General features: G+C 32.4%; 16 protein-coding genes and 1 long non-coding RNA gene across 32 annotated transcripts; 6 read left to right on the top strand and 11 right to left on the bottom strand.

Annotated features, from left to right (window-relative positions):
• The first annotated feature begins 8,956 nt into the window (after nucleotides 1–8,956).
• LOC110999997 (putative mediator of RNA polymerase II transcription subunit 12) lies at nucleotides 8,957–38,820 on the top strand. 6 transcript variants are annotated; one of them, XM_022269308.2, is made up of 29 exons: nucleotides 8,957–9,189; nucleotides 10,934–11,597; nucleotides 12,034–12,204; nucleotides 19,816–19,980; nucleotides 20,131–20,283; nucleotides 20,648–20,764; nucleotides 21,578–21,690; nucleotides 22,281–22,428; nucleotides 23,401–23,491; nucleotides 24,673–24,836; nucleotides 25,103–25,243; nucleotides 25,559–25,757; nucleotides 26,574–26,737; nucleotides 27,510–27,613; nucleotides 27,994–28,186; nucleotides 29,046–29,139; nucleotides 29,492–29,518; nucleotides 30,001–30,101; nucleotides 30,632–30,733; nucleotides 31,364–31,447; nucleotides 31,776–31,940; nucleotides 32,283–32,385; nucleotides 32,677–32,792; nucleotides 33,031–33,184; nucleotides 33,484–33,581; nucleotides 34,071–34,149; nucleotides 34,758–34,927; nucleotides 35,244–35,466; nucleotides 36,206–38,820. In XM_022269308.2, exons 1-28 carry the CDS (start codon nucleotides 9,155–9,157, stop codon nucleotides 35,463–35,465), a joined length of 4,137 nt encoding a protein of 1,378 aa, XP_022125000.2. In that variant the 5' UTR covers nucleotides 8,957–9,154; the 3' UTR covers nucleotide 35,466; nucleotides 36,206–38,820. The 6 variants fall into 6 exon arrangements, with proteins under 6 accessions (XP_022125000.2, XP_045490083.1, XP_045490084.1 ...); XM_045634127.1 differs by having other exon boundaries at nucleotides 34,740–34,927; XM_045634128.1 differs by having other exon boundaries at nucleotides 34,071–34,164.
• Nucleotides 38,821–39,503: 683 nt separating this feature from the next.
• Nucleotides 39,504–46,240, bottom strand: LOC111000162 (angiopoietin-related protein 7). Its single transcript, XM_045634261.1, has 8 exons — nucleotides 45,767–46,240; nucleotides 45,319–45,469; nucleotides 42,488–42,580; nucleotides 42,012–42,168; nucleotides 41,242–41,506; nucleotides 40,400–40,526; nucleotides 40,033–40,189; nucleotides 39,504–39,719 (listed from the first exon to the last, which is right to left on the bottom strand). The coding sequence occupies exons 1-8, from the start codon at nucleotides 46,233–46,235 to the stop codon at nucleotides 39,582–39,584; spliced, it is 1,557 nt and encodes a 518-aa protein (XP_045490217.1). The 5' UTR covers nucleotides 46,236–46,240; the 3' UTR covers nucleotides 39,504–39,581.
• Nucleotides 46,241–49,868: 3,628 nt separating this feature from the next.
• Nucleotides 49,869–60,481, top strand: LOC110999795 (USP6 N-terminal-like protein). Of its 3 annotated transcripts, none has more exons than XM_022269037.2 (6): nucleotides 49,869–50,476; nucleotides 51,715–52,543; nucleotides 52,712–52,947; nucleotides 53,439–53,500; nucleotides 56,368–56,548; nucleotides 59,697–60,481. In XM_022269037.2, the coding sequence occupies exons 1-6, from the start codon at nucleotides 50,334–50,336 to the stop codon at nucleotides 60,073–60,075; spliced, it is 1,830 nt and encodes a 609-aa protein (XP_022124729.2). In that variant the 5' UTR covers nucleotides 49,869–50,333; the 3' UTR covers nucleotides 60,076–60,481. The 3 variants fall into 3 exon arrangements, with proteins under 3 accessions (XP_022124729.2, XP_022124721.2, XP_045490054.1); XM_022269029.2 differs by having other exon boundaries at nucleotides 49,870–50,476; nucleotides 56,368–56,557; XM_045634098.1 differs by lacking the exon at nucleotides 56,368–56,548 and having other exon boundaries at nucleotides 49,877–50,476; nucleotides 59,697–59,844.
• Nucleotides 60,482–69,096: 8,615 nt separating this feature from the next.
• LOC110999320 (proton-coupled amino acid transporter-like protein pathetic) lies at nucleotides 69,097–90,156 on the bottom strand. Its single transcript, XM_022268331.2, has 9 exons — nucleotides 89,981–90,156; nucleotides 76,692–76,722; nucleotides 76,187–76,269; nucleotides 75,340–75,414; nucleotides 73,530–73,680; nucleotides 72,746–72,867; nucleotides 71,498–71,582; nucleotides 70,785–71,269; nucleotides 69,097–70,141 (listed from the first exon to the last, which is right to left on the bottom strand). Exons 2-9 carry the CDS (start codon nucleotides 76,692–76,694, stop codon nucleotides 69,733–69,735), a joined length of 1,413 nt encoding a protein of 470 aa, XP_022124023.2. The 5' UTR covers nucleotides 76,695–76,722; nucleotides 89,981–90,156; the 3' UTR covers nucleotides 69,097–69,732.
• A 9,556-nt stretch (nucleotides 90,157–99,712) lies between these two features.
• Nucleotides 99,713–102,398, bottom strand: LOC111000467. Its single transcript, XM_022269915.2, has 4 exons — nucleotides 102,252–102,398; nucleotides 101,745–101,909; nucleotides 100,457–100,684; nucleotides 99,713–99,916 (listed from the first exon to the last, which is right to left on the bottom strand). Exons 1-4 carry the CDS (start codon nucleotides 102,321–102,323, stop codon nucleotides 99,749–99,751), a joined length of 633 nt encoding a protein of 210 aa, XP_022125607.1. The 5' UTR covers nucleotides 102,324–102,398; the 3' UTR covers nucleotides 99,713–99,748.
• An 812-nt stretch (nucleotides 102,399–103,210) lies between these two features.
• LOC111000646 lies at nucleotides 103,211–104,752 on the bottom strand. Its single transcript, XM_022270178.2, has 2 exons — nucleotides 104,481–104,752; nucleotides 103,211–103,749 (listed from the first exon to the last, which is right to left on the bottom strand). Exons 1-2 carry the CDS (start codon nucleotides 104,652–104,654, stop codon nucleotides 103,579–103,581), a joined length of 345 nt encoding a protein of 114 aa, XP_022125870.2. The 5' UTR covers nucleotides 104,655–104,752; the 3' UTR covers nucleotides 103,211–103,578.
• A 624-nt stretch (nucleotides 104,753–105,376) lies between these two features.
• LOC111001128 lies at nucleotides 105,377–109,400 on the bottom strand. 4 transcript variants are annotated; one of them, XM_022270848.2, is made up of 4 exons: nucleotides 108,596–109,400; nucleotides 108,352–108,483; nucleotides 107,441–107,512; nucleotides 105,377–106,997 (listed from the first exon to the last, which is right to left on the bottom strand). In XM_022270848.2, exons 1-4 carry the CDS (start codon nucleotides 109,314–109,316, stop codon nucleotides 105,379–105,381), a joined length of 2,544 nt encoding a protein of 847 aa, XP_022126540.2. In that variant the 5' UTR covers nucleotides 109,317–109,400; the 3' UTR covers nucleotides 105,377–105,378. The 4 variants fall into 4 exon arrangements, with proteins under 4 accessions (XP_022126540.2, XP_022126549.2, XP_045490098.1 ...); XM_022270857.2 differs by lacking the exon at nucleotides 107,441–107,512; XM_045634142.1 differs by lacking the exon at nucleotides 105,377–106,997 and having other exon boundaries at nucleotides 107,127–107,512.
• Nucleotides 109,401–111,374: 1,974 nt separating this feature from the next.
• On the bottom strand, nucleotides 111,375–114,766 carry LOC111000884. The gene is made up of 6 exons (XM_022270490.2): nucleotides 114,595–114,766; nucleotides 114,384–114,521; nucleotides 113,492–113,640; nucleotides 113,273–113,376; nucleotides 112,847–113,004; nucleotides 111,375–111,471 (listed from the first exon to the last, which is right to left on the bottom strand). Exons 1-6 carry the CDS (start codon nucleotides 114,663–114,665, stop codon nucleotides 111,375–111,377), a joined length of 717 nt encoding a protein of 238 aa, XP_022126182.1. The 5' UTR covers nucleotides 114,666–114,766.
• A 107-nt stretch (nucleotides 114,767–114,873) lies between these two features.
• On the top strand, nucleotides 114,874–123,525 carry LOC111000600 (GRB2-associated-binding protein 1). 3 transcript variants are annotated; one of them, XM_045633964.1, is made up of 9 exons: nucleotides 114,874–115,030; nucleotides 115,206–115,334; nucleotides 116,612–116,816; nucleotides 119,430–119,477; nucleotides 119,886–119,995; nucleotides 120,505–120,700; nucleotides 121,264–121,464; nucleotides 121,603–121,706; nucleotides 122,829–123,525. In XM_045633964.1, the coding sequence occupies exons 1-9, from the start codon at nucleotides 114,962–114,964 to the stop codon at nucleotides 122,955–122,957; spliced, it is 1,191 nt and encodes a 396-aa protein (XP_045489920.1). In that variant the 5' UTR covers nucleotides 114,874–114,961; the 3' UTR covers nucleotides 122,958–123,525. The 3 variants fall into 3 exon arrangements, with proteins under 3 accessions (XP_045489920.1, XP_045489921.1, XP_045489922.1); XM_045633965.1 differs by lacking the exon at nucleotides 119,430–119,477; XM_045633966.1 differs by lacking the exons at nucleotides 114,874–115,030; nucleotides 115,206–115,334 and adding an exon at nucleotides 116,248–116,351.
• Nucleotides 123,142–143,221, top strand: LOC123689107 (GRB2-associated-binding protein 1-like). The gene is made up of 12 exons (XM_045634192.1): nucleotides 123,142–123,219; nucleotides 123,583–123,711; nucleotides 124,989–125,193; nucleotides 127,807–127,854; nucleotides 128,263–128,372; nucleotides 128,882–129,077; nucleotides 129,641–129,841; nucleotides 129,980–130,083; nucleotides 131,206–131,304; nucleotides 136,117–136,227; nucleotides 136,825–136,917; nucleotides 137,980–143,221. The coding sequence occupies exons 1-12, from the start codon at nucleotides 123,142–123,144 to the stop codon at nucleotides 138,124–138,126; spliced, it is 1,521 nt and encodes a 506-aa protein (XP_045490148.1). The 3' UTR covers nucleotides 138,127–143,221.
• A 607-nt stretch (nucleotides 143,222–143,828) lies between these two features.
• On the bottom strand, nucleotides 143,829–151,515 carry LOC111001084 (histone acetyltransferase KAT7). Its single transcript, XM_022270795.2, has 11 exons — nucleotides 151,367–151,515; nucleotides 150,136–151,029; nucleotides 149,057–149,226; nucleotides 148,766–148,893; nucleotides 148,336–148,529; nucleotides 147,310–147,503; nucleotides 146,479–146,656; nucleotides 145,999–146,193; nucleotides 145,470–145,563; nucleotides 144,925–145,178; nucleotides 143,829–144,499 (listed from the first exon to the last, which is right to left on the bottom strand). The coding sequence occupies exons 1-11, from the start codon at nucleotides 151,379–151,381 to the stop codon at nucleotides 144,407–144,409; spliced, it is 2,409 nt and encodes an 802-aa protein (XP_022126487.2). The 5' UTR covers nucleotides 151,382–151,515; the 3' UTR covers nucleotides 143,829–144,406.
• Nucleotides 151,516–153,870: 2,355 nt separating this feature from the next.
• On the bottom strand, nucleotides 153,871–154,690 carry LOC123690566. The gene is made up of 2 exons (XR_006751185.1): nucleotides 154,604–154,690; nucleotides 153,871–154,089 (listed from the first exon to the last, which is right to left on the bottom strand). It is a non-coding gene; the product is annotated as an uncharacterized LOC123690566 (long non-coding RNA).
• A 3,672-nt stretch (nucleotides 154,691–158,362) lies between these two features.
• Nucleotides 158,363–262,270, top strand: LOC111000387 (frequenin-1). Of its 2 annotated transcripts, XM_022269797.2 has the most exons (9): nucleotides 158,363–158,512; nucleotides 203,476–203,554; nucleotides 206,620–206,778; nucleotides 257,198–257,222; nucleotides 257,746–257,794; nucleotides 258,097–258,186; nucleotides 259,768–259,846; nucleotides 260,310–260,398; nucleotides 260,814–262,270. In XM_022269797.2, exons 3-9 carry the CDS (start codon nucleotides 206,715–206,717, stop codon nucleotides 260,979–260,981), a joined length of 564 nt encoding a protein of 187 aa, XP_022125489.1. In that variant the 5' UTR covers nucleotides 158,363–158,512; nucleotides 203,476–203,554; nucleotides 206,620–206,714; the 3' UTR covers nucleotides 260,982–262,270. The 2 variants fall into 2 exon arrangements, with proteins under 2 accessions (XP_022125489.1, XP_022125497.1); XM_022269805.2 differs by lacking the exon at nucleotides 203,476–203,554.
• On the bottom strand, nucleotides 219,664–221,684 carry LOC111000378 (keratin, type I cytoskeletal 9-like). Its single transcript, XM_022269785.2, has 2 exons — nucleotides 221,551–221,684; nucleotides 219,664–220,865 (listed from the first exon to the last, which is right to left on the bottom strand). The coding sequence occupies exons 1-2, from the start codon at nucleotides 221,563–221,565 to the stop codon at nucleotides 219,942–219,944; spliced, it is 939 nt and encodes a 312-aa protein (XP_022125477.1). The 5' UTR covers nucleotides 221,566–221,684; the 3' UTR covers nucleotides 219,664–219,941.
• On the bottom strand, nucleotides 254,431–255,552 carry LOC123690540. The gene is made up of 2 exons (XM_045633963.1): nucleotides 255,509–255,552; nucleotides 254,431–255,446 (listed from the first exon to the last, which is right to left on the bottom strand). The coding sequence occupies exons 1-2, from the start codon at nucleotides 255,542–255,544 to the stop codon at nucleotides 254,685–254,687; spliced, it is 798 nt and encodes a 265-aa protein (XP_045489919.1). The 5' UTR covers nucleotides 255,545–255,552; the 3' UTR covers nucleotides 254,431–254,684.
• A 4,917-nt stretch (nucleotides 262,271–267,187) lies between the features above and the next one.
• LOC111000428 (pyruvate dehydrogenase [acetyl-transferring]-phosphatase 1, mitochondrial) lies at nucleotides 267,188–270,900 on the bottom strand. The gene is made up of 4 exons (XM_022269854.2): nucleotides 270,431–270,900; nucleotides 270,213–270,351; nucleotides 269,437–269,603; nucleotides 267,188–269,227 (listed from the first exon to the last, which is right to left on the bottom strand). The coding sequence occupies exons 1-4, from the start codon at nucleotides 270,626–270,628 to the stop codon at nucleotides 268,238–268,240; spliced, it is 1,494 nt and encodes a 497-aa protein (XP_022125546.1). The 5' UTR covers nucleotides 270,629–270,900; the 3' UTR covers nucleotides 267,188–268,237.
• Nucleotides 270,901–271,383: 483 nt separating this feature from the next.
• LOC111000850 (vesicle-associated membrane protein-associated protein B) lies at nucleotides 271,384–278,355 on the top strand. Of its 3 annotated transcripts, none has more exons than XM_022270451.2 (8): nucleotides 271,384–271,557; nucleotides 272,563–272,715; nucleotides 272,792–272,895; nucleotides 272,972–273,052; nucleotides 273,134–273,229; nucleotides 273,687–273,764; nucleotides 274,304–274,414; nucleotides 274,983–278,355. In XM_022270451.2, the coding sequence occupies exons 1-8, from the start codon at nucleotides 271,506–271,508 to the stop codon at nucleotides 275,142–275,144; spliced, it is 837 nt and encodes a 278-aa protein (XP_022126143.2). In that variant the 5' UTR covers nucleotides 271,384–271,505; the 3' UTR covers nucleotides 275,145–278,355. The 3 variants fall into 3 exon arrangements, with proteins under 3 accessions (XP_022126143.2, XP_022126135.2, XP_022126151.2); XM_022270443.2 differs by having other exon boundaries at nucleotides 271,385–271,557; nucleotides 272,551–272,715; XM_022270459.2 differs by lacking the exon at nucleotides 273,687–273,764 and having other exon boundaries at nucleotides 271,386–271,557; nucleotides 272,551–272,715.
• The last annotated feature ends 206 nt before the right edge of the window (nucleotides 278,356–278,561 follow it).

Below are 278,561 nucleotides of genomic sequence, written 5' to 3'. Positions count from 1 at the left end.
ATTATATTGAAGTGTAACCAAAATTTACACAACCTTATTGAAAAACGTCCAACTCTGTCGTACATACTACATTCATACTCGAAGTATAATGCTGCTGTAATCACTGATTTAATAAAGCGCAGGTGATTGAAAAACTTCCGATTAGATCTATAAAAAATAAATATAAGTATCTCTTTGCTAAATAGCCATTAACTTAATGAACGATCCTGGCTACATAGATATGAAGGCTTATTAAAGACATTTTATTGTGTTTGTAACAACGAAGTTTACCGTTTATGGCGACCCACTGACCTGATTTGAGCCGAGTTTTTTGCCTAACAGGGACACGGCAGTTTACCGACGGGTGCGTAACGTTATTGTATAAATAAACTGTTTTATTTGTCAGAAGTTAGAAATTGAAACCGTGATAAAGATAAACAATGTATTGCAATGCCCCTTTTCTTCAAATAGAAAGGCAAATGTAATAATAAATGTCAAATTTGAAAACACTTTTTGTAATAGATATCTCTGCTTTATCTTCCCTCAGATTTTGATAAGTAACGTTCTTTAAGATTTCTTATATATTAAAAATAATAATAATAAAACGAAAAGTTTAGTCTCCGTGGCAATTCTTGCTGCTTTAATGCTGGCAGAATTCCCAGCTGTATTGCGTTGCGTATACTCCTTCTCTGAACGAGGAAAGCACCAGGCGCCAATTTAGCCTATAATATCTTTAATTAGCGCCTGTGCACTTGAACCCCACGGCACAAGAGTCTTTTACTTCCTTATAATATTGTTCATTTGTTTATGGCGTTTTTACTTTTTACAGCTTTATAAGGTAAACATTAAAACTAAAACAAAATATGTTTTATTAAAAACATACTTTACGCTAGTGTATTTCTCGGAGGCTTGACAAGTTTGTTAACGGTTGTTTAAGTAATGATTTAAAGTTGTTCACCATAGAACATCCTAAAACAATCATTTGCTGACGTATTTCCAGAATCATAACCCATCGTATTAGTGAAGCCGAGTTGCGCAGTATAAACAATCCATAATATTGTGGTCCTTAAAATAATTCCGGTCACATCGAATTGTGACTTTGCCGCTTGTATTAAGGTGTATTTTTCATTGCAGAAAAACGTGCGTAATAATTCAACTTGATTTTGCTAGGCAATAGATAATTTTAAAACCGGCATTCTGAATGTCAATTTTTGAATATAATACCACAATGCATGTCTATTAGAGCATGGCGACATAATTGTAAGCATTTTTTACCATTTTAGTGTCATGGGTTACTCATATATGCCTAAAAATGTCAAAAAAATTGTTGATTTTGGGAGCGCTATCATGCTTCTGGCAATTTTGGCACATACGCGCAGCAGCGTGGTCGCTGGAGATTAAAAATAGCGGCGGAGACGGCCGGCTCTCATCTTTTTAAATCATTGGTTTAAGAACTGACAGGATATGTAAATTTATAGTTAGTTAATTATTATACTGAACATAGCTTCCTATATGAATACAAGTAATGTATGACATTTTACTATATTTGCATTCATTATGTATCTGTCATAGGGTCATAGCTTTTTTAATTTGGCATTTCTATGATATTAACTACATAATCAGGTATCGACGAACTAATAATTTTTTGACACAGAAATCCAAATTAATCTTATCTAAAGCTCATTAGCGTATTGATCAACTAGGTGTTATAATCCTGGTTAGATTACTGGCAAAACAATTGCTTAAAATAGCCCTTAAATGTGATAACGGGCAACTTTTTATTTAGATTTCTTTTGATGCTTCAGACCCGAAGCTTGGCGCTAACTACGACTCATGTCAAATTCAATTTTGACATACGGTAGTTATACTTAGTGCTGAAACTGCATCTTCTACCGCATTTCTACCATGGAAAGTGTTCAGAGTTGTTCGGATTAATACCTGCAGCTGAGTCATCATCGGACGTCGAGGCAGCATACGAAATTCCACCCGTATCACCTCGAAGTCCGAAGATATTTTTTTCCGTGCACCTCCATAGTGTGCAACCAGCTGCCCACTGAAGTATTTCCGGGTTGAACTTTGAAATTATATACACAAATTTGATGATCCTGATTATTTAGATGTCTCGGGGGACCTTTATTGGAACATTTCCAAGTGATTTTCGCTGCATGATCTAAGTATATTTTTTTTAAATTTTATGTAATGTATTGAAATATGTAAAATAACCGTCCATTTTCTACTTTTCTAATAAGGGGGAGGGGGAGCAGCCCCCATTGTAATAAAGCACCGTTACTAGATAGATTAGATAAGAGCGTACCAAATCTTAAAACGCCGGCAACGCACTCGCGAGCCCTCTGGCATTGAGAGTGTCCATGGGCGGCGATATCACTTAACATCAGGTGAGCCTCCTGCCCGTTGGCCCCCTGTTCTATATATATATATATTCGTTCTTATGTTCAGATGTTTCTCTGTTTATCTCTTACAACATCCATATTGAAATCGGTACAGAACCTACCTAACTATAGTCATTGTTATTTGAACATGAACTCTCTGCTTTCGCGTTTTTTGTAAAAGCGAAAATTGCTTTGAGTTTAATGTCTTATTTTGACGATTAATTTGAATTTAAAACACGAATTTATGGCATGAACTTGTAACAACGAAAATTTATACTGGATAGCCCTCTGTTTCCTAATAATTCTAGCATAACTTTTCGGACATTAAGCCCAGAATCTACGTCATAATATGGTTAATGAATATTTCTAATAATTTCTCAAAATTAATAAGCTAATAAGTAGCTACCCATTTTTAACTGGAGTCGTTGAAGTTTACGATTGTTTTTTTTAAATTTCAAAACATATTTATATATATTATATTCCGGTGTAAAGGCGGTAGGACATTGAAAATGTTTGTTATTCTTCAATCACCTAGTCCCGAAAATATAGAAGTATTGTTCTAAATATCAAATAGATAGCAAAACAAATATTTATGCTGGCGTCCAATACAACCGATGATCCCAGAGCTGGTGCATTCCTCGTTCAACAGATAAGTATCTCAACACAGCAGGTATTGCTGCCAGTATTAAAGGAAACAGGGACGAAACATTCTTAATTTATTTAATTACATTTATATTTGCCCATTTTTTAATTATTAATTTTACTACTACAGGTAGGTACAAATAGTTGAATAATTTGTGTTATTACGTAACAATTATAAAGCACATTGAATGCTTAAACAATGGATACACAGTAATAGCTGGAAACCAAAACTTTTCCAGGGGAAATAATCGCATGATGGATTCATGACGGATTCACCCTGATAAACTGGTTGGTTCAAATGACGTCGATGGCAAAGCTTCAATGGAGTCACTTCTCTGGGTGCACAGGTGTCAATCGGCGTCCCCCAAGGCACGATTATCGGGCCTTTCGTATTTCCGATTTCCATAAGCGGCTGCCCATTCTTTGTCAACGGAGTTCATGAGATTGATGCATTGTTTGCTGACGACGCTTCACTTCTATTTAAAGTAAATAAGAAAAACGTGTTATTGGCTGATGTAAACAATTCTATTTTTCGTATAGTTAACTGGTTTAAAGTAAATAACTTACTACTTAATGAGAATAAAATACGATCGAAAAATGTATAAGATTAACAATCTCAAACATAAATCGAGATATTGATAAACTGAAAGTTAAGGAACAGTGAACCAAACTTTTTTGCCAAAACTGTAGTCTTAAACATAACAATAGATAGTTAACTTCAGTCCCAATCATAGAGACTCTTTCGTAAAGGCTGAGCTCTGCAGCATATGCAGTAAAGAGAATCCATCAGTTTACTGATCAGGACACGGCTAGAAAGAATATTACCTATAACTTCTTTCACAGGTTTATGTCCTACGTCATTTAACTGGGGTGTGCTGCTGCAGAGATTCAATCCATATTTGTGCGGCAGAAGCGGCCTATTCGGGGGATTTGTTGTGTTTTCCCCAAGGGAGTCGGTACAGAATAAGATTACGGAATTAAATATTATGACACTATCTGGTCTTGGTCATAAACGATTTTTAAACAAATGGTGACCACCAATATCTTGTTCGAAACAGAAGTAATCTAAGCGTACGACCAACCATACTCCAGACGATAAACCTCTCTTTGTATGTTTTTTTTTACAACAGACTCCCAAGCGAAAATAGATAATTAATTATCACTGTTTTATTCAGTTCAAAACTCTCTTTAATTGTAAAAAAAGATTTTTATAAATTTGATGCTTATTTAAATGATCCTAATCCTTCGGATGGGTTTTCTCCACTTCAACTATTTTTCTGCTTTGTCTTATAAACTTGTATGACTCAAAACTTGGCGATTAAAAAGAGTGGCGGAGAGTTTTTTTATTGTTCTTCACGCCCGCTATACGCACTTGATTTGCAAACTGGTAGTATGTAATGTAAATTTAGAATCAATTTAACATCTTTTCTTTTGAAGTTCATAAGTGTACTTGGATACCTATACCAATGAGTTTGCAAAGATCTCGAGGACCTTCGCCTACCCGTTTGTGGAGTATCAGATTGCACGGGAAGAGAGACAGGACTCCCTGATAAACACGACCTTCAGTAGTAAAGAAATCCATAGCTATAAAAGATGACGTAGACCAGTTTAACTATTTATGTTTTATGAAGATACAACAACCCCTCGCTTATGGCTGCACAACTACGCATAATGGTACAAGTGAATCCCTAATGTGAAGTGACAATATGTTTTTGAGCCATCATTGATGACGACATATTATGAAATGAAAATGGACATATCGTATCGACCAGTAATAATTAAATATTCTTTTATCTATTTTAATATATAATATTTTACCGATAAGTATCATAAGGATCAAGTATACTTACAGTACTTATAATTTTCTTACCTACTAGGAAATCAAATCAAATTTAACGCTGGCAGCATTTCCTCACCGATACTATCTACCAGGCGCCAATCGAAGTTGGAGAAAAGACTGATTACGTTCAGAATGACCGAATTTTAATTTGTACTGTAGTAGTAAATGGGCAACTGATGATTGATGATTTGTCTATTTCCAGTGAAAGGGCATCATTCGAGCATAATGATCAGAATCTGTGACTTTATTACTAAGTAGTTCTAGATACGGTTTTATTCATATAAATATAAATTTATAAGTAGTTAGACTGTTTCGACATCCCGAATGCGAACGCTGGGTCCGCCCTTAAAGCTGTTAATTTTCGCTTTTAGGGGCATACAAAAGCACGTTTATCAAAATAGATGGAAAAAGACCCGTGGAAAATAATTGTACCAGGATCGAGGGTTGAGTCCTATTTCTATTGTTATATTTTAGTACTTATAGACTAAGAATAAAACAGCTTTAACTTTAAAAAAGTTTCGCAGTTTCTAGCCTTCTTTCGTTATAATGCAATAAAAAGATATCTCATTCCAACATCCAATTAGTAAAGTCTAGAGAAAGATACAAACTAAGCCCGCGTCAAGTGATGCAATAGGTTCGCCTTATTTTACTCGCGTTACGTGCGGTGAGAGATTTCCCGAACCCATCGCTCTAGAATATAAATTCTTGGGGAGGTGCAGAACAAAAAATATTTTTCGGAAGAAGCATAAATTTGGCTATCTCCAGTTATCAGTTATCAGAACGACAAATGCACGCGGACGCACGACATACATATTGTTTTGGTTACAAAAGTATTACACTGATTGTCAAATACAAATTCAAAATAACAGTCCTGTCAATTTAGACCAAAAAATGAATACCGACCTTCATACATAAAGTACCTACCTTCAAATCTCTAAATTGATAGGGCCACAAGTTGCTTCTTTTGTTTCTAGTCAATTTGTTTTATTTTTCTCTGATAAAATTACTATTGATTTAGAGATTTATTTTCTAAATAATTGCTTAAAAAATAAATTTTGCACTTTTGCATTTAATATGTATTTATTTCTTTAACGAGGATTGATAAACCCTCTACCATATTATATAATATATATCTTTTCTTAATTCTATGTGCGGTAAAGTGTAAATAACTTGACATAAAAATATAGATAATATTTTAGTCGGTCCACAGCAGTGAAACAAATTTTGTTTAGTTTCAAAGTCAACTGATCTCGGTCAATGTCCTGTTTTATAACTTATCTGTATGGTGCGGAGGGATGCGAACCGAGGGTTGCAGCCACCCTTCGATCGATAGAGCCACTCCGGGCTACAACCCCGACGTGATTATGTGGCACTATATCTAAATATAGCTAAATTGGATCCATAACGACCGATATAGGGATGTTAAAACGTTTTGTTGTTACGTATCTTTCGTCATTAGTTTGTCAATGATGAAATTTGACTAGCAAGAAATAATGATTGCTTCGTTTTTGACACCGGCTTTCATACATGTACTTTTGTCTATATCAAAAGTCTCTATTAACAACACAGTTATCAGCTCGTATACGATTTCGTTGGTGTTTGATTTGAGTATATAATAGGAATCTAAGATTTTCTTTCAAGCAGCGGTGGTATCTTTCGTGTGTTAAGTATATTCGTTCACAAATGTACGTGTTTACGGTACAGTCAAAGTTAATGATTAAGGTATGACTATCTTATATATGTTTTACAAATTAACATTTGCACGACGAAGGAAAATAGCGTAGTTAAACTGGCATGTTTGACATGTTCTATGTCAAAATTCCAATACGTTTTTGAGACGCAATTAGCAAGCCTCGACACTCGAAATTTAGTTGGAACCAAAACTTGGTTTCAGGCCTGCTATCTACTTAATTTTATCGAGCAGTTATAAAAAATGGGCTTGATATAAAAGCATGTGTATGATATTTGGAATAAATTATTGTTTACAATAAAGTTGTGAGAAATGATTAGGTTACAAAGGTAAATCAATTTCGTTACAAATAAGCTGCGATGTATAAAGTTGTCCTAATAATTTATTTCTCTATACTTGTTAATTTTTCCTATTATTTCGATTTTGGAAAAAATAAGTTCACTCATCCATTAGCTTAGTGACTGTTGTTATCATGCTTTCCTAAATCAACAATTCAGGATGCATCGACATAGGCTATATTTAAACTAAACAATGTCTGTCTCTGTTAGGTAACTTTAACTTTAACTATTTGTAACATAGTTATAATAGTATTGATTATTTGTTAATCTTCATGCAATTGGGGTTCATCGGCCGACCATCAAAGATCCACCACACCCACGCACAGAGCGGGACAGATCGATTTTAATGCGTGAGGGACAGAGATAGAACATATGCGTCCGCAGACATTTGACAATTTTAAAAATCCCTAATCTTTTTACCTGACTACCGTTTTTTGTGACCCGAATTCTAATAATGAATAGAATTTGATTGATACAAAGTTGACTTGAAAATAACTTTTTCTTGACTTATGTTTTTATGATTTAGTGCTTATGATGAATTTTGTATTTCGTTATGTTGTAAATGTAGGTGATAGTGCAACTCAGCGAATATCCGAGATTAGGTAATCATTTTGAAAAATTAAATAAAAATGTTATTTACTTAGAACAACAATAACCTACTAATTATGTAACGTTTATGTCGACTGACATTTAGTGATAAGTGTAACTTTTGAATGTCAAACATTTAGTACATAGTTAGTAAAATATATAAGCCAAATTAAATAAAATTGTAATATGATGTTATCTTGAGCGAGATCTTCTCATGGGAGAAATCGTAAATGAAAATTGTAAACGACTCGAAAATTATTTAAGTTAAAGAATCACTTTAGATTTTATTTTAAGAACTACTACTGACATCTTTTGTTACATAGTGGAAACAACTTTCGTTTCATTGTGCTTTGCCGTAGTCTCATAACTTAATTACAGATGGCGCTGTATTTAAGTTAGCATTCCTATAATCTAAGTAAGATGTCATTGTATACATCTTTGGTACAAAAACTATAATAAATAGAGTAAATTATCAAAATAATTAAAAATCAATATTTAATTTTTCATATTCATTAAAGATTAATAAATAAAAGTATAAAATTAACATCATTAAACATGTTAATAACCGTAAAATATCGGTAATTTATAAAACCGATTTAAAATTGCAATAAACATCTGAAATCAAACGAATCAACAATTTTGAAAATTAAACATTTAATATAAAGGTTTTTGTGTTTAGACCTAATCTAAAATTAATATAAAGATAGGAAGTAGCAGGTACCTACTATCGACTTATGTACCATATTCTATTATAGGTAAGTCATAACCCGATTTAATCAATTGTGTAAGTATATAATATATCACTAAGTCACAAATTAAAGGGTTGATGTTTCCCCCATCCCGTTTTTCCAGTAACCCTTTCTTTTCAGTTAACAATATAATTTAAAATTTGAATTTAAATTTTCAAGATTGTTCTTTTCATCGTGATCGTGTTATTTGACGTGTTTTAAATTACAAAAAGAAAATAATGGCCTATTTTCTTTTTATTGATTTCGTAAAAATGACTTGACACATACATATTTACTTATATCTTCAAAACTACCTACATGTTACCTACAAAAAATTTTAACACACCTTTTCTTACACTTGTCAGGTATTGAGATTATTATATTATCCAAATAAAATAAAAAAAATAAAATGGTATGGCGCGGAGATACTATGTGCTTCGAAATGGATTAGAGATCTAATATGTTATAATATGTTTTCTCTCAAATAAAACAAGCTGAAGGATAAGGATAGCTATAGAAGATGTGATAATACCGCAGAAACGCTAATTTCGTTCCTCGCGCCCTTTCGTGCCGTTCCTAGCAACCGGTTTTGTTTGTGGAACGGTCGTAAAACGAGTCCACCAATAACAGTTCACCATTGGCAGCGGGCGTACCATTGGCGATGAGTAAGCGTTGGGCCAAGCTGAGACAGAATATTAAGCGGGGTTTGAGGGGAGGGTAGAAACGCGGCGCGCGCAGTTACCTCAGTTGTGTTTCACCATTCGGAAAGGAGGTTATTGTTGCAATGAGACGGGCACTGCACTGTCGATAAAGTGTGTTTGTATGTCGTTTTCGTCGATAATAAGTGTTGTGTTTACTTTCACCCGTGCGAATGTCTCAATCCTTACTTTTTTTGTTTGTTTTTAATTTTATAACTGCCACATGGGTTGGCGTTTTAGTTAACCCTTTATTTTGAAACGATGGAACGTTGTTCTTACGGTTTTTACACCAAAAGGTATTTTATGTTATATTTTTACTTTTTCTATGCGAATGATTGTGGTTGAGTGCGTCGCGTGTGGCTTATTGCAATAATTTATGAGCAAAAGTGATTACTTGTGCATCTTGAACCATGTGCTTTTATACAATTTTAATATAGTGAGGGTAGTAAAATAATATGCATCCAAAAAAATCAAGACCTTATAAAGTTATCATAATACATTATTTAATCTCAATATAATAAGGAACGAGGTCTATTATTTAAGGGATTTGGTATTATTATTGCAACGCTTCGGGGAAATGCTGACAATGTGGGGCTCTCGTGCCTGCGGCACCCGAGGGTCGGTTAGCGGGGGAAGGGAGGGTTCCGTCTGTCTGCACACATGCAGAACCGGTTCGCTCTCCAACTCCCCTAGTGCGCTTTATATACCTCTCTTTTAAGCCACACGTGTTCGTATTAAGCCCTCTCTTTCGCACATTTCATTATTTTTTGCTTCCCCTTGTGAAATAATGCCAGACGAGCCGTTTTTATTTGGGTTTCTTTCCCTAAAAAGGTGTATAACCTTATACTTATTGTGGTCCTGGTAAGTATGGCGGACAATTTAAAAAAACATGATGTATACTAAATATACATATAAAAAAATGGGACTTCACATTTTTTTTATAAAATTGATCTAAATTGATGGAATATAAACTATTACTATTAATTAGTTTATATATATTTATGGCTTTAATAAGTACCTACCTACCTCAATCATATTATTACTTACCACTTAAATTATTTATATTATGTAGATATAAAAATTAATTTGTGGTTTTTGTGTCATAATGCTTTATTTTAACTGCTGTTTAATGAAAAAAAAAGGTTTTGGGTTATTTACATATTCTTTTTATATATTTCTCTGAAACATCTATCTTTAATAAAAAGAAATAGCCTGATAGTAGGTACATTAAAATGTAAATGAAATACAACTTAGTCTAACTTTTATACCATACATATTAATACGTATATATTTTACTTTAATATTTGTAAATGTTAGTGGATAAATGTTTATGAATTACTACTAAAATGAAAATAATTTTTTTTTATTAATAAAATTTTTCTTTTAATTTTACGAAAAAGCTCAGTAGTAATAGTAAGTAAAGTAAATATTTAAAATCAAAATAATATAACTAAAGAAAAACAATGTTCTATTACAAATTATAACCTAACCTGTCACATTCGTCGGAATATGATTTCCAGTAACGAACGGTTTATGTGGCAAGTCAATGTAAAAATAATAATTATTAAAATGTGTATAAAAATCCACAATATATTTACTCTGTTTTGAGCACATCACTGTTTATATTTATTTCAAAACTAACGTTATATAGTCTGTTGAATGCTAACCGCTAATTTCTAAATGACAGACACATGACATTGATGGACGAGCTATTAATTTTTTGGTGAATATTTACTATTTATTAATATGTAGATATTTTTTTTTAATTTTGTTCTTGTTGAACTAAATCAAATAGTTTTATTCAAGTCAAAACATATCCATTTGGTCCATTGCCACAGTACTTGCATCTTTGTTAACTTTTGTCCGCGGCACGAAAACAAACCCCGTCCAAACAACTTGCCTTCTTTTTGCTAAAAAATACTAATGATTTTCTACTTAATTCTTAACAATGACTGACCCTTTCAGGTAATCTTATGATGTGTATTTGTGAGACCGCAATGTTGTTCAATGAGTTTAACTTAATTCTTTTTATTGTTTTAGATCTGAAATTTTGGACAACATTCAAAAGAAAAAAGAACAAGAAAAGGAGCAACCAAGTAGTCCAAATTTCCAACAACAACAGTTATCTAAGCCACCTGAAAAACAAATTCATACACCTGAAGCACCTAGTGCAAGTTTAGTGTCACAACATGTTCCCACACAACTCCTTTCTCCAACACAAGGTGCTGGCTCAGCAGTTCAGCCAAAGGAGGACTCTAAAGATAAAACATTAAAAGTCACAAACTCTACAACTATAACATTAATAGAAAATAACAGTATAAATGGTGAAAAGGATAAGGATTTTCCAAAAAATTATTTTACTTTAGAGCCTAAGAATGACAAGAAAGATGATCTAAATAAGAATAGTATAACAATAACAAGAACACTCCCAAAGCAATCTCCGGGATCAGGGCAGCCTGACAAGGCTAAAGCTGGGGCAAAAACTGCCAAAAGACCTTTGCAATACTTGGAGACTTTGGCACAAAAAGCAGGAATTACTACTGAAGATAAATATGAAGCGGCCAACACTTTACTGGCTTTAGATAAACAGAATAATACCTTCCGAAGGCCAGAACTGAAACAACCAAAAGCTGAACCAGAAACTCATTCTCAGGCTGAAGATTTTAGGTACAGAAATCAAAAAGAAGATGATGATAAGTTACAGGTAAGAATTTAAAAAGACATAGTGAGAAACGAAGATGCATGAACATAGCTCAGAAATTTCTGTTTAACAAATATTTTTTTGAGACGGTTTTTAATTTGACCTTTTATAACTAATTTATAAATTTCTTTCAATTCCAAGATACCCACACAAATGCCTAAAAAGAATCAAAATATTATTTATTATGAGTAAATAAAAGTACACTTCTTGACTAATTTGCCATCGTAATTGTCACAAGTAATTGTCAATAAAAAAACTAAATATTGCATGACAAAGCAAGTTATTCTGTAAAATAACTTGAATTAACATTTTCTACTTATGCCACGAGCCTTCCATTCAATCAATTAAATATTTTTTTTATTTGTATAAAAATATCTTTAACTTTTTTAATTTATATTTCTGATTAGATGATTTTATTAATATTTTATATATTTTTTAGATACAACAGCAAATAATTCAGCAACAGCAACAACAGCAGTTGCAGCAATTGCAGCAGCAGCAGTTGCAGCTGCAGCAGCAGCAAATCCAGCAATTTCAGCAACAAGCTCTACAGAGGCAACACCAAGCCATTCAGCAACATCTGAAGAATCAGCAGGACCAACAAGAGTTGGTAAGTATTTTTATTTATTTCCACTTTGCACACAAGAAAATAATAAACGGAACACCGCAATTTATCTAAAGACTGACTGTATGCATTGTCTTCCCGGAAATTATTTTTTATATATGACAGCAGTTTGTCGGGAATTGTTGTATTGACACATTTTTAACGTTCTACAATGCAGGTTAGCTCGTTTTTTGGCTCGTCAAGTAGTAAAAATCTACTACGAAAAACCCGGAGCACATTGTGTATTAGATTACGGTAGTATTACAATACTAGATTACGGTTGATTTTATATATTTATTTAATACATTAATGAATATAAGTTAATAATAACGTGAACTAAAGGGCAGCCTCCTATAGAAAGGAAAGTCTTATATACTACAAATTCTGGATTGTTGCCGACTAATGCTAATAAAAACATGAGAATAGAACAAAATGAAAGTATCAACCATTGAATTTTGCGATAAAAATTTGTTCGATACACGCAGGGTATGAGTTTTAATGACAGGTAACTTTTTAGTTAAAACATAAATAATTTATTCCTCCAAAATGTGTAGGGCTCCAAATAATTTAACTTGGTACGTTTTTTTTTGTTTACAATACATCGAAATGACCTGTCCTTCTTAATATTATTCAAAACCAGACGTTATTATTTTATTACGCAAGTTTAGAATGCATGAGGGTTGGGTGATGGTATACGAAAAATCACGTATTAGGCCCCAAGTTGTGTTTAGATGAAAGATCACTACTAGAAAGCAGGTAGTTCATTCCACTAACCAATTTGAACCTTCATATTGTTGGTATATTTTCGGTAGTTTTAAAAGACTTCATTAAGTGGACTTTGATAAAAAGGCATACATTTGTTTGGTTATTTTTAAGATAAGTTACAACATTATTTAACTAATCCAGTTTCTACCGGTTCTATATAACAAAAAATAATCATTAAAAACAAGTAATATCACGTTGAAATAAAATAATATAGTCGATAGGTGAAGCCCATTTATAGTTATCGATTTTGTTTATTCCATCATAAGGCATACAAGTATGAGTAATTTTTTTCCACTTATGTGCAATATTAATGAATACAAATGATGAAAAAGCCAATAAATTATATCGTTAGCCATTCTGTATTTACATGCCATTAGACGTAAACAATGTGTTTTAAATGAATTCTGTGCCAATTACTAGAATTTTCTAAAAACTAGCGGGCTGATTCGGTTTCGAGCGGGTTTTAATAATATTTTGAAATAAATAATAATAGTATGTATATATAATTCTTTTGTAATTCCCTAGTTTTAGTGTTTATTCGTTACGGACACGGAATCAATATCTTTCCTGTTTATTTATAAACGTAAATTAATTTTCCTTAGAGTAGGTATGGTGTGAATTTTCCATGTTAATTGCAACATTGAGTGAAGTATTAGGCGGAAGCAAGTTCAGTCTATAGTATTTTATAACACGTACATTTCAAAGAACGAAAAAGGTTTCTTATATTTTATTTCACCCTCTGCTTGCCTAACATTGTGGGTATCGATTTTGCGCTTGCACCTTGTCCCTTGTCCCGTTTTCGTACCTACGGTATTCTTGTCGTACGGTGCCAAATAACTTTCTCATATTGTGAACATGTCCCTCATATAAATTTTTAACTTTGATTTATTTTTATTATTTCTGTGGGTTTGGTTCAAATTTGGTTTCGGAAAGACGCCGAGAACTAAGTACCTAATTTTATGAATACACATACTACTTATAAAATGTGAAATATGTACTTACATTTCCCTCGCACCAACCGGGGTTTAGCTCCATGAGAATTTGCATTACGAATTTATATACCTAATAGTTATATGTATATCTATATACTTAATTGTAGATATATAATAATTAATATACGAATTCGTGTCTGTTTAACAATTTCTGAAAGCGACTAAAACCCATTTATAAGTAATAAATAGGTTTTAGTATAGCATTACCACTAATTACGGCTAAGCAAAAAATGGAATAAATGTATCAACGACTTTCATCAGGTCTAGAACGCCATCTTGATCAATTTAGGAAAGAGAATTTGCTTATGTCCGAGTAAAAGTAAAAGTTGCCTCATTATAAAGTCCGAATTAAAAAGCGCTTTGGTATTTTACAGTGTCAGATGGGAGCGTACGGTATTTAAATTTTTAAATCAATCTTGTTATCTCGCCCTATCGCGTCCCAAACGTGTAAGTAAGAACGAGACAATGCATGGGCTCTTGTTTCTACCACACGCCTATACGTACAGCTGACCTTGTCATCACTCTTTGAGTTATATCAGTTCTATGGCGCCCGAATCGGGTTTACCATTTACATAACGAATTATTGGATATTCAGTTCAAAATTTCCGCTTGTAAACATTGTCCCCCAAATTAACGCATGCCCTAGTTCAATTCACCGTTATATACATCGAAGGGATGCTTAGGTAGAAATGCTATAGAATTTATTTCGCTCAGAAAATAAGCCGCCACTTATTAGTAGACCCTTGCGAATGAAAAATAGCGAAGGGCGAGACCACGTTTAAAGGGTAGCTATATTTATGTCTACCTACACGATGCATTAATCTTATGTCAGTATGGTTTCATATTAAAAACCCAACGGCAAAACAGGGGTGTTTTAACTGTTTATATCCAAAACTAAATCAAACACGTTTTAACCGCCGAACTGTCTCTTTTCATCACGGCGTAAATGCAGTTTGATAGAAGGAGACGAAAGAGTGACTTGATCTAATTATTATGATTTAGGATTAGATTAATGCTACTAACGATTATATAAAAAAATGATGTAAGCAAATTTTTAACGGTATAAGCAATTAGTGTGATTTAATTTAAATTACTGTTAAACCTTTTGTTCTTGTGTAAAGGTAAAATAATAAAAGGCCGCATCAGATGATAACCTACACACTAAAGACATTATCAATACATAATAGGTATGTTAAGAAACGCTTTGCCTCACACCATCAAAGGGTGCCATTTTATACAATTTGTTTCGTAATGTAAATTTTTAAATGAAAAATAACAATTAGGCGTGTATAATTGTTACATAATATTTATAATTTACAGTTGATTGACTTTTTAAACTTTTTCTTGCGATTTTTCAATTAGTTGGAAATTAGCTTTAGAATTCTGTTTCGCTCATCATTATATTAATGAGTGTGATCAGCATTCTGTGCCTGACACACATCGTTGATTTCTGTTGTCTCTGGTTTCACGGTGCTTTCCTTCACCTGTGGTAATTAGTCACGTAGGAAGAATAATTGTTGTACAGCAGCGGTTTGAGAAAATCTCATGGTTGAAAATCTTCCTCCTATTGTTATAATATATATTTATTTTGGCAGACTGCAATATAATTACTTTCCTATAAAAAAATTAAGAGACTAATATGTAGGTAGGTACTTGTGATCTTCAGGGACACGCCGACATATTATATATCATCGTTTAGTAACACAAGTAAGCGTTAGTTAACGCAATTTTTGCCACGCATCATCACTATGTGGTACCTGCTGCTCACTAAATTATTTCCGAATCAATTTGATAAATAGCCTTTGAAGAAGGAGTGTCCATGGGCGGCGGCTGTATCATTTAATTTAGGTAAGCCTACTGCTCGTTTGCCCCCTGTTGTATGAAAATAAACATGTCATCTATCGTCGCGTCGTAGCGATCGAAACACAGAACGATTTCAATATAATTCTTCATTTAGTCAGACCAACGGAATTCTTTCTAAAAGACTTAGTATCTGTTAATACCGCTATAATAAAAGATAGAGAGAGACAAATAGAGGGAAATCGTCTTCCCATTATAAGAATATAAAAAAACTTTTAATAAAAGTTTGTAAATTTGTCTGTATGGTTCCTACTACACTATGGTTTTTCGGTTTTAATTAAAATTCAAATAATTTTCATTTACACTTAACTAAACTTAACGTGCGGTTAAGGTCAATTTAGCAATATGTGTATTATATTTCCTCTTCTTGTACTTCCAACAAACATTTTCGGAAGTTGATAAACGCTGGGGAAACAAAGCGTTTATACAAATTCTGCTTTAAAAGTAACATGATTGTTTACCTGACCATGTTTTTCATGTTTGACAAAGCAATGGTACGCAAACGAAAGTACGATTATTTAAAATTTGATAAAAGAATATTTTGAAAAAAATAAAAAATAAAAATAAAATACGTTTATTTTGGAACATAAGATCTTCTAGGTATCACTTATTCCACGTCAATCAATTCAAACTTGTAGGCATCCCTACTCATCGGCAAAGACAGAGGGTGTAGGCCGAGAGAAAAAGCCGGCGTAAAAAACTCTCGGTACTCTTTTAAAAAAGCAAATCATCAAACAATATTTAAAACAAATATATCAAATTAATTAGAGGCAGCCTGCCCAGCACTAGTCCCAGGCCCTTTTATCAACTAGATAATCAATAACTTTATAGTAAGCCTTTTTACACAGCTTTTCTTTAATACATTTCTTAAATTTATTAAAAGGCAGAGATAAAAGAGCCTCTGGGATTTTATTAAAGAAGAGTATCCCTTTCCCCAAAAAAGAATTACTAACTTTACACAGTCTAGTACGGGGAAATTGCAGCCTGCGTTTGTTCCGAGTATTGACATTGTGCGTATGTTCTAATCTAGTATATTTATCACTATTTTTGTATACAAACATAATATTTTCATAAATATATTGCGAGGGAAAGGTAAGTATATTAATTTCCTTGAATTTATCTCTGAGAGATTCCCTACATTTTAAATTATAGATTGCACGAATAGCCCTCTTCTGCAGAATGAAAACAGATTCGACATCAGCAGCGTGACCCCATAACAATAAGCCATAAGTCATTAGGCTGTGAAAGTAACTAAAATAAACAAGTTAATGTGAATATTTAGTTAACTAAAACTATGTTTAAGTGTTTCTCTTCTGCTTTAAGAGGACCGTTCTAGAGGGTAGGCCGTGTGAAACTACGTAATTGAGAACCAAGTGCGTGTTTCGTATATTCTAGAATTCGCCAGCTGAACGATACATCAAGCGACCCTTCGTGCACGATGTAAAACGCGAAATAATTATATAATGCCATAAATATAGCGAGCAAGAAGACGCCCGCTCCTTGCTTGTTTAGAATTTCAACACTTATACGTTTACTACCTACATGTTTATCTTGATCATATTAATTGAAATTTCTTTGTTAGGTTTCTTTTATAATAATTATTGAAATATTGACATGCCTATAATTTAATTTATTTATACACGCTAGTCTAAATGCACTAATAGTCGTTTGAAATTTCTGAATAATTATGTTTACGATGTCATGAAAAGAGACATATATATATATATATATATATATATATATATATATAGGCCGGGTCAGCTACTAAGCAACTAATAAAACATAACTTCCATTAATTATTTACAAAAAGCGTCGCGCAAGCGGTAAAGAAAACTACCTTCGATAATATTCTCTAAATCATTTGGCTCAAGGCGATACGTTTATTATTTATATTTAACGTTCATGTTACCGAACACCCTAACTTATCGATTATCTACTACTTCTGTTTGTGGGTAGTATGAGTTCAATAAAATCCAGAAAATGGAATTGGATAGTGCCTTATAAGAAAACAGCGAAATGGACGAATTATATATTACAATAGTATTCAACAGCAAAGGGAAGAAACGTAAAGTAAAAGATGGACAAATGGTCTGCCGGAATGTTGGAACAGGCTGGCCCGAAATAGGACAGAATGGGGGAAAGTAGTAGCATACATATTTCGAAAGACAAACTGACTATAAAACTTTTTTCAGTTTTCCAATTATTTGTAACTTTGTTAATGATTGGTCAGTGAAAAAAATTGATTTAGTATTAGAATAAGTTTAAAAATTTACACACCGATTGTTAATACCGAATTTAGTAAATGGTATCCAAACCTGTTTTCTTCGAGGCCGTGTCGTTAGGTTTTGGAGAACGGGACTTTTGTGTTATTTAGATTTGCAAGTGATGTCGTCCTTATTGAAATTTGGGATTTTGAGAGTAGAACAATGAGGTATTATTATTGTTGAAGCTTTTTAACCGCAGGTACCTTCACAAAGACAAAAAAAAAGTTTTGAATACCCTTAAGATTGTGTAGGGCTAATGCAATCGTACATTCATAATAAACTACAATTGTGGACACCATTTTAAATTGATTCTAAAATAAAATCTTAAAATTAATGAAGACTGTGGAACTTATTTTTCTTAGAATTTTTAGCTACACATCTATATTTAATAATAATCTTTTGGCCGTACATTGGTCCTAATCACTGATTACGCACAACAGAAGTGGTGGTTCTACTTCTGCTCCGGGTCTATTACCTCAGTCGGTTTCGCGATGATTGCCTTCATCGTAAGAGCTAATTCTAAAATCCATGCACGGTTGGTATTTGAACGCTCATGCCTCATGGTTGAGAGTTCACTTAAACCATTAGGTTGCTAAAACTTATAATTATACTTTAAATGCATTTGTCCAGTCTCGAAATTGTATAAATCGTCAATAAATTATTAAACCGAAGACCATAAATTATAAGGTACATATGTAACGGACGAATTTATCGCTAACAAGCGATCTTTTCTAGCCCTAGTAAGAAAAATAAATTAATATTATGGGTAAAGTGTTAGACGCATTCATAAATAACCATGTAATATAAATAATAATTATTACAAGAATTACAAAAGTCACGATTGTGCGCGATAGGATTGGGTTATGCTTATGTAGAAGAAATTTAAAAAAGGTTTAGGGAGATAGCCATGGACTCTAGCAGCGTGTTTCACAACTAAATGATGGAGATCTTAAACGATCCTAAGAATATTATTTCCCTAAGACAATGTTTACAGATTGGTATATAATATTAATCATAGAAACGGAATTTAAAAACTTCTGCTTTTGAAAGAAATAATTACTTTATTACTATTGTCTAAATTATTTATATTATTAGAGATCTTAAGTAACGCCTTATCGGTATAAAGTTACATTGTGTGATTGACATTTCCGTACTTTGACTCATCGGCTCAGGTAGGTGGAAATACTTAATATTGTATTACTGGTGTGTTGTGGTTGTGTTTGACGAGATAAAAGTGAAGGTGCAAATATTGTAACAATGAAATTAATATTTATGCAAAGCATTCCTAGCGATAAGTCGCATCCAGTAATGATTGTGTGATGGTACCTTAAATTTCTATGGCTACACTTTGTATAACGAAAGCAAAATAATATATTAATTTCAACCGGATACGGAAATCTCTAGTAATGTAAAAATTATGGAATTGTATAAAGTAGTACCTGTAGCGAAATGAAGTATTTCTGTTGTCGGTAGGTAAAGAAAGAAACATTTGTACATATCCTAATAGATTCAAAGTTACGTCGTTCTTAGATATAAGAATAGTGCAATTATATAATTTTAATAGTTATAATATTATTATCCTAATTAAGTAAAAAAACGTTTATTTAATAAGTATACTCGGTGATAGTAATGATGGTAACTCTAATTTAAATTATATTAATATCCCTCTTGAGTCTTGCAATAGTTATTTTACTACAATAATTATTCATAACTTACACACTCTATTCTGTTTTTAGTTACAAAAACAATATCAGCAACAACAGCAGCAACAACAACAACAGCAGCAGCAGCAGCAACAACAACAGCAGCAGCAGCTGCAGCAGCAGCCTCAACAACCGAAGCCTGAAATTCAGCAATTACCTCAGTCTCAACAAGATTTGCAACAACAAAAATTTGTTCAGGTATTTATGATACTATCCGAATTTTACTGGCATTTTCTGCAGAGTTTTAGTGTTTAATAGTTAAAAATGCCAATATAATTTGCCTGCCTTACAAAATTATATTGCTAATGCAGAAATGTGACCTCATTAGCGTAAATTTCTTTGTTCTAGGTGGTCAATAATCAGTCTCTTCACACACAGCAATTCAATGTGCCCGGTATAGGTGAAATAAATCTCAGTTTTCTCGCGTCACCACAAAATAACGTGAACCTTCTGTTTGACAAGAATCATAAGCCCGGCATGAGCGGAGAGATCAAACAATCGGTGAGGCATTATAATATTAATTCGTTGTGACATAATAATGGAAGTCTTATATTTTTATTGACTGATTTCCTAATACCTTATTTATACTAAATGGTGTACCAAATTAATATCCTTACTAACAGTTTAAAATTTAGAATTATTCTTTGTATACAAGGATTTAAAATCTATGTTAAGCTTTCCATGGTTCGTTTTTAAGATAACTTTTGAGGTTTTCTTAATTCAATCTAAAATACGTATATCTATTTTCCTTTTCTTTGGTTGGTTTGAAAGATCACACATTTTAAAGCTGACACAGCGCCATCTAGTTTGTATACAAGTATGCTAACATCTTCCAATTGATTATATTGAACTATTTTATAAACAGATAACAGAAGGACAAAATCAGCAACAAATGAGTATGTCACAGCACGATTCAAACCAGCAACACCACCAGACAGTAACTGTGGTGTCTTCTATGCCGAGCAGTATGGCAACACATCAGGTATAATACGCTCATAACTTTTGGGACGTTAGAAAAACTAAGCAAAACTTAGCTTGATTGACCTAAGACTTTAATCCTAGAAAAATACCTGTGTTGTGGAAATTTATTACTACAGTGGATTCCCTGTATAACGACGATGAAACGGCCACTCTTATTTTGTCTTTATATCCGGTCGTTACAGGCAATAGTTGAGATATAAACACGTACATGTGTGTAGTATATATATATTTAAAGAATAACTCGGAATATCACTTTGAAATTGAAATAAATTTAACTTTGAAACGTAACCTATTTAGCTGATATCCATTAAAAATTAAGGTACAGGTCTCCACAGTTGCTGACCATCTGTGTGAATGTAAACAAAAGATAAGCAATGTTTGTGAAATAAATAAATCTTTATGCGATGCGTGCAAAGTTTGCGTACTCAGCAAATGCTTTTTGTGATGTAAGTTTTTTACGGTAACAATTTGAAATTGAAATTACAAAGTTACTGGTTGTTAGAAAGTTGGAATTTAATCGTCTTTTATAATGCGAGGAAACAGACAGATTAAACAATAAGGTTTCCCATTAAAAGAAAGTTCAAAAGTATTTTTCTCGCTTTTGCCCTTTGGATAACAGACCTTACGCAATATCGGGTGATGTAATCAATAATATAACGAGTAGGGATTCAAGGGAAGAAAGTACTTAATTGACGAGACCTTCGTCTCGAGTGGGGTTTCCTATATTTACAAAATTGTATAGTAACAAACTGATAGTTACTATTTTGTAATATAACATCGCTTTTAATTAAATTAATTTATTAATTAAATTTAGGTTCCGCAGCAGCAAGCAGCCGGTACAATACAGCAACAGGCTGGGGCTAGTATATCTACTATGGGACCGATACAGAGCTTACCACCCAACACTCCACATCCTCAGCAATTAAGGTAATTTTTAATTTCGTAGAAAAATCATAATTCAATAATGTTGTATATTCAGTGGGTTTGGGTTCTTGTAAATAAATTGAGTCCGAGTTGCAAGAAAATGTTTGTTTAATTTGAACAGTCTTTCAAAAGGCACCTGTCGAAATACAATCAAATCAGTAATCAATTTACAAAATAAAATAAGAAAAGAAAATGCTTATATATATATATATACCTTTTGAATCATTTAACAATACTTTCACAAGACGATTATTTAAATATTTCACAATACTAATAAGAATTCAGACAAAACTTTGGAGCTACTTTCTTTACAGTTTTACTTGCTTGCTCCCTGACAATGAAGTAAAATGCTAATGTCACTTGTCAACTACATAATGGGGATGGGATTGGGTAAAGTCAGCTGTCAGTTGATCAAACTTCAACAAATAACATGTGCTCACATTTACACTTACGTTTATTATTTGAAATAAGTATCATTTAGGAAAAATCTAAAGTTTTTTGAATTTGGGTTCTACTTAAGCGACACTTATTTAGATTTTTTCAATGCATGTTATAATATAACATAATAATTATGTCAAATATGCGATTTTTAGTGCCGATTGGGGACATGGACGCGTACAAGTGATTCAACAGCCACTCCAAAATAGTACTTACCTGCAGCAACTGTACAATGCGCAGGGGCCACTTCTTATGCCAGGAAATATTGCGTTACATCCACAGATCAATTCGCAACAGATACAGGTACATAGACTTCATTTTATAATGTATAACATATTATACAGTTTTAAGTTAGTCGTATGTGTATAAGTTTTTGTGTGTCCTTTCTGTTCTTGGCAGGGCTTCCCGCCCGGCAATTATACCAGGATTTTTTTTTCCGCTTTCAATGTTAATAGCGGTTTCAATAAATGGGTCTTTAATTATGTAATCGGAGATTCTATAACCAGCATTTACAGATGTTTCCTTTTTTAGACAATTTTGACAATTTAAGTGGAAAAACTCCAAGCAGGCAAGGCTGTAGAAAACGCTTTCGCCGACTCCATCGCCTCCGTTCCGGCGGACTTTAACAGTAAAGCAATTAACAAGCTGCCATCATAATGGTTAGCTGAAATATACAAAAAATATGTAAAAGTTTATATTTCAAAAAAAATAATACAATAAGATACTTGTATTATTTTTTTTGAATTTTTTTGTATTTATTGCGGATTTAGTATTAATTCAAGACTTTGAGAATTTGCTTGCTTAGTAAAATTTAACCAACGCTTTAGTTCTTTAATATCCGTAGGCGCTGATGTTTACGTGGTAAAAAATATAATATTTTAGATAACAAATTTATCGGCCTCAGATATTGCGATCTTCTAACATCAAACGAAATCCTATAAGAATGATATATATTACCGTACGTGACCCCCGTTAAAAATGTTTGGTCTGAGAAATATGACTACTCCTGATTATGTATTAGAATGACCAACATACTATTTCCATTATTAGTAATGTGTGACTGTGCTAAAGACCTTATTGACGTATTTCAAATAAATATTATTATCAGATAACCGGGTAAATGCTATACCCGGATAACAGGGTATATAATCAAAAGTCGGTTATTAAAAAAGCCGGGTACCTAAAAACCCCAATTAGTACAAATTGTTAATAGAATTGCTTCCCTTTTCAAGTTATTGATTAATTGGTATTAATTTTCATAATGGATTCGTGTAGGTAATCGCCGCTGGCAAACCATTCCAAGGCAACCAGCTCGCTCCACATATGCTGACTACGCAAGGAAAGCAAGTACTACAGGGACAGACTGGTGAGTTTTAACATATTATTATGTCAGATGAATACTCAGTTGACCTGCCATCGACTTGCGAAAATTTGCCTAGAATGTTAATACTCCGTATAAATTAACTTTCTTCATAAATTCTCTAATAACGTTTTTTTAAAGGCATCTGTCTAAAAGTCAAAGTGAATTTTTATTTTAGAATAATTTACTGTTATTTTTGTTAATTATTTTCCATAAATGATAATAGACAAATAAACATTATTTATATTATGTTGGTTACTTCGCTTCTCAAATGTACGTTCGAAACCGTATTTTGATAACATTTAATTAATAAATCAACATCGTATCAAAACCGGATGTATGGGTTAAGTTTGATATTTAATTTGTTTAAAGAACTAAGTCAGTCTTATTATACTATCTGTTTTACTCGCCTTAATATTAGATTTCATTATAGCACAAATGCGCGTCATACATGAGAATTTTGTTGCAGTAAGTTTAAAGTTATGACCCACTAGCGTTCAGTCCTCGCACACCTGAATATTTATTTTATTAAATATAACTCTACTCAGGCTGGCTGGTTATCGAAATACTTGTATATCTATTTTCAAAATATAATTTACAATCGTTCCGTTCCGCCTTCAAACAATTTTTGTTTTAATTAGTACCTAAATAATGGTGTAATACGACTGACTTTTAGAAATACTTAAGTATTAAGATACCATAGATACAACTAAGTTAAGAGGCTAAATAGAAATGAAATTGTGGACGAATGATTTACTTGACTTATTGAGTGAATAAACGATGCAGATTAACAGAGAACAGCTGCACTATTTAGGTTTTTTAGTGAATTTTTCAGGTCTTACGACTTATCAGGACCAAGGTTTATGGCATTTTAAAAATTCTATATGTATTTAATTTCGAGTCGTTGTTTTTTTTTTGTTTTGTGAATGTCAATGTTTATGATGGACGCAGTAATATTTTTATATCCGGTGTTTTTTAATTTATTGTAGATATTTCTTATTGGAATAATGTTTTGTGAATGTGCTTTTGAATTGGCAGTGTAATGAGGGTAGACGCAATGTTATTGCTTTGAAGAATTTCTATATTTATAACTTTTCGTAATTGGGATAACGTAGACCTGCATGTTCATGGGCATTATTTGATGGTATTTCAATGTTACATTTGTTAATTCCTATTTTTTTTACTAGCATCGTTCCCTGGATACACCACTATCCCGACGATACCTACTACGCAGAACCAAACATTCGTGTTTAGCCCGTTGGGGGTGCTGAATTCCCAGCCGAGCATTCTTCCGGCCCATTCTCAGGCTTCTGGAATGAATCAACAACAAAAACCCGGAGATATGCATAAGGTAAACAAAAAATGATTATTATAGATAATCCGATGTTAATCAATCCTGCTAGTCCAAGTTTCTATAGATTATATTTTTGTATGTTTATAACAAATAAAATAGTATTTTATCAACATTACACCACTTATTAGGTTCATTAAATGCCTTTGTTACTCATGGATAAGGTGGAATTCTAATGATGGAATAGTTTTCAATACATCCAGTATAGGTATATCTACCGTATATCGTATATACCACTAAAACAATTATATATTTAAAATTTGTAGGGGATGAGTGGAGGGAAAGTAACAACAGGCAAAGTGAATACAGGAAATGGTCAGACTGTACCACTTCAAACTCAATGTGTGCAGGTCTCTCAGCCAGTTCTTGGACAACAGCCACAAGCCCAAATCATCAGCCCCTTGCAGGTTGGTTAATATAATGTGCCGTGCAGTCACATTGATAAATCAAAATTCAAATTTTTCGATATTTCTTAATACATTTCAATTAATAAAAGTAAATATTCTATTCTATTTTATTTTCTTGTACCAATGCTTAAATATTTTTCTTGATAGTCCTCTATAGGAATTTTGATTTATTAAAGTGACTTATATAATATGCCGTTGCGATTGTCGATTGTTTTTGACATTTAACATTGATGTGACTATATGCGAATGCTATTTTTCCTGCGCTTTATATGTATGTAAGTTATGGGCACAATTAATGTGTGGTGATATTCACAGGCTGGGGGACAGATGCAGTTTGCCCCTTGGCAGATATCAGGGGCGATACCCCAAGTTTGGGCTGGAGGATTGCAAGCTGGGACGATCCCGGCTGGCGGGTTGTTAGCCCCGAACCCCATCTTCATACGAGGCTCGCAGCAGGATCCACCGCCTTCTATGTTCATACAACATTCACCCCAAAATAATGTTCAGCATACCAGTTAGTATTGCCTACATTGATGGATCGTTTTGGCTAACATTTTCTGTAAATACCATTAATGATAGCATAATAAGATAAAGATATTTTGAAAAGCAAACAAAACAAAAATTTGTAGGTATTTGTTATGTGTAAAAAAACTTTTCCAACATTTCTAATTATGTACATAATATAAACATAAAAATAGATTGATTAATAAAATTTGAAAAAGAATCGTTACGAAGTTACATAACGAACATCTTCAAATTAATTAACCCTTTTTGTAACTTGTATTTTACCCTTTAAGTCAAAATGCGACAGATTTTGTTTAAATTTAATATGATTTTTTATATAATATATTCAACGATTTTACTAAACTGATGATATAGGAAAGCACTAGTATATGAATGGCTAAAAGCCTTTTCATATATTATAAAAGCTAAAAGAGAAAGACACAAATGAAGATACACTGTTGGACACCATATAACTTTTTATTAAAGACTGGCTCCGAACTTTGTTTGGCGCCAATATGACTTTTAATTGAGACTTTGAGTAGCACATACCAAAATAATCTAACATTTTGATATGCTACCCCATAGAGACTGTTCACTTTTCTAGAAATAAAATCTATGTAATTAAATAAAACTATTTTTTTATATTTTTGATGCATTCAGAGTTCAAGGAATAAATAAAAAAATCTCAATTGGTCCAGCTGTCTTCGTGTTTTGAGCTTATTAATATTAATATTAATATTCTACGATTATTTTTATATGTAGCTGTGCGACTAATGCTTTGCGCTCTTATGTAAATACAACTTTCTATATAATAATATTGTTATAGGTGAAAGTGTGGCGTCGTCAACCGTCAGTACCACTAAGCCAAGAGCCTCTACCGATGGAATGTCAAAAACACCTCGCCCTCTGTCTAACATATTGCCCTCGAGTGGCATACGACCAGCTTCTAGTGTTTCTACGCAGACTAGCGCTAACCAGGCACAAAACGCTGTAAGTTTCTATTTTTGATAAATATTTTAACTAGCGTTTTCACACTTCAAATATGGCAACACTGATAGTTTTTATATGCCGCTTGTGCATTGTGGCGCCACACTGATAGTTTGACATTCATAGATATTTATTGCATGTTGGATATAAAACGGGCAATACTTAAAAAAAGGCAACACTAAAAGGTTGATATTCATAGATTTTTATTTCAGACTGTTTCTAAAACTTATACTGTTTTTTTTTCTTTAATAATGCCATTGAATTTTAAAAAAAGATTTTAAAAAATTGGGAATGTTCGAAACTTTTAACTTTTTATTAAGGAAATAAAACTTCTAAAAGAATCTTTTAATACGCTAATTGTTCCTGCAATTCAGTGTTAGATTTTTGTGTATAAATAAGTCCCAAAAATATAAGATACAAATTATTATTTACAATATTTTCTAAATACTTAATGTCTAACACTAAATGAATGCCGTGTCACAGATTAGCTGTCAGAGATTTAAATTGAAGAGAGCTGAACTTAATTTATAAAAATAATACAAAAAAAACCTGATTAAAATACAACATAAAACGATATAACAATTGTATATTAAAGCTTGTCGATTCGAAACCAATGTATTGATGGAAGATTTAACTATATCGAATGGATAAATATTAAATGTTTGACTTTTACAATACCTATGAACGTTCTTTTTACTTTGATTTATTTTTTTCAAAAACCTAACCTCGTTCTCGAGTTATTAAGTACATTGACACACGTACATTTGATATACAGGCAAAGCAACGGATGAGGGTGGGTGTACGTGCATCTACGCCGAAGCAAGATGCAGCGAATCAAACGAATAAAATGCAACTTTCAATGCAACAGCAGAAAACTCAGTAAGTATTTATTATTAAAAAATGTTATACCAACGGATGGAGAAGTGAAAGTCTTGTTGTTTCAATGGGCGAATCTTATCCCTGAGATCGAAGAGTGCTTTCGGACCGGACCTCGATGGACTTTCTATGTGCGGATTTTAACACTCGTTGTGAAGGAAAACATCGTGAGGAAACCGGCTTGACTTAGACCTAAAAAGTCTACGTTGTGTGTCAGGCAGAGGGTTGATCTTGTCTATTACAAATGATCACGGAACAACAGCACAGAACTCTGAATCCCAGACCTAAAAGGTTGTAAGGGCTTTGGTATATATATTGCCAACGGTCTAAGAAAAGAGTTCTGTTTGGTTCTTCAGCAATAAGATCTTTTATTTTTCTTCTAGGTTACTGGTTATGAACTCGACGGGCCAAATGACACAGATCTCGAGCGTAGACAAACAGTCTCACAACAAAAATGTGCAGCAACAACAACAGCAGCAGCAACAACAACAACAACAACAGCAGCAGCAGCAGCAACAACAACAACAGCAGCAACAACAACAGCAACAGATAATGCAACAACAAGCATTACAACAGGTAATCTATAACTGATATATTTAGTTGCACTCTAGCTACAATCACAAGGATTGAATTATTTATAAATTCTTATAAAAAGGTTTAGGTTTTATGTTTTCTTGATTTAATTATATCTTGTCTGGTCATGAATATTGTTACATAAATAGTGTTTATTATCAAATAATAATATTTAATGGAGTCTTAAAGAACATAACGCCTTCCGTCGCGATACGCAGTTGAAAAGCACAGAAAGAGGATATTTCTTACTTACCGATTTAAAAATTTCACTATTAAAGAATTTTACAGTAAGGGTCCTTCAAAAAAGAGCGAACCAATTTTTAAAAGGTCGGCAACGCACTCGCGAGCCCTCTGGCATTGAGTGTCCATGGGCGGCGGTATCATGGGATTAACATCAGATGAGACTCCTGCCCGTTCGCCCCCTGTTCTATAAAAAAAAACAGAAGAACCTTAAAAGTTTCGTTCTAAAAAACCGAACTGACTCTGGGTTAGCATAGCAAAATGTTCCATATCCTAAAAATTTAGGCTAAGTAAAATCACGTAAAAAATTAAATTTTAACATTTTACATTACATTATTAAAAATAATGTTATTGCATTTGTAACAGATATTATGGCTGTATTGGCGGCTGGCTGGCTGGCGATATTATGTAATATGGAAAAATTTTGTTGAAGGATGTTTAAATTTTGTACTTATACAAAATTTTATCAAACAAAGTTTGATGTTGTATTATTAAAAGTAACACATATATAATTTATAGTAAATAAACATAATAGTAATGAATAAAAAGTTTGAATGAAGTTTATGCTGAATATTTGTATAATTTATTAGATATTTTAATTTGGTATATATTTCCTTTCCAGCAACAACAGCAACAAGCACAGCAGCAACAACAACAACAACAACAATTGTTGCAGCAACAGCAGAACCAACAGCTAGTCCAGCAGTATCAACAAGGTGATTATTTATATATGACGAATTTAACCACATTTTAATATTAAATTTCACGAGTTCTTAAAGTATACAGGCGATTTTTGCCCGATTTTTCACTAATAACTAGTTTTGTCACACATAATTATCCTTAGTTTAAAAAAACAATTTGGCCTGCTATAAACAGTATCAATTTCCATATTTGATTAAACTGACAACGCTCAAGACTTGATAGTGGCTTGAAACCATAAATGCTAGTGTATACGTCAAGTCTGGAACGTTGATTTTAACTCGTGTTGAATAAAACTAAAATTATTTGAGTAATTATGTTATAGCATGCATATTATTCAGTAGTTTGAGTAGAAAATGTGACTTCCAGTTTTCGGGAGCGGTCTTTGGACACCCGGTATGAAACTCATTCATTTAATTAATGTTGTCTATGGTTTATACGATACACAAAATACACGATAGTTAAAAACTCCAGATAAGACGTAGTAATGAGTAGTTTTTTTGTAGTAATTCAGTGTAATGCAAATTTCGATTTTAATGATTGAAATATCTGTCAAGTGGAGCTTTGCCTAGTGGCTTAGGTGTCTCATGTCTGAGATCGTAGGTTCGAACCCTGGCTTGCTATGTGCGAATGTAATACGTCCTTGCGAAGAAACCATCGTAAGGAAACTGGCGTTAGACAAAAAACAATGAGTGTCAAACGCATGAAGCTGATCACCGACTTGCCTATACAAACAGATACAGAAATCTGAGGCTTAAGTAATAATTTCGTGTTTTATGTCGTAAAAGAAGTTTTTATACGAATTCTTATAATTCGCCTTGAGAAAACTGTTAACTAACGGTCAGATGAAATTTTTGCACTTATATTTTTTTTTCTAGGATTGCTAGGCATGCAACAAGCATTACCAGTGGGTTCAGTCGCTCAGACTTTGCCTTTGGCAGGCCTTCCGCAAATATCTATGGTTCATCAAATTCATCCAGTGAGTTATTCGAATTCTTACACTTGAGTTTTAATTACCAAAAATCTTGACATATTGGTTATAGAACAAAAAATTGGTTATAAAACTTGGTTTTGGTTAATTTATTTCAATGTAGCATTAATAAAGTGAAGAAAATCAAAGAAAAAAACCATCATTTTATTTCCCGCAACTACAGGACATAACCGTGTTTATTTTAAACTGTTAAGCCATGACTTCTAGAACGTCAAACTTAAATCAAGTTTAAACAGCTGTCAAAACATTTTTTGTATATGACGTTTGCCATATTTGACAGCGACTAATCTTACATTGACAGCGACAAATTTTACATTGACGTTCTGGAATACAGCCTTTCACAATACATGGATGTTTCGAATAAAGAGCGTACCAAATCTAAAAAAGGCCGCCAACGGACCTGCTTTCTGGCAGTGAGTTTCCACTGGTGGTGGTATCACTTAACGATAGATGGGCCAGTTTGTTCTAGCTCTTAAGTTTCCTGAATTGTTTAGTTATTTGCTAAATATTATTTGCAGTTGAGTGGCGCTGGTCAGCCTGGCACATTAGTTAGCCAAATAAGCACTAGTCAACCAACGCAAAACGCATTAACGCAAGTCCAAACTATTCCACATCAGCAGGTAGGCAGATTATTATAGAACTTAATAGGATTTTTTGATATCTAACAGCTAAGATTAGAAAAGAAAGTTTAATTATGAAAGCATTTTAAGTGATTCAAGGTCATGGCGCGACAGTTTTGGTACTCTGTAACTGTTAAATAATGAACTTGGTTGGCAGAATTCTATCTCTAGGGATTACAATAATTTGAAAATAGACGGAGCCAAAAGATCAATTTAGATAATAAATCAGCTTATTTCAGATACTTTAAATATCAATCATATACTTCAATCAGTGTGTCCTTTTTTAGCAAACGCCTCCATCAAATCCCGCTATTTCTACCTGCACTTTGCCACTCTGTACCTAAATAACTATAGCTAATAATAATTGTTGTACTATTTTAAAATTATTACAGTCTTAAATCGACGTTTTGAGTTTACAGGAGCTGTTCTTGATAATTTAAAAATATATTTGTTTTCCCTCAATGTTTTTCCTTGTAACGATTTTTATTGTCTCTAATAAATTACGAAGATCAATAAAAACATAATTAAGAACTATTTACTGACTATATATCTCTTCTTTATTTCCACGAATTATTATTAAATAAATAAAAAAATAAAATAATTAAAAAAAATATATTACTTATTTAACAGGGCTTAGTTGGAAGCGGGTTGGTTCAAACTTCAGTTGGTATGGCTATTCAACAACAGTCGCTCAACGCTACTCAAATGTCCAATGTAAGTTTGTACTTAGTACGTGTAACTTACGTATTTATTAACTTAAAGGAATGCAAAATTTAATAAATTGTGCGAAACCGGGTTTCAATCTAGTCAAAACACTTGAATTACAAATAATTATAACCAATAATAATGGTTATTTATAAGTAATCATTGAATAGATGTCGGAGTTGCTATCAGATGGCGCTCATATAAATGTTAACTGGTAAACTGGATATTTTAAAGGTGTTTTAAACTATGACGTTTCAAATTCCACATAACAAATAAACTTGACTTTTGATACCCGCTAATAGGTTTATATAGAAAAATCAATGTTATTTTTTTTCAGGTATCGTCCAACAGTTTAAGTACACCTCAAATAACAATCCAGGCCTCAGGCCTTGGATTAATAACGGCACCGGTACAAGGCTCCGTAGTGCCGTTACAGTCACAAATTGTGTCTCAACAAAGTCAAGGGAAACAAGATGAGAAGCCACAGCAGATGCCGGCTTCGGTAAGTTTTGTACTCTCCGCTTATAGCGTGGTAATTGTCAATTATTTTAAGTTAAAAGATATTCGTTTGCATATTCTTTAATATTTCCACAGCGAGGCTATGGAATTCGATATCACTCCCTTTCTGCTTCTTCTCTATCTCCCTTTAAATCTCTACTCTACAAACATTACCTGTCCATATGTAAAGGTTCATAACTAAACTATATTATGTTATCGTGATTCCTTGTCTACATATGTGATGATTGTTTTGTTAATCATTTAATTAATCTGTAGTTTAGCACTTTTTGCTTACTTATTAATAAGAAGGGACTGAAGGGAGCCGTTAAATATTTTTATTTTTCAGACGACGGTTCAGCAAGTGTCTACCTCTGACGCGTCTACGGAGGCCGTGCCATCGAGTGCGCCAGCTAGTGACGTCACTATTTCTACAACTGTCACCACACCAAGTGGGTTTTATCATTACATAGGCTTATCTGATATTAAGTGTTACCGCCGCCCATGGACACTCAATGTCAGAAAGAGTTGCCGGTCTTTTAAGAATTAATTCTGTCGATCTTTTCTTGAAGGGCCGTTTCTTGTCACGTGACCAACCTAAAAATATTTTTGAAAAATTAATTTTCAAAATTCTTTCAATTATAATTGAATACTTAGAATACTGAAATTTTAATACTTTACTTTAATTTTAAAACCGCCTTTCCCTGACCCCTCGACTTACATGGGTTAAAACATTTTTGTAGATACCTCTCCGTCATCTGAGGGTTCTAAGCGTTCGGAGGCTTCCGTGAGCACGTCAGTCTCAATCTCTACCTCTTCGGCACCCACTAGCAGCACAGTTACTACGAATGTTAAGCAGGTATGGTTTCTGTATATTTCTATGAATAATGAAATACTCCTAGTACATAGCGGGTTTATAGTTTTTGGGAGATTTGTAAAATTTGATTAAAAATCGATTGAAAGACAAGATGCGTGGTCTCTAGAAAAAGGATAAAAATAAAAGAAAAACGTCGGGAAAATTGTTAAAAGGAAACGGGTTCTTACCGCTGATAAGTCATCACTTTTATAATAACTGATTTTGATCTTAAAACTTACAGTCACCAGTTGCGGTCACGTCGTCGTCGACGTTGTCGTCATCGGTGAGCGTGACGTCAGCGAATATGACGTCACCGACGACTATGTCTGTTGCGGCCAGTTCCATAACATTCAAAAACTCCCAATGTACGCCAAGGAACATCAGTTCGCAACAAGGTATTTAATTTTACGATTCTTTAACCCAATTGGGCTGTATTAGACCACCGATGGAGCAATTGGCATGTCTTATACCCAAAAACCGCCAGACATTAGATTTTTTTTAGAACAGGGGGCAAACGGGCAGGAGGCTCACCTGATGTTAAGTGTTATAGTGCCCATGGACACTCGATGTCAGAGAAAAATATATGAATATTATAAACAAACACTAATAGCCTTATCGAGGGTTATCGCCGGGAATGGAACTCTACCTGAGTTCTTAATTATTAAATCAAAATAACGTTAAAATTATTTTCCAGTTACGGACAAAGGGTTACCCAAGGCGATGGTTAAACCAAACATTTTGACTCACGTGATTGAAGGTTACGTCATACAAGAAGCAGCTGAACCATTTGCCGTAAGTTTAAAATAAAATAGCATTTTTTTCCTCACTGCCGTTTTTTATACACACGCTGTTAGCCGATATTTATTATTAAGAAAAATTACATGACAATAGCTTAAAAATAATTGATTATATTGCATGCATATGAAAAAAAAAAATCGAATATCTATTATTCGGTAACTATGTCTTATCGGTAAATGTACTTCATATTCCGTATTATCTATTGGTGTTCGTCTTCGAATTTGCATTACTTCAAAAACGTCGAAACTTAATGGAATAATATTAAATAATGTCTTTAGTGTCGCATGTTGTCAGACACGTAATCACATAGTTGGCTCTTACACAAAACTCAGAAATCTGTGGCCCAGAATAGTTGTAATCAGTAGGTTTAAAAAACTTTTATTTATACATTTCCAAGATATAGGATAAAATGTTAAAAAAATAACCTTATTGTTATAGTACCGATAAAGATTTAAATTTGGTTAAAAATCTAATAATTTTAAGGTAAATCGTCCACTCCGCGAATGGAGTTCTGGTGATAAAGAGCAAGAAAAAGAAAAGGCGACAACAGACGATCCGCCACGTGAGTATCTTTACGGTATATACAAAACAACAATTATTCTAACATTCCTATTATCTAGTAGAATCTGATTATAAATAAATCTGAATCAGAAATATGTTGCTAAGCCCAAAATTTTGCTTAGCTCACAAGAGGAGGAGGAGGGGTGGGGCGGGAGTAATATATTAAACGTAATGCGTACTTGATCAGCCCCTATTGTATGATTAACCTAGCCTTGGAATTGAGTACGGATCGGATACTAAATTATTATTATACAAAACAGTTCACAAAATATGAATCTGATTTGAGGGTTGAATATGTAAATGACTGATGAAAATACTGAATGTCCCGGCTAGACTTTTATAAAATCTTTTGGATACAAAATAGACCTCACTATGTACTTGCCCCATTGTCCACTCTTCATACAATGCAATGGAGCGTAATTAACGCGGAAATAATGGTTATATAGTGGCGCTACAACGCTATATGTTTGACTTCAGACCTTCAGACTGTATCTTTCTTTGATCATTATTTTATAGACGAGTTGGTGATAAGCCTTCCTTCACCGGCATTGTATGGTGTTGTAAAGAACAACAACACAACTATATGCGCAGTTATTTTTAATACTTTAGCTGGCAAGAGAGCAAGAATGGATATTACTACCAGTCTACCACGGATATCGTCAAGCAACGACTCAAATCTTCCCAGTACTAGTCAGGCTAGCAATGAAGTTTCGGAGGCACCTGATACTATCCAAGTAGATGAAGATGCGAAAGAACTGCCCAATGCTCATAAGTGGACTGTAAGTATAGATTTTAAATATATCCATTTACTAACTGATTTTATTATATTCTAAATTAAACGAAAACAAATTCTACATAAGATTAAAATTAAAAAGTCATTCTTAATAGTTCCAAATTATATATTACAATCAATATCTATATTATTAAAAAAAAACAAAAGCTTAAACTGACCATAGATTAAAAAGAAAATTGTATCAAACAACTTGCAATTTAGGATTGTGTACATCAGAATTGTAATATCATTTACTCATGTTATATTATTTATAGGCCATTTTATTTGTTTTCTTGTGACAATAGAATGATTTTTCATTTAAGGTTACCGAAGTATGCGAGTTTATCCGCAACATACCGGGTTGTGCCGGCTATGCGGACGAGTTCCTCATGCAAGAAGTGGATGGTGAAGCTCTACTTCTGATCAAGCCTGAACACTTGGTGATGGCGCTGTCTATGAAGCTTGGACCAGCTCTCAAAATTGTCGCTTGTATTGACTCGTTGCGTCCGGAGAGTGAACAGACAACGGCTGACGCAAATGAATGAGGTATAATCATTTTTCTCTCGTACTTTGACGTAGTCCTTCATCAGGTATCACATAACATCAGGCGTGTTTGTGGTCCACTGTTGTATAAAGAGTAATTAAACACGGTTGTCTGCGTTGGATCACGTGATAACATAAATATACTATACTCTGATTTTTTATTCCGTAGAATTACGACATTTCATTAGTGTTGCTACTAATAAAATAATGAAATAAGAAATGAAATATAACGTATTTTTTGTTTTATCTACAAAAAGGTAAATCTAAATATTTACTTATTCAAATGACTTAATTCAAAATAAACTAATATTTATATATTTAATAAACTTTAATTACGTTATTTTACTTATTTAGTTGGCATCACTGCCTACTAATTCCAGGTTTAGTAAACCGGTTAAAAAAATAAAATATTATCTTAGGCGTTTCCTATTGTTTGTGATGAAAAGGGACGTAATTATCACTCGCAACTTTTAATGTGGAGCACTTAATTAAATGAACACATTCACTAACATATAAAATGTATGTATTGAAATTGAAAAATGTGCCCGGTTTGCTATCTCTGACATGTCAAAAAATGACAGCTGTCAGAATTCTACGGAATTAAAAATTAGAGTATAGTTGAAAGTCTTCTATCGAGCTCTGTGTATGAGTTGCATAATACAAATAACTTAAACTTAAACAGTGGTGGTATTAGTGGTTCGAATAAAAAAAATTGTTTATTGATTACGGATTTTTGTTTCAGATTGGTTTTAAGGCCCCGGATAACTCCGGTGGACCTTAACATGACGATTATGATATCATATGATATATTTATATTCATAAAAATTAAACTCATTGCACTGTTTTTGCTCTATTGTATTTTATCATAGTGTAAATTTAATTTGATAGATAGAGACAAAAGAGTGCAATTAATTTACTTCTTATGAGTAAAAGCCGATATGAGGCATAGTGTTTGTATGTTTGAACCCTTTAAGAATGTATAGTAGCTTTTTTCACACATTTTTTATGAATAAGTAAAAGCCGATTGGAGGCATATGTGTATACCCTATTAGAAATGATACCTATTCTTTAACGTATATGATGTCGAAACGAACGTTAACTATGAAATTGTTGGCAAAATCTGGTTGTAATATAAAAATCAAACGTAAATTTTAATTATGCATTTTATTTTATTTTTTTGACGATATATGTATTATATGTTCTTTTTGACACAGTTTATATCACTTACGCGATATTCATAAATACAACTTGTTTAATCGAAGCGTTAGCTTCATAATTGTTTACCGTTAGTTTACTTTTTTTTATTTTTTTTATTTTTTTTTTTCGTATATCTGGACATGTCGAATCTCCGCCTATTAGTTTTAAGCGTTTGATATTTTGTTATGCTCACGCGCTGACAATCTTAGGTTAAGTTGACGGGGAATTTTTGTACAATGCTGGAGTTTTCCGTAATAGTTCGGCCGTTAGATAGAGGGGATGCAACGCTGAAAGTAATCTTGCTTTATCTTTATAAACTGTTAAAATTTACTTGAATTTTATACAATCACAGATAAATGCGAAATTCTCTCGAGTTAATTCGGCTTCGATACCATGATCACACCAACACCCACAGAAATTACCCCACGTCTTCATGGTTACAACACCACGTTGACACCCATATTTTTAAGTAAAAAAGTAGGTTTTAATTTAAATTCTACGATGGCGATTTGTACTCCCATGACAGATGGGAGTCATCGCTGTCTCCACACTGAATAACCTTAAGTAACTAATTTTTAAGTTTCCATAGTCTCTACTGTAGTGTTTAATGGTGGTGGGTAGATAAGTGTAAATAGGTAATGGCAAGTGCAATTCGTTAGTGTACGTGTCTTAGTTGTTTAATATTTTGTTTATGTTAATGGTGCTACGTATTTTAATTTTATATTTCTTTATTAGTTAAGACTTATTTTTAGGTACAAATGACAACGTTGTTAAAGTTTAGGCCAGATCATTCTAAGGGTTCGTTTACACGCATGCATAAATTATATTAGATAAATTCACCGGCTTTGTATTCTCGGCTAGTTATTTCTTGATTGATAAAGGATAACTGCAATATTTCCGTTTGTCTCATAGTTCGCTCTTATTGGAGTATTACGTTTACACTAAGTCACATAACGGTATTAAAATGGTATTCTTATTTTGGATAATTCTCTTTACACTGCCTGGCATAGATAATGATAATTAATTTGTATAGCCATTTTAAATATGAGTGATTGGGACACCTTAAAGTTAATTTTAAACATTTTATACTTGTTTGGTCTTTTTTAAATTGCTAATTTGCATGTCAATTTTAAATCGTTCTCGCCTTTATAACGGTATTAAAAAGGTATTCTTATTTTGAATAATTCTCTTTACACTGCCTGGCATAGATAATGATAATTAATTTGTATAGCCATTTTAAATATGAGTCCCAATGGACACCTTAAAGTTAATTTTAAACATTTTATATTTGTTTGGTGTTTTTTAAATTGCTAATTTGAATGTCAATTTTAAATCGTTCTCGCCTTTGTATAAAATTTAATAGTGGATGTTTTACGAAAATATATTTTTATCCCAACACTCATTGGATAAAACTTTTACTTATAGAGTTAAATACCAAAAACAGGTCAGTATGATTGTAAAATACTAGTTTATAAATAATTGTACTTAGTATAGTGTGTTCGACACACCAAATGGCTGCACTGCGGGAAAATGTTACGTTGTAAATAGCGCTGTGCGTTTTAAAACCTGAAAAATTACAGTTAATTTTATCTGTTTACCAACTACATACATCAATTTAAACCATGCAGTTATTATAAGACGGTTTTGAAACACACGATCACACCCGTAACAATTTCTCGTAATAAGTGTATGTCATAATTTGTGTTCTCTAGAATGTAACTACATAATAGTTCATATGATATATGGATAACGTGTAAATACTGATAATCAAATTTTAACTCATGTTTAACACGAGTTCCTTTAATTTATGATTGTCTATGTCCTCAAATATCTTCAATAGACAGTTTTGAGTTAAAGATAACTTGTTCAATGTCAATTTCACAATAAACTACAATACGTAGTTAATATATAACGCAACATCACATACTGTCACATCTGGTAAGATATTTTGCTGTAAGTGCTTGCTTGTACAGAAATACAATGGACTAAATAGTATAAGCATTGTACAAAATCACTAAATATATTTCGATGCCCTTGTATTTCTTATTTATACATAGAACATTCGTTAAGACTTATAAAATTTGTACTAAAACGAGTTTGTCCCTCCTGTTGCTCAATTAACAGACACTGAATCATCTTAAATAAAGAAATGAGACTGAATTTTTAGATTTTTATTTTTAACCCAAAAACATTGCACATAATATGGTCTTGTTAGCAGTTTAATCCAATACTTAAAAGGCAGTTTACAAAATAACGTTTGATTTAATTTCTTCAATATTTCTCTAATCGAGTCAAAGTTCAAGTAAAGAAAGACGTATTTGCAATGGGTAACAGAGTATCAATATCGCCTTAGATTTTTCGCAGCATTATAAAATTCATGATTTGGTTCAAGATGTGTCCATTAGTTACCGTAATCTACTACGTTTTAAAGAATTTATTTTTTTATTAAGAAAAAAAACCTATTGTTTTGGACAAATGCAACAAAAACTGCAATTATATTACTTAACATAAATAATAAATTAAGGGATTAACTACCTATAGTTCATATCCACCTAACTGAAACGAAATAAAAAGAAAACTTTATGAAATCGGAAAGTTATCCAGTGGTCTCTGATCAACTCAAGTACAATTTAGATTTTTTCGAAATACTAAATAGTTTTTATATTTTTTTTTTAAAGTCTTTAAATTGGGACAAACAACCTTATAATCAAAATGCAGAAATGTAAATGCGATATTAAGTTTATTGTTATCTTAAAAGTATGTTAGAGAGAACGTCTCTCGTCTCAAAATAAAACCTAATAAAAATTCAACCAATTTTTGCGAATTGCAATTTTGGCGAAGATTTTTATGTTTTAATAAAAGTACATGTTTTCGAGTGTTGCATCAAAATCACAATACACTAAATGATTTTTTCCTTAAAATTACGCGTAGGTTGGAAAGAAGCCTTCTGCTCGCAAGTTGTCGTCATAACGGTAGGAAGGCTGGCGAGTGTCATAATTCTTGTCTTTACGCCCTGCCTGCTTGTCCAATGGTTTTGGTTTGGATGTTTCCATAATTTTCTATTCAGAAAAACAAAAATCAAATTTAGAGACACACGAATAATAAATACAGACCACTTTCTGTCTTGAATCGCTTTAAGATTTTGCCTTAAATGAACAACACTTCTCAGAATCTCAAACTGAACAAAGGTATAACAATAAATTAAATTAAGTATATAAAGAAGAACCTATTTGAATTACTGAATCCAGGCCATTAATAAACGACTCTGAGTTAGCAATGTTAATGTAATTATAAAGGTACAGCGTATTGGTCCTAAGCCCATTCGAGACTTATACATTTCTGTATCTAAAATTATAACATCCTGAATATTACCCTAGATTGATCGGTGAAATCCGTAGGCCTGCTGGCAGGTAGCGGTCTGATCATCATGCGGGTCTTGGCAAGAGGTGAATTAGGCCCTTTGAACGAGATCCAGTATATCGACTGACCATGGTGATCTTCAGGAGGGGAATACTTGCCATTCAAGTTACTGTCAACAAAAATAATATTTCGTGGAATCAATAGAATACTGCGGATAATATATTTAAACTTTTTCCTGCAAAAGTCTTTTTGAACCGGTGTGTCATCCTATACATACGTAGGTATCTTAAAATATACTGTGGACAATAAAAATTCTTGCAATAGACTATATATTATATATATAGAATATAGACACATTATACTAGTGAATACAGTATACCTCTTATCACATTCCTTGTACCACCACGCTCCACCATGTTCTACCGCGCAGGTCCCATCCTTCCACTCGTCATTATCCACATCGGGAGTGGAAAACTTCTGACCCGCATGATATGACAAAGAATCGCCTAAAATTATTAAATCATTGATTTTAAAATATAAACCCGCAAGCTCAAGCACATTGACCATAACTAAAGTTGTGAATTTGCTTTTGTGTTTCAATCGATGATCCATACATTGGGGAGGGGAGGAGGCAGATGTAGCTTCCAATGCAATGGAAATATTAATTTCGATATAGTTCTTTCACTTTCTTTTGTTGCGCCTGTAATTGTTAGCTGTTATATCTTCACATATAAATTATGTCATAAATTTATACGCAAGTAAAATGAAAATTTTCTGGGCTGAATAATTCGTTCGTTAATAAGTTCCCTTTGGAGTAGACACTCTTTGACCGTCAACTACACAGGCGCTAATTAAATATTTAAGTTGGTGCCTGGTAGATAGTACCTACAAGTGAACTCAAAGATCATGGATACCTAGATTAACAGCATTAAAAGAACACTGCCAAAGGGACCGAGCTTTTAAAATTTGTTTTAATTTTCTATTTATCAATATTGTAAATACTGTATATTAGTGTGTTGGAATGAAATAATATTATGTTCTGAATACACATTCAATGTCTCAGCGTTTCCGGTTAATCGTTGACTCGTAAAATACCTACGCGGAACGTTGATACAAACTATACAAAATATTTGTTATGAAATAAATCATACTATTATTATAAACTTTTATAGCCTTTAAAACTGTAATTTCTCCCTTTAATTTTAAAGATTGTATATTTACCAGCATTTCCTCTGTAAGTGCCCAAAGTACTGATTCTGTATCCTTCATATTCGGGTCCGACAGTGAACACTGAAAATGTTGCAAAAGCTTCTTGGTTGGCTTGAGATTCCATTTCAATTCTCAATTCGTAGAGTTTCTGATTCGTGAGGTAGTTAACTTTCTCGAGGCCGAGCCAAAACTCACCTGCCAGGTTACCAAACCCATACTTATAATCTGACCATGTTTTAAAGAAGTCTTGGGAGCCGTCAAATCGATTTTGTATGACCTGTAATGTTAAGGCTCATTAGAGGGGTTTGAAGGAGCTATCATAAATCACTAATAGGTTTAACATGTTAATTAATGTACTAATCATAGGTACCTATCAATATCACAGATCAAATATTTTTTTATCCAATTGTATTTTATTATGAATCTCTAATTCATATTCTTTATCTTTGCTCAGAGGTAGGCGTGAAAATATCTATTGAGTAGGTTCGGAGATTATACCATAAGTAGAAACCAGGTGTAGGTATGTACTTTAAAAAGAAATCAAATAATATGTCTGTAGCGCACAGACATAAATTTTATAAAACAACCAAACTATTTTTTCATGGTTTTCGCCATTACATTGAACTGGCCTCGAAACAATTATGATCTAGCAACAAATCTCATTGCCCTAAAGCCCTGGAATAGGTTACATTTTATGAAATTCAAAAATATTGTGAGCTCGACTTTAAATATCGACTAGCATGTTCTTACTGCAAAGAAGCCGTGTACTTTTCTAAACTCACCGTCCAGCCACCGCCCGCACTGCTAAGATCACATAAAACGTAGAAAGGCTCCATATCATCGGGTCTAATTTTATAAATCCCTGACACATTGAAGCCCTGCATTTGAATCTCCTGGCAATCTGTTGGATATCTTTCGATGCGATCCACTCTACCGATTCTGGAAACAAAGAGTTCATTTGCGGCTACGAAAACATAAAACGTAAAATGTATTTGACATTGATTCCTAACTAAATAAATTTTTGTTGATACTTTTGATGATATGCTACAGTGCGCGGCAGATGAAGATTTGCGTGATTTTATTAAGTTTTAGTAAAGACTCTTTGAGTGTTGTATTGGAGGTTTAGTGGGTGGTATTAGCTTCCAGCTCATATTATTATATGATATATATTTAGTTCACGAATAATATTGTAACTGCCTAAATGTGGTAAGCAATTCTCATGCGATATACTCGTATTATATTATGTAAAAAAACTAACTTGCAGTCACATTTTTTCGACTTCTGTTCCTGTAATGCTCTTCTAAATTCTGAGATTAGTCCAATTGCTTCCAAAGATCCAGTTACGTCAGGCCTGTAAGGGAATTCCAATATATTTTTGACATACGGGAGTCATACTTAGTAAAAATTCCTAATTGATGAAATTTTAGAAACTAAAAAAGAATATGATCAATGGAAGACATACATTATCGTTCGGCTAAAATATATAAAAAATATTGTGTCCACATTATTTTTAAACTCTTAAATCACATTTACTGTTTACATCAGATTTTTCTGTCAATTATTGAATAACTATAGCAAAGTTTTCAAATCGCTCCGGGCTTTAGATAATAAGCAACCTTGCATAAGTTTAATTGAAATATTTTAAAGAAAAAGTTAACATTTATAGGTAAATCGATCCTTTTTAATTTTACATATGTCTCTGTATTGTGATGGTTAAGCCAAGGGCGTCGAAGAGGGACAGCATTTACTACATAAAAAACATTTACTTCATATACAGGACAGCATTTACGACATATACAGTTTACCACTGTACCTATTTTTTCTGGCCTTTTCACGCCATGCCACCAGCACAAAACTACTTCTACAGGTTAGGGTAGAGTAAGGTAATGGGAGTCAGCGGGTAATGGGAGTCACACACACATTCACGAAACAGTACTTGCGAGCAACGCGTTAACGGCGTCCCTACCCCCGCCCTGGCCCCCCGGCGACACCCGGGACGAATCACGCCACTCGCCAGTCGCCAGTTCGTGTGCAGACCTTCAAAGTATACCCGTGTTTTGTTTTTGTGCTCCGCTGATCTAATTTTACGTCAACGCACATTAGAAGGTAAGTGTCGAATATCTTGCATTATATGAATAATACTTTTACATGCATTTGGTTAAACGTTCGAAATGGTGATGTGCAGTTCAGATTACCTCAGTGTTTTTAAGTTTTTTTTATTTTTTTCTCAATGGTGTAATTGTGGGTAATAAGAGTTATGTGACTCCCATAACCCGCAACTGTTCATTTTGCATTTAATCATTTTTGTTTCTTTGTAGATGCCGAAATTACGAGTTAGAACAATTGAAAAGGCTTCCTGGTCTTCTGATAGCCTAAAAAGGCTATAAAGCTTGTTGAGAGTGGTTCTTCCATTAGAAATTCTGCTAAGGTAATGGGGATCCCATTTTCAAGCCTTCAAAAGAGATTAAAAGAAGGTTTTACCTTAGCACCACGTCTAGAACGATTCACTGTCTTTAGTGCTGAGACAGAAGCCGAGTTAGCGAACTTAGTAAAGAAAATGGCAAATATTTTTTATGTTTCCATTCCACCGATGTTTATTTTCCCTAGGAAAAGGTTGACTCCTCTGCTGGAGAAGGATGGTCCAGCAGGAGCGCTTTACAATTGCTCTAACAACGGTTGGATTAATGAAAATCTCTTTCTTGAATGGTTCAAAAGCAGCACGCTAAGCCATCTGTAGATGAACCCATCCTTTTAATACTAGACAACCATGCTAGTCACATTTCTCTTTCCGTTTACGATTATTGTAAATCCAATCACATTCATATGTTGTCTCTGCCACCACACACGTCACACAGAATGTAACCTTTGGACGTTTCTTTCTTTGGTCCGCTTAAAATGACCTATAAAAAGGAATGTGACTTATTTTTAAAAAGCCATCTTGCAGAAAAAATAACCCGGTATGACGTAGCATCCAAAGGAGAATCGGGGTTTAGAGCTACTGGAATATTTCCACTAAATCCGGAAGTGTTCACAGAAGATGACTTCATCACTGCAGAAATTCTCCAATCTGAGGCTATCGTAATCCAAGAGTGCAATGATTCTCTTGCAGCTGCTAGCACGACTCCCAGCAAATATAACAAAGTTCCTAGAATGTTTGAGGGCAAGAAAGCCCATTTGATTCTGAATCAGATATTGTTTATGATTTAATTAAGTTATTTATTTATTATATAAGTTACCAGAGAAAAGACCTGTTATAAATATAAGGAAGGGCCGAAAGAAGCAACACGCTACAATTTTAACTTCAACGCCAATAAAAGAAAACCTGATAGAAAAAGAAAATAAAAAAAAATAAGAAAAACAAAAGAGATGGAAAGGTAAAAGTCAAGGAAAAAAGTCAATAAATAAGAAGGGTCCAGAAAAGGCAAAGCGCCAGATACTGCAGGAAAGTAACGAAACTTCTGTCTCTGATAATGGCCCCGACGATTTATGCCAGGGCGATGAGCAGAAGATGCAAGAAACAGATGCCTAGTGTGCAACGATATTGGGAAAAACAATGAGATCTGGTTCAGATGCACCTCGTGTGAGGTATGGGGTCACGCGAAATGCACTGGGTGGGACTCAGCGGAAGGTTATGTCTGCGATATCTGTTTGACTCCAATTGCCCCCAGGGTGACCACCATTAACCCCATGTAGGTGTAATGGGAGTCAAATCTGTTTTTTTAAAACTTTTATTATATCCAAAGTTGATTGCCAAACTGAGTGAAAATTATTTCTATTAATAGTTATTTAAGTAAATAATGTTTAAAGGCGGTAGCAATAAATATTTTCTTCTTAATAGAAATTTTATTTGAGTTCTCGCTTAAGTGACCCCCATTACCCTCTTTTACCCTAACATTATATTCAATATAAGCAAACTTCATTATTTATACTTGTATTGTATTTGTACATTTATAACGATAAAACTTAATCGATTCGAACCGATTTCAATCTTTTTAACAAAATAGTTTAAAAATAATGAATGGGACTGCTACTTCCTACTATACTAAACAAACAAGATGCAACCAAAATACGCGGATGCAGTTTACATACCTGACCACAGTTCTTGCATTCTGTCGAGTCTTCACTTCGGATATAATCGAGGCAATTGATTCGACACTAGCCATTATATTCTTCATATGACTTTCCAAAAATGTCAAACGATTATCCAATGACGTTTCCATTTGGTACTCGGTCCCTTCAACTAAACAATAGTATTTTAAGTAATGAATCATTTTCTAAATAGCCGGGACACTTACATCAAATTCTGGTTTGTTTTATGTTACGGTTCATTATAGATAATTAATGTACTGTACTATACGATTTCGGTCACGGGTTCGGATATACATATAAAGGGTTTAAAAAGTTTTATTAATATAAGTTATTACTGATTATGAAACAAAATCTTGTCTTATTTACTAAATAAACCGTATGTATAACTACTACGATATACCGAACAGCAAGGGAAGGCGCGGATATAAATATTCTTATAATTATTTACCCTTATCACTCGTTCGTAGAGTCTTATCAAATAATTTTTTTATATCACTTATATCTTGCTTTATTCTATCTAATTCAGGTTCCATTTTCTCAGTGTATCCTGAATTTTGGACAGTTTTAAAGATCTCAGTTAAGTATTTAAGAATACTATTAGATTTTTCATGTACCTCTATATCTAACCTATTTAGTCTGAAATCTATGCTATCAACTTTCTTTAAATATTTTTCACTAGACGTAATTGATTCCAACAGCTTTTCTAAAACCATTTCACTGTCGGATGTTGATTGTGGGACCCGCGTAAAATTTCTATGTTTTTTTGAAGTTATCATTGCATTGGTTAATTCATTTTCGTATTCGTTTTTCCACAACATTTTGTCGCCGTGGTCGTTTTTACGCTTTCCGTGTCTCTCACTTTTAGCTTCACATAAAAAGCTTAAGAGATATAAAAGAATAAACTGTTTCACAACCATTTTGAGGAGTAGCTAGCGTGTGTGTTGATCGAAGACTGGAGAATATCATATTTCGACGCGTAGATAGTTGATAAATAATGAAGCGACCAAACAAAAACACATTTACTATATAAATACCTTTTAGATGAATTGCCTGTGACGAGCAATTGTTTCGATACATCATAATCATGTACACGCTGTGTTTATATTAAATTAAAGAAAACAAATATTTAGTTAATAATAACTACAACTGGATAGTAAGTTACAATAAAAAGGCCATATTTCTGCGCCTGTTGCATAGACAAATTTTACGGCAAAACCATCTAACATCAGCCTACTGTGTTATTCACTGGTAATCGAACGTCGTCTTATTGGCTTCGAAAACGACTTAGAACCATCAAAGATTCAACTCTGCCAGGGAATTTGGGTCCCATGCGATAATTAATTCAGAACCAAGATCAGTACTGACGCAGAAATATGTTCTCTTAACGAAATAGCAATTGCCTCACCTCGCATAGTCGGAATCTGCGCTAATTTCTCAGCCACAGACTGTTTCAACCTTTCCAGGTCAAGTTTCAGCGATCTCAGAGTGTCCTCCATGATTTCTGCTTGCGGTGCCTTTACAATCCGCAAGAGTTCGGCCAAATACTTTAATATGGTGTTTGTCCGATCGTGAAAGGTTGCATCGAGGTGACTGATCTTCTTTTCTACTGTTTCAACCATCTTAAGGTATCTCTCGCTTGCCATCAATGTATCAACAAATTTCTCTACAACCATCTCCCCCTTCAGAGACCGACCTGTGGTAGTTGGCCGAGAAACATTGTATTTTGTACTTACATAGTTTAGATCGTCGTATAACCTGTCGTCTTTTTCCCTTTTCGCGATAGATGTACAGAATAGTAAGGAAATAAAGATAATTGTTGCACACATTTCAAGTGCAGTCACCTGTGACCTGTCGCCGCTTACTGGTGTTTAATGAACGTGCAATGTGAACATGTTAATTGATATTAAACTTATTTTAAAACATTTCCTCTTACAGCCCTCATTGTTGGGCATATGTAAACAAATAATACTGAATGTTTAAGTAACCAACTTAAACATATACGTAGGTTGTATATGGCTACAAAAGTATCTTTCTGGTTTGCAATAAATACAATTCGCGAATCTATTTACAATATGGTACGATTTCCAATGAAAGAAAAATTTATTCACAATAAGATAATGATTATATTTCGCCCATTTATTTCAGTGTAAAATTTTGGTGGCGCCGTACCTTTAAGTTATGGACCTCAGATTTGTGTATCTATTTTGTGAGCATTTGTACTTTCTAAAATGCACGTAAGAACAGCCTTCTGTGCCTGACACACACCGTTGACTGTTTGGGTCTTAAGGCATGCATTCGAATTCGTTACAATGTCCTCCTTCACCAAATAAGCGAGTGTTAAATATACTTACGTAAATTAAAGTTTCATGGGTGCAAAGTCGAAATTTGAACCTACGACCTCAGAGAGAGTCCACTATAACTACTAGGCCCATGAGCCTCAAAAGAGTTGAGCTTCAAAAGGAACCATATTGACTGTTCCTTAAGGAAAAACTTAACAAAAAATTACTAGAGGAAAATATATATTGCCTGACCGACAACTCTGTAAAACGAATGCAAAATCTTATTCATTTATAATTAAAATTCTATCAGTCTTTAGGTGAGTTCAGTTTTGTAATAAAATAGCCCATTTTAAAATAAAATCTGATGATGGCCAAAACATATTTATCCGTTACAAGCGAAGTTGTTGTGAGATTGTAATTATATATATAATTATATATAATTACAATCTAAACCATAATCTCGAAACCATACTACTACCTAACCACTGAGAAATAAAATTATATATATATATATCACAGAAAATTATAAGTGTGTTACTAGTACTCATTCATATCTATAACTTATAATATTATAAAGATATTATTGTTTATTTGCAATGAATAGATTCCGTAACTACGGGACCGATTTAAAGGCTAAATAGTATGAAATTACAATTGTGTTACCCTAGGTGTGAAAATGAGTAATGAAAATTTCAATAACCTTTCCTTCGGGCACGCTGCAGTAACTATTGGCAATAGAGGTTTATAGAAGATATCAATCAATCAAATCAAATCAAATCAAAATTTATTCATATATACCTAATTAGTTTTTTATTCTTTATTACTTATCTAGCGACCCGCCCCGGCTTCGCACGGGTGCAATGCTGATACTAAATACACTACAGAAAATCTGTGAACGTTGTATATAAAAATGTGGGTTATCCATAAGAGATAGACATATACCATCACGGACTTTTTAATGTGTACAATACTTATAAATATAATATATATTTTGATAAAACTCGTAGGTTTCAGCCTGCGTTTGCAATGTAAGCGGAAAAAATGTAATTATTTACGACACCACATTTAAAACCTCAAAAATAACAGTATTTCTCCACTATTTAATGGATGTTATTATACATATAAACCTTCCTCTTGAATCACTCTATTTATTACAAAAACCGAGAGAAAGCGACTTTGTTTTATACTATGTAGTGATATGTCATATGGAACATGGTGTAGTGGTTGCAGCTCCTTACAAACATTGTGTAAAAAACACTTGGCGATGAAACAGAGTGGCGGAGAGTTTATTGCCAGTTCTTCTCTTCCATTCTACGACCTTGATTTGAGAACTGGCAGTAAATGTAAAATTAGAAGCATTTCATATACATTTTTGTTTTTGACGTTCATAAGTGTACATTGTGTTACCTATATGAATGAATGATTTTGAATTTGAATTTCTAGATAAGTTTTAAATGCTTGCCCAAATGTCGTCACTCATTTTGGCATATTCTTAGTTTACAAGATTATCTATATTTTAATGACATAGTTACACTTAGTCTCTTAGGCCACTTAGTAAGTGGCCTTAGTATGTATATAAGTTAATTATCTAAATATTTTCGACGTCCTGGTGCACAGTTTGTGTTTCCACCACGCCAACTTCTTCTATTTAAGATTATGTATGCAATAAATAAATAAATACAATACAATAATACTTGCGCCCAATAGGCGACCTCACCTGGAGGCAGGATCCTCTTTATAAAAGTTTTTAGGAATAAGTGGTAATGCTGCCCATTTTTCTGTATGTACCTACCATATATGTTGTCTCTGACTGGTACTAATTTTCTTTGAAATTGAGACTAGATAGATAGATAAACAAACTATAAGTAACATTATATTAACAATTTAAATAAAAGCAAACAATTCATTTGTTGCGACAACAAAAAAAAACGTTATCACAATATGTCAATTAAAACCAATAATTAAATAATTTTATTATTTAAGCTTAGGTTTCCTTTTCTTCTTTATTCTTTAATTAAAGTAAAAATATATACTTATACGTAGATAAAGCTGACAAAAGTTTAGGGAGTATAAAATAGATGTCCCCACCGAGCCCGTTTCGTGAATCTGTGATTTGTCAAAATCTATTCTTGCAAACTGACAATTGTCATCTGTTTCCCTTTTCGAAATCTGTGAGCTATGTTGATATGATAGCTATGGAGCCTTTGTCAACATATACGAATTTTATATTGATAATTTATGGTACGTAATACGACATAACTGTGTCTCTTTCTGATTAGAGAACTCTAGTATCCGACGAAAGAGACATACTTATTTTAGAATTAATGGCTTTAATAACTCCAAGTGCCAGAATCGGCCATTTACTAGCTATTGCTTTACTCTTTGGTTATCCGTGATGGCCGCTCCTATACATCCGGATACATCGGAAACTTGAAAAATAAGTTTTAGATTTTGATTTGGTTACACCTACATAGTGAGAGTATTTAAGTATTATGAATTTTTAAAATATTTAAAAACTGAAAAAAAATATTTAGTTGAGTATTTGTGATCCTTTATTTCGTATCCTGTTGACCAACATGATTAGATAAAGGGCGTGAAAACACCTTAAATAACATTATTTTATAATCGAATATGCCATGTAGTGATGTATGTTAATTGCGAATTCCTAAGAAGAACTAAGTGATAGTGTATTAGGTTTAGTCGGTATGCGGCACGACTGCAAAGTCAGCCTGTGTTATGAATGAGGAGGCTCTGTTGGCACGGGCTTCCGAGGAGCGGGAGCGTATCTTTCAGAGATACGAACGCGGCAGAGAGAATCTCGTCGGTCAAATCGACCCGTGGGAAGATCCAGAGTTCGAGGACTATCATAAAACTGATAGGTAAGTGATTACTTCTTGTGACTGACCTTTTGTATTATTAATTATGTTCATACTTGTAAGGTATTAATTAGTAAAAGTACATTAAGTATTGAACTCGAATTGAGAATTCATATAAGACTGGAAATATTGTAATACTTCTACTGTCAAGTCTAAACACAGAAAAATTATATTTATTTTTTGCGTCTTAGTGACAAATCAAAAATTCTAATGTATTCATGGTTTACCTGTTTCAATAACATCCAGATAAAATATGCATTCATATAATGTTGTACTTGTTTTGATATTTGTTTTACTAAGTGTTAATCAAATAAATTGAATAATTTATCAGCTCAGCGAAGTCTATTTTTATGTTTTATATTATTAATGTTACAATGGATTTTTTTTTTATTATTCCTTAAAATCTTACTGTAGAATTAAATTCCTTAAGTGAACTTAAAGAATTTTAACATAATTATTGTAATTACTTTTGAGTATTATAATTGTAAAATTATTATTATTATACTTTACTTTATTGGAAATTTACAAAATTTGTGTATGCTCACTTAACTATTAATATAAGTTCTCTCTTTTTTCTTATTTAACATGTACATAATGTGTTGCATGTGAAGCAGAAAAACTTGTTTTGAGGTATGCAAAGAGAAAGTGTCACACTTTCTTTAACCATGTCTCACAATTTGACATTCTATGGTTTTTTTTTAATATATTTTAATTTGACTATTTTATATTCTTGCTTTATTCAATTACCATTGGGAAACTAAATGTTTTGACTTGAAAGTCTGGGAGGGTTGCTGTCTCGTATGAGTTTGAAAAGACAGTAAAATATTAATTTATGTCTACTTGCAATTAGTAATATTACATATTATTTCAATTTTATCTTGAAATAAGTAAAGACAAAATATAAAAAAATATAAATAAGTACTATAATATAAAAAAACTGTATAAGCTGTTGCGATTTTGTTTAAAATATTGTGACTTATAGCGAATTTTATATAAATTTTTACCCTCAACTGTAGCTTGTTGTAATTGTGCTAAATTACAGAAGGTTAAGTTTCGAGTAAATTAAAATAGATCTGAAGTAGTTCTGTTAATTAATCCTGAGTTAACAAAAAAGAATAAAAAAGAAAACCGTGATGATAGTTATCACTACTAAAACTAAAATAAATGAATTAAAGCTTAGTTATCACAATTCAAAGATTTTTGAAATAATTCAGCATAAATTAGTTATGTTTTCCTTTCAGATATGGTTTCATCCACGATGAGCGTTTGCCGCGAAAAACGGCGCCTCAAAAGATTAATGTTGAAGTCGAAAGGGAGAAGAAATGGGTTAAAATGCTGGCATCCTGGGATTCCCCTGCTACAAAAGAAAAGTTACATAGAAGAATATATAAAGGCATTCCAAATTCTCTAAGAATTAAAATATGGTGTAAACTTTTAGATGTTAATCGAATAAAATCAGATAACCCAGCGAAATATCAAGAAATGTTGAAATTAGCTAAAATTTGGTCGACCGATGTCAGACAAATAGATTCAGATGTAAACAGACAGTTTCGTGAGCATCAATTCTATCGAGAACGATATTCTGAAAAACAATGTTCACTTTTTAATGTTCTATGTGCTTATAGCATGTACAATACTGAAGTTGGTTACTGTCAAGGCATGTCTGGATTGGCTGGTGTTTTACTTATGTATATGGATGAAGAGGATGCATTTTGGGCATTGGCTATTTTACTGTCAGATAAGAAATATAACATGCATGGACTGTATATTGAAGGTTTCCCTAAATTAACCAGGTTCTTAGAGCACCATGATAAGATACTCACAAAGTTTATGCCTAAGTTAAAATTCCATTTTGATAAATATGGATTGGATGCCATTTTATATTCTTTAAAGTGGTATTTTGTTTGTTTTGTTGAACGTGTACCGTTCAGTTTATGTTTGAGAGTTTGGGATATATTTTTACTGGATGGCGAACGTGTTATAACTGCGATGGCGTATACAATTCTTAAGCTTCACAAAAAAGCTATTATGAAGTTAAATGATATGGATCTTATTGTGAATTACATTCAAGTAAGTTTTTTAAATCATTCCAACAATTTAATTTTGTAGGAAATTGTTATTAATAATCATTAAGATTACTATTGTCTCACACAACAGTTGTGAGAAAAATATTTTCATTATTTTTTATGGTCAGCATAGAAACAATGAAAAGCATAATCTGATTCTCATGTGTTTTAGGTGAAACTGCATAAAGACTTTGGTTATGAAGATGACATAGTTATCTACAATTTAGAACGATCCATGGAAGAATTGAAGCGGGCGAAATTGGACTATCCTGGTCTACCACCACCGAATGAGTTACCTAAAAGGCAACTTGGAGTTTTCATTGAGCCAGATAAAAAATCTAAAATTGGTCAGCGAGCTGAAAATTTCTCTGATACGGAGAAACACGCCAGGGCTACTGTGATTTTAAGGTAATTAACGGTTCCTGTGCTTTCTTTGTGTTTCTTGTTAACTCTTTAACACATTTATAGGTTAGAAAGAAATATTTGTTTTGGGTATAAGTCATAAAAGGTATTTGCTGTTTACATCTAAACATCAATTAAACTTATATTTATTTTCATTATTTAACCCATGTAAGCCATAAATAGTTATGATTGTAAATTTATTATCTTTATGTGCCCTATTTTGGCAAAAGTATCCTCCAAATCCTGCCATTCCTCTCAGCACTGTAACATCTGAGACCTTAGTTGTTCTTCTAATATGTATTCTTTATTTTATCTATTCAGTTCCGTTACATACATCCCTTCATCTATGTTTGTCACTCGTGTAACCTATGCTGGGCTTTAGCCGGTGTTCAAGCTTATCTATATGTTAATACAAGTATTTAAACATAAGAGAACGAGAATAGTAATAAAGAAGAAAGGCTTTCAATACTTGCCCTAAATGTATTTAATTTTTACAGACGTGAAAAAGCAGCCGTAGAGTTGCAGGAGCTCAGGGTGTCACAAAGCGACACTGTCTCAGGTAATTTAGACGCGTCTGTACCTTCATCGAAATCATCTTCAATAGTATCATTAAACTCAGATAAATTCACACATCTTTAATTTAATTTTGGTGACACACCAATACAAACTTTCTTTTCATGTACGTTATTTAGGGTAAGATATGAGACTTACAATGAACGTTAAAATTGAAAAAGTTAATTAATTAATTCAATTTATTCATTCAAGTATTCTATTCTTATCGGAATCTCACTTTGTTAATAGTGTGTCAGCATAGTTAATTTTGCTTTTTATATTACTTTTGTAGATAGGAATATAGATCGTACGAGATACTCAGTTGCATGATATAAATTAGTTATTATTGTTAACCGATCACGAATGGCAGTTTAGTATTTAGTTACATGGTTGCAAATAAATAATGTTTGTACTTGTTAAATTAATCGTTTAATGTGTCAACAAATTGTGATCATTCTTAGAGTACAAATGAAAATCACATCACAATTTATGGATAGAAAGACAATTTACACTTCCCTAGTTCTCATATTAAACTTATCTTGTCTTATATTCTGTGACGAAATAAAGGGCGCTTGACATGATTTAATATTTCACTATCTAGGTCGAGTGCCTCTTAAAGTAATCTATAAAGTAAGAGAAAATGACACGCCAAGGGGTGAAGTAGGCTTTTAAACGTTTTCAAAGTTACGTAGCAGAATATTTAAATATGTAATAATACGTGGCTCAATCAAAATGTAAGAACATGCTGCAGTATTTGGTGCCAATTGATTATTTAAAATTGAAATAAGGCTATGTTCCTCATAACAAAAATCAGGGTCTCTTTAACCACCTAGATTATAAGTACGAATCGAAGCCATTACACGATATTTTTTTGTATTGTTTAAGTACTCAAATGCATGTAAATAAGTTTTTATTTATGCCATCTTAAAAATTAATTAGCAATTACTGTGTTCATGTTAATTATTGTATAGTATCGAGTTAAGTTTCACACAAAATTGTCTATTGTTGGCTTGCCATGTCTTGATTCATTCCATTTATCACTGTGGGTTAAACATGTTACCTCCGCACCAAAATAACGGGAATGTACGTCAGTATCATGCCGGAAAATACTGCGCAAAAGACACTGAAAATATTGTTATTACAATTAAAATATGGATTTACGCATTAGCAATTAATCAATCTCTTCATTCATAAAAATTAATTACAAAAAAGTTTGAGTTGAAGACAAAGACATATTCATAATTAAAACGTATTTATTGAAAGGTTTTTCTCCTATGAATTTTGCTCGATGTAGGCGAGATAAACGACGCGGATATTAAATCCCTAGTTCTAAATGCGGGGGTGATACATGATATGCTCTGGCATGGTGTGGGTTATATGGAGGTGGGTTTATGTCATTAACTGTTTACTAACGTCTAGGATATGCGGACCGCATACTAACAAATAAACTAAGAATCTTCACGTTGTTTTTTCGCTCTTTTTGGGAAATCTCTGCTCAATATACGAATAAACCCACCCCCAAGATGCTCGCAATTAGTTTTTAAGAACTTATATAATATTTAATGTACCTATAGGTACAGTGTTGAAGTTCTTATAATAAATTTTTTTACTTAACGCATGAGATTTCATTTTACACACAAATTAATGACGAATCCTGTAGGAAATAATGTTAATTAAAATTTACAAGTTAGGTGTAACGAGTACCCGCTAAAGATGTTTATTTACAGATGAGAGATGTGAGCTCCCTCTCCATACTTCTCAAGCGTCAATGAATATTCTCGCCCCTAGTCCGCTTTTCGAACCTCCGAGTTATTTAATAAAAAAAGACAAATTAAAAATGAGTTTCTTATAAATATTGGTATAGAGCAGAGATTTTCTTTTGATGAGCATGATGCACAGTTTGTTGCTTAAATTGTACGTGTTTAAGCTTTGGTAAGTTTTTCTTTTTTTGCCTGCATGCTTAGTATGTTTTAGATATGTTGAATATCTTTTGACTTCTGTGTTTCCGAAAAAAAAACAGAACCATACAAGTCGTAGATTTTGCTGTGGGAATGCATTTGACAGTTCTGAGAAGTATATATCATTCGTAGTACAGACGTCTGTGTTTTAAATAAGTAACAAGCGTTAGTTGCGAAGGATTTATTTGACACAAATGTAAAATATTAATACTTGTCGTTGTTTAATAATGTTCATAGTGTCGTTAGTAGGTAGACCTGAATTTTCATTCGCTCTTTATAAAGTTTAAATTTATGGCACTAAGAAGACATTGAAAAATTGTCGTTTTGTGTCTGAAAACCCCAATTATTGGAGATCATAATGACTCCCACGTAGTCAGTAATCCTTTACAGTCAGTTATTGTTGATAAAATAGGCGAGAAAATTGGCGTGTACTACAATACTACAAATATATATAAATACTACAATAGGAAAGCTACGATTAAACATGCCTATAACTATAGACAATCGTTTTCTTACGCGAATAATATAGTAAAAGTATTGAAAATTAAATTGATGATTTGTCAATAAAATTGACGTTATTATATTAAATACACTACGTTCGCCTTAATAAGGCCGTGTAGGTAGGTGAACAGTCTTGCCCATGTATATTCGTTTTCAAATTTATGTCCTTACTAAAAACAATATTGTAACGATTTAAATGACGTATTATAAGCTTCAAACTAGATAAAATGTCACCATTTTCACTTTTAATCGAACTAAAGAATCAATAAAACAAAACAATTACTATTTGAAGCTTATACCACGAATAATTGTTAGTGTTATTTCATGGTTTATAATCGGCTTATGTAAATACTATCTCTATGTCCTAGGACTTGATTTATATCATAGTTTATAGGAAGGTGACTGGTAATTTCAGAGCACAGCACGGTAGCCGGCGTCCGTTGCGAGGACTCATTATCTGTGCTTGGATCAAGACGCTCCCTAGCGGACACAAGTGTAACCAGTACCGCGGATTTGAGTGTTTTCTCAAGTGGACGGTCCCATGCACCAGAGAACTCATTAGATACACATAGCAACATTAGCGATGACGCTACCGGGTCAGATGGGTGAGATTTTATGTAGAGCTTAGATAGATGTGCGCCAAAGCGGACATTTCACGCTAATCAAATAAAAAATAAATCTTGTCACAGTAACACAATAAAAACGAGAACTCTTGCTATCAAATAAGTTCCTAGCTAGAAAGCGATTCAGTATGATTGTACTTGAAATAGTAGGTATTATGTACTACTAGCGCCCGTGCGGGGTACCTTGACCCGTAAATCTTGAGGATTTTAGCCCTAAGCCGTCATAAATGATAGATATTGGTAGAAATGTTTAATTCCGTGCAGTAGTGTTTAAGTTTCTCGACATACCGATAGACTCATAAACGAACATGCTGTCGCTGACTTGAAGGCATTATTAATCTCTACAGACTCAATATTATCTCTATATTCTCGAACTCAGTCATATTGGCCTCATCGTTGAGGCCGTTTTTTCTCCGAATATGCAAATCCGTCTCTACGAAATAGTATTTTTATTTTTTGGGTGAATATTAAACAACTCTGGTGGAATAATTTTTGAAATTCGGTTCAATAGATCCACAGATTACTTCCAACCTCACAATCTACCTCATTATTATTTAAGTATATCACGCAAAAATTGCTGAATTAACTTAACAGTTGTGTTACTATGCTCTTACAATTTGGTTAATATTTTACATTAAAAAGATTTGTTCCTTAAAGATCTATAAAATAGTTATTATTCTATTAGCGGATCGGCTTTAATTTCTTTGAACGTGCGTCATAGAATACACCCAAGACTTTTTGGCTCGGTCAGATGTTTACCCATCTTGCGGGATATATTATTTATATAACGCTAAAAAAATATGCGATTTATTGATTTTATTTATTGCGAAAGTATTATTACTATCCTTACGTATCAAAATTATTTATTAATACCCGAGTTCTTTTTGTAACTTAAGAGCTTTCAGTGTTTCAAGTCTATTTTTTATTTTATTCGCTTTGGTGTACTTTGCACAAACTACGACACTTTATGAATTATGTTCAAAGAAGTTACCTATAGACTATATACTTTAGTAGAACTAGAAGTTATCGAAATTACTGTATTTATAACGAGTGATGTGGTAGTCGCTATCTAGAATTAAGGGAATTTTGGACGGATTAAGGGAATATGTAATTAAATCGACTCATATAACATTGAGTATACACTGCATGTTGTAAACCGAAACACATGATAACAATTTTTTAACCTATATTTATTTGAATTATCAATCGTTATCGGTAACGTACATATATCATAAAGTGTCGGAGTAAATATTTCATCTAATGACAAAATATAAATAGTTGTGTTGTTGTAGATGTGTAGGTAAACTTAAAAAAATAGTTGTTATAAAAGAAATATGTGATTGATCTGTTTTGCACATAATTATTGTCTTGCACGTATTGATAGAAAAATCTAGTTGAAACTGTTAAAATTTTCTCTATCTAATTATCTTATAAACATAGTCGTCTATAGAATTTTAAATATATTGAATATGTCTAAGTTATTTATATACGCCTTCTTAATTCAATGACGTATTTTAAGTGCCAAAGAGTAAAATGATAACACATGTCTACACATTTAAACGAAACTTGAAACTAAACGCGAATTTAAATCGCGGATGTTTTCCGTTACCTCGACTCTAACCAAAACACGCTTAGATCAGTTTTACCTATCATCTAGATGCAAACAAACATTCATAGTCTTTGAGGCCTGTAGCACGTTTATGAGCTTATATCGTATGAATACGCTTAAGGTGGGGTCAGAAGGAACGTTACAAAGCGACACGATGGCAGAGTTGGAGGTCAAACTCAAAGAAGACCGTGTCTTAACAAAGTGGAATTACCCACGTGCAGGGGAGGTTGGTCACGTCACCCTGCCCATTGAAACAGTTATCTCAAACGCCTGATTTAATGATCATACGAATCAATTAACTGAGTTCTAGCCACGGAATAAATCTAAGATAAGCGTTCTAGAACCATTGACGCCGCTTACATTTTTGTTTTATGTATGATTGTTTAATCACATGCTTTAGACATATGCCACTGCCTCAATACTGTCTTTATTTATTCCGTGTTTTAAAATGACCCTGAATTTTACATGGAATTAAAAGAAACAGCTAGAATTCAATAAAAAATAATTTTAAATAAATGATCTTAACGCAAATGGATTTATAGATAAGAATGACTGTCAAAGGTTTATGTAGCGGGTGAAATTTAAATTTTATAAATATTTGTTTAATAATAACGTTTAGTAAAAACTACGATTGGTATTTGGGAACAATGTAGTAATAAAGTTTGTTTGGGTGAACGCGCGTTCGTTGATTGTCAATTGGCTAACATATATGAAGAAATTAACATGGCTATTATATAATAAAAATAACTGATTTAAATACTGATAAATATCGATAAATCTGTGAGAAAATACATATATTGGAAGTAAATTATTTATATCCCAATTGACAAAACCTTCGCATCTTTTTCATAATGTTATTAAGTTATTATTAAATTTATTTTGTATATGGTGTTGGATTAACAATTTATACTTTCATAGTTAAAGCTCGCAATATTTCAAATGCCGAACTATATTTACGCTTTGCGAGTCATTTTTATACCTCATTTTAAACATTAAATTGGGCGTTTGTTATAGTGATAGTTATCGTGCCTTCACTCATTTTAGAATTCAACTATATAACCGATGATTTTGACTGCAACTCACTATTTTTTCCGACTGGTACTTCATTGTATCGATCAGGGCCTTTTTAGAAGTTAATACTGCATTGCTAAGTCAATGCTGGTACTCTGTAAACCCAATTGCGAATTCAATGTTGAGTATTTGTATCATGCGATCCCTAGGCGATATCGGCGCAATGGACGATTTTATACAAAAGCTTTGGAATCATTATCGCTGTAGGAAGTTAGTGTGCCAGTGCTGGTCATTGTGCTGTTTACCAGATAAATAATAACGTCCTTATGCAATTATATATTTTAGTCTATGGTTTTATATCACGCAGCTACATTGGATATGTTTCCATCGGCTAGAGCTTGCTATACTGAGCCTATACCATTAACCATTTTGCTGGGGTTTACTGTCAATGCCAGTTTAGCTATAAACCGACTGTCGCCTGATTACCATGCTTCTCCACAGGTCCGGGATATGCGGCCTAAGCATTCAAAGAGCTATGTCTACGCCAAGACAGACCGTCCATTCAACGCCACGCGGCAGCCCACACCCATCTTCAGTGTCACCAGCTTCGGAGGACGTTGTTCGTATTCACGTCACCTATAGCCCGCTAGCCACCAGCCCATCCCACTTGCGGCCCGTAAGTCCTTCGAAATACAAATCATATGATGTACAGAAGCCCACCTCTCTAGGTTTTTATGCTACGAATGGATCAACTAATACTGAGAATACTATAAGAATTCAAGTGCCATCCGAAGAATTATTAACTCCAATAGTCGATTCCGGGCGTATTATCTCACAAAGATACATCGAATCTCATTCGGGAATCTATGATATTAAATAAGGCTTTTATTGTATACAGATTGCGTTTATTTAGTGGCATAAAAATTATAAAAAATGTTTAATGTTACTTAAGATTTCAAATTTCGTTCATTCCATATACTGTGACGCAGTAATGCCAGTATTGTTTTACATAAGTATTACGTCCAAGTTCTTTAAAATAGTGTATACTATATTGGAAATCTTTCTCCCTTTAAAATTAAATCAGTGTAGGCTCCGTTACATGTGATGTATTTATCTGTCTTTCACTACAGTGTAACAACAGGCAGATCTGAGTTAGAAATTATTGAAATACATTTGACGAATTTGTTGCATACGGCTGCATCGAATAAAAAACATTATTATACGTATTATATGTATAAGGTACCATACTTATACATATTATTAAATGCATGTATAAACATGATCACTTAATGGTCACAAAAAGCTATAGTCAACGCATTATTAACTGAGGATATTTATCTGTCTGTCTCGCTCACACTTACAGGTCTATGTGTCTACGTGATGTATGTTAGAATTGTAGGGGTGCATATCGATAATGGGATAGGTACGGTCGATAAGCTGAATTACACTAGCCTTTCGCTAGACTCGATTGACATCGCCGCACAAAGATTTAAAAAATTACATCGTAAAATTACAAAGATATTATATTGATAAAAATCCTGTCCGAATACATTTTACTAAAAAAATGCTAGTTTAATCCGCGCGAAAATGATTTTATAGGTAGGTGATTAGTTGCAATAGGTAACTGCGTCCACCATTGCATACCAAAATATAATGCTTTCTAATATACATATATGTATATAAGATCGAATAATTATTACAATTTATTGTAATAAGTAATAGGTCATGCGACTTAATAAATCTTATTTCGTACGCGTCATTTATCTGCAAAAATTATGTACTTTTAGTTTTTCAAATTAATGAATTACTTAAACTTTACTAACGAAAATTGTCAATTTAACTCAAAATTAAATGCCACAACGGATCTCGTACTGCACAGACTGTATAACCTTATCTTAATTGTAGATAATATTTTTTAAGCCATGATTGTGTTATTGTCAAAAGTTTCGTTAACCATATACACATGATATATAACACAGGCGGACAACTATCACATGTTAACTCGGTACAAAAAAACTTAGCTTGGTGGTTGACCTCTGCATAACTAAAGGCTTTATGACAATGCTATTGCAAAGCGATTTCTTAAAAAAGAACACAGTGCAACAGTAATCGGTGTGGTCGCTGCTTAAATCCCATTGTCATAAAAACTATTCTACACTGTTTTTATTAATCGCGTTTGTTAAAAAGTTTTTCTAAAGCCTCGGTTTTGGTAGAATATCATTTTAAACCAAATCTCTATTCTGTATCCTTTGACAATTAAAATATACTACGAAAAGGATTTTAGTGAAAACGGTGCTTTCAGATAAAGTTTTTATGACTGAGAATACGTCAAACATTTATTGAAGTACGGCCGTTTTTAGACATTTGAACTTGTGGTGCGATTCAAAAGCGAGACTTCAGTGAACTATGAATGTATGTCAAAATGCAATACAGTTTGACATACGGAAGTCAGACTCAGCGCTCAGTCTCGTTTCTAAATCTAAGGGTTGAAGCGTTAAGTTAGACTTATGGCTACGTGACGACCCCTGAGATGGATATTACTGATTTTACATCGATAAATCTTCGATTAACTTTGGCTATAGACTTATCTTAATAATACAAATTCAATTTTGTGATTAATATGAACCCAGTGAGGTTAACGTACATTAAGTACATTATTAGACACGTTGCGCCATTAATTATTTAATTGAATACGTATATATATATTAAAGCCATCTTGGCCTAGAGCCCTCCTGAGAGAATTCTGTAGATTTATAATAGTTGTTGAAATTTTATTGTTCAATTAGAATTCTATCTGACCATTCAGTGAGAAACGCAATAATATCAGTATAACTGTTAAATTAAGTGTATAATACGTATAAATTTCTCTTTTAGGAATTGTAAATAGTTAACGTTTGTGCGAATTGCACATAGATATTTAAATTTTGTATGCATAACCAACTTTCTGTAGGTATAGAATACTGAATGCTTATTGAAGCTTCTTTGCGGCCTAAGGTCAATTGTATTAATTTCGTACTGTATGAATGCGTTTCTTTGTTTTCTTTCACTTATTGTTTTTGCATTGAGTGAGAGAGCGTTCAATTTATTTTACTTAATAAAACATCCCAATTACTTCAGTATTCGTAAAAACTAAGCGATATTAATCTTTTTGTCACATTCCGCTTATGCTGTGACGAAAGAAGACAGATCACTAAAAAAAATGTTTTTAGTCATAAAATACGTATAGCGGTGTTAAAACAGTCCGAACATAAAATTAATTTTCTATTTTCGAAATCATATAATAATTATGGAAAATAGTATGGATCCACTCACAATTACTTCTATCCCGTTTTAGTATAGTTATAAAAAGCAATAGAATTGCCTTACCGTTAATACTAAACTTTGTGTTAAGGGCACACATTTATTACAGTTTTATCCATGTTTGTTGCTATTGAATTGTGCATGCAAATTGAAGAATTCTTAAATTACTCGACGCGTAGACCGGAATAGGTCACGCCAAAGCGTCTTCATCTTGACGAACGAATTATCTCGCAAATACAAATCAATAGCTTTGATTTTATGGCTATAAATAAATATTAGAAATAGATTATTATATACAAAGAAAATATTAATTCGATATTACAGTTACAAATATAAATGCGATATTGTTACAGTTTAGTACAGACTTTGGTAGATAAGTTATTTATAAACTACCCATATTTTTAGGAATATCCATAAATTATAGAAAAAATTCTCAAGTTCTATATTGTACCTATAGTTGCAGATAAAATTACAAAACACAACTACTAGTGAACCCGACAGACGTTGTCATGCATGATATTTTAAGCGATTAGGTTATAACAAAGTACGAAAGTACCGTCTGCAACGCCATCTGCCGGTCTGATTTGTGAATCTGAACCATCCATGGCGCCACCCCGACACAAACGAAGAAATTCATTCAAATCAGTTCTGTCATTTAAGAGGAGTTCAGTGATGTCACGTGTATGTACATGCCATTAGTATAATTATTATAATATGTATTTGGTTTACTTTTACTTTACACTAAATTCGCTGATTTCGCTTCTGTCAATATGTATAGGTTATTTGAAGTTTACAAATCGTTTGTTTAAAGGTTAATCTAATCCAATAAGCAAAAATATGTATTGCTCTAAAATAATTGAAAATCTTGTAAACCTTTACCGCTGGCGACGGTACTACCGTCGTTGTCGTAAAGCCCTATTCGAGAATCAAAGATCAATTTTTCAACCGGCTAGCGATTTTTATCAATGATTGACAATTTTATATTGTTCGGTATTCTCTCATATTCTAATCCCAATTTTATCAGGCCTTGGTTCATTGATTTACTTTAAAAGCCATACCTATACAATTTCTTAGTCAGTATTGTTACTAAGAAACGTCGATATACACGTAACGCGTCGGACGTAAACTCTTCTTCATAAAAACTACATTTGTCTAATAACACGGGAAAGGGAGTGAGAATTAAAAAAATAGAAAAAAACAAAAGGCAACAATCGTCGCGTCCCGTTACATTTAATATGTTAACAGCCAACGTCCGACGCGACCGGTTGGGCGGTTGCGTCGTGATCCGTTTTTCTTCTATCGTCAAAGTTCTAACCTGCGTAGTGTGATAGTGTATAACGAAACGACGAGGACGGTGCGTTCCCTTTGATTATAATTTGTCGATATAACGTGTATAAGTTATCTGCGAACCTCGCTGGAATGCGCTTCCCCTGGCGCTTCCCCGCACTTGTATGTATAGGCACGCGGCATGATACCTCATTCGTTCAACACATCGATACGCCTTGGTTATAATTTCTCTCCATTATATTGATAAAGTCGTGTATGAATTAATCATTTTTAAATGTTAGCCTAAGATGTTCTCCGCTAGTCTGAAACAAATCTACAATATTTAATTCAAATACAACCGTCGCGGTCGTATTCATATCATATAAGCCTGCATTTGTTTATGGTTTGTCGCCAAGACATGCAAATTTGTGGCTTACTCCGTACGAATTTGGACGAACAAACAATATTGTGCAGTTAGACGTAGTGCAGTGAAATTCATATTAGTAAATAGATTTAAGTATTTCTCCTTCAATTATAGTGACCGAAAGAAATATACGTGTTCATATAAATTAAGATTTTAGCTCGACTGCTGTTTGGCTGGTTACTCTTCTCGTTACCTCTCTGTTGGCATATGAATATTAACGCCACTAGTGTTTAGTGAGATATGAAATAACAAGTATTATTTTTTTTACTGAATATGATTTTAAAAGGATATTTGACGTTTGTAAAATAGAACGAAATTAAAATTAGAAAACAACTGTATGTTTTCTGAACAGGTAATTAACTTAAAGTTATGGTTCCGTAAATGAAGCTTGAAAACAATGAATTCTTGTCAATTGTATTCACTTGTTTTGGTTGAGGGTATTAGACTTTTTATTTTTGTATTTTTTTTTAATTATCTAGTTTAATGCCACTAATTAGTTGTAGGATGATTCGACAAAGCTTTGGTAAGTTTATTTATAAGTTAAATTATTTAATCGTGTATATACCTGTGTAATTCTAAATGTTTATTTTTTAGTTTGTAAGAAAATTTAGAATCTCTTGCATGAGCTTCACTAATACTCAGCAAATAAAATTGTCAGACTCATTAAATTTTTGGTCAAACAACTTTACTTTCTTTTAATTAGATAAGGGCCAATTATCTGTCCAGCTCCATGGTTAAGTTATACACGGTATTGTTCAAAAGGGCAAAAGGGTTTCGAGAAGCGAATTGTGTACGACACGTTGCCAGATACACAGGCCGAAGCTTACATATTAATATAGGAATTGTCAATATCAGTGCATATACGTAAAACCATGTAGTAAATACATGGTTTTACGTATATAAATAGGTTAACCGAATATAACTCTACCATTGAGAAATTAATTGGCCAATGTTGGCTGTTTGTTTTTTTAAGCAATGTCCTTTTCAAATAAATAAATGGTTCCAAAAATATAATACTTAAGATAACCTGAATGAATATGGGAATTCCTTTGAATTCTTACCAGGTTTTAATTCTATGCGTTTTCGTGCGGGTTCTTTATCCAAAAACCGGTCGTAATTACTACTGATGATTTTAGTTATTAAAATCTTATAAAAGTGCCCTATTTTTGTGTTAGAGAACCCGATGGGAGATTTTTTTAATGGATTGTCTCGCTCTATACGTTGATACGATTTTCATTACTCTAGTTTATTTAATTTCAAAGTTATATTGTATTTTGTGTGTGTACAAACTGTGCACTATCCAGGATGCTTTGTTGGAAGTGTAGCCAGCGGGCAAAGTTTAAAATAAAATATAATTTCGCAATATTTGTTTTATTAATACCCATTTTTTCAGTTATTTATGATAATCTTATTTTAATCAGGTAATATTTTGCTCTAATACAGCGACATTCGACTCGTCAAACCTAAAACCAAGTTGCCAACAGATTCTTCACGTTGCTTTATTACTCGGGAGCATTATAATTTAGTAGAGTAGCAACACTATGTGGATCCTGGCCTCAGAATTACTGATTGCATATTATACTCGTTGGATAACAGCGTTGTATCTGATAAACATGTAGTAGGGGAGCCCAAGAGGGGATTTCTGGATTTACTACAGCGGTGTAGATTAATATACAGGGGGATGTATGTACCTGGTTAAATACCTCTACCAAATATGAGTTCTATATATGATACGTACGCCCGTCAATGATGAAGGATTAGATAAAATAATAAAAAGTAAAATAAAATTAATTATCAGAAATGCTCGAGCGCGTCAGATAAAGAAAGGATTAGTTAATTACATGCTAAAAGCGTATATTTCACTAATCTGACAGTTTGCAAATAATGTAAAGAAAGAGGGCTGCTAAATTGTAAAAAAAATGTCATCTTGATATTCTTGAGCGTGGCTGATTTTTATTTTGAACGATGAAGAAAATTATATAATCTGACGATTTCCACAAGCCGAAGTCAGAAAAGTCGATATAGTTTAATACGTATGGCTGCACGATGCCTATATTAGTTAAAAATATTCACTATTAGTAATATTAACATACATTTTTTTACAATATATAACAAAACATTTTATAATATCGACTCGCATTAGCGCTTAACGCATTATTTTAAAATTATATTATAATAAATACAAGTTCTACTTAAACAACATTTTTTGCTATTTCCTGAGCTTAATTTTTTATTAAGTTCAATTACTCAAAAAATATATAGCATTTTAGGATTTATATTTGAGATTAGGCGAATCCCTCCAGATAATCGCCAGATTATGACACATCACGTCTACGGACGTAAAGATCACGGACATAATGATGAACCATATTTATCTTAATCTGACGCGCTCGAGTATTTAAAAAAAATATAAATAAAAAAATACTGTTAGCCAAGCCAATAATCGACGGAAACAGCCGGCATATGACCTACGTGCTGTACTTCTCATTAGGTTTAAGAATTTTATACATACTAATAACTACTTCCGAAAAATAGGAGGCATTTACCCCAGTTTTTAATTCTTAGAATGTCTAACATTGGTCCAGTCAGTGCTATTAGAAATATATAAGCGAGATATTATGAAATATATGTTTTTCGGAATGTATGTCAAAAATAGGTTTGTAATAAAATGAGTCTCCTATTGCTCTAGGGACCAACCTTTGCAATTAATATCTGTGTCGCTGTCTACTTTTAGTAGACACTGAGCAGATGTAAGGTGATTGATATGTACGCCCAGAACGGAAGCGTCGCTGTAGCCACCGCATTTGGTAGTAATTCTTTCTTAATGAAAACTTTACCACTCCTAGCTGTTACGAATAGTACTTTACAGGACCAGGCGTTACATTAAAACAATCGTTTTCATGAAAGCTTTCTATTAGCAAAAAATCTGCCAGATAAAATTAATTAAAAATGAATTCATTCAAAATTAATTGATGGAATCTTAAAATAAACCTGACAAACATAAATTTTCGTACAAGTTTTAGGAACTTTAAATATTGACGTTAAGTATACCTTAGATTCTAGTACTACATAAAATACCCCAAATTTCAAGGCACGAGTTATCGGTCCCAATAATCACGATGTCATGGTTGAGTTTAAATCTATTCGGAATTCGCATAATTAGCCAAAAATCCTTAGAGCCAAAAACATATTCATCTGACAATACCGTAAAGGATCTCAGCAGATCAAATAAGCTTGAAGCACTAAGTTTTGGACCCAATCCGTGTTAAGATTCCACCAATTATCACAATAATATAAATACTATTTTAATCACTTATGCTCAGTTCTATGTAAAAAGTTTCCAGACTTACAAAATAATAAAAAGAAACAGTTTACCTCATAAACTGAGTATAATTAAATTGTACATGTACTATATAAATGCATTGAAATTAAATATTATAAAATCCAACATTATCATTTTAACAATATATTTTGATCATAACAAAAATATTTTTTAACAAATTTGTACTGAAACATTATCTACCTTGCTTTCAGTTTATTAGAAAATTAAATACACATTGAAAATGTACCTAGTCTTGCCATAAATACTGAAACAAAGAAAAAATTTTTTTTTCTGTTGCAAATAACATTTATTACTTTTACAGTGTGTTAGTTTAATACATAAATAAAAAACAATTTATAATATAAAAAGCTTATTCGAAGTGGTCTCCATTGGGTGCGATACAGTCCTTAAAACGTTGAGGCCAGTTATCGATAGAAGCACGCACTCTTTCCATGGGAAAAATCTTCACTGCCAATCGTAAGGATTGTCTTAGGGCCTCCAAATTATTATGCCGTTTAGAGCAAGCCATACTCTCTAAAACTGACCATAAATCATAATCTAGCGGATTAAGATCGGGACTAGACGACGGCAAGTCTTCAGCGCTGATGAAGTCCGAAACGTTCATTTTCAACCAAGACTGCGTAGACCGAGCTTTATGACCCGTTGCAGAGTCTTGTTGGAAGGACCATTCTTTGTTATTGAAAATGGTGTTATTAAATGGCTTCACTACCTTCTCCAGGATGGTATCTTGATACACTTGTGCCGAAGTTTTGATACCTTTTTCACAAAAGTATGACTCAGTCACTCCTTCATAGCTAATACCCCACTAAACCATCACTGAAGTCGGATAGTTCCCACGTTGCACACTGCGACTTATTGGGAAGCTTCCTTAGAGCTTTGAGCACAAATACAGTCATTTTGTTTGTTAAAATGTTGCTCGATTGTAAAAAAATTCTCATCCGTAAACAAAATTTTTCTGTGACCACTCTTTGCGTACCGCTTCAGTAATTTTTTCGATTTATCACCCTATTCTTTTTTAAATTATCATTTAAGAAATGACCAGAACGTCTCTTATAGGCTACAAGTCCTAAGTCATCTTTTAAAAAACGCAACATGGTTCTAGGTGCTATCTTTGTCTCCCGAGATAAAATCTTTTGCTTTCGGACAGGATTTCTTCGAATTCTTTCCCTTACTGCTTTGACCACCTTTTTCTTAAGAAGACTACGTGGAAGGCCAGATATTTTTCTGTCACAAATAGAGGAGGTCTCATTGTACTTATTAATAGCCCAGTACTCAAATATTTTACAAATACCAAGCGTATGGAGAGGTTTAAAATGTGCATTTAGCTTTATACCTACTTTGGTAATGAAATCACAGCGATTCGGTTCTCTTCATCACCCCACTGCATTTTAATATAGCAAAATATTATACAAACTATTGGCGCCAAAATGAGAAAACTAAATGGACAATCATATAAAAATAACAGATTCCAAATTAAAATGTAATATTTTGTTTATTTTTAATTGTATCAGTATTTATGGCCAGACTAAGTATACTTGCGTAATACATGTAAGGACAAAATACGCCGATAATGAAATTATAATCCATTATAACATTAAAACAAATAATATCTTGCCTTTAAATTCATCTACTCAATAGATCATACAATTAATAATAAGTTTAATAACTATTATATATTGTATGCTGTATTCATGCAAAACTATTTCTTGCAACAACACGATAAGGTAGTTTTAAAAACAATTGCACATATTAAAATATAATTTTGACTTGTGACCGTTATTATGCAAATTTGATGGTAATTAACTAGATTCTCACATAATTTGTTTGTATAAATTAGTTGAGCTAATCGGGTAAGTATCAAAGGCCGAAACATTCATATCAAGATATCAAATCCGTTAACAAACAAATATGCGTTCTTGCAAGCACAGCAAAATCTCACTGTTTTATAATCCGGAATGCTTTTAAATTTTTACATGCTTCAACACCTCATGCCTCATGCACAATAACCTAACTTAAATTATACCATAGGGCCTATTAAAAACTTTAGACAACTTTAAGCTTAGAATCGATGCTATAAAAGTCCTTTTAGTTTCTATAATAGCACCACTGATGGTAGCGTCGCTAACCTCGATACTATGTTAGTTAAAATATTACTCACTATCACACAATAAAATTATTCTAATAAAGTGCACAAATTGACCTATTCACGCACTATCGTTTATAATTCCTATGATCGCAAGTTTGGTACCGAATATAAGAGCAAACAAACCAAATATCAGTACAAAAACGTTTTTCCAAATGAGATATTTGTACGGGCCGTATCCGATTTCCCAGTAAGTGACGACTTCAATAAAGGCAGGGGCTATTAAGCCAAGAAGTGAGAAACAGAGAGCTCCAATTACACTCATGAGTGGGCCAATAGACGGTACAGCAACTGCAAGGCTCACGCAGAGGGTGACCATGATGGTTCTCATGACGTAGTCCGCGAAATCAGGCCGTTTGGTGAACTTATCCTTGATGGCGTTCCACATGATTTCAATGCACACGAAGAATTGGAGACCGAAAGTACAGTAGACAGCAATTGCAATGCTCACTTTCACCACTTGGGCTAGGCTGAAAATAGATATCCAATATATTCATAACGATATATGAAGAAATTTTAAGTTGGTGAAGGTCATCGTTATCATAATTAAAAATTATAACGAAACTCAATCTTTTCTGATAAAATCAATTTAAGGTTAGTTGCATATAAGATAAGGGAAAATTAAAAGGCTATTAGTACGCCATAATATGAGTAAAATAACTTGTAGGTAAATATTCTAATTATTTACAAATATTGATAGTTGCATGATAAAACTGCAAAACTTAGTCGGCGATGGCTTCTAAATACTTACTTCGACTGTCGAATCAATTCATAATCTTTCGTAAAGACTTAATCTTTTGAAATGTAATATATGTGTATTTGCATAATTTAAGAATGATTACCACGTAAAAAGCTAGTCGTTTGTTTACGTGTTTACGTCATGGTGATAGTTCGACGCCATCTATTCATCGTTCATTATCTATAGAATAGTTTTAGTTGTTTCTTTAAATTATGAATTTTTGAAGTCAATACAAATTAACAGAAATGAAAATACCAATTTATGTTGGTTTTAAAGTCACTTATGAATAAATTGATCATTATAGGGATAAATATATCAGGACTATGACTGATTAACATCGTTTAATAATTTTTAGTTTTTAAAAATTCACTTACATTTCGTACACTTTGGGGTCACCAGGGTTCTGTCCGAGGTTAGATGAGATCGTGTCCATTACTTCTTCTCCATATCGCAAGTATCCCAGAAATCCAAGAAGGATGTACACAACGGTGACTCCAGACATTCCTTTGTTCAAGACGCCGCAGTAACCTAATAAGGCTTTTGGAGTCTTCATTGAGTTTTCCAACGGCATCACCACACCAATAGCTTCCATAGCAAAAATCGTCAGAGAGAAGAATTCAGGCCACTTTACGGGTGACTTTATAAGGGCCACCTTGCCAATATTCAATTCACCAGTGCCCACTAAGAAGTAAACAGTGATTCCAAGTCCAAGACCCATGAACAAATTAGCGATCATCGATACTGGAGCCAGGTACTTTAAGTTCTTAATCCAGACCATGAATATAAGAGGGATTAGCAGTAATACGATGATTATTCGTATCGACAAGTCCTCCGCACTTTTTACGTATAGCTGCACAACCTGGAATTAAATGATTTCCTATATGTTTGTGACAATGAGGCTTCTAAAACGGGTGTACACCAAAAACAATGAAACATCAGTTTAATGGCGATTTTTTGTGTTATCTTTACTAATTGTGCCGTACATATATATGTGTATTTATAAAATACATTATTTGTAATAATATTCTAATAAATCTATGCTGGTATTTATCTTGTAAACATTTTTTATGTTTTTCAATAAACGTACCTGAAGTATATTTTTCGCTATGATAACGCTATACACGGAGCAGGTCCCAAAATACGTCAGGAAAAGACTGGTTAAAATAAATATTCTGCAAAAGAGAAATTTAATGTAATAGTGAAGTTTAATTTGTCACCATCCTGCGTCAGTGATGGTTTGGTGGGGCGTGTCTTATCAAGGAGTCACAAAACTACATTTTTGTGGAAAGGGAGGGACAACTTTTGCCAAAGTGTATCAAGATACAGTCTTGGATCATGTGATACGTCTCAGCATTACACTTATTGAAAATATAGCATGGCCTTCCAGCAGGATTCAGCACCTGACAATGCACCAAGCTGGGCTTGAAATCAACGTTCCGGACTTTCTAAAGAGTTGAAGACTGACCCTTATCTAGCTCAACCTCAACCCTTTAGACTTCAAATTATGGTCAGTTCATCAGGTCAGGTCAGGTCAGTATTGAGGACATGGGCTTCTCTCAACGACACGGCCACATTGAGTCTCAAAAAATCTTTGAAGCAAGCCATTTCGAATAGAATATTTCTAATAAATGAGTTTGTATAATTATATGTATAAATCTTAACAATATTACGTAACTTTTTTTAAATTCATTTTCTGTATATGTGTGTGTAACTGAAGCCTGCGTGTAAGCATCTTCTTGATTTACATTAGACTTACATTACAATTGAATTTATTATTAGGTATTGTTGAGTATGTCGTATATGGACATAATGTCTCGAAAATCACACCTAAGGTGCCGAAATTGTAGATGAGAAGAATGAGAACTAAATCGGAATAGTATTAAACGTCAAGACAGAACATTACACATTCGCTATTCGTATTTACAGATTACGGGTCAGTCGAAGGGTTATGCGCCTCGCAATCCATGGAGGAAGTTAATATACATGTAATAGCTATAAAAGCATAGCTTCTTTCGTGTGATTTACAATCCATTATTTATTCGTATGTAGATGGAGTGAACGTATTTTTGTGCTTTATATATTTTAGATATTCAATAGTTCCTTTGATTTATTTTGAATTGAAATAGAAAATATTAATGCATAAGTCTGTGATACGTTGTTTTATGTCATGGCCCAATCGAAAAATGTATAATAGGTTTCATTTCAGTATAGACGTTGATTGACGAAAGGAAAGCAGCAGTTTAAGCTTGAACTTCACGAAGTAATTACACTAAACATATACTTTCTCGGTAATTTTAGGTTAAGTGGTTCTTTATATATGAAAGAGAAAGAATACCTGAATGAATACGCCCATCTCTTTCCCCATTCCGGTCCATTAAGTAGAGACGCCTCCGCTACTTCTGGGAAACTCATTGCTGGCTTTTTCGTCTTTTTGTAGAGAACGTGAGCGCATTTTATCTGTAAATTTATGTCTGCTTTAAAAACATTACTTGAGACACAGTTCGTTTTTAAACAAAATAAATTTCGCTGCGCAGTTAACAAATAATTTTATATATCATAGCATTGTGAGTGATATTATATCCAAAAACATTTATAAAAGAGACAATTGCAATAGCAGAATAAAACGAAAATCGCAATACCATTAAATTCGCCAGAAATAGTTTAACTAATAAATATAATAATTCGCAGTTAAAATATATTAAATTTTGCATTATCATCTAAAGTTATTTTCAATCATATTAAGCCCTGGTTTCGAAATCATGGAGTTGCAAGGCTCGGATAGATATCAAATAGAATTGCAGGGACTTAAAACTTTTGACACCAACAACTCGTTGCAACTGCGCTGCTGTCATACATGATTTAGCTTTTTTGTTATCAAAAAATTAAAGCTTTATCGACATATAATGTTGATTAAGATTGTAGTCCTGATAAATTATCATTTACATAAAATTTTAAATATGTACTTAAAATCGAGCTCGTACCTATGACTTATACTATAAAAACTTAATTAAAAATAATTTGTGGGTACCTACTATAAGAAAAAAAGAGTTAAGTAATTAAAGTAACTATTTAATCAATCACCCTTATATGTTCATAGAAAAAATCGTCTAATTACTTACAAGTACGTACGCGCAGTGAGTGCACACAACCGCTACTAGAATCGTGAAGAATATTCCTGCAATTAATCCAGAAGCCGAAAATGCTTTGGGCATAGCCAAGATACCGGTGCCAAGTGATGCTTTGAGCAGATGGGCGAGTGTATCCGTGGGACTAAAAATATTTAAAAAATTTAAAGCCCCTGATATTCCCAGAGAAGGCAGCCAAATGATTATAAACATATATGAAAAATACATTGGTGTAACTATATATTATAGTATAATTATAACTAGGCTCCGGCTCACGATCTTGGTTGAGTTTCACCCTTAACATTTAATATTTATGTCGTTTGTAAAAAAAAAAAGATATACTCGTTTCTTCATCTTCCGGGAACCATACCAATTGTAATTTTTACGCATCGTAGTAGTTAGGAATCCATTAAAATAGGTTGGATTACCATCAGGCTGTTTATTCTGAGTCACCGGAATATTTGACTACTTGCGGCATGTACTTATACAAGTTGTTTACTTATAAATTCTATACGTAAATGCAATTTGCATTATATACGAGGATTAGAGGATTATTTAGTATGCAAAATACATATTTACTTAACACAGCATATATAAATATTTATACATAAACACGTACTTGTATGTATAAACTAAATTATTCATAATTTATTTTTGATGATGTATCAATTTTAGGCTTACACGTGTTTCGACTACAATCTTTCAGCTCAAGGTAAGTCAGGTTGCTCATTAATAATAGATTATAAAAATCCTGAACCTTTACAAATCGACCTTCGTGGCTCATTTCGGGAAAGATACGATTTTAAAATGTTCCTTGTAGGTACAGCTGTGTTAGGTTAGGATTCATTACATGCTTATTGGACGCGGTCTTAAAGACTTCACCGGTGAAAACAAATAAAGCTACGTTAATTTGCGCTACTTGCTGTGCGGATTCTTAAAATTACGTTACATTAAAACACATTGGGGCTGTCACTGTATATTGTGTTCTGTAGAAAACAAATGAAGCGAAAAAAAGGAAAGTGTAAGAGTCGTATACCGTTTCATAATTACAACTTTTTGCTATTACACATAACATTACTTGACTTAACTTCAGATAAGTTATATCAGCATATTTAAGGATAAACACAAATACGTAAATTGTAAGGAAAACTTTAGTTGTAGGTATTAACAAACGCTGACTATAAATACCAATGACATAGAATATAACAGCTTACGTTTTAATTAATTTATCGTAATTTTTTTTGTTATGTTATGAATCAATTTACTTTTAAGTAAACTAACTGCGTAGACCTCAGTACAGTTTTTATAATTTAAATGAACAACGTTTTTTGATTCCGTAAATGAAATCGGCAGTCGCGTATGTTTTTATTGTACACATTTCTAATGAATAGGGATTCGTAATAGAAATTCAAATATCTTGACTTCTAGATTTCTTTTGGTTTACGCTATTGAATGCGCAAGCATAGTGCCATTTTCATCCCTGTCGCATTCAAATCTGACAGGATTTTCTAAGTGCGCATTAAGCACTTGCTCCGAACAAATCGACACGTCTTAAGGCTTCTTCACGTCAACTCTAACGTTCTTAAGTTACGGGAGTCACAGTGTTAACTCTCGACTCTGAATCAAAGGGTTAAACACAAATCGACGACTTTAGGACTTTAAAAAAAAATCAATGAAACGAACGCAACACTACCTTAAATCGTATTGCCGTTCTTAGATGGTATTTATGTATGAATGTATGTACGAAATGTATGAATTTGTACATCGCTAGTAAATTAACATTATATTTCACAAAAATACTTACGAAGTTGGATTTTCTAATTGCCTGTCTTCGAATGGATCATATTCGCCTGATTCAGCATCTTTTGTCAGAGTGTACCTATAAAGAATTAGAATTACAATAATGTATAATTTTTTAAAAGGGGCTCTTATAGAGGTGTCATGGATCTCGGCATAATAAGTGTTCAAACATAGACGAGGAGGCCGAGACAGATTGCGATTGTGATCCAGTGGTACGACTTGAGTTATTATAAAAAATATATGTGTAGATACGGAATAGATAGATAAGATAAGAATTATATACCAGGGTTACTTTGCAAAATTTGTAAAATGTAAAAAGTACGATTGTTTAATGACATTCTTTATATTTGCGGTATGCTCATTATTTCTCAGTAGGAAAAATCGTCCTTGTATGATAACCACTGTGGTGATTCATGTAAAATCGAACTGTATTTGTAGCCATGATAATTTTAATCAACTAGAGGGGTGGAGAGGCCATACTAAACGCTTTATCATCTCGAAGCCTATCAGTTACACATGCTCATAATACGTAAGTATGTTAATATGTTAACATTAAATTCTATGTATAATAAACAATGCAGGTCATATAACACAATATAACGCTTTTATGTCATCTGATACAGCTGGATCACGTGACCAACATTAAGAATATTCCAATATTATGCCTCGGGCCTCGCAAGTTGTTGGAGAGTGTCTCATTATTTTATTTCACATATGTTTAAATCAGTATGATTTTTTTCAAACGTTCCATACAAGCTTTTATATAAGAATATTTTTTTTAAGAACGTTCCAACGATAGGTAAATTAAAATGACTACGATTCTGTTACGATTAGCGTTAAGTGAAACTTACTTCTTTTCTTCGACCTCTTTGCTTTTTTCGTTTTGAGGCAGAAATGTCTCCATTTCCTGAGCGGGCGGCACATCGTTGGTATCCTAGAAAGGTACAATGTCACACAATGAATTGGGTTTCCATTGCCCAGGGCTTGCTAGGTCATTAGACGTGTCTACACACTATACAATAACATTTTTTTTATCACTACATTCGTTAAGAATATTATAAGGGACACAGAAGGTCTGATCGACACTCCAGTTGGGTTTTAGATAGTAGTAATGTTTTGGAAACTCTAAGGTATGTAGGTAAAGTTATATATTTATATATTCATGCAAAGTGTAATAATTAAATATATAATGTGCCGCGGATAACTATAGATTTATTAATAAACATATTAAAGTTTATAGATACTTAGTTTTCTATATTAAATTTGAAACATTCACGCATCCATGTACGAACTTAAGTTTTTCTCAACAAAGTAATTGATTTTGGAATATCTTCATGATAAAAACATTTAACTTACCATTTTTGATGTTAAAGCTGATCCGGTTAACCTGAAACAAAAGTAATAATTTGAACTGTCGGAATTTAGAAGTTACAGTTTTCTTTAAAATCTTTTAGTTTTTGGCTTAAACAACTATCATTTTTATTGATGAAGTTAATAACGATTCAATGAAACATTACAATTATTTTCAAATCGTCATATGAAGGTTAAGACAATGATAACTAATCTTGAGGTTGTGGGTGTTTTGTTGTGTTAATATGTGTTTAATATTACGACCTTCTGAATGAGGTATTTATCAATAATACGTTTAAGTTATAGTTACTTAGAGGGAGTTTTACGCTCAGTAAATTATTATGGCACTACGAAGTCAAAAAAATATTTTTTCAACAAATTAATAAATTAGCATAGTCTATAAAATCAAATTACCAGAGTAAATTACGTTACTACGTTAATATAACAATATTATATCATATTTGATAACAATCAAATATAATAGTATCGCAAATGATACCATCTAATATTATTTTGAATACGATTATTATACATATATATTTTAATTATTAAATTTTAGGGTTAGTTATTAGGTATATTAGAATTAATAACATACTAATTTATTTGTTTTGCTATAGGTTTAAATGCATTAATATACGATTTATCTAATTAGACTTCAGTAGTAAAGCCACATAAATTTGTATTTCATAAATTGTATTAATTACATGATACGAAATATGATTAAGTCTGTTTAAGTTTGGTTAAACCATAGAAGAAAGCCTTTGAAAAGATAATTACATTAAAACTTATTAATGAAAATACATGTCGAAATTATACCCATTCAGTCTGTAAAAAATAAGTGAATGTTACAAAACAGGTCAGTAATTTGCCAATAAATAGACTGTCTTAGAATATTAAAATTACGGGCAAAAATATTGAAGGCCTAATTTACTTTAAAATCATACAATTTAAAAAATATAGAAAGAAGAGCCCTTTAAAGCTACAAGAATAATGTCATAGACTCACAAAGCGGAATAACATTAGCCTTAATTTATATCCGGCACAGTTATACCATAGAAATACTAATTACCATTGCTGTTATATTGTCCTTAGAGAAAAGCTACCTGGGTCCGTTTTATGTTACTGTAACATAATATGTATTGCCTGAGAGGAAGGTACAATTTACGACGCATATATATAGTATTGTGTCAGTCATATGTGAATGCAGACAAATAACAAAAATATTTTTGCACCGTACAGCTTTATATTCCCGTATCCAAATCTAACTCTTACAACTTTAAAGAAGAAAGACTTTATATAAAAAAGAATCTGTTAATATATTATTTTAAATACAAGCGAAAAAGACCCAAGCGGGGAAGTAGGGGTCCATGCATTTAAAAGAAGGGATGGTGATCGCTCTTTGCAACTATTGGACCTAATTTTCCCTAGCTATTTCTAAAAGCGTATGGCCCGGTCTGTAAAGGATACTTCCTGTGTCAAGTATCTCCACAAACCAACAACGGGCGTGTAAAGGCAACCGCCGCATCGCATGTCAGGAAGCGGTTAAGTCTCTGCAGTAACCGCAAACCGTGCTGGTAGCGCTTTGGGGTGTTAGTGGGTATGCATAATCGCGAGTCTATATATCGAATAACCCTTCCGCACCAAGTCGCGCCACGCGTATGCATTTTCCCCAATTAACTCGCACAAACCCAAGACCGTTTTAACCCAACTCTGCTAGTCTAGCTAGTCTAATGCTAATAAATACCGTCGCGGAAAATAAATAAACTACTCTCTCATCAAATCTCTTCTCTCTAAAATCTCTTCAATGAAATCTCTCCAAATTTCCGAATTCAAGAGTCCAAGAATTAGTATAGAATGTTCCTTGCGACGTCTTTAAGTGCTAGTCTAAAAATAATGAACATGATGCAACATTAGACGGTACGGCTACAAGAACAACCCACAAACGGCTGACGCAACGGCTAGGCTTACTTTCATCGTTTTTGCAAAAATGTTTTGCAACATTCAACATGTGACTCCCGTACCCCACGTTGTGTTACACAGGGAAAACATGTAACTGTTCTGTTAATTATTGGTCATTATAGGTTAGGAGATGATCATAACTAACGCGCTTGATTAGCTACGAGCAAGAGTAGCAAATGCTACGGGCCCCGCGGTACCAACGTACTGCAAAAAAAATATTTACAAAGTAGCGTAATATATCTCGCCTTACTTCCACTTAAAAATCTAAAACTCGATTACTTAACGATTTAATAAACTTTTTACCGCATTTGTCTAATGTTTAACTATAATCGATATATTTATACTAGCATCAACCCGTCGACCTTTCAGTCGGCCAGATTTCTATTTTTTTATAAGAACGTCTTAATCATCTCACTTTGTTGAATATAGATCATGATAGCTTAAATAAGTCTGCATTGAAAGTGTTATTGTCACTAAATTTGTCGATAGTTTTGTTTAATTTGATACCTTAAACTTGAGAAGGGCCTTTTAATAGAATTGTAGCAAATTCTATTAAAAGATCCCGTGCTGGCGTAATCCGGCCCTGCGCTTGATCTAAGACATTCAGGTCTCCTCGTGTCAGCTATGTCCCATTTGCATATAACATTTTATTCTCGTTCGCATAGCCTCTAGTAAGAAATGCCTACACCTTCTAAATTAATATTTTCATCAAAAAGTAAATATAATATTAATTTATTTACATATGTCTAGAATTTAGATCGCACGTGTCAAAATAGTGCAAAGTTGCGATATTTTCACCTTACTTGAAAGGAATGCTTGTAATACGAAACACGAGACCGCTGATACGAGCGACCTTTGATACTGTTGTGTCGCTTATAGCAAAAGCTATAGTTCCCGACAAAGAGTATAAGCCGAGACGTATTGTCTGTTCTTTAGAATTATTAAAATGAACTACCGCCTCGTGCGAATCTATTGAAAACCATTTGTATACAAATTATCTTAAATCTTTTCAACGTTCTTGAACTTTTGATCTATTATTGTATTACGCGACATAATTGTTATTTAAAGTAGGATTTTATCTAACTTTATTGAATAATTTAAACATGATTTTAAAGTTCAAGCATTAAAAAATTTTAAGTAGGTAATTTGACAGTTTCGTAACGTAATAAGAATGTGTTATAATAATTACGAAGCTTAGTTTTTCTATAGGCACTGTTTGCGTAAATACTAAAAAACCTGGCTGTTAAATTATTTTCAACTAAATCCATAAAAACACTCTATTCATTACAAGTAAAATTATGCATTACAATTGTTAAGTTAGAGAAGAGCTAAGACTTCCAATACAACCTTAACACAAAACTTTTATCTCTATCTATTATATCCACATACCCGCATATGTGAATGTACAGTGTGTAAGTTTGTACATATATGTAACGTCTTAGCAGCAGCTCCAACTCAGCGGAAGATGTGTTCAGGAGCCAGTTTTATAGCAGTATTTAGTATCTTTATCGTGGCCCGTGTGCGCTTACACGTTTAGGACCCCATTTAATTTATTGTAAATATAGTCTGCTTGCATATTCCGTCTAACAAGCTCCATCAGTTTTATTATGGCATTTATACAAAACACTGATCGTTTATAATTAAATAAATTAATAGGACTGGTAAAGAAAGTTATTGTTATTAGCCGGTTGTAAAAAATCAGCTTCTGCTGAGCAATCATTAGCTGTGTGAAAAAATTAATATACTTACATTTTTATTTTCTATTCAGTTAGACACTAATATCACAAATAATCAAATCAGGTAGGCCTGCATACTGGTTAGAAAATATGACATGTCCTCAAGCCCACAGGAAACGAAGATGTATGTAAACATCCATCGATTTTTTAAATAGCGGTATATTATTTTTCAAGTGCCTATCGTTGCAGAAAAGCGTAGAAGCAGCCACTTATATATGTAATACTATTTCTTTACTATCTAAACGCGATTATCTATATTTATAATTTGATGTCGCGAAAAGGTATCGATATTGTAAAATATAATTTATGTACATATTATTATAGACCCCGGTCCCCGACGGCCATTCAACGTTGAAATAACCCGAAGTGATTTTAGTTCACCTCACCTGGCTCTCGGAATAGTGCGTGGTGTAAGTCAAGTCTTACATTGTTTCTTGAGGTGCAGGGGAATTCTAAATTGGTTGTTAAATACAAAAACAAACGAAACAAATAAAGAAAATGCTATTTGCAATTCTGTGTTGTGTAATATTTTAGGCGTAAGAACGCAATGTAAAGAAATTACTTACGTGGAAAAACTTTATTTGTCAATGCGGAATAGAGCGGAAAATAGCAAAAAGTGCTGTGTTATGATCAAAATGTCTAATACTTTATTATTAGTATGATTTAACTTATCAAGAATAGAGAAAAAAACGAGACTGAAAACGTGCATCATTTATTACCTTTCGGTATTTATTTGTCCTAGATTTCATATTTACAGTTCGTGCAATCTTCAATGTTCTTATCTATCACAATTTCTTGTTTATGTGGAATTTAATCGCATCCTCTTCGCCTTCGATAACCCTTTTAATAAACTCCTATTGATTGAGGCGTAAATAACGCATTCATTCATTTTGACTTATGCTAATAATCTGACTAAATACTAAGAATATAGTGTATTCGCAGCAGTGTTAGCCTAGCACGCCTACAAGGTTGCGCCAGTAGGTTTCTATATATGTCCTTCCAACATCAATCGCTATACAAGTCCCGACATTTTTGCTTGCATTTTCTATCGTTCTCTTTCTCCAACCTTGGAGGCCGAAACAAAATCTCAACAACAAGTCTAGACTACAATCGCTATTGCTATACCAATGTATTTGATATGTGCCATGAACAGTTAAAAGAAAACCAATAGTTTAAAAAATAAGTTTTAATAATACGAATCTTCGTATTACAAGGAATATCTTGTATCGGATTGCATTTGAAACGAGATACCTATGGCGCACTTTAAAGCCGCCACTTTGTGTGCATAAAAAATCGCCCTACATGTTTGCATAAGATTATACATTTAGATAGGTTTATTAAAATACTACATTACGTTAAAAATGTAACATCGTCGGTTTTTAGTAGTTTTTCAGTAATATTAATTTATAAATATCGTTAAAGAAAATTGGGCTAAATTTTGTGAATCTTAGTCAAAACACCTTAATTATATCAACGTTATAAATATAAACTAAACAAAAATGCAAAAGCAGTATTTGAACTTTTTAGATTTTTTTCAATTAAACATTTCAAACGTAATAAGTAAGAAACTCAATTTGACAAGAATTTCAAGATTAACATTTGAAATTGTTCTCAAATGGGATTGATTGATCCCTTTGTGTGTTTTAAGAAATCTTATTGTATCGAGTCGATATTTAGCGCGGATTACAATTCAAGATATAATATAATACATTTGTCACGTCATTTTGGTAATAAGCTACTCAGAAGAATACACATCTGACTTTCCGTGCAAAACAAAACATAGTACATATTATTAAACATACTTTTAACATAATAAGTTTAACCCATTCGAACACACCTAATTGTCTAATAATAAATAAACTTTGTAATAAAAGTTCATTTAGAAATTTACGAAACATTATGAACAAATCGCTTAGAGATCTTAAATAATAATTTAATCATAATTTTTATGTTGATGCAAATTCGCTGAGTCACCTAGTATAGTTATTATGAAGTATACCGCCGGCAAAACCGCACAGTAGCAGTTTCAAGCAAATAACATTACTGGTACATGTGTGAAATCTATATGCGATTGAGACATACGAGTCATACTCGCTAAGCGAAAAAAAATAACTATATATTTTAAATCATTACTCGTTTGGCAAATTTTACTTCCCCGAAATCGCAAAAAGCATAAAAATTGTTTATGTTTAGATTGTAACTCTACCAAATAGTCATACAAGTCAATGCGACAGTTTAAAAACGAAAAATGCGGGGTAAGAATGTAACCCGTATCACCAAAATCATAAGCTTTATTTACATACAATTCAAAACAACTAACATAATACATAAAAATATATCCAATAACTAAACTTAAAATTTAATTATTAAAAATATTAGATAATAGATACGTTCTTATCACTCGTCAAAATGTACCGTCGTAACTATCTTTTAAACAGTAAAACAATCATAAATGCTGTTGCTCTTCATTCTTATTAGTAAATTGACTGTAATTTACATTTACTTATTATTTAACTATGTTCTGCAAGTTCTTTAATTAAAAGAAAAAAATTCTTTAATTTGATATAAATATGCTTTTACGACTGTGTTCCCGGGGGCAAGCGAATTGTCCTTGAAACGTCATAGGCGTTATGCTTGTTATCATTTTATGTAATTTGTTCAGATAAAGTAATGAAGTATGCACGACATTATAAATATAATTAACACTTATCAATAAATATTTAAGTGCAAACAGAGGACGCTCATAAAATCGTAAGAATTTGTAACAAATAATGTGTGTTGTTAATACATGTTTACGAACACATTTCTACCGTTCGTACTACTTACCGTTTTAATTTTTTATTATTTTAATGTCTACGCCTCTGTTACTATACATATTTGCTTCTATGGCATATTATTTCCACTGTAATAGAGATGTGTATTTTTTCATAAACGTTTGATTTTTCGTTGTCACAGACAATTTACCTAGAAGCACTTAAAGCATACTAGTATATAAGAGAACAAAGACGAAATTACGCTTGGGTCACTCTATATATTCATAACTAATTATTGCATAATGCAATTTAATACTGAATTTACCGAATGCCATCTAGATACGAAATAACCTTACTAGGTTAAAAAAAGGTAAGTCTACTTAGTTAATATGAAGTATAGCTCAGTTGCTCAAGTTCAATTATTTAAAACTTAAATTATATACGAAGACCATAACGTGTATGGTAGACATACAGTACTGGGTATCCTATATATTTAAAGCAATTACTATTTACCAGCGCATTGGTAAGTAGGTAAACTAACGTAATAAATAATATAGCTAACATTATTAAGACTCCTATTTCTTGCCGCTTGCAATATGCAATATTGACGTGTATATATTCAATAAGCTTTAATTACTGTCACAATATTTGAGATACACAAATGGTATCTTAAGATAAGGATTATAAAAGAATCAATAAAAAATCCTATCACAGTACAGTAATTAAAAATATACCTTGTATACGAATTTAATGATTACTGAGTTATAGGAATAGTTAACCAAATGGTAATTTTTGAGACAATTGCGAAAAACATTTATTATTCTTGAAAAAGCAAGAATAATAAATATGTTCAATAATCAAGCAAAAGTTTATATTATAATTAGATGGATATATACTTGGTTGCCTTGATATTAGGTTTTATAATTTTTTTGAGATAAAGACATTTTATTTATAGATTTTACATTTTATAAGTTTTACACAAATTCCAGGCTAGACACCTCAATTTATAAGAGGGAAAAACCTTGCGCCAATGCTAATACTAACACAGGTTATAGAACTTAAAAGGGATGTACTAAAATGTATACCTATATAAGACCAGGAACTTAATAAAGGATTTTTTTTTAATGCATACTTAAGGCGGAGGATTTCAAAAGTCTTATATTATTCTAAGTGCAATATTTAACTATAATTGTACGAGGTTTGTCACATAACATATATCCTATAATATATTATATCTCTATGTTTTTAGTCGATCTTATTAGATCTATTAAAGGACACTAAAAAGCAATAAATAACCTCTAATTGACTAAAAAGTTTTTAAATTAGATCCACTTAATTAGCTGGCATCCTCATTAAATTTTCTTTCGTTCATAAAGCATTCATTATTCTTTCAATTCGATAATCAACTTCCATACTCCATAATTTTTCACTTAAAATTATAAAGTGGATACTAAATAAATCAAGTGAAATATTTAAGATATAAATGTGTTACAGATTTACTCAGAAACAAAGTCGAAACATCGTATGTATGCAGTATGACTTCTATGTCAAATCCAATGTTTTACTAAAAGATGATATATATTTCCGTTCGGTGATACCGTTTTTTGGTTCATAGAGTTATTTTAATTTTTTTTTCTGTCACTGAAACTCGAAGAATAGTTCTATGGCTTTTTGTGGCTTAAAGTACGCCTGTGCTAACACCGATATGACATCATATATTAATAGCGATTAATTCTGAATTTTTTATTACATCAGCAAATGTCACCTGTATAAAATATGCGATTGACTCTAAACTCATTATATATACCAACGCAATTAAATAGGTTACAGGAAAAAGTATATCAGATATTGCTGTGTATAATTGATAATAATTAACCATCCATGCATGTAACCTGTGTTTAAACAGCTAATATGATTTCGTCTAATAGGAGTTACCAAAACAGCGAAATTCATATTTTGTGGTGTCCACGGTTATTATATATAATATATTGCAATTTATCCTATTGAGATGTTATTATTGTCTTTTAAGATTACTAGAGGACCAGCATCACATTATTTAGTATTTATTTTTTAAATATGATGGAAATGTTTTTCCAAATAACAATACAGAAACGTGTTATATTTTAAGATAAATACTTTGAATTGATTCCCACGACAAAGTTCTTAACAAATTAAACTGGTTCAATATTCTTAAATATGTATTATCCTCAATATTAATAAAATCAATACCTTCGTACGTAAACGATGAATTCACGCTGTTTAAATTCGTTCCGCTTTTAAGTAATAAATGTAATCTACGACGTCAAAGCAACAAATGGAACTTGAAAATTTATACATAACTGTTATTTTTTTCAATTCAATGCAGATTTTTTTGAAATTCTACAAAAGTCATATTACTCTAAGATAATGTGCTGTTATTATAGATATTAATCCAGTTTCAGGGGTCATGGTGACTGTGAATTATTGGGATTGGGATTAGTTATACTGGCTCTATTAACCGCTTAATCTGCTGGCGACGCCTTTTAACGCGTCGTCGTTTTGTTTGCATTCTCACTCCCGTGGTCTCTTTTAGAATAAGTCAAATATGAATATGGTTCTGAATTTGATTGTGGAATTTTCAAAGAAAGTTACAGTAATCATGATCATTACATGCAGACTTCTTGTCTTGCAGTCGTGACTTCTTGCTATACGTAATTTGAAACATTTTACTGGTTACCCTCCATGTAAACTTCCTTAAAAGGCGCCAATCAATAATTTCTACAACTAATTACATAACGTAAATATTTAACCACTAATGATATCAACGACCCAGTAAAAAGATCAACAACTATTGTTTACTATCGTATTTTGATTATATGCGCATAATTTATTTAATATATTCCGCATTATATTTGTTTTTTTAGGGAATGTTTGTTGAATTGATTCGATTTTGTTTTTGTAGTTAATGACTTGGGGGACACAAAATATAAAAAAACTTATGATTTTCTAAGAATTTAATGTGTGAGTACTTTAACTTCGGTTAGTTATGTTAAGTTTATCTGAGCCCTTGTTTAGCATGCAATCTAGAAATTCTTAACCCACAAGAACATAGCAATTATTTTATCCATATTTATAAAACAAAATACTCTTGGAAAGCGTTTCATACCATATTTATATGTAGTTGAAAATAAAAAATGAAATCAAGTTAATGTTTTGCACTTTTGTTTAACAAATGTTATCTTTTTCCATAATGATCATTTTTATTTCTCTTCCTTTCAGTCGCACTTCTGAAGACCGTGTTAGTAACGCTTAATCTTCCTTGACCCTCCCCTTTCTTAAGTGTACTGTACACATAAAAATACATCTTTCACACGACCTTACTACATTACTTTTTAGCAATCGCGGTTAGCGGGACTAGACAGATAACAATTTAATATTATAATCAATTTAACATTATAAATATTTAAATTGCCACAATGACGTTATCAATTGCCGCGAGCACAACCAAAACACATACTCTAATACCTAATAGGTATATAACACGCGGTTAATAAAAACTAAGCTAAAGTGGGTCAAGCGTTCAAGGCTGTGATACAGACTCGTAGCGTTTCAAATTAAGTTCAACAACCCTATACATCTGAGTTTTATAAGTTCACGACTGATAATTGTATTCCTAATAACTATATTGCTCGGGAAACCGTGTTGATTATTATATAAAATCAGTGTTTGAGGTAGTCCAAAGTCATTCTAACAGCTTCATCTATCTGAACGATCTTTAAAAAACAGCATTAAAGGTTACGATTCCTAGATAGATATACGCTTAGTGCGCTGGTCGCATCGCTAGGCCTCCCTCGGGATAACCGTGGTCTTACCCGGGGGAGCGAGCCGGAAGGGCCAAGTCGAGATTACTTGGCTCCTTTGCCTTGGAGACATGAGCAATACACGCGCAGCGAGTTTTCATGTCTCAGGCAATAAATTAAGAATAAAATTAGAGTCGAGAGTTAAGTTCGGTGGCAGTTGTTGTATGGATGTAACCTAAAACTAGGGGTAGTGGACTAACAACAAAAAACTAATTGGCATATTTAAGGGTTCTTTAATCTATATGTAGTCGACCTTTTGTATTACATTTATAACTAAAGGGCTCATTTTGGATTGAAGTCTTTGTGTTTAAGGTCGCATAACTTGCATTTAATTTTGTAACTGACTTTGGTTTAGTAAAATTAATTATATTGAGATAACTAAAATACAACTAATATGATTATATTGGATCTCATAGGTAAAAAACTAGTCATTGTCCTTTCACTCAAAGTTTTTTGAGCTGTTGAATGTCAGAACAAATTTGTATCACCTACTTCTTACTAAAGAAATTGAGACGTGGAACAGTGAACCGTTATATCGTCTATCGTCTATCTGAAATAATTTTGAATATTACATTTTTGGTTACATCTCAATTTTATGTTACTATAAGTGCAAATTATTTTTCTGAGACGAAGATATCTACAATATAAATTCACTATGATAATAAAAATAAATAAACAATAAACAATATATATAGATATATATATATATAAATATACAATATATACATATATTATCAATAATATTTATCAAGCAGCGAGAAAAACGGAGAAATTAATACTAATATTAATAAAATACCACATTAATATTTTTTTGATGGTTAAGCTAAAAATATCGTAACTCAAAAATAGTTCACTTGTATAGCTAAATTTGGCTAATGTTTAAATTGATCACGAATCATCACCACTTATTCCTTCTAACGGAAATCCTTTTACCAATAACATCCATATTTTTAATTAAATAGATAACATACAGATAGAAAATCCGCCAATTAATTACTTTATCGCTTTTTAAAGATATAGATAGTGAAACTTCGCAAAACCGCAATGTATTACTACAACACAAATTCATTCTAGACTGGATAAATAATGTCTATATCAATAAAGGACATTCAATAGTCTATACTAATATAAACTGCTGTATTATAAATCTAAAGTGTTTGTTTTGTCGACTTACGAGTTATTTAGTTTCCAAGTTCGTAAAATAATACTTTTATGTTAAACAATGCATTTATAGCAATTATACATATACTGTTTTACAACAACGAATAGGAATAAAGCTTTTTTCATGGCCAGATAGATGGTATCATGAGGATCATCATCTCGTGAACCTGGGCCTTTACCGATTCCGACATAATATTATTTCCTATGACATATCACCAACTGACGCTTCCGCCACCTTTCCAGTGCCGATCCTCTGTAACTCAATGGCGGAAGCTATTGTCCTCAAGTTCAATGCTTAGGTTTTGTTCTCAGTTATCATATCGGCGCCGGATGTTGTAAGGACTATTTCAAAAATGCATACGAACTCGAAGGATTAATTATGGCTATCGTAAGTTGAAATTCGTCACATCGTTAATTTTAATGAACGACCTTTTTACATTACCACGGCTCGTTGCGAGTAACACAATACCTACTGACTGTTAACCTGGATAAGAGAAACCTAGGGCCACAAACAAAACAAACAATAAACAATTATGAATTATTAGAATTTAATAACGTTTCAGTGTGTGATCTATTTAGCCTTCCAAGCACGTCTGTTTCTCCGTAAGTGTAAATATGTTAGTTCACAAATTTCTCGGAAACTAAACGTTAGAAATATTACAACATAGGAAACGGTCCAGTTTTCATTTAAATCAGTTCAATGGTTTTTAGGATACCCATATCCAAGCATTTACTAGTACTTTGGTGACAGCTTGTTTGAAATAGGTATATATATTTATAATGACTTTTATTTAGCAAGAGTTTAACGTAAAATGTTAATATCGTATATTGTACAAAATACGGATGAAGCCAGATAGGTTTTAAATAGAAAGGCTTCAGTGTTTGAATAATGTATGTGTATAAAGGTGAAAGGAAGGAATTCTATCACAACGTATGGGTTATTAAAAAATTTATATATGTTTCTTCCTACTTTCTACTTGGATTTAGATAAGGTCCTATCGGCCTGACGACGACCATCTCTTCGAAATCCATATCGGCAAATGACCTTCGATTTAAAAAAAAATTGCCACTGGACACCTTTCTTCACCGCACACCATTTTAGAATCATGACGTGACAATGACAAAAACTTTAAAGTAACGGCGAAAAATGTTACCTATAAGAGCTTGGCCTAACTGAGTGTCTATGCAAAAAAAATGTAATTACAATATTTCCGCAGCTCAATAAGAAATATGTAGTTAATATTTATTCATATTCATATTTGATTTCCTGTACGCACAAAATGATTACATGGAAATTAAAAACATCAGTCTAGTCCATGACAGACATCGCTAATTGTTATTCTAATATAATCTCCATATTAAATAGGACAGTGTAACTCATGTAGATTAAGTATATAACATTTGATTACATAATAGGAAGATATAAATGTGACACGAAGCATGAAAAAGTCAATGATGAATTAATAGTGTCAAGATATTATTAGTGAATTTGTTTATATTTTTTAGATTATCTTTTTTATTTACATATACTCGATTTTACTTACGACCTAACTAACATCATTAAAAATATATGTGGTATTTTCCTGAAAGTAGGTCATAATTGAATCAATAAGAAATGGTAATGAAACCGACGGTAGATATAGATATCCTTATCTGAAAAACTGTGGTAAAAAGTATCAAATAGTAGACGATTTTCACTGTTAGTTTTAACAAAATCAAGATAATTGACATTTACTTCCACACACGCGATATGAGCCATATGTAGGGAGAATAGGCAAAAACCCGCGTGAAACTATAACACCGGGTACGGCAATTAAAACTTTATTCAATTATTTAAAAAAACTTACCTCTTTCTTCTGAATGGATTCTAGATTTTACGTAAATCACTATAGAATTTTAGGTTATAATACGAACAATTCACTGAGACACGTGTTTATATTTATAGCAAGATACACGCGACCTACACGCTCCTTGGTTAAAAGCGGAATGAGCATTGAACGATTGTTGTACACTGTAGTTGTACAGTATGAGTTGGACGCGTATGGACGCGATACGCAAGGGAAACACTCGAGTAACACCAACAGTCTCGGAGTAAGACGAACCAATTCTTGCGTCATAAAATGTGTAGGTTATATGGCAGAGATTCTCAACTCGGCCGCGCCCGGGAGCAATGTGGGCCTATGGCACGTTGAAAGTTGCCAGGCGCGATATATCCCTTAAACAATCCCTAGATTCTGCAAAACGCCACGTGGAACTTTTGGGGATATAGTGCGCAAGCGCTAAATAGAAAAACACGGCGTCATACTGACGCTGAATTTCTAATGGACTTATTTATATATGGCGTATTTACTAACAAAATTTAAATGAATGTTTGTATATTTTGCATTTTAAGTTGGGTCATTGGTGTAGGAAGAATCTTTAAAATAACCGATTTTGAAGATTCTTTCGTTTGTAACAAAATGTTATTCTCGAGTAAGATATGCAATGCGATAAGAGGTGCAATTGAAACACCTCTCCATGTGAACAAAGCATGACATAGCCCAGTAAAAGTATATAAAAAATAACCAAGAGACAAATAAAATATTTTTTAGGGAGTTGGCTCGCAGGCAGCAGTGATGCGTCATAAATTTTAATTATATAAATTACACATTCAAAAATATAATAAAAATAATATATATTTTACCTTTGTCTTTGTTGGCACAGTGTTTACTAGGGCATATAAAAATAGATAGTCTCTGTATTATTTACCTAACCTTTGCTTTATATATGTTGTTATTATTTACAACAACTACAACTGGTAGGTAGCACCCATGACTCCTGACCTGGTCTTGCCTAACGAATAGCGTTAAAGGTGCACTGCCATAGAAAGCAAACTTTTTAAATCTGTTGTAATTTTCTATTTATATTTTAATTATTATTACTATCAAGGTTCAGAATATTATAAATACGTATATATTACGTATTTTTAAAAGAATAATTGTTATTAACAAAACGATTAGGAATCCTTACATATTATAGTGTCATTTGATATTCCTTTATTTCTTTGGATTTGTATTGAATTTATAAGATTCCTTCTTTTCTAATTAATACATTATGTAAATACGATAGTAAAAAGTCTAATATTGATGATGTATTTGATGGGTTATTTTGTATTATTATGAATATTAAAGTTGTAAGTTTAAGTTGTAAACTTTAAGTTGTTTTATATATTTGAGTATTATTAGAAATCATAGTCATGGTCATTAATATCATGTACTTAACGGTCTAACGTAACGAGCTTCCTTTTACAAAAACACATTTTTCTCTGATTCTTACACATCATACATAGATGAAGATCGTAGTTCAAACTTCATGTAACATCACGCCATTAATCGACTTTGGCTTGCCCATACACTGTAATGTTTCTTTCTTTACGTACCGAGAAAAACTAGGTAGTCATTTCAAGCTTGAAGTACTGCATTGAAATATCTTTTCGAATAGTAATCATATAGTCATAAGTTTATACAATTTGACTAGCCTTCATAAAAACTCTCAGTGGTTAGTATTCTTGTCAAATAGTATACTATTAATGTTTTATTTAACCTGTAGTTAATCCACCGACTATTAATATCCCATATCAAGCGTAATGATCGTGGATAATTTAGCGTTCTCTTGTCTTTATTAACTGTCCTAGAAACCTATTTCCGTTAATCGGTTTTCGAGTAGGTTTAGATTCTAAATTTCTAAAGGATCGAGGAAACGGGTACATGTAATTGGTATTTACAGGTTCGTCTTAATTAGGGGGTGAGTTATATAGTTTAAACTTTGCTAATGGCTGAACAAACAAGAGAACAAGTAGTGAAGATACTTGTCAATCGTCATCTTTCACCTGCATATTGTATTACGACTACAATTGACAATTGTGGTGCTACAACCTTGCCTTAGGCATCCGATTTCTATATTTGCTTTTTTAATCACGTTGTTAGCAAGTAATACGTAAAATTATGACCCTTGGTTATATATGTATGTCTCCATTAAAGTGGCGTTGTTATTTAAAATCATTTAATTACTATAAAAAAACTTACGTATAAATTATTATTTTATATAAAAATATATTTTTAGAAGATAGTAAAATATTATTATTAACTATATAAGTAGTTATAGTTATGATTGCCTGGAAGAGATCGCTAAGTTGTTCCTCTCAACCATATATTTAAGTTGGTAAAAATGGTTGGGAAATTATACTAATAAATAATAATAATAAATAAAAATCTTATGTTCGCTCTGAAGTAGCGAATTTCAATGATGATTCCAGGCAAAATGTTGCGTCATTATTTCACTAATCATTGATATTTCCGATAAATTGGCCGAAAATAAACTCGTCAATGCGATTTCACGAAGAAAATATCAATTGTTTGTAAACCAATTTTAGTAGAACTATATTTTGATTATTTTTTGATTATTTGTCTTTATTTAACAAACGATGCGGTTCGTAACTTGATCTAACTAACTCTAACGCTTGTATTATAACTACTAATAAGTAGGCTTCTATTCAGCTATTCAGCACTTTTATAGTTTAAAATATTATATTCGTATCGTCCTGGGTCTAAGCTCCTGCAAACTCCAGTCGTGTGAGACATGTAAACCATTCTATTAGAGCCATGGAAGAGAGAGTGCGCTTGGGTCTCAACACCTGTACTGGAATACCTTCTGGGATGTCTCAATAAAGAAGCGCCGCCGTGTGAAGCGGCCTTCAGACTATGTGTTACATAACCACGCCTCGAGGGTATCAAATTCCAAACGATATACTACGATTAGATTTTATAATGTAACTGGATGACGCGACAAACGTTTATTTAGTAATTTGGTAACTTGTTGCCGATGGAAGAAACCTTACTCTTCTCATTAGGGGTGTAAAAATACTTAACGACTAATGCTACTTCTTATTGAATATACACTAAAAAAATATTCGGCATTTTTTTCTATATGAATAGTATTAAAATTGTTGTACTCTATAGAATTAATGCTTGAAAACCAGTATCGACCTAAAGGAAATGACAGGCGGACATATTTCTGTGACTCTCTCATTCAACATTTTGTAACTCGAGTGGCCGTGTTAGAATGTGCCCTACATTCTGTGTCCAACTAGAACTACTTATTTCCTTGGGAATCGAACCTATGGTGGATAAATAAAATCACTACTTTATTTGTGATCCTCACAATTAATTATACAGTTTTATGCAGTTATGAAAACGGTGGCTATTGATTTATTAAGATTTCATAATATTATGAATTGTGCGACGTAATCGCATTGACACAATCCAATTTTACCCAATCCACATTTATATTATATCGACATTAATATTATTCAATTTTTATAACACCAAGACCATTACTTTTATTAATCGCAAGCGCAACGACAGACACACCTTAAATACAATCTTTTTCAAATAAAATATTTGGCTTTGTAACGAGACGTGGACCTACTTCTGCACATCTAAATCTGTGTGGAAAAAAAGTCTATTTGGTCCTCTTATAAATAATATATTATAGATTAATAATGTTATATCTAAATATCTTTATTGCTATTTAAAAAGGCGGTATTTTTACCTTCCATTGGTATACTAAAGGACTAGGGGTTTATAAATTAGGTAGCAGCGCTTTTTTCCATTTAACCTCAACACAAACTGCGCTCGCCAATCCGTTTGTCAAGCGTGGCAACTATTGGCAACTGACCTCCCCAATATGAACAGTATAACAATTTAAGGGACCCCAGTACCTGAACGAACGAATCGGATACCTATTCATATCAGTAACTCTTAAATACTGTTATATTATTTACATATGAAATATTAGTTATACAAAAATTAAAACAAAAACATAATGGTACAAACCTCCTTAAACAAAAAGGAACCAGTGGAAGGACTGTATGAGCAAAAATTCTTGATAATTAAATATCTTGATTAAAGTTCTTGGTAAGAATAAAAAAATTAAGCGTCTTGAAGAATCTTTTCCAGCTATAATAAAACCTGTTGCCAATTTTAATGCAAGTCATTGCTTACTATCGTCATGCCGTTCAAATTGGCTTTTGGATGTAATATTACTGTATCATCCTAAATTGCCTAAAACCCCACTTATTGTGCTCACTATAATCATTGTGTAAATATTGATTATCTAGCAATCGAAGGATTTATATAATTTTATTTATTACTGCGTATCGCGACTTTACGATATGTATTTCATTATTGTTTTTGCTAAGATATTGACTACGATGCCGAGTTTTCCGATAATGCGCGTGGGTGCAGGGGGGGCAGCTGCCCCCGCCTAATCGATTAAACCGTTTCAGTAATAATTTATTATAAAAAGGTATCTTATTAGTTTAAATGTATTATTAATTGTACAGTCAAGGCTACGTTGAAATTTTAACTTGCGTTTTACAACTAACTATAGTAGTCGAAGTAATCTCCGTTCCTACACATCGTCTGATGGTCTTTTGGTTTCGGGTTCGTAGCAATATAACCAACTTTCATCACATGTGACGATTTCAAATACAGCATTTGAGTCACCGCCGTTGAACTTATCTAAAATTTCCCGACTTTTCTATGCGACGGTTTTCTAGTCATCGGATAAAGTATGGTGAATCCATCGGGTATAAAACATCCTCACGCGTAAGTGTTCGTGTAATATTTTTTGAACTTGACTCATACCAATGCCTAGGCTTGCCCGTATCTGCTGATAGGTCACTCTCTTATCTTCCTCTATCATGCGTCGCCAAGCACTGATGTCAGTAGTCGTTGTTAAAGGACGTCCCTAACGCGGATCATGATTGAGGTTGTTACGGTCACACTTAAACTATTTAAACCAATTGTAAATGTGGCACGAGATGGGGCTTCATTAAGAAATGCTAATCGCAGACTATCATAGCTTTGTTGTTGAGTAAGCCGCTATGAAAGTCATAATCAATCATTGACAAAAAATTTTCTCGCGTTAGGTTGATTTTCACCTGTAACAAGAGTTTTAGATTTGCCACCAATTCTCAAAAATAAATGATAAACCAAAGAGTTCTGAAATTGAAATTCAAAAAGTTTTCAGTAGGAATGTTTCTAACTGGCCAGTTCTAAACATTTTCAGTGTTCAGTGTTACCCACGTACTATTTACCAATGTATTCCATTTGTTCCTACATAATACAACTATTGTTTCCTTTGGAGTCGAATTCAAATCAAGCCTCTCTTATATATATATGTAATTATATCTTATAGAGATGCTCGACTCGGGTACTAAAACCATAAAACGTCGTTGTCTCGTTCAAAACTTTCATCACTAAGAATTATTAAACTAAATAATTCTAAGTGTAAAAGTAAATATTTTTTTCTTATCTACTAAGAAATGGTTGTATATGCCTGTTATTAACTATTAAGAAACGTAAACTAGAAAGAGTGGAATTCTTATAGAAGTTTCAAATTACCTCCAATCTGTTGATATATTAATGTTTCCAGTTTAAATATCTCATAGCTCCAGAGTTTGTCAGACAAAAGTGCTGTTAGCGCCACCTTGTGGTATTTTTAAGCATATGTTAGTCTGACTTCTCATGAGGCAATTGAACAGAGCGGTCTTTGATACACAATTCATAGATGGCACTTTACAAACTTTTAAAAACTTGTCTAGTACAATATTATAGAGAAAACTAGCTGCCCCCGCGAACTTTGTTTCTCCATGTGATTTTACTTTTTTAGTTCATACCATCATGGAACATTTTGATATGCTACCCCAGAGACTGTTCGTATTTCCGGAATGCAAACTTTTTTTAAACTTATTCCATCCCGACTCCCTCGGAGAAACACAACAAATACCCCGAAAAGGTCAAAGTCAGCACAAATATGGATCACACATGACACAGTCGCGGCACAAATATGGATAGAACCTCTGCAGCAGCACCTCACGGTAGAATATATTTTTTTATAGAACAGGGGGCAAACGGGCAGGAGGCTCACCTGATGTTAAGTGATAAACGCCGCCCATGGACACTCTCGATGCCAGAGGGCTCGCGAGTGCGTTGCCGGCCTTTTAGGAATTGGTACGCTCTACGTACGATATAACGCTGTGAAAGTAGCTATGATACACAATTTTGGCCGTGTCCTTAACAGTAACTAGTTGCATTTTCTTTACTTCATATGCTGCAGAGATCAGCCTATTCGAGTCTCTATGTGTGGGCCCCACGGAAATTTACTATCTATTGATAATTGATATACCTAGAACAATTTTGTTTCGCAGACCTAACCGATATACACACAAAATATCACGAAAATCGATGAAGCCATTTCAGAGAAGGTTAATAATAAACACCGTGACACAAGAATTTTATGCATGTATTAGTTATTTGTTTTATCTTTAAATCAATTTAAAAAAATCTCCATCATTATAATCTTACATCATTCCTAGGCTTAGGCTACAATGAAAATTTACAGGCTTTAGGATTTTTCTTAGCAAAACGGAAGGTCAGTAATGGAACACAAGTTGTGAAAAATAGATACATTAGATAATGTTTATAGAATACATATCAAACACGTCTGCGATACTATATCTAATATATAATATAAAAATTATGAATGAATATCCAGCCGTCCAAGGCTGGTACTAAACGCTAGAACAAAGATATTTAAATATCGTCCAAGTACAACAAGAGGTGCTCTATACTGGTGTGCCAGTGTATGTGATTTGACGGTAATTTAAAAATGTTCGAAAACAGGTGGATTAAGGCTCGCCTAGGGCCACAAGGCGTTCCCATGACTTCTAATGACGTAATAAAATTTAAAAAAATCACACGAAGCATACATTGCAGCTGCTAGGCTTGTCCCTGTAGGCTGACTGTTGCAACCAAATATTGTAAAATCACTTTGTTCCACAGTTGCCCTTTCCCGGGTCACTTACGATTTTTTTATTAGACCTGCTGAATATAAAATTACTGTTAATGGGGTAGGGGTAGGCATGGACGACAATCTCCACTTGCTACGTCACGTACCAATCTAGCTTCTCCCCTTTCATGATATTGAGCATGCATGGCTTGTTGGTTATGGGAACTTTTGACGTTTCCTTTCTCTAGTACCTCCTAGATCGGTTACAGGTATGAACGACAATGCCTACCCAACCCGATTTTACATTTCAGTCTTATAGCGAGCTAGCTTAATTGTTCAATTCGTCAAAAAGGATTTTCAATTTCGAATAATTGCGAACCCAAAATATAACGGCTATACTCACTTGTCGCGCTCTATACGTAAGATATTATTCCATCAAATATTAATTATTCCTGTTTATTAAGTCCTGTATGTAACCAGTGAACCGTATGTCAGTAACGTTAATTTATATAAACATGAAAACAACATGTAATTATTCCGCTATAAATTCAAACGAACCTTCAAAATATGTAAATATTAAATTTAGTGATTTGATGGATTTCTGTGTTATTTTAATTAAAAAAACTTTGATTCAGCAAATTTCTTTGGATTAGGCAGATTTGCGTGATGGCCAAATCTAAAGAAACGTCAACATAAATCGAAACTTTATCCGAAAAAAGTAGTGCATTTGTAAATACTTTAAAATATAACTGACGCTTAGTATATGATAGAACTGCACTAAATAGAATTAAATAGTAAAATTTCTTATTTATATTGTTTGGTTTTGTATTCAAGAGACTTAAATGTACCTATTAAACGATAATGAAGCTATCGATATACGAGTATACAGCCCTGTTTGGGTTTTTTTTCGGAAAAGGCGAATTTGTGTATATGTAGTATCTTTATGAAACTTTGCTGAAAGGCAGTGTTAAATATTTTTGGTCTTAAAAATGAGATAATCTTTAATTTAAGGCGGTTCATAACTAGCGTATTTTTCTGCGCGTATCGACCGTATACACTACAATACTCGCTTCAATAAAGCGGAAGCGCGTATACTGGCATGTTCTCTAGAACCGGTAGAGGCGTCGTGTCAGTATCAACATGGATTCTGATGAAGAAACCTTGCTAATTATTTGCGTGATTCGCGCTCGACTGAGAAGACGAAAAAGATGTTGGGTGTAATTGCCGGTTGCAACCGGTCACTTCAATACACTCTACCTAGAACTGCAAACTTATACGACCTTCGAAGCGCGTCAACGCTTGCACGAGTTGCACGTGTGCTAAAAGGCACGTATAGGCGCCTTTTAGCCTAGCGTGCTTAGCCTATACGTGCCTTCAATCTTCATGCCCTACCAAAGACGGAGGTAACGCGCATAAAAACGCTAGTCTGTAACCGGCCTTAGTATATTTCTGCAAAGTTATAAAAACAAATCAACAAAAGTAGGCCAATTTACTAGAAATCGAAAGTGCTTTAATATGAATGCTTATTTTGATAAAGAAGTCAAAGTAAAACATCATTTACTAATATAGTTAACATTTTATACACTTATCAACCTTAAAAAGAAATATACCTTAAATGCTTCTAATTTACATTTACTGCAAGTTCTCAAATCAAGGGCGTAGAACGGAAGAGTAGGACTGGCAATAATTTCTCCACCTCACCTTATAATTGCCAAGTTTTTTATTTTACACAACATTTGTAAGGAGCTGCAACCATTACATCACTTCCACATCATCTTAGGTAACAGGACATCTTAAGTAATTATTAATAATGAAATGAATTAAAAACAAAGGTTTGTCCTCATCAGCAGGAGGCATTGTGAAATTGGAGCACACATATTCTCGTAGAAAGAATATTGATAGAAGATAGATACAAAAATGAATATTAAAAACTAATTGAATGTCTTTAATTAAAAAAACTACGGGTTTGAATATTCACGGTTTGCATTTTTGATATTTTGGAATGGTTAGGGAATCATTTTACACGAATTGCTTTAATTATTAGTATAAAAGTACTATCATTTATATGGGAGAATACAATATTGCGCTATCATACACAAACTTGTTAATTTATATTACATTGACTACGCCGCGCCAGCTGTCTACTTTACATCCGTCTTACGAATTTTCGATCAGGTCACGTGTCAGAGTTTAACATTTTTACCCCTTCAAAAAGAGTGTACAACGCCGCTAAAAAAGTTTTCACTTCAAAAAATATGCAATTCATGGACTTGCCGTTCGCTATACTAATTTATATAAAGTGTACTTCGAGATTTAGGAGTTAGAAGATTAACTTTAGAAATTTTAACTTTTTCTTGAGATATTTCTCAGTATCGCCATACTATAAGTGTACCTTATCATATTAATATAATTATATATACAAATCTTCAATCCAAAACATATTATATACCCACAACGCGATGGGATTTTATGAGGCCTGTCAGTTATTATTTTAAAAAGTATCATTCAGATTATAATATCCTGTCTAGACGAAGTTCAAATCGTTCTACTCCTCGATCAATAGAATCGGGCAACAGACTGCGGAGCTATACTTGAAAATACACAAAAATAGAATTTTCTAATAAATAAAATAGGATTCTTTGAGTCCGATAAAAATTATTTGAATCGATTCAACATAAATAATCTAAACATTACAGTGGGTCTTCCTTTAGATATACGATTAAAATACATCTGGACTCATAATTTTAATAACGTATTAATATGTATACAGTGTATCTTTGTAATTAAAAGCAACATTTAGGACGCCTGCCCTTCCTCTTCTTGGGCACCACACCTTTGCAGGTCCTGCATGGACCACAACAGGGTAGATCTTGGTCCTCACATTGAATCTCTTTGCAAGAATGGGCGGCCGGCTTCGCTTTGGCGGGAGCGCGTGGTGTAACCAATTCGACCTATTGATAATCCATTATTAAAACAATAATTCGATCACGTTTGCTTAAAGGTCAAGTTTAAAAAATGGCTGGAAGTGTTGGTTTCTATTACTGAAGGATTTTGAAGGCTAGTTTATCGCCTACTTTTTATCAATGAAAGAACAAAAACACGTTTATCATTTTCAGCACATTTAATAAGGATAAACACAGTCGAAAACGTTTCTTATACACGCTGCCTCATCGATGAGAGATATATGTTATACTTAGAGAAAAGTTTGATAATGCCCACGAAAAACAATCACAGTATATGGCGATATTTAAATTTAAATCACAATAAGTATCCTAACGAAGCGTCATTTACTTGAAATTGAAAATTAACTTCATACTAAAAATTTGTCAACATTTCCGTGTTATGTGTTATAAATATAATACCTGCATATATATATTCAATTCAAAAATCATTTATTCATGTAGGTAACATAATGTACACTTATGAACGTCAAAAAAGAAGATATATATATATATATATATATATATAAATTTAGTTGACAACGTGTGTACCTCAATATTTCCCGTGCGGTTCGGTTCATCAGTCTGCTTGCCAATTTTTAAGATAAACACATCTTTGTCTGGGTGGAGAACTTTTTGCGCCTGGACACCTTTTGGAGCATCTTGAGGCGTGACATTACATACGTTACAGAGATTATCATGCGCCTCAGCCTTACTGTACACTACTTCAGAGTTTAAGGCAGTACGTTTGGTCATTGCTTCACATATATCATCAGGTATCTGTAACGAAGTGAAATATATCAGAACCTAGTCCAAGCGAGTTGGATAGATCTCGTCTCCTCCCACAATCTTAAAACAGCTGACATAAAGTTACCGGCAGAAGCATGTATATTTCTACTATACATGTACATATCGGATTCAGCTGTTCCTCGCTGTTTTACTTTCGATTATTCAAATGTACTCTCCATAAATCCTCACGATGGCACTTGCCTGTTGTTCCGTGGCAAAGTTTCAGGCCACTTCTCTTAAGATTTTTTTTTTAAATCGTTCGTTTTCAATAATTCAGTTACAATTTGTTATCTCGTATCTATGCAGTTTACAATATAAGATTTTATTCTACGAACTTCTCATAAAAAACGGGATTTATATTAAATACTTTTATCATAAACATTAATATTTTGTAATAAAGGTGCAGTTGATATTGACATTTATAAAAATATGTTTTACTTAAGTAATTAGCATTATTTAAATACATTAGTGTATTACCTAAAGCTACTATTTTATGTTAACTGCAATAATACAGCGGTACTTATATTGATCATAGTACACGATGTAATGTTAAACCATCATATATCATGTATCGAAGTTTTCCACGAACCGAAGTCGTGAGATTGCAAAAAGACTACACGGTGAATTGGAATTCTTCTACATAAATAAATGATGTATAAGCCCACAGATTAAGCGTGTGATTCTTAACTTTGTGCTCGTGTTTTGGCGCTCTAGCGTGTACCGTCATTATTTTCATTAACACATGCAGTGCTGTCAAGGAAAGTATGAGGGAATGTCTTAAGCCTAGAAATTAATGACTTAGGCTTCACATTATAATGATAAAGATATATCAGAGGCTTGATTCAAAATAGGTTGAAGTGCCGTTGATAATTATTATACACTTATCATAGTCTCTGGACATTTTTTGAATGTGACTTAAATCATCAGATACCTATTGAATTGATATCCTGCAAGATGTATACCAGAGGTAATAAGATTGAGTGCGATACACAGGCGAGCTGAGTTTGTTTTTAAATTTTAGGCATAAAAATATTGAGAGCATTAAAACTACCTGAAAGTTAAGCCTGTTTGTTCCAGCGCCTCCTTCACCTGGAAGACCACAGGATTCAGAACAGACAGACTCATTATCTTCACAGGTGCATTGGTTTTGCAACTTCAGTTGGGATGCAGTCAGTTTCGGAGGTTTTGAAGTACTTTTCGGGACACGAATTTTAACCTTTGTACAAAAATCAATAAATTATTAATTTATTTATGGTTATTTAATAGGCTGGTTTCTTTTATAGAACTTACGATTTCATGTACCAATTACGATTTGTGTTTCTTTTTTAAAGAATTAGCTGTGTACTTTCCTTTACAGATAGAGCAATGTGGCATACACAATTCATTGTTTCATGCATTTGTTGTTTGTAGTTTATTTTCTTAAACGGCGATATCTTTTCTTAACTGCTACATGCTTATATCATGAAATATAAGCATGTAGCAGACACAGTCGTGTGTCTAATAAAGGTAGGCCCTAATACTCGATAGGAAAGGACATTACCTAGAAGGAATACATTACCTCATTTCCGTTAAAGATAGCGCCGATCTCCTCATACGGTTTACGTGTCGTAGGCCCACCAGATTTGCCCATGATTAGAATTTAAGTGGTTTAAATATTATACTTTTAATTTCGATGCAATGACGCCATGATACTTCTTTGACTAGTCCTTTGGCATAGACAAACATGTGAAGAATGTGAAAAGAGGATGGAAATGATATAAACCATAGACAGAATTATTGTCAGACTTTTGGTTCACTTGAGGCTCACGCGGCATCACAAAATATGACAGCCCTCTTACCTATCTGCATAAATTAAAAGCGTATTAGTAAATGTTAGATCATAACATCTTTTTTCTAATAAATAATTAAAGGTTATACATACCCATATACATATATCGAAGTTGCATATGAAAATGCCGAGATCGGTTTCGCTGTCGTTATTAAAAGTTACTGTGATCTACATGACTTAGGTCAGCGTCTAATATTATGTATTAAAGAAATGTGTTGAACGTGTTGAACACACATATTAGCATGTTTTTCATACAAATATATATATATTGTATCTACTTCATTGTATTGTTGTTTGTATCCACATTGTCAAACCATAGATATTGATATGAGTATTAGCAATATACTCGTTTATTGCAAAAAGGCATCGTAAATTGTAATATGTAAATACACTTTACTCATTCCTCACTCACTCACTCATGCCTTTACACTCACACGCTTACTCATGCACTCAGGTGTGATGATAAGGGTTCAAAAAAGAATAATAAAAAGGAAACGGTTCAAAAAATAGTTTAAATAATGTCATTATTTTAAGTAATTAAGTTTGTTATGGAAGAGCTGGGAACCCTGACACAGGTATTTTTTACTTAAAAAATCTTACACTTTGAAAATAAAATGTACTTAAAATGAAAAAAGACTTTTTATTATTATTATAATATGGCACAACAAAAGCGGTAATCATTTGTCGGTAAGCTGAATATTAGTATTTTAAGAATGATAAAATTTTCCGTTACATTTCTAATCAAAGAAATAAGAACTGAAGGTCTTCGGCAACATAAATTAAAAATATATTTAGAATTTCAGCTGAAAAGCAACCATTATGGCAAAATTGGCGTTGGAGTAGATCTACCCACTGGAGCTCTTACAAAATAGGTAACATTGACGACGAGTTCAAATCTAAAAACATTTCTATACAAATGGAACTTAATGAAGCGACTCCAGGGTCTTTACGAACCGTGGGTGTTATTGAAGATACAAATTGATTTTAAGAAATGATTGAAATAATTACAATCCGAACTGAACAGCTATTTAATTTACTTTATCAAAACAATTTTGCATTATTTTTTCTTTTTCGTGGCCTTTGAACAACAGCATGGGGACGGTTCAGGCTCACATTGGGTCTCTCTGGTATCGATCCGCCCTGGTGCCTTCTTTTCAGGCCCCTTTGGTGTCACCAACTCCAGTTCCATTTTGCAACGACGATCTCCATTCGGTCCAATTTTTGCTACCTGTATAATTTAAATATGAATCAGAATATATAACTTCAATCTACGCATGTTATATGCAAATCTGTCCTGTCTGACTCAACAGGGGTTATAATGTACGCAAATCTTGTCAATGCATACTTGAATGATTTTGAAACTTTGACGCTTATGGTTTTAATACATTCTTCATTGCAAAATAAAGCTTAAATATTGTAAAGATAGCAGTTTCATTGTTTCTAAAGTAATTTATGTTTAAAAAAAGGAGGCTCTTAGTTTGACGATGTATGTAATATTGTCGGAATTATGAAATACTTGAACATCTATTTAACCTTCCAAACACGTGCTTTATTTGTTTAGTATATATATGTTTGTACAAGTTTTTCGGTAAAATCGATATGGTTTTGACTCTCTTGGACCAAAATCGGCTTAGTAGTTTTTCAGATATGAGTTCACGCATTTCTAGCTTTCATGTTTAACATGAAACCTAGGTCCTTAATAATATATATCAATATTTATTTTCATTTTCAGACAAGTACTTAAAGCCAGTTCAATATTTTTCACACTCGCTTATTCGACAATGAAAAATGTAATCTTTAAGCCCAAAAAACAGTGTCTTGTTCGTTTGTGTTTGTCTTGTTGGGTAGTTTACTTGCCCAGTAATAAAGAAAACAAATAATCACGAACATATACAGAAATGCCACGCCCAAACCTACATTGTATCGACTCTTTTTATATAAATAATATATTGTACCTACTTTAAGAACAAACACGTCTTTCTTCGGATGAAGTACTGCTTGTGCCGCCCCGGGTCCCGGTACATTAGTTGGTATCATATTACACAAGAGAGGACATGGTCCCTTTCTTTTTCCCGCATTTTCCTTAACTTTACCTTGTACTTGAGTTCCCTTCGAATCTAATTTGGCTGCCATTGTATAAATTTAAAGGGCCGAAATTTATAATTATAACTATTAATGCATGTCAAATTTTATAACTCCCAATTTTGATCAGCAGTGACACTTTGAAAAGAGTCTACAGCACCTAACACAGCAGATTTCAGTGTATGTATTAATAAATAGTTATTATCTATTTTCTCATAGATAACAGATGTCTATAGAGTAATCTTAGTACGTCCTGTCCACTAAAAACATCGCAGCATTATTTGAAGCGTGTGTGATAATTTTTCATAGGTAGACTTAGGCGAATGATTAAACATTTTATTGTGTGAGAAAAATACACAAACATGTCTTATACGAATAAATATTGTAGATGCTTATAAACTGCGTAGGTTATGTTATTTTATAAATTAAATTGATTTCTCTGAAAATCCTGAAAGGTTGAAGTAGTCTCCCTATTTTTAAATTTTATATCCAATTACGCCATTTCTAATTATGTCATTAAAAGTGCCTTATTAAAAGCTTTTATTTTGTACGAATCTTATTGATTCTCAATTTAGCGACTTACCTTACTTACCTTACTTACTTAAAATAATAAATTTTAATTAAAATAAATAAAGGCGCACTTTAAATAACAAATACTTTGTCTTGTCGAGCTGCTATGCTACTTACGTTCCATAAATAAAAATACAAAACAGTTTATAGAATTGTATTAACAACCATATCTAATGATTATACTGAATTATTTATTTTTTCGGATTTAGGAACCGCAGCAGGATGAACAATTACTTCTGCAGCACTTGGGCGGCTTACATGGGGCTACTGAGCAACATTTTCTCGGTGGGCAAGGTAATGGTATGGCACAACATCCAGGCATGCTGCGGCACTTTACTACGGGGCATGCCTTAACTCTATTATTGCACGGGGACTGATGTTTCTTGTGCGCTTTGATTTTTGGTTGACTTTTAGACTTACGTGGGCGCTTACGACCAATTGGACATGGCTTCAAGCAAGGTGAACTCTTGCATGGTAATCTACAGCATGGAGGTGTACAGGGCTTCTTACACGGTGGCGGTGGAAAAGGAATGCAAGAGCTACAAGGTTTTCCACAACAGCTTACCTTGCAACATTTTTTACATGGCGGTCTGCATGGCTGACCGCATGGTTTCTTTTTGCAGCATTTAGGCCTACATGGTGATGGTTTGCAAACTATTAATTTACATTTGGATGGTCTACATGGCCCTGGAAAGGTACATGGTATAGGGCATGGTGATCCACAAGGAGGTGGGCGGGAAGGTGGGGGTGTCCATTCAAGAAGAAGTTCATTTTTGGCCAGTGGTGCACCTGTTATTCTTCTAATAACTAATTCAAAAACACCTCTTCGTGCATTCGTAACTGTAGTAACCTTTACAGGGGCTGAACTTTCTCCGGAAGATGCTACAATGCACTTTGGTCCCTGACACGGATCCTTACCATGCACGGGGCAAGGTTCCTTTGGTCCTATTTTAATATGTGATACAGTCGCCATCATCTCCCCCTTTGAAGCACTCACAGCAGGGCAAGGCTTTTCAGGCTTATCGTCTTTGATTGTAACAGATTTATAAGTACCTGTTGATGTGTTTGCACCCAATTTCCTTTTTGTTTGAGATGAGCAAGTACTTTGGTCTTTAGATCGTGTCGTTTTGGTAGCTGTACTTTTACTAGGAGCAGATGGAGGTTTTCCAGTTTTACAAAGTCTTGTTTTAGATTCTTTTCCTCCCATCCCCTTTTCTGGCTCTTTCTTTCTCCCGAAAAAGTAAACTTCTGAATAATTCATTGCACCTGTAACGTATCGAACACTTCTACTGTCTTGGGGCGGTACAGTTGACATCGTGTAGTTGGAATACTGGTCAGAATTCATATCGTAGGAATTATTATCGCTGCGAACTTGAAAACATTTGTTTATAAGTGCCGTCGCCTGAGTACCTGAACATTTACTAGGACAGTATTCGTCAAAAAGAGTCATGTATACGGCCGTTTCCCTTGCACCAAATGCACTTTCTGTTTCACAATAATTCCCTGTACCAAAACTGTTATATGAACTTCTTGGATAGCAAGCTTCTGTGTTTCTTTCATAACAGGTACTTGTCAAGGAGCTATAGGACAAATTCAAATTCGTGTAACTTCGTGATGGTTCTTCAGATAATAACTTCATTGGTGCCGACATCTTGAGTGTTTTAAGTACACTATTTTCGCAGGACGGTAAAAGTATTACGTTGTTATACACTTTCATAAGTTTATTACATTTATCTAAAGGAAGTTCCACGCTGCTTTTTGCGAGTAATTTATTTATTTGTTCATCGTTCAGTTCTTGGTAGAATAGAGAGCTCGACAGGACACCTACGGTAATGTGTGCATTTTATTTTTTTGTAATATATAAAAATAATAAAAAAAATTATACTACTTTAAAATGAGAACATGAATTTTTTCCAATAACAATGTTTTATTCAAAATTTTACAATTAAATAAGTCGATACAAAGGTTTTTTTTAATTTAACAATGCCTCCTGCAACAGTCGGGACATGTTGGCACACATTGGGCTGTACGCGTGTCTTTTACTGGAATAACTTTTTCTCCCGTCTCAACAGGAGTAATAAACTGGTATTCTAATTTTGACTTTCGGTTAGGCATCTCTATGACTTTGCCGACACGAATTTTTATTATTTGTTTTGGAAAGTCGTAAACTGCTCCTGGGTAATTTTCCGCGGTAGGTGATATTAAATGTCCCGGTTCGTCTCGCGCTAAGTCGCCAACACCGTCAGATGTAAAATTAAAATACGCACGTTGTTTATGTCCATTTCCACAAGAATCCGTTGGTACTTGGAATATGACTTTGTTCCCAGTGGGGCAGCAATCTGCGTAATGCGTAATGTATGAACGTATGAATTAAGTAGAAGTTTAAAAAAAAATGTTACTTAAAATTTTGAATGTTAAGATTACATCTTTAGTAAAATATGAAACATTAATTAGATCAACGCTTCTTTTTAGTCTTCTGCTTCTTAATGCGTCTCACACCACATTCACAATCAAGGTCAGATTGAATTCGCGTATTTTGTTTAGTTATTGGTGGATCCTTATCTGCCGCCTTCGGAGTCGCCAGTTCTATTTCGAGTTTACATTTCCTATCTCCTTGAAGTGCCGTTTTAGCTACTTTAAGTACATATACATCTTTGTTAGGTAGATCCTGTTGATTGTCACCACGAGCCATGGTGGCCTGAGTACCATGCTTGGTAGACTGAAGACAACCTTCAGTTGTACAGGTGAATTGAGTATCTGCCGGTCGAGCTCCATGGCAACAGATTGCTTCACTCGGCAGTGCCAGACTTATTTGATTTTTTCCGCATGGGGGCTCACAAGGTCCACCGTCAGCAGACTTTGTGCTAAAAGGGCACTGCATAGCGCAATGCGTTTGACTAATTTTCTTGATGATTGATGCACTAGCGGGTACTTTTATCTTAAGCTCATTTTCACCGAGTGTTGTCCCTATCTCTTCAAATTGCTTAGTGCGACCTGGTCATTAATAAATTCTGTTTACCAGTTTAACGGTTTAGTTTAACATGTCTTGGGCATATTTTTGCCCCAATTAACCTATTTTTTATGCATTACGAGTAACAAGCTGTTGAATTTTAGTGCTTACTACAAATATTTTTTTATAAAACATATACATAGTATTTAACAACTGTTGACTGCTCACCTTTAGGGACATGTAAACAATATTGATCAGTGTTTCGACAGGCCATGTTTTGTTTTTCAGCAGGTTTAGGTCCAGAACAATAACAAGGATCATCAGGATCTATGCACGGCATGGTATTGTAAGGATCTCGAGCTAAAATGTAGTTAATAGTTTTGAAACTTTCTACTATGTCAATAAAACACATTGATACTTTCTTATTAATTACTTAATCATAAATGTATTAATAAAAATTTAATCAATATACCAGGAGGACAAACGCCGCCACCGCCAGTGCAAGTGTATCCACCGGAACCACCTGCCCCGCCATGGCCTCTCGCTGCACCACACACGCAAGGATCCTCTGTTGACTGAAAGTCTTTTTTAGGAGTACACGACCTATCTACAATCCCTGAACTTCCTCCAGCTTTTCCACCCAAACTAGGGGCACCACCGCTTGCACCTTGAAATGAAGTTATGATCAACTTTCCAAAGCATGATATTCGTAAAAACATTACGATCTCCCCGGTCTCGTCACCGTCTGGACCAACGAATCGAAATGAGTCCTTCAATGCTTGATAGCTGACGCTAGACGGATCTTCTAGGAAGTTCTTCCTCGTTTCAACAAACTCTTTTGTCATATCTATTGTACATTCACCCATAACTATTTTTGTTGGTAGACAACCACATGGAAGCGATTTATACACCGTTACTTTTACAGGAAATTTGCTCATGGCAGCGCTAATGTCACTTTCTTTGAGTGAAAAGAGGCATGATTTTCCTGTGTTGAATTGTTTAACGAATGGCCCACCACTACTCGCAATCCCCACGTTTGGATCATCATCACATACTTCTAAGGGCTCAACTCCATTGCACTCGATGTTAACACACGTTCTAAAATCTTTGTCTGAAAAACAAGGACTTTTAACAAATACAATTTTATCTATCAATACTTCCAGAAGGAAGAGACTGTCATCGTTTTTCGACATTGTTAATAAATAAATAAAGGGATGGGAGTTTAGTTTTAAATTTTTTTCAGTTTTATAACATATTGCTGTAAATTTTAAAGCTAACAAAAGAATGATTCTGTCATATTTTGTAATCCTTGTTTGTGTTTTTTTCTTCTATATCACTAGAATAAAAGGTTCCTTATTCTGTCATAGATAATATATGGGTTTTCTGTGGCAAATATTCAGTGGTGTTTATCTTCCCCCAACGATTAAATTAACACGATTTGTGACTTAAATAGTATAATAATATAGTACAGTAAATAAATAATACATGTTAATAGTAGAAAAAACAAACACTAAATAAATCAAGGCATAATATTAATAGAAACATATTTTGTACGTGGGATGAAATGTCAAAGGGCAATAATTAACCTTGTTTATTTCCGGAGATAAGGCGCAGATGCAATTTTATCTGCAATGCGTCAATTTCAGCGCATGTCAAATATTTATCGATAACCAGGAGTTAGAGGGGTTTGAGGGTGTCCCATCAATAAACGGTAATTAAAGCTGGAAGCATCTGGTCTAACATAGTTAAAAATGAAATATGAAACACACAAGAAATACACTAAATTACGACTAATTAAGATTCCAGGTGTAATGTAGAGATTTCGAATTAAAAGCCCCCCAGCATTACAAACGAGAACTGAGGTTTCATTGGTTTTGTTCATTGAAAAGATTATATTTCATAATCTATAATAGTTGTATAGCTCAGTTGATTTTGCGTCGGTAGCACCTAGTGATATATATATAAATTTGTAAATAGAAAGCCGGGAGCTGGGTGGCGCCGAGACTATCCACCTCCAACCCACCTCCCAGAATCACCTTGAAAGGGATGTAGGTGCATACAACTGCGTCATTGCATGGAGCGCATGTCCTGAATGCATTGATTTATTACTGAAGAGTGTGGGTACGGGTGGCTTATAGATTGGTCCACACCCTGTTGCTATCGGAAGACTGTGTGTAAGCTTTCCAAGTTATAGCTTCGTCATAACAAATGAAATAACTTAATCTATCCTCAGTTAAAAAGGTTCTATTTGAGATTATAAATTAAGAGTTATGATAATTGTACATGCACAGGGAATTACGTTTACATACATGTTTCATAATCATTTGAAACCCGAGATGGCTGCGAACCATGAGAGCATATTATTTTTTCACATACCTAATATCAAATAAAACAGCTTTCTTCGCAGAATATAGAATATCATAAAACATCGTTTAATATTTTTATATGATTTTTAATATATTAGTATGTTTCAGATATCATTACACCGACATGATCATCGTCATCATGTCATAATATCATCGTCGATCATGTTTCTACGTATAAACAGGTCTTTAATAAAGATAATCTAAATTCATGATCAAACACAAAAAGTTCATCAAAGTCCGTTTAGGACTTAATTACAAACTACAGATATACTCATACAGTATCAGTAAAAGCATCAACGACATTAACAAGTCAATATTTTATCTATGTATATCAGTTTAAATCTTTCCATACTTCTACAAATATTTCAAAATCAAAATTAGCCAAATCGGTCCACCCTTTCTCGAGTTTTAGTGAGACTAACGAACATAAATGTGTGTGTCACTTATATTTAAGCAGTGATATCTCAAGTCCCAGATTTTTTTAGTTCAGCGTCGCAAACCCACTACCCCAATTTTTTTGATAATAATCAAAAGTTATTATATATGTTATAGAATTGACACTTAGCTACGCATAGTGTTTTATTTGTTTGAACATCCTTTTAACAACCGCCGTCATAAATATTGTTTTCCGGTTCCTATTATTAACTGGATTAAAAAAAACACCAATTTGTATTAGCCTCTGATTATTGAGAATCACAATAATAAGAGTGGTATAAATAGAGCAATTTTTTTAAATTATTCTACTAAATAACTTTTCTCTTACCTTTATTTTTTTAAACAGTAAATAAAAGACATGTGTTCGTTCATTGTATTTAATTTCGTATTTAATCTAGAATTCATAATCTAATTTCAATAACAAATATTATAATTATTGTAATGTTTCAGTTATTTTGAGAATTTTCTTTGAATACAAGGATATTTTACTGGTTTATAATGCTCATAATACCAGTTACATGCTTCGTTCTGGAACGGGCGGCCAACTCTGAAAGAGAAGTACGTGTATTAATTAAGTGTATTAGTTAGTACAAGAAAAGTTGATATTCACTAAGAGATATTTCGGCTGTAGAGTTGACTCAGATAGAGATAGACACTAAGATGCATAGTCCAAACTTAGCGCTATGTATGTGCTCCCGTACGTCAAAATATATCACGTTTTACAGAATTATAAATCATACCCTGAAAGACACGCTTAATTATAAACTAGCTGGTACATCTAAATCATAGACCATAGGACAGTAACTTTTCATTTACTGCTTACAAGATTGTATGCGTGGAATTAAAGTGTTTTTAATAACTCAATTAATATAATTTGCACGCTCACCTTATTACACAGATTACATAAAATATACTCGTTTAACTAAACTGTTTTTTGCGCATAAAAACAAACACGTATCGGACATACGAGATACTTAGCGCTAAGTCTAGTCTTGGACAGTCTGACCAACTGAATATAATACTGTTTCCGATTTTGATTACATAATTTACAGTTTCTATAATTACAGTAAAATATAGTTTGAAGAGTATATCAGATTAATTTATAATTAAGAACGGAGATATATTCAAACTAAAAATTAACTTTATTAGTTTTATTACTACTTAATTACCTAATACCAAATTACACAATTTACAAAACCAAATATATGTATATAATAATTAACATTGTTATGAACGGCATACCGTCGTAAATTATAAGAGTTGTAAATATGTATTACACTGTAATTTTCCAGGACTTAATATTCAAAAACATAGATTTTGCAGTTTGCTTATATTAACATTCAGGATGCGCCCGCGTCATCGCTCTATATAATTCAATGTACAACCGTCAACACAATGTATGACAAATTCAACATTGATGCTTTTAAACTGTATAATAAAGGAGACTGGAAAACTACAGATTCAGGAGAATTAGGGAAGTTATTGTAATGAATAAAACTTTAATTCTGTATTAACCAGTTCCACGATTGAGGTAGAAACTCTGGAAAAATCACGCTATTTCGGTAAGTGATTCAATAAGGCATAAAATATAATATATTATTATAGATAATTATTGTATTAGTATTTTGGATTATTTGTCGTCTGTCTAAAAACAATATACATTATTACGCTTAGGAGAACAAAAAAATGATCGTTGTGTGTCGTCGAATGAATATGAAGTCTATATTCGTCAGATACATCAGTGCACACACAAACTTATATATTGACTATAAAAAGGGTCGTGTATGTTAATAGGTCCGAAGTTCTACATACATCCACTGCACGCTTAAGTCTTCGGTATATATTAAATGAAAGTATTAACTTACGTTCACCAAACAATAGGTATAGTCCGAGAAGACCGACGTGTATAAGTAGGTACTTACTCATGCATCATAACACTTATTTCTTGAGGAGATAGAGTAGCAGATACGTCTGGATAGTGTCTCCATCGTTTTTGCGTCGATGTTTGTTCCAGAGATAATACTGGATATGAGACATCCGAAATCTTCAGTTTCGTGCAATCGCGACATAGTGTTTCATTCTGTTTAGAAAACATATATGATTATTTAAGCAATGGTTCAATTACAAATCTAAATTTCCTTTCGAGGGTTGTTAAATCGTTTTTTTCATAAATCGGATATAAAATACAAAGACTGCTGATAAAGATGCACTAGGTATATTGCATACATATCACCCATATTTTACCGTATATACCGTTTAATATTCTTATATCCCATACCCAACGCAAGGATCGCAACAATGAAAAACAATATTTGTGATTTAAATCTACATTGAAATGGAACAACAACCTGAAGTTTTCCAGTCTGCTTGAAATCGTCACATGCATGTAGACGCCGATCTTTAACGCAGTCCAAGTCATACTGATATGACCTAGGGAACACGTCTTGGTGAGCTGAACAAATGAGAAATTGTAAGTTTCATACAACATATTATGCATTTGCCTTTGTATTCTATATTTTCTTGAGGTCATCCGTCGAGTGCAATATATTCGAAGAGATCAGACTTACGCGGTAAGACTTTTTCAGTTGTCATTCCATAGTTATAATACGCATCGTGTAAGGTGTAAGCGTTCGCGCCAGGTTTATCAACCCAGAAAGCTTTGTCCCTCTTGACCATTTTATCTATTACAGCGTCTGGTAATTCGTCTATTGTTGGCCTAAGAAAAAAAAAACTGCATTTGTATAAGCTAAAGAATTACCTCTTTAGTGTTGTACAGATTAGGACGTGAATTAAAGGTAAGTAATGATACGATTTTGTAATGTATAGCTTGAATAATTAATAATAATCCAGTGTAAAAAAAATTGTGATACATTATGACTTTTGGGTATGCATGAATTAACTTATCAAACACAATTGTTTAAAGAGTATGTAACTATATAGTTTGGGTAACAACTATGTAACATATAGGTGTATATATACCTATTTGTTACATAGTTATATATCAATATACTTACTTACATCTTGGGACTAACGAGATTGATTTTAGCGATCAGAATTACTAATTTTTAAAATTATAATATCCATAAGGCGTTTATTACACGAATAAATAATAAATTGCGTATTATAAATGCCTTAAGACTATAATAATTATATTTTATTTAATACTTATACCGGTTTGTAAAAAAATCTATATATATATATATATATTTTGCAAATCTTTTCGTTACATAACGTTTTTAAATTAACCAGCAACAATGTAATGTTTTGTTATGTTATTCAATCCGGAATTTGCCACATAAATTATCGCATAAATGTTTCTACTCAAAAGGCTCAAGTTGAAAAGAATTAATTAGAAAATTGTCTCGTGTCCTTTACCCAATAAATATACCAGTATAAACGAATTCGCTTGAATATATTAGTATTTAGTACGTGAGACTCTCTCAATTTTAGAAAGCAAACCTGGGTGGTACTTCTACTAAAGCCCTTGTCAATGGCTGAAGGAATTTTCCAACTGTTTGTTGCGTCAACACCGGAGGCCTTCCTGGTGTCAAACTTTCATCGGTCTTCACTGTTAGTGATATATCATCAATAGCATATCTGCAACATAATGTGTCTTTGTAATTTTAAACAGCAGGAAATTTATGGTTTTAAATATACTCTTTATATTTACTTATCAGGATCGTAACCGGTGAATTTAGAAACATTGCTTTGAGGATTAGAAGGATGCTGTGTATAATCCATTATTGTAAAGCTTAAAAGAAAAATACACAGTAATTGGAATAGAAATTCGTTAACAATTATTTAAAATCAACGCTTAAAATTTCATTATTTATTTTTGGCTGTCTGTGTCTACAGATCTGATATTCTATTTGAAGGGCAAATGTCAAAAATTGTTAATTGTCAATAATGTCATCTAGTAAAAGTTTTAAGTACATTAGCACAGCCAGTATCTGCCTGCTACCTAGTTGAAACACAGTATTCAATACAAAAAGTTGTTGTGACTCACTTTATTTCATTGAAATATATTCAAAAATATAATGTCTAGAAATATAGTTTTTGAGGGTTGGTTAACAAAATCACCTCCTTCTAGACGAATTTTTAAAATAGTAAGTAAACAAACAAAATTACTAAGTATAGTTTGCAGGGCTAGAAGTGCTAAAGATTTTTTACGAATAAGCCCTAGCCTTCCCTCATACTTAAGATTAGATCAATATTTGGATTTTATTATTATTTTCATATTTTTACCTGATATGTGCTAAATTCGAATGGTGTGGTATTCAGAAATGGCGGAGAAGATGGTTTGCATTACGACAATCTGGTGAACTACCAGGGCAGTACTTCCTAGACTATTACTCTGATAGAAACAGACGGCGTTTAAAGGGTTCTATAAATCTCGATCTTTGTGAGCAAGTGAGTTTTTGATTTTAAATATTTCTTTGCTGCAATAGGTTGTAATAGTAATAACCTCATATTGGTGGAAAACGATAATTACAAGTGTCATGTCACCAGTTTTAAGTGACTAGATTGTGTAGTGAATATTGTAATTAGATACGTAAATGTAAACTAGTTATGTTTCACTGTCCCTACATATATCACCAATAGTTGTAACTATTATCTGTTGGTTCAGAAGATCTTATGATCCTGAAACACTTTCTGTTTTCTTAAAGATCTCTGAAGTGTTTCTGTTCTCCAGGATAAATTACACTTAGTATACTTACATACCATTTTTTTATTTTGTTGGTGTTTAAATTTACAAACCATTATATTATATAATAATATATTACAATTGGAAAAGATGAAGGAAATCATTAGCTTAGCTATTTTGTTGATAATAACTTAATTCTTTACTAATAACTAGTTATTATTGAAAACAATTTTATTCACCTAATTCATTTTTCTATAATATCGCAAGTATATCGATTATTATATATTAAGATAGCAACCATCGCTTTCAAATAAGAACTGGATAAAAATTACTGAGCATTGTTACAATAAGAGAAACAAAAGTAGATGTCTAAATTATATCCAGATTAAATTATGTTGCTTTTTTAAAATTTTATATTTTTATCAATCATTTATGCTTTTATTAGTCAAGCATAAAGCAAATAGATTAAGTTCTTTCAAGAAAGTAGAGAACACTGATACCTGATACTATGATAAATAATTTCATTGAATAGTAAAAAGAATTGCTTGTTTGGCATTTATCAAATAACCCTGCATCAGACATTGTCAGTACTAGTTACATTCCCAGTAAAGTTAATGTAAACTATATAGGATATGTAGGTTTTACTTTTGTATTCAATAGGTCTTTCTATGTTTTAAACTTAAACTTGCTAGTTGTGTTCATCTGTTTTATTTGAATTTTATATTTTTATTTTAAATTTATTAATAACTTTTGAAATATACTACAGATTAGCCAAATGTACGGTAAGTTTAACTGTCAAAGTACAATAATAATGTTTTTCGACTACAAATTTATATATTTATTATTTTAATATAATTATATTTTTGCACAATTTTAATGTAATATATTTGTAAAATATGTATATATAATGTGGAGGTCTTAGGACTAGTCGTATTGTCTACTCGCATCATGTCTTGTAAATAATATTCAAAAATTCATGGCATTACTGTTTGCTTAAGCAACTAAATTGTGTTTAATCTAATATTTAGTGACGTATTGGTAGGTTGATGCTGGTTTGCATATGACTCGTAACAGTACTGGAATACTAGATCCTCGAATACGTGGTTCAGTTTTCTCCATTCAAACTCAGTCCAGAACATATCACTTAGAAGCAGATTGTGAAGAAGATATGGAAAAGTGGGTTGATGCAATATGTCGTGTTTGTGGCTTAAGGGCTACAAGTTCACCTCCAGAACCAGTTGTTACAAGTAAGTTTTATTTTTTATTTAGTATGTTGTTTTCCTTACTAAATTGTATGGCATACATAGTTATTGAAAACCTTCAGAAATAAGTAAGACCTAGAGGTCTTGTTTAAAAACAGGATTTTTTGTATGTTCTTTATATTTTTTTTTTTACTTTTTTTTTTTAAATTTATATTCATGTAGGTAACATAATGTACACTTATGAATTTCAAAAAAGAAAGATACATTAAATGCTTCTAATTCTACATTTACTGCCAGTTTTCAAATCAAGGCTTGTATTATTATAATTATAATTCTAAAATTAACTTGTAAAACTTTTTTTGATGTTATGGTAATCATAGGTTACTTGTTAAAGTTGCATTGGAGTGATTTACTAACATCATCATTTATAAATAATAATAATAAACCCACTCTAATTTGATACTGTTCTAAATTACATATTAAATGCGTGTTACTTTTGTCATTATACTCATAGTCTATTATTGTTACTTCCGTTACTTTGAGAACTGCAGGATGATTTTTTGGATTTAGGTAAAGGCCTCTTCCTGAACTTTCTATTTGGATCGTTTTATAGATCCATAGATTTCTGCCCAAAAGCCTTGACTATGTTGTCACATTTCTTTTTCCTGGAGTTACCCCTAGCGGGGGCTTTGGCGGCGGCATCGTTTATCCGTACACCCTGCAAAATGCTGGCCTGCCCATTTCCATTTCAGCTGTAAGGCGTGGGTTAGTGCGTCGGTGATCTTAGTTCCGCAATGTGGTACTTAGTATGTTGTGAATCTCTATCAAATTTAGGATGCTTCGCTCCATTGCTCTTTCGACACTAGTGACTTTTGACTTCACTCTTTCCGTAAATGTCTACGGTTTGGCTCCCGTAGACCAGGCATGGAAGAATACTAGTGTCCATAACAGTCATTTTTAAATCTAGGCTGTAGTTTCCTTTTAAACTTCTTTTAGTGACCAGTGCCTATTCCAAACTTTTCATACCCTTATTGCCACTTCTTTCTCATTATTATTTTTATTGAAGGACATTTGTTTTCCTATATAGGTATATTATGTAACAAATTCTATTTTATTTCCTATAATATTGATATTTTCTCGCTTAGTTAATATTAGTATAATTTAAATACCTTTTTGTGACCAATCTATATTCCTAAATATCGTTTCGAGAACCACGTCGGAAAGTTTAGGCGATAGAAGGTCGACCTGTCTACGACGCATTTCGAAATATTGATATATTTTTACAGGCGTATTCCTGCTTAATTTAGGGCGTTCCAGATAGCCTATTGGTATCGAAATCTTTATTGTAATATATAAACGCCAAATAAGAGTGCTATATGGTATTTCTTCTGTCGTTAGTACCCAGTTCAACAGCTATATTAGATATTAGAATAGAACCGGCGCACGAATTTAGTTATTTCTTTGCTTAAGCCATCAGCTTCAGCCAGCAGGCTCCTCTCATCAATTGGTTCAACTAGTTTTTTACTGTCACATTGATAAAGGTTTTTATTGGCGGTACTAGGTCTTGAAAATACAGAAAGTAGTTACTCCACTCTTACATTTTATACATATACCATTCACACATATCCACGTGGCATAATGAATAAATAATATGGTACCTGCGAATAAAGCACGTTTGAGAACAGCATGTTTTATGTTTACTAGGTCTCTCTTTTTTGAGACATTTGGCATTTTTGCAAATTCAAACTTAATGAAGGAATATTTTCTATCCGTTTTCTTTACATCTATGTATTCATTACACCACGCCCTGTTTATATAAAGAGACTCCAATAGAATAATCAATGCCGAAATGAAACCAAATTAATTAAATTATATTAATAATCGAAATTCTATTTACAATTTATAATAAGTTTCCTGGTAAAAGCATTAGATATTATGGATGGAGTAAAACGATTATAGAATTCAAATTGTTTAGATATACAGATTATATGTACATATCATCCACATCATGTGATATTATATATCACAAGTACATAAAGTATATAAGTTCCTTATATATAGTCTCGTTATAATTTTATTGAGGCATGAAATTCTCGCAAAATATTAGATAAATATATGTAGTACCTCAGATGAAATCTGAAACATTGTTATTTTGTTTTTCGCATTTCTAAAATCTCATAACATGTCATGTCATGTCATGTCATTATTCAATATATATAAAAGCTTTTTCATCAAGGCGCCACGTCAAAGGAACCTGACCTCCTATCTTGTGGAAAGGGGATATGCTTTTAACTTACATTGAAAGCATTTCAACCTACGCAATTCTATTTCAAAAATAATTTTCTGGAAATTTATCTCCCGTAAATGGAATGATCGAGACCCACCTTGCCACCCACATACCCTCATCCCTTTATGTCTAGAGCCCAGCCGCCCGGCATGCGCATCTAGCCGGTGCCTAGATGAAGCATTCGCTCTCCAACAGTCACCTAAGCAAGACGTGTCGAGTGTTAATCGAGTTTAATTAAAAAAGATTGTTATATTAATTTACTTACTTTCTGCCTTTGTGTGTTTTAAAAATTTGAAATAAATTTATTTCGATTTTTTATTATTTTCAAATATATTTCCAATTTTTTAATTTCGTTTAACCTTTTGTTGAAGTTATAACTGCAAGTGAAGAATTGCGCGAAATCGTCGTTCCCGGAAGTGGTAAGTTTAAATGTTAAAGTTTCCTCTACCTTTCTTTGTTCTTTGTGTTTTGATGTTTATAACTTAAATTTATGTTTTGATGTATTTCCTTATATATGATCTGTCGTGATTTTCTGTAATATTTGTCCTTGTACGAAGCATTTGGTGTGGTAATGTAGGTACCGCTGCAGTGGTGTGAGGAACCGCTATCGCAACGGGATGGGGCTCTTTCGGGTAGTATGAGAACGCCCCCTAGTGGGTAGGTTATCGGTGGCGTACCTTGCCTTCCACCCCGCCCCTCGCTCCTCGCTCCATGCGATTTAATATTCGGTACTAAGCGAATGCGAAGTTCACATGCAAATTTTATTTGGTTGCGTACGGGGCTCAGGCGACATCCTAAGATTAAGAGGAATACGATTTGTTTTATAGGTACATACCAAAACAGCACAATGACGGTTATGAATGATCAGTATGAATTTTCGGAGGGTACAGGACCTTATATACCGATATCTGAATGCATTACAGGAGTCCGTGCCGCGGTACTATTTTTATTTTACGGTTTTTTTTCTTGAGCTTACATCCGCAAATTGGACAGAGAACACAAAGTATGCAACTCAGGTCATTTTAAATATTAAATTATCTAACTAATTAAGTACTCTGACCAATTTGTAGATGATTATCATGCTGCTAAGTAGTCAAAGTTGCTATTTGTGATGTATGTATTGCGATGTTTGCATATTAACGTTATTCTATAAGGCGGCTTGCGAGTTCTTTAAACAAAAATATTTTTTTGCTTAGGCAAAAATTATAATACCAATTGCGTAATAAGCGGTGGTATAAGTTATATTAAAAAATATTATCTGAACATTAAATAATCCAAGATTTGTTCAGCATTAGTATTGTATCATTTGAAATAAAGGAAGATTTAATTTTCCATCATTATTCAAAAACATTCTAACGCAGCCGCCTTAGTAGTTATGCTTGATAGAAGTCCGCTAAGTAGAAGGCTTGCATCTGTTTTTATTCTGTATTTATTATTTGCTTTTAGGATTCCCAAAGTTCCTTCACCTTCGATCCTAATAATATAGTCATTGGAGCTAAGTCAACCTTCGAGGGGCCTGATAAAGGTCCACAGTATTTAAGCCATCCACACATTCGTATAAGTAATGTTGACTTATCTGAAAATGAATCTAATATAAGCGACGAGGAATGTAAGTCGCTCAATGCTAGTCATTCTAATATAGGTATGTATTAGCGTAGGTAGCCAATTTTTTTATAGGCGTTTTTTATTATTATTCCAAGCGAGCTAGAATATACTTTGATACAAAAATCTCACTTAATTACACTCAATTCTCCCACACCTAAAAGTAATTCAAAGGGAAATCTTATAAATTTTTACCTTGGTAAGTATTCTTAAAGTGGTTTGAATGTAAATTATTTTTCCTTTGATACATTCAACAGGTAAAACGAAATACGAAATTATGGTTTCATTAAACTGTAATTGGTATTGCGAAAAAGTAGATGCTTTTTTTATTATTGGGGTGTCGCGTAGGATTTATAGAATATTGACGGATTAGTATATCATTAGAATCAATGAAATTTATTAACTGGACATTGAAATGCGTGTAGTGTGGTAGTTAATTGAAAACTCGATTCATATATCTACTTAAAACACTAACCACCCTAACGAAACGAAATTTTCACGTATTTATAGGGCTTATGACTTAAGCACAATATAGCTATTTGAGAGTTTAGCTCTCACCGTCACAAACGAACATATCAGATATTAAGAAATTATTATTTACAGCGAGATACGGTAATATACCGGATACCTGGCTACTTGCTAGATCGTACGTTAGACCGGGGCCCGATGATGAGAATAAACCTAACTTGAGAGCATCTGGGAGTGGCGTCAGTAACAGACTCCGAGTGAGGTTTTCGAGTTTCAACAAAGAAGAAAAACCGAAGCCCCATAGCAGCCCTAGAAGAATACGCGACTCTGAAGAAGGTAACCATTACAATTTATATATACGGTACAAACTCGGAACATAATATGTGTGTAATTTTTTTATTGAACAAAATTTTAATTAAAGTTCTTTTTTTCTTTTTTAAATATTTATCCTAAATAGTACTACAACAATTTCAGGCCCGCCGGTGCCACCGCGGCCGCCGAAGAGCGTCGGTTTCAATACAGAGCATAAGGAGTCGTTCCAGGGACCAAAGATACAGGAGCCAGAAGGCGATACATCTGTAAGGGTTTAAAACCATAAAAAAAGAGTGTGTGTAGATATATACACGCGTTTGAAGTTATACTTCTTTGGCGTATGATATTATTCATTCAATTTAATGATAAATATTAAAAGTTAATATTTAAATTTGATGTTCGATTTTACTTTTTATCACAAATTTTTCAATTAATGTTTCATTAAATTTATTTCTATTTTTTTAAATAATTAATAATAAATATTTAAATGAATTATATTAAATAATAATTTTGTCATTTATATTACTAAATAATACATACGGATAAGTAATCTCAATTGTATTAGGAAGGTTGATGAGCACATTTTTTTCACAAATATTTTCTAATATTAATTAGTATTGATTTAAATATTCAATTCCAATCACTTCTGATTATAATTCAGACGCACATATAAAATACGCACTTGTATAATGAAAACAAAATGAAAATGTGTTTTAAATGTAGAAACTCAAAGCATGTGGATAAATATTATAAATATAAATTCACAGTGAACAGAGGCGGCTTGCATGCCAACATGCGCCACTAACAGAGGTTCCATTTCTTGTTGGTAGCATTTTTTTCCTCAACTGAATGAGCGATTTAGTGGACAACTTCAATCTGTTAATTTTGTGTCACGGTGCGCGCGCATCGTAAAATTTCACTCTCATCAATTTTTCATAACGCGTCTAAAGAAGTATAACTTCAATAACCTCTAAATGGGCGAAATTTACTGATCATGTTCACGTATTCATCATGTTCACACAAAAAAACTGCGCTGTAAAAATAAACGCTAGACTAAGGCTAAGACGCTAGAACGATATGTTAACCGATAGATGTCGCCTTACTATATTTTTATTATACATCTTTTTTATCTTTAAATTTTCTAATTATGCGATTATTAAATTTAGAGCAACCTCAATTTAAGTATTAGTCACGGCATGTATCTTGGCCAGACTTGGGGTGGGTAAATGTTTGCGAACATTCTTAATAGGTAATAAAACTTATCAAACAAAGTTTACCCAGCTAACTGGCCAACAGATATGCCTGGATCTGGATACTTAAGTATTCATTTACATTATTATTTTGGTGCATGTACAGAAAAAAAAGAGCCGTTTTCATTACCATTTCAGCCCCCATTCCCCTGGCTTCGTTCGTCCCGAAGAATGTCACACGAGCAGCAGGCCGTTAATCGGCCAAGGGTCGAGGATAATGCGTGTTGCCTCACCCATGTAAGACACAATGTAAATACCGTTCACTAACATTTCTAACACGTTTCGCTTTGCGCTATTAATAATACTAACAAAATATTTATATTGAAGACCGACCTCAAACAAACCGAACATTATATAAAATCTATATATTTCTGTAAAAATGTGTTTTAAACAATAATAAATAAGTGAACAAGTAGTTGTTTGAAGTCGGTTAAAACAGCATGATGCCAAAATGATGCGCAAGCATTTTCTTAGCTTGGAAATACAGATTGTAAAATTCCGAAATGAAACTTGCCGGAAAGTATTACCCGTATGTAAAATCTAGTACGTTTTCGACATACGGGAGTCACGCTTGGCCCTAAGTCTCGTTTTTGAATATTACCCTTACGTTTGTGTAATTAATGCTTTCGCTTTTAAAGTTTCAACACGCTATCAAAATGGGGTATAGGAATTCTATCGAAATTGCATTACAAGCTGAGGAATAAGGTTTTTATCGTGTATAAAATCAATATTGAAACTTAAGGTTATCGATAAAATATTTGTCATGTCCATATAAATTTCAAGTGAGAACGGATATGATAAAAAAAATTCAACAAATTGTGTTAGCGTAAAGCGCCACCTAGATTCTATCTCTTAAAATATATGTGCTAAATTCGAATGGTGTGGTATTCAGAAATGGCGGAGAAGATGGTTTGCATTACGACAATCTGGTGAACTACCAGGGCAGTACTTCCTAGACTATTACTCTGATAGAAACAGACGGCGTTTAAAGGGTTCTATAAATCTCGATCTTTGTGAGCAAGTGAGTTTTTGATTTTAAATATTTCTTTGCTGCAATAGGTTGTAATAGTAATAACCTCATATTGGTGGAAAACGATAATTACAAGTGTCATGTCACCAGTTTTAAGTGACTAGATTGTGTAGTGAATATTGTAATTAGATACGTAAATGTAAACTAGTTATGTTTCACTGTCCCTACATATATCACCAATAGTTGTAACTATTATCTGTTGGTTCAGAAGATCTTATGATCCTGAAACACTTTCTGTTTTCTTAAAGATCTCTGAAGTGTTTCTGTTCTCCAGGATAAATTACACTTAGTATACTTACATACCATTTTTTTATTTTGTTGGTGTTTAAATTTACAAACCATTATATTATATAATAATATATTACAATTGGAAAAGATGAAGGAAATCATTAGCTTAGCTATTTTGTTGATAATAACTTAATTCTTTACTAATAACTAGTTATTATTGAAAACAATTTTATTCACCTAATTCATTTTTCTATAATATCGCAAGTATATCGATTATTATATATTAAGATAGCAACCATCGCTTTCAAATAAGAACTGGATAAAAATTACTGAGCATTGTTACAATAAGAGAAACAAAAGTAGATGTCTAAATTATATCCAGATTAAATTATGTTGCTTTTTTAAAATTTTATATTTTTATCAATCATTTATGCTTTTATTAGTCAAGCATAAAGCAAATAGATTAAGTTCTTTCAAGAAAGTAGAGAACACTGATACCTGATACTATGATAAATAATTTCATTGAATAGTAAAAAGAATTGCTTGTTTGGCATTTATCAAATAACCCTGCATCAGACATTGTCAGTACTAGTTACATTCCCAGTAAAGTTAATGTAAACTATATAGGATATGTAGGTTTTACTTTTGTATTCAATAGGTCTTTCTATGTTTTAAACTTAAACTTGCTAGTTGTGTTCATCTGTTTTATTTGAATTTTATATTTTTATTTTAAATTTATTAATAACTTTTGAAATATACTACAGATTAGCCAAATGTACGGTAAGTTTAACTGTCAAAGTACAATAATAATGTTTTTCGACTACAAATTTATATATTTATTATTTTAATATAATTATATTTTTGCACAATTTTAATGTAATATATTTGTAAAATATGTATATATAATGTGGAGGTCTTAGGACTAGTCGTATTGTCTACTCGCATCATGTCTTGTAAATAATATTCAAAAATTCATGGCATTACTGTTTGCTTAAGCAACTAAATTGTGTTTAATCTAATATTTAGTGACGTATTGGTAGGTTGATGCTGGTTTGCATATGACTCGTAACAGTACTGGAATACTAGATCCTCGAATACGTGGTTCAGTTTTCTCCATTCAAACTCAGTCCAGAACATATCACTTAGAAGCAGATTGTGAAGAAGATATGGAAAAGTGGGTTGATGCAATATGTCGTGTTTGTGGCTTAAGGGCTACAAGTTCACCTCCAGAACCAGTTGTTACAAGTAAGTTTTATTTTTTATTTAGTATGTTGTTTTCCTTACTAAATTGTATGGCATACATAGTTATTGAAAACCTTCAGAAATAAGTAAGACCTAGAGGTCTTGTTTAAAAACAGGATTTTTTGTATGTTCTTTATATTTTTTTTTTTACTTTTTTTTTTTAAATTTATATTCATGTAGGTAACATAATGTACACTTATGAATTTCAAAAAAGAAAGATACATTAAATGCTTCTAATTCTACATTTACTGCCAGTTTTCAAATCAAGGCTTGTATTATTATAATTATAATTCTAAAATTAACTTGTAAAACTTTTTTTGATGTTATGGTAATCATAGGTTACTTGTTAAAGTTGCATTGGAGTGATTTACTAACATCATCATTTATAAATAATAATAATAAACCCACTCTAATTTGATACTGTTCTAAATTACATATTAAATGCGTGTTACTTTTGTCATTATACTCATAGTCTATTATTGTTACTTCCGTTACTTTGAGAACTGCAGGATGATTTTTTGGATTTAGGTAAAGGCCTCTTCCTGAACTTTCTATTTGGATCGTTTTATAGATCCATAGATTTCTGCCCAAAAGCCTTGACTATGTTGTCACATTTCTTTTTCCTGGAGTTACCCCTAGCGGGGGCTTTGGCGGCGGCATCGTTTATCCGTACACCCTGCAAAATGCTGGCCTGCCCATTTCCATTTCAGCTGTAAGGCGTGGGTTAGTGCGTCGGTGATCTTAGTTCCGCAATGTGGTACTTAGTATGTTGTGAATCTCTATCAAATTTAGGATGCTTCGCTCCATTGCTCTTTCGACACTAGTGACTTTTGACTTCACTCTTTCCGTAAATGTCTACGGTTTGGCTCCCGTAGACCAGGCATGGAAGAATACTAGTGTCCATAACAGTCATTTTTAAATCTAGGCTGTAGTTTCCTTTTAAACTTCTTTTAGTGACCAGTGCCTATTCCAAACTTTTCATACCCTTATTGCCACTTCTTTCTCATTATTATTTTTATTGAAGGACATTTGTTTTCCTATATAGGTATATTATGTAACAAATTCTATTTTATTTCCTATAATATTGATATTTTCTCGCTTAGTTAATATTAGTATAATTTAAATACCTTTTTGTGACCAATCTATATTCCTAAATATCGTTTCGAGAACCACGTCGGAAAGTTTAGGCGATAGAAGGTCGACCTGTCTACGACGCATTTCGAAATATTGATATATTTTTACAGGCGTATTCCTGCTTAATTTAGGGCGTTCCAGATAGCCTATTGGTATCGAAATCTTTATTGTAATATATAAACGCCAAATAAGAGTGCTATATGGTATTTCTTCTGTCGTTAGTACCCAGTTCAACAGCTATATTAGATATTAGAATAGAACCGGCGCACGAATTTAGTTATTTCTTTGCTTAAGCCATCAGCTTCAGCCAGCAGGCTCCTCTCATCAATTGGTTCAACTAGTTTTTTACTGTCACATTGATAAAGGTTTTTATTGGCGGTACTAGGTCTTGAAAATACAGAAAGTAGTTACTCCACTCTTACATTTTATACATATACCATTCACACATATCCACGTGGCATAATGAATAAATAATATGGTACCTGCGAATAAAGCACGTTTGAGAACAGCATGTTTTATGTTTACTAGGTCTCTCTTTTTTGAGACATTTGGCATTTTTGCAAATTCAAACTTAATGAAGGAATATTTTCTATCCGTTTTCTTTACATCTATGTATTCATTACACCACGCCCTGTTTATATAAAGAGACTCCAATAGAATAATCAATGCCGAAATGAAACCAAATTAATTAAATTATATTAATAATCGAAATTCTATTTACAATTTATAATAAGTTTCCTGGTAAAAGCATTAGATATTATGGATGGAGTAAAACGATTATAGAATTCAAATTGTTTAGATATACAGATTATATGTACATATCATCCACATCATGTGATATTATATATCACAAGTACATAAAGTATATAAGTTCCTTATATATAGTCTCGTTATAATTTTATTGAGGCATGAAATTCTCGCAAAATATTAGATAAATATATGTAGTACCTCAGATGAAATCTGAAACATTGTTATTTTGTTTTTCGCATTTCTAAAATCTCATAACATGTCATGTCATGTCATGTCATTATTCAATATATATAAAAGCTTTTTCATCAAGGCGCCACGTCAAAGGAACCTGACCTCCTATCTTGTGGAAAGGGGATATGCTTTTAACTTACATTGAAAGCATTTCAACCTACGCAATTCTATTTCAAAAATAATTTTCTGGAAATTTATCTCCCGTAAATGGAATGATCGAGACCCACCTTGCCACCCACATACCCTCATCCCTTTATGTCTAGAGCCCAGCCGCCCGGCATGCGCATCTAGCCGGTGCCTAGATGAAGCATTCGCTCTCCAACAGTCACCTAAGCAAGACGTGTCGAGTGTTAATCGAGTTTAATTAAAAAAGATTGTTATATTAATTTACTTACTTTCTGCCTTTGTGTGTTTTAAAAATTTGAAATAAATTTATTTCGATTTTTTATTATTTTCAAATATATTTCCAATTTTTTAATTTCGTTTAACCTTTTGTTGAAGTTATAACTGCAAGTGAAGAATTGCGCGAAATCGTCGTTCCCGGAAGTGGTAAGTTTAAATGTTAAAGTTTCCTCTACCTTTCTTTGTTCTTTGTGTTTTGATGTTTATAACTTAAATTTATGTTTTGATGTATTTCCTTATATATGATCTGTCGTGATTTTCTGTAATATTTGTCCTTGTACGAAGCATTTGGTGTGGTAATGTAGGTACCGCTGCAGTGGTGTGAGGAACCGCTATCGCAACGGGATGGGGCTCTTTCGGGTAGTATGAGAACGCCCCCTAGTGGGTAGGTTATCGGTGGCGTACCTTGCCTTCCACCCCGCCCCTCGCTCCTCGCTCCATGCGATTTAATATTCGGTACTAAGCGAATGCGAAGTTCACATGCAAATTTTATTTGGTTGCGTACGGGGCTCAGGCGACATCCTAAGATTAAGAGGAATACGATTTGTTTTATAGGTACATACCAAAACAGCACAATGACGGTTATGAATGATCAGTATGAATTTTCGGAGGGTACAGGACCTTATATACCGATATCTGAATGCATTACAGGAGTCCGTGCCGCGGTACTATTTTTATTTTACGGTTTTTTTTCTTGAGCTTACATCCGCAAATTGGACAGAGAACACAAAGTATGCAACTCAGGTCATTTTAAATATTAAATTATCTAACTAATTAAGTACTCTGACCAATTTGTAGATGATTATCATGCTGCTAAGTAGTCAAAGTTGCTATTTGTGATGTATGTATTGCGATGTTTGCATATTAACGTTATTCTATAAGGCGGCTTGCGAGTTCTTTAAACAAAAATATTTTTTTGCTTAGGCAAAAATTATAATACCAATTGCGTAATAAGCGGTGGTATAAGTTATATTAAAAAATATTATCTGAACATTAAATAATCCAAGATTTGTTCAGCATTAGTATTGTATCATTTGAAATAAAGGAAGATTTAATTTTCCATCATTATTCAAAAACATTCTAACGCAGCCGCCTTAGTAGTTATGCTTGATAGAAGTCCGCTAAGTAGAAGGCTTGCATCTGTTTTTATTCTGTATTTATTATTTGCTTTTAGGATTCCCAAAGTTCCTTCACCTTCGATCCTAATAATATAGTCATTGGAGCTAAGTCAACCTTCGAGGGGCCTGATAAAGGTCCACAGTATTTAAGCCATCCACACATTCGTATAAGTAATGTTGACTTATCTGAAAATGAATCTAATATAAGCGACGAGGAATGTAAGTCGCTCAATGCTAGTCATTCTAATATAGGTATGTATTAGCGTAGGTAGCCAATTTTTTTATAGGCGTTTTTTATTATTATTCCAAGCGAGCTAGAATATACTTTGATACAAAAATCTCACTTAATTACACTCAATTCTCCCACACCTAAAAGTAATTCAAAGGGAAATCTTATAAATTTTTACCTTGGTAAGTATTCTTAAAGTGGTTTGAATGTAAATTATTTTTCCTTTGATACATTCAACAGGTAAAACGAAATACGAAATTATGGTTTCATTAAACTGTAATTGGTATTGCGAAAAAGTAGATGCTTTTTTTATTATTGGGGTGTCGCGTAGGATTTATAGAATATTGACGGATTAGTATATCATTAGAATCAATGAAATTTATTAACTGGACATTGAAATGCGTGTAGTGTGGTAGTTAATTGAAAACTCGATTCATATATCTACTTAAAACACTAACCACCCTAACGAAACGAAATTTTCACGTATTTATAGGGCTTATGACTTAAGCACAATATAGCTATTTGAGAGTTTAGCTCTCACCGTCACAAACGAACATATCAGATATTAAGAAATTATTATTTACAGCGAGATACGGTAATATACCGGATACCTGGCTACTTGCTAGATCGTACGTTAGACCGGGGCCCGATGATGAGAATAAACCTAACTTGAGAGCATCTGGGAGTGGCGTCAGTAACAGACTCCGAGTGAGGTTTTCGAGTTTCAACAAAGAAGAAAAACCGAAGCCCCATAGCAGCCCTAGAAGAATACGCGACTCTGAAGAAGGTAACCATTACAATTTATATATACGGTACAAACTCGGAACATAATATGTGTGTAATTTTTTTATTGAACAAAATTTTAATTAAAGTTCTTTTTTTCTTTTTTAAATATTTATCCTAAATAGTACTACAACAATTTCAGGCCCGCCGGTGCCACCGCGGCCGCCGAAGAGCGTCGGTTTCAATACAGAGCATAAGGAGTCGTTCCAGGGACCAAAGATACAGGAGCCAGAAGGCGATACATCTGTAAGGGTTTAAAACCATAAAAAAAGAGTGTGTGTAGATATATACACGCGTTTGAAGTTATACTTCTTTGGCGTATGATATTATTCATTCAATTTAATGATAAATATTAAAAGTTAATATTTAAATTTGATGTTCGATTTTACTTTTTATCACAAATTTTTCAATTAATGTTTCATTAAATTTATTTCTATTTTTTTAAATAATTAATAATAAATATTTAAATGAATTATATTAAATAATAATTTTGTCATTTATATTACTAAATAATACATACGGATAAGTAATCTCAATTGTATTAGGAAGGTTGATGAGCACATTTTTTTCACAAATATTTTCTAATATTAATTAGTATTGATTTAAATATTCAATTCCAATCACTTCTGATTATAATTCAGACGCACATATAAAATACGCACTTGTATAATGAAAACAAAATGAAAATGTGTTTTAAATGTAGAAACTCAAAGCATGTGGATAAATATTATAAATATAAATTCACAGTGAACAGAGGCGGCTTGCATGCCAACATGCGCCACTAACAGAGGTTCCATTTCTTGTTGGTAGCATTTTTTTCCTCAACTGAATGAGCGATTTAGTGGACAACTTCAATCTGTTAATTTTGTGTCACGGTGCGCGCGCATCGTAAAATTTCACTCTCATCAATTTTTCATAACGCGTCTAAAGAAGTATAACTTCAATAACCTCTAAATGGGCGAAATTTACTGATCATGTTCACGTATTCATCATGTTCACACAAAAAAACTGCGCTGTAAAAATAAACGCTAGACTAAGGCTAAGACGCTAGAACGATATGTTAACCGATAGATGTCGCCTTACTATATTTTTATTATACATCTTTTTTATCTTTAAATTTTCTAATTATGCGATTATTAAATTTAGAGCAACCTCAATTTAAGTATTAGTCACGGCATGTATCTTGGCCAGACTTGGGGTGGGTAAATGTTTGCGAACATTCTTAATAGGTAATAAAACTTATCAAACAAAGTTTACCCAGCTAACTGGCCAACAGATATGCCTGGATCTGGATACTTAAGTATTCATTTACATTATTATTTTGGTGCATGTACAGAAAAAAAAGAGCCGTTTTCATTACCATTTCAGCCCCCATTCCCCTGGCTTCGTTCGTCCCGAAGAATGTCACACGAGCAGCAGGCCGTTAATCGGCCAAGGGTCGAGGATAATGCGTGTTGCCTCACCCATGTAAGACACAATGTAAATACCGTTCACTAACATTTCTAACACGTTTCGCTTTGCGCTATTAATAATACTAACAAAATATTTATATTGAAGACCGACCTCAAACAAACCGAACATTATATAAAATCTATATATTTCTGTAAAAATGTGTTTTAAACAATAATAAATAAGTGAACAAGTAGTTGTTTGAAGTCGGTTAAAACAGCATGATGCCAAAATGATGCGCAAGCATTTTCTTAGCTTGGAAATACAGATTGTAAAATTCCGAAATGAAACTTGCCGGAAAGTATTACCCGTATGTAAAATCTAGTACGTTTTCGACATACGGGAGTCACGCTTGGCCCTAAGTCTCGTTTTTGAATATTACCCTTACGTTTGTGTAATTAATGCTTTCGCTTTTAAAGTTTCAACACGCTATCAAAATGGGGTATAGGAATTCTATCGAAATTGCATTACAAGCTGAGGAATAAGGTTTTTATCGTGTATAAAATCAATATTGAAACTTAAGGTTATCGATAAAATATTTGTCATGTCCATATAAATTTCAAGTGAGAACGGATATGATAAAAAAAATTCAACAAATTGTGTTAGCGTAAAGCGCCACCTAGATTCTATCTCTTAAAAGATGACCTAGGTGGCGCTTTTCGGTTTGTATTAGCGCCATCTCTGTGGAGTTTTCTAAATTACCTGAATTGTTAAATAAAATTATCATGATGTTGTTCATGTATAACTAATACCGGGCCTACCTTGAGTTTAATACTCAGTTTATTTACTACTTAACTTTAATTTTGTCATCTGGATTTTAATATTGCACACAATTTTACGGCTTTTGAAAACGGTATCCATATTGAAGAAGTCGAAATCATCCATAACAAAATATATTATGTCTTATTTAAGTCTTTTAAAATAGCTATTGAAGTTGAGTGATAAGTTCGTTGGACTAAACCGCTAGTAATCGCGACTTTACACCTACAGTCTCAAGTGGAAAAAAAATGAATTTTATGATTAATAACAGTCTAAAGGGGAAGGTTTGATGGCTCCAGTTGCTGTGGTCGAAACATTTCTATACTCAGCCGGAAACACTAAATAGCGTGATTGAGGGATTCGTCAATGTACTGATTGTCGCAGATAAGTGCAAAACAATAATTTGCTAAGCGTTTCGCAAGCAAAAAATTTAGATTAAGTTTAAAAGTTTTGGGAAATGTAGGACAAAATGAACTGTTGTCATATATTGATAAATTAAAATCACTTAATGTAAAGAATATTATCTTGTTTACATTTCCTTACATCAAAGATGCACCTAGGGAAAATAAAATTAGACATAAGTTGAACATGCTATTGCACAATAGTTTAACCACTAATAATATACAATTAAATTGTGACTTAGGTACACTACCTAATTTAATTGACTTAAATTGTATATTTAAATATAACTATTTATTGACAAAGGATAGGTTCCACCTACCTAATTATTATTTACAACAGATAGCTAATATGCTATCTTACTTTTTATTTACAACTAAAGCTAAACATTTAGCTTTTCAGACAACTGCTTCTATTGAGCAGTTTAGTTTCTTAAAAGGATGTAGTGATACTTGTAGTAACACTTCATGTATTAATAATAATTTAAATTAGATAGTGTGACAATAGAGGCAACCTCTAGCAATAATTTTTTACAACTCGGCTCAACACAAACATGTAATACTACTAACAACAATTGTTTAAACTTGATGCATCAAAACATGCAAGGTATGTTGGGCAAAGAGTTAGAATTAGAGTTATTTTTAAAATCAGGTAAAATTGATGTCCTATGCATTACCGAACATTGGCTTAAAAAATGCCAAATCATCTTTAACTTTGATCAGCACCAAGTTGCAAGTTCGTTTTGCAGATTGTCGGCGATTCATGGGGGCTCTTTGATTATTGTTAATAAAAATTTGAAGTATAAAGAGCGTAATGACATCGTGCGTCTATCTGTTGAACACTCTTTGGAGGTAGCCTGTGTAGAACTTGAGAATTGCATTATTTTAAGTGTTTACAGACCACCAAGTGCATCCTACGATTTTTTTGAAGAAAAGTTGGAGGAAATATTGTGTAAAGTTAGTTTTAAGAACAATAAGTATATTATTGTATGTGGTGACTTCAATATAAATTTATTAGAAAATACCTCCATTAGTAAAAAATTCAATATTTTATTAAAATCTTACAATCTTGTAAACTTGTTTCTCGAACCCACTAGAATTACAAGTTCCACTGCTACATGTATAGATAATGTATTTACAGATGCAGAGGCAATGCAAACCTCAATAACAACAAATCTTAGCTCAGATCACTGTGGACAGTTAGTGGCGCTAAAATGTAAAGTGGTGAAACAAGTAAAAAAGAGCAGTGTGTTTGTTCCAGTAAATAAAAAGCGAATGGTGAGATTTAGACATAATATAGGTAAACACCTACCTCTATTACCGGTAGGTACTACCGTTGATACACAATACAACAATCTAAGTGATTGTATAAATAAGGAGTTCAAAACCATCTTTACCCCAAAGAAAGTCTCTGATTCGCAGTGTAAATCGTTCAGTGATTGGGCGACAGCGGGAATTTACAAAAGTAGACAACGGTTGTTTGACCTTTACGCTGAAAAGTCATACAATCACAATGAAGAATTTACTCTCTATGTTAGAAATTATTCTAAATTATTTAAAAAAGTTTGTTACGCGGCCAAGTCCTTATATATAAAAAACAAGATTGAAAATAGTACAAATAAAACTAAAATGACTTGGAAGATAATTGATAGTGAAACTGGAAGAGTCAAAGATCGCAATCGTGACATCGAACTATGTGTCGGTAACACTATAATCAAATCTAACGAAGAGATAGCGACTGTTTTTGATAAGTACTTTTCTGACATTCCAATTTCGACTACCAAGTCTCTTAAATCGTCTCCCGCTCTCGCTGAATCGCTGCTCAAAGATAATGTAAACGAGTGCAAGGTCAGTTTTACATTCCGACCCATTGGTGCCGACGATATAGTTAGAATATTTAGAACTATTGATATTAAGAACACTACCGATCTTTGGGGTATTTCTGTAAAAATAATTAGTAGCATAATTGATATAATTGCCCCCCATCTAGCTATAATTTTCAACAATTGTATCGAAAGTGGGGAGTTTCCCGATCTTATGAAACATAGTAAAGTAATTCCTTTATTTAAAGCAGGTAATATGTCCGACCCCAGTAACTTTAGACCTATTTCCGTACTACCTACCTGTAGTAAAATCTTTGAAAAAACTATATTAAATCAACTTGTAAGTCATTTTAACGCAAACAAATTATTACACAATAATCAGTTCGGTTTTACCAAGGGTCGCTCGACAGCCGATGCCGGCGTTGAGTTATATAGATATATAGTTAAGGCTTGGGAGGAGTCGCATGACGCCTTAGGTGTTTTCTGCGACTTATCCAAAGCATTTGATTGTGTCCAACACGAGACCTTAATCGGGAAACTCCGCCACTATGGCATCAAGAATACCGCACTGAATCTTCTGACTTCGTACTTACATGGTAGAACTCAGAAGGTCGAAGTGAATGGTAAGAGGTCCTCTGGGTCGGCAGTGGATATGGGGGTACCACAGGGCTCAATTCTTGGCCCTTTCCTCTTTCTTGTTTATATAAACGATCTACCTTTCATGGTAGAGAAAAAACATCAGATAGTTTTGTTTGCAGATGATACGTCCTTGATTTTTAAAATCAAAAGACAAATAACCAATTTTGACGATGTGAACAACGCTCTCTCTTCGATTGTCCATTGGTTTAGTATGAATAACCTTCTGCTTAATGCTAAAAAAACGAAATGCATTAAATTTTGTGCAAGAAATGCGAGGGTTATGGGTACTAGACCAATTATAAATAATGAGGAATTGAATCTGGATGATACAACTGTATTTCTTGGGATCACCTTGGATTCAAAACTTCAGTGGTCCCCTCATATCAACGGATTGGCGAAGAGACTTAGTTCTGCAGCTTACGCGGTTAAAAAAATTCGCTCACTGACTGATGTCGATACAGCTAAACTTGTTTATTTTAGTTACTTTCACAGCTTAATGACTTATGGCTTATTGTTATGGGGTCACGCTGCTGATGTCGAATCTGTTTTCATTCTGCAGAAGAGGGCTATTCGTGCAATCTATAATTTAAAATGTAGGGAATCTCTCAGAGATAAATTCAAGGAAATTAATATACTTACCTTTCCCTCGCAATATATTTATGAAAATATTATGTTTGTATACAAAAATAGTGATAAATATACTAGATTAGAACATACGCACAATGTCAATACTCGGAACAAACGCAGGCTGCAATTTCCCCGTACTAGACTATGTAAAGTTAGTAATTCTTTTTTGGGGAAAGGGATACTCTTCTTTAATAAAATCCCAGAGGCTCTTTTATCTCTGCCTTTTAATAAATTTAAGAAATGTATTAAAGAAAAGCTGTGTAAAAAGGCTTACTATAAAGTTATTGATTATCTAGTTGATAAAAGGGCCTGGGACTAGTGCTGGGCAGGCTGCCTCTAATTAATTTGATATATTTGTTTTAAATATTGTTTGATGATTTGCTTTTTTAAAAGAGTACCGAGAGTTTTTTACGCCGGCTTTTTCTCTCGGCCTACACCCTCTGTCTTTGCCGATGAGTAGGGATGCCTACAAGTTTGAATTGATTGACGTGGAATAAGTGATACCTAGAAGATCTTATGTTCCAAAATAAACGTATTTTATTTTTTAACCGTTGAACGTATTTTAAATGTTATTAATATTTCAGTCTTTACAGCAATACTGCAATTTGTCGTCTCTGCCGCCGATCGTGGACAGGGCATTGAAGCCACGAATGAATAGTTCGGGCATCTGTCACGTGAATCATGTCGCAGCTCAGGTAAGAAACAATTGATATACTACTAAAGCCCTTACTCAAAGTCGTTCGCATTTTAATTTTGCTAATTGGAGTGGTATGGAAATGTAAACATAATTTGACGTCAGAGTACTTTTGTTGAAATTGAGCTTTTAAAATCAAGCCTCACTGTGTAACTCTATAGCGATTATGTATTCTATGATGAAGGCAGAATTCATTGTTTAGAAAATATCAAATCAAAAAATGAGAATTCATTGAAGGGTTTACAATATCTGAAAATAGATGGCGCTGATGGACCAAGTTTATCTAACTTCTAAGCAATTTTTTAGAATTACTTAAATTTTAATAATTATTTGTAAAAAGCGCCACCTATGTTATGCGTCACCAAACTATACATTCTGCGTCGCCTTGGCAATAATTTATTAACTTCATTATTGAGAGTCACAGAATTAAAAGTTTCATAATTTGTTAGAAAATCTAAGTCAAAGAGAAAAATTGATAGACAGCGTTTACTGTATCTGACAAAATTAGATTTGAACTTAATAATAATTCCTCTGTCGTATAGTAAAACTATCGAAAATACTGTTTTAAAAAAAAAAATATTTAACTGTTTATTTTCAGACACTATTGACGATGCCGCCGGAACCTGCTAATAGGCGTGCCAAAGCTTCGGACACGTTGCAGTACCTTGACTTGGATCTTTCTAATTCCCAGGTATTAGATATTTGCAATAAATTCAATTTACACTCTTGTTTCCGTTACTAAAGTACTTTTCTGTCATATCATCAGTAGATTTCAATTAAATACAATTTAATAGAAACGGACAAATAATCTCTAACAGCTAGTTAAATAAAAAATAAATATAAATTATAAAATATTTGTCGTAAATCTTATATATAAAATTCTGGTGTCAATGTTAGTTACCATAATCCTCCGAAACGGCTTGACCGATTTTTATCAAATTTTATATGCATGTTCAGTAGGTCTGAGAATCGGTTGCTATCTATTTTTCATACACATAAGTGTTAAGGGTAACCCTTAACATCCCTAACATTTTATTTTTTGGACGAAATTTTAATTTTTTTTAATGTAAAAAATACATACTATCCTAAATTTCACCCCTATAACACTAACCCTTATTTTTAATAGTCATTTTAGTAATTTAATAATTATTCATCCTGCTTGATAACTTATTAATTATAAATTGGTAAGTTATCACCGCCAGTTGAGCCTAACATTTAATTGAAGCTTATTACATAAGTATCAAGACAGTTTATTCCTGCTGTAATTAGTATTACCAGTGTTAGATTTTTTAAATTTTCGCGCGCTTTTTCTGGATAAAAACTCATTTGCCACACTATACTGGTGTCACAGTAACCAGCACGGAGTAGGGATGTGACCGAAGCCGGTCTCCTGTTTCTCTCACACAATAAGCCTTCTCTCACTCCCTCCACATTTTTCGGCCATTATTATTGTTCATGCATCAAGGGTAGTAGAAACGTTTTCAATTATCATTTTACTATCTCAGTGTAACTCTCATATTAAACTGTAACTGTATTCTTAATTAAATTTATTATTCATTTGCTGAACTATATATATTTTATCAATAATTATTAATGTTGATTGGAGTTCACACGCTTCATGCATCTTTCACTCATTTACCACATCCTTATATACTTTTAATAAGTTTGTTACTTTCTTTTTTGTTTATTTGGACTGATTATTTTTTATTAATGACTTTATGAAATTTACATTTTCTGAAGCATGTGTTTTCAGGAGCAAGGAGAACACTCACGCGCCAGTAATTCAAGATCGTTTTCTGCGGAATCCCGTACCGATTATAAAACGGTCGATTTCGTTAAAACTGAAGCCTTTAACATTACACGACGCGACGCAGAGGCATCTCGCAGTGTGCAACAATGACTAAACCCGATATACGGTAAAGTATACAAGAAATGTATAAATAAAAATGATTTATTTATTCATTAAATTGTACACTCTATCGTATACGAGGGCGTACGTCACGACGACTTACTGTGAGTGAAATGGACTTTTGATAACCACCTATTGAATGGCAATGTCGCATCGTACAGTTATATTCGAAACCAAAATAGTTTTCGCTAAAGGTACATTTTTTTTTAAACAGTAAACAACATTTGTAGAAAATGGACTTTGAACATTTCAGCAAATCTGTAACACTTTTTCACCTAAACAGAATAACACATTCAAAATACCTAATTACTGGCCTATAATTATATTTTAATAAATTTCCATTTTTCGACTATAACGAATTTATGATAACAATAAACCGATTTTCAAATTTCATGAAGCTTTAAGTGTTTGAAGTGTTCATTTTTATTCATCTAATATTTCCATTTCAATTCCAATTACATTTTGATAAAAAAAATTCGATCGATCAATGTTTTTTTTCACGGTATCACATGAAAAATCGAGAATTTTAATAATTTATAATTATAATCATTCTATACAAATCTGTTCCATACCTACAATTATTTGAGCTAATGAAAGGTGGGATATTTTAAGTTTTAAATGCTCTTATTAATTTTCGTAATTCACGTACATATGAATTAAATATAATGAGGTATTTTTTTATATATTGACCAATTTTATATTTCATAAAAAAATTAGTGAGATTTACAAAAGTCTACATGCTGTGTTCCGTCATAATCATGTCATCATTTAAATGACTGTAGATTTTTTAATGGAAACATTTTTTATTTAGCTATTTATATATGTACTCCATTAGCTAAATTAATAAAACAGTGAGAATATAGTGAGACTATGGGCCTTTGAAATATGGTTCCGGGTATACAGGGATACGTTTCTGTCACTGAAATAGGAGCCAAACCTACGTTATTAGGAATAAATTTCTAATAATATGTATTCTTATTTCAACTGTCATGACCTAAATTAATAAGTATATTTATTTTATTTCATAGCATAAAAATATAGCAAAGCTAATTTTGATATATACACTACATGAATGAAAGCTTTTTAACGATGACAATCCCATGTCAAATCCTGATAGCAACAAAGCTTTATTTTCTCTAATGATTTCATATATTGTTAAAAAGAAAATATTTTATAATCAGAATACTATTTTGTACGGTATGTAAGGAGTGAGTGACGTTTGTTCGTGCCTTGAAATAGTGAGATTTAAAGAAGTAGATTTTATTGGTTTGGCTCCTGTTTTATTTAGCAACGTTTTGCATGACTATTGTTATTTATCAAATAAATTCATGCATTTGGTAAAATCAATACCTCCGCGAAATAAAAGCAGAGAATTTGTAGAAGCATTGCAGTTTCTATTTTCGGTGCTTTATCATTTTAATGTTGGCTGATGTTTAAAACTGCAGCTCATTAAAAAACATAACTATACTTTTTAATTTGTGGCACAAATTGCATTTCCTGTGAGTGGTTTAGATTTTATTTCAATTATACAGCACATACTTTTTTAATTATGATTACTACATCTTTCATATGATTTAAGTTTAGTCTTCCAATTATGTTTATCAATACAAATGTAAATAAAAATAGTGAGAGGGTATTAAACTTCTATATAGTATGTATATAGATTGTAGATTTTTATAAAAAATTTAAAAAAAAAACAAAAACATAAAAATATTGTTAGAAATGATACGCACAATTAGAATAAGATATATTATGTGTTGTGTCGATATATATTTTATTTCATTTTTAGTCTTATCTTTTATTCTTTGCGTAATTTAATTATGGTATTTCTTTAGGTACAAAATATTGTTTTAGCTTTACGTTGCCAAATATATTTAATTATCGCATTTTGGCATTATTGCATTAGAATTTTTAATTTTAATTTTTGTAGACATTTAGTATGTAAACCTTGTATACGGAAGGCTTACCAGTACTTTAATTTTTGTTATTAAATAAATTTGATTTCGATATTTTTTTTTGGTTTTATTTTTTTATTTCCTTAGTTTTTTTATAACTGATAGTAGATAAAGGTTGTTTCTGTTGTGATTTTTATTGTAGTTGTGCCAAATTCGTTATCGATCGTTTTTTATGAGACAATTTTAAATTATGTTAATATTAGATCTTCGGAGCGCTGAAGACCGGTTTTTAATAGGTAATACTTAGGTTTAAATAATTTATTTTAATAAATAAGAAGTTATACTCGCCATTCAAAATATTCTTAATCTTAAAAATCGAATATATAAGCGATTTAAATGTAATTTTGTAAATAATCCTGTATATAGATAATATAGTTCTTGTCGAAATAAGCAAGAATGACGTTCAAATACGTGAATATCCATACCGTACGTTAACAAACAACCCGTTAGTAAAGAGCAAAATGTATTTGCATAGTTGGCTCGCAGTGCTTCTCCATATGGCACCAATGAAAAGAATTGTAAACATCTAGTTTCGTAGAAATGTAACCATCTTGTATGAGATAAAAAGCAATGTAACATCTTTAGAATTTGCAGTGAATACAAGTTATTACGTGGGTTTAATAAACCGAGTCATAAGTCTCAAACGCACAACTAGCAAGTAAGTTAAATGCCATTTTTTTTTGTTTACGCGTAATATCGGTTAGAGTCAGGGAAGGTGTAATGCTACTTATTTATTCATTGTTTAACTATAAAGACAGCTCGCAGCAGTCTTTGTTTTAATTGTGTTTCGCTTTTTACAAATATTTCGCTATTGCAAAAAATATTGTTTGTTTTAAAAAAGTTTTACGTATGGGTTATCATTTATTTTATTAAATCTCTTGCTTGACATTCCTTTAGCGCGGCCTGTATTCCAAATCGAACCTTAGTGACCCGAGTGAGAGCCAACTCATGTCTTGTCTTAAGATTGCAATCCGTTTTTTACCATTTTTTACCATAGCGATGCTCAAGATTAGATTGTCACTTAACACGTATTTTGAATACGGGCCTTTCAATGAATCTATATTATTATGTAGCTCTATGGTGAGCTTAATGATAGGATTAAATATGTGAATATAAATGATAGGCATGTATGCAATGGGGGTGTTTTTGATTATTATTAAATAAATAAATTATAGTTGAGGGCCTATAATGTTCCTTAAAGTATAAATGCTCAATTTTTAAACGCGTTATGTATGTTTTAAATATGTACTTAAAAATATCACAAATCATGTTTCATTTTCGATCCAATTACAGCTGAGCTCTGTGAATATTTGTTTTTTAAAGAATTACTGTCTAAGTTTATTGCAATGAAATGTATATTAATATAAACATACTCTTAGTTTGTTAATGAAATTATTTAATAATATTATATATTATTAGAGTCTTATTTGTAAACACTGAATCAAAGTATCACAACAGACATTTTACCGTAACAATATCGTAAATTCAATTTGTCAGAGACAATAGAGTAAGGGCGATAAATATTAAAGTAGCTAGGCCCGTATATTGTTACAATATTGTGTTACAGAAGAAGCAGGTAAAGAAGACATTTTTTGTATCGGTATAAGTACTTAAAGCTAATTTAACACAGCCACCCACTAAACGAGATTGAAATTTAAAAAATGTCTTCTTTGTTATATATAAAATAGAATTTTGCACTATGATACTAATGTTTGACTGTTAATATTAAATGCTCAGAAAAAGCTCGATTAAATCTGTGATAATCACAGACCGTACGCGTTAATTTAACCAACTAACAGTATATAAAGTTACCGAAGGATTGGTAAAGTATTAACAATAGTATAAGAGCATCGTTTGCTCACACCTCATTAATTATTTCTTACACACAGAGCTCCAATGTAAGAAGTAATTAATGGGCCTTGACCGTGTCGAGGCGGTCTAAGAATACAAACCTCGACCCCATGTCGGGACACAAGGGAGTCGTAAGAGGCGACTAAACCCGACGGTGGAAGGGCAATTTCCGCCCGCCTGGTTAGCAACCACCCTCCAAATGAAGCCAGCCTATTTGGCCCAAACGGGAGCACCAGTTTTCCCCTTTCGCCTATCCCTTTTTCTTCTCTACTCTTCTTTTCCTTTCCCTATCCTTCTCCTTTACCTTCCTTCCTTTGTACTTTGATATGTTTAATCAGTATTTTGATGTTTACTAAATGTGTAGATTTAATGTGTAGTTCTATATAATCAATTATAACTTAATGTTAATTGTAAGCAATGTCCGATTTCTGCGCGATAATGAGTTAGATGGGTGCGACGGTTTGGTGGAGAGAGATGGAAAACCTATTTGATCTCAGATGTTGGACATTGAAATTCATTAGTCAGCATTATTTATGAAGTGTAATCCAGTGTCATACATGTTAAACGTCGTGCATTGCGCTCGTGTTGCCCGTCTATTTAAGGCAATATTAGCCAATGTGTCTGTCGTATTAGAGCAGTATTATTCTTAGTAGTTTTAATCATATTTTAGGACGTTATCTCGTTAAACAATTTTTCAAGTTTCTCTCATGGAACCCCAGATAAGATGCATTTATTAGATCATAAGGACTGTGAACAACAGCGATGTATAAGATATTGAAAGCCACTATATTCAACCCAGATAAGATGCATTTATTAGATTATAAGGACTGTGAAAAACAGTGATATATAAGATATTGAAAGCCATTATATTCAAGTATTAAATTAGTAATTATTTATAATCTCTTGGTGTTATGTGTCTGTAACCTTAGTCGCTGAATTTGACATTTTGGTTGTGTGGATACAGATGGAATTTAGGGATCGAAAATAGATGTAAGTGGAAAATCTGTGGAGCAAAGGAATTCAGCCTTAGCCTATAATTAAAATGCTCATATTATCTAGATGTCTATTATAAGTGTCTATTTATTGGTGTTTATGAAATATGACGCCCGCACTTTGTCACTTCCAAGATTTTACCATACTTTTTAAAAATATTTTCTTCTTGTTTAGTTATTACAATATGTTGAGATGTATTCATTCTTTCGAGTCTACTGAAATCACTACTGTATTTTCATATGCGGGTTTAATACGTGTTTTATGTGTAATAAAAAATAATAAAATGTCTTGCTGTTTTAATACGTCTGCTACTGCTAATGGTTAATCTGACATCCCCTAGAAAATCCGAAACGCGAATCATACCTTGCAAGTTTTAAAAACAACGTCGCAGCCAGGTGTAAACAGGTATCATTTCGATACATTTATATTATATTTCATTGAAGTAGATTGGGTATAAATGCTATCCATAATGCTGGTCAACTGCAGATTCGTGGCTGAGACATTGATTTGCATATAGCAACTAAATACCTGGGATTAATAATCTACGAGTCTATTAAATATCTTAGTCAAATAAAAAAACTGGCCAATACTTACTGGGTAGAAATCAATGTCATATATTGTAATTACAATCGAATTAAAGCTTTATAATTTTTGCTTCATGACTGATTTTTTTTATATTCAAATCTTGATGTGTTTGTTAGACATTTTCGCTAGACAACACGAATATGATCGATGACAAAGTATTCCTTTAACCAGGCCGTATCTAGGTCTAATGAAAAGAAAACCGGTGGTTTTATGCGGTCTGAGCCTCAGATTTTCATGATCATTTATCTATCTAAAAGGCAATTAAGTGATTAGCCTTGACAATAAAACAATTATTCAGAATTACTCTTTATTAAGACATCAAAAATGTAGTACAGGATTTTTTAAAAACATCAATACTAACAGTAATACATCAATGGTTTATATAAACCTGATTATATAGATTTTATAACTTTAGTTGACAACACCAATTTAATTGTAAAGAGCGCGTACGCTTAGAAATTACAAGAACATGTATATGACGAGTACAGTCGCGCCATCACGCGAGTTTTCTATAAATTTTAACATGATATATTTCTCAGTTGTTCAAAAGATAATTGGCGAAAAGGCCTAATACAAAGTTTAATCAAGGCCTTGTACCTTGTTTTTAATTTGAATACACGAAACTGTACCTACAATATAACACTGAGATTCGTTTAACATCAAGAAACAGTTATTCTAATAATTCAACAGATGGTCTATCCGCTTTCTCATTGGCACTGAATAAAATTGGCAGTGATAACCTTTGGAGTATATAATTCGCAATATGGTTATTTTAAACTACTGCCTCGTGCCGATGTACATCGTATCCTTTACCCGGGCTGTGAGCGATCCTGGCCCGGGTCTCGCGATTCCCGCTCTCGGCGCGTGCGCGCACGCCGGGCGCGGGGTCAGCGCGGCGCTGGTCGGCCCCACCATCGGAGGCAGGAGGGGTCCACGGATCGAGCACCGGCCGCACGCAGATAGGCTTCTTTGAGTACCTCCTGGTATATAAAACATTTCTTGAAATAACATATGTACATCAATGGTGCCAATTGTCAGTACGGAAGAGAACTGATATGGTATGAGGTCGGAACAGTGCTAAATTACCTTCGTTCACTGTTGTGATCACAACAGTGGAATTAAATGTAATCATCTTATTAATGTGTAAAAATATTTAAAAATAGAACTAAATTTTGCTGATATTGGCCACATACATAGAGAGTGAAAAAGAAAATGTTTTTATCTAGTCCTTCGTCCCAACCTTCGTTCAAAGTGTATAAACCAATTTTTATCGAAACCAAATTAGCAGCAAATGCAATGTTTATCATGTTTTTATATTTGTTTTAAAAATTTGGAGGACCATTCAGAAGCAATACAATAATGTTATATCTATTTTATTAATATAGATAATACATGTAACCCTTACCTCCTTCGACAAGACAATATGTTTTCCTTTCCAATACTTCATAAGTCCTCTTTCTTGCAAAGTGGACACAATATCCGAAGACGCTATGCCCAAATTCTTGCTCATGTCCCGTATGCTAAGAGCAGGTCCCTCGACAATACACAGCTGGTGGAGGATCACCTCCCTCCAGTAGGACCGGTAAGAGATGAGACCCAGGTCCGATAGAGGGGTTTCCGGTGAACCAACTTTGCCTTCTTCTTTCGTTAGAAGGTAGCCTAGGAGAGAATTACTTGTTGTAGTAGAGCAGTGGTGGCCATTGGAGGGCAAGTTTAAGCAACCCTCAAACCCTAACGAACCGATTGAGCACTAATAAACTTTATTTCTGGTTGACCAAGTGGCTCTTACGGTGAAAGAAAACATCCCATCTCCCGTCGGAAATTCTTCGTATACAAAAAAAAAAAAAATAGAATTTGATGCAAGCTGAGGCCATATAAACTTGTATTGGTTTATTATTTTTATTAAGGGTGGTCCGATATATTTCCAAACAAAACAGTTACTATACTTACTAAAATCAATGAGCAGTCGGCCATAACCTTGCCTTTGATAGGGGGGCAATGTTAGTATACACGACACGTTGTAGTTCAGGAAAGAATTCTTTTCCTAAAAAAATAGATTTTTCTCACATAATATATTAATGGACTCTCTTCGCGCAATATGTAAGTCTAGTTATAATTATTTACATGCTCAGGTGATGGACATTATCAGCAGATTGTCGGTTTGAACTACGACATACGCAATTAATACCTATGTATAAAATTAGCAAACCACATCTAAAACACAAGCATTAAGTCAAATCCTAGTTTACTAAAAATTACAATATATATATAATATATAAAAACACACACCGCTAGCTGTAACAAAAAAAATATATATAAAATCTTAGGCTAGTCATTTATTAGCGTTATAGGAAAAAGGTTCATACAAATTTAAAACGTTTTACAATTTGGACGTTTCTACGGTTTTCATTCATTTATTTTTATTTTGATCCTTTATACAGTGGTTCAAAGTGTTTTTGTTACTGAACGATGTTCCTACCTTACTGAAGTATCCGATGATATGACAACCCTCGCCGTCAGCCGTAGTCATCACGTAAAAGAGGAAGGGTTCAACATCATAGTACAGTGTTTTATGGTCGAGAAAGAATTTTGCGAGCAGGCAGAGTTGCTGGCAATACTGTTTTTGCTTGCGACCATCCACTTCCCATACGCTGAGCGAATCTTTTCTGTAAATCTGTCGAGCACAAGTCAAATTGTTTAGCAGAATAAGAAGCGTTCGTTGAACGTTATTATATTTTTGGCATAATTGAAAAATGAATGAACACTCCAGGATAAAGAAGTAGGATCATGCTAGCTTTCCGGTTAAAATATTGTTTAAAGAAAACACTTTGTCATATAGCTTTATTTATACTCAGTTCACTTAAAATCCAATCCCATTTCTAAGCGGTCTCTTTTCAGGGAAAACACAATTTAACGACGATAATAGTATTAAATTAAGGGTTGACTGAAAGGACCTCACCTCATCTCCCGGTGGGTGACGCCAGACGCACTTAGCTCTGTGTCGATTTGCGCCGGTCTCGCAAGCTTGGTGCTTCAAACAAAACTCGCAGACGAAAAGTCGCGGCACCCTCGCCGCCGCCCCTGGATATGGAGACTGGTATAGGACCTCCATCATATATTTGCCCATCACCACATATCTGAATAATAAAAGATGTCATGTGATTTTCAGCTTTAAGGTTTCTTAGAAATTTTCTATTCGCAATAAAACTAGGGCATATCGTCATGATAAAAACGCAAAGGCAGGTCTAGTGTTCGCGTCAGCAAAGGGTTGTGTGACCCCTGAACTGTCAATGTAAGTAGGATTTACCCTGAAACCGTACTCCATCCCAATAGTGATTTCAAGATACGTTTTTGTATCAGGGTTTCCCTAGATTGCGAAATCAATTGGATATTGAAATAAACAACGAAATGGCAACTGCCATGAGAAAGGACACGGCTTAATAGAAAGGGTATCCAATACTGCCCATGGAACCTCTGAATGCCAAAGGGCTCGCAAGAGCCTTGCCGGCCTTTTTCTTAAAGGACTCTAAGTCGAGTTGGGAATATAACAAAATTTTAATCTAAAGTATGCATATTTTCATAAAGTACAAAGAATATATAAAATAACTTAAACCATTTGTAAGCAGCATATGACTTTGTGATTTTTCCACAAAGCATTCCTAGAAGTACAGTACGCAAAGCGCTTACAGCCGTCGCCGAAATAGAAGAATTTTGTGCATTTGAAAAAGTGTCAGTCATAAAGCGACAAAATATTCTGTACTGTCCTACATATTCCGTGTATACTACAAACCTAGTCCCTTTATCCGTTGGTATATCGTCCAATCCCTCTTCCTTTTTCACAGCAGCTAGCGCTTGGGCATCCCGAAATAGTCTCAGATCATAATCTGGCGCAAATCCATCGAGAACGGGCTCCCTTTCTTCATTGTAGTCTTCATTATTCGACTTTTTTCTCTGGTCATTTCCTTTCCATTTGCTTCGCAAATCCTGAAAAAAATGGAATACAGTGTAAACTCCATGTAACGTCCCTCGATTTAAAAGCCCTCAAAGCGTTGAATTTACTCGGCTTTGGTTGGTTAAGCTTGTTTTCCATACAATGATTACACTCTACCGAGTATTATACCCACTGATAAAAACGACAATTAAATAATAAAAAGTACTTTTTAAGTTGCTCGTTATGAACTTGACTATCAGCATCATACGTGGCGAAAATTCTAAGAAATCCGTACTTTTGTTTTGAAATTAGGATTGCTTGAGCGCGAATTATCACGAAGAGCGAACCAACTCTTAAAAAGCCCAGCAACGCACTCGTGAGCCCTCTGACATTCAGAGTTTCCATGGGCGGCGGTATCACTTAACATCAGGTGAGCCTCCTCTGCCCATTTGCCCACTGTATATAATCAAAGAAAAAAAAGATGCGTCAATATCCCAAGACATAAGTAAAAAATATAAGTAAAAAATATAACAATATTTCTGGTGCAGCAAAAGACGTCAAACGAAAATAACAGACAATACGCAATAGCGTCCAAATTAGAATTGTTTTTTTTTATGTAATAACTATTACATATGAAATAAACTTTTTCTATTTCTAATACAGATTTTTCTTCGTTCCATTACCGTCAACTTTTTTGACCAAGACTCATATAGACGATAAGACACCCTTCATAGGCAACGTGTATGTGAACTGTGTGTGTTTAAAATAAAATTGGTACGGTTAATTATTTTGTATAATTATATATATACATTTTAAATTAATTTCTTTTCAGTAGGTACCCATGATCCAATTGTAACTATACTTAAATAAAACACGCAAGTTCACCTTGATTTTTAGCTGATAGGCACGCTGATCAATTGTGGGCATAGCTCGTGGTCGGTGAGTCATAGACGCCTTAGCTTTTTTTCCAATAGCGGCTGCAGAACTACGTTCTTCTGCCGCTGCTACGCACCAAGGGCCTGTTACGTTATGGTAGACGGGGCAAGCGTCGTAGGTAAAGTGTCTATCCGCCACTCCACCTGAAAATAGGTATTTTTTATTATATAGGCACTAAATATAAAATAACATTTACTATTTAAACCCACAGTTAATTAAATAGTTAAAATAACATACACAACATGCATAATCGTCAAAACCAACAATACTAAACAGAAAGGCATACATATAAAAAAAATTTTTGCATAGTGACCTTTTATATGGAAATAGCATCGTAACAAACACAACAATATAGTGTCCAATGAATGAATAATGTTACCTAAATGTCCAGTAGAGTCACATCCCCTAACTGGACACTTTCTCTCAGAGGGAACTGTTGGTTGAGACGGGATGACTGGAGACTTAACCAGGGCCACTCGGGCTTTGGTTGGCTTTTTATCTTCTTTACTGGAAATACATTTATTTTTACAAGGCCTTGGACCTTATAGAGCCCTGATAAATATGCTGACCGTATTTGGTAACTCTATTGATTATTACGTAATATGTAATAAAAATAAGTACTGGCAGTAGACGAAGTAGCTACCTATCACATAAGCATAATATAAGTTACCTCTTTCCGGTGGTTTTTCCTTCAGCATCAGATTCGGTGTCAGAATCTGAAGGATTGAGTTTCGCCATTCGAGAGGCCCAAGCGGTTTTCGAACGCGTTAACTTCCTTGGCACAGTACCCCCGACTGTTTCACTTGCTTCGCGGCTTGTGCTAGGTTTTTGAGTATCTTGCTGATATAAAATAAAAACAAATTTAAAAGATATATGTTTTCTCACGAATTTAATATCAGTCATCGATACATGGTAAACACTATGTCTGTGATTAAAGTAGCAGTCGCAGTCGACTATATGAATCAAGTATAAATTGGGTTAGAATGTAAGAAAATTCCATTGGACAACCATGATTCGAACTCTAGATCACTAGGTTGTAGTAGAGTAATCCCTAAAATTAAAAAAACCCTTCATGTGAAGTAGTTAAGTACAAGTAATTTGACTTTATCAAACTATAACTAAAGTATTGATAATAGTGCATTAAGAGAATGTATTTTATATAAATATAAAATACATTCTCATCATAGAGGCCAACCTCTTCAAATCAATTACCTCAGAGTGCCAAAGCTAATGTATTTAACTAGCATAACATATCATATATGATATCATAAACATATTTAAGGCTAGGATATGATATCAGGTTTAGCACAGTTCGCTAATCAAAATAATTTTTTTTTTTCAGAAAATAATAGGGGTTCAAACTTACATATGTACTTCCTAAACAAAATATCTTATATATCTATATCCAATGCTATGTGAATTATTGATATAAGGAAGACTGATTCTGGAGTTTCTGTGTTTACAATTCTTTTTGAAAAACTAAAATAAATTTATTGATCAACACATTTTTTATGTGTAATATATTATTCATTAAGCAATTATATTTGTAAAAAAAGTAACATATTTATTTAATGGAATGTTACTAATAAATAAATCTCTAGTTGTCTTTACATAACCCATACTTGATTAGTTTAAAATAATGTCATACCAAACATTAGACAGCCGTTAAACATAAATATATTTAAGTATGAAACAAACAAACAAAATAGTAATGAATTATGTCCAATATGTTAGAAAACTAATAAGTACCTTGGGAGGCTTCGCTATAGCTGAATCTTTTTTCTTTTCCATCTCTTTCTCACTTTCTGATGACCCAGAATCTCCAGCTGATTGACATGATGTACACAATGGTGGATTTTTCTTTTCTGGCACTTTCTTGGCAATCTTTTGAGGTGTATTTGATTTATTTATTTTTTTCTTAGCACTAACTTCATTGTCTTTAGCGCTTGAAGTTGGTTTTTCAATTGATTTTTCAATTTGTTTTTCAACTGGTTTTTCAATTGGTTTTTCAACTGGTTTTTCATTTGGTTTTTCAACTGGTTTTTCAACTGGTTTTTCAGCTGGTTTTTCAATTGGTTTTGGAGATGTAAGAATTTTTTCTTCAGTTTGTTTTTTTTGTGTCTTCTTGGCCTTTGGTGGTGGCTTAGATCCAGTTTTAGGTTTAGTTTTGCTCTCTGGTTCTGAATCTGAGCTATTTTCAGGAGAAAATATACTCTTCTTCTTGGACAAGCTTTCACTTTTGATTGTTCGGGTTGTAGCTTTTGCAGTTCCAGATTTAGCCCCTGCACATTTTGCTGTTGGTTTTTTTTTAGCTAAAACGCTAGCAGCATTTTTCTTTTTTGGGCCACCTCTTTGTCTTTGTGGCATTGGTTTGGGACTGGGTGCTTTGGACTTGTCTACTTCACTCGAGGATTTGTTTTTAGTTTTAGCTGCTGCTTTTATTGGTTTGCATTCTTTTTCCTTCTTTGGTTCACTGGAAGGACCTTGTTTTGGTGATTTTGGTTCGGTTTTTGGTTGAATATCCGATGTTGATGATTCAGAATCTGAACTGCTGGAACCTGATTCTGAACTGCTTGAGCTAGAACCGCTACTACTGGAACCAGAACTGGACCCAGAACTGCTTTCCGTGCTACTCTTGCTTCCCTAATAGAAATAAGATTGGCTCAATATTTATGTAGTCATTTAAATAGTTACTTCCTACTTGAGCATTCAAGAACATTACTTATTTCTAAACATTATTATTACATTTAATGAAATGAATTTACAAGAATATATATTTAACTGATATAATCTTGTATTAAGCAATTGACAGTTTATGTTTGAGAAGCTGGTATGTTTTTATATTAATATTCGTGGTAATAGTAACCACATGTTTGTTAATTACAAAAGAATATGACCAGATACAGTTAAAGAGCGTAAATCGTTGAAATAAAGTTTTAAACTTTATTATAATCAATAAGTTTATCATTATTATACTTACTTCAGGTTTCTTCATTATATTCTTGAATTAACAATAAATAGAAAGCAGAAACATGAACATCAAGCAGAATTTTTTTTTCAATGTAGGTATATCTATTGTATTTAATGTAGGTAGATGGTAGGGTACAAGGTATTGAGTGTTTTGATACAGATTACAAAGGAGGTAAATGTCTTTTTCTAATGACATTTACGTTTCTGACAGTTCAAATTAATTATACATGCATCCTTAAAGTTAGCTTGGTTAATATACCTAAAATTAAGTGTATATTTTTAGATACTTTTTCATAATATTTTGATTTGTTCTGCTTTATGTCTCTGCTACTTTTTCCCAAATTTAAAGTGCTAGAGCTGATCTTTGATGTTTGTCAGACTGACGTATGATGACAGATTTAGAGTTGATACAGAGACAGAAAATAAAAAAATGAGTAAAATCTATTTAAATATCCTATGTTTTAAAAATTCGTTACGTTGAAAATTGTATGAATGCTAAAGTGAGCTAGGTATAGATAATAAATAGTTTTGTCTATGTTATTGATGGCAGTATTTGTATTTCAAATATAAATAAAAAGTATAAACGCTAAAATGATTCTCATTATTATAATTATCTTTATTTATTTTATTGTTATTATACTTATGTTTTATTCCATTATTACATGTATTACATACATAATCCGTATTACCTAGCATCTCTGCGTAACTTAGTTCAAAGGTTCTAGTCATCTAGTGACATTTTAATAGTTACACGTGCACCAACTAGATGGCAACCATGTAGCGCCTTTCATACCAAAAATATCCTTGCAGGCCCGTGACGTCAAAACCTGTCTCGAATCCAATTTCAATGTTGAGTTTTATGTTTTATGTAATTCCAAAATTGCGTCATCAATAGGTCTAGTGATTTTGATCTCTACTAATCTTCTATTTCAATATTGAGAATCCGTAGTAACTCATTTTCTAATGAAAATCAGTGCTTTCACAGAGTAGACCTGCAGTGTTAAGAATATTAAAAAACGGGGGATCTAAATGTTTTTTTTTTCAATTAAGCGTTTAAGAAGGTTATTATCGAATTAATAATAGATATTAATACGTTTAGTAACAAAGTCGTATGATTTAATATGACTAAAGGATATAAATAAAGTGACCTATTATTTACGTGTCCTATGAGGGCTGTTATTATATTTCAACTAGAACATAATTTGTGATAATATCGATATATTGATCACAAGACGAGATTTATTAAATATTCAAACGTCAAAATGTAACAATCCTGAATAACTAAAAAATACCATGTTTTGAGCTTGTTATGATTTGAACACTTTTTTACAAAGTTAACTTAGCATTGATTTTTGAGTTCTAGAATTCTTTAAATCTCACCAAACTAACACAATACGCGACATTACAATTTTTGATTGTCGGGTTAGTTGTGAATGATTCTGCGACAAATTTTACCTTAATTTGTTTTATTGGGAAAACGAGGTTTATAGTTTAGATATTATATTAAGATATTATTTTTTATTTTATCGTCAATATGCACATTACAGATGTACATTGCTTACATAAGAAATGTGATGGCTATACAAAGTAAAATAAAACGCCTTAACATTAATTCAACTAGAAATTCTGCCTTAATAATTTTATATTTATATTTATTTATTTATTTATTAATCCTTTATTGCCTTATACAAAAACACACATAACAAAAAAATAAAAAATAAAAAAATAAAAAAATAAAAAAAAATATATATTTATCATTTACTTGTACAACTCATACGACGAATTTAATATGTTTAATCCTCAACATGGTGTAATTATAGGTAAACCAACTACATATTGTTTACACCATCCAAAAAGGTGATTGGCTTTAAATTACTTTGAATCACGCGATTTCAGCTGTGTATGGGTACAAATAGCCCAGAACACAAGGTTAGCGGCGGGGTTGTCTTTGAAAGCTTCGGGTGGTGACAGTTAAAATAGCTCACTCACGATCAAGGTAGGATTTCAATATTGATTACCTTATTTCTTGAGCACAAAATATCACTCACGTCAACATCAGTTAACCGATCACAATTAAATGCAATATATAGCCGCGGTCAAGTCGCTAATTATTTCATGAAGTGGCCTAAAACGTCATAGCTACAACGTTAGTCCAAGGTAGGACCTTAAAAATAAATGAAATAACGATCGGGGCGCGAATAAAGACCTAAAAATACTTAGCAAAGACAAAGTTAAAATGTTTTTGATAACTTTATTTTATTTCGAGCTTTTTGTTAGTAACAAAACACAATAGTAGACGGCGCTTCGACATTTCATCATCGACATTTGATTTGATTTTTATTTAAAATATTTAAGCTATTCATGTCATAGTTAAAAATGATAGGATCTGATAGGTATGTAATTAAAATATACGTAAAAAACAGGGACATTCAAGGATTTAATTGGGGTTATCATTGTAATATATATTTTTAGCAACCAGAAGTGATAATTAAATTAAAAAAAAACAATTCGAAATAACCTATGAAGTGATTTACTCTTGATGACTAAGAAAACACGGTATTCTCAAAATCACACTAAAATTATCTTAAAACTGACTTATACAAACAAAACAACACGACTTTAGATATTCTAAAAACACAACCGAATAAAAATAACATGGAACGAACTCACAGTTCGCGGCTTCGAAACCAACCACCACTCTAGTCAACGTCCGGGCAGCGAATGCTAGCGTGCCTTTTTTTTTTTTTTGAAAGGAATCTCGCTGTTGGTCTTAAGGGCCTTTACAGCTCAGCACGGGCTGTTTGGCGAGCTTAGGTCAGCCGGAAAGGGGGGGTTTCCCGCGACTCGCGCAAGGGCGTCTCCTGTGAGACTCGAACCTCGGCTTGGGCCGTCGCGGGGAGGTCAATCGCCTGAAGGGCAGGACGGAAGCTCACTGGAGTGAGCGAAGTGCGAAGTAAAGGTCCTCGCCTTCCCCGGTGAAGGCGGTTTTTAACCCTAATCTGTCTATTGCTACTGCTATTATTATTGGCCGCGCGGGCGGCTTTTAATTTATCGTTAGCTACTGTGATTGGATCATCCGGATCCGTTAGTACGTGTCGGGGCCTCCTGCGAGCCTTTTTAGTCGGGAAGGGGTAGTAATTGATGCTTTTACGCACCAGTGGGTTGGGATGGTGTTTAGCCTTGTCGAAGTGGCGTTTGGACGCCAACTTCATCCATTGGGCTTTGGTAGGGAGCTCCGTTAGCGTACCACACTGAGGCCTTTCTTTTATAGTAAGCGGGTGGGGATCGAAACCACCTACTGCCCTCTGTTCAGTTTCTGCTTATAATATTTTTATGTTATTAACATTAATCCTACTATCACTACGTTATCCTGATAATTTAATTCTGGCTAAACCCCTAACACTAATACATATTCAACCAGAATTCAATGTTTTATTTGGATCTAACTAACCTAGCTCTTTTTAGTAGCTCAGAAGCTTTCTGGGCACTTCGCAGGCTTTTCGGAGCGTCCTTACTGCTTCGAGTCCGAGCTTTTCAACCATCAGTTATTGTGGAGGTCTGTGGATCTTTGTTTTCTAATACTTAATTTATAATTTTATCCCAAGTAGGTTTCTTTTCTACCCAATAAATTATATTTTATCAGAAATATTAGATAAACAGTGCCTGGAAGAGATTGCTTGAAAGCGATAAGGCCGTTACCCTCCCTTTCATTTAATTATGTTAAATTTTTTATGTTAATGCAACGAAGTTTTTATAAATAAAAAATAAATAAATATACAGTTCCGAATGGCTTATACACAAAGGAAGTGAGGTGCCAGTTGCCTCATTGCATGATTAAGGTAAAGAATAACTTTATTTCTCATAAGAATTGCATACATAATTCACTTATTGAGAAAAAATATAAACTAAGATTATTAATTATTAGAGCGCACAGATGTAGGTACGTATATAAAATTACAAAACAAAACAGCAACTAAAATGTAGGTAGACATAATAAACTCGATCGGTAAACCAAGCAAAAACATAGATGTTTGGATTGGATCTTTTACTAGATGTGGCATTTTTGGCATTGTCTGATATACCCAGTTTAAATTTATTATTTTTTATACTACTATTTTATTTTACTTTATTGCTATATTTATATATTTTGGGATATTTACATTTAAATGATTTATATGGGTTTATAAAATATTTTAAGTATAGGTGTTTATTAGTTTTTGTTTCATCGAAGTAATTACTAATTATGTGTAGTAGTTGTTTGAATAGAAGATAAAGGAGGCATATTTTTTAAGATATTAACATCGGCTTCAAGAAGCTCCAATTTCTTTTCGCTTCATTATCGTCGGGTAACTTTCGTTTTTGTTACGAAGATTGATATGACGTGGTGTAGCTTCTTTATGTGACTCAGACAAATTCGGATAAGATTCGCTACGTCCCGCACACATGCCACTTCCAGGCAGTAAGCGTATTAAGCTCATTGTAGATCTATGTACGAAATTACTCACGTGGGAGTTGCGTGTGCGCCGCACTCAGGTGCGTACGGTGCGGAAATACAGCGGTAGATATTCCGTCCTTCTTACTCAAGGGGGTGAAGAGCGGTTACCGTTTCGATGACACTTTCTTTATTTTAAGATTGCAAATAGTATCAATGCATGTCACTCGCGAGTCGCGCCCGATTTTGCAAGAAGTTGTTGTAATTAGTCGCCGTAAGGTTCGTAATTGGTTAAAAAACTTCTTGAATTTATTAAATGAATAGTAATATAAAGTATTTTTAAGTATATACTATATAATTTATAATAAATGTCTTACGGAACATTATTGTAGAGATATTCGACATAGTTAATGGTCGCATATGTTGAATGTTTGTTTATCTAATGGTGAATAGTAATAGTTAATAGTATTTAATACTATTTTGTCTAGAAAGCGCTTACAGGGCGCTAATTGATGTCATTATACCGCATAAACCGAAAGGGCGCATAAATTGACCTTAATGATGTAATCTTTTGTATTCTTACTCTTTGTTTCATGGATTACTGTGCCATTCAGCTCTTTTGTTCTTAGGTAAATAGGAATGCCTTTAAAATGACTATATACCAAATAAATTTAGCTACAGATACTAGTATAGATAACAAAAATAAGAATGGATTAGACACTTTGAGAAGACAATCTGACTGAGTTGTTCCTATTTTTTGGGACTTATTTATAAAGAACAATTAATTAAACGTAACTTAAAAACTGTATAAAGAATAATAATAATAAGGTTATTTTACTTAGGAACTTGCCTTTTTAATGTATCTTTCAAGGTATAAGTAGAAGCTTCATCCAATAAACAAATGCTTTTTTTTTATTTTAAAGTGTAGACGTTCAAAAGAAATTAAATCTTGGTTAAATTTTGAAACGATTATGTGTGTTGGATTGAATTTATAATGTAATTTATATAAAATATATTATTAATAATATAATATTTGCTACATAATTTAAAGAAGAGTTATAAAACGTCGGGTGTCAAAAACATGTGCATTTTTTATGTATTTGTCACTACTTATATTATTATTATTATTACTTAATCTATGAAAACATTATATTACACATATATTTGGATCGGACTTCTTAATCAGGTGTTAAGTAATCTAAGGCGTTACGTTGTCTTTACTTTGCAGTATTGGTGACTGTTGATTAGATTCGATCACCGAAAATCAGTTTATGTATTACCAAGCAAATAATAATTTAAGTAACGACAAATAATGAGACGCTTCCTATCTTTGCAAATTAAGACCCAACTGAGAAAATTGACTTAATTTTTTTTAAGACACTTCTTGTATAAAACTTATTTTGAGGTTAATATAAGGGTGAACAGTTCGACGAATACGTATTTTTAAGTGAGGTTATGCGAGAAACGCCACAATCCATAACTTTTTTCGAGATGACATAAAAAGCGAGTTGAGTATGACGTACAGACTCGAGTGGTAACGCAAGTTCAGCTCTGTAGTCTGTACATCGAGAGCACTACCCAGTCTTTTATTAGATTGCCTAACCAACATAAAAAGCAACTTGAAAAACTACTATTTTGCATTTGTCGCGTACCTAAATAATACTGCTATGGTTATATTTATACAATCCATAGTGGTATTCTAATGTAACATATTAATTATAATATTCTATAAAATAAATAAAAACTACATTATATTATTATAATTAAATAAATATAGTAGTTGCATTTTATATTTTATAACATTACTTATAATTTGTATTATGAGTGATAAGATGTGATGACTGCAAGAAAGGTTTTTATATGTTCAATGCAATACAAATGATGTCGAAAACATTTCTCCACCTGACGATTAAAAAACATAACACTCCCCCCAATCGCTGTAGCATCCTAAAGACACAAAGTCGATGATAATTTTGTGTTTTAATACGTCGGAACATTAAGGACTAACAAAGACTTATTCTTATATAAAATCGCTTAAATACTATTAAGGAATCGTGGCGTATACTCTTAAGATGCATCTTATCTCAACCTAGCGTGGGTTGGCATCGCGCATGTGCCATAGGATTTTATGTAACCACGATCCGAATTGGAGTGCGTTCCATGGTCTAACGTCCGTTAGGAAACTTTACTCATTCATCTTTTCCCTAATAGCGAGGAGAGGGGTGCCGCTGCGCTGTATCTGTTATATAACCCTGGAGCTCTGATGCCAACTAAGCACCTTTGCCGCTGGATTAAGCAATATCGAAACCATCAGCGCTTAAGCAAATTTTAGAGTCATCTAATCCTGTTAATATATTACAACTTAAATTGGGCCTTGACGGCCAAATATTCCTGCTTTTAAAAGATCTACTTCGGAATAAACATCATACATACCATTTTGATGCATAAAATGTGCCGTTTAAAACAGAACAACGTTAAAATATAGCGCTTTTTTTGATTCTTCAGCGCACTTTCCCAATCGAGAGTTGGCAACACTGCCCTGGAGGGCGCCGCCAATTCTCAGTCGGGCGGCCCAGGCAACGGACCTGTGCTACCCTCGCGCTCCTGCCGATCTCTCAGTTCCGCAACCGCGTCGCGCGAACTGAACCTTCATAAATACCATATATATTTTCCGGTTGCAATAAGCTTCGCGCTATAAACTTCACACCGACACCAGCGGAGCCGGTAAGTTGAACTTTTTACGCGTTTTCGAGATTGTTATATAACGTGCTCTGTTTTATAAGTATGCTGTGCGATAAATCTAATATAAAACTGTTTAGCTGAATTTAATTTAGTTCATCAAATATTAAATGATAAGTGTATGAAAAACGTTGTTTTTCTTACTAGAATTTTTTATGATAATTTATGAATATTACCGCATTTACCATACAAAAAATGGGTAGGACGAGATAAAATTACTGTGAGACAGAGACAAACGTGAGGCAATTTGGAGAGATCGCAGGTGCTTTAGCATGAGAATATTGTAGAGAGAGTGAAGTAAAGAAGTCTGTGGGCGGTAATAGCTTGGTTTTAACCGTACTTAAGTGAAGTTAAACATTAATGCAAAATTATTACGCAGTCACTCTACGCTATATTGTATATAAAAAATCGGGTACTTCAATAGCATTCATTGTAATGTGGTGGAGTAAGGGTGAAATGAAACCAATTAACATTACCTGATTTACTTAGTATACCCAAGGCCCGCAATAGTAGTTTGCATTAATTTGATTGGCTGCGATAAAAAATTGCATACGTAGGTTAGACACTTCTACCTGATAGTTTATATTAAATACACCCTAAAAATCAAGTAAGCTTACTATTATCTAAAATATCCCATTTTACTTCCCTCATATCTTAAATACATTAAATACTTTGCTCAAAGATCGGGGCAGAGTTCCAAGGGTCACTAGGAAATATGCACAGCCAATGTGAATAATTTGGCGAAATATGCCAAATAATCAATAACTAACTGGTATTTATAGTATATCTATTAAAAGGTAATATTACGAGCAGTCTACGTATATTCGGGCACACTGAACTATAAAAGAATCAAAAGATTAATACTAAGTGTTGGTTCTTTTGTTTGTTTTATTCAAATATATTTGTTTACGGTGATATGGAAATTGTATTTGACTTTCTATAGCATATTGTTTTTATGCTTCTAATAGGAAATATATTTTTTATTCCTGTCAAATCTTATATTATCTAATCATTCGGTTCGCAGATAAAAAAAAACTGTTCCAAAATCAATTAAAACTTACGAAAAATAAAACAAATACTCCAGTTTTTATATTTTTCAGTGAAATATAACACTCGTTAATGTTTGAAGATTTGAACAGTCAAGAATTGTTCGTTTTAAAAATGCAACTGCAGAATGTGCTGTTATGAGCTTTACAACGTAAAATGTACATTACTCCGGGGATTTGTAAACATAAATTTCATATAAAAAGGTTTGCGAAATTTTCATGTATGTTTATTTATGTATTTTTTTAAAGATTTGTCATATTCTTGCTGATGCTTGTAAATGTTATTCATTCTTTGATGAAATATTTGCAAAGCAGACTTGTCTTTGTTTATAATATATACCTACAACCTACCCTACTATATGTAATTAGCAGACACATAGGCGATACATTAGATCATCAGTTCTGTTGTTGATTTTTTTTATATTGAACCTTTACCGGATAACAACACTAATGAAATAATTGTGTTCAGTTTGTACTGTTGTTACACATTTTTGCGGCGAATGGAATGTCTAATTTCAGTTTGCAAATAAATTGAGAACGAAAATATAGATTGGCATTAAGGAAAACTTGGCCAGTACCAAAATTTTTCTCCATTTCCGATTCGGTACATAGGAGATTAATGTTTTGAGGCAATGGAAAAAGTCCATTTATTTTGAAAGGGACAAATAAATTTGGCTTGTCGAATATATAACCAAAATCAAGTATAATATTCATTTCGTGTTTACCAAACTGTCCTTACGTATGTCCCGTAACTTTGGGGCATGGGACGGTTACATTTCCGTGTAACTTTGATATTTTTTAATGAAATTGACAGTTTGTTTCTTCTTTCTCAAATTATATACCATACATATTAAAGTTTTTTTATTTTTACCAGAAACAAATATTTCTAACACAGTTTCGACAGAATTTTTTGTATATATACAAAAACATTATATGATTTGAATCCTTCGACACACATTTTTTATGATACCTAAGAACACAGGTTAAACATATTAGCTACTCTATTTTGTACGGTTACGGATTATACTTAGTATTTGCAATCTAATTTTGTTTGTGATGACGCGTATAAGTGATACTGTATTTTATTGCCTCCATTTCGAACGTTAAAAGGCTTTCCTTTGTAAAGTTGCATGACGTGAAAAGTTCAACACTCCATTGGAAATACGTTCTTCGATTTTAATTCTGAGCACAGTTCTCTCGCCAGTCACGACTCGCAAGCCAAATTCATGTTTACTTTAGAACCAAGATCTAGTGAAATAACTATTTCATTTTTACGTGTTAACTATTTTTATGGTGATTCCATTCTATATAGAATTTTCTATGCTCACTCTCTAAACTAAAGCACAGACTATTTAATTGTTTCATAATAGCATAGGTCTGTTAACAATTACCTATTTTACTTTACCGCCTTTACAGAATTTATCCAGTGAAATAGATACAAAAATGTTTGTCCAAATAATTATTAGAATTATAATACATATTAAGTTCTTTGAGACACTTAATCTCTGATGAGCGTAAATCAGTCACATTGTATGGAAAGAAAAATGAATAGTAATATGCAACCAGTCATGACTTATAGAAAGTAATCATTGTATACCCTAATAAAACAGATTTACGTAAGCGATACTTTGCCTTGCTACGAGTTTGCTACGAGATCGTAGCGAGCTGTAGTATCAGCGTAGCAATGAAAACTTTTGGGTAGCTTTAAAGTATACAAATAAAATAATGGTAAATCATACCCAAAATATGTCGTGCTAATATTATATATTTCTACATTACAAATTTGTATTTACCATATTATCTAAAGCTTGCTGAACATATAATTAAAATGAATCATGTATTAATTTATTTATTATAATTAATAATAATCCAGTGACGGCACATAGACATATGGGTAATCAGCTTTCTCTCTAGAACAAGGCTCTATATGAGGCATACCAGTTTCCATACGATATTTTTTTCACCGTAGGAGTGAGTATTATAAGATCGGACGATGACAGAACGTATGTTAATTGGTGCTTGTCCGGAGTTCGAACCTACAACCTTACTGATTATCATTATCTCAATAAGTTGTCTCATACATGAGTATAACAAATGATTGTTTCATGTAAAAATTTGAGAAATAAAAAATTTTTTTTAATTTAATTTAATTTTTTTATATTTAATTTAAATAAGTAATTAATATAGTAAACATACAACTTATTAGTAAGCCATTATTGATGATATAAGCTGTAAATGTTTCTTTATTTAAGAGATTATATATACAAGTGAATTCAGTTTATTGAATTTTCTTTTCAACTACAGGTCTTATCGAAACGTTAACATAGATTGATCACATCAATTTCGGCCGTTCAGTTTAGAGGTCAACTTCTTTTTATCCTTAAGAATTTAGGGCTGACTCCACGTTTATTTGAAATGGGTCGTAAACGGATATCTGAGATAAGGTATAAAGACGTTTTGTAACAGCTTGTTCATTTATAAAACAAATTGTTTTATAACCAGAAAGTTCCCTGGGCGCAGATTTGCTTCCTTACATCTCTTATTAGATAAAGGAAAGGCGATGTAGATTGAATCTTTTTTAAAATAAGATCAATCAAATAGAGCTTTAGGCAGACAAAATATAATGTTATTAGTAAAACATCTAAAAGGACGTAGTAACGCATTAAACGTATATTAATATAATGACAGCTTCATAAAAATCAGATTAGCTTATAATGTATAGGATTATCAAAAAGTATATTTAACATGCTGCAATTTTTTTATAATTTTATATAACGTTTAAACGAAATGGCCAAAATAATCTTTAATTATATGTGGGAAAACACTGGACCCTTAACGCTTAAATATGCATGAGATTCAACGATAATCATAGTAAACCGCCACCGCAGAAAAAATATTTTGCTTTGTTTACGTATTAAGTAACTATGGGTTCGAAAGCAGCATAGAAAATATTTAACTAGATAATATAATCAACTTTTATTTTATATTTCATCCTTTACGAAGTGAATATCATTGCACTGACAAATTCGAACGACGTGTGTTGTATGTAAATAGTACTTAAATACAGTACACTTTTCTCTGTTTTGTTTTTCACGTATCAGTTTAGTTTATTTTGTTTATTCCTATTTAGTTTCTTCTCGATAACTATAATATGTAATATGTATTTTTGCACTACTTGCCTACCTTATGTAATCTAATACATTTTTCATCACTCACTGTGGTTACCTGGAAGAAATCGCTCGAAAGCGATAAGGTTGCCGGTTGCTAACCATTTCATTTAATTATTGTGTTGATAAATAAATATATAAATTCACTTATTTATGTTAAAGTTATGTTGTATTATACACCTTGCAGTCATTATCACAATTATCAAATAATGCAAAATCATCTAATAATGAACCGCGTATGAACTAGCTAATAGTTAAACATATAGAAGTCCATGTTAGACCTAAACAAACAAAACATCAAGTTGAGGGTAACCGCTCACCGCGCGGGGGCGATTCTTTCACTCGAATACACATTAAGTGGCTAAGCCCCTTTCACAATATTCAAATGGAAGTCATTTATCATTTGTAAAACAAGTCACGTATATTTTTATGTAATGAATCGATTGTAAATAATATAAAATTTATCGTGCGTTGCTCGTATTCGTTTGAATTCATTTATTCATTGATATTGGTCCCATTACCAGTAGTAGTAGGAGGGATCTTTTTCTGAAACCTTTTTGAAATTCTTAGAAATTCGTGTTAGAAAAGTTGGGGCTCTGAGTACCGACTCACTTACACATCGGAAACGATAACTTTTGCTGGCTGTGAGTAGTAGTGAGTAGTGTACACTAACTTGCTCTGAGATGCACCACTTACTGGTGCGCGCAACACATAATAATGCTGCTAAGGACCGAAATATTTTTAAAAACTGCTTTACTATATTTTCTTGTTACTTTTTCTATAGATATATAATACATACAAAATATTTGCTATTTGGTAGGAAATGTTTAACATTTGATTATATAATAATTTGATACTCCATGCCTCTGGTATGACGCCTAATATATGACCACAGAGACAAGTGAAATTGCAAGCAATTATTTAGTTATCATAATTATCAGTACCGGACGGTTATCATTCTTCGTTTATTTCTATAAATATTTACTATCGAAATGACTTGCGAACATACTTAACACAGCGTCACACGTACATCCGTCTTCGATCGACCGTTAGAGTTAGTAGTAGAATCTATCTATTACGACTTCCATTTCAGCTATTGCTACAAAATGTTACGAAGATTAACGGATTGCTTTTCCTTATTCCTGATTATATAATATATAAGTCGTTGTTTTTCTAAAATGTATTTAACACGATTTAATATTAATTAATAATTCGACTTTTAGCGCTTACGTCTTGATGCAAACGAGAATGGTTCGATTCGCGGTGAAATGATAAGTGTTTTGGCTTGGGAGGCAGAGGGCTGGTCACACACTTCGAAAAATATAACAGACGAAAAATAAGTCGTTTGCGAGGTTATGAGAGGTTTGATATGAACAGGCTTTTACGATTCTGTAAAAGCGGGCAATAAAATAGCTAAATGGAATCCACATTTGATTTTGTATATTTCAGACAATAATTAAATATTTTATTTTTTTAAATTAATATATTCGGCATAACAAGATTTAGAGACCTTCACGCAGAAATTGAAATGTGTTACCTCAAGATTAATAGTGACATGAAGTCAACAATAAAATATTAATATAATATATTTTGTAAGACCCTAGTACATACCGAGATATAACACAATAACATGTTAACATAGGTAGGAGCCAAAGAAATAGAAAAACTTAGGATATACTTGTTAAGTATATATATAAAATTGTGACAACTATTAGATGCATAACATCAATATTCTCCAATAACATGCAAATACTTCAACCATATTGAACAAAGTGCTTAGCATTTGTAAGTTAACCCGCTACAATACGTATACATCACGCCAATACACAAAAACAAAACAATCTTTTACGACAAAGTGGAAATGGTAGCTTTTCTCTTGAGGCCTCAAAATTAATGGCACAAGGCTCAGGGTGGGTATTGATGGTTCACCGGCCGAATGAAACATAAATACTAGCATTCTAACCTTCTTAGTTTAAATTCGTTTATAAACTTGGAATAATAACGTATAACTTAACGATAAGTCTTTCTGTTTGTCAGCGTAAAGTTGAATATCAATCTCCTATAGAATCATTAATTACGCCCTTGAGAGAGGTTCAGCTTAATTTGTTGTAAATTACACTGATGCGAATAAGATAGCTCAGTATAGAATTTCTGATAATAATTGTTATCAACAACTAGATTGAACTACTTTGTGTAACTTAATTCTTACAAATTGTTAATATTTGTTGAATAAATTTATGTAAATGTGTACATACGTAAATTACAAACTATATTGTAATAAAGATCAAAAATCAACTGTTATGAATACTAATGTCTGCTGATCGTGTATGAAAATTATTGGTAATAACTATGTATACTGGGACAACTTGGAAAATATCTTTTAATTCATTCCAACCTATACTTAAGAACTATCAAAATATGTATTTATTAAAAAACATTAATAAATACAAATATGTATTTATTAAAAAAGAATAAAGTACGTTTATTTTGGAACACAAGATCATCAAGATATCACTTATTCCACGTCATTAAATTTGGACCTGTTGGCATCCCTACTCATCGGCAAAGAAGACAGAGAGTGTAGTTTCATATCATCCCTTATTGAATATTGTATGTAACAATGAATGATTATTATAAAAACAAAAAAGTGAAGTATAACTCAACTAAAACAAATATATATGTTATTAAAGAGCCTAAGAACTGCATATGTTATTATTATTATGTTAAAAATACTGAACTTCCTATATTAGTGTAGGTTTATACTCACGTTAAGTAGTTGTTATATATATACGTTTTTAGCTCTTAATCGATTAAAATACTAATAAATAATCATACTGTGTTTTACTCAATGTATATTTGTTGGAATTTATTTATATCTATTCACAAAATATCTCAGCAGTGTTGGTTAGTAAGCGTGCAATTGCTTGTTTAGACTTTGAGCTCTTATTTTATTTTGGATATATATGGTGGGCAAAAACACAGCGCAGTGTACTAATCCACATTTACTCAACCCCAAGAGAGACATAGTTTCACCTCTATATTATCATTATGGTGGAAGTTCGGCATTGTTACACTAAATAATACGACTCTGGAGGCCTACTCTCTAAGTTAATAATTAATATAAACATTACAGCTATTATCATCTCAGTTTCACATGCATGTAAGCAGCTTAATTCCAGACGTAGTCTACAGCGATGTAAAAAATATAATTACTTGGATTTTTAAATGTGTTTTAAAATATAATAGTTGTATACAGGTATGAAAATGATTATATTCATGAGATAGTATGTTGTTAAGCCCTTTGTTAGTTAATTTATTTTTTCATGACAATATTATTCAAAATTCTGTAAACGGTTAAGTAAAATAAAAAAATAAAATACGTTTATTATTGAACATAAGATAGACAGGTATCACTTATTCCACGTCATTAAATTTGAACCTGTAGGCATCCCTACTCATCGGAAAAGAAGACGAAAGGGTGTAGGCCGAAAAAAAGCCGGCGTAAAAAGCTCTCGATACTCTTTTAAATATCAAATTATCAAACAACACTTATTTTAAAACAAATATAGCAAATTAATTTGCAGTAGCCTGCCCAGTACTAGTCCCAGGCCCTTTTCAACTAGATAATCGCTAACCTTATAATTAGCTTTTTCACACAGTTTTCTTTAATACGTTTCTTAAATTTATTAAAAGGCAGACATAAAAGAGCCTTTGGGATATTATTAAAGGAGAGTATCCCTTTTACCAAAAACTATTTACTGAGTTTAGATAGTCTAGTGTCTACGGGGAAATTGCAGCTGCGTTGGTGTCGAGTAACATTGTGCGTATGTTCTATTCTAGTAAACTATGTATACAACAATAGTTGTATACATACATAATATTTTCATAAATATATTGCGAGGGAATGTAAGTATAATAATTTCCTTGAATTTATCTGTCAGAGATTTGGAGATTATCCAGGACCAAAATTATAAGATTGAAAGTAAACGTTCAGTAGCGATATAGAATGTAGCTTGTGTTTACTTTTCTTAGGTATGGTTGATTCCTTATAGTGTACGGCGTGCCTATCTTGATTGTTTTTCGTAGACTATGCGTTGTGTATAATACGTCAAATTTTGTACTAAGCCTAATAATAGAGGGTTAATTAAAGACATAAACATTTCAATCCACCTGTGCAAACTTTAACAAGCACTCTCTAGGTGTGGCGTACCTACATCCTATTTATCTATTACTAGTGACTAGTCAGCTTCGCACAGGTGCAATGCTGATGAAAAGCAGGTTTTTATTATTGTTATTTCCGACGCTGGAAAGCTCCGTGAAATACGCGTTCGATCGCTGCTAAATAAGCTGTAATAGGCTGTATAGATCTATATTAATTGAACTATTCAAGGTATTTAATTGGTTAAGTATTGGTTAAAATCGATTCGAAAATTAGCCATTATTTCTCGTAAAAAGTAAATGAGAAAAAAAGTTATTGTGGGTTATCCATAAGAGATAGACATATACCATCACGGACTTTTCTGTAGACCTTTTCAATGAGTACAATACTTAAGTACATTATTTTGATAAAACTCGTAGGGCCTGCGTTTGCAATGTAAGCGAAAAACATGTAATTATTTACGACATCACATTAGAAACCTCAAAAATAACAGTACTTCTCCACTATTTAAAGGATGTTATTATACATATAACCTTCCTCTTGAATCACTCTATCATTATATTAAAAAAACCGCATCAAAATCCGTTGCGTAGTTTCAAAGATTTAAGCATACAAAGGGACATAGGGACAGAGAAAGCGACTTTGTTTTATACTATGTTATAACTAAAAACGTTGTTACAGTACATATTATGGTGGTTAAGATTTAGTGGGTAGGATGTTCGGTACTATATAGAAATCTTTATTTTTATCAGTACAGCAATCTACTATTATTATGACTTTTTTGTATAGAACAACGGGCAAACGGGCAGGAGGCTCACTTGATGTTAAGTTATATCGCCTATTCAGTTACTGCAAGACCGCCCTTTGCAACGCGATGAAAATATAATTGGTACCTTTAAAACCGTAACTCCGAAACTAATACAACTTTAAGATTTGTTTACGTAATTCTGAAAATTTTTTTTTGTGTAAGTGAAATCTGTAAATCAAATAACTTAACGATGTTTGACAACTTACGAACGCAGAGCTTTGATAATTGTTTTCTAAAGTTGGCTTTTTATAACGAGTAGAGATGAATAACAACCTTCTATAAAATATAAGGAATGAAAATCCTGTTAACGTAATTCGGATTCCACTGATTTTAGGAGTTCATATCACTGCCTCATCTGAACCTAAATATTTTACTTTGCCAACTCCGATAAACCATTATCTTTATTATTCAAGGAAAGCGTTCAAGTAATAAAAATACTATATTTAATATTCTAGTAGGAATAAAAGTATATTTAAGATATATAAAAAGTATCGTAAAGATTGCCGAGGGGAGAATTTTATGACGTAATGCTTTTAGGTAATAAGTTTGCATTACTAGTATTGCTCTATTTCAAATTTGAAAATCCACATTTTACAATTACGTTACCTTAAGTTTTCATTATATAAGTATTATGTAAGTAGTACGAACGAGCTAAAACTGAAACAAGAAAACATAAGTATAATATTGGTGAATATGTAAAATATAATTCACTTCTCATGTCTTTAGAAAATCTCCGCCGGAATGATGCCGCATATTATATTTATATTAGAGGTTTGATCTTTTTTTGTATATATATATATATGTTTATATATTTTGGTGTATATTTCATACTTGCCATATATTTACCATATTTCGGAACAGACTTATAATTATATAATGACACTTCAATAAAGGGCCCATTATTATTTCTTTTTCCGCTACGTAATTCAATTAAACTAATGAAAGCCATCATATATTAACATCCTAATGTTATTAATAAAATGTTATAACCATAACTTAAGAAATAACCAATTAGACCGTAATATTTTATTGTGACGAAGGTTGACAGGTTCGAAAAACTCTTTAATTTCTACAAAGAATACAACTAAAATTGGATAAAGAAGTAATTTAGAGTCAACATTTCGAAACACGAAGGGTACAGATACGACACTTGACTTTTGACTCAACTATGTCATAAATCCAATACATTTATGACATAGTTGAGTCTAACTTTGCGCTAATTCGCTCTTCTAAATCTTACCCTAAGTAAGGCAAACCAACAACAGTATCGAAATAGGCATCTTCCTGTAATGACATAATTTTGGGGTTTCCTAGCCATTTATTTTACTACTGTTTATCATTCATTCCTATACTTCCATGATAGCAAGACCCTACTGAGGAATATAAAGATAGATAAGATTACTAAAAATAAACTTAGTAAATATTTTTAGAAATCCTATCCATTTAGGATGTATTTACATGATTACATCTGAAAATTCGTAATATATAAACTAATGTAGCGTGTTCAAAGAAATCGCTCTCTCACATAATACAAAGGTAAGATAAAACAATACTGAGGTCGTTTTAGCACTACCGTGCATTTTCTTACTTAACTCACTTGTACAGTACAGAAAAACATCACGTGGAAACAGACATACGATCGACCTAAAAATCGACGGCGTGTCACAGCGGGCTCTTTCTTGATAATAAGGAATATACTGATTACGTAAGAGATACATAAAATTAAGGCGAAAATCTAGATGTTATTGTGCCACTTGTTTTAAATAATGCTCTGGATAAAGAGATTACTACAAATTAATAATCTTCATTTTACAAACTGACATAACACAATATTCCTGAATGAATCATTTAACGTCGTTATTTAGCTTTGTTTTCTGTGAGCCATTGTTTTACAATGCAGATCAATAACTTGATAATTTCTAGAAAGTGGAAGCATCAACTGTACTTATTTCCTGCTTATCTCCGGTGAATATTTTGTATTTTTATAGCGAGGCATCATTACAATGTACTTTAATATAATAAGGGACACTTAATCAACAAGTTTAATGACTACAATTTTTAGTCTTCTATTTTTTTATCAAAACATTAACGTGACTTGAAGGACAGGCAAATTAGTTCTTAAGTAGAAAAAGTGTATAAAGTGGATTGTACACATGCTTACAATTTGATACCATTAAATGCTCACAAATCTGCTTGAAATAGTATTTTTGATACAACAGGAGTTTAGTACAAGTAACAAAAATTAGGATAAATTTTAAAGCCCTTTACGACTTACAATTGATAGTTGTAATACGTCACCAACCTACCCCACCATCGCACCGTCGTTTGAACCCCGAGACAAGAGTACCTCAGCCCACGATAAACCCTTAGTTTACTTTTTTAGTTCCTTTATCATCAACATTGTATAGGCGACTTTTACAAATTACTTTTAAAAGTATAAATTCAATCATCCTTGGCTTATCCTGAGATAAAACTTTAAATGATATAACTCTTCATTTCAGCTACGCGGATTGCTTGATTTATTATCTAGTATCATTGATTATGCAAAACAAACTTAAGGACTATTCAGAGCGTTGGACAGTTTCTTGTCCAATTTACCTTTGAGAACTAGTTACTAGTTAGAATCTTTGAAACATTATATATGTGTATATGCATAAATGATATTATTTGTTAATCACCAGTGATAAATCTTCAGTTGATTATCAATTAAGGATCAATGATTTGTAACAATGGTTATAGAAACCATTCGTAGTTTAAAGTCATCATACAACTGATATAAAAACACTTTTATCTTATTTTTATATTTATATTTTATTTATTTATTTAATTTATATTTTAGAGTCTTAGTCAATCTGTGTTCATTATTAAATTGTATTTTTGTGTGAACTACATTGAAAATTGTATTTAAAAAAACTGCATAATGCGTTATACCAAAGCAAAATAAGCTGCATTATTTCTTTATTATTCGTTTAAGTACTTTATATCATAAAATATACGATGTTTGATACTCGGAGGACTAAGTAAAGGACGTCAAAAGGAAATGAAGTCAAAAAAGGAAAAGGAAGCGTTGTTGTCTTGTTTAAATCTTATGAAGCTGAAAGTCTATTTAATTGTTATATTTATATGTTAAAAGTACAGTAGGAAATTTCTACAAAATTTTAATTAAAATAAGTATATTGATTAATTATTATTCTATAATATATATTATTGGAATTCAAGATAATTAAACAATTTTCGTTCAAACAATAAATGTTTTCGATAGCGCTTTAATTCCATTGTCCTTTGCCATATAATTTCATTTTTCCGGCATTCTATTCTGGGGACGTAAAGTTATGGTCGTAAGTAGAGCTAAGGGTTCAATATAAAGTTGATAAGGTTTGCGGAGGACACACTTCGGTGGCGCGCTCAACGGCTCGGAACTGAGTCGACCTATTTCTGTATCCGATCTGTCTGTATCATATCAGTGTACAAGGCTATTTTAAGTTCATATGAACTGTAATCGAGTGTAAAAGCTAATACAGTTAAAATATTAATTCAAATAGCTTTTGTACACTTGTTCATGAATTTTTGATTTTTCAGTTTTATGAAAGTGCAGTGCAACTAAGCTAATAAAATTAATTCCCAAATAGTTTTGACTGAATGAATCAATTCGAATTCGAATGTTTATCGTTCAATAAAATGAAGTCAGTTCTTGACTTTGCTATCATTATTGTAGACTCTGGTAGATTACATACTTACCTACTTCCTTTGGCGCAGCGACCCAAAGGGAGAACCACCATAACTGGATAACCTTCAACCAATCAGCAACTTTGACCTCACGTAGGTCCTTCTCTACAGCGTCTTTTCAGCGATGTCTGGTCGGCCAGTATTAACACTCCTATCTCCTCCCATTTTACTTTCAGTCCATTGGTAATCAACGCAAATCTAAAATCCATTTTCGGTTTAAGCGCTAAAATTTTCAGTTTAATACCCTTAATCTTAAGCGCTTGACAGATAAGGACCATAAAAATGTGTTTATGAGCGGCGTCCCCAAGTTAATTTTTATTTAACTAAGAGTCGTATTTTTACTAAGAATAGAAAAGTAATCGACACCAACATTAACTATGGAGGTCCAGTGTTCATTCTTAGGCTCAAACCCCTAACCTAAAGATTTTGTGTCTGTCATATGACTATTATTGTAATGTCTGGATTATGCGTTGTACGTGTCTACTTACTATAAGGCCATAGAAGCAGTAATTCGCATTATTTACATCGAAAAGCAATATTAGATAATATAGTTCAAAATAATAAAATACTAATACACCAACAGTGTATCCTAGTGGCTAAGAGTGCAACTCTTTACCCCGAGTTTATGAGGCTGTGCTGTGCTGATGTGTGCACAATTCTTGCCTATAAAGTGAAAGAAAACATCGCGTAGAGTAATTGAGACACAGACAGTTTTGATTTAGATTTTATACATTAAAAAGTCCCTATTTTTGAAACAAACAAAAAAGCTTTTAGCTTAGAATTCCTTCTAACCACTAAAGGAAAAAAATCTAATTCAAACTGAAATTGACTCTGCTCTATACAAGGTAATAAGTAATAGCTTTGAACTTGACTGAATGAAGCTGGATTTAATCTGTTATTAAGCTCAACATCTGGTAACTTTATCAGACCTTTAATTTAGTTCAATATCGGGTGAACACAATATTATCTAAATTAATTGTAGCTACATTCCATAATAGGTTTTGGCTTCTATAACATCATGCTCAAGTTTTTCTACTTGTTATACTCACATACGCACACCCGTCTTAAAAAGCCCATTGGCCCACAAAGAATAAGAATAGAATAGAAGAATATAATTTGACGTTGAAATGACATTGGTAAAACGTTTTAGATCTAACAACAAATGTTCCATCAAACAATAATCTAACGTCTTGTGAAGATGGACCGTTTGGAACTAACTAAATGTACGGAAACTACAAAAATAATGCACTTATCCAACCGGACACCGAACCTTAAACCCCAGATGTTGATGTAACACTTTTGCATTGTATGAAATATGGGACTGCGATTCATTGAATTCAATAAAAATAACATTAAATTTGTTTTAATTTTATTTTTATTAATTTTAATTATTTTTATTAATACATACTATGTATGTTAAGAAATTAGTAAATACTGTTTATACTATTATACTTTTGACTGTTTGATTGTTATGAACTAATAAATCATTATATTATATATATAATAAAAAATGACGTTTAGTTTTACATTATAAGTATTATATTTAGTCTAATTAGGTGGATTTAATTGTTTGTCAAATACGATAAATGTGTAGGAAGGCGCGGCACCTTCTTCGGTCTGGAACAGGTGTTCCCATTATTACGTCATTTGACACTGCCTTTTATTGAATTGAATTCATTATCAGAAAACACTTTACTGAAAAAATTATATTAAGAAAAGTCCAAAATTCATTTTCTAGACAGCTCATTAATTATTTTTAAAAAGTATTATCTGTAGTTAATGTAAATCTAGGTACTTAGTTCTAGTACCTAGTTTTATATTTTTTTATGCTTTCAACCATTACACAGATTATAACGACAACAATCAAACAGTTATGAATCCTAAATGAAATAAGATATACACGTAAAAATGAAATAAAAACTTTCGAATTAAAATTATAAACATTGCTTTAAGTATTTAAGTGTTACATACAATTTTTCATCGCCATAACTGCCTGCCAATGACCCTTTTTTATTGTTGGGAAATAAATTTACTTACACGCGCCGTGACAACGATTTAATGTGACTCGGGGAGTGTGGGGGTCAGTACGTATGGTGCAATGGAAAGCTACCCACTAAAACCCATCAGCCCCATCTGTTCACTATGGACGAGAGCCTCCAGTCTTGTGAGCTAACTCATTAATCAATTTCTGAAAGACTTGGGGTTTCTGACTCCAACTGTTTACGTGTTCAGGAAGGGGATCAAAACCACTAATTCTACTGCCCTATGCCAATAGATCCTGGCTAGGGCAGCCGCTTTGAGGTGCCAGGGGCAGTTCCTGCAGTAACACACGCTGCCGCTCATGAGACAGTGCGGTACGCCTTTGCTACCCTTAAAGCCATCATCCGTTGCGACTGTCTCAGAATCACCCTGTTTTAAGTGAATAGGCAATTAACCCAGATGGAAAACCTTCGCCTTGCCATTGGCCCTGCCCAACCTTACCCTATTATAAGTTGTACAAAGCCTCAAAATTAAGTCAATATATATTATAGGCTTCGAGGCTTAACATCGAGTTGAACAAAGAGCGTGTACAACTCGCCACATCACTGGTAACATAACCATATATTCTACTCAAGCAGTAATGGAATTATACCCAATTTTGAATTTCGAATAGTGCACCAACATAAATTCTAACAATTCGTAACTTGAAATACGAGAAACTTACATGGTAATTTGAAATGTAGTTACATTGTATACGCATAACATGTACACTATTACAATAAATAGGAAAGTTTATAATCAAGAATATTTTAACGATTTGCGTATGGACTAGTTTCTCGTGGCAGACCAAAATTTCAATATTTGAAGTCCCTACAAAAAAGATACTCCATTTTTTATTACTTGACCTTATAATTTTACATTTATTTTGGATTTACGCTGGATTACTTGGAGGAATTCTTATGATAATAAACACAGGTTAGTTTAATATTCCTGACTCTTGGGACGCAGAGAACAAAGAACACGATGCATTCGTTTTTTTGTAATGAGGTGAGAGGTTGGTTTATTTTAAGAAAATTCATTGACTTTAAAAGCCACAACGTTAAGCTTTTATTCAAACAAACTGATACTAATAATTTCAACCACTGGTTATTAAAATAATTGCAATCTTCTCCTTGTGTTAGTATATGGACAAATTCTTATGATTAATATTCTAGTCTTGCAGCTGCACTTCAGTAAAGGTAATTTTATACAGTAGAACTTTGCCAGTATACATATAACTTTAAGTTTACGCAAATATACCAACTTTCTTTGCGAGTTTTAAACAAATATGAATACAAATTTTATATATGCATGTTGACTGCGTATTAATAGAATCACCACGAGGGAAAATTTTCTCTCATCTTATATATAAATTTCTCGTGTCGCGGTGTTTGTGGTTAAACTCCTCCGAAACGGCTCTCCCGATTCCCATGAAATTTTGTGTGCATATTGGGTAGGTCTGAGAATCGGACAACATTTATTTTTCATCCCCCTAAATGTAAAGGGTAATCCACCCATAATTTTTTTTTACAATTTTAGATAAAAAAAACATTTTTTTATGATGCAGCATTATAAAATACATACAACTCTAAATTTTCAACCCTCTATGATCTACCTTAATTTTTATGTGTTAATTAAAAACTTATGACTTGAACTCTGAGGTTTATATAGAGAAAAAATCACAGGAAAACGGAACAATCTCTACATAGCAAAATGTTCCATGTTGGTATGTACTAAAAATGTAGTCTGTAAGGCTGATTAAATCACATCAAGGAGAAACGAAGTTCTCGGGGGCAGCTAGTACTATTATATTGTTAGGAGCAATGGCTAAAGTCTTTTATCCCATGGCTGTGCATTCGAATAACAGGACAAGGAAAACGTTGTAAGAAAACCGGCATAACTTAGACTCGGAAATATAAAGAAACAAAATCAAGAAACTGATACAGAATTCTGGATCCAAGATCAAGGGTTATAATGCCATTGTTAATAACGTTCATTATTGGAAGTATACATATTTAATCGAGAAACTCAAAGTACCTCTCAACGAGTTGTTAAACTGTAATCAGAACATCGGCCAAAACACATAAAAACTCGATATCTCGATATCGACTCAGCGTTGCTTAAAACGTAGTCACACTGGAGCCTTTATTTAGGGGTGAGCACCCCACACTGCGGCTAATGTAGCTATTTGTATGCAACTCTGTTTTCGTAGGCTTTCATAATATACTTGAGCTTTAAATACTCACCGTATCTATTTGTTTTAATTATCAAAATGCACACCGTTTTGATGAAATTCTGCTCAGTTAAATCTTTATACATTTTTGTATATAACTACGACTTGTAGCTAGGGTAAATAAGTCCAACGAATACACATCAAAATATAGCCTAATCCATAGGCCGCATTTGTCTGTATATAAACGTGATAAGCCTAAAAAGTACTGACATAGTTTTCTACGGTGTTCACCGATAGATAGTGTAGTGAGAAGTTTTATTTATGAAAATTGGCTGAAAGTAATTGTTGAAAAGGACGCGAAGGTTGCAAAGCTTAAGTGATATTTATCATAATTAAAACTGTATTTATATCAGAAAATAGGCATTAAAAAAGAAATATGTAAATGCCGTTAAAAGTAGTTGTAGCAATCAATTAGTAGTTCTAGACGTATATAATTTAAACATAACATTAGCGATTATAACAACATACAACTGAAACAGTATAATTTGCCTCAGACACCATACCTAAAAAAATTTATCGATTTTAGCTGTTACTATGCATAAAAATCGTGTTGATAGTTGGCAGTTCCCAAATCAAGGGCGTAGAACGGAAGAGAACAACTGGCAATAAACTCTCCGCCACTCTTTTTAATCGCCAAGTTCTTTCTTTTACACAACGTTTGTAAGGAGCTGCAACCATTACACCATGTTCCATATGACATCCTGAGTAAATAAAGAATAATAAAATTAAAATTTAGAAATTTAAGCTATTGAAACCGTCAGCAAATTCTACAAATCACATTTAGATATGGTCAGTAGCACCAAAAAAGCTCGGACAAAATTACTCTAAGTAAAAATGGTGCAAAACCCTTCAGTCAGCAATCCGATTGTCTTGTCCGATTCGGTTACAGCTCCGTTGCGGTTAAAATCACGTTAATAGTTTTACCCTTTGATATTCAGATTCAAACTTTATTTAGCAACTTCGAAATGAATGTAACCGCTGCATTATCATATTCACATATTCATAGAAATGATTTTGAATTAAAAATATTCTCATTGTAATAATAATAATATTTATTTAACTTCATACATGAATACGTTACAATTATTCATTAACGTATCATTATAAACAATTGTCATTCTTCTTTTGAGGAATTGTTATTGTTATTGTTGAATTGTCATTGAAATATTATCCTTGGTTTACGCAAGTACTATCTGTACTACACATTAAAACTTCTTTAAATAGATTTATGTTTCTGTTGTACATTTTTAAAGTCATTTATTCGTAACTAAATTTAATATTTAGTTACGAATAAATGACTTTTAATTAAAATTACTATTGTCAAAGTTCATTCCTATTGAAATCGTTAGATTAGATTAGTTGATAAATTCGTAGATTCCAGCATAATCCCTTAGCTAAATTATCATAACTTAATCTACTGGACATTTAATGGAGAATATATTCAAAACAGAATAGTATTATACCGATTTGTTTATAACGCGTGTTGGCGTATCTTGTCCGTGTCAATAAATAGTAGCAATCATTATTCACCGCAATAATTACCACATAATGCCTACTCATATAATAGTATCATAAATATACACTTTTCCCCTAATTGCGTATTTCCTCGTGTCTTTTTAAACCCCGACGCAAAATGTGGAATAATTTTGATCTGACACATCATGGTTCGTTTTTTTTTATAGAACAGGGGGCGAACGGGGAGGAGGCTCTCCTGATGTTAAGTAATACCGCCGCCCATGGACACTCTCAATGCCAGAGAGCTCGCGAGTGCGTTGCCGGCTTTTTAAGTATTGGTACGCTCTTTCTGACGTTACCTTGTTGGCTTTTTTAGTCACTTGCGTGATGGAGAGAGCTCTCTCAATTTAGGATCATCTCCAGCCTTACTCTGTAACATCCAGTGGCGACAGAGAGACCGATTCCTACGTTTATGTATGTTTGATTCTCTCAATATCCGTAACGCTAATGACCTGAACCTTGGGATCGCGCAGAACAATACCTCATTATTGGGATAGGGATGTGTTCGCTATTGGAAGTTACAAAGCACTAGCCAAGTGTAAGTTTCGATGTTTTAAGCTCATTTTGTAATCCGCGGCAGAAAACATACAAACATGTTTGACTACATTTGAAACACTCACGTATGCTGCCACTGCGTTGCTATCCATCTACTTTTTACACTTATTAGTGACCCGAGGGTGAGAAGAACATAACACAGTATTGAAAACTTTGACATTTATGAATATATATGCATTTAGTGTAGTGATTAGGCATCTTTGACGCAACAATAATGGCAATTAGCTATTGCCGTCACCTAAAACAGGTCATATAAAATAAAAATAAAATTAGACAACTGTACACAAGTCGTTAAAATAAAATAAACTATTTTTTTTTGAATTAATTATTTAAGTCTTCTATAAGTTCGGTAGAGTCAAAAACCTAGCGATCGCTATTAATGTGATAACGTAAATAACAATATTAATGAATCATATTATAATAGTACTATAATACTCCGTACGTTCCTATGTGTTTTTGTAAATCAATAATTATTATTACTATAAAAAAGTGGTTTGTGCAGTTTCATACGGTAATCAGTATGGGAGAATATTGAAGAAAATTTAGTCATCGGCAGCAAGTACAAGCAGTGTTAACTTTATCTGCAAAATCTAAAAAGACTTATTCAAAAATATCGTTGCCTGTTTTCGACACAAACATTTCTTTGTCGTTTTCGTAATCGATACGTTACACATTGTTGCCAAAAACGCATTTCACAACTGGAATTTAAAATTCATATTGACATTACTTTATTGTACTACTAGCAGACTCGGCCAAGCGTTGCTGTGGCTAAGGTTTTTGTTATATTACATAGTAGTAAATTAATCAAGGGAAACCGTAGGAGAACTTATGTGAAACGTTGGTACCACGACACGGACCTAAACTAAACTACCTTTAACTCAGCGCCATCTGTTAGAATTGTATCAAATAATAAACAAATGTTAATGTTATCGTAATTTTAGTAAGTATACCTATTTTTTTTGAAAATGAAATATAGCCTATGTCACTCAGGAATGATGTAGCTTTCCAACAGTGAAAGAATTTTTCAAATCTGCCAAGTAGTTTCGGAGCCTATTCAATTCATACAAACAAACAAAAAATCAAACCTTTCCTCTTTATAATATTAGTATAGAAAACCGCGAGCACATTTCTGAAATCATTTAATTTTAGCACAAAATATTCAATAAGCATTGTCATGGTCATTTCTAGAATGTTACATACATTGCTTTTAAATGTTATTTTAAAATCAATGAAGTTTATTATGATTTATTTTAAAATGCAGTAGTGATATACGATAAATATTAAAATTAATCAAAAAGATTTTATTTAAACAAAAAAATATTAGTAAATACTATCCCGTCGTACCTATATGAAATTGATTTAAAAACACCACAGTTATATATATTTATTAACACTGTTTAATTATATTATTACAAAACACGTGTTCTAAATATAAAAAAAACTAGAATATACAACTTGAACATAGTTATCGAATCAAAGCCACTTAGACCTAACTTTACGATGTCGATTTTTGGTGCTGGTCTGCGCGAATCGCAAATTCACTGTCATCATTTTTCTCCATCGCGCCATAAGAAGTAAAACTTCAAAAATGTTAACGGATTTTATTTGTACAAATGTTTACAAATCTCAGTAAATACGACAAATGTCCATTACGAGAATTTTGAGAAGAATTTTTAAGTATTTTGATAGTTTGTCGATCGTTAAATAGGGACAAACTTCGCGTTGAAATAAATTGAACCGGGCATTATGGCCTCAAAGTTAAGTTCGCGCATCCGACTTGTTCCTAACTTAGTTTTTATTAGGATCCATTTTAATTTTTCAGAGTTCTTTGTTGGTATAATAAAAGAATTGCTCAAAAGAGTTGCTAGACTTTTATATTTTTTTTTGTTTGACGGTTTTAATAAGTTTGTCTGAGTAAAACTTAGTTTCAGAATTTTAAAAGTAATATATTTTAAATAATAGCTAAATGTGCTCTTAACTTTGCGGTCGGACGGTTGACCCTCGGCTTTCTGAAATATTCCTTTCACGTGCAATTAACACTCGAGGAAACGGCATGAGGTCGTCGTGAATTCATCAGAATATAAACGAAATCTTAAGATCAACAACAAGAATTAATTTTTAATACTTGTCTTAATTAATTTATCAAAATCTATTAATTGAAACGGATGAACAAATATGCTACTAAAACCGATTATAGATGCATCCGTCCGTTGGATCATGTATAGTATATGTGATGTATGTATAATAAATTAATACTTTTGTTATTAAATACACATATGGTATTATACTTTAGTTAATCCGCTAGATACGACCTCTATTAAAACAATAAATAACCTCTAAATATAATAACTAAAATATATTATTAACGTTTAAATTCGGCCTAATGACGAAAATAGATAATTTTGTATTACTTAATATATAATTCGGTAGTTCCATATAATACATTAGCGATGTTATGTCACTAATAATTGTCTTTATGTGCCGATAGATTACAAAAATAATACCAAATACGGGTAGCTGATGAAGAAGATTCGGTATTATATTTCTTCTTAAAGAGCATCATACTTTTTCAAAATACACAAAAAATTAGATTACTATATTTTCCTTGCTAAATCCCATTGCAAATATAAAATTTAAATTTACATTAGTTTCCCATTGCAAATTCCATGTTCTTATGATACTTATATACTAGACACCTTTGATGTTGATATTCATGCAATATTGAGGAAACTGTAAATTTTGCAACGTCAGTTGAAGCGTTGGTGTAACGATCTGAACACAAGCCAGCTGTGGATAGAGCGCAGAAGCATTACATTGCGGTTTGGAAGGCTTTTATTTGTTGTTGCACCTCTAAAATATATTAAAGTTAGAATTAACCATCCTTAAAATGTTTTAGTACAAGAGAATTGTAGTCAGAGAAAGTATACCTTTTTTATTTATTTATGGGTGACAATATCGAGAAGCAAAGCTGCGACGCTGGTACTTAGTTATATTCAAACAAAGGACACTTATTAATCTAAGCGAGTGTTTTTTTTTTCACCAAGCGAGTGTACATGTTCTTAGACATTGATTTTTACGTTGTAGAATATTTTTTGTGAGTCAGACAAATAAGCCTGATCACTAACTTGCCAATGAAAATAAATAGATAGGATTTTAAAGCAAAGAACCAGACTCCCACTGGTTTTCCCTCATATATATTCCAAGGCGTTGATCAATTATATGCAAAACGAGTTATGAAGTACACTGAAACGTGAAATATATTCGACTGCACAGTCTGTGAACATTTAATCTTCAACTTTGTGTGGGCGTAACATAATAGGTAAATATGAATATAAATGTATTTATGGCGTCGTTTTGAGAGGTGTGAATGTGACTTTGACCAGAGGTTTAGCCTCGAAGCCTTAATGTATAAAAAATTGCGCTTAAAATCACTCACGGATTAAACCTGAAGAGCCACACTCAAAACGTAAGTCTTTATTAATAGGAATCTAATAAAGTATACTTCATAACAATTTTTTTTTTGGTGCATGTCTGTGTTGCCTTGCGACACGGTTGCCGAACTTAATGTGGGACTGTGATTACCCTCACACCCTAAAAATACAATTAACCCTCCACACGCCATTAAAACGGTCGTGGCCAGCGGGGGACTCACCGCTTAAAATAAAAAAATATATATACTTTAATAACACGATAGATCCCCCATGTGAAAGGACACCTGACTATTGATTTATATATGAGTGGAACACGTTTAATTTCTTCACTACGTGCAATTAAGTTACACTTTGTTTTATTTATGTTAGAAACAAATGACGTCCGATGTTCCAATGATTATGTAATTTGCTTTACTAATGAAACAGTAAAGCTACACGCCATTCTGAACGTAAATTTATATATAAATTTGATCATAATTTAATGGGCCTTGAGTACATGAATATAACATTGCAGGCAATAAAATACTGCAACGTCGCCCGCGCCGGGAGTTTTTAAAAATTACTTACACTTACACACACACTAGTGAACACACGTAAGAAGACACGTTTTTTCGAAAAATTATTTACTATTATAAAATAAATTAAACTTTACAGAAATTGGTTAAATAAAGTTAAATTAGATAAAGTTTAACAAAAGGCTTTTATTATGATAGACATACGAATACAAATAATACAATTATTTCATTTTACCTCATTACCACTACTAAGATTATTAAGGAATTTCATTAATTTTAATATAATTATTACTATCATTGTTATCGTTATTATTAATGGCTTATGGTAACTAAAATATGAAATTGTATATTGTTTACCTTCCATAAAATTTAGTAACCGAGTAAAATCTCTATCAATTATAGAGCCGGATCTTGTCAAATAAATACCACAATATCACCAAGGTTTTAGAAATAAGTATATAATTACTTACTTTTTTTAGAAATTCACTCGATTTACAATTATTTTATATAATAAGAACACATCACTACAATTTATTAACAACTAAATCAATGTAATTGTACAGTTTTAACTAAAGTGCTCATCTGTCTCTTAATATTACACCATTAACACAATGTGACAAAACGAGAGAAAAGAATAGTTTTGTTAAGAAAGTGCAATTACACTGTTCTTTATGGATATAGGTATATGTTTATAATACCTGTCTCTATAACACTGGATCTAGACTTAATTTACACAAATTATGAAGTCATGAATTACATTTTTCTTCTACATAAATACAAGTTATTTGTATACCTTAGAAATTTAGGACAAGTTCACAAATAAGTGATTTGTGTTATGACATGATTATATCGCCGAAGACAATAACTTAATGTCTCATATCATATCCTTAAGTTTATCCACTTCCACATTGGGAAGTGGCTGGCATTGATGAATAGTGGCAGGTCCCATTAATAATAATCTCATTAATTGCCGATTGTGGTAATGCTTCATTATTGTTTATAACAGGTATATTATACAATATTTTTTTATACATGACTGTAAGTAATTTATTTCGAATATACCTTTAATAGGAACACAACTTACCGAATAACAAGTCTGTATGGCTTATTTGAGTCCTTTAAAAAAGTGTAATTAATCATAGTCATACCAATTTATAACGGCTAGAGCCTCTCGACCTAATTCTCTGTTATATTGAGTCCTCAAATGCTGTATTTTCTTTGTTATGTCGAACACCGATATTCTAAATACATTTGCAATCGATCTAAGCTCTTGTTCACAATTGATAGGATTTCAAAGCGGAGCATTTACTTGAAGTAATCCGACTAATTTCAAGGTTTTCTCGCGAGGCCGTTCCATTTCAAAACTTTCAATAAATAAAAAAAATGTAGTTGATATTAAATAATTTTAGTTCATACGGCACTACACAGTTGCTTGATTCTGCATCCTGCGATTTTCAAATCCAGTTTATACTTTATTGATTAGTTGCAAGATTTGTTGTTTGTGATGTTTGACAGATAATGTTTGGCGCCGAAAAATGTGACGCGTAAATGTCACGGTAATTTTTTTTCCAACGCCGAAAAATAATAAAATTTACTTTATTTGACTCAAAACACACATTGAAAAAAGCGCGGGAAGTGTAAAAATAGGCGGGCGTCTTTTTTTGGCTTAACTTTTGAAAATTAAATTAAAATAAAAAATACAGGATCAGTTAAGTTATAAGGTGTATATAGTAGTAGTTATTGTTGATTATTTATATTTTTAGTTTGTCTTAATAGCCTGGTAAGTTATTTTATTTTATTATATGTAGATAAGAATTTTTCTCTTGTCGTCCATGATGGAGCCCGAAGACCCTGGAGGGACATCCCTCCAGGTGTCTCATGTAGTTACAATCGATGCGTCTGGAATGGAAACGGAAGGTTCCATTATCGATACAGACTGTTCGGATAGCACGAAGTCTGTTAAAAGAAAAAGAGTATCTGTGAGAAATGAAAAAAAGAGAAAAAGTTCCCAAAATTTCCCTAATGATTTAAAAGACAATATAACTCCTAAAGTCATCGAGTCTGATGTTAAAACAACAGAAATACCTACCAATGAGGCTGCCCACTCTAACAATATTTCAATTAATCCTCGCGTTGCTAGGTCGCTTTACCAGGCGTCAGACCCTGCGCCTTATGTTGTCCATGTTCAAAAAATCATGGAAACAAATCAAACCGGATCTGTTCACCCCATACAATTTGGATTTTTCCTTAAAAAAAATTATGTAAAAAGCATTGTAGAGGGAAGTATAAAAAAAATAGGGAGGAATATGTTGTCATTGCAATTTGAGACATTTAAAGATGCTAACTTATTTTTAAATCATAAATCTCTCAACACAAATAAATACAAAGCCTTTATTCCGGCTTTCACAATCACCCGCATGGGAATTGTGAGAGGTGTTCCGTGTGAATGGGATGAAAAAGAAATTTTAGAAAACATTGAGCTTCCGCAGAATTGTGGAAGTCTTTTGAAAGTTCGGAGGTTAAACAGGAAAATCTTTGAAGGAGAGAATTCCAAGTTCATTCCAACTGAGACTGTAGTCTTAACCTTTGATGGGAAGATCTTACCTCCCAAGGTCTTTATATGCTACAACTCCCTACCTGTAGACCTTTATATTTACCCCACACTGCAATGTTTCAATTGCTGCCGTTTTGGTCACACCAAAATGCAATGCAGAGGCACTCCAAGGTGTTACAAATGTGGTGACAACCATTCAAGTATTAGTTGCAAGACTGAAAGGGATGATGCTGTGTGTATCTTATGCTCTGGTTCTCATTTTGCAACGGATAAAAAGTGCCCAGAGTATGCTAGGCAAAAAGCTATTAAAGAAACAATGGCTAAAAAGTCAATATCATATTCAGAAGCCAGTAAAGTCCATCCACCAATTTCTAAATCTTATGCAGACGTTGTTGCTTCTGCGTCATCGGCCCATTCTGGTCCGAATATTTCTTATTCCAGTCCCTATAATTTAACAAGCCCTACTAAGACTTCCACACAGTCATTTAGGAAAACAGTATTCATGAAACCCAAAGCTCGTCCTAAAAATGTAAGTAAGGGATATGATCAAAAAACGCATGCAGAGCTTATCCAAGATTACAGCAACATTCCTTCCTTTTCTAAAGGTTGTCTCAACAACTATAATGATTTGTCAGAAATAATAACAAAGGATCTCATCATTTCTATAATACAGTACCTTTCACAATCTGACATAATTAAAATACCGTCCAACGATGCCCCTTCTACAAAAAGTTTTTTAACTAATGGACAGTCAAGACCATCCTCAAAACCAGTCTCTGGTGATTCAATGGAATTGCCGGAGCATTAATAGTAAAAAAAGTGACCTAATTTTTTTATTAAATAATTACAAACCATTTGCCGTCTCTCTTCAAGAGACTTGGCTTCGTCCCGGATTCAATTTTAGAATTCAAGGACATATCTGTCTTAGAGAAGACAGAACAGATGGGTATGGTGGAGTTGCACTTATTCTTAGAGGAGGTGTGCCATTTGTTCACATACCCATCCCCAATCACAGTGATAAATTTTCTATTATTGCTGCTAGTGTAAATAATATTTGTATTGTAAATATATATATACCTCACCCTTCCACTGAAGTCTTTGACAATATTTGTAGCATTCTATCTTCCCTCCCGCGCCCTATTTTGGTCACGGGAGATTTCAATGCACAACATACTATGTGGGGAAGTTTTAAGTCTGATCATTATGGGGCTAGAATCTTGGACATCTTAGATGATTATAATTTATGCCTTCTAAACACCGGTTGTCCTACTAGAAGGACACAGCCCCATGAGGGTATTAGTGCACCAGATCTTACCCTGTGTAGCCCTTCCCTTGCTCCTACATTAAACTGGTGGACTCTATCGTCTTCATACGGAAGCGATCACTTTCCAGTAATTGTATCATTTCCTCAAAAAATTAGAGAACAGACAAAGGCTCCTCCCCGTCTTAAATATAAACTTAAGGAAGTCAACTGGTCATTATTTAAAGATAAAGTTCAACAAAATTTAACAACCATACCTCCAGTAAATGACAGCAATAATCATTTTTGTGCTGAAGCTTTAACACAAGCCCTATTACAGGCTGCTGAGGAAGTTTTTCCAATTAAAAATAAAAGTGGCAATGGGTATATTCCATCACCACCTTGGTGGGACAGTGAGTGTTCTGCGGCTGTAGCGGAGAGAAAGAAATCTGAAAGGAATTACAGAGAAAATTCTACAACACAAAATTTTAATATTCTTAGTAATCTTATAACTAAAACACGTAAATTATTAAAGCAAAAAAAATTCAAAGGCTGGAAATCTTTTTGTGCCTCAATTTCACCAGACATTTCTCCATCGGAAGTTTGGCAAAATATTCGGAGATTCAGATCTGCCTTTAAACCTCCTAGATCTCATTTTATGGATAGCAGTACAGTTGATTTGTTTCTAGACAAATTAGCTCCACCATATGTGCCATTTATAGATAATATTTCTTTTCACTCACAGCCTTCTTTCCTCTCCCAGCACAGAAGTAGTGATTCACTCATTTCGTTTAGCCTTTCAGAACTCAAAGGGGTTCTTTCAAAACTTAGGGACTCAGCCCCAGGTTGTGATGGAATTCCATATTCTTTTCTTCAAAACCTAAATGACTCCAGCCTTTCTTATTTTCTCAGTTTAATTAATTCAATTTTAACATCAGGTAATATTCCTCCATCATGGAAAATCCACGAAGTTATCCTAATACATAAGCCTAATAAACCGATTAATGATCCATCATCATACAGACCAATTGCATTAGCTTCAGTTATATCCAAAATTTCTGAACATTTAGTTAAAAATAGGTTAGAATGGTTTATTGAGAGTAACGGGTTATTATCTCCAAACCAGTTTGGATTTAGGAAAGGCAGGGGTACTATGGATAGTCTCAGTATATTTATGACAGACTTAAGATTGGCATTTTCATACAACAAGCCTGTGATAGCAGCATTCTTAGATGTGTCTGCAGCCTATGATAATGTCAACCTTATAATTCTGAAACAAAAAATGATTAATTTGAATATCCCACAAATTTTTATAAGTTTCATAATAAATCTTCTCTCTGGTAGAATGCTTAAAGTAATGTCAGAAGATTCCTACCAATCCCGTATTGCCTGGAAAGGTTTACCACAGGGATCAGTTTTGAGTCCCTTACTTTACAATATATATTCTCATGATCTGGAAGCCTCCCTTAAGGGTAAAGTTAACTCACTCCAATATGCAGATGATTTACTCTTATATATCTCAGGTAATTCTATTGACAACATATCTGATACTATGACATATTCCCTTCAGTTGCTAAAAGTCTGGCTGGACAATAACTCTCTAAGCCTTTCAGTTCATAAAAGTATAATAGTCTTATTTTCACGTATGAGACTTCCTCCATCAGTAACTGTATTTTATAATAATATTAGAGTTCCTGTTAAAAGTGAAGCAACATTTCTTGGGGTAATTTTAGACTCGAAACTTACAGGAAGCTCTCATTGCAAATATATAAGTGCCAAATGTGAGAAGATCCTAAATATACTGCGTTGTCTCTCTGGAGTTTGGTGGGGAGCCCACCCTTTCTCTTTAAAGCTTCTATATAATGCACTAATAAGGAGTATTTTAGACTATGGAACATTTATACTTGAACCCTGTAGTGCAGTAGCTCTCCATAAGTTAAACATTATCCAGTCTAAGGCTCTGAGAATAATTACTGGGGCTATGAGATCGAGCCCTATTAACGCTTTGCAGGTCGAATGTTCTGAAGCTCCCCTGCACCTCAGACGACAATTTCTTTGTGACAGGTTCCTGTTTAGGGCATTACAAGTATATAATCATCCTCTTTATTCTAAGTTACGGTCTCTGTTGGAATGTATGAATTACCCGTACTGGGCTCATAAATCGCCGCCATGCCTTATTATTAGTCTCCAAAAATACTTAGCTCTTCAAGCTCCAACACACAGATCACAATTCCTTCCTATATTTTGTGTTAACTATGATGCATTAACATTAGATCCTACTATTTTGTTTGACTTCGGTATAAGTAAACAAGATCTTTCTGCAAATGCCAAATTTACTGATATTATTGACAGTGACAGCCAATGGAAACATTACCATTTAATTTTTTGTGATGCTTCCAAACCCGGTCCCGAGGAGTGTGTGGGAATTGGCGTTTTCCATCAACAGTTTGACATTGTACAGAAAATAAAATTACCTCCAGAGACTTCAGTATTTACTGGAGAATGCTTTGGTCTGCTGAGGTCTCTGGAGTACATTTTAATAATGAAGCTTAAAAAGTCAATAATTTTAACTGACGCTAAAAGTGTCCTCCAAGCGTTGAAAAGATTTCCTTTTAGCCGTAATATAAATAATCACCCAGTAATTATTGCATGTCGCGATTTATTATATCAATGCTTCATCAAAAAGTACACTGTATCTTTTGCTTGGATTCCGGGTCACTCAGGTATCTTTGGCAATACCAAGGCTGATAGGCTTGCCAAAGCTGCGGTCAATGACGGAGACCTGGTTCCATACAAAAATTTTTCTTGTGATTTAACTCTCCTTCCTAAATCCCAGTTAATAAAATCTTGGATAAACATTTGGCGTTCTTCAAGTCAGACGAAAGGACGGTATTACAACATGATTCAGGGGGATATACCTCCTAAACCATGGTTTTCTACTTTGACGCTTGGTAAAGATATTACTTCGACCCTTATACGTATGAGGCTGGGCCATGCATGCATACCCTTGCATTTGGCAAGGCTTAACCTTTTGCCTGACGACACATGTGAGTGTGGCAATGACGTTGGGGATTTTAACCATATATTTTTTGCCTGTAATAGACATGACCGTTCCGCTTTTATATCCTCGCTTTTATCCATAAATATTCCTTTTCCTACTTCTATTTCTGTCCTTTTATCTAATATAAATATTGATGTATATAAAATTTTAGCTAGTTTCATTTTTCATAACAATATAAAATTATAACCTATGTTTTATGTATATACGTACTTATAAAAAAATTTATCTGATCCTTTTCCAAATTCCGTACTAATTTCCTATCCAATAAACCTAATAATGCACTTCCTAACTTTTGTACATGGCTGACGCACAAACCGTGCAGGCCAAGAAAGGGGGAAAAAAAAAAAAAAAAAAAAAAAAACACACATTACACTCAATGTACAATATTCACTGTGGATAACCTAATACATAATATACTGCTATGAGCACTAGCGTTTAAACTAGGCCTAGCCTGTATCTTAAACGCTAGTCGCTTCCAGTGTCATTAAGAAATTGTTTAAGTTAATTGTAACTTGGCCATTTGTAATTTTGCCATTAGACGTTTATTGATTTTTATTGAACTAAATAAAGGAGGTTCACTTCAATAATTGATTGACACAATCAAAAATGTTTTAGTTATAGTTATTATTCGAAAAACCTCTCTATACCGTCTTGATATATATAGGTATAACATTCTATTAAATATTGCCAACAACATTTATAAAAATGTGTTACATATGTCAAATATTTATATCATAGATTATATAGTTTGGTAGAAATATGTCTTAATATACCTGAAATTATTTCGGCATATCACGACATATATGTATCCAAAAGCCTCAATCAATTGATAAACGCAAAAACCACTGTTATACCCTTTTAGGCACTCAATAGCTATCTCCAAATGTAAATAATGAAAAAGTGTGCAACCTTCAAATTTGAATTAATGGGCTCAAAGTCGAAAAGATATGAGTCGATATCTCGGTCTGCATTAGCCTTAGAAAACAAACCTATTAGGTCCCTAATCGCAATTATGTAATGAAAGGGCATGTTTTGATGTAACACTCGTACTGTCTACGAAATATAGACCATGCTATATTGGAATATATCCTCTTCTAAAAGTAATTTGGTTGTAAGATTGCCTATATAATGCTTATAAATAAAAGTATTTTTCGGAGTTCATGTAAGGTAGGAAAAGTGCTTCTTTAATAGATTTTATCTACTCAATTCATTTTAGTCTCGCTTTCAGTACTAAAGTCGAGTTTCATGTTACCATATTTTCCTTTATAAAAAAACTACTGGTATTTATAAGAACTCTTATGTTATCTTATTTATGTGTATGCTCCATCACAACACTCCGATGCTTAACTGTAACGTATTGTGATTTCCAATGTGATCCCGTTGTTGTGTGCAAATTTCATATTGTTTTCCGAATATAGCGCCGAAGTCAGTGAATTTTCATAAAACTATAATACACCGCTCAATATCTATTGGTACAAACTGTACAAACAACAAAAAAAAGTTTGAGTTTATTGCGTTCATACACAGGGAGATTTCAATCTATAATGAAAAATTATTATATTAATTAAATTCCAATTTAGTTACATCTTACGCAGTTTCATTTATACTTTGCTTTATTTTATTGATTAGGTTACATACATAGTTATTGCAATTGCAAATTAATTATATTATATCGATGCGGCTAACATGAATTAAGGATATAAAGTTTAGTTTCCACTGGACCACCTAATTGTTTTAAACTTTAAATAACGAACCTGTATTCACTTTCCAAATATCTAAACTTTGTAGGAGCGAGATTTTGTTAGCAGTCGTTATCTCACGCTTGCAGCATCTGCATTGCGACAAGTATATAGTTTGCGTACTGATAATAATAATTATTTGTACTGCTTCAAGTAATATCGTATTGGATTGAAGCCTTATACAATCTGTATCGGAGTAGGAAAAATACACAGACTGCGATACATAATATACTAATATATTGTAGTGTTGGTCAAGTTGCTTCAGTGTCAGAATCTTAGTCGTTATTTTCCGGCTAAAGTGGACTTTTTAAGTGCGCATTCAACACTCACTCGTACGGTAGAGAAAAATGTGAGAAAACTTGCATGCCTAAAAGTCGACGGCATCTAGGCACTGAAAGCTAATCACCCAGTCTGTTAGAAAAAACAAATGATCATGAAACAGATGCAAATGAGGCCAAATATAACGGATGTAGCGCCTCTGGATATATATTATGTAATCGTAAAAAGAAAATGTCTGTACTTAAATATTTAGTGTTTATCTTGTTATTATATTTGTCGGTGAATAAATCTTGCCAAACCAAATGCAATATTTTTCCGTAATCATCTGCCTAAAATTAATTATCGTTTTGCTATGGGTCTTATCCAAATATGTTACGTGCGTTAACCACTAAACCACTGGTGTACAACGTGTACTATTCAATAACTTCGCTTTCTAGAGAGAACGCTTACAAGTTAATTGATCAGCGTTAAATCAACAAATTATGTTTGGATATTACAGTGATTGACATATCTGCCCATATTCCAGCCTAGAGGATTATGTAATGGATGAATCTCTGATGTCACGTATATACATTTTATAATTGTTTGATTGTCTCCATTTTAAAAGTGCGATGTTTGAGACGCCTGCCAAAATGTTCTCCTAAATGACTCGAAAGATTTGCATTCCTATATTTTATATGAGACATTTCTGTCTGCTAGGTAATTAGGTAGTTTTTTTTCTTTTTGTAAAATTAAAACTAATACAAAAATTAACAAAAATGAATAATTACTACAATATTTATATTCATACTATATTTTTATAATAAAAGCTTGCTCGCTACGTCCAGAATTTAATTCCCGCAACAACATGGGGCAGACACATTCTGCATGGGTTTTATTAAGCTTCGAATTTTATAAGGGATAATGCAGCAATCAATTTCATTCAATAATGGAGAAAGAATTTTTAAGTCTGGCATGTGCTTGTTGAATTAATTCGTTAGGAAAATACAAATATCTTCTCTTCATAATATTTGTACTGATTATTAAGACCTTCAGTATAACAATTACTAATTGGATTGAATTTCTAGGCAGCAATTGCTAGACTTTAGAATATTCTATTGAAAATCGCTGCTTTCGAAGAACTAGTAAATTGACCTATCAAGCATTTAACATTTTGAGGGGATCACAGTAACATTACTGTAATAACCTACATTTTTCCATTATTCATATGAATGTATAACCATAAAACCTCAACAGTATTGGGAAATTTTCTATAATTTACCATTTCCATTTAACAAGACATGTAACGAATAAAAACCAGAATTTATTGATTAGTACATAATGCTGCTGTTATTTTTGTGAAACAATATATTATCGTCAATCAAAATATCTGGCTAGATTTTTTATTCAAGGATACCTCTTCAATAAAATATTTATTTAATTTTATAATACCTCTTGATTGTCGTTATATTCAGTACTTTTAACATTAACAATATATATATATATACATTTGTTTTTTTATGGTATAGAGGGGCATAAGAGCCTACGGAACGACCCCCCCTTTTTTACTGGATGCGATGCCGGCCTTAGAGGGAAGAGTATATTCTCACTTTAAACAATTGGAGAATCTCCCACCTATATAGATAGTGGTTTTTCGCAGAAGAAATTTTATTTTATTAATATTTTCGCCAAATATTAGTTTGCTATGCCGTTACTGCATACTAGTGTGTATTTATTACTTAAAGCTTAATATAGCATTAATAATATAGAGAAAGAAAAAAGTTCTTGAACATTATCCAAGAATGTTTCTAGGTACATAGTTTCATTCTAAATGCAAGCGTAAGTATTTAGAGAGAAAAGTTTGCTTGAATTTCTGTGATACCATTAAGTACTAGCCCACTAATTAGTCTAAATTCTTGCGCGTAATTTATTTTCTCTAGTAGTTTTATGTAAATTTTTACCGCGGGCGGAAGGTTGTTTCAGAGAGGTAGACCACGCGGGAACTATGACTTTGCTTTGGCATACGACATACCGGATGTGGTCATAAACCCTCTTTGTTGGAACTTCTGCTGATTTCACACCCGGAGAACATGAACGGATCATTGAGCGGTCCAGAGATTCCACTGAGCAGATTAGGATGGGATACGGCCTTTCTTTGGGTCCTATCCCTGGGAGCCCATTTGTTTTTCTTCGGGTACTCCGAAGGTATGGGACTCTTTGTTCCAATATCACCAGCACTATAAGGTACATTTCTGAATTTCTGAGCCAATTCGACATAGTGTTCTTCAGGAAAAGTGCACTTCAAGCAGTGTGAGGTGAGCCTCATGCCCGTTCGCCTCTTATTATATTAAACAAAAGCTATACGCTGTACTGATTCTAAATTAGGTATTCTAAAGTGTCATTGGTAGTAACGTTTTGTTATCAGTACGTAGACAGGAGATAAAATCACCACAGAGCTCTGTGCATTCACGGCCTTTCGTCCGATAAGTACTGACTGACTAATACTGGAAATACTAATACAATACTATTTATAGTTACTCTGTTCTTTATTCGGTACTATGTCAATGCTTTTAACCCTTGTGGCGTATTCAAATAATAAAAAAAGAAATCAAAGCAGTCAAAAATATTAATTTACCGAGGAAGGTATACTTGGAATAATTGCAATTAAAATCGCGCAGAGCTGTTATTACGAAATACATTTTTGATCAGTGTGAGCACGGCGAACTATCATGCTCTGAAACTTTATCGATCAACCCTACCCTTATTCTATTAAGGTGAAGTAATTAAGATGGTTATAACCCGATCCTCGTAATACGTGAAGTAATTGAATGGTCTATCTTGTACCTATTTGTTTATAGTGGGTTATATTACTAGGTCAAGTGTTCTCGTCTTAAAGCCACCTCAATATACACCAGTTCAATATACTAGATAGCCTTACACAGCGAATTGCATTAAGTATGTATTGTTATACATTTTTTCATGAAGCATTATTTTTGACAACTAAAATGTCAGTTCCTATTTTTTATATCAAGAGTGTTCACTAGCTAAGAAAAATCTTATATTGACTTTTTATTAAACAAATTTGTTTTGAATTTTTAGTGACCTCCAATCACCCAAAGACTACAAATATTTAATGCCGTTTTTCAACGTTTTGTCCACGAACCTGAGGAATAGTAAAAAACGGCCTTTCCAAGATGTCGGCGAAGCTTAAATAAATGATTCTTTGACACAAAGGTAAAAGACGAATGCTTAGAAATATAAATGTCAGTATGTTCAGCGCACGTCTATGGAAATAGGACAAGTTATTATATATTGTTGGTAATGTTTTTCACACCAAGTATTCTCTCAAAACGAATCAAAATGATTATCGTAAGATACACACAAAGTACATTAAGATTTGTTGATGACAGATTAATCTAAATATATAGTTCTGGATATTCTCAGATTAGTGTCGCTTTAAATATACGTATCATTGAAATATTATCGGTTCGTTGGGTCACCTTGCCATATGGTAATGATAGTATAAATTGTAATTTTAGTTATTGTATTGTAGTATCATAATAATACATATTGGCCATTGAGGGGTTAGAGGTTGGTGTGAGGGTTAACGGAAAGATCATCAATAATATTCACTATGCAGACGACACTGTTTTAATAGCCTCGTCAATGGACGATCTACAAACGCTTGTTAGTGCCGAGTTCTACTTTCTTACATATGGCCAATTGTTCTGTATGGCTGTAAAGCTTGGACTATTAAAGAAGATACCCGCTGGTGCTTCTAAGCTATCGTCGTATGCTGGTAGAAGAAATAAATCATCTCTTCCCATGGTTAGTGGACGGGTATTGCAAATCTGGAAGAGTTGCTGCATCTGGCGCAGGACAAGACACGCTTCTAGAGACTGAAAATTTTACTTTATTAATAATAATGACACTGTATACGTACTTAATAAATTATTATACCGATATTTTTTATGTTTTGTGCAGATCCATAAACCAAAACCAAATCAAAGTTTCAATAGTCATCACTAATCGTTACTAAAATCACCAGTGTAACTTTGATACGTACAAATTGACCCTAGCAAGCCATAATAACATAAATAAAGTGGTTGATAATAAATTGCTAGCACGCAACACTTTTTCATAAAACATGATTCGAATAAAATAGCTCCTTTCATACTAATGGCCGTATTTTTGTGAACAAAACCTTTGTGCTTTTGTGTTTATTCACACAATTGTCGGATACATATAATCTACGCACAAATTCTAAAAATTATTACAACCCCGTGCTATCTAAGAACAATTCTGTGGAAGCAGTGTCACAAACATTTCACAGAATTGTTGACACTGTTTTTGTGCACTTGTGCATATAAAACTATCAATATGTAAACTATAGATTCATGTTAATTTAATCTACTTATTTAATCAATATATATTAGGTATTAGTAATATTAGTAGGTAAAGAGAGTGGACACCAAACAATTTAGAGCGAGTAATTTGTTATTGAGGCACTTAATGGGATTCATAGAGTGTTATTACATATCATGAATCTTGATACTAAAACTTATCAAACCCTGCTAAATACCTAAGCTAGGATATAACAATCAAACTCATGTCTTATTTATTAAACCTTACAGTAATTAGTTTTGATGTACGAGTTTATAACTTTATTTTATTCGCACCCCGAATTGATATGATCATCAACAAATGTTGTTTGCAATCGACTTTCCAACTCCATTGCCATCAATAATAACCAATTTGAATTTTATCGGTTTTTCTGTCCCTTGTTGGATTTGCCACCTCCGCATTTCCGTCATGAATGTTAGAATGGTAATAATATAATTTAAAAAAATAACTGTAATAACATATGAACGAACGATCAAAATGTATGTCTTACCCCCTCAGTAAATAATAAGCTTATACCAGCTCACGCAGACAGGTAGAAATCAAGACAAGCAATCATTTATTCAGAATACACAGAAAAATCCAATACATATGATGTTTCAATGTTGTGCAAACAATGCTCATTCTGTTATGACCCACCAAAATTCATGGTCCTTCGAGCCGGATTAACTCAAACTGTAAAAACATAATAATCCTGACAAGTGTGTTTTATAAAGTTATAAAATAAACAAACATACGCTCTAGAGAATTAAGTTGTACCATAGAGACTTGTCTGATGCACGAAGCATGAATGATGAACCAAAAATAGAATACTACCTTAATAGTAACCACGTTTTGCTTCCTATCTCAATAACGCTATTGACCTTTCTCTCTTTGACGCTCGTTTCACTATACACTATATTTCATTCATATCGTTTCGTGTATGACTGTCAACAACGCTTTCATCACATTAGCATCTGGGTTTTAAACTCATGTTTGCATAATATACATAGTTTGAACCTCAAACGTGGGGGGAGTAATACGTTTATGTGATTTACTGATTATTTTCTTGCATAGGCGATATTTTCTATTAAGAATATTTGTGAAGCCATAATATCTTTAAATATTTTATTATATATTCAGCAAGGGACCTATTCATTTATTTATAGCAGCACCAATAAGGCCACACATAACTAAAGTTCTCAAATTCGGTTATAATTAATTAATTAATTAACATATTGCATAAAAGGAATGTAGAAAAGAAAAATACCATTGAATGTGCCTACTTCATTCCAAACTGGGATGGCACGAGATTAAAGTTACGATTGTTGGCACCAAGATTCTTTGAGTTTTAACAATCTTATTAGCAATTTACATATAATTGTAATATAAAGTTTTTTAGTACTTTGAATCGATTATGGGTGGAATCATGTTTTGTGTAGACTCCATAATAAGTAAGTTACTCCGTAAGCTCTAGTCGTAAATATACGACATTCATACTAGGTGTAAATAAATCCGTAGAATCTAAGTTTACGAGTACTAGCGAGTGCACTTAGAGCTTTATCCGGTTCCATTTTTCAATCGGATTGTTCTAAGAATGTAAGGCAGTGACGAAATGGATTTATTACCCGAAAGACTAGCATAACGTAATGTTAATATTTTATCATATGTGTGTGAAAATATTTTTTTTTCCCTTATCAGGAACCACCAACCACAACAATTAAGATTTGAATTCCTCATTTTTTAAATTAATTATTTGTAAATTAGAAATTAAATTTATACTAAGCCATTGAAATCATTATATAAATATAAATTTGTTTTAAGTTTGCGAATAAGAGTAAAATACTTAAACTAACAGCTAGCGGGAACGTCACTGAAGAGAATTGAATTCAATAGCTGGAAACAGCAACTGAATGAGTGAATTACCTTGACGTTTTACATTTAGTGAAAATGTGGAAAATCCAACTATAGACGGTTCGAGCTTTCATAAGCAACCCATTTTTAGCTTTGCTCGTTAAGTTGACACTTTCATCTTTTCAAGGCCCAATTAAAATTCATAACCCAAAAAAATGTTTTGAACAAAAAATCACCATTACGACCAGTATGGTTGGAAAAATAGAAGCCGACTTTGTTTTTCCGCGTTCTCATAACAAATATTATAACTATTGACTTCATTGATCGTCATTGTGTACTTTATAAAATTAGAGATAAGAATAAGTATAATAATAATTAATTGTTAACATTTTATTGTTATATGTATAGATAGTCATTATATTGTTCCGTTCAAATAGGTGCCAGGTTTCTCGTCGCATTCTTCAATGCTGTGTGAGCTCCAGTGACGTTTAAAATATCCAGTTTAAATAGGTGTAAATTAAAGACTAGAATATTCGTAATCCTTTATAAAGAAAGTGATAAACTTTTATAAATAGCAAAATAGGTCTTTTAAAATTTGGTTGAAAGATATTTGTATATATTAACTTAACGATGTTTTCATGTGGTGTTTTTTTATCATTTGTAAATTGTAGGCTCCTTAGCTGACCTACAACTCGAAGTTTAGATTGCTTTACAGCGGTCGTGGCTTCATCGCACGAGATAAATGTTTCAGAGCCTAATTGTTGACTGCTATAATGTTTATACATTACTTTATCTCTTTCTGAAAAGCTTTTGAAGAAATAATCATTTTAGATTGAGACATAATCGATGGGTGATATTTACTAACATAACAAAATGAAAATAAAATAACATGAATTGTAACGTTATAAGATAAGAAACAGGTTCAGTTTGATTTCCACATATCACCTATTTTTCAGTAACAAAACAAATTTGTAACAAAAAAGTATTTAAATCATTGTAGGTGACGTTTTGCTGGGGGCACGTAGGGTGGTTTCACACCCGACTCTGTCGTTTATATGTTAATCCAAAGGTTTTATTGTTTCTGTGACGTCAACGTATAAAGAGACTACGACAGATTGTGCGTGGAATTCGGGAGAAATAACTTTCCCGCATTCGTGAGCCTAAAAACAAGTGTAGTATGAGAGCGAATTAATACGATGCGTAAAACTTCTGTAATGGATTTTAGCGCTAATTAATTACGTTATCTACATTTTACACATAACAAGTTATTGCATTATACAAATATATATGATTAAATTGTAATTGACTAAATCAGTCGTAGGGTGAAAAAAATTTGGATAGTGTTATTACTTTTACACATTTGAGTCCTTTTAAGCCTTTTTAAACACAAATATGATATTTAACCGTCTTTAGTGCAGTTTATCAAGTAGGTACTTGGTGTATACCTGCAAATATGTTTTCAATGCACACATGCCCTTTGGGTTTTATTAATTGTATTTAACTAATATATATTTATAAATTATTATTAATTGTATTTAACTAATATAAATTCCTATTAATGATTTTCTTTTCCTCGTAAATGATGTTTATAATAATTAAATATTATAATGTTATAGTATAAGTTCTATAAAGCATAAGTATTAATTTACTAGGAAGAGAAAATGAGAAAAATAGGAAAATTCATAACATTTATTTTAAAGGAATTTCTGAGTATTGTTTCTTTGTTTAACTTAACTTCCTTTCCGAGTTGGTGTAACTTAACTAAGAGTTGGTCATAAAATGTAATTAGTATCCAAATAGTCCTGTCAAACTTAAACAGCTTAGCTTAATTAATAATTGACGTTGATTATCACGATATTTGGTAATGAAGTTTCATGCTTTGTAGCTACATATAACCTTACTACGATTATTGAATTGAAACTAGTTCGTGACTAGATTAGACCGCAGCTATATATACAAACACTCAAGGACGAATCTACTTAAGGGCTTTTCAGGCTACAGCCCAGGGCCCCATGGATACAAAGGGCCCCCAGTCCAGAAAACAATAGGCAACATTTTTAATTTAAAAAAAACTGAAATTAAAAAAAAAGCATTCTTGCGGTTGGTATCTCTGAGATCAATCTACCCATGTATGATTCCGTCTATCGAACGGAACGGAAAATCCCCGTCGCTTGTTTTGGATTGATGTATTTTTTCTGGTGACTTCCTCGTAATAGCTCAGAGCCCCACAAATTAACGACCCGCCCATTCAAACATTAATAATGAAATTTTAGTATATGATAGAACTATTGTTTAACATGATTAATATGTACATACGTGTACTGCCAAATATAATAGATGGCTTTGTTCTAAAACCACAACTTAAATAGAAACTGTAGAATTAGCAAATAGTACCTAACTTGCCAAGTTTACTGCACAAACTATACAAAGCTAACTTCCAAGCGGTTATCGCAATCAAAAAGGCCTGCGAATAGATAAGGACCAAGTCACAAGTCAACCACAATATGCCAACATTCAACAACCCGAACACCAGAATCAACATCATCTGGGTCAAAGGCAGGTATCGGTAGGTAAAGGTTGACGATGATAAAGCCACTGCAGCATTCATACTAACAATATATGACGGAAGCTTACCTTAGAATTGTTCAAAGCAATGGATAAAATTTAATTAAAGCATGCTATCTTCTTTACTGACCTAAATCGCAATCGTTCAGCTATTGTTTGATTCACAAAGAGAAATAACAATACGTATACGGGTTCATAACTAGAATGTCTTGATGCCTTCTTGTGCCAATTCTATTTAGACGCTAAATAGGACGCGGTTTAATTGTTTTTCGCTATTGTATCGTGTGGGCCGGTCATATTGCCCGCATTTGAGATGGCATGGGCCAAGCAGAGCCTCACTTGGAATGGCTCGGGACCAAGAAAGACAGGACGCCCACCAGAAACTTATTAAAATGGAATAAAAGGGATAGCGGGGCAGAATTGGATATTATCGCCAGGAATAGGGACAAATGGATGAATCTGAAAGAGGCCTTCACTCGGTCGCAGCTCGATTACTAGTGTAAAACATAAATGATATAGACTTGGTGTAGTTTAGTGTAGTGTAATTATGGATTTTGTGTATTCAAATAAAGGCTATTTTTATTTTATTTTACTGGATGGCTTTAGGTATACCTATTTTTTGTATGCGTTCTCCGAATTATTTAATTATTAATTATGTTTATTATGTTAATAGCAAAGCATAAGAATATATAGCAAGCTTTCTGAGTGGTTACGAAATATTTAAGAGTTCACTTAGAAGTCACAGATGGCATCTCATAATTGGGCTTCAACTGGCATAGAGTCTGAAATTCTCTGTAATTTAATTGGAAAGTTTATTTACTCATCGACTCTTTTCACGGCAACAGATATTTCTCACAACGGAGAAAATAACTTTTAGATTTAGGGTAAGTGAATTCTGTTATTATAGGGACTCAACATAGATCAGAATGGATTTATATTCCCATTTTCGAGTACAGACATGCTATAATGTTTACTAAATTGAATAATGTCCGTTACTGTATTTGTACAATTCGGTCATAATATAAAATTTTTTTTGGACATAAACTGTGCTCAGATTTCTTTGGTTGAGAATCCACAGGGCGATTTTAGGCGTTAGTTAAAATCATGTTAGCCTGGATCATGGCTGGTTAGTGTTTAGTTTATGTTAATTGATCTAACTTTTAAAACGCATTCGTAATCCAAAACTCATTCAATTGGACGTAAATTTCTTCCCACACATTACTTTTTCTTGTGGTTCTGGATAATTGTTCATTCGGCTACACTACTGAAATTGTCCCGTAGATAGATTTAAATCCAGTGAACACGAAATATGTTCGTAACAAATTTTATAAATGTTTTTCTTAATATCGTTGCAAAACATAGTAAACAATGCCAACCATCATACATTGAAGATTTAGACAAAATCCAGAAATAATCACCGAGATAAATGAAATGGTCTACAAATCTAAATTATCACAAATACTTAGCCTGGAATAATAATGGTACAGATTTACGGCTTGGATTGCGTAATGTAGATGATAGTTAGTTCAGAATTCGTGATAATGGACATATCTCGTCTTTCTCCAACAAATGCGTCGGAAACTCTTACAGATTTCTTACTTTTGATGATAACAGCTTGCTTTGCCTTAAATATGCTTTAACTTTACACATATATTGAAGTTGATGAAAATTTTAATTTTGAATACAGATCCAATCTATTTTTATAAGGAGTGCCTATGAGGCTCGATTCCGATTACAATATTGAGTTTTTTTACTACAAAAAATTGTCTAATTCTTTGTCGTCGTTGGATGACGTCATAATTATTGAAATCGAAATTAATTTAAGATATATTTGAGTTTATACTGAGGAAATCCGTCGGCTTAACCGAGCACAGGAATATATTCCAAAAAAATCATTCAAATTGGAGCAATTTAACTAAATCTCTTTCTCTTCTCTCTTTACTAGAAATAACACAGTTCAAAGTTCAGTTAAGAGTGTTGATTAGGTTTGGAATATATAGTAAAATCACATAGTATTCTTTTTTTTTCAAAAAATCCCTATTTGAAACATAATATAAAAGCTACTCCATTAGTGTTTGATCGCAATCGTACAAAACTTTATAGGCTAAAAATATTGGGAACTCTTATTGAGCGACTGCCTGTGTTGATATTGAATGAGGACAATTTTTTTCAATTTATCTCCATTCATATATATTTTTGTAAAAAGAATTTTCATTTCATTTATACGGGAAAGTGTTGAGTTAGCTTTCCACTTAATTTCGTATATTAATAAATTGTAACTGCTTAGGGAAATGAAAAATTATAGTGACTGTATTTAAAGATGCCAATTCGCGGGTTTTTTTAGTTTTGTTGCACATATGAATTTAGTTGCATACCTACTGTGGCTTTAGTGTAACTATTTTCTGACGTCATGAAATATTAGGTAATTACTTTATGCGATAGGTATCCTATTGTTATTTATATTTGCAATTTCTATATTTCACTCAATATCATTGACGTTACAATCTTGACAATGGTACATACAAAAAACACAACATTGGAGTCGTAATCGCAGTTGCTATCTATAGGGAGTTACGAAGTAGTTGTGTGGGGATCTTCCAGATAGATATATATTATATATGTTAATTATAAAAAATAATTACATGTAGTGGTTGAATTTTCAAACATATATAGTACTAGCAGACTCGGCCAAGCGTTGCTGTGGCTAAGGTTTTTGTTATATTACATAGTAGTAAATTAATCAAGGGAAACCGTAGGAGAACTTATGTGAAACGTTGGTACCACGACACGGACCTAAACTAAACTACCTTTAACTCAGCGCCATCTGTTAGAATTGTATCAAATAATAAACAAATGTTAATGTTATCGTAATTTTAGTAAGGATGCCTATTTTTTTTGAAAATGAAATATAGCCTATGTCACTCAGGAATGATGTAGCTTTCCAACAGTGACAGAATTTTTCAAATCTGCCAAGTAGTTTCGGAGCCTATTCAATTCATACAAACAAACAAAAAATCAAACCTTTCCTCTTTATAATATTAGTATAGATATATGTAAAATTTATTACTCCTATAATCATACATCACAAGTAAAATTTATTTGATGACATTTACAAGACGTCCACCGACTCTAATAATTTTCTCATTGTATAGGATAGGATTCAAAGGGAAAAGTTTACTATTTTTTGAGATAGGTTTGCTCCGTGATTACAGTCCTATTTCACTTTCAAAGTAAATAGACTGTGTCAGATTTTTTATTTCATCAGTGGTGAGATATGTCAGTTTTATGTTAAGTTTTCAGAACCTTATCTTTACGTAACCGCAAAAATCGAAAGCAATAGGCACACGTATAAGCCTAAGACCTAAGTAGATTTTAGTATCTATTGAGGTACATGGTACATTCATTGGGTTCAGATGTAACTAACTTTTGCTGTCAGTTTTGCTTCGATGGTGGTGTCATATACCTTGTCGATATTCAAAAACTCGACAGCATAATCTGGGTTACTAGTACTAACAAAGTACGATTAAGTTAATTAAAATGACGCAGGTAAAGTTAGCTGTTTGCCTTTATACTTTTAACTTGGGCTTTAAGCGTGTGGTTAAACCTATGTTACGAAAAACGATTACGTACAAAATATAACAGTAGCGTTTAAGGTCTGGCTTACAGATTTGTGTATCTGTTTCGTGATTATTTGTTTTATCATGAGTGTGTGTGCCGGACACACGCCGCCGTTTTTGTCTATGACCGGTTTCCTCATGTGAAATGCATAGAAAGGTATTCCATTAGGGCACAATCGAGGATAGAACTTTCTACCTCAGGGAAGAAAGTCACACGCTAAAGCCTTAAGACCGACACGGCTGGAATACTTACAAAAACCATAGCATGCAAATTGTATTGATGCTATTTATTATTAAGTTTTAAAAGGCATTTTTGTCTGAAACATTTGATTGTCAATTCTGGGGCAGTGTCGTGATAATGTCAAAATTATAAAATAAATTTGTAGAAATATTGAGGCAAAATTTCTAAGGTAACGAGGGAAGGTATCGCTCGTAAGTATTCATTGCATTGCGAATGTTCTATATCTACATTGTGTGATAGTAATGATTGGATTTCGTCGTTTCAGATTTGAAAGGAAAATCAAAAAAAAGTTGTCTGTTTGTCATGGAGTATGTACGTGATCTTTATCCTGGAAGATAGAAAAGGTAAACTCACTTTATACACTAGTCCGTATAATTGGATGACAATAAATTTTGTTGACGTGAGTTATACGATAAAGAAATAAGCAGCTAAAGTAGGGGATAAGAATAAAATACTTTAGTGACTAAAAAGTTGCTAAGAATTATTGATTTAGTTCTTTAACGCTACTTAGTTCGCAAGTATTAATCTACAAGACACAACTCTTGTCTTATATTTATAGGAGGAAGATTTATAGGATGAATTGCTTGAGACCAATATATTGGTTAACATGTAGTAATAAAGATTACAGCAAACAATAAAATGTAATGTCCGTCTCTCAACAATTAGTTGCGTCTGTAGACATCATAATAATAATAGTCTTTATTACTATAAAATACTTATGCTAGTACATCAAACTTTAAATAATATTATAAAAATTATTGTACCGGCAAGCTGGTTAGTGTCTATATAGCTTGTCCTTGGACATATCCTCTAAGAGCTTCCTTTCCTCTCGGTCTCTCGCTTTACGTGGCCACATACGGCCGGCTGCTCTACTTATATCATCCTACTATATTTTTATTTGTCTTCCTCGTTTTCTTTTGTCATAGTGAGAACGGCATTCCGTCGCTTTTTTCATCCATTTATCTTTGTCTTCCCTCATAATGTCCTGTCCATTACTGTGGATATTACCATTCTCCAAAAAAAAGATTTAAACCTTAAACAATGTTCTCAAAAACCGTAATAAATTTCTAATGCGTTAGTGGTTAACGACTATTACGTCACTTTCTTTTTAAAAGTTCTTTCTTACCCTCTTTGTACGAGCCAAGGCTGTATATTTATAAACGTGGTGATTATATAAATCGTCGGAATTAGGCACCGAGAGTCCAAACGCATTGTTTCAAGTTTCTTAATCAGACTAGTATTTAATTTCATACCATTGTATGTAGTGTGGTTTCAGTTTCTGCAGACTTTAATATCAATATTGAGCATTAAATATTTTCTAAACGGGAATGGTAATAAAAAAATAACATTACATTATTAAAAGCATGCCTCTGACTCATTTGACAATCGAATCACTGTGGTTTTGTATTTACTGTTATATTCACGAAAGAAGACGATACTTTGTTTTAAAACATATGCAACGTCATTGATTAATGTTAAACTAAATCTGCTTTAATATTCATTATACCACGTATGAACATTTTCAGGAAAAAAACATGTGAAAACATTACAATTATATATTGGGGCAGAGTAGTAAAAATTTACGGTCTACTCAAATTTAAGTATCACATATTGAGACGCCAATTTATAAATTATGATGGCTCGTTCGTATCGTAGTGTTTAGTCGAACGGATTAAAAGCATGGTATACGTCTTTAATAGGATTAAGGGTATTCTAAGAGCAAAAATAACCAAAGGAAACAGCTTCACACGGGCCGCTGTATAGACGGCATATGAAAATAATTTAGAGACTTAAAAATAATAATTAAAAAAGCGCGTACTATTTAAACTAAACGTGTACTATATAAAATATTTAGATTAAACTGTATTATATATATAATATATATATATATATATATAACTATATTTAAATATGAAAAAGGCATGTTATTGAAGCCTTGTGTAAGGGATATTTTATTTCTCTCCTAGACAATGTAGTATAAACCTTCAATTATATCAGAATCATAAGTTTTGATTTATAAGCGTTTCCCAAAATTGCTTGTTTTTGTCGACATTGCGAACGATGTATCAGCAGATATTTTCCTGCAAAGAGAAATATAATTATTTCGACACTCCAATCTGCCAGTTAGTTTAATTAAACAAGGAATACGATCTTCTTTTGTTTATATAATTTTAGTTGTATTTTTTTTAGATAATTTGATTAGTTCTACGATTCTGTCGGATCACATTAGGCGTGACAAATATAAAATTATAAGAGTATAACGATTTAAATAATATAACATACATACATGTATTTGAATTACTGGATATTATAACAGCCAGTGGAAATGGCATGAACGTTCTATTTTATACGTGTATAAATCTTACTTGTTATGAACGCATGTGCACAATAAACAAAGTATTCAGGGTTAAATGTGTAGGCATTAGAGTCATATTATTAAATTTTCTTTATAGTGAGACATACAAGTCATAGTGGAATTTAATGCCCATATTCCGAGGCTAGATATAAATACGATTACTTAGCGACAGTCAAGTCGCACCAACGGATAATCCTACAAATTCAAGAATAAAATTTACTTCATGTTAATTACTTAAGCATAAGCTTAAGAATTATATTATGCCCTTAAATGATAGTCACGCCTCACCATCCGTTTTACTATACACAAACATGTATTCGTAATTTATTGCCCAGCACAGTAGCCAACGATCATATTCGAGAAAGGAAAAACAGCTATAACGTATATGAGATAGGGGAATGTGGACCCTGTGCCATACACTAACTTTGTATGAATAAGTTCGTATAAGGAAAAAGCTATAACTTTTTATGTCACAACATATATTTATACTCCGGCTTTCCACTTAAGTATTTAGGAAACGTTGGGCGGTTGTCGAAAGGCGAATTTTATTGCCACAGGCTTAATAATTCAAACTTCCCATGCTATCTTAAAACGCTGTGGAGAGAGGACTAATAAATTATTAAAATTAACTGCTTAGTAGGGCTGGATTTATTTGAGCTATTCACATTATAATTAATTTTTACAAGGGATAAGAAGTCATTTTTGTGACGTCACTTCGTTATGTGTTTATATTAATAATATTATGTGTATACATAATATACATTTTTTGTTATCAAAATAAATTATTAAAGTCATTTGGGCTTTTATAAGGCAGAAATAATACCGTTAAATATTGCTCGAATCAGTATGACAAGCGAAAAGATAATACGGGGGCGAAAAGATAATTCCGTTATATAGATACCAATATAACGGAATATTTACGTTCGACACAATTATAAATGCCAAAAACAAATAACAAACGCATCTATTGGTATTATGCCGCAGACGATAAATTTAAAAAGTAGATCTCTTTTCAATTATGTATTTGAAGAATTAATCTAATAAATTTTACAGGTGATCAGGATAAAGGGTGGTGTAATATGTAACACGTTACATCTCTGTGACGTATTACCGAATCTAACCAAGCAAGAAATCAACAAAACCGAAAAATGGGCAAGAAAAATTCAAAATTGAAGCAAGATACCATCGACAGACTCACTAACGCCACATACTGTAAGTACTTATAGCAATTAGTTATTGTAATAAATTAGTATTAATTTGATAAATGCATATAACAGCACAAGTCCACGCTAATTATTGCATTGCTTGGGATTATGGACTGGGATGCTACATCGTACTTAGCTTAATTAAATGAACACAGTAGTAAAATGAATGGAATGTAGTATCTGTTATTCCTGCGTTACAGAAAGGTTAAGTTAGTGCCTGGTCGACAGTGCCTTTGATTCTAGAGCTGGTGATTTTATCGTTCAACGAAAAAGTTTTGCAATACAGCGAGGAATTACTGCCAGCAGGTACACTGCTAAGGGACCAAACTGTTAAAATTTATATTAGTATTTATTTATTTTTAATTAATATTACTTCTGTTATTATATAGAGAACGAGTATCGCTAAGCACTTTTAGGTCTTGCTTTGGTTAAAAGTTAGATTTTATCCGACCTAAAAACAGCGAGGAGAATATCAATTCGATGTGTTTTTATTAAATTGGTTAGACAGAGCTGTGGGAAAAAATACAAAATAAAAAACAATCGCTAGCAAATCTTTGAAAACAAAACAGTCACATCTCGCTATCTTATTTAGGAATTTTATCCAATGCCTTGCTATTTCCACTCGACCCAAGTATTATCAAGTTTCCAAATCATATCAATTAATAAACATTCTTTATAAATTGGAAAAATATATGAGAGAAGGCCTAACACCGTGCCAATAGTTTAATGAAACCCTGACCTTCTTAGTTATAATTTGAGATAAGGATAATAAAGTGTTTGTGGAAGTAATATCGTGATAGCTAGATTCATGAATGGCTTGCGTGTTTTAGTTCAATGCCAGCGACACACCTTCAAAAAGCTCGCTTTGACACTCATAAATATTACCGTGTCAATTACCCATCGTCAATATCCAATACTCTTAGCAGAAACTCTTTGACAAAACTACTTTGTAACAAGATACAAAAGTCAAAGTGAACAGTAACTAATTTTTCTCTTGAGCATAATTCCGTAGCAAAATACGTTGAATATTTTCCGCGTAGCAACTATACCAGTTGCCTCATTGGTAACTAGTGCGTTCAACTGCAGATCATGAGGTCATAGGTTTAATATGGAGCTAAGAATGGTAGCTTAAAGTTTGAAAGTTCGTAGGGGCCTGAATGGCAGTCTTTCTCTTAGAATACTGTGTTCGTATCAGGCATCTGTATTATCATAATATAAGAATTTAGTAATAGTGTCTCTACACATACACTAGTGCATTATAATAACTCCCGAATACAAGTAAAAGTCGTATAAAGCTAAACTGCAGTTTCTCAGTGCGCTGCAGAATAATAAAAACTTTGCATTTATGCTGTCATGACTTGTCCCTATCCTATGTATACGAATACTTGTTAAAAATATCGACGACTTCCTGCTTAGGGTATTGGATTCAATTTTCGAACCTGCGTTTCTAAACGAACAAATAGAAATATATTTTTTTTATATATTATTTTTCAAAAGAAATCTTTTATAAAGTTTTAAAAGAACAGAAATGTATCAAAGCTCAATAGCTGTCCATCAAAAAAATTATTAACGTAAATCTATGTTCAGTTAACTATGTAACCACGAGAGCATGCTCTCAATACTTACTTAATCATATAAATAAATTATACTGTAACAAATGAGACATACGATATCAAGCAATTAAATCAACAACGATCTTGCTCTTGGAACGATAGATATCAAACTCCATAAAGTCTGATGACAATTGTTATTAGCTTGGCTAATGACAATTTATTGCTCAGTAAACGCTTTAAATATGAGTTAATTTCGTATTCCCGACTCCAGAGGCTAAATAAACTTAGCTTAATTAGACAAGAAACTTTTTCCTATGGCGCCATGGTCGTCGGAAATTAGGAAGATGTTTATTGTCTTTGTCCTCATTTCTGTAAATCGTGCCTGTCATTACAAGCACTAACCGACACGGTGACTTGCTGTCTCTTCCGCTTGTCTCAGGATTTTAGGGATATTGAGATCCATAATTGCCTAAATTTGGTCAGATCAAGGGGTAGGCCATGGACCCAACCTTTTCCCGCCATCACTTCTACTGACGATAACCAGTTTGTTGTGATCACCTTTTTCTCTCTTGGGAATACCTAGTGTTTTACGTCTCTATAATCGATTCGTTGCATGAATTTACCACAGCTCTGATTTCAAAAAAAAAAAATCTTTTTACTTAAATTAATATTATTAATAAAAATACCGACTGTTTTAATTACTTGGTCAACTCTGGTAAACAGATTATCCCGTTGCGAGGTGGCAAATAAAGTCGTATCATCTGCGTATCAGACTTTGATAATTGCCTCCAATGAAATGCCTCGATTCTTAATCAGCCATTGAACAGAAGTATGCATCCCTGTCTAACCCGTTTTGGCGGTTTATAAATCCGCGGACCCTACATCGTTTACCCTGACTTTTAATAATCCCTTCTCGTCCACTAAGTGTTTTAGAACACCCATCTCTCTAAGGTTTTTCCATTAGTTATATCTTATACATTCGAATGCTTTGAAAAAATCAATAAAACACACAATCATGGGTGCGTTGAATGCTCATTTTTAATGAGTTGCCTGACGTTTCCTATTTTTTTCCACGTCCATCAAGCCTTGACAGTACTAGAGTGTTACTTGGGTATTTGTCGTTTCATATATAACGCGGAAGCATATTACACAAAGTTTTACTACATAAAATGAAGTATTATTTTTAATTCCGGCTGCATGTAATGAAATGAGTGTGACAAGAGATTTTACTTAAAATATTTTAATATAAATACAGCCATGCATTCTATATTTAAACATTTCAGAAATGTATTTTCAGTTCTTCTCTTCCGTTCTACGCTATTTGAGAACTGGCAAAATGAAAAATTAGATTCATTTAATATTTTTTTGATGTTCATAAGTGTTACCTGAATAAATAAATTTTGATTTTGACTTTAACTAAGGTTCGTAGGTCAAGGTTTTTAGTGCTCTAATCATGTAATGATCACTTGAAAAGTAGTACTTCTAAAAGCATTAAACAAGTATTACTTGTAACAATAAACTTTTAGTAACGTAAAACTAAAGTACTCCATAATAATAAAAATGATCAATTGCTGGAACACGCCTTATGGACACCATCCTCCGTTCGCAATCGTAATCTATCTCGTATTTCTGTCCCCCAATTTCAAGCACATTTGTCTCGAGGTCTTTGAAAACTCGATCAGCTTCTATCAGCAAATACAAAATACCAAAAACAGAGCTGGTGCGGCTTGTGATGCGGCTGAAAAAGCTAGTCTGCAAATACAGGGGTCTAGGCTCTGAATATGATTTTGTCCCATTCGGTGTCGAGACCCTTGTTCCGTGGGGTCCTAGCGCGTTAAGTCTTTTTAGGGAATTATCAAAAAGGTTAGTCGACATCACAGGAGAACGAAGAGCTGGCAGCTACCTCGCACAAACAATTAGTCTAGCTTTTCAAAGGGGGAACGCTGCTAGTATCTTCGGAACCTTGCCTAAAGGGACTCCTTTTAATAATATTTTTTAATAATTAAATTTTAAGGTTAGTTATTAGATATATTTTTATGTATTATGTTTAGATAATTGTAGTTATATTATTATATCAATTTAAAGTGTAATCATTAAATATAAATCATCTGTTATGTTGTATGTATATATAATAGTAAATACATATTACATTTTCAATCCATACAGTCAATACTAGCTTGGCGTTTAAGTTAAGTTTGTAGCGGGCACTTAAACTGGGAAAACCTGTGCCATAAGGCTTATATGGGTACTTAAAACTAACACAGCATATCCATAGACTAGAATAGTGTGCTTCAATATAAAATTCTTATAAATAAACTACAACTCTATTGTAATAACAGATTTGCAAGCAAATAATATTTTACTTTTATCTGTTTCATTCTCTGGCACCATAAACTGATAAACGTGAAACACGCAATTTCCACTGATTGATTAATTTCAGTCAACTGTAATCTGCGTTGTGCGTTTTGATGTACAAACACAGGAAGCATTAGCACGAAAAATACGGTAAATTAAATAAATATTTGAAATTTTTCGTATTGAAGAATAGTTGAAGAAAATAATTGTAGTCCGTCCTTAGTGCAAAAGTCTTTAGAATTTTGTGATGGACCCACTCCTATTAGCATCTCCAGGCCATGAGCGTTATGTTTCGCTCTTCTTCGTCAACGCTCTTGGGCGGTGAGTTTGGCATTTTGGGACACAAAGCAATATATTTTAAATGAACATCTGTAAGACTGCGACACATGTTAATAGATTGTCCAGTTTTTTTATGTTCAGAAAACCTTTGTAATTTCATACAAAATTCATATTACACGTTAAGTACGCTTAGTACTTATTGTAAGAAATTAAAATGTTGAAATACCCGAAATTAAATTTAATGGTTTTTTTAATAATAAATAATATTAAAACTTTTACGTTGTGACATAGAATCTAGTAAGCACTGCATTTTATGACAATACATGAATTGATGTGATGCCTCCTAAACCTGCAGATAAATATCTGTTTGTCTACTCGGACTGCCCGAAATTCTGACATATTCAAAAAATGTAGTAGAAATAACACAGTTTAATATTAATATAAGAATAAATGTGTAACATATATTTTAAATCGCTTTGTAAACAGAGCTGCAAATTATTTACATCATCCTCTATATTAAGTTTTAACATACTACATAAATAATTAGCTTATTAAAATTGGCGGACGAACGAAACGAACTTTCTAGACGGACAATTAGTTGTATATTATTCGTAAATATTTACTAAATGAACGTCTAACAAACAATCCTATACCAAAGGAAAACCCATAAAAGTAAATTTGTTGGGGCTATTCTTATGAAAATATTATACAATTCACTCCTGAATGATTCATTATGTGCTGCCAGGCAAGTAGAGAATGCAGGACCCTTCCATTCTGCTACAATCCAAAATTTCAGATACAATTTGTATTTCCTATATGCACTGCACTGTTGCCTATATTTAAAAAACACTGATACTAACTATTAGCTTATAGATAGCAGATAAGCTTTCTATAAGAACATAGTTGTTCTAGAGAGGCTTAAACATAATTATAAAAAACTTACATTAAACACATACTGTCTACTTATTATAATATATAATACGTCCGATTTAAGGGCCTGTTTCACAATGTATGGATAAAGTGGCAAATAGCTATGCAACACATAAATTATTCGAAATATAAAAGTTCCGAATGAGATACTTGGCATTTCATGACAAATAGCGCTATCTGACAGTCGTGAAACGCAAAAATACTGTTTATCCTACAAATAAGTAATAAATAGCTTATTTGGAACTTATCCGGACATTGTGAAATAAATATTATAATCTATCTCTATTATATCTAATATATTATAATCAAATAAAGAGTCAATCAATTTAAACTTACTGCAGATATGGTACGAAATCTAATAACAGCGAATTAGACAAAAATATTTCAGTTATGTAAGAAATATATAATTCAGTGTCAAAGTAAACCATATATTAAATTATTTAACTGATATAATTTATTTGTTTTAGTCCAATGTTTTGACTTTAATGTTAGTAACAAAAGCAATTTCATGATGGGAAAGCTCATAAATAGGAAATAACTTAACGATAAGGTCATGTTAGATGATAAATGATGTGGCTACTACGTCTTTTATTTTCATCGTCAATTCAAAGTGCATTGCATAACTCATCGCGAAAAGGTTTTAGAGCGGGCTATTTGAAGAAGACTGTTTAAAACCAAAGTTCTATATTTTCGGAGGTTTATTTTTTTAACATTGAAATACGGTGTTAATGTTTTGGGTATAATGAGTTTTTCGATGAGGTTATGGAATAATAGTTATGGTAAATATGTGAATCAGCACAGTGTATTATTTCCAAGAACTGAATTTATTTCACTAACTAACAGCATTTTGTTAAACGTAAATTTGTAACAATGTGTTAGGAATATAATAAAGTTTGAAATCTATAAAAAAGGGTTTTCATAGGGATGCATCTGATACCGATACCGATATATCGGCGAAACTTTGGGTTTGCCGATATATCGGTATCGGCGATATTTTAATTGCCGATCCTTTTTAAATTTCGCGCTATAAAAAATTAATGAAACCTTTTTTGAGACTAACATTAGAACAAAATCTGGTTTGGTCTAGTGCGTTGCAAATGTGACAATATATTTAAAAAAAAATAACAATTTTAAACCAAACGTGATATATTTTACCTCAATTATATTTCATTCAATAAGCGTTAGTATCGGTATCGGCGATATTTCTTTAAGAGTATCGGCATCGGTATCGTATCGGTAAAAAGGCGTATCTATGCACCCCTAGTTTTTATATTGAGAATTTATTAGCTCGTAGCTAAATTTAGAACTGAATGAATTCAATAAGCCTAGTCTTGATTCAATGCGCTTCGAATGTTGGTCAAATCACAGAATCTCTAAATAGGAATGTAGGAAATCCGATTGGATTTTGTACTAAATGTCAACCAAACTCCATCTCACATGTGCACTATTTAAGGTTAGCAACACACATTTTACTTGAGACGCGCTTGTCAAACCTTTTCCAACTATATTTGTATCTTTTTTGGTTCTTTAAACTTACACAAATTTTTAATATTTTAAAATTTAATTCATAGTCCCAAATCAGTTTTCAGAAGCCATTAACTCTTTTACTTTATAATGTGGTATTGTAGAGTTTCGTAAATTTTAATATTTTTTTTCGAGATGTCTCCTGTTTATGCTAGGTAAACAATTATCATTTGAAAATAAAAATAAAGAACATGAGCTGTAAAAAGGTTTGATCCATGAAAAGACAATTTCCACTTCATCTAAAAAAAGTTATCTTGGACCCTTGTATCTTATATTACCTACTCTATGCTGCCAAACGTAGACAAACCACACCAAAATAAAAAAAAAACTAAACTAAAAGCATGCCAGAAAGCAATGGAAAGAAGCATACTAAAAATAAGGAGAAGACATTAAGTAAAAAGCGAACAAAAAAGACAAAACATGAATATTTTAGCATTATGCCCTAAAATGCCAATGGGCGGGTTATAACATGCACAGGATACACATATACATAAAAGGTGGCCCTTTAAAACAACGGAAATAAACAAGGGGAAGTAGGAGAAGATGATGCACTTTAAAGACGTGGATAGAAGATATGGAAGCGTTAGCACCAAACGAATGTGGAGAGAAAACCAGAAATTATTTTTTGATGTAAGGAGGTATTTGGTGTAAGGTAGAGGAGGCTTTTACGTGTAAAGGGGCTCCAATCAATGGTACTGAAGGAAGTTAGGAATGGACTAACCAGAAAAAAATATATATATAAAATAAATCTTTATTATTATTGTTTCATTTAGACATCGCTTAACAGTTATTTCGTTTAAAAACATTAGTCTCACCTTTATGTAGGAAGGAAAATTAACGGTTGCATAATTTTAGACAAAGACAAAAGGCCTGCAGTGACAGATGCCGTGCGGATCGCTAGGCTTCTATACTCTGTCGTAAGGTGATACAATTTGGGTTATAGAACAGTACAGGAAAGCCAACAAATTACTTAAAACATACACATTGGGGCTGCCATTTTTAGTTAATGATTTTCACATTTGCATCTTTTTCATAATTTAAAGGCTAGTTTTGCCTTTTAGTGGTTTGTGTTAATTGCGCAAAGAAAGCGAATTCGGCGCTGCACTGTTTGATCGACGGCTTGCAAATCACATTCAATTTGGCTTCTACATATATTATGAAAATATTACTTATACTACACTACAAAATATTACTATAAATTATTTATTCAAAACAAATAACATAATACATAAAAATATATCTAATAACTAATCTTAAAATTAATAATTAATTAAAAAATATTATTAAAAGGAGTCCCTTTAGTCAAGGTTAATAAATAAATAAATATTACTTATGTTACGTATTATTACATTTGAAAATATAACTTCATATTTTTAAATTTGTAACTTCAAAGTTCTATATTTTACCTATTACCATCTATCAAATACATATAGGCATCTATCAAAACCTCACACGCGAACAGAGAATTCATAGTCTCATAAATTACGAACTAGTTTATTATAGCAATAACAGTTAAAATAAGTTTTTGCATAATAATTTAACATTTTACACAATTAAATTATGTAAAGAATTAAAAAAGAACTACGTGTACTCTCATTACTAAAGATTACATAAAGCCTGCTGAAATAAATCGATAAACACTCATATTGATGTAAGTACTAAATTCATAAAATAATTGTACATATGAAAGTTAACTTTTTGTGTGTTACCTTAAGTGAAGGGCAACGGAAGCTTTTAACATTTACTTCAATAATTTTTTTATAAATTCTGCTATTAATCAAATGAATACGATTAAACTACTTGTTCTTTATCCTCAGTAGGTACTTATTTTTCCAAACTAGGTAGCGATTTGTTCCCGGAACAAATCGGTGGGTAGCGATAAGGCCCGGCGCCCTGCCTAATAACTTATGGGAGCTGTTTTTCTTCTGAAATGTAGCAAAGTATGTGAAAGATAGCATGGCGATGTAGCTAAATTAAATAGACATTATACTATATTTCTTAACCATTAAAACAACATTAGTGATACAGTGAATCGTACGTAAAAAATTATTACTATATGAAAATTTAAGATATGGGTCAAGCGCCATTGACACGCTTGATTTATTATTTAATAATAATATTTATAAAATCGTCTCGATTTAATAAAACAACATAATACTTAAAATTTATAACATGCCTGAATAATGACAAGCTAATTTTCTCTCAGGATGCAGGAACCAAGGAATATTTTACAAGACTAAGTTTTCATTAAGACCTACATGACATAGAACTTGCTCTAATTTAATGTAAGAATTTAATACTTAATTTTATTGGAACTTTGCCAATCGTAGAACAAGGTGGTGGAATCAGGATACCGGATATCCACTTTCTTCTTGGCAAAAACAACTTCAGTATATTTTTAATAATATATTTTGACATCTTAAAAGGAAAAGGCTCTTAAAATTTATAGAACAGAAAATATTTCTCCATGACACCGTTATACGAATTGTAAATATTATGTACAAGTACTTGTAATTTATATATACTCTCTATTAAGTAGGGCATGAGTAAATTAAACATGGGGTTTCCGATCAAAACATTAAATTTCGGATCAAAATGCTCGGGGCTTTGTGTCATCACCGATACAACTTCTTGCATGTTATAACGATGGGCAAAATTCAACGATATACGACGCACCGATTACAAATGTGTTTGAATCAGACAAGGAAAATCCATAGACAAACCGAATCACTTTCGATTTCTTGACGCCATTCCCTCTCCTGTCACGTATATCATCGAGGTGATTGTCACGCCGACAGCCGTGCAGGAGGAAATGTTTACTGCGTATGTACCAGTAATCTTAGTATGTACTTATAATGTATAGGATATTTGGTAGCATTTTTCGAATATATAGAGGCACAATACTAGAGATGTTAAAGATTCATTATTATATAAAGTTTAACATAATCTAAATGAAATACATATGCAGTATGAAATAGATTATACTGCCACTACTACCGTCTGTGTCACTACTTATCATTAAGATGATAAGTAGTGACACAGACGGTATTTTATTTTTCCCAAGTAATCAAAACCATAGTTTTATTATCTCCGAGCTATCTTAATTCATGTCACACTACTAATAAAATCAATTACGTATATCAGAAGTGTAATCAAAACAAAAATAAGACTGACGAAGTAGTAAATTATACCTACTTGCTATCTTAATACTGTGTTGGCATAAAAGGCACTCGTAAACTATTGGAAGAGGTAGAGGTATAGTTAACTGATTCTTAGCTTATAGACTTAGATGTTTTTGTTTACACAAATGTTTAACGGATTAGTTCTCATATTATACAAATAATGTTAAAACGAATGGCTAACATTATAAAAAAACACGACACATGTATGGATAACTTAAGCTCTTCGGGAGTTATTTTAATAGAATATGTGAAGAAACGTAATACAGACAAATTACTAAGGCATTATGCATTTGCAGAAGCTTCAACAATTAAAAGCAATCATTACGTAAATCAATATTAAATTAAATTGAATTTCTTAACATCCTTGTTTTTAATTTATTTGCATAGAAAAAAGTTTACATTTCTTCACTTGTTTTGAGTAAAAAGACAATTATTTGAATTTTAAGGGGTGTAATGTGTACATTTCATTACTGGGTTTCGTAAAATGTCCTTCTTAATAGGGTTGGGCCCTTAAGCTGGCAATTACTGCATGCCACAATAACTTCCTGTTAGAATTGACTGCCTGAATTTAAAGTTTTAATAAAACATAAAAACAGTTACGTAGTAGTCATAGAAAGAAGATGCAAAAAAGAACCAATCTTTCGTCTGTTTTATAACATTTTTTAAAGATATACTTACCTTATTAATTTTAATTATTATCTCGAACTGTCTTTAATCTCCTATTAAATGCGATTTTAAAAATATACTTTATGTAAATAGCAAACATGCAGACATGTCTTATAAACTAAAAACAAAATCTAATTGTACATCTAAAACATTCTCCAATCGGTCCAGTCGTTAAGGAGGTTAATTACAAACGAACAACAAACAAGATGCATATAAAATATATACTTTATTATTTTATAGGAAATGGTATGTTTAAATTCTCATCACATGATAATATATATTTCATTATGATATATATATATATATATTATCATGTAAAAGCCAAAGCTTATTTACATAAATATGCATACCTATGTATCTATTTTATGCAGTTTCGTTGCACATTTATATAACTTTAGATGATCTGCTTATGTAGCTAGATCTGCTAGAAGCAAGTGCTTATTTCGCAAACAAGATCAGTTCTCAAGTAGGCTTCATACCAATGTATTCGGGACTGTACTAGTCTAACACGGGGTACGTAGAATAAGATATATTATATCTCCCCGCTAAATTTAAAAGCTCGTGTAGATTCAGCAAAACCTTACCGTTATCCGTCAGAAAGCTCTTAATGGCTGGTGAAATGTGCTATAATTTACTACGCAAATACAGTGTTTGCTAGCTATGTAATTATTTGCTAGAGGCTAAAGGCTTTTTACATTTAAGTTCATAAAACATACCATGCCATATACAGTTATGAAGTTAACGTTAAAAACTGTCACCATGGTTCACCTGCTTTATAGCAAGGCAGTGAGGTGAAAATGTAAATCAAAAGATGAAATGGTTCATTCAGTAGCAATAAATAAACAATACTGGCCAACGTGGAACCATTATCCGATAATATACAGTTTACGTTTAGTCACTAATTAATAGAAGTAATGTAGTAAAAAAAACCCGATAAGAAGATAGAGAAAAAATAAAAAAAAAACTAAATATCATTATAGTTTCAGTAGTAGGACAAAAACTCCACTTAGTAATATTAAAATCACAAATTTAGTTAAATTATTTTAATAAACTCCGCGTGTTCAACGTTGTATTTCTAAAAATACATACCTTTTAACTTAATATAAGCCACATTGTAAAATATTTTCGTTTTGATCCTTTTCAATTTCTTTGCAAATCGAGAAATACCGCAATTTTAATACGCGAAACTCTTATATTTAATTTATCCTACTTGCAAACATTTCATTCATAAAAAGAGAACATTCAAACTCCGAGCTAACAAGACAAAAGTTATGAACCATCAAAACTTTACCATTTTTACGGACGTATCTTTTATTTAAGAGCGCAAAACAGCAAATAATTTTGCTTATTCTGTTGCAACGACGATTTATATTGTCCTTGAATTGGAGATACTTTTGGTTGTAGTACATTGTAGCGAATTTCCCAATCTAGGTTGAGTATTCGGCAACCTGCCAATTCAAGAATGTAGTTTCGATTTTAATTTTTTTAGTCCTCTTTTTATGTCCTTAAATGGTTACAATGGCTGGAGTATAAGTTTTCAATATGTTATACTCACAGTTTTTATTAATTTAAACTGCTTTACAGGCTGGAGTTTAAGGTATTTTGTAGATATCTACATAATATTTGTGTAACACAAACTTAAAAATCGACTGAATTTATTTCCAAAAATATATAAAAGAATAAATGTTCAGTCGTGTCATAAGTGATAAAAAAATCGTGTTTTTATGAAGTCAGTTTTGTACTTCTTAGGAAAAATAGATTCTTGTACGAGTATTGCACTACCAATGCCTCATGTAATGTCTAACAAACGTGCACTGTTAGACATTACAACGTATACTATCACCTGATGTGTGACGAAGAGAGATGCTATTTAAAGGTAACAGAGTGTAAAAATTATGTAATACCTAAACTGGTTGCATGGTTAAAGAATATTTAAGTAGGTTGAACTCATTATTTTTTTAAGTCAATGCCAAACATCATAAAAACCCTTTATAAATCGTTATTATTTTATCTCTACTGACCATAATCGGAGACAATAATATAGCTATTAAGTTCTTGAATAACTTTATGATAATTATATTTTAACGTTTAAACTAACACCTATTATGCAAACGCTAAGCTAAAGAGATTGTATATAATTATTCGTTTAACTATTACCAAATTATAGTTTGATTACGCATATGATCCATTAAAGTGGTCATTAGCAAGCAGTCATGAAGATTGAGGCTCGCCCGATATCACACGTTATATAACGATATGTTTCCATAAAGATTTCAAGATTGAACCTATTCGGACGAGAAAGGAGTTTTTCGAGCTCCGGGCATACCTTTCACGACAGAAATACTACTTTCAGAAGTGATGTAATGTTCCGAACCACACATTCCCCATTATACAAACACAAAATGCATTACATTATGATTTTTATTACAAAAATAAAAAAGCTATACATAAACATAACAGTCGCAATACTTCATTTGAATAACAACACTGTGCACTAATAACAAGTTAATGGCGGACGTAAGGGGTACGTCTTAGAAGCTCGAGGTTGGTTGTGATGACTATTTACAGAGGTCCAATCGCGAGCTTCCGGTGGCAGGATAATCTGTATTTATTTATCTAGGTCTTAATTTCGCTAAGCAGCTTTATTTTATCGTACCACCTATGTTAGAGCCAATTTCGATTTAATGTAGTGGGCCAGCTACATGGCCGGGGGGTCCATACTGGGAGCTGGTGGCACCGTGACCAGCTGATGCACTCTCGTCAGAACCACTTGCTCCGAAGTCTCCAGAGATTTCGCTTCCATGACCGGATGCACCACCTTCGAGACCAGCACCTCCGCTGATAGCACTGAAGTCACCACCACCGATAGAGCCACCGCTGATAGCACCACCTCCAATAGCACCACCTCCAATAAGACCACCTCCAATTGAACCACCACCGATAGCACCACCAATAGCAGCGTCGGATTCCTTCTGGGTCTGGTATTTGATGAAGTAAACTTCTGGTTTGGAGGGTTGAGTAGGAGCTGGGGTGGGGATGACGATCTCTTGCTGTTCTTCGGGTTTTTTAACCAGAACGTATACGAGGGTCTTCTCTTCGTTCTGAGACTGAACGGGAATGATGGGAGCAACGGGAGTGGGAGGGGTTGGGGCCTTGATGAAGATGATCTTGTAGTGCTTTTGTGGGGGAGCGACTGGGGTGATGCGGGGCAGTCTCTGTTCCTGGGGTTCTGGAGGTGGAACGTGAACGTAGATGTGCTTCTGTACTAAAGGTGCACCAGAGTAGCCTCCAGCGTAGCCACCACCAAAACCGGCATCAGATGCAAATCCTCCTGAAACACTGCCACTGCTGAAGCCTCCTGCTGAGAGTCCACTTGAGAATCCACCTGAATGGCCTCCAGAGACACCTCCGAACGAAATGCCAGATTGGCCTCCAGAGACACCGCCGAATGAAAGGCCAGAGTGGCCTCCAGAAGGAACTCTTATGGCTCCAAGAGATGGGGCTCCATAGCTGCCTGATGGAGCTGAGTGCCTTGAAGGGGCTGGGTAGTTGTACCCGAGTGGGGCTTCAGGCCGCCCATAGGCAAATGCCACACAGGCAAGGATCTGTAATAGAAAGTCAAAGTCGTAATTAAACCTATCGTCAGTTAAATAAATATGTATTAAATGGTCAGTGAATTTCTAAATCACCGAAGATGATAATAAGATACAAATTAATTGGCGAGCTTATCTCTGAATTGATTAGTATAATTTCGCTGAGCAATGTCCGATTACGATGCTCAGTAGTCTCACAAGAGATGATATCGATGCAGCGAGAAGATCGCGATAGAATGACGTAATCGAGTTGGCTACAACGCGGTAAACAATTTGAAATGGATCGATTGCGTAACATAAGTATTTAGTATTTGGGTCAGAATCACAATGTTACACGTAAAACGATATATGGAATACAAATGTACTCTTTAATTCCATCAAGTTTTATGTACATAAATAACAATGAAATGGTAATTGTACACATTTTAAAACTGATGCAATTATTGATGAGACGCGATTTATGTTAATTTTCATTTCACCAATACTGCAATTTAACGAACCTTTTTTAATGCTTTAAGAGCATAAAAATTACATGTTTATAGTACTTATTAAAACTTTATTCCCGTATCATCCACTATTAAGCGCACTAATGGCATTTAATACTAAACACTTCACTGGCATGTAAGAATTTTAAAATTTATATTTTTTTAAACCGAGTGCGCCAAAATGGCTTTGACGGATCTTCCGGTCAACTTACCACAAATGCGCGCATCTTGTGCGTGGGGTAAACAGATATTCTGTTAAAGAGCTAGATGCAACGTGCCACTGAATCCACAGTAGATGTACCTGGCTGTGTGAGCTCTTGTTAACTGATGACATTCGCCACACCGACTCGCTCTTAAATACCAATGTGCTCATCTCGCCCGAATACTCCATCCCTACGGACATTTCACTATAACTTGCAACTATCGTCATTATTCACTATCCTTTCTTTTCAACAAGGTGTTCTGAGCGCATTCGATGTGCTGCCTTAGCACCGCTCGCATTCTCACACATTGGCCGTGCCTTGTGGGGTTGTCTGTAGATTAAATTATTGTATTTAAAAAAATCTTAATTTAAAAGTTTTAAGTCACAAATAAACTGTGTTGTTTTACATTGTTTTTTGCTATTACAATATATATTTTTTTCGAATCATCTATATGTTTGAAACGATTTAATTTAGAGAATATTCAATCTAATATATTGAATCAATCAAATCAATCAATGTTTAATATTAGAGACAATATTTATTATTGTGACAATAGACTAACTAACCAATCTTTCTATATTATGAAATATCTAAAATCTTATCGACATGTGAATGTCCTTTACCTTCAACCGAGATAAAACACTTTAGTCCAGTTTTCGCAAGGCTCATTAGCATTGTGTCAATTTCTTAATACATATTCAATGACAATTTTAATAAATTTCTTTCACAGTGAATGTGAGTAAAACTAGTTTTTGGACAATTATAACAAAATCTCAATCTTCGTTAATAATAAAATAAAATTAATTCTTTTTAATTTTTCCAACGTAAGAAATAATATATGTGGATATAATTTAACATATTATCTTATTGTAACACTAAAATAAATTGAAATGGTTTGGTCCCATTTTATTAATATGTTTTTTTTTTATTGATAATTATATGATTTTCAATGAAATATAAAGTCAATCTGCTGTTTAATTTATTAAATCAGGCTATTGTTAATTAATCGAGCTATTTATTTCTAAATATAATTTAATGGATAATTTCGAATATGGCTGTGCACCACTTCTTTCTATAAGCACAATGATTAGTAAAAAAGTGGCCTTTATTTACCAAAAGAATGCAGTACCAGCCATTATTTTGAGAATTTTATTACTTTGCTATCATAGAACTTAAAAGTAAGGTCTTATATAACTAAAAAAAGGTATTTATTTATTCATCTCACTAAGGAAAAAGTATTCAAGTAAAAAATATGTAAGCTTAAACATAAGCACTAGACTTCGCATGTTTAATTAATAGGTTCCAAGACCCTTCTATCAATAGAAATGGTCAAAGCTTAATCGATACCAAATTTAATACGTAAAATCTGTCTTATGCATGAACACACAAATACAATATTCTCCGAAAACATAGAAAACAAACAAATTCAATTAAAAAAGTTAATACAAATTACATATACTGTAATAATATACCTTATATTATTACCTATGTGGGAACAGTAATTTAATCCAATGTTACTTAATACGACATCTCATAATTATTGTGTTCATTACTAGTTACCAGTATTCAGTAACAACAGAATAATTATAAACGAATTCAAAGGGTATGGAGGTTAATACATATTGGGGGATTTAGTGTATATTTAATCATCTCTATCATGAGAAATGTTAACGTAGTGGTTCAATGATCTTTGGGTCGTCAGTTTTATCCCTGGCTTGCACCTTTTCCAGATTTATGTACGTAAATACAGTGAAGGAAAAATACGGCGAGGTTGGCGTCTTCGTATTCTAAATAATGGTGTATTTAGAATTTCCCGCAGTGCTCAAGTTGAAAACTTTTAAATACATATATGTTTCGGTCCATTACGATGTATTTTTTATTTTATGTATATTTCGAGCCTCAGATATCGTAAGCATATAGTAGCATGTCAGTCTAGGCTTGACGGCTTATCTGATGCTTGCCTATGATAAAAAATAATAAACTGGTAACTAGTTATGATAGCTAATGCCTATTGACGTTACGCAAATTGCCCAGTAAAAGTTTCATAAAATCTTTGTTTAGCAAACTATCTTTTATACATTTATTTTTATTATTTGTCGAACTGTATAATTCCCCGACTATGTAGTCGTAGGTATTAAATAGCTTACGTAAATGGTATTGGTAACTCGGATGATAAAACACTCCTACCTATTTCTACTTTTTGTATGCCTAAGGAAATCTATTGTACACGGGCGCCACTTCTAGGTGCGCAGCTTCCTTTTTCAGTTCTCTTTCATTCCCCTCCACGCCCGCTTTGACCCAAAAAAGATTATTTTTTTATAATAATTGTAACGAAATAATATAATGACGTTAATTAACGTCGTTTTAACCGTTTCGCTAAGTGACAAATGCATGGACACGAGAAAACTATTAGCAAGCTAAGTTATTTAAAACCACGCTGTACTAAGATCAAAATTATGCAGATCTTTTAACTTAGGGGTTGACTAATAATAAAAGCATTAATAGAGAATAGGAAAACGAAATGGTGCTAATAAAAATACTAATCAAAAGTGCGTAGCAAAATATTTAGCTTACTATTTAGTTAAATACTTAACCCATATGCTTGAGGTCTACTTGGAAATAGGAATAACAATATTATTTAGGTGAGAGTTACATTATGAGCCTACAAAGCTGTACAATTTATAAGTGTTTCAATATAACCAATTCCGAGACTAGGAATTATACGTTAGACTTTATACGGCGTTTTACTTAACTACTTGTGGAGGCGTAACCCTGGACGCGTTAAGAAAATTGTTGTATTCATTGAATGCGCTCAAAGTGACATTATTTAAGCCATCTTAAAATTTCAAATTATAAAATCATGTAGGTAACATAATATACATAATATGTGTTATATATGTGTTTTACTTGGAGATAAGCTTATACTACGTGTTTTGGATATTTTGTTAAAAATCGAATGTCATGGTCATCTACTTAATATAGCGTATGTCATGGCGAGTAGCATCATGCAGGGCGTTGATATTAACTCCGGTGGAAAGAATTTTTATATTAATAATAAAAGGAATAACAGTCTCTTGTTAGTTCCTGCGTTGTTTTTTTATATTATATAAGACATATGCAAGAGAACTCTACAGTGAAAGGTAGTACGAATGGCTCAAATAAGCAATAAACATGACCCACATGTAGAATTAAAAAAACAGCTATTGTGAGGTATTAATATAAATTTTGAACAAGCACTTAAATGAAAGAAAATCCCCTCTGGCATTATAAGTGTCAATGATGGTATCACTTATCAACCTTCTGCCCGTTTGCCGCCTGTTGTTGCTATGAAAGAAAATATAATCGATAGTTATTGTGGCAGTTACTTCGAATCGATATATAGTCAAGTACTGTAAACCATGTTTTCATTTTTTTGTATTCGACGTGGCAGTCCTCTACCGGTAACTTTATCTCCTCGTTTTGTGTAACAAAAAAGTAGACAAATAGTTAGAGTTCAGAACGTTCGGTTTCAGTCGCAGGCATCACCACTAGGGAACATTCGTTTTTGCTAAAAATTATTCTTAACAATATGCGCTGACGAAAAAAGCAATTAAATACAATGTTTAGCTTGCATAAATATTCTTAACGCATTGACTCTAAATTTTTTAAGTTTTGAAAGACCATTCACAAAGAAATTACACAAAAGAATGAATATCATTAAACTTTACATTATTGTCCATAATGTGAAAATATAATGTTATAGCGACTACGAGAAATACATACGGCCGTGAAAATATCAATGCTAGGCAAATATCTTCTTTATTCCCATAACCGCAGGCTCGTTTGGGCAAGCGGGGTCAAAGGCACTCACAACGTAGCACATTAATCATAAGTATAACCTTGGTTGACTATTTAAAACATATATATGTATTTCCCGTCCAGTTGGTTTATTCAAGGCTTACTGCAACATTTTCAAGAACATATTTCAGTTTACTTTCCATACTTACTATTATTATTCTTATGTCCATCATATGGAAAGACTGATTTAGTTTCCCCGGGATTAAATTAACCTAATTAAACAGATTTTATAAATATGATAGGGTGAAGATTTTCTATTTTTACTATATATGTTCATTTGTACATACGACGTTTCCAACCCTAGTTAGATTTCGGCAATTTATATAGACAGATTAGAACATAAACGAATATCCTTTTTTTGGTTTCTCTCTCTCTCTATCTTTGGTATACCTTCCTGTGTTACAAAAGTAACGGTGATGGTCTGACCTTGGTTTTTGATTACAGCTCATCTTAACATCATTGATATGAACTCTGAATATCTCGCTAGATTGCGTAAATATTTCAAGGTGAATATTTTAATGACGGCATATTTTTAATGATATATCATACTAGGCACGTTTCGTAATTAATTCTATGTAAAGTACTCTCTAACTTTAATGAATTCCAAAAGCAGAATAAAATTACTTCGGAATGAAAACCATTTTTAATTTACATACAAGCAAACAATTACAATAGTATTAAGAAGTAATTACGAAAATCAAGGTTTTATTAGTAATTAAACCTCGCAAGACTAAAGCTTAAAAATCAATTAATTTTACTTTCCAACCCCTGTTATCTGTGCTTGTATACGGCTGAGTTTGAAGGAGATTAGCATCGAATTTAATACTACATAGTATTATGTATATGTTAAAATCTCTTAAATTATAAGCTTAGAGAGTATAATACAATTGTTAAAATAGACATGATAGTATCATCAGATAAATTATGGTTATAATATTAAGTTAAAATGTAAAAACTAAAACATATAATTAAAAGGAGTTCTTTTAGGCAAGATTCCGAAGATACTGGCAGCGTTCCCCCTTTGAATAGCTAGACTAATTCTTTGTCCGAGGAAGCTGCCAGCTCTTCGGTCTCCAGTAGTGTCGACTAATCTTTTTGATATTTCCCTAAAAAGCCTTATAGCGCTAGCACCCCACAGAGTAAGAGTCACGACACCGAATGAGACAAAATAATATTCACGCATTGCGCATCACAAGTCGCACCAGCTCTGTTGTTGGTTGATGAAGATAATTTAATACTATTATTTCTTATCATGTGCGCACTTAACACTGGCTCTTACGGTAACGCATATAATCGTGAGGTAACCAGTATTCCTTAGATTTAAAAAGTCATGTACATACAAACATGTTTGGTGCAGAACTTCTGTGCGCAGACCAATGATTTTTTTTAAGTAATTTATTTATTTTAGGTAGATCAATTATGTGTCCTTCGAATTGGCCTTGCATCAAAAATAATTTCGCCTTACCTTTTAAGAAAAATATTATTGAACTGTTATTCCTCCGTGAATTTTTATCGTAAAAGTTCAGGCCTTTGTTACATAAAGTTTTCGATAATTTACATAGTACTGCACTTATAAAATAATTCGCTTATATATAGAGAGAAATTTTGTTTATGATTTTATACGTCCAAATGAAAATAGCTTTATTATTTGTCAATATTCAATACATTTAAACAACAACCAACTATACGTTCAATTATTATTTTAATATTTCCTTGAAACATGACATTATTACATTTATTGGTTCCATTAATAAGTTGATCGTTAATAGTAAAACGAACAAATAATTGTGTCGTATATTTAAAACGTATTACGATAATGGAAATAATATAAGTTATAAACAAAGATTAAAGCTGAATAATAGCATTTAATGCTTGTTTAGCTTTCTTCAAGTTTCTTACCAACTCGTTATTACTACTTATGTTCGCTTGAGAATTAAGTGGTCTTAGATAGAAGAGCTTTCAGGGAAGCTTAATGAATTTTTCACTAAACTTATTTTACATAGACAACAATCGTGGTATTATGTGATGGTATATACTTAATGGGAGGCTTAAAAGGCCAATGATTATAAAATTAAATCAGAAGAATGATCCCTGAAACACCACAATAAATATTATTAAAATTATCTCAAATTGTAAGCGTGTCATAGTTTCGTCTTTTTCTTTCAAATTGTGTTTAATGTGCGACAAATTAGTGCTTTGTTAAAATATAATTAATCCCTAATTCCTTAAAACTATATCTGTGTAATGAAATCTCCCTCTGTAAAGGTGGATATGGAAGGAGGACGGGAGAAAATTGCGCTCTAGATTCCGGTAGAACATTGAGATAAGCCGGTGTACCGACTCAAAATTCAAGACTAGATCTAAGAGAATTTATAGGCGGGTTCAGGTTCTATAATTATTACAGTTCTACTATTTATAGACTCCAAAAAAGGCCAAACACGTCAATGATAAGGGGGTAGGTTAGTTTATGAGTAAAAACCACGTAATGAAAATCCCATTAAAACTTCGCGCTATTAAGAGACATAGTAGTTATAGAAGTTGCAGCATAAATTTTTAATAATTACATCGTTAAAAACTTTTATTTATGAAAATTAAAATGTTATCTACTTTATAGTTGTTTCTGTATTAAATGTAATGACTAAAATATATGATTAAAAGGAGTCCCTTTAGACAAGGTTCCGAAGATACTGGCAGCGTTACCCCTTTGAATAGCTAGACTACCTAATTCTTTATCCGAGTTAGAATTATATTGAAAGTATTCTTACATTCTGGACTATTACTACTAGACTACCTGGACTATTACTGGATATTCAAATAAATTGGACATTTTTAATTTTTTTATAATTGACTACCAAAAAAAACATTTACTGATAATTATAACAATCAAATATACAGTATTTGCATTTTAGTAACTTAAAAGAAAATTAAAACAAATTTAAATTTTCTTTTTATTAAAATGTTTATTCTCTGTGACACCTGTGTCTACCTTTGTTACGCTGGCAGCATTGCCTCGCTGTATTGCGATACTTATTAGCTGAGCGAGGAAAGCATTCGCTCTGGGTTCACCACTACAATTTACCAACCGCCAACCTTAATATTTAATTAGTACCTGTGCACTTGAACCCCAAGGTCAAAGAGTCTCTCCAGAACTCCAAAGGGAACAAAAACGAAGTTGGAGGAAAGTATTTTTTATGTTTTAGCCGTTTATTCTTTTCCACTTGCTCTACTCTTTTAATGAAGTACTCTTTCTATCAAGTTGAAAGGATTTATGAAACGGAAATATTAGATTTATTTAGCTTTAAACTTTATATGACCGTTGTTACAACCGTCATTTTTTTTCTGCTAAGGATCCAATTTCCGTTTTATCTATATTATGTGTCAGGCCCTAGGTGATAATAATCATTATTCCAGGTTTTTCTATCTAATTATTATTTCTTTCTTTTTAATTATTCCTTTTCCAAAATAGTGTAGGTACATTAATTTATAATATAATTAAAGTTGAAATTTCCTAGAATAGAAATTAGGCTATTTAGATTGATTTAGAAAATTTTACATTATTTACATTTTACAGTAGCTGTGAACCACACTTACCCTTAATTTTAAATAATTGCACATCTATGATAATTAATGATTATTTAGTCCTCAATTATTTTGAAAGGATGTTTTTGTCGTGTAAAAGAAAACAATTCACAAAACATACTCTTCAAATTTATAATATCAGTAAATTTAAATTTTACATATTTCCCTTATAGTGGGATCAAGAAACAGTAGGTTAATGTTATATAGCCCCATAGACAAAACATACATAATAGAAAGAATGAATAAAAACACAGACTTTTATAAATCCTTAAACGCATTAGCGTAACATTAAATATCCCTTTTACTGATCGCTTAACATTTTTCCGAGTCCGTAACACTATACCCAAAGCGAATATTAATTAGCAATTATATTGGAAAATTTTAAAAATGTAATTAATCTTTAAGAGGCTAAAGGTTGTCGAGGTTCAAAGAATTTGTAAAGTACAATAATAACAATTAGCGGTAATAGGTTTGGAAGCAAACAATTAAGGCGGCTAAGCGATTTCATATAATTTAGAAAACCACCGACAAAACGAAACGAAATTTGGTTTTAAAAATTTGTAAAACATTAGAGATACATATGTTTACAGTATGCAGCCTCCAAGTTTATCTAGAGTCGATCTTTGTGCTAAAAATGAAACCCACATTTTAAAAACTTATTGGATTAACACCAATCGTACGCCCAAATGAAAAAAATAATTCAAATTACGTCGATGTATAAAAGACCAACAGAATACTCAAACAGCACTGAACCCCGAGAAAAAGGCTTTTTAATACATAAATAAATGTTTTTTTTTATGCTAGGTTATAACATGTTTCGTTGAAAGGACGTGTGGGTCTTGAAGGTCCAAACGCGTTACGACCCAACCTACTCAATCGCAAAATAATATTTTAAACACAGTACAGGATATGTGAAAGTTATTTGACACTGCTATAACATTATATCACATTTAATACACTAATCTAAAAGCAAGAATCACGCAATTTAAATTTAAAATTTAAATACGATGTCTGACAGTTTACGGAAACCGCATTGTTAAACGAATACACATGAATCATCATAGTCTGTAGGAATTAAGTGATTGATATGAGCGATCATTTCACACATGAATTTAATTAATTTAAAACATTATTATATTACATTTATATGTGTCCAGCATTTTGACGCCAAGACAGGTTGCTTATTTTGTATATTTGCATACTTCGGGGTTCTTTAATATATTTATTTGCCACGTAATACACACACACTTTGTTAGCCACAAGTCGAAATCCTATCCATTTTTTATTGTTCAATCTGTTGGTATCGAGACAAAACTTGAGCGTAAATATCCCTCTGCGACCAATAGGTACACACGGTACACAGTAATGTGGGCATTCTGTATTCGGCTTGCGAATAAATGTCCGTGACTTCATCTAACGCTAGTAAGGTTCCTTTCGTAAGCAATTCTGTATAAGAAAATCCAATCATGAATTTCTGTAAGTGACTCTTCACTCAGGATTCTTTGAAGTGAGACAATTATACTTTAGATAAATCAAGTGCTAAATTTGTAGTGCAGTTGAATATAAAACGAAAATACAATGTTTTATAGGTTAGGTATATAGATTTAAAAACCATTGCACTAAATATAAATATTCCAACAATTTTTTTTTGCATTATAAAATAGCCCCGACAGGCATTTGATAATTTCTAGAAGGTACCATAGATGCCTATTTTTATAAAGTAAAATGTACTTGTATGTATTTTTCAATTAAGACATGCGTGTACATGCCGTGTGCTGTAACCACGCAGAGATTGAGTAGGTACCTTCACTCACTTGTCTGCGCCCCAGTACTGATTTTCTGTGAAAGAATAATATACATGTTGCTACAACTCTTTTTTAGGAGCCTTCTTAAAAATATTTTATTTTCGCACAATTCAGCATACTGATTTACACGAAACCTCTTTGACGGGTATAAACGTATATCATTAAATATTCATGCTTGCTTACCAAAAAAAGGCTTACTATAAAGTTAGCGATTATCTAGTTGCTAAAAGGGTCTGGGTCTAGTGCTGAGCAGACTACTTCTAATTAATTTGCTGCATTTGTTTTGAAAATAAGTGTTATTTGATGATTTGCTTTTGTTAAAGAGTACCGAGAGATTTTTACATATTTTCCTTATAGCCTTTCTCAGCTACACCTTCTGTCGTGCCGATGAGTAGGGATGCCTACAGGTTCAAATTTAATGACGTGGAATAAGTGATACCTATTATGTTCCATAATAAACGTATTTCATTAAAGAAAATCTTATGCTATACTTACATTATGTAAATCGAAGTAAACCTTAAAACTATTCGCCCTTCAACGCCAAATCAGTCGAATTACATTGTTAACTAAATTGACGGGATGAAGAAACGTGGAGCAGAAATGGATCCAAAAGTGAAAATAAAAATCAAGAAAAATCCGTGAAATAAGAATTGTTATAAAGTGTTATGCAATACAATATGAAAAGGCTAAATTATATATTATTGCATTAAATCTCTCGCAATAGGTATAAAAATGGTTTTGGGTATGTCGTAAATCGATTGAGGTGTAAGGTGTTTTACAAAACGTCCAGCACTTAGTGAGGGCCGTGAGACGCATTGTAATTGATTAATATATGGCTTAGGTAATCTTAGGACATTTACAAACCGTATTTTATACCTTAGAGGAGATCTTCAACTTCAACTTTGATTAAATTATTTTATATTACATATTTATCTTTTATAAAATTTTTTACACTTTAATAGTGCCTTAAAAAATTTAAAGGCTTTCATTCGTGGAAAATATCATACATAAACACTTTAAACAAATTTAAATGACTTTTGACTCCAAATTTGAAGGTTAATGTATATTAAAAAAGAATGAATATTATTTTAATATAAGATAATACAGTGGTTGCCTGGAAGAGATCGCTAGAAAGCGATAAGGCCGCCAGTTGCCCTCCCTTTCATTTAATTATGTTAAATTTTTATATTGTAATGTAACGAAGTGTTAATAAATAAATAAATAATTACGCGGTCAAGTATAATTAAACAGTCGTATGTTAGATAAGTATAAAGTTACAATATTTACAATCGTTACGGTTCAAGTAAATTCACTTTCACTCTTTACATAATCTTAGTTCACAGATTTGTGGAATAAAGTAAATTATATTAAATATGAATCACATTTTATATGACAAGTATAATAATTAATATAACACAAAAACTGGTGATAATTCATAAATGTATTATTAATTATATCACATAATAATAATAAATAATCTTGTGGTGCAACAGCTTACTCGAAGTGAAGTATTTCTGAATCAATTTGACTTAGAGTCCTTCAAGAAAAGAACGTACCAATTATTAAAAAGGCAGACAGCGCGCTTGCGAGCCTTCCGGCTGTGCAAATGTCCATGGGCGGTGTTATCACTTAAAATCAGGTATACCTCCTGTCGTTTGCCCCATGTAATTTAAAATAAAAATATATCTACCTTTCATATAATTTATAACAACACAAACAATATTTCGTACAAGGTACAAGAGTTTTCGTAATAGTAGCAACATCAATAACAACCTAAAAATAACAACCATTACTAAGGTCATATTATATACGAAAGAGGCTACAACGTATTTTAACTTTAACACCTTCCTTCATTACACACCCATATTGAATCATAAATATTGTATTATTGAACTATGTTCATGTTCTTTTCTTTCTTTGAGTCTGTACAAGAGTTTCTATATTCTCCAATATTTTTAAAGCTATATATATAATGAAAATAGGAGAAAACGCCGTCTGGCACTCATGTATTAGTATTTCGTGATCAGTATTTATTTTACAAAATCCAGAGAAATGATCGTTAGATGACGTCGATGGAATTCGCAATTTATTATAGTGGTGAAGGATTACAGAGTAGCCTAGCTGATATCTATATGAGCGTAATCGTGTCATACAGAAACCAGTCCTTAACCACTTGTCACTTACGAAGTTTCTCGGACAATAGGTAGCAAGCGTATTGACATGATTAATAAAAGCCGATTTGGTCATTGTTATGGTATCTTTATATGCTAAATCATATAGTTACAATAATAATATAAGGAAATTGTCTAGAAACTATAATTTATTCATAGATCTTGCTGAAGCCGTAGCACGAAAATTAGGTAAAATCTACTGGTTTTGTATGGTTAACTTGGAAGCGCTCCGTAAGCGATTTACAAAGAAAAGAAGCAAGGAAATGTGTTGTTCGAATAAGATACGCAATATATAGCAAACAATGAAAATCGCAATTAATAACTTGCTGGCCGATAAATTATAACGAATACGAATACTTAATTATTCACGCATTATTATATTATTATTTATTACTTAATTATAAACGTATACGAATACATAATAAAAGGATATCGTAAAGATAAAATTCAAAGCTAAATAATAATTGAAAGTCAATACTATAAGTAAGAAATTATATTGAAAAGAAGTGATTGTAATTGAGACATTTAAACTTTAATTCGGTAAAATAACTGAGAAGAATAATAAACCGACATTTCAAAGACCCAAAATTCGCTAAACCAGCCAACTGGATTCCTTACATATTCACTTTAGTGTTGTTCATAGGGACTGTAATCAACGAAGATACTGTTGATTGCTTTCTGGGACTACTCTCATTCTCTCGCCAGGAACGTTGTCTAAATCATTATCTTATAACACACTGAATTTCTCACTGTTAAATTATTATGAAACATGTTGAACTAGAAAAGGCAGATTCAATAAAATGTGAAGCCAAAATGAATGTACTAGCATACGAAATGCAGTCAAATTGGATTAGTGTGTGGTCGGCAAAGAGTGAAAGTGGTCAATCCACTGCGGTGAATTTTTGGCCTAGATCACTGTAACGCCATTCACCCAGTATAGATAAGACCTTGTTAAACTTTTTTATTATGTAAGGGACAATTCAACGTTATAAAACATTATTCTCCGCTTAAATTGCTTTAATCTTTGAAAGCGCGGCCAACGTTAGCTTCATAAAACCCTCGGTAGGAGCAAAGATATGTCAACTTAATAAAGTGAGGTTATCTCAGATCCACAAAATTAAAAAAAAATACTATAAGTACTTTCAAGGTATAAGCAACTATAATATTATAATAGTACAAACTTATTAATAACTAACCAGGCTTCTGAGGTGACATATGTTGTAAGTTCAAAAGGTTCTAACTTCCCAGTTTCAAAACTGTATAGTAATTATAAAAAATTCAGTATAGAGAAAAAATAAACAAAATAAATAGTTTCACGGTACCATATGGGTTCATTAATTAATTAATAAAATAGTGGAAAACATTTAAAAAATAAAATAAGTAAATTTTATTAAACATTGATGATTTAATTTTATTATAAATTACATATAATTATAGTTTTTTTTTTGTTTTTGTAATTACCTTGGAGATTAGTCATTTTACGCTGATATTCAAACGCAGTTAAAATTCCAACAAAAAATTGTTATATTATCAAAATTGTATATATTTATGACAAGTACCCATCAATGAACTGGTAAAACCGGAGCAGGCTTAAAATTCGACGTGTGTTTCAGTATTTGACGATTGGTAGCTTTTTAGTTTTTATTTATTTGTAATTTTATAAATATCATTTTAAAACCATTTTATTATTTAAATCTGAAATAAAGAAAATAATATTCATAGTAAACAACGTTGTAAAAGTTAATTAATATTTTGGGGTATTTATTTGGCGAGTTATTTAATTCTTTAGGGTATAGCCATTACCATATAAAGATATATAGCTATTAAAATATAGAGACATAAAAAATAGTGAATATTAACTAGTAAGAGACCTTTACTTTTTATAAAAATCAGTCAAGCAGTTTGTGTTAATAAAAAGGTGGATTGGATGGATGGCGTATGAATTTGGTAACGCGTTTGATAACTTTTCTTCTGTATGATATTTTACTATAGGAACAATTTTTGAATATCCAAATAGTTTTCTCTCATTTAAATTAATTAAAGTCCAAACCTTGTTCCACTCTATCTGTTTGTTACCATAAAATTCGTTTTAGAGTTTTGCAGGTTAAATAACGTCAAACTTTTACCTATAATTATTTTTGTAACGCAAACACGTACAGATACGCAGTTTTATTGCTTTATTATATGTGTGAATGTATTGTTTTAATTATAGGTTATGAAATCTTGGTAAATATTTAAATATATATTATATATATTTATAAAAACTGCGTACAATATAGCCTTTTAAAATATAGAAACTGCATTTCAATTTATTCGTTTATTGAATTTATAATTTTTTGAGTATGTGCCAACTCAAAGAATTGCGATTTAGACCCTATCTGATGAAACACCAATTGGTATTTTGTATTGACCTCATTCGATTTCCTCTTTGTATTTGAAAATCAATCATTATTCTTTCCAAGGCATTGATTTACATCAATGTGTTGCAAATTTCCTGCATGATGTATACTCTTATAAATGTTACATTTGATAATTTTTTAATAAGTTTTATGTTATATATATTTATTTTTTGGACTAAGTAGAAAAAAATTATGTTATTTAAACAACTGTACTCATTATTTCATCTTAAGTCTTTAATTAAAATGTAATTTAGATTACTTGAAAGCATTGGGCCAATAACTTTTAATTGAGAATTTAATATTATTTATAAACTCTGTATCATTGTTTTAAAATGTTTGACAAGAACGTTATTCAACGTGAACAGAAGTTTAAAAGCTCCCACAACCGGAAGCTCTGCACAGACAATGTTACGAGGGTAGAGAAAGCAAGAGAGGAAATGCAGTGTCTACGTCTCTGAGAAGCATTCATGCGTTCTTCAAATAAAAATGTAATAATAATTTCTCACATGACATCAGCCCTGACACACACATCGCAATTATTGTAATGAGGTAATTAGAAACCATTCATAAAATTCATCGTATTCATGATTGGAATGTAATTAAAATAATTACAAATAGGAATGTTTCATCTTAGAAAATTTTCGCAATCGTTGTACAAGTCAATTTATTGACCGTGGCTTAATTTCTTAAATGTTTTGATGTTATTAGGACTAACCTTCATTCGGCTATTTTTTAAGAAACATCAGTACTATTTGTGTTAACGGAAGCTTTCATAATATCTACGAGGAAACATTTATAAATTTAATGATTATATTTTTTTATACCGGAATTCTGTTCATATTTCACAAGCCTCCTCACACTTTTGGCGAGTTAAACCACAATTCGATAACATTTATAATGATATACTATATAATACTTAAATGTATACTTGTATATTTGTATTTTATTTATTTATTTCTTTAAATTACAAAAATATCTTCACTGAATTTGTGACTTCATAACCACACACTGATATAAGCCACCGAAACACTCCCAAACGTCCCATTTAAAATGTTTTTATTTCTTTTAATTTCAACTCACCTCGTAAAAATAAAGGATAGTGGACCTATTTCACAACCATTGTAATTACATACTTAAATAACATTTAATTTTTTAGCATTTCTTTCCAAATCCATATTAATTAATACTTTAAACCAAGTAAAATATTTATCTAACATTTTATCTAACATCTCGTCAGTATTAATCCCAATTAAAAATATTAAATTCAGGCGGCTTATTCAAGATGCCTCAACAGTATGAAAATTAAAATTTGTGTCGACAAATTTTCATACAAATCTTAGTTTTTCGAATTCTACATACACTACTGTTAAAACAGTTTGCCTTGGCCCCTAGTAGTAACTTGCTCGTAATGTGCAAAAATACTGCAGTGGGAGATCCACTTAATCCACGATGTGAGACAGGCTGATCTACTCGGATACTACTCTATCAAGGATTATTCACTACAAAATATTAAAATAGTTTGTAAATCTGTTGTTATTGTAATTATCACATTTTTACAACCTACAGGAAAACAAGGGAAACTGTAGGAGAACTGATGTGATAGGTAGATAGCTTATGTGAAACGTTGGTTACTTTTAACACTGCTGTGTTAGAACCAACTGTTAGAATTATATCAAATAATTTGCAATAAAATAAAATTGCGACTATAATTAAAGATCAAATCTTAAGTTGCTCACGGTGTGCAAATTTAATTTAAAATCGGTTTAGTAGTTTAGGAGTTCATCGCGGACAAACATCGTGACAGGAGATATGTATATATTAAGATAATACTTAATAAATCATTAATCTAATAAAATCATCTAAGCGCATCATAGCAATAAAGATTAAGCTGAATAATACAATGTTTTAATGAAAATAAGTTAACTGAGCGATGTATAATTTATCTCATAATATTTCGGTAAATACGAACGTCAAAATATCGCAACTACAGTTGTGGCAACACTGAAGGCTGACTATGAAATCATAGTTTGCTAATAAAAAGATCTCTCACTATCTACGAGGATTGGTTTATATAATTATGTGTATTGCTCTTATATTACTGGTTATATTTGCTGTGATTCCCTAAATATTGTAAATAAATTTTACTTTCTGCAGAATTTGATCTCTCTCGAATATTATGGGTATCAATAGAAGATGATTGATTCAACTCAATACAACAACTACGTTTAAGTTTTAATTTTTTCTAAGACCAGAGTCTAATCAATTCACGTCATATTTTGGAATTATGCACATGAATTGCATTCAAAACTTGTCTGTTTTAAATCAGGAACAAGTCTCCGGAAAATCATCAGAGTAATAAAGCCTATAATGAGTATTAAATGCCTAGACGGCGATATATTTTGTATGTCTATTTTTGTCAATAAAACACAATAATTATGAGATGGAAATATTCAAAACATAAAAATTTAGTTAAGCGGCGTTCAAAGAACCCAAATTCACAAGTTTCTCAACTTGGGATTTTTCCAAATACATATTATGCAATTATTTCTCATGAGTCATAAGTAATGATGTAATGATTTTTATTGCCACAATTTATAGGGCTTCCGAAGCAAAAAACGAGCACTTTTACTTCGACTTTCCCACGGTTTGCGAAGCCTTGCCAAAGTGTCCTATAATAGATTGTAATTACAGTTTATTTAAAAACTGTGCCTTTCAATACTGTGTCGTCATGTGCAGATGCAAGTATGTATTATGAATGCAGCAATATATAATGCTACAACGATTGACGCTTCTCTTTCTCTGTCCGTCAGTTAATGCAATGTTTAGTTCCGTAAATAAAAAAAAAATCTGTGGCCTAACACTAAACCTAGAGGCGAACTTGAACTTACTAAATATAATATAAATTTTTAAATCACGATCGGGAGGTATATAACTACGACCTATCAAAGTCATTGATAACGAAGAGATAAAAATTAAATATCCAAGACCGATATTTCAATATTTTTTCACCTTTGTTGAATAATTGTAATAATCTAATTTCCAATTATTATTCTATTGTACGAGTAAACTCTGTGTTATCGCTATTCAATGCGCAATACCACACAATGGATTTTTATACAATAGTAGTCATACGATTTCACGTATTCGTTATATAAAGTAGAAGGTTTTGGTGTTTTTTCTGATTTTTACATTAAATAGTCTAAATTATAAAAATATTAAGTCTAGATAATAATTATATTAAAATTAGGTGAAAGTAGGTTACAATAAGGATATATATAAATAGAAATACGAAAAATTTAAATCTGTATCCACCTAAAGTTGCTTTTTATTCATCGAACTATAACACACTATAAGTCAGTTTTGACCAAAATTTCCTTGTTTTCATCAACGTGACGATAAATCTGAAAGACATTTGATCATTGAATTTATCACGGATCCGCTTTCAGATAAAGCTGCTGTCTTTAGCGTCTGAAGCTAACCGCAGTCGTTCCGTTGCATAAGAACTTAATAATATCTATTAAATCGTTCAATGGATAAACGTTGCCTTTATACTTTTTATCCACTTATTGCGCAGAGCTGAGGAAATAATGATATTGTTCAATGAGAAATAGGTATATATAAATGAGGTTTTACCCTTTGTATTGGTTTCGAATACTTATGTTATATAGTAGATAGAGAGTATATTTTAATAATATTATTTTAATAAAAAACAAATTAGTAAATAAGCGCTTTAAATTTTAATTACGATACTATAGTCTTACGATTACTAATTTACATACCTTAATATTAACGACTATGATAATGAAGCAAATATGGTTGATTGAACATCTTCTGAATTATATAAATTAATTTATAACTTTCTGTTCTCCTTTTTTTTTAATTCTATACTAGTTTTAGAATACGTATGTTCTTAGTTGGCATTACTATTTCATTCATAATTAAATGTAAATTTAATAGATGCACGTATAAAATTGTTCGTATGTAATGTAATGTAATGGTAACAGAAAGGCAATCACAACCTCAATTGGCTTAATACGAAATTTCGATACTCGGATAGTTGGACTGTGGCATGCAGACCTTTTCTAGTATATGCATAATCTTCGAAAGACCAATACGTCATAATAGCTTAACAAATTATTTGTCGAATTTTAATTATTTTTTTTTAAAAAATGCGATAAATACTTGACAGTTTACTCATGGGTTCAGTGCCTGTCACTTGTCTTTTTCACTGTAGCCGTGCAGCCTTCTATATAGTTGGAGATCCAGGCTAAGATCGTCCTACACCGAGGTGATTAATGAACGAAACATATTTTAAATGAAATTTAAAATATTAAAAAATAAATAAACAATGGGTTCGCTGAAAAAATCCTGGACTGTATTAAATTATTAATTAAAAAATGTTTTTTTATTGAAAATTGTACTGATGAGATTAATAAGAAAATCTTATACCAGCTGAAAGTATGAGACTTGCAGAATGTTCAATTGTTAGGTTCTTTATTTTTTTCCTGGACGGACACAAGGTTCACAGGTATACACAGGTATATTAATAGTAGGTTTTTACACTGAAATGATTAATCAATAAATTTTATATCAATGCAATAACTATTCAAGAATATGTTATTATCGCAGAGAATTGTAAACGTAAATAACATTTCGGTAAGACTTACTAAGCCATATTGCAAAAGCTTTTACTTTTAGTGCCTATAGGAGTTAGTTATTTTTTTTTTAATTATGTTTTTTATAGAATTAATGTTGGGTTTTATTTAATTTGAGCAATATTGTCAATTTAGAGTCACCTAGCAGGATAGGATTGTTGTAGAGAAATAAAGAAATATATAAATAACATCTGCATTCTCTATCTGTGTGTTACGTATTTAAGTTTACTGCGGACTCTAGAAGTATATTAAAATAATCAACCTTAATACATAGGTTCATTTCTATAATAAGGTATTCACGCAACTTCTCATAATATGGGAAAAACTTTCAGCCATGATTGAGGTGGCTAGCAGTGCTCATCGAGAGGCTAGAAGATCGTTCCCTTTCTTGCGTGCAAGAGTTTGTTGTGTACTCAGGTAGTCAAGTGAAATGAAAAAAAATTATTTTCTGTTTTTAAAGTCATAATTGTTAACTAAGTAATTAGAAATGTTTAGTATCCGTTTACTACAATCTAAAATTCACGTTGTAAAACCTCGTTTTAGTCATACACATTGATTTATATACATGTGTTGCGTCATTTTGCAATTCGAAATTTTGTCGCTACTTAACATTCTTTGCGAGTAATATGGTTGTTACTTGGATGTGAAGTCAATGAAAATGAGTTATTATATGACAAAGATTGATAGCAAAAGTTTTCTTACAAAGATATATTGAACTATGTTGACAATAACTAATCACAGTAGAAGAAACATCAATCAGAAAATCATGAATGTATCTTGTTTGTTAGATGTGCCTAGTGGTGCATTCATGTGTAAAAGTATGACCTTCGTATGTCAGAATCCAATTTTGACATATTAATGAAACGTAATTAGAATCTGAAAGCAAGGCTTAACCCCGGAATTCGAAGGCCAGGAACCAGGCTGGTGAAGAAAAGTGATTAATGAATCAATTGTAGTAATCCCTGGGTGATGACTGAACATCACACATCATATTGTGTTCAGTCATTTTTATCCGATAATGTTTTATTAAAATCCATTCCGATATTTCGCATCGAATCCCGTTATTGGCAAGCAATTTATTTTACGAAACACAATTTACTTCAGAAACGGGTCATGAAGACAATTGGTTCGTTTTCCAGTGAATAAATTTACAACAATATACGTTGATTTTGGAATTTTGTTCTATACATTGTAACCGCACGTTATTCATATGCGTGTCGCAACAACAAGTGAAACTGGGGCCGAGATAAATAAGTTTGTCTTGTGTTAACAAGTAAAGTTATTTATCAAGATTACTCTCCACGCCCCTTGTGAATGAGAAAATAGCGTTACTTGATCCTGAGTCATTTGGATTTGTGCGAAGTAAGAAATAGCAGGCGACAATGTGATATTATTTCATTTATTTTGCGGTTTAGCGACTCAGTGATAAAAACTTACATTCGCTTCCTTTAAGAATTCTTGCAAATAAGAAGGCAAGTAAACAATGCTTTACCTAATTATAGATATCTTTATTGATATCAAGTAATTAAAAAAAATCGTCGCATATGCAGACGATTTTTTTAAATTACTTTATATAAACGAAAGAACATTTAACTTAACTCGCGATTTGAGCACTTAGAGTAAGCTACATAGTCTAAGTTTTACTCATATATGTAATATTTTCATATAATGAAGACAGTGAATTTACGAATCCACATAGATCAAGAGCACAGACTATTATTTCAATACTCGGAGAATAAAATTAGCCCGACCCTAATCACACTTATCACGCTTCAGGAATAACAATTAATCCAATAAATTTTGCATAATATAATTATCGTTAATCTAATAAATTTTTAAATAGGTGAACCGAAAATTAATTAAGAATGACCGAGGTACGAAAACAATTTTATGTTCGAAAACAAGAAAAATTTTCTGGTTCTATATTTATACCGTATTAAAAAAACTACAAGATTTATTTTCATCGTTAAGGTATTAGTATTGTCGTAATATTTCCCGTTTAATCTTTAGAGGTATCACAAATTCTCACCTGAGAAATGGAAATAAATCTTCAGATTCCCGAGTTGGAAAAGTGGTTAGGATCATAACAATTTTTCAAAGTAATTCAATAAGAAGTTGACTATCAATAACTTGCGCGAATACTTTTTTAAAGAACGAATCACGTTCACGAATCCGTTCCTTTTTCAATTATCATTCAAAATTGTAAAGTAAAAAGTTGACATCTTTATAATTTGTCTTTGTATATTAACATGTAATGTACAATTACATGTCTTTTGTAACAAAGTGCAAAAATGCAGATGATACACAGCCGGTCAAAGACTCACAATACAGGCTTTTTCGGCATTGGAGCGCTCTTTTTTTTTTAAATGCAGCTGAAAGGCTCCAACAGTGATGGTGCGCAGAAAGTGCTTTAGGAAATAACACAACATCCGTCGAGCTAAATAAAATATATATAGTATAACTTCAGGCAGGTTTAGCCAACCGTTTTGGACCGTTTCTTTGTACTGAATGCCAAAATCGTGATAACGAAATAATATTTAAACAAAAAAAATGTAAATTTAGAGAGAAAAATTATTGATCAGAACGCAATGTTTCTGGCGATACCACCGTATAAGAGTAACTCAAACGCACTTGCGAGTGTCCTTAGACTGTGGATCGATTAACATCAGATGAGCTTTTTGCCAATTTGCCCGCTGTCCTATAAAAAAACTGCCACATTGATCTAGTGGTTGACATGTTTGGGTGCAGCTCAAAAATGTATGAATACAAGACTATCGAATAAATACAACAATATAAGTGTTCTGTTTCAGCATAAGACACATTTCACACAGCATAAGACATCAGCAAGACCCGTTTCATTATTTAGTACTCAATGTTTTTCATTAAATCTCTGTTTTTGTTGAAAATGTTTTTAGCTTAATAAAAATATACGCCTTTAAGAATTTTCTACACTAAAACAAAGAGAACTTACACCATCTGTTTTTCGTTATTTTAAAGTGTATTGAATAGCACCTGTATTGAATAGTACGCTCTAACTTCAAATAGCGATAGCTATTGTGTTCAATGTTGATTTTACTACAGTTGGTTACAGCTGTTGGAAGTAACAAAGTACCTGTACATGTAGTGTAATCTCTTTTAATCACTTACCATTCTTTACTGCTAACAATGTATACGACAGTGTAAGTATCGCTTATTGGGCACAAGTAACTTTTAGAACATTGGACAACTATGTCGAATTTACGCTGACTTTTTTGAGTATGTCAGCGCACACGCTATCGGACCCCATCTCATCTAATCCCAACGAAGAGTCTACTCGCTATTCAAATTATATTTAAAATCGAAAGGCTGATTAGCTTTGTGTCCCACCAGGGAATCGAACCAAGGACTCCGTGCAGAATAAGACATTCATTCGTTTTTCTTATTTGGTCGGGTAGCGTATCATGTTGAGTTTTGCTCTACGATGTTCTCTTTAAATCTGTTTTGTGTGTATTTTTTATGATGTAACATATTAAAAAAAATACAACCCTTTATTTTCATGACTAACCCCTATATTTTATTTGTTAATTATAAAATTTGTAACATTAACTCTGAGGTTTATATAGAGAAAAATCACAGAAAACCTAAAAAGTTTTCAGTAAAGTCCGGAAAACCGAATAGTCTCTGGGGTGACATAGCAAAATGTTCCATGTTGGTATGTACTAAAAAGGCATATGTAATAGGCATCAAGGAGAAACGAAGTTCTCGGGGGCAGCTAGTAAATATATATGAAATGCTTCTTCTGCAGTTCTCAAAACACGATTGTAGAATGGAAGAGAAGAATCGGCAATAAACTGTCCGCCACTCTTTTTAATCGCCAAGTTTTTTGTTTAACACAACATTTGGAAGGAGCTGCAACTATTACACCATGTTCTACATGATATCTTAAGTAATGATAATAATAAAATAAATTAAAAACAAATATTAGTCCTCTATCAGCATCTCTTGCATAGTCGCAGCACGCGCCTATATTCTCTTAAAACAACAATAACATTATTTCGACTATGTATTTTTTATTGATTTCCAGGTAAGTTAAGGAGAGTTATTTTATTTCTGAAAACAGATTCAATTATTGCCTTTCTATTGTTTAATAAATTACTCATCAGAATTGACTTAATTTTCTAACTTAGATTGAATAAATTTTCCCCTCCAATATTGGCTCACGAGCCATTACAATATTTTAGAAGCGCATTGCTAATATTGAGACGGCAGATTGATTATTCCGAATGATAAACCTATCGGATGTAAGGTCGACTTAACTGAGTAAACCTGTACTTTTAAATATATATAAACGTGACTTTATTATATTCTTTAACGTAGATCACGTTTGAGTCAAAAGGTCCAGCGCATAGCAACTTCGCTGCAATCATTGATAATTAAAATGGCAATATTAATGTAATATATTTGCGATTATATCCGTTAAAGGTGCATAAATAAGATATAGTACGACGGCATCTACTAGGATATACTTATTTACTTAATCATGCTCAAAATGTTTTGTTTATCTAACAAACTAGAATTGATAGCATTATTTTATTAACGTCTATCCATTTCATGTTTTTATAAATATAACAGCTAAATTGAACAGCATTGCACAATTTTCTAGCATATTCTCACAATATATTTCATTTTTCAATAAATTCAATAACTAAACATTGGCGTTACTGTCAGCTGCCCGTACTGTTATTTGTAACGTTTTTGCCACAAATGCACACTTACTACTTCACTTTTGATCTTTACTAGCTTATCAGTTTAAAACCCGGTCAAGGCGATCTAACACTTTCTGTATTTGTAAATAACTAATTACTGTTATTTAAACTATCTACCTCATTTTGGTAAATAGCTTTAACCTAACGGATAGGAACTAGGAGGCAATGTACACATATTGTTTTAAAGCTTTTAATGTCAGGAAATAATTCGATCATGTTTAAGTGAAACACTTAAAACTACGTCGAACAAGCCGGTAATCCTTATAACTTCAGCTTTAACTTGCTGAAAAGTAGATTATGCTAAACGTTTAACACTAGGAAGTGCATGTTAATCCTTTTGTTATTTTACTAGCTTGTTCCGGTTTTGGGCTGCTGGTCTATTTAAAAATATTTTGGAACTAAATATAGCCTACGTTACTCAGGGATAACGCATTCTAATCGTGATAGGGAATGTTGAATTCGGTCAGTTATTATTGAGGTTTTTCAATTTATATTTAAAATACACTGACGACACTACGACAGTGGTACAACTAAGAACAGCACTTTCAGCCGATTGGGACAATATTTCGCAAGTTGTTTTAATAACCCTTATCAAATCTATGCGGAACCGATTAGAATCCATAATAAGGGCACGTGGAGGTAATACACCTAATAATAAGGTGTATGTAATTACACCCTTGCATAAAGCTTGTGTCTACTGTTAAAAGCAATCATTTAAATAAACCAATTCTATTTAAATTTCTGTTTTCCTTATAAATAGTTTTAAGGTCCTTTCCAGTACACAATCTTAAATATTACCCTACACTGTTTTACAGTTTGCATACTTGGTTAAAATATTTATTTCAAAGTCGTTTTTTGATGCAGTTTATGAGTCGGTCAGTACATATTTCTCCTTAAAATATTAATATAGATATTAAAATCTCCATGTAACTTATAATCGTAATATTGTAATATAAAACTGCTGCCATTTTTATATTACAATATTTACGAGGCGAGATATTTAATAAATGAAATGATAAAATGCGTGATATAAAATTAAATTATATCGGCTGTCGAAAAAAGCATTCTTCACTTTAAAAGCTTTGTTGTATACAATTTCTGTTTAGCGATTTATTTAGAATTCATGGCCGCCGTTTGTCAAACTCAATGGGCCTATTTACAGCTTTAACCTAGATTATATTCATTCCTATAGTTGGCTGAAATTCCGATGAGAAATTTGAAAAAAAAGTAAAAATTTGAATGGTGAGAATGTAAGCGAATGAATTAAAGACTACCATATACTATTATATCCTGTGGAATAAATAAAAATAAATATCTCAACAGTTTGACTGCACCCACTTTTCACCGAACCTATAAGTTCAAATTGAAAACTAATTTTGTGTTCAATAGTGTCTAGTATACAATAAATATTGAGGAATGCTATAGATTAAACATCAGGTATAACATCACGGTCTGACCAAATTAACAGAGTACCGTAGCTAGACGTCTTGTCGGCGAATTGAGACTTGCATAAACTGTGCCCCTATTCTAAACAACAACTGACAGTGACCGAATAATCAAGATATATTAATGACCGTCGTGCATCAAAAATGGATTGCATTTGGACATAGAGGAATCACAGCTAAGCCACACTTCTAAATTTAATTTTTTTTTAATTTCTTCGATTCCATCTGTTCCTTGGATAATCTTAATTTTTATAAACCAGTGTGTAAAGTTTGCCAAACACAAAACAAATTTTTAACCTTCTGTTATGCTCACGATGCTTACCTACTTTTAATTGTATATAGGATTTCTGAAAGAGGGCTGTAAGCTGGACCCATCATCGCCTTGTATTGATGCCTGAGTAGTCTTAAAGAACGAATCTATCTCTCTTTCATTGACAGCTGAACTTACTTTACCTATATTACCTGTGAAATGGTTCGTTTGTTTTTTGAACCACTTTTCAAAACATTCTTAATTCAGTCAATCGATTTAACAGCAACGTTGGAAAGTAGGATGCGTTCTGTTGCTTAATATCGGTCACCACCCTGTACGAAATTATGCAATGAGTTATTTTAGAAGTCTATTTACAAAAAAACCTCAAGAAATGTATATAATAATAATGTAAAAGACGTTTATCTATTTATTTCAGTTTTTATCACGACAACTAATTATTAAATTATGCAACCTTTTCTCAGTTTTATCATCTTAGACACGTCTATTATCAAGATCGTCAAGGGCGGTGTGCACGGACATACACAAAAAATATACGTCGAATTAAAAACCTGCTTCGAATTTTTTTACATGCTACCCAGGTGTATGAAACCAGTAACATTAAAATACTTTGCGAGTGCCGTAAGCACGTCGCATCGCACGCATCTAACATCTACTACAATAGCTGGAAAGTATCTTACGAGTGTTACTTTTTGGAGACGATAGGTACCATTACATACGAATCATTCACATTACCTTCTAATTAAAAGGATGTCGCAACTCTGAACTCGTCTTATAAAAGTCACTCAAATATCGTTTCATATTTCGAGTGGTTTGGCCGAAATTGTTATTTTAAGTTCAAGAGCTAATCATCTCGCCCTCTTACCGTATTTTCTAATAACTGAAAGGAATTTATTAAATACGCCAAGTATGGGAAACTCTCTTTTATTTTCTTAAGTACTAGTCTGGTTCTTATTAGCAGTCAAGTACGGTAATAAGATTCAATCAAATATATTTAAATAAAGAGACGTATCGTTCGGCGGCCTCGTTACTTGTGTTGTCCAGGCTTTTGAGTACGTTCAACATAACAATACTTACGAAGGAGTACAATCATTATTCCCATCAAGTGTAAGTTAAAAAACTATGAATACCTATAGTTCATAAATTAAACTTTATTATGTTTTATTAGTAAACAGTTTTGGTTTACTTAATTTGTACATAATATTATTCTTGTTAAATATAAGAATACCAGAAAATATATATTTATAAGGTAATTGTTTAAATTCTATAAACCTTAATTTTTCAAATATATTTGTAGAACTTAACAATCATTTATTTACACTTATATAATGATTAATCAATTTATTTCTGAATTTAACAAATTTAGAAATTTCATTGCTCTTCAGGTTCGTCACCTTTCTTTTATGGTCGACTAATATAATTGGATCGAGCTTCTTTTTATGTATATCAATATGTCCCTTTGCTTCATGTACAAAATATATTTTTGGCATTATTGCATTATCTGTGCTTGCGTCATTTGGAAACACGATATACACAACCAATGGTCTGTCATCGAATGCGTTAATCTTCACATCAGGTGGCGCTGCTGCTATTAAAATTTTATACTCTTCAACTTGCTGTTGAATAATTGGGATATGAATGTAATTTGAGTCAGTTGATGTGGAGTTAATGCTGTTGTTTCGAGCAAAAGGTGTTTGATAGAGGATTTTAGCTACTTGGTTAGTACACCCAGTACCAAGGACATCTACTTTAGAGAGTTGTTCTCTTCTAAGAGCTTCATGAGCAGCTCGCGGCTCTTGGGGTATCTTTGCGAAGAGGGCACCAAAGGTTTTAGGCCTTATTTCTTCCTTATTTAATATAGGACTGAATTTCACGCTAAAGCCATTGTAAATTGGTAAACATTGAGCTGTCGTCAGCGCAAACAGTACGAGTATATTCTGAAAATTACATAAGTTTTCATTAAAAGTTATAACAATAAAAATGCAAAGGTGAAACGTCAGAAATTTTCCTTCTTACTTACGTTCATTTAAAACATAAAATTAATAAACAATCTAACGAGTACAAGAATGTGTAGCTTTTTTTCCAAATTTAAGATAATCTATTGCTCAATAGTTTACTCAAAAGTGACCTCTATAAATATATCTGATATACATCAGGTGATTTACATCAGACTAGACATTTAAGTCTTGATGTAAATTAACTAGTAAGAGCACTATCTGTTTAAACATTTGTTCTTGCCCTAGCGCAAATGCATATAAAATTGAAAATTGACCATTATCATTATACGGCACAGTATCTACAAAAGAAATAAACGATTGAAAAGTATTTTAGCCACATATTTAAAAACTCTTCTTCTTAAAATAGTTCGGCCAGTCAATCCTAAATATTATAATATTTTTTTTATATTTAGGCGTACTAATCACCATCCAAATCAAAATGGAAATCATAATTTTCATGACGAAAATACTATAATTGAAATGTTAAAATAAATAACTTAAAAACTCTGACGTGACTAAAAAACTTAAAAGCGCATTTCAGGTAACTCGATTTTACTATACATTAATACAAAAAATGTGCAATAAAAGGAATCATTTAGATGACTTACAATTCTTTCGCGGTATGCACACATTGCAAAGTCCACAGTACAAACTTGAGTGAGGTTACGGGAAATTTTACAAATGTTTACAAAACACCAGACAAGCACGGATGTTTGGTTTAAAGACATTGTTTGGGTTCTTTTTAATATTTCGACGATATAAAAATCAAAACATGACTTAATATCTACGGCAGTAATTTTTATTGTAAGCAAGAAGTAGTTTTGACAGATGAATATACGTATAAAAGAGCTATGTGTTTATGTAATTTTATATCCTAAAATATAAACCATTTCAAAAAAAAATTAAAAATGGTATATAGATAGAAAAAATTACTAAAAAAAATTTACGTATGATATCGCATTTTTTTTAAACAAAATTCTTTGATGTTTCTTTGGATACGAAGGTGGTTCTGATCTGATTGTCTTTCAAAAATAAACTTTATTTTTAATTATATAAAGTTTTTTCACCGTATACGATGTTACACGACTGTGATAAGGACAAAACTGGCATTTTAACTGGCGTCTATGAGGATCAATTAGTGCGCTTCGGTTTTGATGAGTCAACGTCGTCTAGGCAAATCACAATCAAACACCCCGATCAGTCGTTCCATTTTTTTACTTTTTGGGAAAAACAACCGAACTTATTTCGATATTCCTAACAAAATTTAACCAATATTAGGGATTCCGGGCATATTTTTTATACGAATGGTTGATATAACAGTATTTGCCAGTGAATATGTCAAGCAGCAGACTGAAACAATTGTAACAATTTTAATTAATTATTTTTAATTATTTCTCATTTAATATCAATGCAATAATGTCTCTTGATAATTTTTAAAATGATTTAAATTGCACAATATAGTTAATATACCTTTCATATAATATAAGCTGATAGTATGAATATTTTTATTCATTAGCATTTCGTTGTGGGTATGACTGTTTTTGCACTGCAAGGGATTGTACTCTGGCATTGTTCTTGTATAATTAAAAATTACTGACTGAGAAAATAAAAAGGCTTTGTGGTGAGAGATCGTTAACAGAAACCGTGCGGCGGAAAGAGCAATATTTTTTATTTAATTAAGGCGTCAACTTCGTTTCTCTTCTTTCCAATTTTTTTGGCCTCCACTGGTCTATCAATAGTTACATTTATTTATGTCATAAAAACATTTTTAATTTTTTCACTGAATTATGAAAATTAAAAACTAGAAACGTCTTTGCTTGCATCACTCACATTGATGGAGGATAAGATTATGGTAGAGGATGGATTTAATTTTTTTATATCTTTATTTAACAATCCGGAAGATGAGTGTTAGTCTAGGCCCTAGAGATTGCTGTTCTCATCCGTGAGGTCGTTTGCGCTTGAGCACCTAACAGTTGCCCGTATTGTGGAGTTAAACATCCTGAAGATATATAATCAATATAAGTTTATTACTACTATTTGAATGTGTTATGTCGTTAATCGAAAGCCAATTGAAAACTAAATTGGATTTTGTAGCGTTGACGTTCATTTTAATTGATTTGTATGATTTATAAGTTTTATTAAATTTTGTAGATCAGAAGTATTAAAGAAAATGTATATGAATTTCTATTCCAAGGACTAAAAATGAAAAAATATATACTGTTGATTCTCATAGTTTCCGATTGATCTGCTCAACTTAAAGCTCCTGATCTATTCTTTTAGCAAATATTAACCGAACACTTCTAAATTCATGAAAAGTTTTGTATGGTTTTAATAAAACTATCCTATCTTCCAAATTCATTAATTATGCCACTTATATTAGAGGGCTTTAGAGACCTTTGATTTTGTAACCACGAGACAGACAACAATATCGACATATGCATAAGGTATATATGTAACAGCTGAAACTAGCTAATGAAATACCAACACAATTTCACACTAATTTTACATTAGCACTTCCTCAAAGTCTTAATGCTGAATTATCTAACTTCAGTCCATGCACAACACTTGAAATAACAAATATAATAAAAACACTAGACGCAAATTGCAGTACTGGAATAGATGGAATCAATACTAAAACCATAAAATGCATTATCAATGATCTCTCTGAATATCTCTCGGTCTGCTTTAATAAGCTGCTGCATAAAGGTGAATTTCCGGATTCTCTAAAGAAAGCCAAAGTTACTCCTATTTATAAATCAGGCAGTAAAACTGACCCCGGCAATTACAGACCAATATCCATTCTACCTTCAATTTCAAAAATATTAGAAAAAATTATTTATTCAAGACTTGATACTTACTTACAAACTAACAATTTTATTTTTAAACGCCAATATGGTTTTAGATCAAAAAGCAGCACTTTATCAGCCACAGTCGATCTTATCAGTCATATAAAGGAAAACATTGACTCTAAAAAAATGGCGCTGGGTGTCTTTATAGATTTGAAAAAAGCGTTTGATACCGTAAGCCACAATCTATTGCTTAAAAAATTAGATCGTATAGGAATAAAAGGTTGTGCGCTAAAATTATTCAAATCTTATCTATCAAACAGAACCCAGATAGTCAAAATAGGTAATGCTCAAAGCTCAGAAATACCAGTAACATGCGGCGTCCCACAAGGGTCTATACTGGGTCCACTGTTATTTTTAATATATATTAATAACATTCACGAGCTCGGTTTACATGGCCAAATAACTCTCTACGCTGATGACACCTGCTTATTTTATTTCGGTATAAATATCCAGACTATGGTTGCTCGAGCTCAGTCAGACCTAAATTCTCTATATTCTTGGTTTCAACAAAATCTGCTAACCATAAATATCTCAAAAACATCTTATGTAATATTCAGAGCAAAAAATAAAATCATTCCTATGTTTCAACCGTTAAAAGTTCAAGACGTTGAAATCACTAACAAAAAATGGGAAAAATATCTGGGTCTTAGAATAGATACATATTTAAAGTGGAACTTTCATATATCACACATAATTACCAAACTAAAATCACTTATAGGCAGATTTTGGTCAATATCAAAATGTATTCCTCAATCCGTACGTCATTTAATTTATAATTGTTTAGTCAAGCCACATTTCATATATCTAATTGAAATATGGGGTACGGCATGTAAAAACATAATTTCTAACTTACAAACACTACAAAATAAATTAATAAAATCATTATTTAGATACAATTTTTTAACACCGACTAATAAAATCTACCAAGAAACCAAAATTATGACAATTAAACAATTGTATGTATATAGCACCTGTATTTTGATAAAAAAAAATTTAAATAACTCTATCCATAGTTGCTTGTCGTTTAAAAAAATCAAACACACAACGACACGCAATACTCGTCGAGCGAGTTTGCTTATCTTACCGAAGCCGCGTACAAATTATTTGAAGAAATCTATTAGGTATGAGGGTGTGCAATTATTTAACCAATTACCATCTCAAATTCGCAATATTGGAGTGTTTGACAAATTCAAAAAGGCATTAAAGATGCATGTTAGAATTAACATAGCTGACTAAAATTGTTACGGCTAATGGCGACGTGTATCTCGCTCGTATATAATATATAAATATTAATATTAAGTTTCTCATGTAAATAAAATATTTCTGTTTTGTAATGAGAAAATAAAGTTCTTTAAACAAAAAAAACATTTAATTTCAAATTATGGTTTCCATACAACAGAGCAAATTCAATAAAAAAACACTAAAGTTAAAAGTATCAGGAGCCAGACAAAACAGCAATTTATTATATTACTAGTAAAAGTTATCCTTACCATGTTTACTTCCTATTTTGTACCAACTGTTCTTTTATCAATTTATTACATAATTGTTTAATAATATGAATTGTTGTTTGGGTAAGTAAAGCCAAACGAAAAACTACTTTTTGTTATAATAAGCTAGTCGGGCATTCGAACCCCAACTGTGCACCAATAGACAGATCCAATTTACACTAATTACTCGTACGGTGAACTAAAATTTAATGAAATGTGCATGTCTCAACAAAAATCTTCGACGAATATTATAAAGGGCTAACAAAAACAAGTGTCATAGTGTCAGTCGATGATTTAATATATAAGTAAAACATTTTTATAACGAAGTTCCAAATTTTGATAGTTATTCAGTCTACCCTACAGCTTAATTTTAAAAAGTATTCAATGGGTCATGCTAGCCTTCCCCGCACCGGAAGGCTTTATCCGTTCACATCGCCCCTGCCGGCCACTGATATCAATCACAGTGCCGATATAAAGGCTATAACTATTTTACTATCAAACGAGTACATAGACTATATAATTTTCTCCTTGACAGGCCCTGTGTAATTTGTATGAGTCTAAGTTGGTCTTTGATTTTTAAAAATACATAGATTTGTTTATCGTGAACAAAGGTAACAAATGTACACTTATATACGTCAAAAATGGAAATATACATTAAATGCTTCTAATTATACATTTATTCTGCCAGTTCAAGGGCGTGGAACGGAAGATAAGAGCTGGCAATAAACTTTCCGCCAGTCTTTTTAATCGAGAAGTTTTTAGATAAAAATAACTGTTTTGATACATAAGGATTAAAAAAGACAATTAGTGTTTGTATTAATTAAATAATTAAATTAGATAATTTACTTTGCAATTCAACTTTCAATTAAAGTTTGGGTAAGGGTGGTGACGTCATTGAAATCGACTTTAAAGAGAAAGTTAAAATTATCCTAATGTATGTCAAGCGTATGCCACTGTTGTAGCGTAATCATATTGTCAATCTGTCCTTTGATATGATAGATCGAAGCTATGAATACCCTAAGGTCAGGCTCACGCGAAATATGCCAAAGGGTAACTAATGCAGCTGATATTGAATTCATTCTGGTATCATTATCGAAAATATGATAAAACCCTTTCAAATACTATTTAAAAGCAATTTATTAATGTTTAAATAGTAACATAAACCTAGATTAAGCTTAGTTCTCGCTAAGTCTCCACTTCAAATGATATCACAGTTAAGACAGACAAGACTCAGAAACGACACTTAGTGCTTAGTGTGACTTCTGTATGTCAAAATCAGACATTTATTTTAATTTTTTTTAATAATTAAAAAAATTAAGAGTATATAAAATAGTTATGCAATAGAATACATAAAATTATATTATATAAACGGGTTACATAATACGAAATTCCGCGTGAGTTATCACGACGTTACTCGTAATATGTTATGAACTCAATATTATGTCTACCGTTGATATATAGCACCCCGAAAGTCGAGAAACATTACTTTTCTTAATAAATAAAAGATGCGCAGATTTATTATTCAGTTTCTTATTTCATATAGTTACCAAGGTTCATCCCTTTATACGATTTAAGAGTATGCCTTAAAAACAAATAATATTGAAATGAAACGAACACTTAATGATGTACTTTAAATTTAATAAATTGTAGATATTACAAATGTTTTTGTTCGAGCTTCTATATTTACATAAACAACTGATTATCTATAATTTAAAAAAATATTGTTCTTATCATAGATCACATAATAAAGCATAAAATGCATTGCATATCAGTAACTCATTAGTTCACGGTTCCTATCTATACATGAAAATAATTATATTTATATAACGTCAACACCAATTACTGTGGAGCACTTAATTTTAAATACAATAAACAATTCAATATTGATCTTCCAAGAATAATTTAATTACGACTGATCTTCTAACTTAGATATTATCCTTCGCGGTGTTTCAACGGTCTCTTTACCTATATTTCCTCTATATTTGACAAAAACAACTTCATGCTCTGACAATTTGTGCGACGTGGGAACAATAATTTGTTTCTCTTCCGGTTTCTTTATAAGGACGTATATAAGCGTCTTTTCTTCGATAGCACTTGGCTTTATTATTGATTGAGTTTGTGAATTGAATAACGTTTGAGCGGGGAGTTTTATGAATAGAATCCTATACGTTTTCTTTGCCTGTGGCCTGTTCGGACGTACGTATTCTTCTATTTCCGGTTGCGGAACGTGAAAGTATATATGTTTAATAATTGACGGTGATTGAGTTGTTTGACTGGCCACACCTAAATTATCTGACGGGATCTTACTTAATTGATTAGCCTGAGAATAACCGTCGTTGAGGTTGTTCAGGAAAGAGTTAGCGTGTGCGTAGGTATTTTGTATGGCATTTCCGTTCATTGTATAAATGCTGATTGGGTTATTATTCTGCAACGTTCCTTCACTATGAAATCCAGTGGCAGCAGGACGATTGGGGTTTATAAAAACTCCATCGGCATAAACATTAAACGGCTGCTTTGCTTCATGTGATACTTTAAAGGAAACAGTCTTTTGTAATACCTGTCCGCTGTGTCCGGTCAGTTTACCAGTTTCAATTCTTGGTAACTCAAATACGTTATCGGGTCTTGAATAAAAGTATCCTTGAGGTATACAAAGAACAAACGGAATGACCTAAAAAATAATTAAATTAGAAAATGTAAACGAAAATAATCCTTAATAATAAATTTACTAACCAATATAACACATATTATAATTCTAAAGCTGACCATAGTGATGTTGTCACAATATTGAAACGCTGTTATGTTACGATTAGTTTTTATATAAAACTTTTCCCCATGATATTATAAAAAGGTTTGATAGATTAGCATAAATCTCGTATTAAGTATACTTCCGCTCTTATGATTTGCATATTATAAAAAGATCTTTAAATTATCTTGGGTCTATCTTAAGCGTATAGTTAAATCATACAAGATTATTCGCTTTGATATGATAGCTTAGAAGCAACGTGTATTCTGTTGATTTTGGCGTCATATTACTATCTCCGTATAAATCGTCAATTTCGTCAAAGACCGATGATAAGCCTTGTGCGTCTGTCACAGGTTGCCAATTGTTTGGTATAGACATGCCAGTTCCCTCACGATGTTACACGATCCTTCGTGGTACGAGTAATTGTTTATTACAGATATAGAAAAATCTACAAGTACACAGTGCAATTTTAACCTTCAAGTTTCACTCTTGGTAGGATAAGCAGCTTGCATAGTAGTGCTGTCTGCACCAAAAAAAATATTATTACTTTTAACTTAAATATGTGTTAATATCAATACAAGTAGGTGATCTACCTGTGTCCATCAACAAGAAATAATTATTATTTCTCCGGGCCCAGAACCCAGGATATCGGGGAGTGAATTTAGATGGCTACGGAAGATTAGTTACGTTGGTTTAACGTATTCGATCGGACTACTCCATCCAATTTTGTTCTCAAACTGGAGAACGGAACGGAACAAACGGAACTGTAAACTTATTTTTAAACTCTGCATATTTAAATGTGATATTGTTAAAAAATAAGTAAATTCTAGCCGGGAGCAACGAACAGTAAAATATAGACATGATATATTAACTAACGTTCTTTCTCATTATATTTATATAATATCACAATCTTATTGTTAATTAAACTTGCCCCGAAATTCGTACAGTTGAATGTAAAATTATTCAATTTCAGGCTTTGACGAATTGAGCCCAAGAGAGGCTTGAAATTCTTAACAATGTAATCTTAAAGAAACATTTCTGCGGTCCACTTAGCTCCTGAGTGTCATAAAATAAAATACCATTCGTAATTACTACGAGGCGATGATTTTTTTTATACATTTATAGTGAAACAGCGAACTCGCTGCCATTAATGAGATTTTGGTCCGTGCGATCCCGACGATATCAGTGCTATAGATATTGAGTGAACTACATTGCATGCAAAAACGTTGCAATATTTATCGCTGTAAATATTGGAAGTTATAGTGTAAGTGTGCAGTTTGCAGTCCTTCTAAGCGTATTTTGAAACTAGATTTTAGACTCCTTTACCAGCGTCAAATAGTTATTTAAATGGAAAAGAATTTTAATTTATACTTTCAAAACAATACCATATTGAAATATTCAATTCAACACGCTATTAACGATCTATGTAAGGGTGAAAGGAAAGAAGTTATAATCTTAGTGAGATCACAACCCTGAGTTTGTGCACTCCAAATGTTTGTAATGTGTGTGTAAAGTGGCTTGTGCGGCAAATAAAACACGAAATCAAACTAAAAACCTGATGCAAGGCTAGTAGGCACTGGTTTTTAAAAGTTATGTACAGGAAAATCTTTAAGTGATTGAGGTTTTTATAGAAATATTTTTAATTCAATGTTTAATAAAGATATTACTTGTTTCAGTTACGGAAAAGGAGATACGGCTTTGGTAAGTGATTTAACGTTTAATTAATTCTTTATGTGGCCTTTTATTTACGAGCTATAAACTGTGATTTAATTAACTATTTTTAATGAAAAGCAGCATCATAAACAGTTTGATTATATCATTAATATCATTTATAATTAATATTTTATATTAAAAGAATTTATAGCTGGTTATTTATTTTCACTCGTTCCTAGGAAAACGAAAATCTAATCATTGGTCATCAATCAATGATATATACATTAAACATCATGTATTATATAGGCTACCTCAGGATATCGAGTTTCCATTTCAAAATTTTAGGCTGAACGGGAAAAAAGTTCACACATCCATGCCTTCAAAAACCTTCTACCTAGTGACTCTATTTTGTATTATAACGATAAGCTGCTTTGATACACATGTTTTATTTATTATTTACATTCCACGCTACGAGAACAGTAACCAAGTAAGGCTACATGTAACCAATTCGCGTTTATATCCTTTTAAAAGAGTTTTTATATGTTCACGTAACGACTTTTTATTTTTACAGGCACAAAGGATTTCTAAAAGACTGTCCTAACGGCTTACTAACAGAACAGGTGCGTTTCATTTATTTTTAATGGCATTCCGTTCTACAGTAATGTTAATATTTATATAACAATGAAAACAATTTTTTCTTGAAACTTATTCATAAATTCGTAGTCATGCTAACGTTTACTAAAATTCAATACATTTTTATTTAATTGATATATGTGGTTTTTTTATAACTCAATATTTAAAACTTGAACAACAAATCAGATGTATTTTTAAAAGAAACTTAATAATTATGATACATTTCTGACATTTGCTCTTTGACTTTTCATACATAAAATCCTAGCCTAAATCTTACAAATTGTTTCAGGGCTTCATAAAAATCTACAAGCAGTTCTTCCCTCAAGGTGACCCGAGCAAATTTGCCTCTCTCGTATTTCGAGTCTTCGATGAAAACAACGTAAGTTTGCAAATAAACCTTATCGAGAATGAGTCTACATTCATTTGTATGTCATGATAATATACCAATTCGTGTTTAAGATTGATTAGATTCTTATGGCACTTTATATAATTCGAAAATTTCCATTAAATTAACTATATATAATAATAAAAAATACGCTTAGTACTACTAAGTTAGATGTTATAATTTAACTAAAGGACATAAATATATTTATTATTACTTCACTAGAATATTAAGATTTTTATATAAGCCGAAATATAGATTCCGAATTATACCAATTTCCATTAATTGGCTCGAACTTGGTAACACTGCAGTGGTGAATATTTATAAGGCCTCGTTAGTAGACGAATTGGATACAAGTGATAGCCGAAAAACTTTTTAATTTTAAGAAATGTCTATGTAAATTTGTACTAATTACACTATCGGCTAAAACCCAGGTCGACACGGTTATGTCAATCTTATATAACTAATAGGGCGAACTCTTCATTTAATGGCACAGCGATCAATTTGCAGCTTAAGTAATCGGGCTTGTTGCTATTCAATTTTAATAATATTACTCAGCTATTAGTCGGTTTCTATTTGAAATCGTAGTTTGCAGTTGTGTTAGATTGGTAAGGGTTGTGAGTACCGATAAAGACCACCACCACACTACCACACTAGGAACAGAAATGATTGCTGGTAATACCTCGGACGAGCACCTACTTCCTCAGATATTCACTTACGAGTGCATTTTGCGCGCTCAACAATTTTGCGCAAATTAAACCAATATTTCTTATGATCTGAACTTTGAACTCTTAAATGTGACTTTGATAAAATATGTGGCTCCAGCTACACTGCACTTAGATAAAGCATATTCTTTGCACGTTGATGGCTCCTATTTGTGATAAAGATAAAATAGACTACTGTCTTTATACTTAAAGCACATTATATAACAAACCTGTTATGCTATATTGTGACTTTCTTTATTCATGTCATCAAAGGCACGGTATAAGAAGAGAAAATAAATTGCGATATTTGGAGAAAGCGTTTTTCTATGGATATAAAAAGAGGTTAATTTCATTAATAATAGTTTAATAGACTCTTTACATAACGGGAAATTTGTCAAAGTTAACAAGAATGTTATGTATTAGGAGCGTTGACACCTGCAATTTAAAGGATAAAATTATTCAAAGTCAGATTGTTCTAAAGTCTATGAACTTAAATTTTATTCCCAAGGACGGAAGCTTTTACATTAATTGAACTCTAACAACGTTCGATAATTTTCTTTTATATTTAATACTTCCTAACTACAGTACCTCTTCTTTAATAGAAAAGGTCATATGTATATAAAAAATACATTAATAGGTTTACGTACCTTAACATGAAAATGATAAGGACAAATCAGTAATAGTTATCAAAAATTAATAATTAAAAAATATTAATTTGAGACTATGTATTAAATTTATCGTATGAAGTTTTTATTCCTGACTTTATGAATAAAAAGATAATTTATGTACCTAATACAAATATTTAATATAATAAATAAAATGCAATTTTATGTATGCATGCTGTAGATAATTAATCTTTTTTTTACTTTTGCAGGATGGGTCAATAGAGTTTGAAGAATTCATACGAGCCCTATCTGTTACTTCGAGGGGAAATTTGGACGAAAAATTACATTGTAAGTATTTAATTATTTTATGTAAAATGAATTTAGCGTAAATTACTAATTGTCTTTGGTTCAACACATTACGTATTTAAAAAATAAAGTAAATTCATAAAATTTAGGAAGCACACAAAAAAAACCAATGAGCCGAACTCAACTCTAAGTTGCTGTCACCATCAACCCTAATCTACGAATTTATTGAAGCTGAAAAAACAATATACCTCGACTGCAACTTTCTCGTATTGTTCTTATAACTTTGACAACCGGTCATTGTTTAATTTCCAAGAGTTTCCTTTTTAATTAATAAGTTTTATATCTATAGTATATAATTTTAAGCATTCAATAGGTTTACACTTCCTACTTACTTATATTTTTTATGTTTATAAATAAAATATGTACAAAAAATTGTTTTATAGAAAATTTTATAACTCTTCCAGTGCATGGCAAAAAAGATAAAAAAACTTTTTAATATTTTTAGGGGCTTTTCGACTCTATGACGTGGACAACGACGGATATATTACACGAGACGAGATGTATAACATTGTGGATGCCATATATCAGATGGTTGTAAGTATAATGTTTCTAGATAATACTGCGCATCTATCATTCTACAAATTTGTAAGGTTAATTAGACGAAGTACTTACACAAACACAAACATGAATCATCAGATCCTTGCAGCGGGTTTAAGAGTGCTATATACATTTATGCGTAGATTTAATTAATTTTCAATACAGTTATTATAAAATCAACAAATATTTCTTTTATTTTGATACAAAGTGAAACATTTCCATTCTAATAATGTTCAAGAATGCATAAGAAAAGATAAAGAAGAAACTCAAGCATACATATACATATTTTGCAATCATGTGTTGAGTGAGAACTGTCTTAAAACATATACGAACACCGCTTGAGTCAATATTTTCTTTACATTATAATAGCATTTATCCTTTAAAACTACATAAATATTAATGAATTTTACAGGGTCAAACACCCCAACCGGAGGACGAAAACACCCCACAAAAGCGCGTCGACAAGATCTTTGACCAAATGGACAAGAATCACGACGATAGGCTAACACTGGAGGAGTTTCGTGAGGGCAGTAAGGCCGACCCTCGCATTGTACAAGCTCTCTCCCTTGGGGGAGATTAATCGACAGTCATTCTCTCGCCGGATTTCTCCTTTAATTAAATACTAACGCCACGTGACGCACTGTTGCATTCTACTTTGGATTTCAAAATGTTAATGTCCATTTCTATGGACTGCCTAGTATATTAAACAAAATATTTTAATTAAAAAAACGGTAGGTTTTGTTAATATTTAATCTTGCAATTTATAAAATCTTGTTTAAATACTTAAATACTAGTTTTGTGTTTGTGTTTTTCTGTAAACTTGTGCACTAAATTACCCAACATAAAAGGGGAAACTTTACGACATGGTCGTGTAAAATTACTAAAATAAGGTAAAACATCTGACACAAAAATGTTTCTGTCGTAAAAACAGCCCAGCTTGATTCATAATTTTTAAGCACGCAAATGTTACCGTCTAGAAACAATTGTATATTTAGGAATATATTTGGTCATGAAAATCTAAGGATTTTTTTAACCGCTGAATTTATAGTATTTAATACAGACCCTGGCTCAAGCGTTATAAATTCAGGATTAGACTGTCGGATCCATGGTATATAAAAATAAAAAATTGTCACTCATCACTCCGAAGACTCTCTCTTATTCTGACGGGTACAGTAGTACTAAATAAAGTTGATAATAATTAATATGAGGCTTAAGATAACAATTAATCACTGATAACGACAATGAAAGACTCTTGAAAGATTATTATAAATGAACAACACAACCTCTCTGTGGATCAGTCTACCAGAACCATAGAGTTAATCGAAAATCAATGACTTGTGGAGAACAGAAAGCATAGTAATGTTTCCGTTTATTTTGACAACTTTTATGTTTTTGTACGTAATATTTGGTTTTATGTAATTTAAAAATAACGAATGCTTAAATACGACAAAGCTACGGTTAATAAAACATAAAATATGACTACTGCGCCAGCAAAAGTTTTTCTACTTTTTACGTCATTAATATTTAAATTATTTGGCCTTATTTTTTGGACATTTATAAGCAACCTTTCTTGATCTACAAAATAATAGAAGCGATTATAAATGATCAACTCCAGGAATATCTAGAGTGGTCGGTCAGATGAGTACCTTATACATAGATGTGCAGAGACAATTGAGTCAAGGAGGAGGCGATTGCGGTTTGTTTAGTGGCATAAAGGACTTCTCTGGTAACTTCCAGCCTATGGCCTCCCCAAACAATTGCTTGCATAATTATGCAACTAGAACTCCAGCTTCTGGTGGATCGTTCATAGTGGCATGTTCCGTAAACAGCACCGCACTCGCAAGCCTTCAGGCATTGTGGATAGCCGTGGATGGCTGCTTAATTTAAGATGAGCCGGCAAATAAATATTTCATTAAAATATAATGTACCTATATATAATACTTATATTCTCCTCTCTAGAATAATTTTTATGCAGATGTTTTCTATTCTGAACTTAATATAAATAGTTGCGTCGTGCCTCGTGTTTTTTGGCGTTCGTAAAAATACAGAATAACTTACCATTATGGTTTGGCCTTTAAATAAAAAGAAGCCAAGTATCTTACGACCTTGATATATATAACATTATTTACAAAAAAATTGATAAAATACCCGTGCCATCTGTGTCTACTACAACAATTTAAATTTTGTGGCAAAGCAAATCCGAGCGAGAGATCACAGATAACAATTCTTAACTCTTATAGTACCATATTCACTGTTTCGTGACAAACATTTTAAGTACAAAACATTCCATATTTGTATTAGTCTGTAAGCATTCATTGCACTTTTAATAATCATATGCCAAACTGCGTAAAAAAGGCAAATCCAACCGCTTTGCACAATACATTTTTTTTATATATAAATAGGAAAATTCACTTATACAAATCATAATTATATAACTATATAGAATTTATGTCAAAGACACATTTAGCTCCTTTAGTAAAGTTCTTATACATATAAACATTTGTAAAGGAAATGGGACCGTCTCTGTTGCTCAGTTGGGTCCTAGGTGTCGTGAATTAAAATAATCCTTGGAAGCATGGATTGGTTTGCTGCTAGATGAAACAAGTATCTGTCTGCTCCTCACCTCATTGGGGCTTATTAACTTATTTACTATATGTGTATAATAACAGAGAATATTTTATGAAAATCTTGGCTTCATATATAAATGTTTCACAGTTTAAAATCTCTGAAATTATTATGTATTCCACGTTAACGTTCTATTTTCCAGTTTCAAGATAGATTAGGATAGTGATCATAAATGTTATGGTACTTCATAGTCATCAAGATAGCATTTAATTCAAATATTGCTGTTGTTAAAAGTTGTTAAGTTTTTAAGTTTTACGCTACAAACATAAAAGTGTTGTATTTCGTATTTGTGACAATACAAACTGTTTTGGCATATTACAAACGCTGGGTTTTTACAACCCGATGTACTTTAGAAACATTATACCCAACTTGAAAAATTATAAAAAAATCAAAGATAAATTTTACATAAAACAGTTAATGTAAGGCGTATTGTCGTTAAATTTTTGGATAAAATTAAAAAGCATAAGAAAAATTTAAAAAGTGTAATGGCGAGTACGGTTGTGGATGGTAGCATTAAGGAAGATTTGAATTAAATGAACTTTAATAGTAAAATAAAGATAAGTATTGACGTACATATGTAACTGCATTTATATTTACTTAATGCACGCAAACATTCTACCGCCTGTGGTGCTTAGTGCACATTCTTTTTAATTTAGTTTTGAGAGTCGCGCAATTTTTTTTCGCAATTAGATCTGTACCACTACTGTGTAATAGCGATCCCACTTTAATGTTAACTGTTAAGGCCCTATCCCAGAACGAATAGCTGTGTGTGTGTGTGCACAGGAGCGCGCCGACCCGTAATAACGATTAGTTTAAACAAAACATTAAATTAATGTATTTTTTTCTGTAATGATTACTTGGCCTGCGATTAAATATATTGTGTAAATTTCAATCACGTTCTATACAAAATTTCGTAATAAAATGAATTCAATAAGTCCTTAAAGTTTTGTACCGCGCGATCCCAAGGTTTTCATGTCGGATTTAAAGAATGGCAAAATTTTATTCCTTAAAGTCGGGATCGTTTCTACTATACTAAGGAAATTAACTGAAAATATAATAATTATTTAACGAAGAGTGAAGACACAAATGCTAGTCAATTCGTAAGTAAATTTAAGGCTTCGAGCATTATAAGTTACAAAGTAGACTTTTTAGAGTAGGGTAAACGTTTGGGGCTGTGCTTTGTATTAAGTGAACTTTTGCATTTGAATTGTATTTGGCACGTCTTAAACAGACAACACAGAAACAAAAGCTTCAAACGCCGCTTATTTTTTTTTAAACCTTTTGACAAAACCATTTTAAGAAATACACCACAAACGTTTATAATTATTTTTTCTTAGATATTTTAATACAAGTTTCAAGTGTCGTGCGTTTATGTAGTAATAATAGATGTTAGGTGTCCGTTGTAAAATGTGAATAGGCACATACAGCCTTTTAAATTCAACATTAACCATACTTTGATCACACTGCTGATTTCTCGAGGTAAAGGGAAAATACATAATTTGTTATTCGTATTTGTATAAGCTACCTTTTAGAAGTGGTCAGAGACACTATGTTGCTAAAATTGTTAAACATCTGTATAATTTATCAATTTTCAGCAGCGAACTGATATAATCAATTTTGATAGAAACTATATCTTGAAAATCCATCACATCTCTTTGCAAATAATCTACAAAATTCCCAGTAATTTATTTTTAACAATATAATTAAAAGTATTTTAAATTCTTCATCCCGAGATTAAATCTATTTTTGGCAGGTGTTTTAGACTCATATTTGTATGTAAGTAATTAAAAAAGATTTACTAGTAGCATGAGCCAAACGTAATATTACTAACATATGCGTAATTTATATGAGTAATGTAACTTCTCGCTATGTGTAAGCGACTCTAAATCTTACGATACCAGTGCTTTAAGAATTTTCATACAAGTATTTGACGCAGACTAATCCTCAGATTCAGTCGATACTTAGATTTATTGGATTAGACAAAGTCACAATTAGCGTTTTTATCTCTCGACACTAAATATAGTCCATATTATGTATTTGTTGTTTAATACTGTTTTGTTATTTCGTAAATTATTTTTAACGATCGGAATCTGCCGGTTTTTCAAGAAACAACATTAGGTTCAGTTCGCTGCACTCAATTTGTTTTTTGAAATTAGTAATTCTGTGTAAATAGTAATTGCCTACTTTACTTACTACTAATATTCACTTTTATTATAAATTATTAATAAAGATGTTGATATGGTGACGTTGTTTTATTTTAACTAATATTTATAATAGTTTTATTTCATGTCATTTCAATCAAGTACTATGGCTACCGCTATGAAAAAATAAAATGATAATATAATATATTTATGAATAGATTTACCATTAAATTACATTTCTTATAAGAAACTTAAGTGGCGCTGGATGGGTGGTTTTCTCGGAGTACGGATGATTGGTGTAGGAAAACTAAGAAGTTTTGCCCAAATGCACGACCAAGACGAGACTTAGGCCAGTCTTGGTCTTGCGTCAATACACCTGGTCCTTAGTCCGCACTCTCAGTCTTAGTCTTGGTCTTGCAGCAAGTCGCAAGTCTTGCAAATACCTATTAGCCTATTGCTACTTATAGAACTAGTTAGTTTAGATTGTGATTCGCGCTGTAAGACGTATGTAGTTACAGAATTATAATCATCAAAATCATCAATACAACCCACATTCACAGTATTCACAAGGTTAATCAACCAATAATAGAATACTACAGGCAAAGCCCACCTATGCGGCCAAAATAAGGAAGTGCATGTGTGTTGAGATTAGCAGATTTCATTACAGTATGCGTAGGTACATTTTTTAGGCAATTTGTGGTACTCGTGACTGGCGCGCTTTGCTTTTTGTGCCTCTGTCAGTACTCTTTGTCGGCGAATGCGGCGCTCAAACAGTGTCAAATGCTGTGATACACTTATTGCAAACCGAGGCAATTCTTTGTCGGTAAATTATCAAATAAGTACATAAATAATACACTGACCGACCAACAGTTTATTCGCAGAACGTCACATTTTCCCAATCATTCTTGAACCTTAATTATTTAGCGATAAAGTTGAAAATCTATTAAAGAGAGTTTTTCAGATTGTAGTAGCTTGATGTGCTGGCGTCTGTACCATAACATTGGCTGCAGTAGAAATTGTTACTCGACTCGCTGTTAGGTTTAAATTTTGCTGAATAGAAGAATAATATAAACTTTGAAACGTAAGTGGGTACCTACACAATGTTTATATAATTTTGTTGGCTATAATTTTTAGCACATACCTACCAACCTACAAGTACTAACGTTATACGTGTACTACATAATATATTATCATAGGTAGATACCTACAAGGTATGAACTTTGCTAGAAAGTTATTCTAGGTACATTTTATCACGTGGGATGATGGGAATAGATTAGTAAGTATTAACACGCTACCTACTTAATAAATAGTTGAAATATAATAAGTACTTACCTACCTACATTACCTTTCAGGATTCTTTCAGACAGCGGCACGTTGCCAACTGCAGTCCTTAGTTTAGTATTAAGACGATACCTACGGTTTTCATACTGGGGAACGTCTCTCAAAATTGGCATCAAAACCAAATACCTACTTAATAACGCCCAAGTCGCAAGATTCTTGCAGGCTTAATGCTTGTCTTGCTTAAGTCTGGCAGGTTTCAGTCTTGGTCTCGGTCTTGCTACAATAAGGTGGGTCGGGTAAGGCGAGATTGAGAATCCAATTGTATTATGGAAAAGCCCAAGAATCAAGATCATCATACCCACATATAAATGGATTGCTAATTAAATTAAATTTATATATTTATTTCTCTTGGTAAGATGAATCACTAAAAAGGTATATTGTAATTTTATATTTATTGGCGTATTTTGAACGCATTTCTTTATTTACGGTTTCTTTATTTATTAGTTTTATGGACCTGAACTTATCACTAACTCTATGATGAGTTTCTTCGTATATTCAAAATAAATAAGCTTTTACGCAATTGTTATAATTTTGTAAATGTAGATTAAAGTTAAAAATTAGTAAATTTAATTTGGTAATAATAGTATATTTTTAGTTACAAATATGGCAAGAAGCATAACTCAATTTACAACATAAATAATATAATTATTTGTTTTGTGTAATTGTAAGTTGTAATTACATTAAGATAGCTTTGAGGAAAAAACCCTAAATTTGAGGTAGATTTTCAATTTAATAAACACCTTATAAAAACATGTATTTCTGTTGTTTTGATTGTACATAATTCTTAATATTCATGTAGAGAAATTAAAATAATATGTATAACAAAAATGAAGTCACACAAGCTTTCTGAATATCCCTTTTTTGAGCTTAGCATTGATACGTCACAAATAGAAATAGTTGTTATTAAATGAACACATAATTTATTTATTACTGTAACTTGGAAAACATATCAAATTAATGTATATGAAACTTTTAAAGCTACATATTTTTACAAATCACTCTGACCAGTTAAGATACACTAGGTAATATTTATTTTTAGGGACGAAGTTTTAATATATGCACAAAATTACCATAATTTACCATGAATATTATCAAATATTACAATATGACCTCGCCATCATCCAGACAGTCGACATACATTTCTTTTTAAGAATTGCGATACTTGCAACGTAATTTTGTACAAATATACTCCTATTTCCTTTATTTTCTGTATAAGTATCAGTAATCTTAAAGATAAGGCTGTAAAGCAATTTTTTTTTAAACATTCAATTAAGTTATAACAAAAGACAAGATTCTAAACAAGGAAGAAAACTAACAAGAAACATTTAAATATATAACAAAATTTAAATCATTATTTGAAACGGTTTTTTTAAGGGTTGGTACATTTAAACAGGCATTTTTAGACTGTATTTAGTAAATATTCTAGCATAAGCTTAGTTTATACAGCTCAGACAATTCTGTGAACCTAAAATTTAGTATCGGTGTCTTTAACATCATAAAGAAACTGTAGGTGAGTACACATTAAACAAAGGTGCGACACTATAACACTCAAAAAGTTACATTTACAACTCACACCATTAAAAATGCACAATTTCTCATATACAATGAGCAATTTGAAAAATAAAAAATTAGTTTTATAAAGGATTTCTAAAGTACATGAGCAATCAAAATTTGTAATTAAACAAACACTCACAAGGCAGTCAATTAAAACAGGCACAAATAACACCACTTAAGCAGGGCACTGCCGAAGATACTCTGAATCAAAGTAAATAACTGTAACAGTCATATCATCTCGGAACATTCTACTAACATCTGGTGACAAACTAAGTAAATGAGCCAGTCTTGAGTGATCAACACCATATTCAGTACCACCTATAGCGTGTCTTATTAAATGAGTCGCTGCATTCCGATCTTTCGGTTTACTTTTCAAACTCTCCTTTCTATGCAATAGTAACTCATTTATATCACCTAACTGAATGTTCTTTTTTGGCAATTTAAGTGGATTGAAAAACACTTTTCCTTTCATGTGTTCACCAACTAATTTCACAGATTGGAGCGGCGTCATCATATCCCAGATCCCATCTGATGCAATAATTAAGAACTTGTCCTTTGGAGTCAGTCTGTGATAGAAGACATCAGGCTTTGCAGTTAAATATGGAGGTGTGTGATAGTTTGCGGGGATTGCTCTTTGACCTATTAATGGAACAGCAAGCTTTCCTAACATGTCAGCTGACCATTTATATCTAAAGTCACCTAAACTTCTTAATGGTGCTAATTCACCTAAGAGTCTATCACGTCTGATTATTGTATTTCTCTCATTTTCTGGATGTTCATTCCATATCCTTTTCAGTTCATCTATATTTTCTGAATTGTGCTCTTTGGTTATCTTCTTTGAGATCCATTCATTATCTTCAGTCATAGTGCCTAAGACAGCATTGCAGTCACCAATATTAGCTACATATAAATGAGGTCCATCAATATAGGCAATGCAGGCAACAGCACCTGACAAGGCAACTGATAATGTTTTATGATTTATAAATCCATCTTTAGAGTATGGGTCTAAGACTTCCTTTGATAAGTCATCATCTAGATGAAGTACACTCTGTTCTAAACAAGTTTTAACATCAATATCACCTTCTTCGCGTAATTTTGACAGATCATCTAAATATTTCCGAAAACTCTTTTCATAAATCACTTTTAAATCTTGAACTATATCTGCCTGTAACATACAAAACATTTTTTATTTAGTTATTATCACCACATTGAAATAATTACTCAAGATTTTTATTTAATACATAATCTTTCAGGATGAGACAAATACTTATTAGTAGCTATTTAACTGATCGTTCTTTGAATAGGCAAATAAATGAACAATTGATCTTTCAAGCTACAACAATAAGATTATTTAAGCAACATAGATTTACTCACCTTATCATTGAATACTTCTAACAAATTATCCATGACATCTTGTTTTTTAATTTTCTCTAAATCATGCGCAGATAATAGACTTGCAGCAATATATTTTAGCATCCGTTTAGATAAAACCTGAGCACAAGCTGGACCTCCATGTCCATCAAAGACTCCCATTAAAAACCCTAAAAAAAATACATTCCCAAAATACTAAAAAGTAAAAGGTATGGTAAAAGCTAGACAGATGTGGGTAAAATTTTCTTCCTTTTTGAAGTATTAAGTTTGAAAACTGGATGTATTAAATTTAACTACTGGAAATCTTTCAAACTTTGAAGTATGTATGACTGTGTTCTATGAAGGTTTTCCAAAAATTGAAATTTGTAGTAATCATTATTATTCTTACTTCACAAAAAACAGCTAATAAAATTATAATACTAGAGAATTTCTGCTGCTAGTAGTTGTAAATCACATAATTGTTAAATTAAAAGCTTTACTGATACCTATTCAATGTAAATACTCACAACACAATAAATTTAAATAGGCACAAATATCACCAATTAGGCCAGGCGCTGTTGATGATACTTTGAATCGAAGTTAATATATATATATGATCAACAGCGTATTATAACCTTATTAAATGGGTTGCTGCATTCCTATCGTAGGTTTAGACTCTTCTTTAGCTAATAATTTATTAAAAAAATTAAAAATAAAATTAAATTACAGTAAAAGCTTTACTTTACAATAGGTATATTGGATGTCTTATTAGAAAATAGTAATTTTTCATGAGTATGTACCTGGAGTGAAAATACATTGAGCCTCACTTCTGGTGTCTTCAATAGGATGATTAGAAGCCAATTGATTTGAGTCATAGGATTTAATAGTGCCATATATGAATTCTTTGTTAAATTCATTTTTTCGTAGTGTAGCTGTTACCTGGAATATACCAAAATAAACTTATATAGTAATTAAAAGTGGACTGGTGCAGTTCTAGTAATAAAATAATTTCAAATACCTCCTGTGGAGAGGGAAGCACCGTAACACCATCATCCTGAGATTTTCTAAGGCATGGGTAACTGCGAAGGCAACGTACAGAACTCTTAAATATATCTTGTTTGAAACATTGACCGTTTTTAAAGAAAACAGTTTTCCGTAAGCCGCGGTCTAGTTTAGTGCAACCGTTCAATATAATACAAATATTAGAATAATTCATAATTGTGATTGACTCGTTTACGGGGCCATATTATGCAACACACAAATTAAAACAATACACGTTATTAAAAATAAATGTAGAGAATGAACGTAATTAATTAGTTATTATTTGTTTCTGGCTAAACTGAAACTGATGACTTTGCTTTCTTAATAGGACCAAAATATAAAATATTCAATAACTGACTAAATAATAATAATAATAGGTATTCTTTCTACCCAATGTTTATTTTATTTTTGTAGTGATTTTGACATTGGAAGTTTTTTCAGTGTGTTTTTTTACTTTGTTACCTATGCGTAGAGGCAAGCTGATGCCCACAGATATAGTAGAGGAGTGTTAATTTTATTCACTGTCATCGAAGTGTCAAAACCTTGTTGCAAACCCATAAAATAGAAAAATTGTAATAATAGAAATTCTATTTTTTATATTTAGTGTAAATTTAAATTTCCTTTATAAGTGTCTTAAATATTGATATTTTTATGAGATTGTGACAACTGAAATTCATATCTGCCAACTCACATTAAAGTGAATACCTGATGATAGTTGCGTTCAATATATTAAATTTCAAGAACGTTTTTAAATCGAATTTATATTTAAAAATATAATATAATTATAATTTTAATTAATATTTAAAATGAAGTCATAAAATGTAATTATAATTTAAGTACTTTAAGCAAATCTTTGTTGTATATACTTGGAGATTAAACAGGCTTCTTGTCTATGACCCTATTTCAGAAAATAGAACGCATGCGTATTGCGCATATCGTACTCGCCATTTGGATTTCGGTCGTTTCTCGTTTTCCGTTCACTGTGACTGACAACGCAGAAATAATTTTTTTGCTGTTTCTAATTTTTATCAGTGATATAACGATTTAAGAAAATGCCTAACCAGGTACTAATAATAGAGCCCCAAAATGAGCTGAAGTTTAAAGGTAAGTAGATACACTAACTTTTCCAATCACTGCGTTTTCGGCAGCCGCAATGGGACTTGGGCAACATAGGTCATGTTAACTAGTGACAAATGGAGTTTCTATTTCAAGAGTTCAGTATTTTTCAGGGTGCGGTTTGACAAACTTTTTTGTTTAAAGAATTATTCCTGTATATTTTTATTTTCTATCGGTATATAGGCACTCAAATCGCGTAAACCTTGCAATGGGTCGGGTGGTAATTGATTGATTAGGCAACTCCATTTTCGTTGTCGAGTCATAATAAACGATTTTGTTTTAATAAAATCTATTTGTTTATCTAAATTTCAAATAAATATTAAGAAGTGTAACAATGTGGTCAGTGATATTATCTCTCACACATATTTTGATGGGGATACCACATGTTACTCAAGTCATTTATTTACAAGTACAAAAATATTGGCTGATGCTTAATAATATTTATAAGCAATGGAAAACTTTAGGAAATCATTCAAATAAATTATTTATTACCAGTTATTTGTCTTTATTATATATATATAATAGGACACTATTTAAGTCATAATCGAGCTGATATTTGTTATATTTTTGAAATCTGGATTAAATGTTCAGTTTTTTGTTTAAAGTAGTACTATGTAAAGTAGGTTTACACCTTATAATCTACTTTAAAAATTAAATGTATTATTTATAAACTTACTATTAACATTAAATATAAGTAATTACTTAAATAATGTATTCTTATTTTCTCTTATTTAGACTTATCCACTTGACCCACATTTATGACAATAAAAGTATCAATAGTTTTATGTAATTTATTATATTTTTAAGTAAAGATACTAATCTACATTTTCAGATATGTTAGAGCTTATTTTATATAAATACCAGTAAATGCAATTTTTGTATTCTTTGTATGTTTTGAAATAAACTGTAATTTGCCCAAGTTCCAATTTTACTTTTTATTTATACTTTTTAATCTATAGCTTACCTAATTCAGTATTGTAGTTAATCTTTCAGGGCTTTTTGACCAAGGCCATACAACACACATGAAGCTAACTAATCCAACGAGTAATACTGTTTTGTTCAAAATTAAAACAACTGCACCAAAAAAGTATTATGTTCGACCAAACTCTGGTGTTCTCGAGCCCAACGCAAAAGTGGACATTGCAAGTAAATATTATTTTAATAGTTATTATCCTCCTTTTTATTAAATATCTTGTATTCTTATTAATCAATGTTTTTACAGTTACTCCACAACACTTCTACGTAGATCCTAATGAGACCCATAAACATAAATTCATGGTGCAGAGTGTTATTGCTCCTGATAATAAAACCAACATTGATCAAGTAGTAAGTGTTAAAACAGCATTGTTACTTTGATTAATTATAGTCACACTTATATATTAATGTTAATTTCTTGTTTCAGTGGAAGGAAACACATCCCAACCAACTCATGGATTACAAATTACGTTGTGTGTTTGTGTCCCCACGGGAAGGCAATACAAATGTAAGTCAACTATTTTGTAGTTGTCATATTTAATAGAAATATATTCCAATCGATTTTTTTCTCAATGTTCTTTGTTGGCAGGATGCTGGTGATACTGCAGCCCAGAATGAAGTTGCTAAAAAGCTGGTGGCTGTAGCTGAAGAGGGTAAACCTCCAGCACCACAATCTGTGTCCAAGGTATTATTCACGATGTTAAGGCTTTAGAGTTTCATACTATTGTAATCAAATTTATTTTAATATGGTATATTAAAATATTTATATTAATATTCCTAAATTATCAGGGATTTTTCAAAAGAAAAATGGAACCAATTATTATTATATAAAAAATTAAAATAGTAATCATATTTCTTAAAAATGACTGTGGATGTCTGATGTTTTTATCTAATAAAATATATGACTCATGGAAATCCTTTAGCCTTCATAAAGTACAATTGCAAAATAAACATTTAGTGCATATGTTATCACAATATTAATATAATAGTATGAAACTCTATTAGACCTAGTTTGCTGTTCACTTTATTTTGCCTTTTATATATTTATCCAGATAATTACTTTTTAATAAGGGCCTAAGCTAGAAACTAAACTAGTAAAAAAGAATACATTTTGCCGGCAAGAATAAATATTTTTATTACAGGAAGATTTAGTCAGTGTTACAAAATCTATGAAAGGAAAACCCGAGGAGGAGGTAGCAGATGATTCGAAAAGCATTACGGTATTTCGGTTTCGTAAATTATTTGTGAGGCGCATACATATTTGTAATTATTAACATTTTACAGCCGAAATATGAATGCGTTCCTATACTCAATTGAACCAAAGTATATCTTAGATTTCATGATATCTTCTAGTTATGGTATTATTTAAATTGGTTAGTCTGATTGTCAAGATTGTCTATATTGTGTGAGTTATGTAATAGACATAATATTATACTGTGTTGATTAGTTAATATTGTGAACCTCAAATTACCTGTCTTATATGTATTTGTAATTTATTGTCACAATATAATTAACATTGACGTTACGGATGATACACACAAATAAATTATATACAAAAAAGATAGAATCTATATGATGTATGGGCTCAAAAAAATAGATATCTAAAATGAAACTCATATTGCACTTTTGATTTCCTCAATTCGTACTACAAGAATGTACTCTTTACAATTGCATTTTAAATTTAATTTGCTTACTTTATAGTTCTCAGATTTATGTTGGTTTTATATAATTTAATATTTTGTTTTTATATCTTTTCAAGGCTTTCTCGAAGTCCGAAAACGTTGACAATGATATGCAAAAAGTAACAAACGAAGTCATCCATCTTAGAGAGGAAGAGAGTAAACTGCGCCACGAAAACTTGCGACTAAAAGTAAGTACACTTGACTTTTATATATTTTGTATATAGATTTATGGAATTTGTTGTTTTCAACTTCTGTAAGCAAAAAATTGCTGTATACCAACCTATCATATGTTACTGTATAATTGCTAAAGCGAATCTTAATTAATGTAGCTAAGCTTGGCTAATTATTCTACTTGAGCCCGCGATTACGTCTGCAGAAAGTACATTTGACAATTTCTTTACCTACCCTACATTGAAATTTATTAACATGGTTCATTGGTTAATATAAATAAAATAAGAATTCATTGGAACTAATGGTGCCATGTCATAATTTCGTTACAACTAGTATTATGCAAAGGCTATAAAGTATGAAGAGCATGTAGCATGATTGTCTGCATTACCCTTTCATTAAGTATAAATTATTGTGTGATATGAAAACTCATTCTTTTAGATGAATATGTGTAACTGGACTCTATTGATTAAATAATTTGTTGCATAGCGATTTTAAACTGCTGTTTTTACTGGCTATTTGCGATGAAATTACATGTTATTAACATCCATGACATCAAGAGACTGATTTTCGATACTAAATTTACAGGAGGAGCTTCTGCGTTTGCATCAACAAGTAGGAGGCGAGCACATGGCTCAACGTGGCCACTCATACGGCCCTGAAAGGAAGGAACAGCTCTCTGTACCATGGTTAGGTATCACCCTGGCTATGGCACTTTTGGGAATCATCATTGGCAAGTTTTTCATGTGAATAATAGCCCCCCCATTCCGCGGATTAACCCCCACAGACACGCCCACATTACAAGGCAGCTTCGATCTTGCAAACTTCCGCTTCAGTGCCGCATTCGTTGAACTCATTGCGCGTTACACGTATTGGATGTTGTGTTTCTATTTGTGTGTGATTTTGATCATCATCGTCTGAATTAGAACGAGTTAGTTTGAATGGTGGGCTTGTCGAGAGGTTAAAATGCGACTAAATGTTTCGTTTTAAAATATATTATTTGCAGCCATGACCGCGACTTCACTTAATCAGTGTCTTGTTTGAATAATGTAAGAAGTTTCTGGTAATCTTTTGTTTTTAATGTTAATTAAATTATAATTATGTTTTTATTTTAGGGCATATTTATTAATGTTGATACTATTGTCCTATGTAACTTGTATTTATGATTATGTAAATCAAATTGTGCATACATTATTGCACTTGACTATTCAAACATGTATGTCAAACTGTAAGCTGTGGAGGAAAGTAATGTATATTAAAAACCCATAGGAAATAGAAATTTGACTTTATTATTTTTAAATAAATACATCTTATTAATAATCCTTTAATAAATAATGCACAACTTAACACTCAAGTGTTTTATTTCAGTTAATCATATATCAAAACACATATTTTCATTGCTCTTCTCCACGGCTAACTATGTAAGAATGTTGTGGATTAAGAAGCATCCTGGTAAATTTATATTTCAGTGCACTATTCCTAGACTTTTCAATATGTCCATGCTTTAATTACTAAAAATTTTGTGGCAAGCCAGCATACTTCTATTGGCATTATTCTTAATTATTCTTTGCAAGTAGGAATTGAGTCCCTTAACGTTTTTAATAAAGATTTTGATCTCTATAAAAGTATGGTGTTTTTCTGTTTTGATCAGGGAAGCTCTTTAAATATTTATACTACTTCCATATACTATAGACTCAAAACAATTCTTTAATGTCCATATGAATATTTTTATCAGTAATATGCATTGTGCTATGAGTCTAAACCATACATGTCTTCCATTTATTTACAGTCAGCCTCAATAAAAGTCTTTATATATCAACTTTAACTAACACTGAAGCATTAGTTACCTACGATTGTCAGTCACACTAAATTTGATGTGCTAAATTTTTATGTATTAACTCACACAACGACAAGCTCACCTAACTATAATATTAGTCCTTTAATGAGAAAGATGTCGCTGTCGCTTGATTATTATTGTAATAAATCTAATATAGATAAAAGTGCCTTCGTATGAGTTGAGGAAAAATTGTTAATTGCTATCTGCAATAATGTTTATTAACATTAAACAGAAGAACGAGGATGTAAATTTCGATTAGTTTTGAAACTTGTGTGAGAAAGACAGTTTTCAAATATTTTATCTCATTCGTGCACCTAATATAGTAAGATTCTAATGGTATTTAACTACAACTATTATTCCTAGTCTTCTATGTATTGTCTAATTCCTCACTGATTAAGAGGAGTGCAAGTGGAGCTATGGTTGGATATATGATGCAACAAGATGAATTTTCTGTTTCCAAATAATATTTTTTGCGATATTATTGTTTACCGTTATAAATGTTGTCTTTTCTCACTCAAATTTTACTTATTCTAGCTTAGCGAACCGTCTGCATCTTATCGGGATAGATAGATCAATCGATAGCGACACCAAATATACGAATTAATTCTGTTAAACATTTTTAGTAACAAATATGCAGCAAAGTGTTTTTGTTGTCAAATTTGTTGTTTTTCAAGCCAAAGTTATGCCGTGTAGGCCCTAATATGGTTGTTCCCATCAATTAACGTTTTTTAAAACGATGGCATTTAAAAAAATAATATATAGATAATAAATTTTTAAATTGATGTAATAGTTTAAATTCTTGTATAAAAGTTGTTGATACATTTGATTCATTTTTAAAGAAATTACATAATTTTTTATATATCTGAATCGTTTGTAACTTCAATAACTCCTGAGTTTTTTATTTTAACTGGCCCCTGGCTAAAAAAATAAGTTTAATTTTGTTGTTACATATAGTACAATACAATATTTAACAGCAAAATTTAACTTAACTTTTTTTTGGAATTTGCAACTTTGGTCAAATGCCAAACAGCTGGCTTTGTAATTGTTAACAAAATATTTTCTATGATAACTAGTGTTTATTTCTCATTTACGTATTAAAATTATTGTTTTGCTTACGTGTTTTGAAGTGTTAAGAAAGAAGCCGCGGTTAAAGGCTTCGTGTTAAATATTGTGTCGAGGGTTTCCGAAGATTTGATGTGGCTAGTCACTTGGCAAAATGTCATAAAATTTAAATACAACCTATGTTATTCTAGGTTGCCCACATTTAATAAATGCCAAAACATTGGCTAGTCTATGCAACCATTATGCGTTTCCCAGTAGATAAATTGGTGAAGGAAAGGGAACTTTTAGTGGTCACGAGCGTTACTAATACTAAATATGCAGTCATCTTAAAATATATCGCATTTGTCTTTAGTTTTGTTACTAACGTCTAATAGTCATACGAACAAGTACAATAGTTATTAATAATGCCACTGCCTGTACAAACAGTTCCGTAACAGCTTATCTTGTGAATGATATTGCTATAGAAAAAATTAGTAAGCACTTAGATTAATATATGCTGTAAAAACACACGACATTTATTTGCATGAATGTTTGAACGTTTTACTATTACGTCGTTTCTGTATTATTACCTAAATTATATTGGTTTTGTCAAGAATCGATATTCAACATATATATATATATATATGTATATTTAAAATGATTCTTATTATGTAGTTATAGTTTGTGCCTGAATGTGTGATAAATGCATTATGGCTTTGAATGTAATGGTCGGTCGGATAACTATTCATACCATGTAGAAGTTCTGCGGTGTAGCACATTAAAAATAAATCGTAAGATCAGTTATATATCTAGTTTGGAGTGATTATAAGCAGCCATATTATAAAGTATGGGTTCATTGGCAAATATTATCACTGTATTCTCAAAAAATTATAAAACCGCTTGTGAATATGTCGTGGATATTATGTTGGGTAAGGTTATTTGGATTGATAACGATTAAGTAATAAATTCTTAGGTTTATCTTTAAGTAACTACAATAAAATTTAAATTGAAAAAAATTTCCGTGTGGTATTGTTATATTATGCTATATTGTATCGTTTTCTCAATAAAAGACTTAATTTATGACTACTTATTTATTTGCTTGGATGAATTGCTCTTCATTCTAGTAATGTCTTAGTTTAAGTAGCAGACTTAACTTTCAGTAATTGGTGGTCTAAATTATTATCTAGATTAAGTGAATCCTTATAGTATTTTCATTTTTATCAGTTTGAGTTAACTTCACGACTTAGACGTTATCTTAAGAAAATGTTATGCTTCGTCGACCCAGAAAT

This window comes from Pieris rapae, chromosome Z (genome assembly GCF_905147795.1).
Source record: "Pieris rapae chromosome Z, ilPieRapa1.1, whole genome shotgun sequence".
Taxonomy (NCBI): domain Eukaryota; kingdom Metazoa; phylum Arthropoda; class Insecta; order Lepidoptera; family Pieridae; genus Pieris; species Pieris rapae.
Note: the sequence above shows the minus strand (reverse complement) of the source record. Positions and strands in the feature narration are given on the sequence as shown.

Excerpts from the sequence above, each read along its gene's own strand:
- LOC111000387 (XM_022269805.2), top strand. The coding sequence starts at position 206,715 with ATGGGCAAGAAAAATTCAAAATTGAAGCAAGATACCATCGACAGACTC. Across the intron at positions 206,779-257,197 it reads ACTCACTAACGCCACATACT|TTACGGAAAAGGAGATACGG; the intron begins GTAAGTACTTAT and ends TACTTGTTTCAG. Across the intron at positions 257,223-257,745 it reads GAAAAGGAGATACGGCTTTG|GCACAAAGGATTTCTAAAAG; the intron begins GTAAGTGATTTA and ends TTATTTTTACAG.
- LOC123689107 (XM_045634192.1), top strand. The coding sequence starts at position 123,142 with ATGATGCGCAAGCATTTTCTTAGCTTGGAAATACAGATTGTAAAATTC. Across the intron at positions 123,220-123,582 it reads CTTGCCGGAAAGTATTACCC|AAATGGCGGAGAAGATGGTT; the intron begins GTATGTAAAATC and ends TGTGGTATTCAG. Across the intron at positions 129,842-129,979 it reads AATACGCGACTCTGAAGAAG|GCCCGCCGGTGCCACCGCGG; the intron begins GTAACCATTACA and ends CAACAATTTCAG.
- LOC111000646 (XM_022270178.2), bottom strand. The coding sequence starts at position 104,654 with ATGGCAGCCAAATTAGATTCGAAGGGAACTCAAGTACAAGGTAAAGTT. Across the intron at positions 103,750-104,480 it reads AAGACGTGTTTGTTCTTAAA|GTAGCAAAAATTGGACCGAA; the intron begins GTAGGTACAATA and ends TAAATTATACAG.
- LOC111000850 (XM_022270443.2), top strand. The coding sequence starts at position 271,506 with ATGCCTAACCAGGTACTAATAATAGAGCCCCAAAATGAGCTGAAGTTT. Across the intron at positions 272,716-272,791 it reads CGCAAAAGTGGACATTGCAA|TTACTCCACAACACTTCTAC; the intron begins GTAAATATTATT and ends ATGTTTTTACAG. Across the intron at positions 274,415-274,982 it reads ACGAAAACTTGCGACTAAAA|GAGGAGCTTCTGCGTTTGCA; the intron begins GTAAGTACACTT and ends CTAAATTTACAG.
- LOC111000428 (XM_022269854.2), bottom strand. The coding sequence starts at position 270,628 with ATGAATTATTCTAATATTTGTATTATATTGAACGGTTGCACTAAACTA. Across the intron at positions 270,352-270,430 it reads TGCTTCCCTCTCCACAGGAG|GTAACAGCTACACTACGAAA; the intron begins GTATTTGAAATT and ends GGTATATTCCAG. Across the intron at positions 269,228-269,436 it reads TAGAAGTATTCAATGATAAG|GCAGATATAGTTCAAGATTT; the intron begins GTGAGTAAATCT and ends TGTATGTTACAG.
- LOC111001084 (XM_022270795.2), bottom strand. Across the intron at positions 149,227-150,135 it reads CTATAGCGAAGCCTCCCAAG|CAAGATACTCAAAAACCTAG; the intron begins GTACTTATTAGT and ends ATTTTATATCAG. Across the intron at positions 147,504-148,335 it reads CCTATCAGCTAAAAATCAAG|GATTTGCGAAGCAAATGGAA; the intron begins GTGAACTTGCGT and ends CATTTTTTTCAG.
- LOC111000600 (XM_045633964.1), top strand. The coding sequence starts at position 114,962 with ATGTCTAGAAATATAGTTTTTGAGGGTTGGTTAACAAAATCACCTCCT. Across the intron at positions 115,335-116,611 it reads ATCTCGATCTTTGTGAGCAA|GTTGATGCTGGTTTGCATAT; the intron begins GTGAGTTTTTGA and ends ACGTATTGGTAG. Across the intron at positions 116,817-119,429 it reads TCCAGAACCAGTTGTTACAA|TTATAACTGCAAGTGAAGAA; the intron begins GTAAGTTTTATT and ends CTTTTGTTGAAG.
- LOC110999795 (XM_022269029.2), top strand. The coding sequence starts at position 50,334 with ATGAATGAGGAGGCTCTGTTGGCACGGGCTTCCGAGGAGCGGGAGCGT. Across the intron at positions 50,477-51,714 it reads GACTATCATAAAACTGATAG|ATATGGTTTCATCCACGATG; the intron begins GTAAGTGATTAC and ends TTTTCCTTTCAG. Across the intron at positions 52,544-52,711 it reads TTATTGTGAATTACATTCAA|GTGAAACTGCATAAAGACTT; the intron begins GTAAGTTTTTTA and ends CATGTGTTTTAG.
- LOC111000162 (XM_045634261.1), bottom strand. The coding sequence starts at position 46,235 with ATGGTTGTGAAACAGTTTATTCTTTTATATCTCTTAAGCTTTTTATGT. Across the intron at positions 45,470-45,766 it reads TCTACGAACGAGTGATAAGG|TTGAAGGGACCGAGTACCAA; the intron begins GTAAATAATTAT and ends ACTATTGTTTAG. Across the intron at positions 40,527-41,241 it reads CACTTACAGAGGAAATGCTG|GCGATTCTTTGTCATATCAT; the intron begins GTAAATATACAA and ends TAATAATTTTAG.
- LOC123690540 (XM_045633963.1), bottom strand. The coding sequence starts at position 255,544 with ATGGTCAGCTTTAGAATTATAATATGTGTTATATTG. Across the intron at positions 255,447-255,508 it reads TTATAATATGTGTTATATTG|GTCATTCCGTTTGTTCTTTG; the intron begins GTTAGTAAATTT and ends ATTATTTTTTAG.
- LOC111001128 (XM_022270848.2), bottom strand. The coding sequence starts at position 109,316 with ATGTCGAAAAACGATGACAGTCTCTTCCTTCTGGAAGTATTGATAGAT. Across the intron at positions 108,484-108,595 it reads TGGCGGCGTTTGTCCTCCTG|CTCGAGATCCTTACAATACC; the intron begins GTATATTGATTA and ends ACTACATTTTAG. Across the intron at positions 107,513-108,351 it reads TTGTTTACATGTCCCTAAAG|ATTGCTGCCCCACTGGGAAC; the intron begins GTGAGCAGTCAA and ends CGCATTACGCAG.
- LOC111000467 (XM_022269915.2), bottom strand. The coding sequence starts at position 102,323 with ATGGGCAAATCTGGTGGGCCTACGACACGTAAACCGTATGAGGAGATC. Across the intron at positions 100,685-101,744 it reads CAAACAGGCTTAACTTTCAG|ATACCTGATGATATATGTGA; the intron begins GTAGTTTTAATG and ends ACTTCGTTACAG. Across the intron at positions 99,917-100,456 it reads ACCGCACGGGAAATATTGAG|GTCGAATTGGTTACACCACG; the intron begins GTACACACGTTG and ends GATTATCAATAG.
- LOC111000884 (XM_022270490.2), bottom strand. The coding sequence starts at position 114,665 with ATGGATTATACACAGCATCCTTCTAATCCTCAAAGCAATGTTTCTAAA. Across the intron at positions 113,641-114,383 it reads TTAGTAGAAGTACCACCCAG|GCCAACAATAGACGAATTAC; the intron begins GTTTGCTTTCTA and ends TTTTTTTCTTAG. Across the intron at positions 113,377-113,491 it reads AACTGAAAAAGTCTTACCGC|CTCACCAAGACGTGTTCCCT; the intron begins GTAAGTCTGATC and ends TCATTTGTTCAG.
- LOC110999320 (XM_022268331.2), bottom strand. Across the intron at positions 75,415-76,186 it reads AAAGAGGTCGAAGAAAAGAA|GTACACTCTGACAAAAGATG; the intron begins GTAAGTTTCACT and ends AATTCTTTATAG. Across the intron at positions 70,142-70,784 it reads GACCCCAAAGTGTACGAAAT|CCTAGCCCAAGTGGTGAAAG; the intron begins GTAAGTGAATTT and ends ATCTATTTTCAG.
- LOC110999997 (XM_045634127.1), top strand. The coding sequence starts at position 9,155 with ATGGAACGTTGTTCTTACGGTTTTTACACCAAAAG. Across the intron at positions 11,598-12,033 it reads AAGATGATGATAAGTTACAG|ATACAACAGCAAATAATTCA; the intron begins GTAAGAATTTAA and ends TATATTTTTTAG. Across the intron at positions 30,102-30,631 it reads TGGTTCATCAAATTCATCCA|TTGAGTGGCGCTGGTCAGCC; the intron begins GTGAGTTATTCG and ends TATTATTTGCAG.